Below are 288358 nucleotides of genomic sequence, written 5' to 3' on the forward strand. Positions count from 1 at the left end.
ACGAAAGCAACAATTTGTTCAGGTTGAACTTAAATGCCTCCCTTTGTGATAGTGCTTAATTTTGACTACATAAATTGCATTCAGGATACATGAGCTCCTTTATCTAATCATAGGCTGCCAAGAATCTGTTTAGACATTCACCTGGGTTAATATGCATATTATTGTTCCTTAGTTTAGAAAATGAAGTTTCAGACAGAATCCATTATCTCTGTGTGCTGGTTTGCCTGAGCAATTGTTTCCCAAATGTATATTAATTGTATTTTTGTTATTTTTAGCTCTAATCTCCCTAGGTCCTTGTGCCCTGAGCCCTTGGCTAAAGACAGCTAATAAGTTATGGGAAGTTGAGAGATGGATTCCAAGAGGAAGTGGGTAACTCTCGGAGACCTGGACCACGCTGGGCTAGCACTCTTCCAGTCAGTGAGGGATACTGGGCAGCAAGCAATGAGGGCTTTCCATGTGTCTCCTCACTATCGGCAGTAAATCCCAACCAACACTAGCCCCCAAATGATGAAAAATTAGTGGTCCAATTTAGCTCTTTAGGAAGTAATTCTTCCTAAAGAGCTGTATACTACAACTCCAATGGAGAGCTAACTTTATTAAAATTAATTTTTATTGCAGTATAGTTGATTTGGGCTTCCCGAGAGGCTCAGTGGTAAAGAATCTGCCAGCAAAGCAGGAGACATGGGTTCAAACACTGGGTCAGGAAGATCTCCTGGAGGAGGGAGTGGCAACCCAATCCCGTATTCTTGCCTGGAGGATCCCACAGACAGAGGAGCCTGGTGGACTACAGTCCTTAAGGTCTCAAACAGTTGGACACGGCTGAAGCAACTGAACAGGAGCACAGAGTTGACTTCCAAGGTTGTTTTAGTTTCGGGTGTAGAGCAACATGGATCAGTTTTACGTATACACACATCCACTCTTTTTTAAATTCTTTTGCCATATAGAAAAGAAAACTGTGTAGGTCCTATACAGTAGGTTCTTATTTGTTATCTACATTGTATACAGTAGTGTGTATATGGCAATCACAGTCTCCCAATTTAGCAGTCCCCCCCAAACTTATTGGTAACCATAAATTTGTTTTCTATCTCTGTGACTCTATCTCTGTTTTGTAAATAGGTTCACCTTTCGTATTATGGGTCATAGTAAGGCTCTGAGAAGGCATGAAAAGGTCTAACTTTGTTTAAACCAGTTTCCCCCATTATGTTTAGGTATATTTTTTTTTGAGTCATGATTAACATAAAATATTATATTAGCTTCAGGTGTACAATACAGTGACTTGATATTTTTATACATTGTGAAATGACCACTACAGAAAGTCTAGTTACCACCAGTCACAGTATAGAGCTGTTAAGAGTGTTGCTAACTGTATTCCCTAAGTGTGTGTTCCATCCCTGACTCATTTATTTTATATATAGAAGTTGATACTTCATAATCCCTTTCACCTATTTCCTCTTTCTCCACCCCCATTCCACCCCATGTGGTGACACATCTAAGAGTCTGTTTCGGTTTTGTTTGCTCCTTTGTTCTGTTTGGTTTCCACATACAAGTGAAATCATATGGTATTCATTTTTCTCTATCTGACTTATTTCACTTAGCAAAATACTCACCAGGTTCATCCATGCTATGGTAAACGGCAAAATTCCATTCTTCTTTATGGCTGAGTAATATTCCATTGTGTGTGTGTGTGTGAGAGAGAGAGAGATTTGTATAGGTTCCTTCCATAACTTGGTTCTAGTAAATAGTGCTGCAATGAACATAAGGGTACATAGAGCTTATCAAATTAGTGTTTTCATCTTTTTCTTTGATAAATACCTTAAAGTTGAATTGCTAGATCACACAGCTTTGTTTTTAGTTTTTTGAGGAAACTCCATACTGCTTTCCAAATTTATTTGAGCATGAAATATTTTAAACAAAACAGCCATAAAGACTTTTCTTATTTTAATTTTATCTGTTTTCTGAGTTTTCTGCAATGAGAAACTGTTAGTAGAAAAGAAAACAACAAATGTGTAGAAAGTGAAATAATTAAAGTTGCCACGCTGGTGGTGTAGAATGCCTGTGAGCAGTCGCTGAGATCCTGACTTTCCTCACCACATTTTTTCCACTTTGAAGCACAACCACAATCACATTCTCTGACTCACGTTATTGTTTAAAGTGGCACTTCTCAAAGCATGTTCTATACACCATTAGTTTCCAGATACGTGAATGAATGCTCCACAAAAAAAAAAAAAGCTTTAGGGTCAAAAAACTTAGGCTCTATAAAGTTGTGATTGAACTTCTCAGAACCTTTAATATTCTAACACACATTGTACATTCCCAAAAGAGATGCTGCTGCTGCTGCTGCTAAGTCGCTTCAGTTGTGTCTGACTCTGTGCAACCCCATAGACGGCAGCCCACCAGGCTCCACCGCCCCTGGGATTCTCCAGGCAAGAACAATGGAGTGGGTTGCCATTTCCTTCTCCAAGGCATGAAAGTGAAAAGTGAAAGTGAAGGCCCTCAGTCATGTCTGACTGTTAGCGGCCCCATGGACTGCAGCCTACCAGGCTCCTCCGTCCATGGGATTTTCCAGGCAAGAGTACTGGAGTGGGTTGCCATTGCCTTCTCTGCAAAAGAGATGAATTTGCTGTGTTTCACCAAATTTGTTTGACCATTTTTTATTAGAAATATCTTAGGGGCATTTTTATACCAAATACACTTTGGAGAACACTGGTTTAAATTTTTAGCTTAGAAAGTGTTTGACAACACAAAGAGGGTGGTGATTAAAATGGTTTTAGAGTCGACCTAAGACCCTGACTGAGTCAGGGACAATTTGGAAATCAAAAAGTGAAAGTGAAAGTCACTCAGCCGTGTCCGACTCTTTGCAACCCCATGCATTATACAGTCCATGGAATTCTCCAGGCCAGAATACCAAAGTGGGTAGCCTTTCCCTTCTCCAGGGGATCTTCCCAACCCAGGGATCGAATCCAGGTCTCCCATGTTGCAGGCAGATTCTTTACCAGCTAAGCCACCAGGGAAGGCCAAGAATATTGGAGTGGGTAACCTTCTTCAGCAGATCTTCCCAACCCAGGAATTGAGCCAGGGTCTCCTGCATTGCAGGCAGATCAAAAGACTTTGTTTTTATATGTCTGGGAAAGATAGATATATTTTTATAATGATGATAATGAATTTTACATACATAACCAAAATATATTTCACTACCTGTATGAAAAAATGTGTGTATGTGTGTGTGTATTCCTTTCAATTGATCAACCATTTCTATGCCAATTCTATTCCCAAAACAGCAGTAACACTAAACATACAAAAACACTTAGGTTAGTCCATGACCTCTGAGGGTTTGTAGTCTTTGGTGTGGCAGCCAGGCAAATAAGCCCAATATGATGATAACAAGGGAAGAGTCTGTCTAGATAGCCATGGGAGCAGAGATAAGGGATGCAGAAGTTTGAAGATATTTGCTCCATGAAAGACTTTCTAGAAGAGTAGATTACTGAATTGAGACCCACTTCCAACTACTGCCTTTGTTTGAAGATCTTATAAAGCATGGAATTGCATTCTACAAATTTATCTCTTTCTATGTACCTCTGACAGCAATGGCAATTTCTACAAAATTTGAATTGAAAGCTCTGTTTACCCTGCGATAATAAAATAGTGTCATTAAGATAATAAATGCAACCTCCTAGGCTTTATATAGAACAAGAAATTATCACTAATGAAGACAGAAAAATAGTATTGGCTCCAAGAATGAGGTGGGCCTATCATTCAGATCATCCACGTTGAAGAAATACTGAAAATCTTCTCTTTTTGCTGACTGCAATCTGCTGTTGAATTGAACCTTTGAACCATCGAATCATTAATTTTAAAAAATCGCATTTTGCCAGCCAATTACTCAGCATTCCGTGACATGATCAATGATGTTAAAGGTTTTCAGCTCATTGTATTAATCAATTAAGCACAGAATATAAACAAAAAACAACTGTCAGCTGATATGGGTCTGTTGCTGATGAACTGCTGTTTAAAACAATTAATAATGAAGTAATGCTGGAAAACTAAGGGCAAAGGCCTAATTGATTTTTCAAAAGTAAGAACACTCTAAATGCTCAATTAGTTAATAATTTGCCTACTAATTGATTTCTTCAAGGTGTCTGACTAGCAAAATTGAGAAAGGTTCTATAATCACTATCTTTCTACAAAAAGCTTGTTCCTAGACATCTAGAAAGGTTAGAAGATCAATTTAGATTCCCATTAATAGTGTAGAAACTTTCTCCAAGGATGAAAAAACAACTATCAAAAACAAAGAAATCATCAACTAATAAAACTCTAAGGAGACTTCTATGAAATGAACCAGTTTTGTGAAGAACATTAATAAATTAAAAAGGGAAAAAATAATGAAATAATACAAATATCTATTAGAAATAACAGACATTTACCAAATGCAAAAGGACAAGCTTGAAACTGAGAGACTTGTGATTAAATTGCTGTTAATTGCAAGTAATGAGCTAAATAATGAGAAATTAACATATGGGCATACCAAGAATTCTTCAAATTATTTTCTATTCTCTAATTGTATCTTTTCACTGCACAGGGAAGGTTGCAAGATTTTCTGGTAATGGAACCTTATGAATATTGTGTTGATGATGTAATAGAGATTATAGGTGTTAAAAATAATCCAAAAACATCCTGGGGGGTAGATTACAATGCTAATAGTATGAATAGTAGTAGCTCACATTTACTAAATATTTACTACAGGTCAGCCATTGTCTAAGTATTTTACATAGACTGGCTAATTTAATCATTGTAAATTCTTACAAGAAGTTGTCTTTCCAGAGGATAAGTAGTGTTTCCAGAACTTGAATATGAACAATCTAGTCACAGGATCCATACTCTTCATGTCCTGTTCTTTATGAAAACATTTACTATTTAAGCAATTGATGTAGATTTTCTTATTTACACTCCCAGCAACTCTATGTGTTAGGTACTATTTTATCTATGTTTTACCAGCTAAGAAATTCTGATTAAGCAATTAGCTCAAGGACCACTGGGCCAGTATATAGTATTTTAGGAACTCACAGGACTACTGTGAGAACACATGGTCTTTGGGCACAAATGTGGACAGACAGACCAAGCATCTACCACTCAGTAGCTGGACCTTAGATTTTTAACTGAGAGGTTTGATTCAAACTCATTATTGTTCTTCCTCCTCTCATCCTCTCACAATTTTAATACAACGATCTGACTTGAATTCTTTTTCCAAGGTAGTTTGAAAATATTTTTAACAAATACCAGTCTGTGTAAAAATTATTAAGTAGAAAGATAATTACACTAGTAAGAATTTATAGACTTATGTGTATAACTATTCTATTTCATTACTGTGAATTATAGATAGCTAAATAATAATGTTAGTTTAAAATATCAAGCATACGTTAGTTACTGAACTAATTGTCAGAAAATAATTTCATCCCTAAAACCATTTATCAAGGCAGGGATACAGAGAACCAAGAAGTTGGAAGAAGGAGGCAGATGGGAGTCCACCCTGACTATAGGAGCAGGAACTGGGACCCAGAGTACAGGTTTTGGTCTCTAGCTCCATAGAAACCTGTGTTGGGCAGCAGCATCATGAGGTAAAACCAGGTGATCACCAGTTAGCCCAAAGAAAGGTTGCAAGTCTTTTCCTTCAGCCCTCCCTGTCTCTTGGTTTATCCTCTGAATAAATAGAGATATAAATATAAGGAAGCCATAAACACATTTTAAAGAATCAGTAATATCCATCCTTCTTCTTTATTTATTTTATTCCTGAACAACCCTGTGTTGGAACTGTCTTCTGTGAATAAAAAACAGGAATTCTTTTCTTCTTTTATCTTTATTTTTTAAATTTTTTATTGAAATATAGTTGATTTGCAGTGTTATGTTAGTTTCAGGTGTACGGCAAAGTAATTCACTTATACATGTAAATATATATATTCATTTTTATATTCTTTTCCATTATGTTGTTATATCAAATATAGTTTCCTGTGCTATACAGTAGGTCCAAGTCCATCCATGTTGCTGCAAATGGCATTGTTTCATTTTTTATGACTGAGTAGTATTCCATAGTATATATGTACCACATCTTCTTTAACCATTCGTTTGTCAATGGATACTTAAGCTGCTTCAAAGTAAGAATCCTTAATTAGGGTTTTAAGATTCTAACTCAAAATCCTTTTATTCCCCTTATTTGAAATCAGACATCAGCTTTCATACTGCTTTGTGTAGTTATGAGGATTAATCAGCTCATTTATCCAGTGTGCATGGACATAGACTCACATGACTATCAGTCAGCCTCCTTCCCCCTCCACACACACATTCATCAGCTCCCCTTCCCACTTCCTTCCTCACCGCGCTGAAGAGACAAGTGCTGCATCCAAGTGCTGCGTTAGTCAGCCTTCCCCGACCTCCAGTCCCAGTCACCCAGCTCAAATTCCCAGCTGCGCAATTTCTCATCGTCTCTGCCCTTCCCCTTCTGTAGCTACCTATAGGTCTTTCTGCTCTGAGTGAAAACCTTGGGTCCATTTTTCTTTTTCCCTTTGACCTTGCCCCTATGCAGTCAACCATATGCATTGTCTGAGGGGGAGGATTACAAGAATACAGAGAACAAAAAACTATCCTGGTTTTGGAATTTCAGAATTTGCTCCTGAACCTCATAGTTTAAATAATACACTTGAAATTATATTCTTTTAATTTATGAGTCCCAGGATTTTTTTCTTCTCTCTCTTCAAAAAAACCCCACAGAAATTTGATTTTATGTATAGAAAGTCACACTTCATAAAGATTGAGTCACAGATTATATGTCTAGCACTAGATTGAAAGACAGGTATTGGAAGAACCAGAATCCAATCTGGATAAGCAGGTGGGGTGTCCTTCTGAGAGAAGAAAATACTCTCAACTGTTGGTATATGTCTGTTAGAAATTGGGGCAGACAAGGGGCTTCCCTGAGAGTTCAATTGGTAAAGAATCTGCCTGTGATGCAGGAGACCTGGGTTCAATCCCTGAGTTGGGAAGATCCCCTGGAGAAGGCAAAGGCTACCCACGCCAGTATTCTGGCCTGGAGAATTCCATGGACTGTATAGTCCATGGGGTCATAAAGAGTCGGACACGACTGAGTGACTTTCACTTTCACGGCTGGGAAAGTAGAAAGGAGGCATGACAGAAATCACGGGTGGGTTTAGTGAGAACCACGGGGAATGGCTACCTACTCCAGTATTCTTACCTGGAGAATCCCATGGAGAGAGGAACCTGGCAGGCTACAGTCCATGAGGTCACAAAGAGTGGGACCTGACTGAATAACTGACCCCTTCACTTTTCACGAGGGTAAGAGGACCTCAGCCAGTGCAGCACACTTTGGCGATGATACTTATAAAGATGTCACCTCCACACCCAGGGGCAGCACCTGTGTGGTAAAGCAGCATCCGAGAAGGTGGCAGGCTATTTCTTGGCAGAGAAAACCTAAGTCAGCCCACAGAGATTTCTTCAGCTCTGGGGAGCATGTGAAAGCTTCCAGAAGTGTTTCTTGATCTTGAGAGATAAGAGAAGCACGTGGGAAGGAACAGCAAACCCAAAGAGACCGTCCGTCAGGGCACAGCAGATCTTGAGTGAGCACCTTGAGCTGTTACTGGCAACAACAGTGAGGAACTACAGGAAGTTTTCTTCATCGAGTGTGACCCATTCAGGATAGCATTTACACATAGTTATTTCTTCATTTAAAAGTATATTTTTTATGTGTGGGAGTTTGTGCTCTATAAATTATAATGACCCCTCCTCGGGGGAATGAGTTCATTTCAAGAGATATCTAAGCCTCTCTCAGTTCAGTCAGTTCAGTCACTCAGTCGTGTCTGACTCTTGCAATCCCAGGGCTGCAGCACGCCAGGCCTCCCTGTCCATCACCAACTCCCAGAATTTACTCAAACTCACGTCCATTGAGTTGGTGATGCCATCCAACCATCTCATCCTCTGCCGTCCCCTTCTCCTCCCGCCTTCAACCTTTCACCTACCAACCTGGGGAGTTCATCTTTCAGTGTCCTATCTTTGTGCCTTTTCATACTGTTCATGAGGTTCTCAAGGCAAGAATACTGAAGTGGTTTTGCCATTCCCTTCTCCAGTGGACCACATTTTGTCAGAACTCTCCACCATGACCCGTCTGTCTTGGGTGGCCCTACATGGCATGGCTCATAGTTTCAATGAGTTAGATAAGGCTGTGGTCCATGTGATTAGATTGGTTAGTTTTCTGTGACTATGGTTTTCTGTCTGTAAGCCTCTCTAGATTTGCTAAAATGAATTGGAAGTTTCATCACAAATGAATTGTAAAATGGGTATATTAACTTAAGAATAACATCAGTTTGAATACTCTTAATATGTCACAAATAAAAATATTTAGTATTCTCAATAGCCGAAAGATGGAAACAACCCAAGTGTCCACAAATGGATAAACAAAATATGGTAAATATACACGATAGACTATTATTCAGCCTTAAAAAGAAGGAATTTTTGACACAAGCCACATGGAGGAACCTTGAGGACATTACGCTAAAAGAAATAAACCAGTCACAAAAGGACAAATACTGTATGATTCCATCTATATGAAAAGTCAGATTTATAGAGATAAAAAGCAAACTGGCAGTTGCTAGGACCTATGAGAACAGGAAAGGGGAATTCTTGTTTAATGGGTACAGAATTCCAGTTTTGCTAGTTGACAAGAGTTCTATGGTTGGATCATGGCGATGGTAGCCCAACAAAGTACTTAATATCACTGAACAGTGCACTTAAAAGTAGTTAAGATGATACTTTTTTAATCATGTTTATTTTACCACAATTTAAAAAATTTAAGAATAAAACTAAAACAAAACACATCTTATAGAAAGACAAGGAACTTCTGTTTGTCTCTGTGCACACAACTCCTTCGCAGAAATCTTTAAAATACTTGCTTCTTTAATTTATGTGACTACCAGGGCTTTATAACTTCCAACTTCACATCAGAGTCTCTTGAATTCAAATCCAATATTCTATCCATTAACTCTGATAAGTGTACACTTGAGAATATGTAAAGGAAATAAAATATACACAGTCATAGAAATACTAGTATGGTGTGTGTGGTTTTTATTAGGGGACAAAGCAGTAAATGCGTTTTGCTGAGCATTTTAGCATTACCTTGGGTTTGTGAATTTTAAACCAGTTTATTTTAAACAAAAAATATTTTCAGAATGTCTTTGATGACCAATCATTTCAAGTGTACTTATAGACTTTGTTCTTTGAAATGGTAAATCAGATTTGCTAAGTATTTAAATACTAAATGGTTCATTTCATTGTCTCTAAACTAAGAAAAATTTATCCTTGCCTCCTCTGTTAAAAGTGTGTCTGAATTTCATGTGCTACCCACTTTTATTGAAGTCCAATAAAAAATCTACTTATTGTATATATTTGAAACAGGAAATAACTGTCATTAAAATTGAAAGTTATTTTTATATTTATATGATATTTAGACATCATTAAAAAGGACATAATTTCTAACAAACTAAAAGCTTACATTGCAAATGGTAGAAAGAACAAATGTATACTTGTGATTGTATGTTTAAGAGCTTATTTTATTACATTTTGTATTTATCTCATTTTACTTTGTTGTTGATTTAAAAACAACAAAGTAGAACTCTTTGTTTCTCACCATTATACTTAGAAAAGAAGCAGCATTTTATGATAAAGAGCATTGGTATGGGACTTGGACATCCAAGCTTTTCTGCTGTGCCATCTCGAAGAGGATTATCTCCTTTGAGCTCGTTTTTGCCCACAATGAAGTAAAGAGAGAGTAGTTGAACTGAATCTTTCCATCTTTTATATTCCAAGACCTCATGCTTCTGAGGGGCTTCCCAGGTGGCTCAGTGGTAAAGAATTCACCTGCAATGCAGGAGACACGGGTTCAATTCCCAGGTTAGGAAGATCCCCTGGAGAAGGAAATGGCAACCCACTCCAGTATTCTTGCCTGGAGAATCCCACGGACAGAGGAGTTTGGGAGGCTATAGTCCATGGGATCACAAAGAGTCAACTCCACTAAGCAACTAGACAACAACAACATGCTTCTGAGACTCTGATGGGCACATCAACAGCCTGGGCTGCATCCAGCACTCATCATACGGTAAGCTTGTGCTCTCTCCTTTGACCAAGTTGGACTAAATCAGTTCAACTCAATTTATAATTATTGATGTCCTTCATTAATGAAGACGATTGTAACGACAGGTATGATTTATTCAGCACTCACTATGTGCCAGGCTCTGACTGTTATAGATTGTTCCCCCAGACAGCCCCAGTTTCTCTACCCCACCCCATATCCACGCTCTTTGTGATGTGACGTTGGAGCTCCTTGGAGCTCTGGTCACAGGTGATGTCTATCTCCTCCCCCTCGGAATCTGGGTTTGCTGTGAGACATTCTTTACCCCACAGACTGCAAGGGGCGTAGTGACCTGCCAGCTCTGAGCCTCGACTTCTGTGCTTACCCTTGGATCTCCACTGCCACCAGGAGAACAAGCCCAGGTTACCGGCCAGAAGATGAATGAACACATGAAGCAGAGAGCTGTCCTAGTCAAGGTTCAAAATGTGAGATAGGCCAGCTGATATTAGCAGCATTTCCTAACTCACCCATGAATCACCACAGATGCAGGAGTGAGCCCTGAGGAGTCTGGCTCTCCACAACCACTACGCTGAAATAATAATAGGTTATTCCTTTAGGCCACCAATTTTTTGTGTGGTCTGTCTTACAGCATCATTGTGACAATAGACAATTTACTCTGCTGTAAACACTTCATCTGATTTTCTCATTTACTCTTCACAACAGCCTTATATGAGAGAGAGAAGGAAACTTAGGCACAGATGGTTTAATTTGGCCAAGATCATGAAACAACTAAACATATCATAAGACATCACCAATTGCAAGAGGCACCATTATTTCATATTCCACTGAGAAACGTGGAGTACAATTTAAAATAAGACACATTCTAGTTTCCAAGATGTCAAAACATGTAAAAAGTTTTCATGGTTTCATGTTTTGGTGGTTTCTAAGAAGAATGAGCAGATAAAATACAGAGGAGTTGAGGGCACTGAAGCTGCTCTAGAAAATGTACGACACCAAGAATAAACACTAATGTAGATTATGGTATTCAGGTGATTATCATGTGACAATGTAGGCTTATCACTTATAGGGGGAGAGGGCATATGGGAACCTCCTGTACCTCAATTTTTCTGTGACCCTAAAATTGCTCTCAAAATTAGTCTATTTAAAAAAAAAAAAAAAAAAAACCATGATAAAGAAGGAATGCATCTTAGAACTGATAAAATAAGGAAGTGGTGGGGCCAGGTCTTGGGGCTGGCCATTTTACTTGTTTGAAATAATTTAAGGCACTTGAGTAATTCAACCGGTAATTTGCACAAGGTAGCCACCTTTTGTAGCTCTCTGGAATGGCAGATGTTGTGTAAGGAGGCTGATCCTCTGAAAATCCTTTATTAGTGCTGTGGGATTTAAATCTTTTCTCTGCCAGTTCTGTGAACTGTCTTGTGATCCTTTTGCTCCAACCAGGACTTCTATTCTTTGCTGTATACTTCATTGCTTGCATTATTTCATTAACATTTCTTCCTTCTAAAGCCCTCTCTGGTTGGTCTTCTAAAAATTTCTCCAATTTATCTATGTCTCTTAAAAGAAATTAGATGCTCACTTACTAAATATAGTATTAACGAGACCTAATCACTAGTGCTGAATTAGATTAATTACCTTGCTTGTTTGGAATGTGACATTCATCAATCAATTAATATTCCACATATGTGTCATTGCCCCGCTGTATTCCCTAAAATAGATTAGCCTGACCATGGTTTTTAGAGATAGAGAGACCCAGATCAGATATTGTTTCTTTCTGCCACTCACTATTTATATAACCTTGAACAAGATACTTAACATCTTAAGATCAGTGTCTTCATATAAAAATGTATACAAACACATTGCAGCCTGTATCATTCAGGTTTTGTTCAAAGAAGCAGAATTACCAGAGGGAGACAAAGATAGAGATGCAGATATAGATATACAGATAGATGATTTATTCCAGAGATTTGATCTTATACAGTTGTGGGAGCTGATTAGACTATCCAAGTGGGTCTGTTGCTTTTGTGCCTGCTGCTGTAGCCTAAAGTCTGCAAGGTCAGCAGTTTAGAAGAGGAGATAAGTGTGAAATTGGGAAATAAGGACAGATAGGAACCATTGAGGCTGAGGGAAATCCCCAAGACCTTCTGGAACCAACATTGGTCTTTCACTGTCTCCAAGCCTCCAGCACCAGTGATAGGAATATCCTGCTGGATAAACCACCTCCTTTATCACTTTTTAAAATGTTGCTTTGATATTCCACTGACTATATATGATACATGTTCTTTCTCCATTCACCCATTAATGGATACATATGTCAGAGACTGTCCTTCCATGCAGAGTTAAGCTGTTGCTAGCACTGCCTCCTCGCTGGGGGGCAGCGGGGGCTTCCCAGATGGCTCAGTGGTAAAGAACTTACCTGCCAATGCCGGAGACGGGGGGCTTGATCCCTGGGTGGGAAAGATCCCCTGGAGAAGGAAATGGCAACCCACTCCAGTATCCTTGCCTAGGTAATCCCATGGACGCAGGAGCCTGGTGGGCTACAGTCCATGGGATCTAAAAAGAGTCTAACATGACTTAGAGACTGAACAATAACAAACAACAAGCTCCCACTGCCAAACCAATGAAAGAATGACCACCAAAATACTCTGATTTCCCACCATTCTGACTCATACAAAGTAGAGATAAGACAGTGTAGGATTGGAGGTTACACTGTCATATGAGTATGTGGTATTACAACTGCCCCTGAAGAATGTGAGGGTATTTAAACTGCTCTCTGCCCAAAAAACTTGATATCTTACACCTCGTATATGAAAGAACTTATAGAGTTTCTCCCAAATATGTCATATTAGCCATACCCACAAGCTGAGAAGCTGAAAGACATTTTCAACACGTGAGCTAAGTACACACTTATCAGCAAAACTGAAGGAAGTGATATGGCAGTTGTTAGAGGTTCTGCAAATTTGACCTATTCCCACACCAAGAAACAAACCCACGTAACCTCAGCAGTGTGCATGACCCACACAGTACTGGGTGCCCTGAATTTAGTGTTGCCAGATTTAGTAAGTAAAATACACAGAGTGCCCAGCTGAATTTGAGTTCAGATAAATAGCAAATAATAGCAAATTTTTTAGGTATAAATATGTGGCAAATATTACATACAAATCCCTTTTTAATATAAATATGTTCCATGCAGCAAGGGGACATATTTACACTAAAAATTATTTCTGTTTATCTGAAATTCATTTGGCATCCTATATTTTACTGGTAACTCTACCTGTGCTGGCTGCCAGAGTATAAAAATACTATGGCTGCTACTATACTTTTACCTTCCAAATTACACACAAAAATTCTCTTTTGGCAAATCAAAACCAAAATAAGCACATCACCCCAAACCAATTAGGATGGCCACCATCAAGAGGACAGAAAACAACAAATATTGGTAATGATAAAGAGAAATTGGAATCCTCAAACTCTGCTAGGAACGTAGAATGGTACAAACTACTACAGAAGCAGTACAGAGATTCCTCAGAAAAATTAAAAACAGAACTACCATATCATCTAGCAATCCTACTTTTGGATATATAACAAAAAAAATCAAAAGCACGTTCTCAAAGAAATGTCTGCACATTTGTGTTCGTTGCAGTGCTACTCACAAGAGCCAAGAGGTAGACAAGCAACTCAAGTGTCCTTTGATATATGAGTGGATAACGTGTCTTATATACACACAATGGAACATTATGCAGCCTTAAAAAGGAGATTCTATCACATACTACAACATGGATGAACCTTGAGGACATTAAGCTACATGATACACTCTGGTCACAGAAGAACAAATACTGTTTGAGTCCACTCATATAAGATGTCTAAAGTAGTCAAAGTCATATACATAAAAAGTAGAAAAGTAATTGCCAAGGACTGGGGGAGGAGAGGAGGGTTAGTGTTTAAAAGGAATGGAATTTCAGTTTCACAAGATGAGGAAGTTCTAGAGAGCTGTTGTACAACAAGATGAATGTACAGACGTTCCCCAACTTAATGATGGTTTGACTTACGATTTCTCAACTTTACGATGGTGCCAAAGTGATATGCATCCAACAGAAACCATATTCCAAATTTGGACTTTGATCTTTCCGCTGGACTGGCAATATGCACTACATTCCTATCTCACAATGCCCCGCAGCAGCAACCACTGGATCATGAGAATAAACAACAGATACACTTACAACCATACTGTATCCATACGATCATTGTTTTCCACTTTCAGTACAATAACAGTTTCAATAAAGTACATGAGATATTCAACACATTATTATTATAAAATAGGCTTTGTGTTAGATGATTTTGTCCAACTATAGTCTAAGATAAGTGTCTGAGCACTTTTAAAGCAGACTAGGCTAAGCTAATAATAGAATGTTCATTAGGTTAGGTGTATTAAATGCATTTTCAACTTACAATAGGGTTTATGGGGATGTTAAACCCACCATAAGTGGGGGAAGATCTGTACTTAGCATTGCTGAACTGTACACTTTAAAAAGTTTAAGATGGGCAGTGCACTCGGAGGTCTGTCTCTTGCTTCATATCTTGCTTCAACAGTGCTTGGTCAGAACAGACTCAGGGATGCCCCCTTCTCCAGCCTCCCACCACCCTCCAACTTTTTTCTAGCCTCAACCTTTGGAATCATCCACTCAGCTGTCCAAGATCACTGGGACCAGACAACACCATTTTTTGAACCTAATTCCTTATTACTGATCAACCATGAGCTCCCAAATTCGTCAGGATTATTCCACGAGGTGAGGCAGTTGTCAACATTCATTTGAGGGCCTTCTATACCTACCTCTCTCTGGGCTTCTATTTCGACAATGACGATGTGACTCTGGAGGGTGTGGACCACTTTTTTGCGCAAATTGGCCAAGGAGAAGTTCAAGGGCATGAAGCTTCTCTTGAAAATGCAAGACCAGCGCAGCAACTGTGCCCTCTTTCTGGACATGCAAAAGCTATCTCAAGAGAAGTGGGGTAAGAACCCAGGACACTATGGAAGCCATCCTTCTCACAGAGAAGACCCCGAACCAGGCCTTTTGAATCTGCATGGCCCATGTTCTGCCTGCACAGACCCCTACCTCTGTGACTTTCTGGAGAGCCACTTCCTAGACGAGGAGGTGAAACTGATGAGCAACCACCTGGCCAACCTCCACAGGCTGGCTGCTCCCCAGGCGGGACTGGGTGAACATCTCTTTGCAAGCACCCTCAAGCACAACCAGGAGCCCCTGGGGCCCAGTGGCCTTTGAGGAGCCCCCCTAACATCAGAGCTTGTGCCTGAACCCCTCTCTGAAGACACTGGGCAGCTTTTTAACACACTGGAAACCTCTCTCAAGCCTTGGAGCAAATGGAAACAATAAAGCTTTTTGCAGTAAAAAAAAAAAAAAAAAAAGTTTAAGATGGTTAATTTAATGTTATGTGTTTATACTCACAATTAAAGATAAGATAAAATTAAAATGTAAATCTATTGTGACCCATACAGGGCCACATACAAGGATGGAAATTCTGGAAACGTAGCTCCAACTTAGCCAATTTAACACAAAACAAATTCTCCACACAATACACTCTTACATTTGGAAAATTGAATTAGATAATGCATTTGAAACCACTTTGTAGGTATACATTAGTACCTAATCTTTATTGTAGAGTTTGTACATTTTCTTATACAGCAATTTTCTGGCCTCATATTGTTGCTATGTCACATATTATTCTCACTTGAAAACCCCTCATCTGTTCTTTCCAATAGCACAATTTTAAGCTCACCTTCCCCTTCTAGGACAGAGTGCTGTCCACCACCAAACTTAGTAAAAAGACATGACTGAGCAAAACTATGTGTTCTGGAACAAATTGTTCTGTGACTCAGAATTAAAGTCACCATGAGACTCCACAGATGGAATGGGAAGCCCTGTCCTTTGAGAATAGGAAAAGGAATTTTCCATTGTATGTCACTTCCGAAGAGCACTAAATGTCAAAGGGTCCCAGATACCAAGAAACAAAAAGGCCTATACCAGACATAGAACGTGAGAGACTATCAGAGAAGTCAACAGCCCCTTCACAACGCATCTGCAGTGCAAGCCATGAGTGGAAATTATGAGGCCAAGAGACAGGAAAGGGGCTGATACAGAAGAACCATGGCGTGGGGACGAGAGTGTTACGGTCAGGCATGTACAGCTCCGGAGACTCTATTCATTGCTATGTGGTGACCTAAATGGGAAGAAAATGCAAGAAAGAGAGGCTATATGTGTTAATATATGTACAGCTGATCCACTTTGCTGTATAATGGAAACTAACACAGTGTTGTACAGCAACTAAATTTCAATAAAAATTAATTTAAAAATAAAATTACCTTTCTCTATGAAATAATGGCACTAGCCATGACCTTTTAAAACATCTTCCCCATGTAGCCTTTCAATTGAAAAATAATAATAGCACTTGCCAGGAAAACACACACACACACACACACCTTGAAAACATTACGGAAAAATTATACACCAAATGGTTAAAATGATTGCGTGAAGATACTGGAGATATTCAGTCTCAACTTTTATATATTTCTGTATTGTTTGAAGTTCTTATAACAATTATGTATTGCTATTGTAGTTGGAAAAATAAAGATTTATAAAATCTTTTTGTAAAAGAAGACACAGCTACCTTACAAAATTGGCAAGCACACCATCACAGTGAATGATTTTAAAATATCTCTTTCAATGATTGATTGTAAAGAGAATCAGGATTTGTCACCTCAAAATATGACACTTTGACATAAGAATTATTTTGTTCTGAAGGCTTTTGAGTTTCTTCAATCGCTTGTATGTCTAAAAGCAGAGCTTCCCAAAAGAGCTCAAGTGTCATAAACACCCTTCCTAGAGTAACTCTTAGTCATCTCTCCTTAGAGAGAGAAAGTGACAACCACACCCAGACAGACATGTTACAAACTATCATATTTCTATTCATTTTCCAGGGCCCATTTATCCTGCCAAAAAATCATTTGCCTCTCCATAAGTGCCCTTTCTCCCTCTTTCTTTTCCCCTACTAAGTTATGTACATAGACCCCAAATTTTATTCACCCTTTGAAGCTATTCATCTCTGAAGCGAAGTTGTTCAGTTGTGTCTGACTCTTTGTGACCCCATGGACTGTAGCCCAACAGGCTCCTCCGTCCATGGGATTTTCCAGGCAAGAGTACTGGAGTGGGTTGCCATTTCCTTCTCCAGAGGATCTTCCCAACCCAGGGATTGAACCCAGTCTCCTGCATTGTAGGCAGACGCTTTATCGTCTGAGCCACAGGGAAGTCCCTATTCATCTCTGAAAGCTCCCAAATATGTGTAATGTAGTGGTACAAGCTCAGTCATGCCCAACTCTTTTTGACCCAAGGATGATAGCCCACCAGACTTCTCTGTCCATGGAATTCTCTAGGCAAAAATACTAGAATGGGTTGCTATTTCCTCCTCCAGAGGATTCTCCCAAACCAAGGATCAACTGTCATCTCTTGTGTCTTCTGCATTGACAGGCGGATTATTTACCACTGAGCTATCAGAGAACATGTATAATGTACATGTTAATTAATTTCTTTTTCTCTTGTTAATCTGTGTTTTTTGTTAGTCTAATTTACAGAGCCTCAGCCAATGAACCAAGATGGGTAGAAGGAAAAGACTATGTCCTCCCCCACAATACCTGAAGTAGGCAAAACAAAACAGAACAAAATGAAAAATTGCGTGAGTAGAGCACATTTAAGCAACACAATTAGCAAGCTTGATCTAATGGACACATGTAAAACTTTGTACTTAACAATTGGAGAAGACATGAAATGCTTATACAAATTCTGAGGTACCAAATCATAAAGCAAATATAAAATATTTTTTAATGAATAGCACCATACAAGATACATTAGTTGACAAGAATGTAATTAAGATCAAACCCACAATAACAAAATGAAATAAAAATGGAAATGAATAAACATTTAAACATACTGCTTCCAATGATTAAAAGTTGAAGTATATAGCAAAAGTGGTTTTTAGAGGGAATTTATAGCCCAACTGCAAGTCTAGTAGAAAAACGAAGAACTTGAAAAGTAGGTTTTAAGCGTCTAAAATAAGAAAAGAAAGACAGAACTATAATAAACCCAAAAGGATTTTTAAAAAAAGAAAATATGCTGTACACCTAAAACTAACACAATGTTTTAAATCAACTATATGCCAATTAAAAAAAAAAAGTTAAAAAGAAAAGAAAATATCAAAGATAGCAGAAGGAATTAGTAAAACAGAAAAATATGTAATAGTGGCACTCAACTCAGCCAAAAGTAAGCTACATGAAAAAATTAACTAAAAGGATAAACCACTGGAAAGATTGTCCAGGAAAAAGAGAAAGGATAAATAATTCTAGAAATTTAAAAGGGTACACAACCACAGATGCATTATGAATGAAAACACCACAAGGTTTTAAAAACTCTTGACCAAGAAATTTTAAGACTTAAGTGAGAAGATAAATTTTAGAAAATATTGAATTATCAGACAGAGCTGACTGAAAAAGAAATAGAAGATCTAAATGATCCTAAATCCAATAAATAAAATCACTCATTTAAAACCTTTTCACAAAGAAGTACTATGTCAGTTTTATAGTTATCATCTATCAAATTTTTACTTCAATCTTACACAAAATCTGTGAAAGAATGAAAGAAGTGGGAGCAATTTCCAAATCATTTTGTGAGGCTAAATGACTGACACAAATTCTAGGCATGGACAATTCAAGAAACGTAAATTATAGCCAAATCTCACATATGAACACATATGCAAAAATCCCAAACAAAATGACGGCAAATCAAATATAGCAATGAATTGAAAAAAAAAAAAAAAAGACATCATGACCAAGGTGGGTTTCTTTTGGACAAGAGTTTGGTTGAATTTCAGAAAATCTTGTCAGGAATTGTTTCTGATGAGATGGCGGGCTGGGCAGGTAGGCAGGTAATAAGGGTCACCAACTGAGGCTTCCTCTGAAACCAACTGAAAATTCAAGATAACAGATTTTAAAAATCATCTTCCAAGCATCAAAGGACTAGATGGAAACTAACACTCTGACCAGAAACTAAGAGAAGGTGGACACCCACAGAGCAATGGAACTTGAGCTAGCCTTACATCTGAGAGCATTCCCTTAATCCTAGAAAATGAATCCTTGATTTATCACAGCCTTGCAAGTGTAGGAAACAAGGCCCAAGGGCCATCCAAAGTAAGAATGGTAAGAAATACTCTCTCCTAAAGCTGGAAGCCCAAAAGGCCTCATCTTGAAGGATAAGCTAGAAATAAAACTTTCATTCCATATCCTTAGGGATCTATAAGAAAAACTGCCTGTCTGAAGTGTACCTCTAAAGGGGGAATACACTCCTGACAGGTTTAACTATAACCAGTTCTTACATTGGTCTGCATCCCAAGGTGTTTATAAATGGGCAGTCCAAAAATCCTCAAGCCGAGTATTTTGCTTGTTTATTTTACTTACTTATTATTTTAAGATTTTTTTTGAAGTGCACCATTTCAAATGTCTTTACTCAATTTGTTACAAAATCGCTTCTGTTGTTTATGTTCAGCTTTTTTGGCCACAAGGCATGTGGGATCTTAGCACCCCACCCACATTGGAAGGCAAAGTCTCAATCTCTGGACCACCAGGGAAGTCCCAAGAGTTTTGTTTAAAATCTACCTGGAAAAGGAGAGAAGGGGGCTGACATGGTGTTAGAGGGAAAGGATTTCATGGTGATTTCCATAACCAAAGGCTAGAAAGGAAATCTGGAAGGAGAAGAAAAAATTTACATGAGCCAGAGATAAAAGAAGAGTCCAAAAGGGAGAATTGGAAAGGTGAAATCTACAAGTGTCTGAGACGGAAGTGTGATAGCAATAGATGGGAGTTGGAAAAGGGGGATTATTAACTATTGTTGGAGACAAGTGCTATAGAAAAGAAAATCACAGACTAAGAATTTTAATACAAGATGCAACTACACTCAAGAATTATATTACTAGAAGGACGAAGAGGTCTCATCACTCTATGACTAGAAACTACCACATGCCTATGGCTCAACATGTAGAAAAAGGTTTTCATTTACATCTGAAAACCCCTTCCAACATTGCCCTGGGGTCAGCAGGGAGGGGAAGAGCCTCTTGCTGGTCAGACACAGCAGATGAGACACTTTGATGTCCAGCAAGGGAGATAAAGATGGACTTTGAAAGGTCTTTATCTGCTAAAGTATTTATCTGGTAAAATACTTAGGCTTCCTAAGGAAAAACCCCGTGAACAGAGAAGCCTGGCGGGTTACAGTCCCTGGGGTCACAAAGAGTCGGACATAGCTGAGCATCAAGCGTTCACAGTGCTTGTGCAGAGGTGTATAAAATCAAGGATTTTTTTGATACCTGAGATTTTGCTTTTAACTGTTAGAGCATGTGGCAAGAATTCCTGTTGACTGTGGAGGGGGTAAATTCCACATCACACACCCTCTCGGGATAAACAAACCCGCCAGTTTTTACTTGGATGTTTATCGGGCTATAAATCTGCCTTTCCAAAGCTTGTAATTACTCATTATCTCTAAATGTCCCTTGAGGGTGGTGAACACAGTACAGCCAAGAAAGGAAGACCTTCCTCCTGGAGGCTGCAGAATAACCAAATGGATTTCTAATTTGCAGCAGTAATCCTGAGGTTATTTGCCCATCATCTCCTGAATCTTTGAGACTATGTTGTGGCCTCCCCTCAGTCAGAGGCAAAGGCTGCAAGATGCTCACCTTTTCCCATTTTAAATCCAAGGCCAGCACCAAGTGTTTAAAAATTCAGAGTCCTTTTCTGGACTTTCCAAATCTTAAGTGCTATCTGTAATATAAAGAGATTCACCTCTTTTTTGTGGTCATTTTGACATAGTAAAGACTTCGAGTTCACAGGTCTCTGGGTCATAGTGTTTGAGAGATTTATGAGATATATGGATACACAGTCCATCCAGGTGCAAAGCACTTTTAGTCCAGAATTCCATAACACAGATCCAGTCTCCAACTGAAAAGACTCTATTGCTGTGGAACACATGATTGACTTGAGAGCACACATCCATGCAGAAAGGATCACACTCAGAACAAGGCTTTGTAAATGACTCTTCCATGGTCTCCCCCTTGGTGAGAAACAGTCAGAATATGAGGTGGAAACTTATGTATCATTCAGGATGATTTCAGCAAGCTGAGTACCCCAGAAGGCAGAATTACAGCTCACACATCCATCCTGATCAGGGCAAATTTGCAGGCCACTTCCATCTATATTCACTGAGAAATCACTTGGTCTTTCTCAGTTTCCTTTCTCTACTTTGTCAGAGTGCTGTGGGTAGGGAAAAAATTAGCTTGATATTTTATATATTTAGGATTTCCGATACATACAGAAACCATATCCTATGAGAACCTTGAACGAAGTTTACAATCCCCAGGGATGAACCTACTTCTAGAGCAAGTTATATTTTTTCATTTTTATTGCTATATAGTTGACTTGTTAATACAACATCATATTAGATTCACGTGTACAGTAAAGTGAATCACTTATACATTCTTCTTTTTAAGAAACCACTAAAAACCACTCTTTTTTAGATTTTTTTCCCATATAGGTCAACACAGAGCATTGAGAAGAATTCCCTATGCTATATAGTAGGTTTTTACTAGTTACTTACTTTACACACAGTAGGGTATGTACGTCAATTCCAGTCTCCCAATTTATCCCTCCCTCTCTCCCCTCTGGTAACCATAAATTTGTTTTCTGCATCTGTGACTCTATTTCTCTTTTATCAGTTCAGTTCAGTTCAGTCACTCAGTCGTGTCCGACTCTTTGCGACCCCATGGACTGCAGAAGGCCAGGTCTCCCTGTCGATCACCAACTCCCGGAACTTGCTCAAACTCATGTCCATCAAGTTGGTGATGCCATCCAACCATCTCATCCTCTGTCATCCCCTTGTCCTCCTGTCTTCAATCTTTCCCAGCATCACGTTCTTTTTAAATGAGTCAGTTCTTCTCATCAGGTGGCCAAAGTATTCGAGTTTCAGCATCAGCATCAGTCCTTCCAGTGAATATTCAGGACTGATTTCCTTTAGGATGGACTGGTTGGATCTCCTTGCTGTCCAAAGGATTCTCAAGAGACTTCTCAACACCACAGTTCAAAAGCATCAATTCTTGGGTGCTCAGCTTTCTTTATAGTCCAACTCTCACATCCATACATGACTACTGGAAAAAACATAGCTTTGACCTTTGTCAGCAAAGTAATGTCTCTGCTTTTGAATATGGTGTCTAGGTTGGTCATAGCTTTTCTTCCAAGGAGCAAGTGTCTTTTAATTTCATGGCTGTAGTCATCATCTGTGTGATTTTGGAGTCCAAGAAAATAAAGTCTCTCACTATTTCCACTGTTTCCCCATCTATTTGCCATGAAGTGATGGGACCAGATGCCATGATCTTAGTTTTCTGAATTTTGAGCTTTAAACCAACTTTTTCACTCTCCTCTTTCACTTTCATCAAGAGGCTCTTTAGTTCTTCACTTTCTGCCAAAAGTGTGGTGTCATCTGCATTTATGAGCTTATTGATATTTCTCCTGCAATCTTGATTCCAGTTTGTGCTTCATCCAGCCCAGCATTTTTCATGATGTACTCTACATATAAGTTAAATAAGCAGGGTGACAATATATAGCCTTGACGTACTCCTTCCCTGATATGGAACCAGTCTGGTTCTAACTGCTGCTTTTTGACCTGCATACAGATTTCTCAGGAGTCAGGTCAGGTGGCCTGGTATTCCCATCTCTTTCAGAATTTTCCACAGTTTGTTGTGATTCACACAGTCAAAGGCTTTGGCGTAGTCAATAAAGCAGAAGTAGATGTTTTTCTGGAACTCTCTCACGTTTTTGATGATCCAATGGATGTTGGCAGTTTGATCTTTGGTTCCTCTGCCTTTTCTAAATCCAGCTTGAACTCTGGAAGTTCACGGTTCATGTACTGTTGAAGCCTGGCTTGGAGAATTTTGAGAATTACTTTCCTAGTGTGTGAGATGAGTGCAATTGTGTGGTAGTTTGAGCATTCTTTGGGATTGGAATGAAAACTGACCTTTTCCAGTCCTGTGGCCACTGCTGAGTTTTCCAAATTTGCTGACATGTTGAGTGTAGCACCTTCATAGCATCATCTTTTAGGATTTGAAACAGCTCAACTGGAATTCTATCACCTCCACTAGCTTCGTTTGTAATGATACTTCCTAAGGCCCACTTGATTTCTACTTCTGGCTCTAGGTGAGTGATCACACCATCATGATGATCTGGGTCATGAAGATCTTTTTTGTACAGTTCTTCTGTGTATTCTTGCCACTTCTTAATATCTTCTGCTTCTGTTAGGTCCATACCATTTCTGTCCTTTATTGAGCCCATCTTTGCATGAAATGTTCCCTTGGTGCCCCTAATTTTCTTGAAGAGATCTCTAGTCTTTCCCATTCTACTGTTCTCCTCTATTTCTTTGCACTCATCACTGAGGAAGGCTTTCTTATCTCTCCTTGCTATTCTTGGGAACTCTGCGTTCAAATGGGTATATCTTTCCTTTTCTCCTTTGCCTTTTGAGTCTTTTCTTTTCTCAGCTATTTGTAAGGCCTACTCAGACAACCATTTTGCCTTCCTGCATTTTTTTTTCTTGGGTACGTTCTTGATCACTGTCTCCTGTACAATGTCACGAAACTCCATCCATAGTTCTTCAGGCACTCTATCAGATCTGTTTTATAAATAATTTCATTTGTACCATTCTTTTTAGATTCCTAATCTAAGTGATATCAAGTGATATTTGTCTTTCTTGATCTAACTTACTTCATTCAGTATGACAGTCTCTAGGTAGGTCTATCCCTGTGGTAGAGCAAGTTATTTTTTATACTAATATCATTTGGAAATTTCTGGCCGATCCACAAAGGAGATATAGAACAAGCAGGACATGAACGTAACCCCTAGGATAGAAAAATCATAGACATTTTCTGAGTAGGGATCTCCCCACCACACCCAATGGGACCCCTTGCTGAACCTGTATTGACTTCCCTGCCTTATCAGTATTTTAAGTGGTAGAAATGGGACAGAGCACACAATAAGGTCATACTTTGGGGAAAATAGAGCAGTCTGTTGTTGTTGTTCTATTATCCCCTAGTGAGTCACTTAGTGGAATAACTGGATGAGGACAAGGAGCAGGGAATGAGACCTTGGGAAGCTTATCTGGGTATAGATAGAGTTTATGAACAGGGAGGACTACATGGCCTGCTGTGTGAACGTAGCCTTTGAAGACTTGGGGCCCCAATTTGTAGATTAGGCATGTAGGTGTCAGAGAACAAGATAAAGGTGATAGTGTAGAAGGATGATTTTCTGGGATGGAAGAATATTTGAGGCTAGCTCTCCTCAAGCTTGTCCCTTTTAAATACTACAGTTGGCTTATTCAAGAAATACAAGCTTCCTGGGTGTTATATAATTCTCATTACTTAAACTTTAATGCTGTGAACCTAATATCTTAGATGAGACATAACTGTACATGATTATTTCTTAAAATCATAAAACTGTAGTATTTAAATAGCCATTTCAAATTAGTTAAAAGATTGTCACTCTACTGGGCCAGACTCTCCCATTTATTATTAGTATATGCAATATCAAATAGGCACAGCTTCCATCTCTACATGAATATACTAATGCTAATCCTAAAAGTCTGATTTTCTTCAACACTTCTGTGCATGCGTGCTAAGTTGCTTCTGTCGTGTCGGACTCTATGCAACCCTATGAACTGTAGCCCACCAGGCTCCTCTGTCCATGGCATTCTCCAGGCAGGAATACTGGACTGAGCTGTCACGTCCTCCTCATCCCAATCCAGGGATTGAACCTGTGTCTGTTAAGTCTCCTGCATTTGCAGGAGAGTTCAAGGGCTTCCCTGGTGGCTCAGACGGTAAAGCGTCTGCCTGCAATGCCGGACACCTGGGTTCAATTCCTGGGTTGGGAAGATCCCCTGGAGAAGGAAATGGCAACCCACTCCAGTACTCTTGCCTGGAAAATTTCATGGACAGAGGAGCCTGGTAGGTAGTCCATGGGATTGTAAAGAGTCAGACACGACTGAGCAACTTCACAGTTCTTTACCACTAGCAGCACCTTGGAACTCTGAATCTTCTCAAGTTGGAAAAACATTATTTCACTACAGAAAACAGTGGTCATACTAAGTAAAACAGTGATCACTGACATCACTAAAAGAGAGTTATGCCACAGGATGTTATTTGTTACTCTGATGGGATTTGCTAAGCACAACTTTTACTTGTTACATCAATGATTTCATAACTCTATGAACAGTTAGCTCACTTTCACAGATTCAAATAATATACATGATCTAATTCTTCAGCCTACCAAAAGTTCCTGTATTTGAATTGGTAGATTTCAAGTTAAGTAAAATGTCTGTCTTCTTCCAACCTTAGAGACTTTGCACTTGATGGGATCCTGAGAAGTCGAACTTTAAATATTTTGGATCTGATGGCGCTTGCATTTTTTCATTCTTAGAACCATAAAATTCTTTGAAGTGTAAATATACATATATTCCCTGGTAGCTCAGCTGGTAAAGAATCCGCCTGCAATGCAGGAGACCCTCGTTCCTGACCTCGTTCGGGGTCAGGAAGATGCCCTGAAAGGCTAGGCTACCCACTCCAGTATTCTTGGGCTTCCCTGGTGGCTCAAGTGGTAAAGATTTTGCCTGCAATGCGGGAGACCTGGATTTGATCCCTGGGTTGGAAAGATCCCCTGGAGAAGGGAAAGGCAACCCACCCCAGTATTCTTGCTTGGAGAATCCCCTTGGACAGAGGAGCCTTGAGGGCTACAGTCCATTTGGGTCACAAAGAGTCAGACACGACTGAGCGACTAAGCATGTTACTTATACATTATATGATTGTATATTATGTATTGCTGATATAAACATATACATACACAATTTAATTTGAGTATTTTATGTCTGCTTTAAGGTCACAACTTTACTCATATTCCCTTTGATTCAGAAAATACATTTATCGGAAGCATTTGCATTTTTTGTAATGTTCTATCCTCTTGAACAGTATAACAAATTAGTCAATAACACCAACATGATTGAATAATAAGACTCAACACTTTAAGTTAAATTTTCTCTTTTGTACAAAATTATATACTAATGGTTTTTCAGATTTAATGGGTGTCAGTTGACCAAAGCCATTATCCTTTTTTTGGTGCTCAAATTGTCTCAAGTACACTTTAAATTGGTTCCTGTGGTCTTTTGACATAACACCATTAATCTTCAAAGGCTTCTAGCTTTCTGGCACAACTAGGTGCGCGAGCTTCTCACAGAACCCTCCAGCACAGACGTGGAATCAACCTTTTATTCCAAAAGGCTCCACGTTCCTTGGCACTAGAGCACATCACAGAATGACCTTGTTTCTGGGCCATGTCAGTGGACAGGGCTCAAAATGACATTTCCCCCACAGAATGGCATGAGTTCTTTTTTCCAGCTTTATAGAGGTGACCTGTTAACAAATTTCCAGCGCACAATGCAGTATTGTTAACTGTATCTAAACTACTCACTATGTCATACATTAGATCTCCAGAATTTATTCATCCTGAGTAACTGAAACTCCATAACCTTTGAACAATAATCTCCCTCTTTTCCCTTTCACCTCACCCCTGGCCACCATCACTCTACTCTCTGCTTCCATGAAACTATTTTGGATGTAACAAGTAAGTCTGATTATGCAAGTATTTGTCTTTCTGTGTTGGACTTATTTCAATTAACATAATGTCCTCCAAGTTCATCGATGTTGATGCAAATGGCAGGATTTTCTCCTTTTTTTAAAGCTGTATAATATTACATTGTACATAGAAAGGTATATAAATATTTGCATTCCCATATTCATTGCCTCAATACATACAATAGCCAAGATATACAAACAAATGTCCACTGATGGATGAATGCATAAATAAAATGAATAGTTTAAATAGGAATTCTATGCCATTAGAAAGATTAATACAAATTCATGCCTTTCACTATGGATGAAAAGGACAGACTTTTGTGGACAGCTAAAAGTCTCTGCCACAGTCCAAGCATCTGAACAATCATGAGTGAAATCATAGCTACTATGTAACTTTTCTTAAATTTAAAATAAATGATTCTTTAAGTGGGGAAATACTATATCCAAATATTGTTATAATAGTATGAAAATAAAGGTAAGTAAATATTTCTGAAATGCTTTAATTTATACTTCTTTTACTAAACCAAAGTCTATTTTTCTGAAATGTTTATTGGAATATCCGTTAGATAATGTTCAAACTCTTTTCAGCTTAGTGGAAATTAAGTATCAACTGCAGAGATCTGTCACAAAATGGATTGCTTTCATACCTATTGAAACCAGCAAAACTAAAAAATATTTTAAAATTTCATATTGACTAAAACAATAATTTTTTTAATTGGCTTTATATGGGTAATATAATGTCAATTATTTAGAAAACTTTTATAGCCTATCATTTCCATGTAAATTGGTGAGCCATTTCACAAACTAAATATATTATACAAGTAAAAGAAGCAACAATGCCAAGATATGACAATGGAAATTGGTGACTGAGTACATCAATTCCCTAGGAGCCTTAAAAATGCCATTTCAATCTAATTCTGTTTCTGCAGCAACAAAAGTAAGTCTAAAAAGAAATAAATCAAGAAAGGCTTAGGAATTTCCCTGGCAATTCTGGTGTTTGGGACTCTGCACTCCCAAAGCAGGGGCCTGGGTTTGATCCCTGATCAGGGAACTAGATCCCATATGCCACAGTTAAGACCTGGGACAGCCAAATAAATAAATATTTTAAAAGAGAAAGAGAGAGAAGGCTTAAAGATTTAATCCAGTAATGTGGTAAACTAAATCAAGGCACTGATTCTTTGATACCCTTCCCATAGATAGTCCAGTCCTGGTGGCTAAAGGCTGTTTGACCAATAAAATATGAGGAAAGTGACAATATGCTGATTTGTAGACCTAGAACTTAGCAGTTTCTACTTCCTGGTCTCTTAGAACTCTCATTTGTATAGCCTTGAGCTACCATGCAAGAAGCCTGATGCCTCTAATGGAAAAATTATGAAGGTAGGCCCTGAGGCTCCATGGACAAAGCAAATCAGCTGAGCGCAGACTTCCAGCTGTCCTTAACAAGGCACCAGGCATGTGAGTAAAACCCACCTTGGACCGTCTTATCCAGACCAGACTAGCCTCCAAGTGAGCCCAGTTGGGACCATACAGAGTAGAATTACTCAGCTGAACCCTGTCCAAACTCCTGACCCACAGATCATGAGCATAATAAACTGATTGTTTTTACAAACCAACAAGTTTGGAATACTTGTTGCACAGAAATAGATGAGGAGGAAAAGTAGATAAAGTCTTAGGTATTTAAAATGGGAAGTCTGCTTGTACTGTGCAAGCTACATATCTTATAAAACCTCTTGTTGCAAGAGGTTTGGCTAAAACTTTTCTAAAAGTATTTTAAATGCATAGCTAAGCTCACAAGAGAATACACATTCATAAGTGAAGGCGTCCACAACGGATCTGGACTAGTAAGTAACACTAAAGTTGGCAACTGCCCAAGGAAAGTGGTTCTAAAAAGCAAGAACCTTGGGTTTTAATGGCTGAGAGAAAGTTTTGGGCCATCACAAAATGGGGAATTAGAGCAGAGAGGCTGATTAAGCCAAGAGTCCAACAGGTTGTGCCTTGAATAAGAGACTGAATAGAAAAATGTCAGTCCTGCAAAGGGATATTATTGGGAAACTATTTTTGGCCTTCAGGGAAGGAAGAAACTAAGAAGATATTTATTCTGAGAATCTGCTAACAAAAGCAGTCCTCAAACGGATTTGGGATTCCAATTCAAAACTACCTGCATGTTCCAAAAGAGCTAAAAAATTAAAATGGTCTGAAATTGGAAACAGTCCTAGGTATCTAATTAAAATACAGGCTAGTCTCCTCTGAAGAATAGATTCCTGACATGATCAAGTTTGAATTTCTATAGATAAGGAAAGTAATGGGCTTGGAGCTGACTTGTGCCAACTCACAAAAGCCAAGTGTGTGCATTACTTCCAAACTCTGCATTCAACAGTACCAGGTTGATAGCCTGAAATTGGCTAGGGGTGTGGGGATTATTCATACCACAGAAATTAGCAAACACCACAAATTGGGGCTTTTTTCTTTTTTTTTTTAAAAAGTGTGCCACTTCATCAGCACAAAACTAGATAAAAGCTCCATAAACATGAGTTATTAGAAATATCACAACAAACCACAAACAGGAATCAGTAGAAAGCGGCACAATTCAGCTCCTGAAAGCTTCATATGATTGAACTGTAAGATAGGAAATACAAAATAAGAGTCTTTTGGATGCTTACAGCAAAGAGATTCACAAACATAGGCAAAAAATGAAAGATTATAAAAAGTGATTAACAGATTTTAAAAAGGTTTCAGGTATCTTTGTGAAGTATATTTATTGTGATTGCCAATCTTTTTTAGTATGATATAAAGATATGACTTTTATAAATTAAACCGTATCTTGAGAATTTGCTGAACTTATTTACTAGCTCTAGAAACTTCTTGATAGATTCCTTTGGACTTTGCACTTTTAAGTTACCACCTACATGATTATGACATGAGATAAATTTCTTTTCTGATTTATATGCCTTTCCTTTTAGACTAATACTTTCAGTACAATGTTGAATCAAAATAGTAAGTAGATATTCTCATCTTATTCCCAGTCTTAAAATGCTACATATGTGTATTTATTCTTTTACTATTAGTGATGTCAAGAGGTTTTGTTGTAGATTGCCTTCTATCGGGGTGAGGACGTTCATTCCAAATTTTCTGAGATAGGTTTAGAATGAAAGGGTACGATTTTCATTAAATTTTTCCCTATACCTAAGGACTTGATTATACAGCTTTTCTCTTTTGCCAATATGATGAATTTAATTGATAGATTTTTTTAGTGTTAAATCAATCATGTACTCTTGCATCATACTATCTTGTACTTTTATATATTGTTAGATTCAATTTGCTAGTGGTTTGTTGAGGATTTTCCTGTCTTTGTACATGATAGGTATGCTTAGTTGCTCAGTTGTGTCTGACTCTTTGCCACCCCCTGGAGTGTAGCCCGCCAGTTTCCTCTGTCCATGGGGATTCTCCAGGCAAGAATACTAAAGTGGGTTGCCATTTCCTCCTCCAGGGGTACATGATAAACACTGGCAAATAATTTCCTTTTTTATAATGACTTTGTGCAGGTTTGACATCATGGTAATGCTGATTTAATAAAATGAGTAAGGAAGGATAAGTGAGCCAATTCAGCATTTAGGAGTTGAATTGTGCTGTTTCCTACTGATTCCTATTGGTGGTTTGTTGTGATATTTCTAATAACTCATGTTTATGGGGACTTTATCTAGCTTTGTGCTGATGAAGTGGCTCACTTATTAAAAAAAAAAAAAAGTTGATGAAGCCCAAGCTGGAATCTTGCCAGGAGAAATATCAATAACCTCAGATACACAGATGACACCACCTTTATGGCAGAAAGTGAAGAACTAAAGAGCCTCTTAATGAAAGTGAAAGAGGAGAGTGAAAAAGTTGGCTTAAAACTCAACATTCAAAAAACTAAGATCATGGCATCCGGTCCCATCACTTCATGGCAGATAGGTAGGGAAAAAGTGGAAGCAATGACATTTTATTTCCTTGGGCTCCAAAATCACTACAGATGGTGACTGCAACCATGAAATTAAAAGACACACGCTCCTTGGAAGAAACGCTCTGACCAACCTAGACAGCATATTCAAAAGCAGAGACATTACTTTGCCAACAAAGGTTCATCTAGTCAAAGCTATGTTTTTTCCAGTGGTCATGTATGGATGTGAGAGTTGGACTATAAAGAAAGCTGAGTGTCAAGACTTTATGCTTTTGAACTGTGGTGTTGGAGAAGACTCTTGAGAGTCCTTTGGACAGGAAGGAGATCCAACCAGCCCATCCTAAAGGAAATCAGTCCTGAATACTCACTGCGGGGACTGATGCTGATGTTGAAGCTCCAATACTTTGGCCACATGGTGCGACAAGCCTACTCATTAAAGACCCTGATGCTGGGAAAGATTGAAGGCAGAAGGAGAAGCAGATGACAGAGGCAGAGATGGTTGGATGGGAACACTGACTCAATAGACATGAGTTTGAGCAAGCTCCGGGAGTCGGTGATGGACAGGGAAGCCTGGTGTGCTGCAGTCCATGGGGTCACAGAGAGTCAGACACGACTGAGCAACTGAACTGACTTAACTGAAGGAAGTACTCCCTCATTTTCTTTACTGAAAGGTTTTTGGTTTTTTTTTTAACTGAAAGGTTTTTTATAAGATTGGATTTATTTCTTAAACACTTGATCACATTTGCCAATGAAGCTGTTTGGAACTGGAACCTGTGGTAATATGGAATTTGTCTATTTTCCCTGGGTTGTTCAGTTTATTGGCAAAAAATTATTCATAATATTCCTTTATTTTTGTTTCAGTGTCTGTATCCTTGTATTGGTATCTTGTTCTTTATCTCTTTTACCCTTGGTTAGTCTAGCTAGAGGTTTATCAATTATATCAGTTTTTTTTTTTTTTTTGAGAACCAACTTTTGGCTTCATTGGGTTTTAACTTTTTAAATTAACTTTTACTCTTATCTTTAGTATTTATTTCCTTCTACTTTGGGTTTAACTTGTTCTTTTTCTTGGTTGCTAAGAGGATGCTTAAAACATTGATTTTAAAACTTTCTATTTTCTTAATAACTATACGTATCACTATGAATACTGTACTGACTACATGTCATCAATTTTGATATGCTTTTTTCTTTTTCATTCCATTCAAAATATTTTCTAATTTCTTTCATGATTTAGTCTTTGATGCATAGGCTGAATTTCCATATATATAGGGTTTTTCTGTATGTTTTTTATTGTTATTTGCCCACGTAAATATCACTTTAATGCTTTTCATTTCCTTGTGTTTTTCAGATTTCTATAAGATACTATTTATCTTCCATCCAAATAATGTCACTTAACATTTTCTATAGTGCAGGTCTGTCTACAATGCATTTTTTTCACATTTTGTTTAACCAAAAATTTCTTATTTAGCCTTCCCTTTGAAGGAGATACTCACTGAATATAAACTTGTGGGTTCAAAATCTGTCAGTGTTTAAAAACGCCCTTGTCTTCTGTTTGGCAAAAGTTTCTGTTAGCTCTTATCTTTGTTCTACTGTACTATCTGGTTCTCTTTTGCTCAGCCTGCTTTTAAAATTTTCTCTTTTTCACAAGTGTTCAGCAATTTGATTTTGACGTACCTTGATATAAGTGAGGTGATAGGTTGTTTTATCTTTCCTTAGGTTCACTGAGCTTTTTTAGCTGTGTGTTAATATGATTCATCCTATTTGGAATTTTCAGCCATCATTTTTTCCAGTGTTTTCTATCACACACACCTCTCTTTAAAGAGTCCAATTAATTAGATGGCTTGGTATTTTTTCACTGGCCACTGAGACATTGTTCATTTCCTTTTTTAGTTTATTTTTTCTCTGTGTGCTTTATTTTTTAGCAATTTTTTTTCCTAATCTTAAATTCACTGATCTTTCTACAGTTTTTTCTGTTAATCTCATCTAATGAGATTCTTAAAAAGATGGGAATAGCAGACCACCTGACCTGCCTGCTGAAAAATCTGTATGCAGGTCAAGAAGAGACAGTTAGAACCAGACATGGAACAATGGACTGGTTCCAATTTCAGAAAGGAGTATGTCAGGGCTGTATATTGTCACCCTGCTTATTTAACTTATATGCAGAGTACATCATGAGAAATGCGTGGCTGGATGAAGCACAAGCTGGAATCAAGATTGCCAGGAGAAATATCAATAATCTCAGATATGCAAATGACACCACCCTATGGCAGAAAATGAAGAGGAGCTAAAGAGCCTCTTGATGAAAGTGAAAGAGGAGAGTGAAAAAGTTGGCTTAAAACTCAATATTCAAAAAACTAAGATCATGGCATCCGGTCCCATCACTTCATGGAAGACAGATGAGGAAACAATGGAAATGGTGACAGATATTATTTTCTTGGGCTCCAAAAACTCAACATTCAAAAAACTAAGATCATGGCATCTGGTCCCATCACTTCATGGAAAACAGATGAGGAAACAATGGAAACGGTGACAGATATTATTTTCTTGGGCTCCAAAATCACTGCATATGGTGACTGCAGCCGTGAAATTAAAAGACGCTTGTTCCTTGGAAGAAAAGCTATGACCAACCTAGACAGCATATTCAAAAGCAGAGACATTACTTTGCCAACGAAGGTTCGTCTAGTCAAAGCTGTTTTTTCCAGTAATCATGTATAGGTGTGGGAGTTGGGCCATAAAGAAAGCTGAGTGCCGAAGAATTGATGCTTTTGAACTGTGGTGTTGGAGAAGACTCTTGAGAGTCCCTTGGACAGCAAGGAGATCCAACCAGTCCATCCTAAAGGAAATCAGTCCTGAATATTTATTGGAAGGACTGATGCTGAGGCTGAAACTCCAATACTTTTGCCACCTGATGTGAAGGGCTGACTCATTGGAAAAGACCCTGTTGCTGGGAAAGATTGAAGGCGGGAGGAGAAGGGGATGACAGAGGATGAGATGGTTGGATGGCATCACCGACTTGATGGACATGAGTTTGAGTAAGCTCCAGGAGCTGCTGATGAACAGGGAAGCCTGGCATGCTGCGGTCCATGGGGTCACAGAGTCGGACACGACTGGGCAACTGAGCTGAACTGGTAAGATCTGTGTTCCTGCAGTAACTCCCACTTTTACTCGAGGTTATTTGTGTACATTTGTGTTCCTTAAAAAATAAAGAAGGAAGGGGAAGAATAAGAGGAAAAGAAAGAGGAGGGAAAGAAAGAGAGATAAAAAAGCTAATACTAGCATGGGCTTACTATGTACCAAGCTCCACTCTAACCTCTTTCTATGTAATAACTTGGACATATCTGTAAACAATGTGACATGAGATAGATATTATCATTTTATTCACCATTCAGGACATGAAGGAGAGCATAGACAGGTTAAGTAATTTGCCTAAGTTCACATAGTAAGAAATGAAGTGGACATTTTAATTCAGGCAATAAATCATCTGTATCTACATTTCTAATCACATTATAGTCACTTTCTGCAAATATCGCTATATTCATCTGCTAACACTGCCATAACAAAACACCACAGACCAGGTGGCTTAAACAACAGAAAGGTATTCCTTACAGTTCTGAAGGAGATAAGATGTCCAAGAACAAAGTGTCAGCAGATTTGGTTTCTTTGGAAACTTCTCCTTGCCTTGCAGAGAGACATCTTCTTACTATGGCTCCATATAGCTTTTATTCTGTGCCCATGTGTACCTGGAGTCTCTTTCCAGGCTCCTCTGTCCATGGATTTCTCCAGGCAAGAAAACTGGAGTGGGTAGCCATCCCCTTCTCCAAGGGATCTTCCCAACCCAGGGATTGAACACGGGTCTCCTGCATTGGAGGCAAATTATTTACCATCTGAGCCACCACAGAAAGCAGTCACATTGAACTAGGGCCCCATTATTTTGACCTTTATTATCTCATTTGACCTTTATTATCTCTTTAAAGGCTCTATCTCCAAAGATAGTCATATTTGGGATTCCAAATTTAGGGACACAGTTCAGTCCATGCGTGTGTGCATGCATGCTAAGTTGTTTCAGTTGTGTACTATTCTGTGACCCTGTGGACTGTAGCCCACCAGGCTCCTCTGTCCATGGGATTCTCCAGGCAAGAATACTGGAGTGGGTTTGCCATGCCCTTCTCCAGGGGATCTTCCTGACCCAGGGATTGAATCAGGTCTCTTACATCTCCTGCATTGGCAAGTGGGTTCTTTACCACTAGCGCCATCAGGGAAGCCCAATTCAGTCTGTAAGAAGAAGAAGAAGTGAAGTCGCTCAGTCGTGTCCGACTCTTTGTGACCCCGTGGACTGTAGCCCACCAGGCTTCTCCATCCATGGGATTCTCCAGGCAAGAATACTGGAATGGGGTGCCATTTCCTTCTCCAGGGAATTCAGTCCATAGCAGTCTTTAAATCTTCAGATGGAAACCAAATCTTGGAAAGCTGGGTTCACGATGCCAGAGTAAATCACTTGGGTAAAACAAATGCACCTGGCTTACCTGTAGACCTGACGGTTTATTGCAACTGAACTACAACTAGTTATGCTAATCATTGTTTTAATTTTCTGTTCGTTTCCAAATTGTTTACGCTTCGTGTTTCCCTGTTGCCCTATAACTTTGTCAGTGTTACTAGCTGTACTACTTATGTCCTGGCTATTTTACAAGAATGTTTGCTCTTATAGTACCCAATGTGTAATCAGACCTCCAAAAGACTGGTGATGGCTAAACATCTTGAGGAAATAGATCACATTTATAATTTTTACAGAATGATTGTAATAATATGGTTCTAGGTATGAGAAGGAGCAAAAAGGGAAAATATCTGCTGGGTCATAATTGACTAATAAGAGAGAGGGTCCAGAGAATCTTTAATTAGCAACAGGGCTTGATCCAGAAGTTGGCACCTGGAGTGGCATATCAAGAATTTTTGCTTGATCTGGGAAGAGACTCTCAGCACCGAGGGACAAAAATTAGTCATGAAATATCTCCCAAACACAGGTCGAATTTTGGACCAAGAAAAGGAACTGAGAAATAATATATTGCCCAGCATATCAGTAAGCAAAGGATGGTACAGTCAGCAATTGCAGCCCTCCAGGGCTCAGCTGGTGAGCCCTGAGGGAACTCTTGAAGGAATCCAAGAAGACCTGCCATTTGGCAGCCGTCAGACTACAACCACTGTCAATAGTGAGTCTTGAGGAAACTCAGGATATGAAGACACAGGATACAGCCCTGTAGAGCTGAGGCACATATCAAAGGAATGATTGGAGTGAGCCCAGACTCGCATCTTCCCACACATAGAAAAGCGCTGAAGTCCTTTAGCTGAGATATTGTTTTCTTTTATTAAAATAATCTTTTGTTCCTACTACCCGCGCTTGATTGCAGAACTCCTGTATATTATAGGTCTCCTCTTGCCTCTTCAAAGCAGTTTTCTTGGGGGTTACTTGAAATGCTGCTTCCTGGGCTTAAAGTCCTCAGTGGTGGTGGTGGTTTACTCACTAATTTGTATCCAACTCTCTGCGACCCCATAGACTGTAGCCCTCCAGGCTTCTCTGTCCATGTGATTTTCCATGTAAGAATACTAGAGTGGGTTGCCATTTCCTTCTACCAAGGATCTTCGAGACCCAGGTATTGAATTCATGTCTCCTGCATCGCAGGCAGTCTCCTGCTTAGTATGTCTGCCAAATAAATCATAAGTCTCAAAAAGAAATGCAGAAACTAATAGAAGACACACACACCCACACACAAATACCCTAATTCAGATGTCAGAGTAGATAATTTTAGTTATATAAAAGGTAAGACAATAAGCATCCACTATGTATGCTCTAATAACTTAAAAGTGGATTGAGGATCTTTCAGAACCTATAACCTAGAAAAGCATCCTTGCTCTATTTACATCAACATATTTTTGTGAAGATGAAGAATAATTAGCTAATGGTGGCTCAGATGGTAAAGAGTCTGCCTGCAATGCAGGAGACTGGGGTTTGATCCCTGGGTTGGGAGGATCCCCTGGAGAAGTGAATGGCTACTCACTCCAGTATTCTTACTTGGAGAATCCTGTGGACAGAGGAGCCTGGCAGGCTACAGTCCACGGAGTCACAGTGTTGGACAGGACTGAACAACTCAGCACACACACACACAAAACACATCTAACATTGTATGTCTTCCTTTATCCCCCATACTCCAGCAAGAAGCACTAATTTGTAACTGGACATTCTTCTATGCCTATAAGAAGGGAGAAAAAAAAGAAAGAAAAATTAATTTCATGGTCTACAAGATTTATTGCACAGAAAATTTGAGTCAAATTGTAAGCTTACAAAATTATAATAAGGTTCATAAAACCCTATTATTATCCTGAGTTATTGCCCTGAGCCTCAAATTTTATTTTTTAAAAATCTGTGAGGTATGAGGAATATTTTTAGGAATAATCTTACTTTGTTTATAATTTTTAAATATGTATACTGTACATATCCTAACTTTACCCATTGATTAGTAAATTAGTCATTTATACATTCCAAAATGTGCTTGCCCTAAGGGCTGACCTTAACACTTTGATCTTGTGAACCTCTGAATGTATCATTTTCAATAGAGATTTTATTTTAAATAAATGCATGATTTTCTATTATGAACAAGTAATGCCAATGTCCAAAAATGACAAGAAGAAAAAAACTCAATGCATCTATTTAAAGCCAAGTCTGAGAATATGTCATTTCAAAGTCATTTCAAGTAGCTAGTAACTACAATTCTAAAATTAAGTAAATTTACATAGTCTAACACATTTTCCCTCTTTAAAAGAGTTATACAAAGAAATTGACTCTTTGGAAAATGTCACGCTTTGAACAATCATTTAAATTAATGTTCCATAAATCACAATCTTATTTAGCATATTAGTTCAGATAATTAGTTTACATACACATGATTGAAACAATAAAATGTTCTGAGTTATATAATTGTTCATAATTAGAATATTAAATTACTGCCCTAGTTTTTAAATTTTCAAACAAATTGTCTCATCATTATTTGGTATTTATTTAGCTTATGTTTTATTGCTAAACTTGAGTTTCTACTTGGCAAGCTCAAATATAATTTGTTTAATGGAGTGAAGAAGATAAAACATTTAGGTAAATGTCAGTATAGCTGAATATGTAAATTTTAGAAATAGATGCAAAAGATTTGACTCCTTTCTGACAGCACCCTAAAATATAAAAAGGAAAATATATATATATACACATATATACATATCATTTTAAAAGGCTTATCCATGCCGAACACAGACTTATTACAGTTTTGTTTGAATCTGACTTTAAAATCTATGGTAATTCTATATCATTTGTCTCTGACAGTCATATCACCAGGGAAGAATTAATCTATCTGAGTTGCTGTCTGTTTCTCTTCTTTCTCTCCTCTATCTGCTGCTATTATTCTTTCTCCTCCTCTCTTACTTTCCACTTTCTTTTTATCCTTTTCTTTCCTAATGCCAAAAAAACGTATTTAATTAAGCCACAGCTACTATGCCTGACCTCCTAGAATTCCATAATTAAAAGCTTTATCGACATAGAAATAATGTGTCTTAGAACACATGGTAGTTCTAATCTAGAATGTTCCTAGCATCCAATAAGAATAATCAAATAACAGAATTGGTCATATTTCAACTTTATTTCATGAATAAGGATTAAATACTGAAAACATGGAGATGTCATTTTTAGGGTCCATTTTAAGGCTCTACATGAAAGCTTTAGAAAACAGTTTGATTCACTTCTCAGAAGATAGCTATTATGGAGTCAGTTGTGTCCTCCCACATTCATATATTGAAGTCCTAACTCACAGTCCCTCAGAATGTGACCTTATCTGAAGATAGGGTCTTTATAGGGGTGCTCAAGTTAAATGACATTAGGATGAGCCCTATTCTAACATAACTGATGAAAAGGGGGAAACTTGGAGACAGACACCACATTCACAGGGAACCCCTATGATATCAACACAGAGATCAGGTGATGCACCTATAAGCTAAAGAACCCTAGAGATTGCCAAGCAAACCACAAGAAACTCGAGGACAGATATGGAACTGATTCGTCCTCAAAACTCCCAGAAGGAAAAACCTTGCCAAAGCCTTGATCTTGAGATTCTGGCCTACAGAACCATGAGACAATAAATGTCTGATATTTAAGCCTCAGTTTGTGGTATTTTGTCATGGTGGCCTTAGAAAACTAACATAGTATCTAACTTTTGTTATTTGCACTTGGTAGCTTTGTGGCTTCTAATTTTGATAATGTTTTCATTTGCGTTGAAGACTCATTGATACCAGAAAAGAAAAAAATCAGAATGATAGGAAAAGTGAAAGTGTTAGTCCCTCAGTTGTGTCTGACTCTTTGTGACCCCGTGGACTGTAGCCTGCCAGGCTCCTCTATCCATGGAATTCTCCAGGCAAGAATACTGGAGTGGGTTGCCATGCCCTCCTCTAGGGGACCTTCCTAACCCAGGGGTTGAACCTGGGTTTCCTGCATTGCAGGCAAATTCTTCACCAACAAGTGAATCTCAGTTCACAGTTGGATTATCAAATATATCCTACATTCAGACTGGAAAGGCTCAACAACCCATGAGTATAGAAAAAGTTCTACTACATTATTACAGCAACTAGTATTACTGATGATTCAGCACTGCAGTGACCAAAAAAACACAGGTTCAGAACTTTAAAACAAGACTTACCCCAGGTTGCAAGGTTGATGTAACATCGAAAAATTAGTTAATGTAATAAGCCTATCAATATAATTAAGGACAAAAACCAAGCAGGCATCTCCATAGACATAGAAAAGTCATTTGACGAAAATCAGCAATTTCTCATAAGGACAATCAACAAACTAGGAATAGAGGGTAACTCCCTTAACTAAATAAAGGGTACCTACAATAAAATCACAACTAACATCATACTTAATGATGGTATATCGAATCATCACACTCACAATTCCTAATTTCAAACTTATTATGAAACTACAGTGATCAAGACAATGTGACAATGTGAAAGTAGACATGTACGTTCTTGGAACAGAATAGAACGTCAAAATAAATGAACACCCATATTAGTGGTCAATTGATTTTTAATAAGTGTGCCAAGACAATTCAATGGACAGTGAATTGGATACCCAAATGTAAATGAATGAGGTTGGAACCATTCCTCACACCATATACAAAAATTAACTCAAAATGGATCACAGTCCTAAGTATAAGAGCTAAAACTATAAAAGTACCAAACTATAATGTAAGACCTTGGGTTATGACCTTGGGTTAGGGAGAGCCTTCTTAGATATGACATCAAAATCACAAGCAATGAAAAAAGAGATAAATTAGACTGCATTACTCAGGATTCTCTGGAGAAATATAACTGACAAGATATATACACATATGGAAAGAGATATCTATACATATATAGAAAGAGAAAGAAATGGGCTCATGAAATTATAAAGACTAAGGCATCTCAAGATCTTCAGTCAGCAAACCAGAGAATCTGGAGAATAGATGTGTTAAGTTCCAATAGCTCATACGCTTGAGACCCCAGAACATTGTTGTTTTGGTTTGAGTCCAAAGGCAGAGAAAGATTAATGGACCAGCACAAACAGTTAGGCAAGAGGAGTTCCTTTTACTCAAAGGAGGGTCAGGTTTTTTTGTTCTATTTAGGTCTTCAACTGATTAGATGAGGCCCACTCACAGTAAAGCTTTTCCCTGATAGCTCAGTTGGTAAAGAATCCGACTGCAATGCAGGAGACCCTGGTTTGAATCCTGGGTCAGCAAGATCTGCTGGAGAAGGGATAGGCTACCCACTCCAGTATTCTTGGGCTTCCCTTGTGGCTCAGCTGGTAAAGAATCCGCCTGCAAATGTGAGAGACCTGGGCTTGATCCCTGGGGTGGGAAGATCCCCTGGAGAAGGGAAAACCTACCCACTCCACTATTCTGGCCTGGAGAATTCCATGGACTATCCTTGTGGTCACAAAGAGTCGGATGTGACTGAGTGACTTTCACTTTCACTCACAGTAAAGAGGGTAATCTGCTTTGATCAGTCTCAGAATGTTTGACCAAATATCTGGGCAACCCCTCCACCATGACCTAGTTAAGTTGCTATGGTATTAACCATCACATAGACTTTATTGAAATTTAAAATTTTTGTGCTATAAACATTAAATTAAGGAAGTAAAAGATGAGAGAAATGAAAGAAAATTAGAGAAAATATTTGCAAATCATATCTCTGATAAAGGTCTTTAAATCCATATTAATTAACTCTATTATTACAATAGTAAAAAACAAAATTAAAAATAGGCAAAGTATCTGAACAGATAGTTTACCAAATAAGATATACAAGTGTCCAGTTAGCACATGAAAAGATGATCAATAACATTAGCCATTAGGGAAAATGCAAATCAAAACTACAGTGTGATATTTTATAGCTACTTTTGTTGTTGTTTAGTTGCTAAGTCATGTCCATCACTTTTGTGACCCCATGGCAGGTTCCTCTTTCCATGGGATTCCTCATGCAAGAATACTGGAGTGGGGTGCCATTTCCTTCTCCAAGGTATCTTCCTGACCCAGAAATCAAACCCACATCACCTACATTGGCAAGTGGGTTCTTTACTACTGAACCATTTACACCTGCTAGGATGGTTATAAAAAAGTAAAAGGAAAATAATAACAAGAGTTGGAGAGGATGTGAAGAATTTGGAACTTTCATAAATTGCTATGAAAGAGAAATTTGCTCAGTTGTTTCCAACTCCTTGCGACCCTAAACCATACAGTCCATGGAATTCTCCCAGGTCAGGATACTGGAGAGGGTAGCCTTTCCCTTCTCCAGGGGATCTTCCCAACCCAGGGATGGAACCCAGATCTCCCACATTGCAGGCAGACTCTTTACCAGCTGAGCCACAATGAAAGCCCTCAGGGAGTGCAAAATGATGCAATTTGGCATTCCTTAAAATTTAAATATAGAGTTACACCAGGTGACCCAGAAATTCCATTCCTAAATCCATTCACACAAATGTCTCTGGCAGCATTATTCATAAGAACATTAAATGGAAACAACTCCAATTTACATCAACTGATGAATGGATAAATGAAGTAAATACATCTATATGATAAAAGAGTATTCAGAAATAAAAAGGACCAGAATACTGACACATGCTACAACAGAGGAATCTTGAAAACATATGTTAAGTGAAAAGAATCAGTCTCAGAAGACACTTATTGCGCAATTCCATTTATATGAGATGTTCAGAACAGGCAAATCTATAGACAGAAAGTAGACCAATGATTGCCTAGGGCAGAGGTGGGTTGGAAAGGAATGGGAATTGATTGCTATAGGGAAGGAATTTCTTTCTAGGAAGACAAAAACATTCCAAAATTGATTCCGGGAATGGTTTCCCAACTCTGTGAACATAATAAAAGCGACTTAGTTTTGCACATTAAATGAGTGAATTGTATGATCTGTAAATCATATCTCAATAAAGTTGTTAAAAATTAAAATAAAATTTTAAGACATTTGAGGTTGATTTGTCCATTTCCAAGAATAGTATTGAAGAAGGAAAGTGCTCATCCAGGACCATCTCCTAGTTTTTGAACACACCAAAATTATAAACTTTTTTTTAGTACCTTCGTATGTCCAAGACCCTCTTCAACATCTGTCTTGTAGTCTGCAGGAGAGAGGGTCTCTGAGATACTCTGATGCTTATCAGGGGAAGGGAAAGTTAATCATATCCTCAAGAATTCTCTGATTTCAAAAGGACGATTTTAACATAGATTTGAAAGAAGTCACAGGATTTGTCCAGGGAAGTAAAATTGTTACTCTTTTTGTTATTTGAGATTTTCAAGTATTCTACTTGTAACTTTGTTGTTTATGAGCATTCTGATAACCCTGTCAGTCTCCCCACTGGAAGTGTACAGATACACATATTTTACCATATATTCTTTTTTTCTATATATTCTTTAACTGTAAATATGTCTTTCGAAGCACTGTCGTTTCTCACCATCATTTTAAATGTAGCTTGAGGAAATTGGGCATGGGAAGAGGTGGTAGCGGGGAATGTTTCTGTAGGGAACAGCAAACTACAAATGCAAGCAAGGTAAAGACATGTCATGACATCTCCAGTGATTTTCTGAAGTAGTTGTAGGGGGCTTCTCTGGTGGTGCAGTGGCTAGGAATCCACCTGCCAATGCAGGAGACACATGTTTGATCCCTGATCCAGAAATATCCTTCCGACCGCGGAATAACTAAGCCCTTGCACCCCAACTACTGAACCTGTGGCTCTGGAGTCTGGGAGCCGCAACTTCTGAGCCCATGTGCCGCAGCCACTGAAGCCCGTCTAGAGCCCATGCCCTGCAACAAGGGAAGCCACTGCAATAGGAAGCCTGCACACCACTAGGGAGGAGCCCCTCCTCTCCGCAACTAGACAAAACTTCTTTGCCCGTGAGGCCAAGAAGACTCAGCACAGCCAAACATAGATAAATAAAATAATTTCTTTAACTAAGATTAAAAAAATAAATAAAGTAGTTCTGAGGTTAATTCTGCTTCATCAACAGGTAGGTCTTTGAAAGCTGGGCTAACTACCTGGCAGCCTTTCTTCAAGGCTAGAGCTATGTGCTACACAGAAGTGAAAACGTGGGGATTTCCCTTCCAGCACTGGCCTTAGGCCGGGGCAGTAGGACCCTTGCCCTGTGTTTCATGGTTTAGCAGACGGCTATAAAACACTCCAACCCATGAAAGAATGAGAGAGAACCCGGGCCCTGCCTCACTTAGAACCAGAGTCTTACTACTGCCAGATGCTCAGCAGCCTCTCTTGTGAGTAACGCCGCTCAGGGCCCAGGAAAACACTTTTCTGTACTTCCTCCTTTGTGTTCTTGGTGGTAGGGATAAGGATGAAAATTTGTGATTGTAAAGCTGATCATATTGAAGACAGGCAATGCTTCAGTGTGCAAGAAGGATTTCCTATCAGGGAATCAAATTAATCTGTCAGATTCTTCTTCTCAGTGTGAATGCCATAGATACTCCCATAGCAAAGTACCATTTCCAGTCAGTGTTCCAATATGTGCTTCAGGAAGTACCCAGGAATTAATTAGTGTAGTATTTGCAACATTGCAGAAGGCAGCTGATGGACATTTTATAATAGTAATTAATACTGCTCTCAAAATTGCATTATATAATTTGAGACTCAAATGTGTGAAGCTTGACAACTTTACATTAGAAATTTGGTGGACAGTGAACACAAGGAGTGTGAATAGTTTTATTTTTATAAATGTACTTAACATGATATATTTTCAAAAATTAATACACTTCAACTTTAGTAATTTTGAGTTAAAATATTGATGCTTATTATTATTTGGATTTGTATTTTGGTTTTAAATAATCTAAGCCTAAAGTAACTTTTTGAAAACTTACAAAAATTATTTAAAATATTTGATATTTATTTTTTTATTAATATGAAAATATACTGAAATGTATCCATTTTGGATACAATGAAAGTGAAAGTCGCTCAATCGTGTCTCACTCTTTGTGACCCCATGGACTGTATCCAGGCCAGAATACTGAGTGGGTAGCCTATCCCTTCTCCAGCAGACCTTCCCAACCCAGGAATCAAAGCGGGGTCTCCTACAATGCAGGCGGATTCTTTACCAACTGAACTATCAGGGTACAATAGAATTGCTTAATCTTTTATTTAACTGCTATTAATAGACTATAACTCAAGGGAGAAATAATGATTATAATAACAAATTATTGATATTGCTGAAATGGAGGCAAGAGAAAGAAATTTCATGGAAGAAGTATATAATAATTTATAAGTTTTAATTTATTCAGTCATCCAAAGTCACCATTCAATCAGCATAACACCTAGATGCATACAATTAATAGTTAAATTGAGTTGTCTTCACTCTTTGGCTAAAATCACATAAAAACTATAGTTTTACACATATATTTGCTTCTTATTATAAAAGTGTATTTATCAAGATATGTGACTTAGCAGCAGCAGCAAGATACGCAATTAGAACATGTTTTATATAATAGCTGGTTGGCTTAATTTAGGACTTTTACATCTTTAAACCTATGGTAAGTAGAACTAAAATTGTGCTTCTGGACCAGGGTCCCGAAATGTTAGGGGCAAAACAATTTCCTTCTAAAGTTTGGAGGTCATAAAAGTTACTTTTTATTTGCACATTGTTTTGGTGGTGGTTGTAACATGTGTGTGTGTGTTTAGTCGCTCAGTCATGTCTGACTCTTTGTGACCCTGTGGCCTGTAGCCCACCAGGCTCCTCCGTCCATGGAATTCTTCAGGCAAGAATACTGGAGTGGGTTGCCATGCCCTTCTCCAGGGGATCTTCCCAACCCTGGGACTGAACCCAGGTCTCCAATATTGCAGGTGGATTCTTTACCATCTGAGCCATTAAGGGGAGCCCAGTGGTGGCAACATAATTTGCCTAACTTTCCATGACTTTCTTGCTCATTACACAGAGCAGACTTTTCAATGACATTTATGCATCCACAGGCATGATCAGCTACACTATATAGTTCTGGGAGTTCATAGGGCCCAGCTGACTCAGGGCAAGGCAGGTATCTCTAGAATTTTTATTGACATATACCTTGGCTGCAGACATGTGTCAATTTGGAGTTCAGAGTTGGCCAACCCACTCACATGCTGAAAGTGAACTTGGACTGACAATGCATGTCTGACAGGGGCCACAACCTGCCCGCCAGTTGTTGGGGGGAAATAGTGGGAATACATGCTGAGGCCCCTCTGGTAATGACTTCATATAGTCTGAGGCCCATCGTCCCTTAAATTGCATTTCCCATGTTCACCATGTTAGTTGGAAGTACTTCAAGCCTTTTACAGTCTGGTTTTTGTGGGGTTTTTTTTTTGCAAAGTTACTTTGTTTCCTATGGTTGCTATCATAAATTTGCAAAAAACTGTGTCATACAGCAGAAATTTCTCTCTCATGGCTCTGAAGGCCAGCAGTTGGAAATCAATAGCACTGGACCAAAATCAAAGTGTCTTCAGGGCCCTCTTCCCTCCAGAAGCGAGAGGGGAGAATCTGTTCTTGTCTCTCGGTTTCTGGTACCTGCTAGTACACCTTGTCTTGAACCACATGACCAGCTTTATGGCCAGCATCTTCAATGCCCTCTCTGCTTTGATCACACAGCTTTGTTCTGTGTGTAATAAAATCTCCATCTGCCTCCTTCTTTCAAGGGTATACATGATTGTATTTAGAGTCCACATGGATAATCCAGGATTCTCTCCTCACCTCAAGATTCTTCATATCATCCCATCGGCACGGACTTTGCTATAATAAGTAACATTTATAGGTTTCAGAAATCAAGACCTGATATCTTTGAGGAAAACAATTTTAACCAACAACAAGTACACAGTCCTTTCTTAATATCATTGTTTCTCTATTCTACTTTATCAGAGTTTTTAGGGTAGTATGAGGTTCAGTTCAGTTCAGTCGCTCAGTCGTCTCCGACTCTTTGCGACCCCATGAACCGCAGCACTTCAGGCCTCCCTGTCCATCACCAACTCCCGGAGTCCATCCAAGCCCATGTCCATTGAGTCGGTGATGCCATCCAACCATCTCATCCTATGCCGTCCCCTTCTCCTCCTGCCCTCAATCTTTCCCAGCATCAGGGTCTTTTCAAATGAGTCGGCTCTTCGCATGAGGTGGCCAAAGTATTGGAGTTTCAGCTTCAACATCAGTCCTTCCAATGAACACCCAGGACTGATCTCCTTTAGGATGGACTGGTTGGATCTCCTTGCAGTCCAAGGGACTCTCAAGAGTCTTCTCCAACACCACAGTTCAAAAGCATCAATTCTTTGGCACTCAGCTTTCTTTATAGTCCAACTCTCACATCCATACTTGACCACTGGAAAAACCATAGCCTTGACTAGACAGACCTTTGTTGACAAAGTGATGTCTCTGCTTTTTAATATGCTGTATACGTTGGTCATAACTTTCCTTCCAAAGAGTAAGCGTCTTTTAATTTCATATCTGCAGTCACCATCTGCAGTGATTTTGGAGCCCCAGAAAATAAAGTCTGACACTGCTTCCACTGTTTCCCCATCTATTTGCCATGAAGTGATGGGACCAGATGCCATGATCTTAGTTTTCTGAATGTTGAGCTTTAAGCCAACTTTTTCACTCTCGTTTTTCACTTTCATCAAGAGGCCCTTAAGTTCTTCTTCACTTTCTGCCATGAGGATGGTGTCATCTGCATATCTGAGGTTATTGATATTTCTCCCGGCAATCTTGATTCCAGCTTGTGCTTCTTCCAGCCCAGCGTTTCTCATGATGTACTCTGCATAGAAGTTAAATAAGCAGGGTGACATTATACAGCCTTGACATACTCCTTTTCCTATTTGGAACCAGTCTGTTGTTCCACGTCTGGTTCTGTTGCTTCCTGATCTGCATACAGGTTTCTCAAGAGGCAGTTCAGGTATTCCCATCTCTTTCAGAATTTTCCACAGTTTATTGTGATCCACACAGTCAAAGGCTTTGGCATGGTCAATAAAGCAGAAATAGATGTTTTTCTGGAACTCTCTTGCTTTTTCAATGATCCAGCAGATATTGGCCATTTGAACTCTGCTTCCTCTGCCTTTTCTAAAACCAGCTTGAACATCTGAAAGTTCATGGTTCACATATTGCTGAAGCCTGGCTTGGAGAATTTTGAGCATTACTTTACTAGCATGTGAGATGAGTGCAATTGTGTGATAGTTTGAGCATTCTTTGGCATTGCCTTTCTTTGGGATTGGAATGAAAGCTGACCTTTTCCAGTCCTGTGGCCACTGCTGAGTTTTCCAAATTTGCTGACATATTGAGGGCAGCACTTTCACAGCATCATCTTTCAGGATTTGAAATAGCTCAACTGGAATCACCTCCACTAGCTTTGTTCATAGTGATGCTTCCTAAGGCCCACTTGACTTCACATTCCAGGATATCTGACTGTAGGTGAGTGATCATACCATCGTGATTATCTGGGTCATGAAGATCTTTTTTGTACAGTTCTTCTGTGTATTCTTGCCACCTCTTCTTAATATCTCCTGCTTCTGTTAGGTCCATGCCATTTCTGTCCTTTATTGAACCCATCTTTGCATGAGATGTTCCCTTGGTATCTCTAATTTTCTTGATGAGATCTCTGGTCTTTCCCATTCTGTTGTTTTCCTCTATTTCTTTGCACTGATCACTGAGGAAGGCTTTCTTATCTCTCCTTGCTCTTCTTTCAAACTCTGCATTCAAATGGGTATATCTTTCCTTTTCTCCTTTGCTTTTCACTTCTCTTCTTTTCACAGCTATTTATAAGGCCTCCTCAGACAGCCATTTTGCTTTTTTGCATTTCTTTTTCTTGGGGATGGTCTTGATCATTGTCTCCTGTACAATGTCACGAGCTTCTGTCCATAGTTCATCAGGCACTCTGTCTATCAGATCTAGTCCCTTAAATCTATTTCTCACTTCCACTGTATAGTCATAAGGGATTTGATTTAGGTCATACCTGAATGGTCTAGTGGTTTTCCCTACTTTCTTCAATTTAAGTCTGAATTTGGCAATAAGGAGTTCATGATCTGAGCCACAGTCAGCTCCCGGTCTTGTTTTTGCTGACTGTATAGCACTTCTCCATTTTTTACTGCAAAGAATATAATCAATCTGATTTTGGTGTTGACCATCTGGTGATGTCCATGTGTAGAGTCTTCTCCTGTGCTGTTGAAAGAGGGTGTTTGCTATGACCAGTGCGTTCTCTTGGCAGAACTCTATTCGCCTTTGCCCTGCTTCATTCCGTACTCCAAGGCCAAATTTGCCTGTTACTCCAGGTGTTTCTTTACTTCCTACTTTTGCATTCCAGTCCCCTATAATGAAAAGGACATATTTTTTGGGTGTTTGTTTTAGAAGGTCTTGTAGGTCTTCATAGAACCGTTCAACTTCAGGTTCTTCATTCTTCAGCATTACTAGTTGGGGCATAGACTTGGATTACTGTGATATTGAATGGTTTGCCTTGGAAACGAACAGAGACCATTCTCATAGTTTAAACTTATCTTTTGGGTCTATGTGCATAGTTATGGAAAATTTACCATTAAAATGAGAATCTTGGTCTTGTGCTATGTTACAAGAAACTCTCCAGCATGTATTCTTGGAGTTGTTTTTTTTTTTCCCCTACACTAAGGCATTTGCTTTTTGACAGGAAAATTCTTGTGGCCACTCAGAGAACAGGTACATGATAACTAGGACATGGGAGTATCCAACCTACTAGGGAATATTAGTTAAGTTAATCTGTAGGTGGACAAGGAATCCTACCTACCTTTCCAATGGTTTCTGCATAAGCTTTGGTCTGATCTCTCTGAGTTACACGCAGCAAAGTAAGGTAGCATGCACACATATCGGAAGAGCCAGGCCTGGATCCATCATCTTCTTCTTCTTCTATTGTCTTATCTCTGCCTATGGGTGCCACTAGCTTGAATGCCTGGGTGAGGACAGGAATGAAGGTCTGGGAAGTCATGGAAAGACCACGTGGGAATAGCCAGACATCCGAAAGGTAGACAAAACTGGCCTCAGACATCCAGGCAGCATTTATAAATCAGTGTCCATTTCATTCAATTATTCAGTGTTGGTTTGTTTGGGCTGATAAAACTCATTCTGTAGTAACTGTACTTACCACTATAGCACCAATAAATTTCCCAGTATTTTAGGTCAGATTTTGAAATATTAATATAAAACATATTTTTCCAAGTATCCAAAGTTGAAGTACTAGTTGTAGAAAATAAAAGAGATTCAAAAATGAGTCATTTAACCAAAAAGAAAGTTGGTTTGATTCAACACTCCCCTTTCCCTACCTTTTATTCTAAAATCTGAACTTCTTGCTATTAGGTAAGATGGTTTTCTCTTTTTTTTCATTTTTTCTTGTGGTAAAACACACATAACATAAAATTTACCATCTCAATCTAGACAAGATTTTAAAGCGTCATTTTTTCATTCCTTGTGTGACCCTGACTTTCAGTCAAACCTTTTATCCATTAGTTACTGTATGGTTTATTTTTAGCTGCCAAAAGTTAAATTTGTCATGTTTGAGTTTAAAATTCTGTGAGAAAAATAGAATACTGTTTTAAAAACAGTTTATTTCCTATTGATTTAGTGTCAGAGAAACAGCATCTTACCATGTGTGTACCTCAATTCACATCCCAGTTTAACACTTCAAAGCTAAATTATTTTTGTTTGTTTAGTTTTGGGGATTTTTCTAATACCCAGTGTATTCAAGAAGTCCCACTCCCTTTTATATCTGCCTTGTAATCAGCAGAGGAGGAGACCTCATGACCCTCAGAAAGTTGAGATTTTGTGGCATTCAGCAAGGGATGGGGAAAGAACTTATTGTCATGAGCACTTTTAAACTTCAAAAGACCATTTGAAAGGAGTGTTGGCATATATTTGGAAAACTGTATAATACTTATTAAGTAAAACAGGATCTGTAAAGGGATTATAGTATTTGTACACTGAAATAAAATATTGAAGATTTAAGAGTTGCATGACTGTCCAGGGAGCAAATAATTAGGGATCTTTATTCTTTGAGTTTTTTAAATTTTAGAATATGTGACACCAAGTTTTTTGATTATAGAGTGGCTGATTTTCTCTTGAGTGTTGTCTGTTGAGTTTCACTTCTGCCATGCTGATTGTAACCTACTTAAAAGTCTTTGAACCCAAAGGCTTCCAACATGGACTATTAAAACCAACAAATGCAGGAGTATTCAAACAATGTATAACTTAAGTCTGATTCATGTGATATATTAGGTACTCAAATACTACATTAAATAGCGTCCATGAAAATACTTAGGGTCTTAGAATAAAAAACAATCTGGCTTCCCCTGTTGAGGAGTCCAACTCCTGGTTAAAAATCAGTGTGTGATTTTTCAGTTCTGATCACAGCCTATTATAAGGGTCCTACCTGGCAGGTCTCATGGGGGAGCGCTGCCTGCCCCATTCCAGACTAGGTGCACTGCCATCTTTCAAAGGAGATACAGTCAAAAACTCAGGCACCCTCTGGTTGGTCACGCTTTTATGTTTGTCTACATTCTTAGACCAGGCTCCTATATTCCTAGGCTTCTTTGTTTGAAGCCTTGGGCTGAGGTCCTTTTAGGGTGCCTCTTCCAAGGTCTTCTTATGAAGCGAAAAAACAAGCCTTGAAGACATTTTATTTTATTTATTTATTTTTTGACATTTTATTTACTCTTAGTATTCAGTAATTTCCCCACTGAGGTCTATAAAAATGATAGAGCCTTTTTGTTCAGGGCTTCCTTAACAGTCTTCCGTTCCACTCGGCTCTGGACCATTGCACCAATTCATAGGGAAAATGGGACAGGAGAAGTTGGCAGTTTCTCTGAGTTTAGCCTCTTTGCTTACATTATCTCAGAAACTGGTTAAAGACTTAACTCTTTTATCTTTCCTTGCTGCCTTAAATTGGCTACTCTGATACCTACGAGCTCAGTTCTCTTTTACCCAGCTCAGCTGAGCTTCTGATGTCCCTCTGGGGCATTCAGATTATTATATAACATAAGCAACATTATTAAATCAACTTGAACATCCTTTACTTGAGTTTGTCAAGGGTGATTCTTCCTAATAAAGAAACCAGAATGGACACTGAGCAAGAGCTTATGATGAGCAAACCTGGCCACATAGTCTATGGAGTTGATTTCCTAGTGTGGCTTTATTACTTATCTTGCAATACTATGGATCAGACACATTTGTATTCAAACATAAATACCAAGACATATTTCTTGTAGTCACAGAATCTTACCTTCTCTGCCACACATTAATATGAATAAGTCAGAATGGTTTTGGTCTCAAGTAAAAGAAAACACAGGGATTTCCCTAACTGTCCAGTGGTTAAGAATCTATGTTCCATTGCAGGGGGTGCCAGTTCAATCCACATGCTGCACACAACACACACACACAAAGTGACCAAAGGACATTTTTTGACTGCTCTAAATGACAGACCATCAGATTTGCAGCCTGGAATATACAAGCCTGGACTAAAAATTCAGACAAACTAAGAATAAAAGCATGACTGAGTTCTTGACTGCAACTCCTTTCACAGAGTGCAATGGCCATGCACCAAGTCTGGTGCGTGGAGGGCAGCTCTCTCCCTGTGAGACCCGCTAAGTAGGACCTTTGTAATTGGCTATGGTCAGGCATGAAAAATCACACACTGATTTTTAACCAGGAGCTGGGCTTCTGCTCTGTCATTTAGAGTAGTTATGGTTTGCTTAAAATGTTATCAGTCTATATCTCAGTCTTACTGTGATTCCTTTACCCTTTCTTTCTCTGTATATCCCTCTTTACTTCAGATCAGCGTAGAATCTTTACTAAGGAAACAATACGGCTTCCAGAGTTCTAGACTTTGTATTTGTGGGTCATTCCACCCAAAGGAAAAGAAAGTCTTAGTTTTCCCAGCATTCTCTCTCTTTAATTATACTAGCTTTGATCATATGCCAACTCCTGAGCCAATCTTGGTGGCAAGGGGAGTGCATTATTCCAACTGTCTTGGTCAAGGTGATGTGCTCTATTCTTAAAGCTGATGGATGGAGTTATCATCTTTCCTAAAACTGCATGGAATCCCAAACAGAAATCAGGAGTTACTGAGAAGAGGTGAATGGGTACTGGAGAGGCAGCTGCAACTATCAAATAAATTGGGTAATAAAGAATTGACTGCACTTTTTAATTTGATCCAGAAATTAGCATAATAATCACAAATTCTCTTACTACTTCTAGCTTGCTTAATTAGTACATTGCATTTTGCACAACCACTATTTCAGAACCATATTTAAAGTAATGTACATCAAAACTCTTTTTAAGGAAAATGCCTTTGCCATCAACAAATTACAAAGCACATCATCATTGTAATTACTTTCTGGGGGGGAAAAATCTTTAAATTGTTAAAGTGTTATTGGATAAATTAATGTAAATAGGATTATAGCAACTTCAAAAGTATCTCAGTTGCTTCCATTGCTAAAAATAAGTTGGTGATGAGAGATGACTTGAAATACTCAATAGATGACAGTGTCAATTGTATGTGGATTAATCTATGTACAGATTTGAACAAAAATAAGTAGCATATGATATGTTTGCAGTATGTAAGGCAAGAAAAATTAAAGGAACAGCCTCAAGACCTCCATAACGCTTTATAAGCTTGCCCTAAACACGGAGTACTTGCATTTCCCGCATTGGCAGGGAGTTCTTTACCTCTAGCGCCACCTGGGAAGCCCCATATGTAGATCTAGTTTCCAATAAAGGATATTACCAGCTACTTCTTCCAGTTAATGCTGATGGCATGACATTTAACCAATTTTAAGTTGTCTTCGGTATAAAATATATAACCAAATTATTATTCTTATTCAATCTATCTAATTCAAGGATTTTCACCTCACAAAAAGCTTCAAAATATACCTAACATGTCAATAAACAAGGACAAGTAATGCCATCCCTAACGAAATTGAAAAAATGTTGTCAACAGGTAGCCCCCTTTCATATAGCAATGGTTCACCTGTATATATATATTTTTAATCTGAATCAGCTATGTGAATGATTTTATCATTTGTAAAAGCAGATATTTATAAAATATCTCAATGCAGTAACACTGGGAATACAAAGATAAACAAGGCAGTTTCTGAGTTTAAAATTCTTATAATCTACTTTTAGAAGCAGAGATGTGAGTAGAAATTGGTCCCAAGAGCCCAGGAGATGAAGATACTAGTTTTACCTAAATTTATAAAAGCCACACAGAGGAGGTAACACTTGAACTAGGTCTTAAAGTATGGGTAAGACTTTTACAGTAAGAAGGGAGAAGGAAGGCAGGGCATTCTAAGAAGAACGATAAATGTAGGCAAAGAAAAGGGAAAGTCTGGAATTTCTGCAGCAAAGGATCCTTGGAGATTTCTGAACACTGAATTATGTTGGAGTCTGAAAAAGACAGGTCAGTTCAGTCTCTCAGTCGTGTCCAACTCTTTGCGACCCCATGGACTGCAGCACACCAGGCTTTCCTGTTCATCACCAACTCCCGGAGCTTACTCAAACTCAGGTCCATCGAGTCGGTGATGCCATCCAACTGTCTCATCCTCTGTCATCCCCTTCTTCTGCCTTCAATCTTTCCCAGCATCAGGGTCTTTTCCAGTGTCAGTTTGCATCAGGTGGTCAAAGAATTGGAGTTTCAGCTTCAGCATCAGTCCTTCCTATGAAAATTCAGGACTGATTTCCTTTAGGATGGACTGGTTTGATCTCCTTGCAGTCCAAGGGATTCTCAAGAGTCTTCTCCAATACCACAGTTCAAAATCATCAATTCTTTGGCGCTCAGCTTTCTCAAAGTAATGTCTCTGCATTTGAATATGCTGTCTAGGTTGGTCATAGCTTCTCTTCCAAGGAGCAAGCGTCTTTTAATTTCATGGCTGCAATCACCATCTGCAGTGATTTTGGAGCCTAAAAAAATAAAGTCAGCCACTGTTTCCACTGTTTCCCCACCTATTTCCCATGAAGGGATGGGACCAGATGCCATGATCTTAGTTTTCTGAATGTTGAGCTTTAAGCCAGCTTTACTCTCCTCTTTCACTTTCATCAAGAGGCTCTTTAGTTCTTCTTCGCTTTCTGCCAAAAGGGTGATGTTATCTGCATATCTGAGGTTATTGATATTTCTCCCAGCAATCTTGATTCCAGTTTGTGCTTCCTCCAGCCCAGCATTTCGCATGACGTACTCTGCATAGAAGTTAAATAAGCAGGGTGACAATATACAGCCTTGACATACTCCTTTTCCTATTTGGAACCAGTCTGTTGTTCCATATCCAGTTCTAACTGTTGCTTCCTGACTTGCATACAGATTTCTCAGGAGGCAGGTCAGGTGATCTGGTATGCCCATCTCTTTAAGAATTTTCCAGAGTTTGTTGTGATCCACACAGTGAATGGCTTTAAAGCAGTAGATATTTTTCTGGAACTCTCTTGTTTTTTTCAATGATCCAATGGATGTTGGCAATTTGATCTCTGGTTCCTCTGCCTTTTCTCAATCCAGCTTGAACATCTGGAAGTTCACATTTCAGGTACTGTTGAAGCCTGACTTGGAGAATTTTGAACATTACTTTGCTAGAGTATGAGATGAGTGCAACTGTGTGGTAGTTTAAACATTCTTTTGCATTACCTTTCTTTGGGATTGGAATGAAAACTGACCTTTTCCAGTTGTGGCCACTGCTGAGTTTTCCAAATTTGCTGGCATATTGAGCACAGCACTTTCCAGCATCATCTTTTAGGATTTGAAATAACTCAACTGGAATTCCATCACCTCCACTAGCTTTGTTCATAGTGATGCTTCCTAAGGCCCACTTGACTTCACATTCCAGGATGTCTGGCTCTAGGTGAGTGATCATACTATTGTGATTATCTGGGTCATGAAGATCTTTTTTGTACAAGAAAAAAAAAGACATCGAGTGTCAAAACATTAAGGCTTGAGACTTGATTTTATATGCAGTGAGGGTCAATAAAGTATTTAAGAAGGAAATGGTACAATTGGTTTTGCTTTTAAGGATGACCTCAGTAGAGTGTGACTGTCAACTGTAGTAAGAATGGAGACTAGCCAGAGCCAAGTTTTAAAATTTAGGTGAGAGATCAGCCAGTTCTGCATTAAGTCCATGGCAAAATTCAGCAAAGGGAGATTAGAATGCAGAGATACTTCTGAATTTACAGCTAATAATACTTGGTGAATGAATGAAGAAGGAACATTGAGTAGAAAAAAAGAACACTTGATTTGCAGCCTAGAAGACCTGGGTTGACTTCAGGTTCTGCCATTAATTTGTTTTTTGACCTCATATATTATTTTACCCTTATTACTTATAAGATAGATATAACCATACCTCTCAATGGCTTATTGTGATGATTAGATACAATATTTATAAATCTCCTTCATATCATTAGTTTTGTTATGATTATTAATCATAGTATGAGAGGGAAAGAAATTCTGGGATGCCTTCTAGGTTTTTGACAGAAGAATGAATGATAAGGTCGGGAATTTAAAAAGTGATAGAACAAGTTCTTGAAAATAAGACGGAATTATTTCCATTCTCTGTAGGACTCCAGGTTGAGGTGCCCAGGCATAGTTATTAACATGGGCCATAAAGTTGGGAAAGAAAGCGTGAGATTTAAAATACTGTTTCTAAAATTTATCAGTGTGTATATAATGTTTGAAGTGAAGTAGTGGATGAAGCTGGTCAAAGAAAGAAGAAATAGCTATAAAGAAGAACTTTGTGAACTAAGATTATGTTATATGACCTTGAGTCCCACCCCCTCCAAAAATTATCTGTGAAGTTCATAAGAAAGGTCTGTCACTTCAAAACTTCATTTTATATTAGCATAGGCTTGCTTTTGCCTTTAGGGAATCCAGACTCTCAGTTTGGGTAACTACTAGCTAGAAAAAATGCAAAAGTGGAGCCAAAGCCCTGTTCTGGTAGTTCAGGCCCTTGAGAAGCCAGACTGAACTGCACAATGTAAAATGTTGTCCTAGTTGGGTGCAAAGAGATGACTGCAGAGATAAATAGAGTGCCACATGGTCTTTTTCTTCAGAGGAAACTCTGGTGGAGGTCTGTAGTGGTCCTAAGTTGCAAATAGGTCATCTGACCTGGATATATTGGCAAAAGACTAATCAAAGCATCTAGTAGCTGGTTCCCCCTGAAGTCTCCCTCAGGATAGCTGGTGCTCTCGCAAGAACCATGCAGTTTTATCTGATTAAGCGAATGATTAGAGGTCTTGGGCTCCAAGCAATCTCAACCAATTCTCCAACTTTAAATGGGTAAGAAGCCTGGCTCACTGGTGTGGAGTTGGGCATGGAATGCAAGTGCCTAGTGGGCCACTTTTGGTCTTGGAGGACTCTTCTCATCAACTGAATCCTCTTGATATTCAAAGAGCCTGATATGCCACTGAACTGAAGAAGAGTCTCTCTTTGCCTAGCAAGTCTTATCTCTGGATGTAGGTGATGTGGCCGATGAAGTCTTGTTTCACAGTGACATGTCTAAGTGCTTTACAATCTTTCGGATAGTTTGGAAACACTACCTCCCCACCCCAAGTCGAATGAAAGGTGGGAAGACTTGTTGACTTAGAACGCACTTTGAGATAAGATACAGAGAGTCCCCGAAATAGCTCAAGTGAAACTGAGCCTCACAGGAAAGGGATTGAAGCTAGTATCAGGGGGATGTCCTAACTGACCTTCATGCCAAGGCAGCAACAACAGCTTCTTGAAAGATGATTACTGGGGGAAGGGTGCGCGCGTGCATCAAGTCTGTTCTGTCCATTCAACATTCAACAAATGGTCGGGGCTATGGGAGGTTCGATATGGTTGCTGGGCCAGCCACTCAGGTGGTCTCCATTTTTCTCAGCCAAACTCACCGCGCCCAGCCACCCACTCCTCCCTGCCTTCCTTCACCTTCACCAGACATGGTGCCTTTAAGGTGACTCTTATTGTAAATAGACGTTGCCAGGAAGATTTCTTCAGTCTGACCTGCCATTCCTATAACCCTGGGGTGGGGAGGGGATTATTTTTGTCCCCAAAGGCCTCAGACCTCCTCTTTCTCTGGACCCTCTGAATCCTGGCCACTGGACTTCATTCAACCGCCATTTAGTAAGGGGGTCATTCAAACATTCTTGGTATGGTAGGTATGCTTTCTGGGTGGGATGAAGCCTTCCTGCCTTCATTGCAAGCTTTAAAAACCAGATAAACAGACAACAACAACAACAACTAAAGGCAACAGTTTTGCCACTTGGGGTATACCTTCCGCAGTCTCCAGTGATCAAGACACCCGCTTCACTGAGCAAATCCTAGGAGCCCTCACAAAAGCTCTTGCAAAATTCTTTGGAACCATCACTCTGCCAATCACCCTCAGTCATTAGATGATATGTACAGAACCGATGGAAAAATTGGACTCCAAGGAGAACAAGGATGACTTCCATGGGGATGGATGAACTGATAAGTAGGATGATAAAATGTATGGCTTTTTGTCTAAAATAGGGTTGAGTGTGAAAGCAGGGGCAGGGCGGCTAATTTAAGAGGTTGGGATGAACATATACACATAACGATACATGAAATAGATAATCAACAAGCACCTACTATAAAGCACAGGAAGTATACTTAATACTTTGTATTAACCTATAAGGGAAAAGAATCTGAAAACCTGAAACTAACATGATTCTGTAAATCAACTCTACTTCATTTTTTTTAAATCCCCTAACCTGAGTGAAAAGCGAGAGAGGGACAGACAGACAGACAGAAGAAAAAGAAAGAGGTTGGGATGAACATATACACATAACGATACATGAAATAGATAATCAACAAGCACCTACTATAAAGCACGGGAAAGTATACTGAATACTTTGGATAGGATCTACTGTTAAATCTTTTGCTTTCCAGATACAAGGAAAAACAAATGACCAAAAGAATACAACTTTTAAATTTTTAATTTTGAAAGATGGGCATCCATTTGGTCACTTAATACCCCTGGCAGCAGAATGGAATCATTCATCTTTTTCTCCTTACCTGGTCCTTCCAGACTTCAGAAACTCTCAGTGCAGATTCTTATCTCCTTGGCAATAGTTATTTTTATACGTTCCTTAGGGGCCCAAATGATGTTTCCATGAAACGGGGATACACACTTCTGAATAGGAGATTCTGGTGCTATTTGCTTTCCTTTGTGTGCTGTTCTTAACCTGAAAGCACGAATGTATCTTAAAGTTTTCCAAGTTCCCTCCAATATCTGGATACAATCTTCTCCATGCACATTTGCCATTTTCTCTTACCCTTCTGATTTGGTATCACAGAGAACTCAAAAGGCCCGGTATCTAAAGTCCTGCGAGTAGAAGCTAGAGGACCTGGTGAAATTTTCTGAGAGAGCTTCCCTGGTGGCTTACACAGTGAAGAGTCTGACTGCAATGCAGGAGACCCAGGTTCAATCCCTGGGTTGGGAAGATCTCCTGGAGAAGAAATGGCAATTCACTCCAGCATTCTTGCCTGGAGAATCCTATGGACAGAAGAGCGTGGCGAGTCCCAGTCCATGGGGTCATGAGGAGTCGGACATGACTGAGCGACTCACACTTCACTTTTGGTCTTTTTCATCTGTGAATTTATCATAGAAATGTTTTTCCCTAGGTTAGCACAGTCTATAGAACTTCGGGCACACACTCTGACTTAGTGATCACACCTAGTGTCATGGCTTTGAATACAATGTAAACAGTGATGACTTTCAAATTTTTATTTACAGTCCTACTTCTACATAAGCTCCAGACTCCTGTATCCCACTGCCAAATCAACACCTCACATGGATGTCAAAGAGGCATCTCAGAGTCAACATATCCAAAATCTGAGTCCTCAGATTCTATCTCTTGAGTCCTTTCTCCTTCAAACTCTTCTCCTTGCAGAGTCTTTTCCATTAATAATTCAGAAAATGATAAGTCCATCTTCACAGCGGCTCATACTAAAACAGCCATCCTTAAAAAAAAAAAAAAAAAAAGCCATCCTTGATTTGTCTTTCTCTCACAATCCATAGCCAATGCCTCAGTAAATATTATTAGCTTGAATTTCAAAATAAATTCAAATCTGCATGAGAAGCAGAGCTTTGGGAACTATTTAGCACCCCACACCATAAACTGCAGAAATATCAATAGCCATTAACAATGCAGCAGTAGCATCCTAACTGAACTCCTTGTGTCTGTCTCTCCTATGACAGCAGCTGCTGGTATGGCTCCAAATTATCCCACTTCCTGATAGCCATGCCCACATGTAACCCCCTTCCCTTGATTGTGAACTGGACCTACCGGCGTGCCCCAACCACAATAGATAAGCAATGGGATGGATTGCTCCTTCTGTGATTAGGTTACAAAGACTCTGACTTCCATCTTGCTGAGATTTCTGTCTCTGGCCCTTCGTGCTTGCTTGCTCTGATGGAGAGGACTCCCTGGCAAGGAAATGAGGATGGCCTCTGGCCATCAGTCAGTAAGTAACCCAGGCACTCATTCCAACAGCCCATAAGATACTGAACTCTCCTCACAGCCACTGAATGAGTTTGGAAGTATATCCTGACCCAGTTGACCTTGAGATTACTGAAACCCTGGCAACACCTCGACGACAAGCATGGGAGACCCTAAAGCAGAGGCCCCAGCTAAGCTGTGTCTAAATTTTTGACCCCTAGAATCTATGTGATAACAAATGTGTGTTGTTTTAAGTTGCTAAATTTTGAGACAATTTGTTACACAGCTAACAAATCTCAATGAAGTCAATTCTGAAATAGCAGCCAAACTGACTATTGTGAAAATCATGTCAACGCACTCCTCCCCTTAAAATCATTCAATGGCCAGAGATGGATCCACACACCTACGGACACCTTATCTTTGACCAAGGAGGAAAAAATATACACTGGAAAAAAGACAATCTCTTTAACAAGTGGTGCTGGCTGTTTACAATAGCCAGGACATGGAAGCAACCTAGATGTCCATCGGCAGATTAATGGATAAGAAAGCTGTGGTACATATACATAATGGAATATTACTCAGCTATTAAAAAGAATGCATTTGAATCAGTTCTAATGAGGTGGATAAAACTGGAGCCTATTATACAGAGCAAAGTAAGTCAGAAAGAAAAACACCAACACAGTATATTAATGCATATATATGGAATTTAGAAAGATGGTAATGATGATCCTATATGTGAGACATTAATAGAGACACAGATGTGAAGAACAGACTTTTGGACTCTGTGGGAGAAGCCAGGATGGGATGATTTGAGAGAATAGCATTGAAACATGTATATTACCATATGTGAAATAGATCACCAGTCCAAATACAATGCATGAAACAAGGCACTCAAAGCCGGTGCACTGGGACAACCCAGAGGGATGGGTTGGGGAGGGAGGTGCAAGGGGGCTTTGGGAAGGGGGGATACATGCACACCTGTGGCTGATTCATGTCCATGTATGGCAAAACCCACAATATTGTAATTAGCCTCCATGAAAAACTAAATCATTCAATGGCTTCCAATCTCACTTGGCATAAAAGCCGACATCCTGCAATAGCCAGTATGATCCTACCCGATTAGGCCTGATCCTACCAGACCCTCCTTCCTTAGCAGCCTTTGTTCTCTGACTGTCTGTGACTAAATCTCCTATGAGTCTTTCTCCCTCTTGTCTCTGCTTCACACTGACCTCCTGGCTATTTTTGAACATGCAAGCATCCACATTTATTCAGAGTATTTGCATTTGTAGTTTTATCTGCTTGGAAGGCTTTTCAAATATCCACATCCTTCTTTCCTTCAGTCTTTTCAGTCTCTTATTCAAAGGTCTCCTTACCAATAAAGGCTTCCCTGATGACCCGACAAAGTGTCAACACTGATTACCCTCCCCTGGCATGATCTACCTTTTTTCCATACTTAAAAAAATATATTATTATTGTGCTAAGGTCACATAATATAGAACATAGTATTTTAACCATATTTAACTATACACTTCAGTGGTACTAAGTACATTCACATTGTTGTACAATTCTCACCACCATCCATCTCCTGAATTTTTCACCTTCCTAAACTGAAACTCTGTCCTCATTAAACACCAAGTCCCCATTCCCCTTAACAACCCCTCACCCCTATACTGTTTGTCTACCTATTTATAACATGTAACCTATATCTTTTGGGAAGATCCCCTGGAGAAGGAAATGGCAAGCCACTCCAGTATTCTTGCCTGAGAAATCCCATGGACAGAGGAGCCTGGCAAGCTACAGTCCGTGGGGTTGCAAAGAGTTGGAGATACCTTAGCAACTAAACAACTGCCTACACCTTTACTTGTATATATCATCTGTCTCCCCTTAGTAAAATAAAAGCTCCAGGAATAAAAGAACTGATTTATTCACTGCCATATCCCCAGCACTAGAACTAGGCTTAATGCATAGTTAGCATTCGGTTTGTCAAAAAAGCTTCTGGTCCTTTTGCAGTAGAATTGGTACATTTGAAGGTTGTAAATGTTTAATGGGAGAAACACGAGGATGGCTCAGGGCTCTACTCAGGAAATGCCTAGCAAAAAATACATAAATAGCCATAGGAACACGAATTGCTATGAACAACATATCACTCATTAGGATACAAAAAGAAAGAAAGTGTTAGTCGCTTAGTTGTGTCTGACTCTTTGCGATCCCATGGACTATAGCCCACCAGGCTCCTCTGTCCCTGGGATTTCCCAGACAAGAACACTGGAGTGGGTTGCCATTCCCTTTTCCAGGGGAATTCCCAACTCAGGGATCGAACCTGTGTCTCCTGCCTTGCAGGCAGATTCTTTACCTCTGAGCCACTATAGGCATTAATTTAATGCTATTACAAGCTAGTAATTTTTCACAAAAAGAAAAAAAAATTGGTTCCACAATCACAGACTGTACCCCTAACCTTGGCTAATCATCTTGCAAATGCCTGCGATTAGTCACATTAGGTAATGTGAAGGGGAGTGCCTGAGGTTCAGGCAGCACCATCCATCACCAACACAGGGGACATAACTCACATTTCGTGTCCTATTAATGGCAGGTCCGTTAGCATCAATTTTGTACCTGAAGGGCAATTCAAACCAAATTCCTTAAATGCACCAAAATTTTGATAAGTATTCTCTGCTAATACTAACATTATCTAGCAAAACTTTAACCTGGGAAGAATTTGTAGCTGTTGGGAAAGCAACCAAATTAAAAGTGTAAAAAAACAAATCACGCAAGGCAATCTTGCTAGTTGTTTTGATGGAACATCAAAATGTAATGGCTATTTAAGGGAACAGCATTTTATCAAAATGTCAGAAAATCTTACTCATTTTTTTTAATGGATACTAACAATTTGATTCAAATTGCCCTTCAATACAAATACCATATATCGAAAATGGGTCAAAAGGTATGATATATAGCCCTGTGTAGAATTACCATTGCATCTACTTTAGGGTGTAACATTTTAAGGCTGGTGGGTGAATATAAAAGAGTAAGAAGAACCTCTAAGAATACTCAGCAAGGTAAAAAACGAAGTGAATCAGGGTATCTACAGACATTAAAAATGACAGAAAGGAAGTTTTCAATTGTCGAGAGCAAGAAAAAATGATGGGATGGTCTACTATTTAAAGAATGTAATGCTAACAGGTGATAGAACACTAAAATATTTCTATTCAGTTTCCTTCAACGTGGAAAGGTCCAATTTAAAGAAAGAAATTATAGCTCAAGATAGTTGAAAAGATAGTAAAAAGGGCATATAGGCACTTAAAGTGAATTTAAGTTTCTAAGACCAAGCAAATTACATTCTCAGAAGCTGAAGGAATTTGTAGATGAAATCTCAGGACCACTCTTTGACATGAAGAAAGGGGTAGAAGCCAGACAGTTGAAGGCAGCTCTATGTTGCTCTGTTTTCTGAAAAATGAGAAATACACACATATGTGTATAGACATATATTTTTTAAGTGGTAGACAGAGACACAGAATGTGGGCAAAATCCAAGAGTGGATTTATTAAGTACAGCCATTTTAAACCTTTGGAACATAATGCAGTGATAGATGTGCTGTAGCCAGAGTTTATAAACCCATGATCCAAATTGAAGTGATTTGAATTATTGTTTTGCTTTTTTTTTTTTTTTTTCTTTTCAGAGGTTTCAGGTTTGCTAGAAAGAGTTTTGGAGGCAGAGAGCTGATCGTGGATATAAATGCTGGTTCTACCACTGTCTTCCTGGCATCTCTTGGGGAATTCTCTTCACTCTCTCTGAGTCTTGTTTACTTATAATACTGCCTCAAAGAGCTATTATGAAGATCTTCAGGCTATCTATTGCACCTTGCATAGAGGACTTAGTGTTATGTGTTAGTGCAAACCCTCCATTTCTGTGCTTCTCTATTTCCCTGGAGAGAGACCAGCTATAGCAACTTTCCTTGCCTCTCATCCTGTCCTTATTCCCCTTATTTGCATACATGGGAGAAGGAAGTGGGCCTGTCCAGTTCAGACACTTCTTTTTTCTCTTTTGGAATCAGAATATTGAAGGACACATGCATTCTGGTCGCCTTTTCTGCCAAGAAGAAAGCTTATTCAGGCAGGTTTGGTTTGTACAAAGGGGAGGCAGGTGATTATCCAACAATGCCTGTGACTAGGTGGGTACCATGACCTATTGTAGAGATTAGAAGACCTGGTGGCCGCAGATTAAAACACACTCTTTGGTTCAGTTTTTCCAACAATCAACTTGATATTCTGATCTCCATCTAAGTCTGATTCTTGTATCTCTGTCATTGGGGGAAATTTTTAAGGTTGGAGATGAAGAAAAAAGTGTTAGTTATCATCCCACTAGAACCTCAACAAGATGATGACAACAATGGTGAGAAAACAAGTCAATCGGGACACTAACTCTTAGGGGTTTTATACTTGGATCCCTATTCCTTAAATGACAAAATCACCTGCTGCATTTTGATGAAGAAAATTGTTAAATGTCTGTTAACTAGGTAAGTAATAATTCTACCATACCAAGAGGATTGATTAAAAATAAAGAATAGTTCCTTAGCACTTAAGGAACCCTAGGGACTAAGTTCTTCACATGTACCATCTAACTCCTCTCTGCAGTCACATGAAGCAAATATTATACCTCATTTTATAGGTGAAGAAAGGAGAGTTCAATGGTTAAATGATTTGTCTAAGGTCATGCAGTTAACAAGTAGAAAAATAAGGATACAAACTCAGATCTAATTCCCGAGTTCAAATACTGATCCAGGGCTTGGCAAAACCCTATACCCTGCAGGCCCAATTCAGCCAAGACCACTTGTTACAGATTGATTATGACTATTTTTGCACTATGATGACAGAGTTGAGCAGTTGTGACAAAAAGCATATGGCCTGTAAAGCAGAAAATATTTACTATCTGCACCTTAGTAGAAAAAGTTTGGCACTTCTGCTCTAGTATAAAACGTTGTGCAACATTCTTTCAATTTAAAATCTTGAGGGTTCCCATCTCATGCCAAAAACATGAAGTGAATGGTCCTTCACTTAACAATGGGAGACAAGGTTAAAGTTGAGACTCTCTGAGGTATACTTTTCTATCCAGAAATTTTAATTTAACAAAGAAATGCAATGGTCCTATAATGTTTTAACTTTTTCTCCCTAGAGCCTCAGCATTGTTCTTAAATCCCAATAAATCTCTTAGCAATATCTCTTGATTATACCAGATTTGACCTTTTCAACAAACGAAGATGATTCCTAAACAGTACAGCTGTTAGGAACAGCTTTCAAGTAGCAGGTAGAGTTTTATCTACTTTATATTAAAAAAATTTTTCACCTATATACAAAAGTAGAGAGAACAATACATTAACATTCCTTGTATCTATCACCCAGCTTCAAATTACCATCTTCAAGGCTAATTTTATTTCACCTATAAATCCTTCCTTCTCCCTAACTCCCACCAGACCATTTGAAACAAATTGCAGACATCATTATCATTTCAGCCACAAATGCTAAAAATGGTTTTCAACACAGAGGCAGGGAAAGTATGCTAATAGGATACCAGCACATAGAACCATATAATCCTTATATGGTTATATATGTAATTATAATTCTGCTCAAGTTCAGAGTTTAAACTAATTCTTTGCTTATAGGCACGATGTTTACTACATTTTTTTTGGTCAAAACAAGATAACATGCTATTCAAACTCCATTAAGGAAAAGAGTTCAGGAACCATGATAGCAGTTTATGTCATATGGCCTCAGCTAATCGCAGTCATTCACCCAGCAGTGAATATTCAGAGGGTCATCAATAAGACAGAGTCCATGTAATAAATGAACATCAGGGCAAGAAAGAGGTCAACCCTGGTCATGGTATGCCAACAAAAATAATAAATATACTGCCTGCCATATATTCTTGAAAGATCCTCTACCAAGGTTACTGAAACCATTCATTATATATTTTCAAGATTACAATAATGCAACTGTTGCTGTTGGAAGCTTGCTTTTAAGTGTGTAGGGAGAAGCTATACTCTGTTGTTTAAAGAGGTTAGCACAAGTCAGTCATTTACAAATGTTCTTGAAAGCTACAGGTGTGATCTTACTCTATGCAAAACAACAGAAAAGAACTTGGTCAATGCTGATTCCTCCAGTGTCCCCAAATACAATTTGTGAGTAGGAAAAGCTGAGTATTTTGTTTACCATATTAATAGAGAACAGGCCTCCATGAAGTTTTGGTAATGTCTCAGTAGGCAAACAAAGTCAGAATTAATCAAGAATTGAGAACTGGAAGTTTAGTTCTTAAGTTTAGGTTTTTCAGTGCAAGAGGATTTGGCAAGAACTGTGTAAGAAGTAAGATGTAACAGTCCAGTATTGTTGAAACCAGGAAGGCAAGGATTTTTAAGGTATGACATTGAGAACATCTTAGAGTACAAACGGTCTGTTGATAATTTCTATTGTAGAATGGATGAGTCTTTTGAAGGTCGTGCTGATGAAGGCAACAGAATAGTAAGGCCATTTTAAAGTAAACAGCTGTGGGGAGTGTATAGAGTAAGCATTTTAATTCCTCAACATCAAACTGTGGGTAAGAGTTGGTAGTTCCAGTTCTCAACTTTCATCTCCAAATTAGAAGTGTGCATGCGTGCACACTCAGTCATGTCCCACTCTGTGGCCCCATGGACTGTAGCCGACCAGGCTCCTCTGTGAATGGAATTTTCCAGGCAAGAGTACTGGAGCAGGTTGCCATTTCCTTCTCCAGGGGATCTTCCCAACCCAGGGATCGAGCCCATGTCTCTTGTGTCTCCTGCATTGGCAGGCAGATTCTTTGCCAGCTGAGCCACAGGAGATATAGATAGTAGATAAGCTATGTAATGAGAGATACATCAAGAATCTTTATATATACATATTTGTTTTAATATAATGAAGTCCATATAGTGTTCTGTCTACCATCTGTTTAAAATGCCAGTAAAGAGACTTTGAATATGATTCATTAGGCATCTTTCTTCTTTATTTTGGAGTTCTGCCAATCATTTTTTGTCTGTGTGTCTCCAAGGGTGTAGCCATTAATATCCTTCATCAGAGGCTTCTTGCCAATTGGGAAGAACATCCAGTATTGACAGAAAACTTTCAAGTCTCTGCATCTGTACTTGCTCAAAGTTCAGATGTTAATGGAGATGCATCATCAACTGTAACAAAAGCTTGGATCTTTAATTTAATTCTTTCCTTCTAAAGTTTGCTCCTAGCACTGAGAACCCAGAAGTATATTTTTATTCCTTTGTGTTACACAGAATTTCTGAGATGTCATGGATATTAACACTATCAAACATTGTGCACAAACACAGCAGTTTAAGGCTTAGACCTCGGTACTTCTATTTAATATTAAGCCCATATTTCTACACTGAATTTCCGGTATTAACAGATGACAAATTACAGACACATTTGAGAGACCCTAAATCATTTTGGCATATCAGTTATGAATGGGAAAATTAAAAAAAAATTTCCAGGGTCATTTCTTTTAGTTAATGTTCACCCTTATTCAAGATTCATTCAATGTATATTCCACCTACCTTGAAATGAGAAAATTCCAAACTTTCCTTAAGTTGTTAGCATTTTGGTTTCAAGTCCAATTCATTGGCTTCAAGTCCAATTCAGCTGGAGGATTCAGTCTCTTCAATCATGAGAGAACTAACTCCTGAAGTGGGACTTTTACTGATTTCTGAACTAACTCACTCTACAGCCTCCAGTAAAGGAAGGTACTGCTTACTGCGAATGCCTCCCACAGCAGCCCCTTTCAATTGCCTTACCTGACTAACCCAGCTTCTAGCTTGATAATCTTACCCCCATTAATAGATCATACTTTCACAGTTATCGTGTTCTGTATTTATCCTGTACAACCTCTCAGTGTCCCTAATACTCAGAGCATGCTTCCAAATCAGTGACTTTTCCTTACCGATTGAATGGTTGGTCTTGACTTTCCTTAAAAGGAAAAAAAAAAAAACAATTCTCCATGTAAGGAGACACCAACTCTATTCTTTTCTTGTGTAAGGAAACCATTTTTATTTGTAATAAAATCCAAATTCAGCTCACCTCAAACTGTTGATTTGGGAATAATATCTGATGGGGCGAGACAGTCATATCTCAGAGACTTGGGTCTTGTTCTTGGAGGTTTCTCATTAATTCCTCCTGCCACTTAATGAGAATGCTGCTCCCTCTTTGACATTTTCTTTCAGGATGGAATACAAGACTCATCCCTTAATTCTCCATAGCACAGCAAGAACCATGTTGAAAGATTAAAAATAATTTACTAAGTACTAAACAGGTACAGAAATACCAAAATTAACTTGGTACAAAATAATCAATATTCCACTATATAATCTATTTTCTACTGGGGCTTTCTTGTAGAAATTAGTCCTTTATTCATTCCTAGTCCCTGTCTAGCCCCAGATTTGCATCAAGGGAACAAAAGTAATTTTCTCCTTGTTTGTCTTGTTAAGTCACTAAGTTGTATCAGACTCTTTTGCCACCCCATGGACTGTAGCCCGCCAGGCTCCTCTGTCCATGGGATTTCCCAGGTAAGAATACTGGAGTATTCTTGCCATTTCCTTCTCCTTGAGATCTTCCTGACCCAGGGATCGAACCAGTGTCTCCTGCATTGGCAAGGAGGTTCTTGACTACTGAGCTACAAGGGAAGCCAAATTTTCTTCTTACTGCCTGGACAGATAATTCTAATGCATGACTATATTCTTTGGAGACCAAAGCCAAAGAAAGGTGAAATGCTCCTTCACACCTGTCTAAGACCCATCAAAGACAAAAACTGGACAAGCAGGGAGATTGATTTTATTCATACTATTGCAACAGGGAGAACAACCAGATCTGAAGATCAGAGCTTCTCATCAGGAGTAGTAATCAAGTATCAGAAGGTCATTTACAGTTGAACTTGTTTTATGGTCAAGGAAAGTCAATCAGGTGAACAGGGAAATGTTTCTTGTCTAGTTAGTTTCAGAGGATATACATATTTTTTTAATTGTCAATTTTTTTTAGAATATGTTTTAAAATGTGTTTACTTGACTGTGCCGGGTCTCAAATGCAGCACAAAGCATCTTTGACCTCCACTGCAGCACGCAGGATATTTAGTGGCAACATGTGGGATCTAGGTCCCCTAACCAAGGATTGAACCCAGGCCCCCTGCATTAGAAATGCAGAATCTTATCCCTTGGACCACCAAGGAAGCAGAGGATACATAGTTTTAACCTTGGCTAATCACTCCTAAGAAAAAGAATGGGAAGTTAGCAAAGAGGGCAAGGTCTGTGTCTGGCCTTGTTAGCAAGTTCAGACAACAGGGGAAAGTTGTGTTTGGCCTTGCCACACTTCTTTCCCCTCTTGTTGAAGACAGCCATAGATTGTCCTTAAATAGTTAGATCTGGAAACAAGGAGATAAGGAATGTCCAGCTCTATACCATTGTCAGTCCAGTTTCCATCCTGATGTATAAAAACTTCTCAGCTTCTGCATGAGAAGTCAGTAGGAAGTGGAGTTGTTTTTAACTCTGATAGATCATAATACACTGCTGAATTTTGTTTCAAGATGATGGCTGCGCGATAGTATTAGGACTTAGAACTCTGAACAAGATTCATCACCCAACTGCAAGGCATAAGAGTACAATCAAAAGGACTGATAATCTTTGCAACATACCTCAAAGCCAAGATCCTGCTTTCCATTTCCTGTCCAGGAGAACATGTTCTATTGGGCATTTGACTCAACCTTAGAGAGCTGAGTAGCCTTGTCATTCAGTCTAGTAATGGATGTCTCTACTTGGTCTGTGACGCTAATCCAAGTGCATCAGGAGGTGTTGGCCATGAAGCAGGCGCCTCACAAACTAGAAGGGAGAAAGTCAAATGCTACGTGATTGTCTATAACACCGGCCAATGAGTTTAGACTTATCTACAGTGCTTCTACCTGTGGTCCTATCTGGGTTAAGGAGAGAGTTCTTTTCAAATTGTGTAATTTTGTACACAATTTTGTGTACAAATTGTGTAATTTTGTGTAAAATTGTACACCTTTTCAAATTGTGTAATTCCCAGAAAGGGCACAATGACCCTCACAGCACACATAAAGAGAGAATGGATGACGTTTCCTAGGAGTTTTCCTGAATACCCTGTAGTTTCCTCATCTGGAAATAATCATTTAAATCTCCAGAGGGACACATGGTCAACAGGTGGGCTGGTGATTTTGAATAAGTGCAAGTCCTATAAAAGAGTTCCCATATAAGGTAATGACACAGGAAAAACTGGTATATGTGGGAAAGGCAGGGATAGTCTTGCTGACAAACAGTAATATCTGGGGAGGAGGTGTCCATAGACAGTTTGGGGGAGTATAGAAATTATTAATAATACCTGGGGTTAACCATGGGGTATATCCCTCAGGAAGGCAGAGTCTTGCTTAGAATTAAGCAAAATTTGTAAGCCTGGCTGAAAAGTGGTGGAGGAAAAACTGGTTATTAGGGATAAAAAAAGTGTGTTTTTTCCTACATCCTGAGGAATTAAAGCTGTGAAGCTTGGAGACTTCAAGAGAAGCATTAATTACACTGGGAATTAAGTTTCAGTTAGTATCTACTGAGAGGTTGAGGTTGGTGATATGGGGGTAGTTGAAATGCCAATATGATCATTAAGGGGGAAGTCTCCCTGAGATGTGTTGAAGGGAATGACAACTGGGTGTTCATCCTGGTGTCAGGTGGGGGGATGAATGGAGAATGTAGAGATAGTTTGAAAGAACTGAGCCGACTTAACAAAGGAGTTTGCTGTTCCTGTGATGAGGATGCAAAGGAGGGAAAGGACAGAGCAAAGAATAGCAAAGTCATTGGTTTGTATATTTTTTAAATTATGAAATATGAACCCAAGATTATACTTCTTGTAGTTTTGTAGCAATATCGGTAATTTGGAGAACAAAGGTGAGTCCCTTCCGCCTGGATTCAGACTCAATCTTTCAGGGCTATCTTTTCTGGAAGACTAGGTCTCCAACCTGAAAGTCATGTAAGAGCTGTGGTGGGATGTCCAGGAGAAAGACAGAACTGACCTGAATGTATTGAATAAATATGAATATATGTAATAAGACCTTGGCAGTGTTGAAGTACAGTGGACCCTTGAACCATATGGGGGTTAGGGGTGCCAAACTTTCGTGTACTCAAAATTTCCTCATATAACTTCACATTTGGCCCTCCGTATCCCCAGTTCACGCATATGGATTCAACCAATCTTGGACTATGTAGTACTGGACTAGGTGTTTATTGAAAAATTCAGATTTCCCTGGTGGTTCCAGAAGTTAAGAATCCACCTGCCAATGCAGGGGACACAGGTTCAATCCCTGGTCTGGGAAGACCCCACATGTCATGGGGCAACTAAGCCCTTGGGCTACAACCTGCTGAACCCGTGTGCCAGAACTAGAGAAGCCACCGAGAGTTGCCCCTGTTCGCTGCAACAAGAGCCAGCCTGCACACCATGTGGAAGACCCAGCACAGCCAAATAAATAAATAACTGAGAAAAATCCATTCCGTGCATAAGTGGACCCTCAGAATTCAAACCTGTGTTGTTCAAGTGTCAACTGTACCCTAGAGTCTCCCGAGGTGCAGGGTGGGAAAGGGATCTTCCTTGACCTGTTGTAATTACTTCACAAGGGCCCGAGCAGGAAAAGCAAATGATTATCAGGGCTAATGGCAACACTTTGAGCCAGGCAATTTGAGTTCCTCAGGGAATCTGAGGAACCATTGAGAACTGAAAACAATCCATTTACCAACAGAGACTTGCCAGAGGGAGCTGGCTCCCATCCTTGTTTCTCCTTTACATGTTTACCACGATTGTGTTTCTGGTGGATGACGCAAATTGAGATTACCTGCCAATATGAGAGCTGACGCAATCTCATTATGATTTCTGCAGGAGACCTTTAAGATTTCCTTTGCTATACACGGTAATCTTACAGGGGTTTCCCAGGTGGCTCCAATGGTAAAGAATCTACCTGCCAATGCAGGACACACAAGAGACGTGGGTTCGATCCCTGAGTCAGGTAGATCCCCTGGAGGAGGAAATGGCAACCCACTCCAATATTCTCGACTGGAAAATCCCACGGACAGAGGAGCTTGGCAGGGTGTAGCCCATGGGGTCACAAAGAGTCGGACATGACTGAGCAACTTAGTAAACATGTAGTCTTACAGAGTTGTTGGTGTTCAGTCACTAAGCTGTGTCTGACTCTTTGCTAGCCCTTGGCCTGCAGCACACCAGTCTTCCCTATCCTTCACTGTCTCCTGGAATTTGCTCAAACTCATGTCCATTGAGTCAGTGATGCCATCCTACCATCTCGTCGTCTGTCGCCCCCTTCTACTCCTGCCCTTAATCTTTCCCAACATCAGGGTCTTTTCTAATGAGTCAGCTCTTTAGATGAGGTGGCCAAAGTATTGGAACTTCAGCTTCAGCATCAGTCCTTCCAATGAATACAAAGGGTTGATTTCCTTTCGGATTGACTGGTTTGATCTCCTTGCTGTCCAAGGGACTCCCAAGAGTCTTCTCCAGCAGCACAATTTGAAAGCACTCAGTCTTACAGAGGCTATGGGCTAGAGTTCAGCTGAGAGACATAAAGAGACCAAGCTGGTGTCTCCAAAGATCACTGACTGGATAAAAATCCATCCTGTTTGCAGGTAGCCTTTCCAGCTTCAGGTACTGACAGTTGTTATGCCTTAAATTCCCTAAGGAATTTAAGGAGTTTCTGTGATCAAAGGAGGTTGAACAAGGCGAATTATGTTGAGGAAGCGTTTTCTTGGAAGCAGTTCCTTAGCATATAGTCAGTCAAGGAGTTTTCCTTAGCTTCAGGAGCCTGGCTACTAGTCTGAGGTTCAATTTTATAAATTTTTCTTAGAAATTCTGGAAATTACAGATTTTTATTGTGCCCTTGTCTTCAGAGTCTGAGGACCTCTTAATGTTTTTGTCTTTTGACTGATCCTACTACAGAATTACTTTTGTAGAAGACCCCATTTTGGTCTATATCTCAAATTAGGTAAGGACTGGGAATAAGAAATAAAGACTTGATCCCAACTCATAAGTTATTTTTACATAAAGGATAAATTTTATGGAGAAATAATGTTGATTTTCTAAATGAGGATCATCAGATCACCTTTGGAGTAAATGTTCAAAGGAAATTTGAATGGTCTCATTGCTTGAATTTATGTCAGGTAGCCTGGAACAAGCACAGATCATAAAAAGACTGTAAAAAGAGATGAATCACATTCTATCCTACTTGACATTATATTGGCCTGAGGTCCCTTCAGGTTGAGGGCTCCGGAAGCATTTAAAATGCATTTCAGAGATCCATGTTGATTTTTCAGGCTGATACCAAAAGAACTTTCTGGGTTAGACTTCCTTCCAAAACGGCTCTAAGTGCTTATAATTACATTTCAAACATCTGCTGCAGCAATCAGCTAGTTTTTGCAACACATGGATTGACAGACAATTGTTCTGATTCAACCTCAGTTTGAGTGGTGAGAACTTGTAGTTAGAAGACCTATCTGAGCTGTCACCATTATGTCTTATCAACTCCAAGCAGATGACCATCCCTGGATGTTACAGACCACTAAAACTGTCTTAAATAAAAATGTTGGAAGAATTGTTTCCAACATTTGCCAGATTTATTTTTTTTGTCCCCTGGGTTTAACATTTCCATTTTCAACAACTGGAATTGAATTTTCTATATTAATTATTGTGGAGAGGGAGGGAGGTGGTGACAACTCAAGTTAAGACTTGCTGTGATGGTCCTCGTCTAAAGCAGAGGTCACCGCATCATCCAAATTTATGGTGCCCACAAGCTAAGGTAGTTTTTGCATTTTTTAATGGATGGGGAAAAAAGGATAACATTTCACAACACATGAAAATTATATGAAATTCCAACTTCAGTGCCCATAAATAGTTTAACTGAAACATGGTGCTCTTTAATTTATGTTATTTATCACTTTTTTTTTTCACCACAGTAATTGTAACAGAGACTATAGAGCAGACCCAGGCTGAGATATTTACCATCTGGCCCTTACAGAAAATGTTTGCAGACTTTTGCTCTAGTGTTAAGTCGCTCAGTTGTGTCTGACTCTTTGTGATTCCATGGACTGTAGCCCACCAGGCTCCTCTGTCCATGGAATTCTCCAGGCAAGAATACTGGAGTGGCTAGCCATTCCCTTCTCCAGGGGATCTTCCCGTCCCAGGGATCAAACCCATGTCTCCCACATTGCAGGCAGATTCTTTACCATCTGAACCACCAGGGAAGCCCTTTGTTCTATATTGCTGAAGAAAAAGACTCCTTCTGGAAATCAGCTCTAATATTGTTACCTACTTTTGTCCATAGGGAAAAATTTTGCGGGAGACTTGTAAAGGACTAGACTAGATATTCATCTTTAAAAGACATCAGTGGGCAAAAGATGGCCCTGATTGAATGATTGATTAAGTATTTTTCCACTATGGCTTGATGACAACAGAATCCTTAGAGCACCATCTGGCATGGAATTTTTAGCTCTGTCTCCAAAAAACGGAGTTGAGACACAAAGAATAGAAAATAATAATTCTTTTGATTCCTGCAACAGCTGAAGAGAAGCCAGCTGGAATTTCCATACTTGCTAGGAAAACTCAGAGCGATCTCAAAAAGTTGTACCACCAACAGTAAAGAATTATGTAGCACAGTGGTGGGGCTGGGGTGGAGGATAGCGTGCTGCTGGGTTTGGCAGATAGAACAGCTGATTTTCTGCTTTTAGTGTTGTTTTTTTTCTTTGGTATTTAATTTTGTGTTCTGGAAGGCAGTTTAAGAAGAGTTAAATTAAAATAGTAGATCTTGCTCCTGATAAAATTTTCTTCAAATCTTATCTGTCACTAAGTGATCACTTAGTAGAACAATAATTAAATGACCTTCGGATTTATCACCAATCACTTATGACACCATCAGTTTTGAAACGCCCACCACTTCAGTAAACAAAGGATATTCCAGCCACTAAGCCTTCAGCCACAGCTCCCCCTCCATGGTGTACCTCCAGGGGAATTCAGGATGTGGAAACACAGGATACTGGCCCTAGATGGTTAAGATACACATCAAAGGAACAATTTCAATGAGCCCAGACTCTTGCATCTTCCAATACTTAGAAAAGCTCTAAAGTCATTAACTTGAGGTGTCTGTTTTCTGATTACCAGTAATCTTTTGACATTTGACGACATATTTGTTTTCCCAGCAAAAACTCTCCTGTATCCTGGTTTCTCTCTTACCTTTTTGGAACAGTTCATCAGAGTTGAGAGGCCACCTTCCTGGGCTATGTGTTTGTTAGTTGCTCAGTCATGTCCAACTCTTTGCAACCCCATGAACGGTAACCCACCAGGCTTCTCCATCCATGGGATCTTCCAGGCAAGAATACTGAAGTGGGTTGCCATTTCCTTTTCCAGGGGATCTTCCCAACCCAGGGATTGAACCTGGGTCTCCCACATTGCAGGCAGACTACCGTGTGAACTACCAGGGAAGCTCTTCCTGGGCTATAGTTCTCAGTACAATCCCAAATGAAACATGAAAGTGAAAGTTGCTCAGCCTTGTTCAACTCTTTGCGACCCCATGTATTATACAGTCCGTGGAATTCTCCAGGCCAGAATACTGGAGTGGGTAGTAAGTAGCCTTTCCTTTCTCCAGGGGATCTTCCTCAAACCCAGGACTCCCTCATTGCAGGTGGATTCTTTACCAGCTGAGTCACAAGGGAAGTCCAAATGAAATATAATTCTCAACTTTTAGATTTTGCATTTTTTTTTTTTTTCAGTACAAGTGACTTTCTCTAGTTACTCTGGTGCCAGCTTTTCTTATTCCTTATCTGCTGCTGCCTCCCCCTCTCCCAATATTTAAAAGCAGACTTTCTTTAGGACAGATGCCTGATAATCCCTATTCTTTTCTCTCTCTGACTTTTCTATTTAGGAAATCTCATCCTCACCTATGCCTCTAATAAAATTTATAGGCTTTGAGTTATGGACTTCCTTGGTGGCTCCAATGGTAAAGAATCTGCCTGCAATGCAGGGGTCCTGGGTTCCATCCCTGGGTCAGGAAGATCCCTGGAGAAGGGCATGATTATCTATTCAATATTCTTGCCCAGAGAATTCCATGGACGGGGAGCCTGGCGAGCTACAGTCCATGTTGTCACAAATAATCAGACATGACTTGGCATTCACACACATTCTTGCCTGGAGAATTCCATGGATAGAGGTGTCTTGAGGGCTACAGTCCATGAGGCTGCAAAAGGTCAGACACCACTGAGTGACTTACACTTTCACTTTCCCTTATGTTAAAAAAAAAAAAAAATCAGTGGGAATGACCTGGCAGTCCAATGGTTAGGACTCTATGCTTTAGTTACTAATGGTAAGGGTTCAATCCATTGTCAGGGAGCTAAGATTCCCACAAGCCATTTCCTGTGGCATATATATATATATATATATAATTGGTCTCTCCAGCCCTTGCTGAAAACTCCAGGTGCACATTCAAAGCACCACCTGAATGATTAAAACAAACCTCAGTCTCAACATGTCCCAACAGCACTCGGGATCCTCCCAGGCAAACTGCTCTGCCTCCAGGCTTTCTTGTCTTGGTGAATGGCATCATCACACACTCAGGTAAACCAAAACCTGGAAGGCATCTTTGACATCACCCCTGTCCCTCATATCCTGAACCAAACAACCACAGAAGTGAGTCCTGTGGTTTCTTAATTACAGTGTCATTCATATGTATCCTCTTTTCATCTCCATTCCCAACATCGTGGCTTAAGCTACCAGAATAATCTCTCACCTCTGGCTAAATCACCTAATTATTTCCCAGAATCTAGTCTTCTGCAGTCCCCCATTCTCCAAGGTGTAGGAGCCAAAGGAAGTACATAAAACTGCAAATTTTATGGTGTCTTCCCTCTGCATTAAACCCTTCAATGGCTTCCAAATGTTACTAAGGTGAAAAACAACATTCTCTCAATGAACAAAGCCTCAGTCCCTGCCAGATCTTACCTTTTCTTACCTCACCAGTATCATTGGCTGGCTCTCTTCCTTCCATTTGAGGCCCTGCTAGATTTGCCTTTTAAATTTTTCCAAATGTTCCATTTTCTTTCCAGCTGCAGGCGCTTTCCACAGGCAGGTCTCTGCCCTCTTAGTTCAGTTCAGTCACTCAGTCGTGTCCGACTCTTTGCGACTCCACGGACCACAGCACGCCAGGCCTCCCTGTCCATCACCAACTCATGTCCATTGAGTCGGTGATGCCATCCAACCATGTTATCCTCTGTTGTCCCCTTCTCCTCCCGCCTTCAATCTTTCCCAGCATCAGGGTCTTTTCAAATGAGTCAGTTCTTCGCATCAGGTGGCCAAAGTATTGGAGCTTTAGCTTCAACATCAGCCCTTCCAATGAATATTCAGGACTGATTTCCTTTAGGATGGACTGGTTGGATCTCCTTGCAGTCCAAGGGATTCTCAAGAGTCTTCTCCACCACCACAGTTCAAAAGCATCAATTCTTTGGCGCTCAGCTTTCTTTATAGTCCAACTCTTACATCCAGACAGGACTGTTGCAGGAAGGGGGACCCCTTCCAGGGCCCGAAACTGGGCTCTTGTCTAACACTCGGAAATGAATTGTCCGAGGAGGCACATGCTGACAAAGCAAGAGATTTTATTGGGAAAGGGCACCCGGGTGGAGAGCAGTAGGTAAGGGAACCCAGGAGAACTGCTCTGCCGTGTGGCTCTCAGTCTTGGGTTTTATGGTGATGGGATTCGTTTCCGGGTAGTCTTTGGCCAATCATTCTAATTCAGAGTCTTTCCTGGTGGCGCACGCATCGCTCAGCCAAGATGGATGCTAGCAAGAGGGATTCTGGGAAGTGGATGGACACGCGGTGTTTCCTTCTGACCTTTCCCGAACTCTTCCTGTTGGTGGTGGCTTATTAGTTCCGTATTCCTTATCAGGATCTCCTGTCATAAAACAACTCATGCAAATGGTTACTATGGTGCCTGGCCAGGGTGGGCGGTTTCAATCAGTGTGCTTCCCCTAACAGGACTACTGGGAAAACCATAACCTTGACTAGACAGACCTTTGTTGGCAAGTAATGTCTCTGCTTTTTAATGTGCTGTCTAGGTTGATCATAACTTTCCTTAGAAGGAAAAGCATCTTTTAATTTCACGACTGCAGTCACCATCTACAGTGATTTTGGAGCCCCCCAAAAAAGTCTGTCACTGTTTCCACTGTTTCCCCATCTATTTGCCATGAAGTGATGAAATGCCACGATCTTAGTTTTCTGAATGTTGAGTTTTAAGCCACCTTTTTCACTCTCCTCTTTCACTTTCATGAAGAGTCTCTTTAGTTCTTCTTTGCTTTCTGCCATAAGGGTGACACATCTACATATATATGAGGTTATCTCTGCCTGTCTCTGTCCTCTGAGTTGCACTAAATACTACTTAAATGCCTGAAAAGTACCAAAGTCCTTTAGAGACTGAAAGCCTTTGAGCCTTGGAGAGGGGCTTCCCTGGTGGCTCAGATGGTAAAGAATCTGCCTGCAATGCAAGAGACCTGGGTTTGATCCCAGGGTCTGGAAGATACCCTGGAGAGAAGGGAATGGCCACCCACTTCGGTATTCTTGCCTGGGGAATTCCATGGACAGAGAAGCGTGGCGGGCTACAGGCCATGGGGTTGCAAAGAGTTGGAAGGGACGGAGCGACTAACATTTTCACACACTGAGCCTCAGAAAGGTGCTGGTCTTAAGAGCCTGCATCCCTAGGTGTCCAGGAATCTTCTTTGTTCCTATGCAGATTTACTCACCCTTCCCCGGTGACCTGATCTACATTTGAAGGGATATTTAAAACAGACCTTTTGGTCATAAGAAAAAGGCCTCCCTTAGGGCAATGGGTACCTGCTTGCTTTATAGTGTTTACACTTACATAATCATACTTTTTACATTTACAAAATTAAGAGGATTTCTTCAAGAAATTTTTACTGGAAAAAATAGGACATACTTTGATAATTTGCAGTCTACTAATATCAAAAAAACTGAATGAAAAGTATATTTACAATTTTTGCTCTCAATCTTTAAAAGCATCTTGCCTTTTAATTAAAGAGTAAACGGGTGGCAAAGTGGTAAAGAATCCTCCTGCCACTGTAGGAAATGCAAGAGACGTGAACTTGATCCTTGAGTTGGGAAGATTCTCTGGAGTAGGAAACAGCAACTCACTCCAGTATTGTTGCCTGGACAATCCCATGGACAGAGCAGCCTGGTGGACTACAGTCCATGGGGTCGCAAACAGTGGGACATGACTGAGTGTGCAAACGCGTGCACGCGCACACACACACACGCACACGCACACACACACGCACACACACACAGGTAGAGATTTTTAAAAAATCAAATAATAAAAAAAGTATAATGAAATGTAAGTCTCCTCACCAACAGTCCCTTTCTGAGGTATTCCATGTACTCATAGTGCAAATAGACACACATACACACATTATTTCTAGAAATGAGGATCAATAGCTTCTTTCACAGATCAACACACAGAGATCTTAGTCTCTTTCCTCAGGTCTTCACTTAAGGTGACATGCCCCCCATTTGTAATTTGTTATAATTTATTGAACCCATTTTTCCATTCAACTTATTAATAGACATATTATTTCCAATTTGCCATTACAAAAAATGCACCAAGTTGTATCACTAATTTAGAGCATAATGATTATAGCTAATAATAATGTATCATAGATTATACAGCCAAGAGACTAAATCTTTAGCATTCTCGCTACAAAAAAAAAAAAGGTAACTATGTGATGACAAAGACAGAGGTAGTAGCTAATATTTAGTAATAATCATTTTGCAATTTATAAATGTATCAAATCAACATGTTGACACAAATGTACACAATGTTATGTGTCAATTATATCTCAATAAGTTGGCAGAAAACAAACAAACAAAAAAAATTGTATCAATTTGTATTGCCTCCAACCATGTAGGGAATTGTTCCCTTCTCCACACAAGGAAGTCATGATAAGTTATTTTATTTATTTCAAGAAATGCTATTTAATTTTTTCCAATTTGATGGGTAAAAATTAGTATTTAGATTTTTGTTGGTGGGTTGGTTTGCTTGCATTTCTTTTTTGGGAGGCTGAACATCCTTCCATATTACACCTTTTATTTTTCCCTCTCTGAGCTAGCTCTTCTCTATTTTTCTTAAGTAATTGAAGGTTTTCTTACTTATTTGTAAGCTTTGTAAATATAATAAAGAAATTATTCCTCTACCATATACGTTGCAAACCTTTTTAGCAGCTTGACTTTTGAATTTTTTTAATAGTATTTGTTCAGGCAGTATTTGTAACCTTATGAGATAAAACTTACCAATTCAAGCTTTGTGTCTTGTGTCTTGCACACACACATATACATCTATATGATCATATATGTGCATATAAATACAATGTTTTAAACACTTTGTGATTATATTTTTATATATTTAAACCTTTGATCTTTGTTGCAGAAGAGAGGAATTTGGTGATAAGCAGTGAGTAATAATAGCTGGTGAGTTTTAAATAGTAATTATCCTTTGCTGAAGGAATTTAAGGACCTTTACAATAGTAATTAAAGGATTATATATTTGTCCTCCCCATCTGACAACAAATGCCTTGAAGGTTTTACCAAAGGCTTTTTTGCACAATGCAGCAAGCCAGACACTGAGAAGCCAAGATTTGCCTCAAAGCGAGGATTTATTCAGGAGGCAATCAATGGAGGAGAAAGAATGCATCTCAAATCTGTCTCCTCAAAGGCAAGGGTCTTGGGGTATTCCTGGGATAAAGCTGAGGTGTGGGGAGAGGGGAAAGGTGATTAGAGTTAAGTAAAGGCTGAGCCAAACATTCTGTACAGGCGCAGCTAAGCTACCTGCTTCTCCATGGGTTTTTTCTACCTTTAATAACATATTTGGAGAGAATTCCCTGGCGATCCAGTGCTTAGGACTCCAAGTTTCCACTGTTGGCGGTCTGGGTTCTATTCCTGGTTGCAGAACTAAGACTCCACAAGCCTCAGGACACAGCCAAAAGAAAAAAGAATGTATTTGGAGAATTCAGCTGATTCTATACCTGTTTCCGAGGTATGTTTTCAATTCAGACCAGGCAGTCAGAGGACTTCATTGTCCCCACCCCTTCTTCAGGGATGCGTGGCACAGACAGGCCAGTTATATCCCCCACTGGGAGCCCTGTGTGTGGAGGGGGGGGTTGCTGTTTTTGTTTTGTTGTTATTTTTATCTTTTTGCTAGGATTTTACAATGTGAGGATGATGTATAGGGGAAGCTGCCTGTGACTCTCCAATTATGAGTAATTCTTGCCAGAGAACGAAGCCAATAAAGTGCTAAGAAATGAAGAGAGAAAACTGGGGACATCATTTCAGCTCCTTGATCCAGCTATGCCTGAAGCAACATTCTAGCTACATGAACCAATATATTTCTTTTTGTGTATAAACTATTTGGAATGGTGTTTCTGTCACTTTCACCTGAAATGGTTTTGACTAACGTAAGACTCGTTTTGATAGCATTTCATGGTGCTTTGGCAAAGGATCTATGAATGCCTGACTCTTGACTCCCTCCTTTCAGAGTTCAAGTGCAAGAAGGAAAGGAGGGGAATGAATATGCATAGAAAATGAAATAAAAGCAGGAAATATTCTTAGCCAACTGAGTAATGAGTAACCCTGCAAGGCTCAAGTGGGGTGAGATACAGTGTGGAACAAAATCACTCTCTCCCCTTAAGACTCTTTGTGTCTTGCATTATTTTCCAGATAAGCTGTTTTATTACATATGCCCATCAGAAGGGGCTGAGTTTTATATAATGAAGATTAGAGAAGCTAATTAAGTGAATTTAGAATTTATATACAAAGTTTTCACAGCCATATAGGCTTCATATAGATGAGTAAGTTTCCTGATGGTGAAAGACTGGAGTCAGACTGTGGGTTTTTTTTTTTTTTTTTTGGCTGCGCTGGGTCTTGGTGGCTGCGCATGGCCTTTTTCTCTAGTTGCGGCAAGTGGGGGCTACTCTCTAGTTGTGGTACTCGGGTTTTTCATCGAGGGGGCTTCTCTTGTCACGGAGCACAGCTGCTAGGGCGCGGGCTCAGCAGCTGTGGTGAGTGGTCTTAGTTGCCCCATGGCATGTGGGACCTAAGTTCCCAGACCAGGGATTGAACCTGTGTCCTCTGCATTGGCAGGCGGATTCTTAACCACTGGACCACCAGGCAAGTCCCTGTGGGGGTTTTTAACATTTATAATCTATATCATCAAACATTCACTTAAGGAGTAAGTGCAAGTATGAGAAATTTCAATGCAGCCAATTGAGCCGAGAGATGAGTTCATAAACATAAGTTTTGCTTGACTTACCATATAGCAAATAAGTTATGGTTATTTGGCGGTCATGAAAAGACAAATTAATGAGTGGAAAAATATTATCTCTTCTTTTGTTCATTCATTCATTATTCATTCAACAAATATTTATGGAGTGCCTATTGCATGTGCGGCACTGTTCAAGGTGCTAGGATATAGTAATAAACAAGGCAAAAGCTTTCCCTTCATGGCAAGTACCTAAAGAAGCATCTTGATTATACTGAACTGAACTTAGAATATATATACACTAATCTGTATGTGTGTGTGCTCAGTTGCCCAGTCATGTCCAATTTGTTGTGACCCTGTGGCCTGTAGACCTACAGGCTCCTCTGTCCATGGAATTTTTTTAGGCAAGAACACTGGAGTGGGCTGCCCTTTCCTCCTCCAGGGGATTGAACCCAGTCTCTCAAGTCTCCTGCATCGCAGGCCGACTCCCCTGAGCCATCAGGGAAGTCCATCAATCTGTACAGTGACAGTTATTCACTTGCAGAGGGATGGGGATGATTGAGGTAATTACTGGACAAATAGAACTGTAAAAGTCGGGTAGGATGAAGAAAGTCGGCTGGCTTCCTCCTGAATTTTCTGTATGATTACCTCGATTCTCCATTTTGTCTTCCTAGTAGAAGCATTGTCTGAGTGTTCATAGCGTTTATTTTGGAGGAATTTAGAGCTCCAGAGATGAAAGGAATTGATACATATATAATTGTAGTGTTATTAAAGATGAAATGCTTTTGTAGCTTCTGTTTATAACGATATGCTATAATTACATAGAACGTTTTTCCCAGCGATTTCCTTCACACATCACACATCACTTCTTTACATTTCCAATAATACTGGAATGTGTGTGTGTGTGGAGGGGCAATTATTAGTTTCTCAGTTTTGCAGGTAGGGAAACAGATATTTAGCAAGTGATGTTTAAATCATAACTCATGACCAGGTTTATAAGAAAGCTTGGTTACATGTTTACAAAGGAAACCAACTACACCTGCAAAGTCTTCCCAGCTCGCTGGTTTAGGCTTTCATGTGAACAAAGGGTTTGACCTTAGATTCATTTAATCTGCCTAGATTTCAGCTTCATCTGGAGTATGAGGCAATGGGCTAGATTCAGGATCAGCTAACCTTCAACAAATACTTACTATGTGCAAGTCGTGTGTTAGGAACTTTCAATGTAATCATAATAATTCATATTAAATTTTAAATTAAATCCTATAACAGGTGAAGAAATCTAGGCCCCAAGAAATTAAGCAGTTTGCTTAAGTCAAAGAATTAATTTGTATCAATAATGATTAATTTAAATCAAAACAATGTAAACTAATTTATTTAAGTATAAACTAAAATACATTAATTAAACTAATTAAAATTTATTAATTTGGATTAATAAAAATCCACTTGGATTAATATATTAATCCTATCTCCTGACTTAAAAAAATTAATGCTTTTCCCTCTATACTTTCACACTTTCCTCTGTATTTTAGCATTATATACAGTTATGGAGAAATGTATATGAGCTTTGATTTATTGATATATAAACTAAAATATTCCTATTACCCAAAATACACACAAGTAAAATAATTAATATATCTAAATTGAAATTTTAAAGTTTGACTGAATTTATATAATCAAATTGCTTGACTTACTAGTGTTTGAGGTTTCTGAGTGACATGAGAATGTGTTTTAAAACATATTACAGAAATCCAAACAGCAAGATACTCCATGTGTTATCAACATACAGATTCAGAGATTGAGTCAAAGTAGTGAATTCTTGATTGAGAAATGCATAATTTCAAATATACATTCTCATTCTGTTCAACTCAATGAGTGGATTTTAATATGTTAACTGACCCTAAGAAGGAAGAAGACTACTATTTTTTAAAAAAAATTTTAGATGGAAATTTCATGATTGGTATATCTGCTATTGTGTCTGTCATTAATAATTACTAGTTGGTTGATAGATTTTAATCATTATATTGGCACATAGGAATACAATTTATAATAGCACAGCTGATATAACAAGACATACATCACATTTGGGAGATAAATATTCAGGAAATACTGCTATTTGGGAAAGCAATATACATCTCTGGTGTGGACTCTTATTTCTAAATTTCCCCAAAGTCTGCTGTTTCCTCTATTATGTACTGTGTTTTATGTTGTGCACTATGTTTTAAATATTTTAAAACATATAATTCTGCTATAAAAATAATAGGCAAAAAGGAAGGAGAATTGATGACACTAAGTAGAGAAGCAAAGACCGTGTCAGACATGGCACATACAGAAAAAGAAAGTAGAGTACATGTGTGATGAGCAGATAAAAATGATGGGACAAAAGAGAAAACCAGTTATCTAGAAAGGATGAAAGGATAAATTTTTATGATTCACTAAATATGTATATGGCATATGAGACAATATTTATCAGATTGAAAAACAGCTGCTCATTTGTGACATCAGATTTGACCCCCTGTTCCCTCTCTCCAGGAAGCACAAATAAAGTTCATAGCTGCTTATTGGGCAAGTTATAATCGTGGCCAGGTATAACTGCCCCTGCATCTCTAACAAAGCAGTGAGATGTTGGTCCTAGACATCTTAAATCTGTTTGGTCACCTTGCTTAGACTTCAGCTCTGGTCCTTGGAACTACACCAGCAGTGGGGAAAGTTGATGTGTCTGAGTTGGAAGAAAGGTAGACAGATGGACTAATTCAGTTCAGATGTGCATTGTAAATGTTGAGGTGATAGGTCTTTCATCTGTTTGCATCCTAATCCTTGTGGGTTAACCTAACTCAACTCTTTGCCGGCTTCTCACTGGTCCATATATTTTAAATGGATACAATAAACTGTGTGATTTGAGCATCTTAATTTGCACTGTGAGTCTTCCTGTTCCACCACCTCTGTGCTAACCTGCCTGGTCATGTACTTGGAGACTCCTATTACATCAAGGTAATTCCCCACATGGCACTGCTGGCCAATTTTTGCCTCATATTTCTTCTTTATATTTACAACTGATGGTAATTACACTGCAGTGGGTAGAGAATATACCATTTCAGAAAGATATTTGGTCATCTAAAAAGAGCATTTAACTGTCACAGTGATACATTTCAATAATGGTCTGGCTGCAGCAGACAAACAATAGAAGAATTCATGGTTTAGCAGGATAAAATCAGAGCACTTTAAAGCTGGTTCCAGTTCAAATTCTCATTTCAGAAAGACGAGATTTAGTGGCTTGCTGAAGGTCACTATTTCTAGTAACTAGTAAGCCAAGAACAGGAGCCAATGCTGTCTAAAGAGGCTATGGGGTTATTTGAGCTCCTGGTGTTTCTAGCTGGGTTCTGGGTAATAACCAAGCATGCATTCCAGTACATGCCATGTAATGACTAAAAATATAAACTACAGCTGTCACAACTAATAGATTAACATTAAATGATGCAAAAATAAACAGAGAATGTCTGTTTATTAACAGGGTTTATAGAGGTGTCACTGAGATATTTCAAGTGCTAAAAATTGCTGTTCTTTCCATGTCAGTTTAATCATGACATTACACATTTCCCTTTGATTCTGGAAGACAGGACATTAGTCAATCTTCTCAACACTCACTAGCTAATATATATGAAGAACTGTGTTAGATGTTTGCCACATAAAAATGAGTAAGGTATAAACTATGAGAATCAACACTTTAGACTCCCTTCCATGTGTCAGGCACTGTTGTAGGCACTAGAAAACCAAAACAACAATGGCTTAAACCAGAGAACATTCATAATAAAAATAAGTCCAGAGGTTTGAGAGGCAGCTCAACCATGACCTCGGGGATCCAAGTGTTTTCACTGTCTTTCCATTTCCTCTTATTATTTGGGAATTTTCCTTTGTTCCTTTTGCCTTGTGGTTTCAAAAGACCTTGCTTCAGCTCCATGCCTCATGTCCTCACCATACCATTTCCAAAGCAAGAAGGATGAGGGTGGTGAGACAGATCTTCTCTTGTAAGTCCCTATTTATCAAAATTTATCAAAATTTCTCTCCTGAAGTTTCTCGGCAGACTCCCCTCAGATTGGTGTTGAAGAGTAGAACTTTCTGTGAGTTGAAACTCTTCCATAATTTGTGCTGCCCAAAATGGTATCCACCAGCCACGTATAGGTAGTGAGCACTTGAATTATGACTAGTGTGACTAAGGAATAGAATTTTTAGTTTTATTTAGTTTTAATTAATTTGAGTTTAAATTTAAATACATGTGTCTAATATCCACCATATTGGACAACACTGCCTTTGACTCTTTTTGGGTAGATCTACAATATGGCCACCAGTAGTTTCCATATTGTGTAGCTTTTTCAGCCTTCAAAGGAGAAAAAGTTGGGGAATGGCTCTTTGGCAACAACTAACAGAAGAAAGTGAAACTGTTAGTCACTCAGTTGTGTCCAACTCTTTCCCTCCAAGGGAAAATGACTGCGTAGCTTTTTCAGCCTCCAAGGGAGAAAAAGTTGAGGAAAGGCTCTTTGGTAGTAACTAACAGAAGAAAGTGAGTGTTAGTCACTGAATTGTGTCCGACTCTTTGCGACCCCATAGACTGTAGCCCACCAGGCTCTTCTGTCCATGGAATTCCCCAGGCAAGACTATTGGAGTGGGTTGCCATTCCCTTCTCCCTGGGATCTTCTGGACCCAGGGATCAAACCCAGGTCTACTGAAGTGCAGCCAGATTCTTTACCATCTGAGCCCCCAGAGGAGCCCAGAAACTAACAGAGTCTGCCTTACAAAGCAAATAAGACAAAGTGTCATAGAGCTGGTATTGTAATGGGGGAGGCTAACATCATAAACCTATAAACACACTTTTAAAGGTAGCCATCTTCAGGTTGGAACAAGCCATGTTATCTAGATTCAGTCTAGATGACTGGTCTAGATTTTAGAGTGATGTAATAGGGAGTAATTGAAGGTGGGAGGGAGTAATTTAAGAAGGGGTGGGAAAAATCTCAAGAAGCTCATCGTCTGGTAGAAAAGGAAGACGACGGCCATATAAAATTAAATTGTTAATAAATAGGGCGGTATATATATATATAAATCCATGTATTTATTGCATAATAAATATATATGCATATGTATTTACTCATGTACATAGCTAATACAGAGTCTATACCAGGAGGATAAACAAAGCATCTTTGAATGTTTCCGTGGTATCTCCTACAAGCTTTACATAACATAGCAAGACAGGATTCGCAGCATAGAAGCCTTGGAATGTGGTCCATCTACCATCCTTAAAGCAACAGTTGACACAACACAACTTTACGGGACTATGTGTACAGGAATAAGGTTAATGAGTGATTTCTCAAACAGTTCCTATAGGATGTTCTAAAGTGGGATAATTAACAACACAGTGAGGACTTTGAAAGGACCTATTAAGTCCTGTGACTTCAAAAGGTATAATGTTCTTGATGCCTGAGGCGGGAATCAGCAGCAGGTAGACCTGTCTGACAAGACAGTGTCTGGGCTGGGGTAGCTTAATTAAAGTGAAGACTGTGGTGTGACTGAGGGTAAATGATGGTAAATTTCAGACAGTGTCATCCTCAGAGATCTTCATAACTGGGGAAAGGACCATTTACCAAGTCCTTGTGCACCCACGCTGGTACAGAATGGTAACTCAGGGTTGTGTGCTTTCCAAGGACTACAGGGTTGAAAGAGACTTTCTAAAGCCTTTTCCAGTTTTAACAAACTGTATTATTATTTTGTGATTTGTAGTGATTTATTTCAAAGACAGAGTTAGTGATTTCTGTGCCAGAATGGTTTTATTACATCATCCATGTATTAAAACCTGTCCTCCATATTTTTCCTTGGACTCAGGATATCACTTGAGATATCTCTTTGATAATTCTGTGCTTTCTACAGCTTTCTCAACTACAGTGAGGTAAAAAAGAGGATATGTATCAAACTGGTGTTAATACGGTAAACAAATTTCAAAACAGACATGGAAATTTATTTCAACCCTAGGCTGAAGTAGAGTGTGTGAAGATACTCACCGATTCCGAGTTCCCATGACAATTGTAGCTCTGACAACAGTAATATGGCTAATAAACTTCCATTTTGCTAAGAAGTTTTCATCTTTGTAGAGAAAACAGATGACAGTGATGATGATTGTGTTAGGGAATAAGAATTCTTTAAATAAATTCAAGAGAATTTATTTAATTTCACCACTTAAGCTTATTTATAGGTTTAAAGCTACTTAATGGTGATGATGATATCCCACTTTTTCTATCCATCAGTGTCAAGAACTGCACAGTTCAACAAGGTAGTCACTAAGCACCTTGGACTTGAAATCTGAATTAAATTAAACTGAAAAATTCTCTTCTGACCTCACACTAGCTACATTTCAAGTGTTAAATAGCCACCATACTGGACAGTGCAGATCTAGAATATTTTATTTCAGAATGCACTCTTAGCAATAGACACCTTCGGGTTCACGTCGTTGGTTTTCAAAAAACGTTGATCAAATGAAGCGCTATTCAATTTAACACAACAGTGTCTGTTAAATAGACATCATTTATTTACTATTGAGAAAGTTCTAGTCATATAGAGATTCCTAGGAACTGGTGCCTAAGATAGATTCTGTAAGGGCCTTAGTCAGTAATGACCTGAGACTTGGGGAAGAAAAACCCCTTTCTGGCTCTGCATGTTATTTTATTTTTGGCTTTATTTTTATTTTTTGGCTGTACCTGGCAGCATAGGCGATCTTACTTCCCCAACCAGGGACTGAACCTGTGCCTCCTGCAATGGAAGCCAGGAGTCTCAACTGCTGGACCACTAGGGAAGTACCTGGGTCTGCGTTTTAGAGGGCACCAACCAAGCTCTCCTCCCCAAAGGGTGAAAAATCTCCAGGGCCAAGGGACTTGTTCCCTAAGAGCCCGTGTCTCCTTTCTGTCACTAGACCTTGTCCAAGGAGCCCAGGCCCCTGGAATTCAGTGACTGAAAATTCCCAATGCTACTTCCAGGGCCTGTGTGCCAAATCGCTTCAGTCTAGTCCAACTCTTTGCGACCCTATGGACTATAGCCCGTCGTGCTCCTCTGTCCAAACCATCCTCCAGGCAAGAATACTGGGTTGGGTTGCCATGTCCTCCTACAGGGGAACTTCTCCACCTAGGGATCGAACCCGCCTCTCACGCAGTCTCCTGCATTGTTGGCAGATTCTTAGCCGCTGCTGCCACCTGGGAAGCTCTATCAGGGCTTGAGTAGGCCTCTTTCCAGAATTTTCCTCTTAAGGGAGGGCCAAACTACTGGTATTTGCACTCCTAGGCCTGAAGGGCTGCCAATACCACTTGAGGGTGCGCACGCGCTGCTTGAGGGTGTGCATGGAGCTTTGTTGAGGCTGCGGTGTCCACAAGCGTGCAGAAAGCTCCTCTTGTTCATGAATGGAGCGGAGACAGGAAGTTAAAGTCACGTTAAGTGTTAGACCAAGTGCTGGGGTGTACTTCCTTCTTCTCTACCACTTATGAGGTGTAACTCCAAGGTATCTGCGAGCTTGGGACACACACCTGGCTTTCCAGGTTGTTATTGAGGAGTATTTCTCAAGATGGGCGCACAGAATATATATTTTTTGAAGGTTTGACATACTCCTTGTAAATATTTAAATATAGGGTAGGTGAGCCCCGGTGTTGCAAATATTAGCGCGGGGTTGGCAGCACTGCCTAGAAGAAAAATAGATTCCGCTTGAGTTTCTTGGCTAGTTCGCTCGCAGTTGATCTAACCGGTTATATCTGAGGTATCTTTGGATACCAGAGGGAAATTTCCTTTTCCAAAGGCTGCCGGTCCATCGAGGCCCCAATGCATCCTTTGCAGAGGTTGTAAGTGGAATTGCTGAAGGCCAGAAACGGCTTTGGAGGGTCCTTTTTCTGGGACAGGACCCTGTTCCCAGCTCGGCTGTATCTGGGACAAATGAGACTACGCAGTACCTAGAGGAGGTTAGAGATCTCTGCAGAGAGGAGGGAAGGCGATTCCTTTGAAGACTGTTGGTTTGGGGCACTCTTTCTTGGGTTCTCCAAAGAAACTGAGCCCTGCTCTCCTCCCCCTCCCCAAGCCCAGGACTGGGGCTCGCCGGGAGGAACGCGCGGGCCCCAGGGACACACGGGGCGCCTTTGTCTGGAGGCGGCGGAGAGAATTGCGAGAGTGACCACCGTGGCTGGAGTTTGGACTAGAACTTTCTTCCGCCCTCCCCACGAGTTACGGCACTCCCGCTGCCCCACAACTCCGGCCCGGAAGCCGGGAGCGCCTAGGTACCGGGGGTCCGGCCCCGCGGCGGGCGGCGCGGGTCCCGGAGCACGCCCCTCCTTCCTGGAGCCGCGGGCGGCGAGGGGAGCGGAGACGGCGAGGTAGTGGAGGAGGAGGAGGAGAAGGAGGCGGCGAGGGGAAGGGGCGGGGGCGGCGGGCGGGGAGGAGCCGCCGCGGGCAGTGGCCGGGGGAGGCGGCGGCGACTGAGGAGGCGGTGGAGGAAGCGGCGGCGCTCCCGCCCGGCCGTAGAGCGGCGCTGGGACCCACGCGGCCGTGACCCCGCGGCTCCCCGGAGGCCGAGCGCGGCAGCTGCGGACAAAGGAGCATGTCGGCGCCGAGGAGGGCGCGTCCTCCGGCCACCACGAGACTCCGGGCGCCGCCGGGCCCGCGCTACGCTCCCGTCCTCCGGGCCACCGGGGCGGCCCGCTAGGCCAGCGCTGCGTCGCTCGGCCCGCAGGCCCCGGCCGGCCGCCCGGCCCGCAGCATGGAACGGCCCCGGCGCCCGCGGGGCCCCCCGCCGCCGCCCCTTCTGCTGCTGCCGCTGGCGCTGCTCGCGCTGCTGGGCGGCGAGGCCGTGGCTCTGCCCCCGGGCTGCAAGCACGACGGGCGGCCCCGAGGGGCCGGGAGGGCGGCGGGCGCCGCCGAGGGCAAGGTGGTGTGCAGCAGCTTGGAGCTCGCGCAGGTCCTGCCCCCGGACACGCTGCCGAACCGCACGGTCACCCTGTGAGTAGCCCGCGGGGCGCCCCTCTGTCCTGGCGCCGGGTCTCCTCCGTCCCAGCCGCTTTCCGTCGCGCCGCTTCTCCCTTCTCGCGACTTGGAAGAGGGTCCCGCCGCCACCCCCGCGCCTTTCTGTGCGTGCAGTCGCCGGCGGGGGTGATGCTGGGGAAGCCCCGGGGGGGCTCTGCCTGGAGGCGTTTCTGTGGCTGGCGAGCGGGTGTGTGCCCGCGTCGCTCCGCTAGTTTGCAAAGTAAAAGTTTTAGGGTTCCCCCGCGCGGTCCCGGCGCAGTGCTTGTGAGCTGCGCGGTGCCACGTGAGGATGCAAGTAAACACGCAGGCGGCGGAGTTAAAGCTCATTCATCCTGTGCTTGGGCGGCAGGAAAACAGAGCTGGGCTAGAAGGGCCAGCCCTTCAGCTCCTTGCACAAGTTATTTGGACGCTAGTTTGCAGGATACTAAAGCCACACAGGGACTTTGAACGCCACTGTGTGTGATCTCCAAACTTCCAGACTGTTGGCTTTGCTTTTGCTAGCTGAGTTTTATTACATTAAAGAGCACCTTGGAAAATAAGAGTTATTTTTAAGGGCTCAGAAATATATTTGAGATGAAATCGTGCACCTTCGACCCCCGGGTTCTTGGGTATGAGAGCTTATCTTTACAGCCGAGAACTTCAGATTTGCAAACTGGGTTTGTTGAGTCTTCCAACTCAAGGGATTTGATTTTCGGATTGAGTTTCCACCTGGAAAGAAAAATTTTTGGTCTCCTAACTCTGTGCTACGATTCACTGTCCAGTTTTGCAAGCGTGGTTCTGCCAATTCTGGATGAACTCTTGGCCCCGGTGACTCTTGATTTTATTTTCTGAACGATGAATTGGTTTGGGACAGTTTAAAAGTGTTTCTGATGGGTACTTTGTGGAACTGAAATATGAGTCCCTCGGCGCCTTGTGTTGTTTTGGTTGGTTTCCTAAAAAAGAATCAAGGCTGCCACTATAAAAACATGAAGGCAAGAGGAACAGCGTGACCTGTGAAAGAACTTAAAATATGGTTTTTAATTTAGCCCAGAAATATGGTTTTTAATTTAACCCAAATTAACCCTAGCAGGATTTATGGGTAAGTACAGATTTCATTACTAACACCTTTGTTCTTTCCATTTGTTTGAATTAGGAAAGGTTTAACACAGGGAAACTGGTGTGTTTCTGTTTATGGAGGCCTGAAAATGGTAAAAGAGTTTTTGTTTTGTTTTGATTCCTTTACCGACACTTGACCACTTGGTAGTGGCAGCAGCTGTATTTATTTCTTAGCCAGATTCTTTGAAGTGGAAATCTTGAGTATGGGCCCATAATTACAGCCTGGAGTCTAGTGGAGGAAACCTTTGTTTTGGAGATATCCCTTGTTACTCTGAAGAAATTAGTCATATATTTGGCTTCTGAATCAGTGACACTTAAGCTGATTCAAGTTTAGGTCGATTTTTCCTCAATTGTCAACAGTCCCAGCAGAATTAAAGCAGCTACTTGTAAATTGTTGATTTCGCAGGGGAAAAAAAGTTGATATTGTAGAAAATAACTTTTCAGCATATGATCAAACTATTTCATTGAATTTTAACGAACTGATTAAAATATGTGCCTTTGAAATGTCATTTTAATCCTTTTTTTTTTTTGCACCTGAAAGCCCTTTAAAATAATTTAGTGAATGGGAAGAATTATAATTAAGGATCAGATCAAGTTGATCTGGATGAAGTTGGTTTCAGAATGGTGGGGGAGTGTTCTGGGCCAGTTTCCTCATTTTCCTAGAGAATAAATTAGAGGGTCATAGTAGATAAGTGACTTGCTCAAGTTCCAGTGATAAACTTATAGCGAGGGGGTCCATGCCCTGGATTCTTGCCCTGCAGTTCGCATGCTTTTTCATCTTCACTCCCTGTCTTCCTTAGTTCAACGCAGTTTTTTTTTTAAATTAAATCATTTCTAGATCATTGGCAGTATGTTGAGGTTTGGACTAGGTGTTATTTTCCTAGGACTGTGGTAGATTAATCACTACTTTGATGGCTTAAGACAGCAAATTTCTTCTCTCACCATTCTGGAAGCCAGAAGTCCAAAAGCAAGGGTTTTAGCAGGGCCATGTTCCTGCCAAGGCCCTGGAGAATCCTTGCCTCTTTTCCGCTTCTGACTTTCCTTGGCTTGTGGCAGCTCAATTCCAATCTGTTTCTGTCTTCCAGTGGTCTTCCCTGTGGTGTCTTTCAAGTACTCTCCTTTCTCTTATGAGACACCAGTCTTTGAATTTAGGGGTCCACTGGAAGTCCAGGATGCTCTTTTCTCAAGATTCATGACTTAGTTCCATCTGCAGAAAACCCCACAAAAACCAATCCTATTTCCCAGCAGGGTTCTTTTCAGAGGTACTAGGGGTGAGAACTTGGGCCTTTGGTTTTGGGGCACACTCACTTTTCAGTTCATACAGAATATAGACAAAAACATCATCTTTCTTCTCCAGGAACTCACAGAGATTTGAGGAGAAAGTTTCATGAAGTCTCAGGACAGTATGGTAAACACTCTAATATCAGGGAGCACAATTAGCAAAAGGAACCCGTAAGAGGGCAACCGGGGTTCCTCTGGGGCATAGTGGGTGGGGTCGAGGATCTGAGAACCCATACCCAGTTTGAGAAGTATGAGAAAGATACTGTGGAGGAAATGAGGGGGTGAGAGGTGGGAGGCCCCGGCAGGCCCAGGGTAGTGGAGATGCTTGAGGAGTTGTGCATTTGAAGTTGCTGGAGTGTCAAGGACACATGTCTAGTGCTTGGAATGGTGGTGATGGTGGTAGGGGTTTGGGGCGCTGTGGGGACAAGTCAAGGACAGGTGGGCTCTCTAATTCCTTCGTTGTGGCCAAGCGTTTTCAGCTGAGTTGTGATGTGGCTGCCGAATGGAAAGTTGGGGGTTGAAAGGATGGCAAGAATTGACGTTTTCTTTTTCTTTAATAGTGAAAAATAAGGTTATTTCTTCTTAGTGGATGAACTGGACTTCAATGTAGCATAAAAAACTGCTTCTGCTGCTGCTAAGTCGCTTCAGTTGTGTCTGACTCTGCGACCCCATAGAGGGCAGCCCACCAGGCTGCTCCGTCCCTGGGATTCTCCAGGCAAGAACACTGGAGTGGGTTGACATTTCTTTCTCCAATGCATGCTAAGTTGATTCAGTTGTGTCTGACTCTGTGAGACCCCATGGACAGCAGCCCACCAGGCTCCTCTGTCCTTGGGATTCTCTAACCAAGAATACTGAAGTGGGTTGCCATTTCCTTCTCCGTTAGATCCTTCTACTATCTTAGTGAACAGCGCTTATTTTCATAGCCGTGTTTCTAGAGAGGTTTGGCAGAAATCCTCAGCTTGACCACTTTTGTTCCTTGTATCTTATGTAGCCTTTCGCATTAAAGGATTACCTTCTATTTATTATTTTTACGCACAAAGTGAATACAAATTTTGTTGGGAATCTGTTTATTCCTGTTTCATGTGAAATTCTCAATGTTAAGTTTTAAAAAAATCTGAAGATGTCAGTGGTAGAAGGTTTCACAGATTTAGTCCTGGTATTCCATAGTTAGTGTTTTCCTGGTGATGCTACATGGTGATTCTAGATAAAAGGTTTCTTTTTAAAAAAATTTATGATTTATTAAGTAACTTTGGGACAAAATCCAGATTTTTTTCAGACTGTTTAACAGACTAAAATAATGCTCGGGTTTGGTTTTTACTTTTATAAAATGTTACGTTCTTTTGCTGTCAGAGGACTGATAATTGGACATCACCGGTATATGCAGCTCAGTGCCAGGTACACAAAAAGAAGTGCTGGTGTTGTTTGGAAACTTCAGTCTGGTTGGAGAGGGAAGATTTGCACCAAAGCAAAGCAGACATCTAGGGAACAATCTCAGAATGTCTGTAATTAAGTAATAAATTCTGTACTGCTGATTGCTTAAATGCTTTAGGAAGCCTGTTAAGAGGAGAGAGCTGTGGGGCCGTGGAGGCCTGGGAAGGTATTAAAATTTTCCTGGAGGAGTTAAGACTTGAGCACGGCCTGAGGGAAGGGAAAGGTTTGGGTTTTGAGCCAGGGGAGAGAGGGCGCTCTGCCGTGGTGATGGACTGGCCCCGCTGAAAAGCAGAGAGGGCCATTTTCAGAACCATTGGTCTGTCTGTGGTGTTTCAAGCACCAGTCTGGTCGAGGTCAGTTAGGGGAGTGTGTCCGGATGGGAAGGAGGAGGGGCCCAGGCTGAAGTCCCCTGGAGCGGTGGAGGGGCCTGAGAAGGAAGGAGCAGCTGGTGAGGTTGGGGGGCAGCGGCTGGGGAGTATTTGGTCATAGAAGCCACGGGGAGTTCAGGTTTGAAGACAGGAATGGGGGCGCCCCAGTGAAAAGATGCTGCGAGGTCGGGAACAGTAAGAACAAGCTAGACTTGACAGCTTTGGTGCCCTCGGCGGGCCAGAGGCTGCAGGAGGCAGGTTGGGGTGGATTAAAGGGGGAACTGTGTGAGGATGGTGGTGCTGGTACCTTGATGAGGAAGAAGTTTGGTGTGAGGAAAGAGAATCTTTGCATCTTGCTGAGTATGGTTGGGAATAGTTGGGGAGAAATGGGTGATGGAAAGTGAGATATGATGGGAGCTGGAGCCCAGGTGGGGTGTTAGGCTTTTAGATGGAGGGGGCTTGTCCCATTCCCAAGTGGTGACAGGAGGGAGCTCGGGCAAAATGGTGGGTGGGAGACCCCCGAGGAGGGCATGTGGGATGAAGAGGGCTTTCCTGACCCCTGGCATGCATTTTCTCAAAGACCTAGAGGCAGGGTGAGGGAAGAGGGTGAGGAGATGGTGTGAAGAGGAAGTGAAGGAAGAGTGAAGTGGCCCTTTTGGAAAGGACCTGGGGATTGTAGAAATGTCACCCAGGTGGAGTGGTGTCCGTTTTTGCCTTGTGATCCAATTCAGAGGGAGATGGTCAGCATGGTTTTTTTTTTTTTTCCTTCCTCTCCAGTTGCTTTCAGCTTAGAGATGAGAACAGTGGATATTAGCCAGGCTGCTTCACCAGGTGAGGACAACAGAGGACAAGAAGGAGCAGGGAGATTTTAATGAACATCACGGACAGCTGCTGTGGTCTGAATTCATGTGGATCAAGGTTTTTATCTTTGAATGAAAGGTCGTCTCTGTAGCCATATTTCCCCATTCTCAGCACAGCCTTTTTTCCCCATGCACATCTATTGAGACACTATTAATATTGTACGCACAACTCTGAGTGCCAGGGATGGCTCTGAGCGCTAGGGATGGCTAGAATAAGCCATAATTCTTTCACCCGAGGATCAATAATATACTCAGATTCCCTGCTTCACCACAGCATACGTCTCATTGTCCCCTGAGCAGGTTTTTATGTATTTTGCTTCCTGTATGCCTCGGCTAAGTTTGCCACTCTTGCCTGATGCCCCCTTCCTGGTAAAAATCTGGGTCCTCATTAATCCAGCCCAATTGCTGTGGACTCTTTGGTGCCTCTTCCAATGCTCTGATCCTTCTTTTCTCTAAACTTGGAAAGTGCTTCTTATCTGTGCTCTTGTGTCACTTTATGGGATACTTGATGCCTTCCTAAAGCATGTCCTGTCCCCGAAGGAAGGGCTCTGAGACCTCAGTGGGTGGGGACGTAATCACTCTTTATTGATAAAAGTAATGCCAGCAACGATAGGACTGTGTGGTGGGAGGTCAGGACAAGCAGAGGGATGTGAATTCAAAATTTTACCCTTTTATGGCCAGTGAGAACATTTCTTTAGCTTAGGTCAGCATTTCATAGCTGTTGGGTCCCTGATTCAAGAACAGATATAAATATGGGCAGTTACATTTGACCTACATGATCTTATGTGTGTGGTAAGCACACATTGCCAACATCCATTGGATCATAGAAAAAGCAAGAGAGTTCCAGAAAAGCATCTGCTTCTGCTTTATTGACTACACCAAAGCCTTTGACTGTGGATCACAACAAAGTGTGGAAAATTCTTAAAAGAGATGTGAATACCAGACCACCTTACCTGCCTCCTGAGAAATCTGTATGCAGGTCTAAAAGCAACAGAACCGGACATGGAACAATGAACTGGTTCCAAATTGGAAAAGGAGTACGTCAAGGATGTATATTGTCACCCTGCTTATTTAACTTCTATACAGAGTACATCATGCAAAATGCCGGACTGGATGAAGCACAAGCTGGAATCAAGATTGCTGGAGAGATATCAATAATCTCAGATATGCAGAAAGTGAAGAAGAGCTAAAGATCTTCTTGATAAAAGTGAAAGAGAAGAATGAAAAAGCTGGCTTAAAACTCAATATTCAGGAAATGAAGATCATGGCATTCAGTCCCATCACTTCATGGCAAATAGATGGGGAAACAGTGGAAACAGTGACAGACTTTAATTTCTTGGGCTCCAAAATCACTGGAGATGGTGACTGCAGCCATGAAATTAAAAGACGTTTTCTCCTTGGAAGAAAACCTATGACCAACCTAGACAGCATATTCAAAAGCAAAGAAATTACTTGGCAGACAAAGGTCCATATAGTCAAAGCCATGTTTTTTCCAGTTATGTATGGATGTGAAAGTTGGACTGGAAAGAAAGCTGAGCACCAAAGAATGGATGCTTTTGAACTATGGTGTTGGAGAAGACTCTTGAGAGTCCCTTGGACTGCAAGGAGATTAAATCATTCAGTCCTAAAGGAAATCAGTCCTGAATATATTCATTGGAAGGACTGATGCTAAAGCTCCAATACTTTGGCCACCTGATGTGAAGAACTGACTCATTTGAAACACCCCGGTGCTGGGAAAGATTGAAGAAGGAGGAGAAGACAACAGAAGATGAGGTGGTTGGATGGCATCACCACCTCGATGGACGTGAGTTTGAGTCAGTGGACATGAATTTGAGCAAGCTCTGGGAGTTGTTGATGGACAGGGAAGCCTGGTGTGCTGCTGTCCATGGGGTTGCAAAGAGTCAGACACTGACTGCGTGACTGAACTGAACAGAAGCACATATGTAAAACCGTGTTTTCGCAGGTTGATCAGAAATACTGAAGAATTTTGGACAGACTTAGGCATTTGGTCTATGAATGCAAGTCTTGGTGGTGGTGGTTTAGTCGCTGAGTTGTGTCCGACTCTTGCGACTCCATGGACAGTAGCCTGCCAGGCTCCTCTGTCCCTGGGGTTCTCCAGGCAAGAATACTGGAGTGGATTGCCATTTCCTTCTCCAGGGGATCTTCCCAACTAGGAATCAAACCCTGGTCTCCTGCATTGCAGGCAGATTCTTTTCCAACTGAGCTATAAGGGAAGCATTTTTCCAATCTGGTGAGGTTTTGCATGACCCAGCCACTGAGTCCTGTGGCTTCTTATCTGCTTTGGAGTCCTCCATCGGGGGTATTTGATGAGAAGATGGTGGGTTTGGCAGTAAATCAGAAATAAAATACTAGAAAGAGACATAGGAACCTTCCAAGCCTATAAAGGTGTTTTTTTAAAATAGGTAAAAATAAAGGAAGTAAAAACTCCTGAAAGTAATCAGAAAATAACACAGGGTGAAGTTTCTTTGAGTAGTATTTAGGACTTTTTTTTCCTTCCTATTTAGTTGCTTCTCTGAAAATAGTTGTTTTCTGTATTGGCTGTCCTCCTATGGAGGAATTTTTTTTTTTTTTTAATTATAGCAGCTCTATTTAGCTTTGTTAAGTCTTAATTGTGGCACACAGAATCTTCACTGCATAAGGCAGATCTTCTGTTACAGACCACTGGCTTCAGTAGTTAGGGACTCATTTGCTCTGCTGCCTGAGGGATCTTGTTTCCCCTGCCAGGGATCAAATCTAAGTCCCCTGCATCGCAGGGAGGATTCTTAACCACTGGGCCACCACGGAAGTACCTCGCATGGAGAAATCTTAAGTCCAGAGAACGTATCTAGTTCATCGTTGTCAACATTTTTCTCAAAAACAGACAAAAAATAGGATACAGGATTCTTAAAATTTTAGTAACTTATTAAGTCAGTTTTTCTTTTGCAAAAATTAGGAAGCTGTAGATGCAGACTTGCTCAATGAGTTTTTAATTGTTGCCTAACTAAATTTATTTTAATACAATTTTTAATGGTTTATGCATGGTTTAGCTTGTTTTTATGTTCACGCGCAGACAGTTTTAGTCTGAAGAGGGAGTTTTAAATTAAGCAATCTCTCCCAAGCTTTTTTTTTTTTAATTTTGCATGTGTGGTGAGGGAAACTCCTGCATGTTGGATGGGACAGAACAGAGCTGTAGTTGTCACCCCACAGAAGGGACATGTCTGTCCTGGCCACTTTTAGTGCCATTGCACCTTGCAAATACTGGGCTTTTCACTCAGGTAACCTTTTCTTGTCCTCAGAGCCTGAAGGGAATAAACGGAAGGGATTGGTATGAGAATCATCTAGGACTTCCCCCACTCCCCTGTGCCCACTCAGCTTCCCCTCAGCACCCTTTGTCTGCAGGCTGCAAGCCCAGGTGTAAACCTGCTTTCCCACACACAGCAGGGGCCTTCCGAAGACCAGACTTTTGGTAATCCCTCTTCTCTAGTGGCTGTCTTCATAATTCCTATCCTAGTTTTCAAAACTGCTTGCTTTTGTGTTCGCTCAGCAAATAGTCATTCACTGCCTGCTCTGCCTGTTATGGACGTAATTTAGGTGGGCTTGTGTGACTGTTTTTGGCCATTAGACCAGTTTTATCCTAGTCTCGTGTGCTTGTATTCCTTTCTGGAACTCCACCTCTTGCCTTCCAGAAACACAATATCTCCCTGGCCTGCCTCTTTGTGACCCAGTTTAACCGGCATCCTCTTCCTTTGCCACACTTTGCAGTGAGAATTGGAGATAACAGGTTTGGGGGGGAGGGACTGGTGGACTTTCAAAAATTATTGTAGTCGTTGAGGTTTCTAAAGATATATTTGCAAGACTGGTTTAGGAACAGCGTAGCCAACGGGACTGATAGACCATGGTGGGCAGTGACCACCTTTGCTTTCCCCTCACATCTGCCTGCTGGGCACAGAATCTTTCCTTCACCTCATCTGTCTCTGATTTCCTGTAGCACGTAATCACCTCCAGTACTCAGAGCAGTTCTTTCTGAGGAGTTTCATGTTGTCTCTCACACACACACACACACACACACACACACACAGTGGTAAGGTTTGTGTACACACACACACACACACACACACACACGCAGTGGTAAGGTTTGTGTACACACACACACAGTTTCATGTTGTCACACACACACACACACACACAGTGGTAAGGTTTGTGTGGAGGGTGCGGCAGGCGGGAGCCCCACTGAGCCACACCCTGCATCCCAGCCCAGCTTGGGGAGGGTTTGGGGGAGCAGTTATTTCCACTTTCCTGTAAGCTGGCTGCTGAGTTTGCTGTTGAGGCTTTTCACCTTGATTTGAATCACCTGGGAGGATTAAAAGCTCAGGTGCCGGGTCTCAGGATCTGACTTGACTGCTCCAGGATGGGGCCTGGAGGTTGGTATTTTTCACAGCTCTGCAGGTGATGCTCTTGTCACCTGGGCTAAGAACCTGTTTTCTGGGTGTTTTCTTCACCACGTGTCATCTGATACAACAAAAGAAGGTCTAAGAGCAGTGGGGCAGGTTGAGGATAACTGCCCCAAGGGGAAGGGGGCTGTTCCAAGTGGAGCAAGGATGGACGGAAATCAGGAGATGTTTTTAGGACTGAGAACTGAGAGCTTTAGGTTGGGGCCTTATTCATAAGAGAGGAGAAAAATGACTGTATGTAAAGTGGGGAATGATATGCTGAACTAGGATTTAATATCAACTCATGGGGTTAATGGCTTCCCAGATGGTTCAGCGGTAAAGAATCCGCCTGCAATGCAGAAGATGCAGCTTTGATCCCTGGATTGGGATGATCCTCTGGAGAAGGAAATGGCAACCCACTCCAGTATTCTTGCCTGGAACATCCCATGGACAGAGGAGTCTGACGGGTGACAGTCCGTGGGGTTGCTACGAGTTGGACACGACTGAGCACGTAAACAGCAGCAGCAACAGCGTGGGGCTAAGGGCTGTACGGTTGTGGAGACGCGTTGTGGCACTGGAAGGACGAACTGAGGGAGTCTAAGGGCAGCAAACCAGTAGTTGAGGGCCTGATGCTCAGGTGGAGCAGACAACAAAACGTAATAGCCCCTGCCTTGGTCTGCCTTTAATCCTTTCTGTACATTAAATTTAAAATAGATTTATTTCTGATAATAATCCATTATTAATTTAAATACTAACAAAAGTATAGAGAATCCATGAAAGGCCCAATTCCCCAAGTATCTACCTGCTGAGAATTTTTTGTTTGGTCTTTACTTGTCTGAGTTATTTAAAAGAGCTTATTTTAATTTACATCCTCATTATAAGTCAAGTTTCATATATTTTGACACATCTGCAGAAGGGTCATTTGTATTTGGCCGCCTTCTCTGTACATTTTTAGTTTCCAGTAGTTGTTTTCACCACCAGTTGACACTTAGATTTTTTGAGTGACCACTCATCATCTGAAAATGTAGTACTTTCCTTTTTTTCTTGCTGCTTTGGCTGGGACTGAGGAGACAGGATTGTGGGTGTCTTTGTCATGTTCTTGACTTGATAATGGACAGACGTGTTGGGCAGATGAGGACAAGAGATATTTCCTGGCAGGACACTTGATTTTGTTGAGAGGCTAAATCCACTCATATAGCAGGCATTTGCTAGTTGCTTTTAGCTCTTTATCAATTCACATGACTGACATTCTTGGTTCTTAGGTAAATAAAAGATATCTTTTGCCCTTCTTTTCCTTCCCATATTTTGCCTTGTTATGTTAAATTATGTAATGGTTGAATTGTACATATTTGAAATCTCTTCTTCCTGAATAATCAGTATTGGGGGGGGAGGGCACGCCTGTGAAATGCAGTCTTAACACAAAGAAGGCTCAATTGTCAGTCATCCTCACTCTCTACCTCTTAGGCTATTTTTATTAAATTCTTTTGGATGACAGTGGCATGAGCATGAAGAAAATCTTTTGGCAGGATTGCTAGCTCTAAAAGCAAAAGCAGTGCTTCCACTTAGTAGTCAAGAATTGTACAGTAATCCTCCTTTATACTCAGTTTCAGTTACTCGTGGTGAACCGTGGGCCACAAATATTAAATGGAAAATTCCAGAAATAAACAATTCATAAGTTTTAAATTGTGCGCTGTTCTGAGTTGCATGGTGAAATCTCGCTCTCTCCTGCCTGGGATGGGAATCATCCTCTTGTCCAGAGTATCCTCCTGTTCGTCACGTAGTGGCCACCTGGGTTATATAAGGCATCAGATCGACTGTCCTGGAAGCTCAGTGGCTTCTGTTCAAGCCACCCTTATTTTACTTCATAACGACCCCTCAAGTGTAGGAGTATTGATGCTGGCGATTCAAAGGTGCCAAAGAGAAATCTGTAAAATGCTTTCTTTAAGTGGAAAGGTGAAAGTTCTAGATTTAACACGGAAAGAAAAATAATCATATATACTGAGGTTGCTAAGATCTACAGTAAGAACAAATCCTTTAGCCGTGAAATAGTGAAGAAAAAAGAATTCGTGCTCATTTTGCCGTTGCCCCGCAGACTGCAAAAATTATTGCCACAGTGTGTGATCAGTGCTTAGTTAGATGCAGATGCAAAAGACCTTTTTGATATGTGCAGTGAGATACTTTGAGAGGGAAACCATCTGCATGGAACTTTGATTACAATGTGTAGTCGTAATTGTATTAGTTTATTACTGATAATCTCTTACTGTGCCTTCTTTATAAACTAAACTTTATCAGAGAATGTATATATTGGAAAAAAAATAGTAAATAAAGGATACTGAAGTTGGAGGCCTCCCCTGGGGGCCTTGAAGGTATCCCCTGTGGATAGGAGGCTCTCCTGTACTTGCAGGCCAAGATGTTTCCCCAGAATAGAAACAAGCATGTCCGCCACCCAGGCTGGAGTGGGTGGGTAATCTAAGCTCCCCAAGCTGCACCCCCACCCCGCTTCCCTGCATCCTCCCAGTATGGGACATAATATACAGTAGGTGATTGTGAGTTAAATTCACTCCCTATATGAAGACATTTCTGAATTAGAATACATAGTTCCATCTATGTGATCTTGCCTCCCCTAGATAATGGAGCTTGGAGACTTTTTTGTCCTCTCCTGCCACTCTCGCACCTAGAAGAGTGGTAGGCTTTTCATTGGCATTTCTGTGATCGCCTCCTATTGTGAGCTGGATAGAAAGCAGGTTATAAATTGTGTTGGGGATGACACTTCAGTCTAAACCCTCCTGAGATTTAATTGAAGAAAACTTAAAGCGGGCTTTGGAGATGCAGCTGTAACACAGATTCTATAATGCAGTTGTTAAACTTCTCTTTCTTCAAGACTGCTTGAATCTAAGTCTAATTAAATTGATTCATTTCCCATCAAGATAAGACTTAAAAGCATTCTTTGTTTTATTGTGCAATTCTTCCCAACTCTTTTCTCTTGAAAAGGCAAAGAGAAATTGACTAGGGGTGTATTCATCTCTAGTACCATGTTTAAGGCAGATGGGCTTTCTATTAGATTAAAATTTTTTTTTAACCTTCCTTTTGTTTGTTTGAAACAAGCCCAAGTGTAAACTCTCCCTTGCTGGTGAAGATTTGATTAGATTTCTAAAGTCTTTCCAATACCATGGTACTTGCAGTCCACCTTGGTAATCAGTAGTAGGCCGGCTTCTCCATTCCTTGTACCCACATCCTGCCTCACCTTTGCATGCATTACTGCAGCTGTCATACTCTTTGGAATTATTTATTTACAATCCTTGCTGTCTTACCAGATTGTGAACTTTTTTTTATTTTTTATTTTATTTTTTTGTGAACTTTTTTTTAAATTGATGTATGTATAGTTGGTTTAGTTTCAAAATGTCCAGCATAGTGGTTCAGTATTTTTGTAACTTTAAATGGAGTATGCCTGTGTATACTAAGCACTTCAGTCATGTCTAACTCTTTGCGAACTTATGGACTGTAGCCCGCCAATTTCCTCTGTCTATGGGTTTCTCCAGGCAAGAATACTGGAGTGAATAGCCACGCCCTCCTCCATGGGATCGTCCCAACCCAGGGATCGGACTCATATCTCTCACATCTCCTGCATGGGTTCTTTACCACTAGCATCACCTGAGAAGCCCTTAAATGAAGTGTAATTTATAACAAAATAATGGCCGTATTTTTCTGTGCTGTACAATATATATATCCTTGTGGCATATTTACTTTATACATAGTGGGTTGTATCTCTTAATTTCCTACCCCTATTGTGCCCCTCTGCCCATTTCTTCTCCCCATTGGTGATCACTAGTTTGTTCTCTGTATCTGAAAGTCTGTTTTTGTTTTGTTACATCTATCCCTTTGGAGATCAAACCAGTCAATCCTAACGGAAATCAACCCTGACTATCCATTGGAAGGACTCATGCTGAAGTTCCTATACTTTGGGCACCTGATGCGAAGAGCTGACTCACTGGAAAAGACCCTGATGCTTGGAAAGATTGAAAGCAGGAGGAGAAGGGGACAACAGAGGAAGAGATGGTTGGATGGCAGCACCGACCCAATGGACATGAGTTTGAGCAAACTCCCGGAGATGGTGAAGCACAGGGAAGCCTGGCGTGCTGCAGTCCATGGGGTCTCATAGAGTGGGACTCGACTTAGTGACTGAGCAACAATGAGTGATAGCATGGAGTGTTTGTCTTTCTGTGTCTGACTTATTTGTCTTAGCATGATATTCCCTAAGTCCATCAACTTTGTTGAGTTTCCTTCTATTTTGTGGCCTAGTAATGTTCTTGTATATATGTACCACATCTTCATCTATTCAACTGTTGTTGAACACTTAGGTTGCCTCTCTATCTTGGCAATTATAAATAATGCCACTACAAACGTTGGGTGCATGTATTTTTTTAAATTAACGTCTTTGTTTTCTTCAGGTGTAAACCCAGCTGTGAAATTTTTGGGTCATGTGGTTCTGTTTTTTATTTTTGAGGAACCTCCATAGTGTGTTCATAGTGGCTGCACCAGATTGTAAACTCTTGATGGTGATATTTACCTCTGTATCCTCGGTGTCTATCACATAAACACTTAGTAAGTCTTTGTATAAATAAGGCCCATGTTCCCCGCTGTTTTTCTTTTCTTCCTCAAGTAGAACTAGAAGAAGAATCTTGCATTATTTTTAACACAGGATGATGAATCTATCACTGATAAGCTTCAGAGTCTTCAAAGCGGAGTACCCAAGCTACAAGGTCAAGGCTTAAACTCCCACTCTGTATTTGATAGTGAAAAGCCTTTCTCTCTTACACATATTACTTTGTTGTTTTCTCTCCTTTTCTTGATCCACTTCCCTTCTTCTTTTGGAGAGACTGTCACTTACCTTTTCTGTGTTTTACGCTTCTCCCCTCCTTTGTGATGTTTCTCCTTGGCACAAATAGCCTCTGTTCAAACAGACAGACAACAACAATCTCGCCTCCCTCACACCACCCTTGCCGCAGCACCGTGTAGTTACTCTTCTTCTTATTTCACAAATAAACTTAAAAAGGAACATGAGTTCAGCCTGGCTTTTTCTTACCTTATTTCAGTTTCAGTCCATTGTCTAGTTTCTATACTGCGCTTTGCCTGAAATCAGCCTAAACTCAAAGATCTTTCATTCCTCCATTGCATGTGTCGTCTTCTCCTGGTCACCGCCTCTGTTACCATGTTCACTTAATTATTAAATTTCATCAGTTTGACGTGGTTTGGGCTCAGCAGCTCCTATGAGGAAGTGGCTAGCTTGGCTGCCTGTTTTCCTGCCAAGATGACCACAGAGAGCAATACCTCCTTAGGGGATGGTGTTTTTTGAAGGCAAAGCCCTACGGAATGCATATCGTCCACCCTGAACCACCATAAACAGAGATTGTCTACTTGAGATTATTGCCTACTTAGAGAAACCTAGTTAACTGTCTGCCATGGCTTGATTTTTTTTCAGGGATCCTTACTAGGGGCGGGAGGGGAACTGTCTTTGAGTTCTTCCCCCAGGGATAAAGTTGAAAAACTTGTCCATCAGCTTAACTAGAACAGTTTAGCAACCACAGACTGGGGCCATGATGTAAGGACTTTGTCAGACTTTCCGTTTTTAAGCTTTGTTAGTGTTTCCATTATTTTTCCTTTTAGTGTTTCATAGAACTTTAAAAATTGCAGATGTTTTCTTGTCACCACATGGAGCAGAGATGAGGGGGGATTTTGGAGGCTTCCTGTACTAAGTCTTACTTACACTAAGTCTTACCCCATCTTAGAGTAGATGGTGACAGCTTATAAATGGAAAGAAACTATTTTTCTGTTGGGAGGTTGATAGTAAAGCCAATGTGAAGAACCTTCTTGTTTCAGGAGAAATAGGATTTCAGAAAACTCCTTAGCTTAGCTCTGTTGAGATTAATTTGGTAAACCTGTTGTTTCTACTTCTGTTGTAGCTGTAAAGAATCCATGATTGAGTAGCTAATGTAGGTGGTTAAAAACTTTTAATGCTTGTTCAACTTTCTCCCAAAACCAGCTCGATAATTGCCTTAAACTACTGTGAATAGCACAAACTAAGGTGTAGAACTCTGTAGAACTCCTTGGCCTCCAGAACTTTATATAGTTGACCCTTGAACAACAAAAATTTGAACTTTGTGGTTACACTTACGAGTGGAAGTTTTTCAGTAAGTACCATAGTACAATGTAGCACTCAACGTTCAGAAAACTAAGATCATGCCATCTGGTCTCATCACTTCTTGGCAGATAGATGGGAAAAAAGTGGAAGCAGTGACATTTTATTTTTTTGGGCTCCAAACCCACTGTGGACAGTGACTGCAGCCATGAAATTAAAAGACTCTTGCTCCTTGGGAGGAAAGCTATGACAAACCTAGACAGCGTATTAGAAAACAGAGACATCACTTTGCCAGTGAAGCTTCATCTAGTCAAAGGTATGGTTTTTCCAGTAGTCATGTATGGATGTGAGAGTTGGACCATAAAGAAGGCTGAACTCCAAAGAATTGATGCTTTCGAATTGTAGTGCTGGAGAAGACTCTTGGGGGTCCCTTGGACGGGAAGGAAATTGAACCGATCTACCCTAAAGGAAATCAACCCTGAATATTCACTGGAAGGACTGATGCTGGAGCTCTAATACTGTGGCCACCTGATGCGAAGAGCCAACTCATTGGAAAAGACCCTGATGCTTGGAAAGATTGAGGGCAGGAGGAGAAGAGGGTGACAGAGGATGAGATGGTTGGATGGCATCACTGACCCAATGGACCTGAGTTTTAGCAAACTCTGGGAGATACTGAAGAACAGGGAAGCCTGATGTGCTGTGGTCCATGGGTTGCAAAGAGTTGGATACATCTGACTGACTGAACAACAACAGTAGAACTACATGATCTGAGGTGGGTTGAATTCATAGATGTGGAGGAACCACGTATAGTGAGAGCTGACTATAAGTTGGATTTTCCACTGAGTGGAGGGTTGGTGCCCTAACCGCCATGTTTTTCAAGGCTCAATTGGGTATCAGTGCCCTTAACTGATGTCGGTTCAATTCAGTTGCTCAGTCGTGTCGTGTCCAACTCTTTGCGACCCCATGGACTGCAGCACTCCGTGATTTCTCTAGAGCTGGCTGACTCATGGAGAAATAGAATAACTGAGACTTCTCTTTAAGTACTTACTGTGTCCTAGTAACTCAAGTTCTAATGGCGATACTTATCATGTGCCGGGTACAGTGCCAAATGCTCCACATACACATCTTAGTTGTTAAGATAACTTCATAAGCTTGGCATTCTCCCCATTTTTCAGGTGTGCCATCTGAGCGTGGACAGGTAAATTGATCCTCTCAGGTTACATGCTGTGTAGGCTCTGGCCCAGGAATGTGGCCTTTAAGCTTGTAATTCTCACTCTTGTTCTGTTCATAAAAGTCACTGACTACCTAAATGCTCATAATGGCAGCAGGGGTTGAGGGGAAGCCTTTGCAGAACAAAAGAGATGGGGAACTTCTTTACTTTGAACCATTTCTTTAGAGTTGGCTGACATGGGAAAATGGAATAACTGAGACTTCTCCTTCAGTACTTATTGTGTCCTAGTAACTCAAGGACAAATGTAGTGTCTCGTTTTGCTATCAGCAAGTGGTTATGGGAATGATCAGAGCGTCATACTTAGGACTACATTGTAGTATTATTGATTATTAAATAGTCCTCTTGCCTGTGTTCCTGAGATCAAAAATTTTATCCTAGAGTGATATCTTCGAGTAATAAATGACCAACCTCAGGCGTTGCTGCCCTGTTAGGGTGAAAGGAATAATAACCTCATAGGGGGTAGCTGCATTTTTGACGGGTCTCCGTGGGACGTGAATCCGTCACACACACCTCTCAGGGAGCACTCACATCTACCTGTCAGCGTTATGCCTGAGTAAGCAGGGAGCTGGTGTGCCTATTCCATGTTTGACAAAAATGCCCAGAAAGCAGGAAACAGAGGAATTAACATCAAGACTCAAAGTGTTCAGGGGCTCTATTAGCTTTGCTACTGAGTAGAATGTGACCTTTTACACATCATAATTTTTCTGGGTATCACTTTCCTGAAGAGTAAAATAAGATTTTGAACTAGGTTATCTTTAAGTATCTTTAACTGCTGAAATTCAAGATTATTGAGATATATTTTAAAACCCTCAGAGTTCATATGTACATTTGATGAAGCTCAAATTGTGTATTAGAAGGGGCTTGTTGCATTATAATAGTAACTAAGCGCAGGGCTGTTTTCTTGGCGGATGTTGGGTCTGTGCAGTCCTTAGTATTTGGCCGCATGCCTTTTCTCACCACTCTTAGGCTGACTGCCCCTCAGTTGCGGGCTGAGACCTGCCCTCGTTCCCTAGGGCTAAACCACCATGGAACTTTGTGCTTTCATCCTGTTAGTCGATTTTTTTTTTTTTTGTCTCTGAGTTAGATCTGAATCCTTGAGCTCTAGCACTGAACTCTGGCTATCTCTCAGTAGATCCTCATTCTTTTCCTCCTTTAAAGAAATATAGATTATTAAGTCCCAGCCCAGTTAGTCTACCAGCCTGCTTATCAGAGTTTCTGAGTATCACAGGAATGTACAAGGTGTCCATAAAGTTCAGAAGCATACTTTTTTTTAAAGCAACGTGAAAATGCTTTTTTTGACTTCATACATACACAGACACATGGATATTTTCCCCTTTATTTCCAGACTGTATGGATATGCTGCAGATTTTGTATCACGTGATGATTTTTCTTGCCTGCATGCTCCCCCCACGCCCTTACTGCTTTGCCCAGTCGCCACGTATTTGTTTTGCATCCTCTGATGCCACTGTTCTGACCGATTCTGCTTCACAGCACTTCCCTGTCGGCTCTGTACACAGTTCACCTTCAGTGGGCAGGTCAGTTCCTGGTCACGATGCCTCCACCAGTTATAAAACATACGTTGAGGTCGTAATTGCTGTGATAGAGTTTCTGTTGTAGAACCAGTGCGGTAAATAGATGCCTTGAATGACAACATGTGTGAATTGGGAGCAGCCGTCAGGAGTGTTGCCTGAGCTCATCAGGAAAGAGCCAGTTCAGATGCCTGCTCTGGCACAGGATGGGGAGGTGGTGGCACACATGCCCTTTTTTGCCAATGGCCCCGGAACCCCAAAACTCGGTTAATGACTGGATTGTTTGGTTTTATAATCTTGGGGTCACATGGCTTTTTGTATATACCCAGGTTGTTTCCTGTTTGATACAGTTTCAACAGCTACATGGAAAGAGTGTCTCTGAATTTTACAAGAGTCTTAGGAGATTTCTTTTCTTTTTTTGAGGCATGTGGGATCTTTGTTCCCCAAAGTATGAAAGTCTTAGTTGCTTGGTAGTGTCTATCTCCTTGCGACACCATGGACGGTAGCCTGCCAGGCTCCTCTGTCCATGGGGATTCTCCAGGTAAGAATACTGGAGTGGGTAGATACTCCCTTCTCCCGGGATCTTCCGACCAAGGGATTGAACCCAGGTCTCCTGCATTGCTGGTGTATTCTTTACCATCTGAGCCACAAGGGACACCCCCTGCCCCAGGGATCAAACCCATGCCCCCTGTAGTGAAAATGCAGATTCTTAACCATTGAACCTCCAGGGAGGTCTTTCTTACCAAAAGAATTAGACAATTCTTTGCTTAGCAGCAAGCACTGTGCTTGTCAGAAATAATGATTTCACTCCTTGTAATAGTTTCCGAACTCTAAGTCTCTTCTAACAGAGACTGGCACCCAGCATTTGGGCCAGCTGCCTAAGAATTTTTGGAAGATCATATTGGAAATTGCTGGTTCCCATGTATTAAGAACCTCCTCCAAATTAGAAGAGACAGATAATCCATTCGAAATGTGGGCCAGTAATAATCGGTAATGTTTGTTGAGTGTGCCAGATCCTGTCTAAGTGTTTTTAAGGGTTGTGTTGTATTAGTTGATTCTCATACTTCGCTCATGAGGTAATTATTATTATGATCTCGCTTCTGTGCCTGAGCAGGGGAGGCATAGAAGCTCGTTAATTTTCCTGAGGTCACCCGGGCAGTAAGAGGTGGAACCAGGCTGTGAGCTGAGGCAGTCTGACTTGAGAGTTCACACTTAACAACCAGTGTGTTATAGTGGTCAAAGGACATTTGCACACATTCACAGGAAGGGAACACAGATTCACAATGGGAAGTGGAAATTACAAGGTACCACTTTTTTTTATACTCAGATTGAAGCATGACTCTGGCAAGAATATTTCACGGGTGATGTGTGCACTCATTTCCCTCCTTCCCTCCACCCCATTCATTAACTTAGGGGCATCCCCTCTATAGGTACCCAGGTTCTCTGCAGCCAGCTCCCACCCTGAGCAGAAGACCCACACGCTCTGAGCCTGAGCTTCTGACCTGCAGAGCTGTGTGCTAAGTAATAGGTGTTGATTTAAAGCACTAAGTTTGTGGTAATTTGTTATGCAGCAAAAGAAAATATTACAGAGAGGTTATCTCTGTTTAAAAGGATTTTCCCCTTCCTGTCTGCACTTTGAATTCCTCCTCATTTAACAACAAAGTTCAGAAGTGTTTCCCTTATTCATTTGCGTTTCTGCAACATTTAAACTCTGTATTTTCTTTGAATCATACAGTCCTCTTGTAGCACTTTATACCAAGATTAATGTGTTGTATTAGTCCTTGAGACCTATTATTGTGTCCTTTAATGTAACTCCCAGCACACAATAGATGCGCAAATACACTTGATTAATGCATAGTAGGTTCATCGTGAATTTCAACTTAAAAATCAGACTCAAAATCCTAGAAGAAACTCATTCTGGTCCCAGGAGAAAGCTCTCTATTTGATTAAAATGCCAAATAAGCATGCTTTTATTGTATTCATAAATATTAAGTGTCCAGTGTTCTTTATGATGTTAAAGACACCTTGAAAAATAGGCTTCGTTTTCTCATTGAGCTAATGTGTTCCTAAGGTAAAATGAAGTATTATTTAATAAGCAGTTTTTCATTTTAGGCATTTTGGAAACAATCAGTTCAGTTCAGTTGCTCAGTCGTGTCTGACTCTTTGCGACCCCATGAACTGCAGCACGCCAGGCCTCCCTGTCCTGCACCAACTCCCGGAGTTCACCCAAACTCATGTTCATTGAGTGGGTGATGCCATCCAACCATCTCATCCCCTGTCTTTCCCTTCTCTCACCTTCTATCTTTACCAGCATCAGGGTCTTTTCAAATGAGTCAGTTTTTCACATCAGGTGGCCAAAGTATTGGAGTTTCAGCTTCAACATCAGTCCTTCCAATGAACACCCAGGACTGATTTCCTTTAGGATGGACTGGTTGGATCTCCTTGCCGTCCAAGGGACTCTCAAGAGTCTTCTCCAACACCACAGTTCAAAAGCATCAGTTCTTTGGTGCTCAGCTTTCTTTATAGTCCAACTCTCACATCCGTACATGACTACTGGAAAAACCTTAGCCTTGACTCGACCGACCTTTGTTGGCAAAGTAATGTCTCTGCTTTTTAATATGCTCTATAGGTTGGTCATAAACTTTTCTTCCAAGGAGTAAGTGTCTTTTAATTTCATGGCTGAAGTCACCATCTGCAGTGATTTTGGAGCCCCCCCAAATAAAAAGTCTCTCACTCTTTCCACTGTTTCCTGATCTATTTGCCATGAAGTGATGGGACTAGATGCCATGATCTTAGTTTTCTGAATATTGAGCTTCAAGCCAACTTTTTCACTCTCCTCTTTCACTTTTATCAAGAGGCTCTTTAGTTCTTTGCTTTCTGCCATAAGAGTCGTGTCATCTGCATATCTGAGGTTATTGATATTTTTCCTGGCAATCTTGATTCCAGCTTGTGCTTCCTCCAGCTCAGCGTTTCCCATGATGTACTCTGCATAGAATTTAAATGAGCAGGGTGACCAAATACATCCTTAACATACTCCTTTCCCTATTTGGAGCCAATCTGTTGTTCCATGTCTAGTTCTAACTGTTGCTTCCTGACCTGCATACAGATTTCTCAAGAGGCAGGTCAGGTGGTCTGGTATTCCCATCTCTTTAAGAATTTCCCACAATTTGTGGTGATCTGCACAGTCAAAGGCTTTGGCATAGTCAATAAAGCAGAAATAGATGTTTTTCTGGAACTCTCTTGCTTTCTTGATGATCCAGCAGATGTTGGCAATTTGATCTCTGGTTCCTCTGACTTTTCTAAAACCAACTTGAACATCTGGAGGTTCATGGTTCACATATTGTTGAAGCCTGGCTTGGAGAATTTTGAGCGCGTGAGATGAGTGCAATTGTCCAGTAGTTTGAGCATTCTTTGTTCTTGCCTTTCTTTGGCATTGGAATGAAAGCTGACCTTTTCCAGTCTTGTGGCCATTGCAGAGTTTTCCAAATTTGCTGGCATATTGAGTGCAGCACTTTCACAGCATCATCTTTCAGGATTTGAAATAGCTCAACTGGAATTCCATCACCTCCACTAGCTTTGTTCATAGTGATGCTTCCTAAGGCGCACTTGATTTCACATTCCAGGATGTCTGGCTCTAGGTGAGTGATCACACCATCGTGATTATCTGGGTCGTGAAGATCTTTTTTGTACAGTTTTTCTGTGTATTCTTGCCACTTCTTAATATCTTCTGCTTCTGTTAGGTCCATACCATTTCTGTCCTTTACTGAGCCCATCTTTGCATGAAATGTTCCCTTGGTATCTCTGATTTTCTTGAAGAGTTCTCTAGTCTTTCCCATTCTGTTGTTTTCCTCTATTTCTTTGCTCTGGTCACTGAGGAAGGCTTTCTTATCTCTTCTTGCTATTCTTTGGAACTCTGCATTCAGATGGGCATATCTTTCCTTTTCTCCTTTGCTTTTCACTTCCCTTCTTTTCACAACTATTTGTAAGGCCTCCTCAGACAGCCGCTTTGCTTTTTTGCATTTCTTTTTCTTGGGGATGGTCTTCATCCCTGTCTCCTGTACAATGTCACGAACCTCCGTCCATAGCTCATCAGTAGTTTGGCATTAAAAAAACCCTTTAGTTTTTCTTAATTAACCAAATGCTATTTGATAACATGCGAACTTACTGCTTAATGCAAAAACAGAAAAATAGATTTCCTTCCTGCTTATAAAACTACTGAATTAAGTGGAAGAAAGGGGAAGTGTTAATTTGCTCAGTCTGCTCTTGGCAGCCCCACAGATTGTAACCCACTAGCCTCCTCCGTCCATGGAATTCTCCAGGCAAAAATACTGAAGTGGATAGAATTCCCTTCTCTAGGGGATCTTGCTGACCCAGTGGTCAAACTCAGGTCTCCTGTTTTGCAGGCAGATTCTTTACCATCTGAACCACCAGATCACCCTTTTATTTATAAAAGTACTGAATAAAAATTGTGAAATAATTATAAGAAAAAGCAGGCCTTAAAATGTCAGATCTTTGATAGAAATGCCTGGAAACGTGAAAGGTTATTTAATGAACCATTTGAGTATTAAGGATGACCATGTGCCCGGGTTAACACCTGTTGTCTTGCTGTAATTATTAATGTGAATGTAAGCATCAAGTGTCTGGTGATAAATTATATTGTGACCCTATAATAATATGTTAGCTGGTGATATCTTTGACTTGCTGTTTAATTTTTAAAAATTATTCAGGGACTTCCCTGCCAGTCCAGTGGTTAAGAATTCGTGCTTTCATTGCAGGGGGCGCAAGTTTGATCCCTGTTCAGGGTATCAGATCTCGGTCTCCTGCACTGCAGGGGCTTGCCTGGTAGCTCAACTGGGAAAGAATCTACCTGCAATGCAGGAGGCCCTGGTTTGATTCCTGGGTCGGGAAGGTCCCTTGGAAGAGCGCATGGCAACCCACTCCAGTATTTTTGTCTGGAGAATCCCCATGGACGGAGAAGACTGGCGGGCTACAGTCCCTGGGGTCACACAGAGGTTTATAGGACTGAGTGACTAAGCACAGCACCTCACTGCAAGCAGATTCTTTACCGTCTGAGCCACCAGGGAAGCCCAAATAAAGCCAGCGAGAGCTTTTAAAGTTGTTCAGTTGAGCTTTTTGTCTTTTACTAGTGGCCAGGTCAGGGAACAGAATTGCAGCTTCCCTCTGGCACCCCCTGCCCCCCACATGACTCCCCACCCTTGCTCAGCCTTTGGCGGTTGGATGCTGAACCAGATGGCTGTAGCGCTCACGGATGGGTTTCCTCAGCGACATCTGCCTGTTTACAGGGCACCTGGAGCTTTACCTTTGGTGGACGCATGAGGCATTGTTTTAAGCAGGTACCCTTGTGATTAAACGTCATCGTTCTGCTAAGTGAAAGGTGGTTGAGATTTTTCTATGGGTTTTGGCGACATAAAGGGAAAGGCTAGCCTCCCTGTGTGCGGGGCCGGGATGGGCCAGACAGGAAGCCTGACCCCAGTCATGTAGCGTCTAGAGAGGATGCAGGAGAGGAAGGGAGCCCTCCCCTCTTAGGAAATGACTCTTTTACAACCCCCTCAGTGGATATCCATTGAACCACACTTGTTTACTTTTTCTCCTTTCCTTCCAAAATTCTGTTGGAAACGACAGAAGAAACATGAAAATATGAGCAGGCCCATAACTAATGGGGCTGAAAACTGAGAAAGGTGCTGCAGTGCTCCGGGCGCACTGAGGATGCAGTGGAATAAATAAAACAGATGGGATCAGATTGATGGTGAAACTACACGGCGTGGGAACTTATAACCCAACAGAGACAGAAGAGGGAGTAACTACGCAAATGAATTTTTCTTCACAGGATCCTGGACGATTCCCAAGAATTGACACTCCAGGGAGTGGCAGCAGAAGTGAGGAGGAGAGTGGTGGCCAGGAATGAATAGCCCTGAACCAGCTCTCGCTGAGTTTGACTCAGCGGGCTTGGTGGTAGGGTTCGCCTCTGCAGCAGAGTCCTTTAGTGGAGTTCTCAATAAGCTGGGAGATTTGTCCAGGCAGAATACCAGCAGGTGACTGTAGCCAGAAGTTGATGTTTTTGTCATTGAGGACCCCAGGTTTGTGTCCCTACCTTCCAAGGATTATTAGACTTTGTGCCTTGAGATGAACGCTTTTTGCTCAGCTCCCTTTCCTGCTCATTCCCCATTATTTTCACATGTGCCCAAGAAACCGTCTGCAGCGGGGAATCTGCATTGGTCCAGACCCCCATTTGTAAAGATGAGCAAGCAACCATGGGTCGTCAGGCATGCGAGAGGAAATCAGCAGGATGATCAAGGAGAAGTTAATACAGGAAATGTCTAATTCCTAGTCTCAGATCCAAGAGAAGGACAAGTCTGGAAAGCAGCAGCTGTTGAGGGAAAGGAGTTGTTGAGAAAAGGAGGCAATTGGAGACGTTAACCCTGGGGTTGTAATGTTAGACTGTGGCGGCTGGGGGTGGCACATGGGCTCGAGATTAAAATAGGAACCACATCAGACAGAAAATTAGTGGTCAGGAAAACTGAACCGAGGATTTCTTCTAAAATTCAAAGCAGAAGGTTTAAGAATTATAAAGAAGAATTGAGAGATGTGAAGGATGGGTCTACAAGAGCCTGTATCCAACCAACTTGAGGAACAGATGGAGAAGAAAAAGCAGCCAATATTTGCTGCTAAGATGCCATCAACAGTCAGATGCCTGTTTCCAAACAGCCTTTTTCTAAGGGAGCTAATTTCTCAAAAATGTCAGCGTTTTTTCCCCACAGCATGAAATACCACTTCTTCAGTACTGAAGTGGACACCCAGCCATCTCATTTAGAGATCTTCTGAATCACTTGACCATTCTTGTCATGCATAGTATCATTTTAATACAAAACTTTTTATACTGTTCTTTGAAAATAATTTCAAACATGAAAGTTGAAAGAGTAAGAATAATGGGCAGAACCCTCATATTTTATACACAGATTTGCCAGTTTTGACTATTAATAACATTTTACCCCTATATCAGTCCCCTTTTCTTTTCTGTGTATAAATGATAAATGTACTTTAAGATATTGGACAGCATGGTGCATGTATTGTAAACTACTGAGCTTTTTATAAAAGTGATCTTGACTTTTTCTTTTGCATCTTTAGACTTGGCAGTATGATTTGGCTGTTTGTTAAGAATATTAGGGTTTTATTTGCACTTTTTATTTGGTTAATTTAACCAACTTCCTCCACCTCCATTGAATCATGTTTCATTGAAGTTTAACTGCTTCCCTTATAAATTAGCTGGCAGCTTATGAGAGATGTGAGCTGCTTGAGTGATCATTCTCCATGACACATGAATGAATCCCACCAGCCTCTCCTAAATGTTAAATTCTGGGAGATTTAACATTTCTGTTGCCTTTAATTATGCTGACTGTCATATAATATGCAGTCTCCCATTATATGACTTTTTATTTCAGTGCTGTATCGTAGTGAAACCTTAATGTATCAACATTAAGCCATCATTAAGGATTCAGACTTCACATTCAGCCACAGTTTGTGTATTTGCCAGTAGGGACAGCAACTGATAACTTATTCCTTTTTCTAGCAGCTGGACATTTCTTTTGATTTCCATTTTAAGATGGTCCTAATTTTAGAAGGGTTAAAATGTGGGAAAAAGTATATTAAGACAACTTTTACTGCAATATTAAAAGAGGAAGGGGCTTCCCAGGTGGCTCAGTGGTGAAGAATCCTCCTGACACGCAGGAGATGTGGTTTCAATCCCTGTGTTGGCAAGTTCCCTTGGAGGGGGAACATGGTAACCCACTCCAGTACTCTTGCCTGGGAAATCCCATGAGCAGAGGAGTCTGCAATGGGTTGCAAAGAGTCAGACACAACTGAATACACATGCACACAAAAGAAGAAATCTAGGCATATTCTGGTAGATTTTTTTTTTTTTTTATTCCTGGCCCCGCCACCTCCAGAGTTTTTTCAATAGGTCTTGGAGAAGAAGGAATGAGCATGGGACTGAAATTTGTGTCTCATCTGTTTGACTAGGTGCTTGGATATTGTAGATGCTGTATCATTAATTCCTTATAGAGGGGTCTTTGAACACAGAACGTTAAAACCAGCCGTAATTTTATTTCCCTCATTTACCGAACAGATATTGTGGGTGTCTTGTCAGTTGGGTCCTCTGGGAAGCACATGCCGGAGTGGGGTTAGAAGAATAACTCCGGGAACTAACTCGGGAGGTCGGGGAAGAAGGAGATGAAGCAGAAGTTATGGAAAGCCTCTGGATTGGGATGCAAGTCTAGAACCTGTGAAAAGAGAGGGAAGAAAGGATGATTGGGTGGTGCAGACTCCCTGCAGCCATGGGAAAGTTTTGGCCGGCCCGGCCGGAAGCTCTGGTGCAGAGCAGAACCGCTGGGGACTCTGTACTGACCAGGGGTGGAGAACCTGCTTATCACTGCGGAGCTCAGTCCTGGACTGGCATTGCCTCAAGGTGGGTGGCCTCTGCTCGGAACTGAGGCGGATCTTCTGGACAGTCGCAGCCGGAAGTGGTCAATTGCCTGCTCTTCTGCACAGGTCTGTCGGGAAGGGAGATCTTAGTACTGTACCCCCCTTAGCCCCATCAGTCTCTAATGTATCAGGCACTGTTTGCCTCTTCAGTCTGCTACTTGGTCTGAATGTGAATCTGCGCAAGTTGCCCAGCTTGCAAATTTTCTGTTGTTACTGTCTTTGAAAAAACAATAGTGCCTGTTTCATAGTGTTCTTGTGAGGAATGAATGAGTGTGTATCTACATAGAAAAGAATGGCTGCAAGACAGACTCTCTCCAGTTGTTCACCATTATGATCTTTTTTGTGGGTATGTGGTGACAGTCAAGTTGAAAAAGATCCCCTGTGCTTTATGGATTTTACCTTGTCATGGGAGACATATAAATAGACCAATATCTGAGCAGAGTAATTTCAGATAATGAGAAGTGCTGTTAAAACAGGATAATGTGACAGACTGAGGACAAAACATTTTTTGACCACCCAGAATTTTTTCTGCAGGAATGAATGAATGCATCCAGTTAACAAAAGGATGCATTGATGAACAGACTGATAACATGCGGGGCAAAATGTGTGTAATTGCTGATGCCTTGCAGAATTAAATGTGATTTAAAAATAAAGATTATTCAGATTGATGGAGAGTTTTGAAATCCAGTAGATACTCTTATTCTTACTTGGTAGGAAGAATTCATTTAGAAATTAGCATTTCATTTGCCTGAAAACAGAGAATAAGCTGAGATAGGAGCTGGCAAACTTTTTCTGTAACAGGCCAGACAGTAAATATTTTAGACTTTTCCTGGCCAGCCTCCTTCAGCACTGCTCAAATCTGCTGTCATAGCATCAAAGCTGCCATAGACAATATGTGAACAAACGGGCATGGTCGTGTTGCAGTAAAACTTTAAGAACACTGAAATTTGGATTTCATAGATTTTTTTCATGTATCATAAAGTATTATTCTTTTGGTTTTCTTTCAGCCATTAAAAAACATAAAAAACCATTCCTAGAGCCCATGGGTTGTCAAGAAAACAGGTGGTGGGTTGTATTTGGCTGCCCCCAAGAGAACATGGGAAATAACCAGTTTTCATTAATGGGATAAATGAAGCAAAGTACTAAACATTCACTTTTGAGGAGTTAACATTTCTGATTTTAGCTTATCACAGGTGGCCCTAAAGGTTTAGGCAGTGTGCCCGTTGTGTAAGTTAGTGACTCAGAAGCGTAACCTAGCCATATTGTCTATTTTTCTTGGACTTGATAAAGATGTAGCAATAACAGGTGCTCTTCTACATGATAAATCTAGTAGAAAATCAATTTGTAGTATTATTTTAGCAAAGCAAAAATGTCAAGGGATGGAACCGTTTAATATGTAAATATATGCCCTCAGTCTTCAGTATGTCTGATCTGTGTGAATCGCTAAAAGCTTCCTTGCCACCACCTCCATGCCCCCACACCCCCATTCTGCATGGTATCCATTTAATGGATGACTTAAACCAATCCCATATTCCTGGGACCAACTTAAATATTCAGTAATTAGCTTTTATAAACAATAGAGCAATGAATAATTTTGTTATCTAAATATATAATTATATAATATTTAACGTGTACTATATTTTATACATTTGCAGCTTTGTCTTTTGGAGAAGGAAATGGCAATCCACTCTAGTATTCTTGCTTGGGAAATCCCATGGACAGAGGTGCCTGGTGGGTGGGCTACAGTCTCAAAAGTGTCAGTCATGACTTACTGACTAAACAACAGCAACAAAGAATGTCTTTTGGGTAAATTTCCAGAAGGGGAATTAATGGATCACATATTATATATGCATTTGTACTTTTGCCCTCCATAGTGCTTGTACTAATTTATAGCTAAATAAGTGGCTGTTCCCCTCTGAGTCCAAATGTGTTACCACATTTTCCCCCGTTCTGATAAGTGATTATGGCGTCCTGTTTTAGTAAGCTGCATTTCTTTTGTAATTGTAATTCATGTGGTTATGATCCACCAGTGTCTACTTTCATGAACTATCTGTTGGCCTTTGCTAGATTTTCTATTGGGGATTTTTTTTTAAAGAGCTCTTTAAGTATTTGGGAAATTAGTCCTTTGTCTTTGATAGTGATTGTAAATATGTATCTTTTAACATTGCTGTGGATTTTAAAAAGTAAAAAAATAAGCTTTAAAAATACACTACATTTAAGAAAATAGTTTTCTTTGCACTTTTCCTTAGATCTGGAAAATCTTTGGTTATTATGCCTGTATATTAGGTATATCTGCCTACCTTCCATTTTCTCTTTTTCCTCTTTCTGAGGCTGCCCTTGTTTTCACATGCCCCTCTGAGTCCTCTTTTCTTTCTCTTCTGGGACACTTGTTACTCTGTTTAGAGCCCAGTCTAATCCAGGACTGTCTTATCTTGAAACCTTAACTTCATTGCAGATACCTTTATTCTAATTAAGGTAGCATTCACAAGTTCTTGGTATACCGTTTGGAGTCTTCCCTGGAGGCTCAGTATGTAAAGAGTCTGCCTGCAATGCAGGAGACCGGGATTTGATCCCTGGGTTGGGAAGATCTCCTGGAGAAGGGAATGGGCAACCCACTCCAGTATTCTTGCCTCCAGAATTCTGTGGACAGAGGAGCCTGGTGGGCTACAGACCATGGAGTGACAAAGAGACAGATGCGACTGAATGACTCACACTTTCACTTTCATACATTTTTGAGGAACACCGTTTAACCCACTCTATTGACTCTATTTATCTTTTTTTTTCTTATTTATCTTTTTTGACTATCTTGTTTTTTTCAGGAAATTATGTTGATTTTAAGAGTTATATTCCTAACGTTTGCTCTGAATATTTAATGCTCTTGAAATATATTTTCAGTTCCTCTCAAAAGGAAAATGATTCTGTTGTCTTCTGCCATACAGAATGGGAGTTGAAATGGCATGCAGCTGAGAAATTGTAAGGCTGAATTTTTATTTCTTGCTGCTCCGTAACCTTTTGATTAAAAAAAAAAAGTCTACATTTTGTCTTATTCCTTTTTTCATGTTTCAGGCATAAATTACACACCAAACTAACTTGTTTCTGGGTTAGATGGTACCAGTGGACATCAAACTCTCTTTGTGTTTGAATTCCAGAGGCATGAACCCATAAAAGCATTCCTGAGTGTTGTCTGTAGATCATGTGGTGGTAACATCATTAGTATAGAACAGAAATGAGTATATATAAGCTTTATAACTCTGGTCAAGTTTTACATTTTTCATTTAGTTACCTCCTAGAAAGTTTGAAATTTCAAAGGTGTCAGCAAAAATATTGATTATGAATAGGTTTTAGGTTTATAATGATACATGATATTATGCACTTGCTAGTTCCACAGTCCCTTTGTCTCAAAATTGAATATAAAAACTGTCTGCAGAGTAGATTTATTCATACTGATCCTGTTTTCTTGCAAAAATCCTTAAACACATCAAATAATATGTAGACTGAATATATTAACATGAGGTTGTAAACTATATTTTTAAGGTTACAGTTATAACTTTTTAAGTGTGATAAAATATCTTCCCTTTTACTCTAGTCAGTAAAGTCTGTCATTTATCGTACTAAAGCCTTTATGACTGAGCAAGTGACAGGCCTTTTGCTGAAGCAATACCAGATCTCACTGAGAGTAATTCAGTCCCCATCCTGGCAGTTTTTCCCAAGCTACTTCAGTGTGTAGGTTTCATTCTCCATTCAGAAACAGCATAGTGGTGGCACTGAGCTTGGTAGCTTTGTGTAGTTTTCCTTTATTTCCTTACTTTTGGTTCATTGCTTGTAAATTCTCAGTTACCATCAATTTCTTCAGCTTTGCTTGTTACAACATAAATAATTATAAAAAATTAAAAGAAGTTAGAAGGTGCTTGGGGATCATTCTTGCCTAATCTTTTCTGTCTTAAAAATGATGAAACTACGTAGAAAACTGAAGTCTACATAGAAGAGTGAAGTCTACGTAGAAAAGTGAAGTGACTTGTCAGAGACTGAGTCATTTATTACTGGTGAGGTCTCAAAAGCTTGAGATAGCAACCACGTTGTTCTTTGCACTGCTTTTACTGCCTTTTAAGTTGCAGTCACTACATAAACCTTTTTTGAATGTAATGTGAGCTTTTAATCTCAGCAGAAATAAAGTATTCCTTACTTCAATGTTTATTTCTAAGATATACTCAAAATTAGCTCAGTTTCAAGCTATACTTGGTAATTAAGATTCTTAGGTTTATCATCAAAGTCTGTTTCAAAGAGAAGTCATTCTAGCTATTTCAAAATACTGCAAGAATATAAAGACTGAGAGAGAAGTAGGAGCCTCATCATCAAGATAGTAATCATTGTGATATATTTCTTCCAAGTCTTTTTTGTCTCTACATTATATTCATTCCAGTCAATAGTGTCAGTTTTGTTCTTTGCTTTTTAACTGATTATAAGCATTTTCCTTTTTATCAAGTTTCCTTTAAAAGGATCATTTTTTTAACGGATGTGCACAATTTTGTTGTTTGGTATACCATCATTTGTTTACCTCCCCCTCTTACAAAAGCTGAACTCTTTGGTATAAATCATGCTTAAATTAGATCATTGAATATATTTCTTGTTAGATTTGGTGACTTGTTAGCCCAGGACCCCTGCCTGTTTAGGAAGGCAAGGTTGGTAGCTCTTGGGTGTGGCTGCCGGAGAAATGCTGTTACAGTGACCTTTGTGGCCCAAGTCCAAGTCCATGTTTGCTTTTGCACATGCCTACTACTTTGCTTAAAGTCCTTTTGCAGCTTTAATTAGAGAAAATGATGTTTTAATTGGCATGTTCTTGATCACCATGTTTTTCTTGGTTCCAGTAGTTCAGGCCTTATCCTTGCTTTAGGAACAGGTTGGAGGAGAGGGGAAGTACTACCTAGTGATATGCTTTGATTGCCAGATACATTTTGACTTCAGAAACATTAAAATGAGGGAAGATGTGTGTCTTAGAACCAAGGAAATAGAATCTGAAACATTATACTCATTGAGTGTGTTAGGTGTTTTCTGCTTTCTTTCTAGAATTATATGAGGTATCAATAGATACTATTCTTCCCATTTATAAATGAGGAATTGTATTACAGAGAAATGGAGTGACTTGCTCATGACCAGTGTAATTGAACATGGTAGAGCTGGACTTCAAGCACACATAGCTTGACTTTATCACAAAAATGCCGTGAAATGTTAATCTACATTAGCTTTTTTTTGTTTTTAACTTCAAGCTAAAGAAAATCAGTCAGATGGCTGTTTCTTTTTGCTTGCTTTCATACACCTAATGGACTCTTGTTTTAAAGAATGATGAGAGTAAACAAAATGAAAATGAGTGCCTGAAACCTTTTGACCCAGGGTTGTTCTGTTAACATTTGTATGTACCGTGTTGCCCGTTCTGGATGGGGGCAGCCCTCAGCCTGTACCCAGTGTGAAGGGTCTGCCCCTGAAGTTGTACAACACCTTGTGGAATGGAGAGTTTTCTGCCTGAAATGCCAGTAAGGGTGTCTCTTGACCTGCACTGGTGGTGTATATTGAAGAACAGGGGGTTTGGAGTGAAGTGTACCAGGGTTCCTGTTCCAGCTCTGCCATTTCCTAGTATGGTCTTGAGCCATTAATTTAACTCTTCTAAGGCTGGTTTTTTCATTTACTTTATCTCATTGTTTCCGCTCCTCCAAGTAAGGTAGCTTTAACATTTTCCCCTTCTATGTGGAAATTCCTTATTGGCATTCTAGATGCAAAAGGAGCATAGTTACAAAGAAAGACCATGTGCACATTGTCTGCTCTTAGGCAAGTTGTGCCATGGTGGTGGCTCGACCAGGACTTCTTTTAAATCATTTTTTTCTTTCCAGTTTTTTAAAGAACATCATCGTAATCCATGAGTTGTAGTATTGCAGCACAGCTGCCTGTGTCTGTGAATGTGTGCAAAAAGTGTAATATTTTCACACATACAGATATGTACATAGTTAAGTTGCCAATAATATTCAGTATTATTGAAACGGCATCTAGAAGATGTTGTATTTCTCTTTCTAAAATGGTTTTTATTTACTTACTGTTATTGGCTGTGCCGGGTCTTTCTGTGCAGGCTCTTCTGTAGTTGCAGTGAGCAGGGGCTACTCCGGATGCGGTGTGTGGGCTTCTCATCGCGGCTGCTCTTGTGCGGCACGGGCTCTCGGGCACGTGGAGGCTCAGGGGTCGTGGCTCATGGGCTGAGCTGCTCCACGGCATCTGAGCTTTTCCTCCATTAGGGAACAAGCCAGTGAGTGTCCCCTGCTTTGGCAGACCGATTCTTTACCAGTGAGCGACCAGGGAAGCCCTGTATTTCTTTTCAAGTCAGTACTTGGTAGAGCTCTTTTTGTATTAAGTTTCCAGTTTTTAAGTAGGTATTCAGTTTATATAAATTAATTTTGTAAATGTATATGACATTCTTTATTCTTACGCTGGACTTAGAGCTATTTTATGTTGACTTTTTATTTCAAATGTCTTGATTTAGGGTGACGAGAACAATTTAAGATGTGACAAGATGTGCAAATTAGTTATTTTGGGTTGTTTCTCAAAGAGAAGGAAGCTTCCATTTTTTCAGGCATCTCAAAAATTCTTTGGGTAATAAGTGACTTCTTAGACTACCTATAGTAAAACGTAACAAGCTAAGTTACTTTGATATTGATGATGTACATATATTAGGCAACTTAACTTTTTTTTTTTTTTGTCATTTTTAGGATTCTGAGTAACAATAAAATATCCGAGCTGAAGAATGGCTCATTTTCTGGGTTAAGTCTCCTTGAAAGATTGTGAGTATTCTTTTATTATCATCTCTTATTGGTATTTTGTTTACTACATTTCCAATGTAAGTCTGTTACTAAGCTATCAACTTTTCAAAATAAAATTGTTTTCCCAATCATGAAACATCTCAGAATTTTTTTTTTTTCCAGAATTGAATTTTAAAAAGCAATACATTAAAGCAGAGGAGGGCAAGCTTTTGGTAAGGGCCAGATATTAAATAATTTAGGCTTTGTGGGCCGTACGGTCTCTGTCACTGTGACCCAGTTATGCCACTGTCTGGAGAAAGCAGCCGTGGACAGTGCATACATAAATCCGTGTGGATGTAACTTTGCTTACAAAGATGGACTCTGCAGCATAGTTTGATGACCTGTGGCTTTTATTTCATTTTTTTAATTAATTAATTAATTAATTTATTTTTGACCTGTGGCTTTTAAAGCCTCAGTGCTGTTTTGAAATTCTGTCATGAAATGTGTGTACCTTTTAAGTTAGTTCAGTAGAATTAAAAAAAAACCTCATCCAAGGGGAAGTACTTTTGTATAAACTTACTATTTTATTCAGCCATCTTTGAATATGATCCTTTTGTTTTGCCTAACAGTTAGGTCTAGTTTTGCTTCTGACCCAGATGTGTGACAGGTATCACTTATTTTTTGCCTTGGTGATTTTGCACAGTGGATCTTGAATTTGCTTGTGTGCTGAATGCTACTCTAGGATCATGTTTCCAGTTCCCATATTACTCATACCCTTCAGATAACGTTTCAGATACAGCAGGGAACTGGTCACACAGTGAGCATCTCTGTTTCTGTTGGATAACAGACTTTCCTCATTTTCTTAGTTCTCATTTCTTCCCTTTCTCTATTTCCGTGTGGCCTTTCCTTGACCATTTCACTTGGTGTCTTCTCCCACAACTGATTCCCACAGGACTTTATTGCTTTCATCTCAAATGTGTTATTTAAGCACATAGCATCTAAAATTCTTTGTCTTTTTGGATATGTCTCTATTCCTTTCATTGAGATCAAATGTCTTTAAATTAGGTTATATTAGGGCCTTCCAGCTCCCCTCTACTCATTTACATATGCATATATAGCAATGTGTTTACATTAACCTAACAGTGCATTCATGTGTGCATATAATTGTGTATATACACACATATGTGTACACATACACACCTATGAAATGATCTTTACACAGTAGTGCTTAATTCTCAGATTTTTTTTTTTTTCCTGTTTTCATTTGAGGCTTCCTGTCTTGTTCCACATTGTCCATTTGCTTCCAAGGATGCTAGCCGCACCTCGTGTCCAGGCCTTTCCTTGAGAGAACCATCCACACACATTTCATGGTCACTGGTCCAGGAATGGGTATCTGACCCAGTTGAATCCAGTTGAGTTTTGCTTGGGGCTTTGGGGAGAGGCATTTCCTCCCCGTCCTCAGAAGGATGGTTGTACTTCTGGTACAGAAGCCGCCATGCTGCGGGCTTGGGCCAGAGCTGATGCACAGAGAGTGGGGTCTGCCCGTTGGGTGAGCGGAGGGGAGCTGGCACGACCTCCCTAAAGCGGGACTCCCTCTGGACTGTTAAGAGTCGTAAGAGGCGGCGTGATCCTGTTTAGTTTTCTGTTACTTGTAAGAAAAGTCATCGTGCCTGACGGATACCCTGTCTCCCACGGCACAGTGTCAGGCCCTGTGTATGGGTGCTCAGTGAGGCGGGGTCTGCGAGGTTTGCCCTTTCCAAGGGAAGGGCGATGGGCACTCCAGGGTGCTGTGGTGGGCCTGTGTTCAGAAGCACGAGTTACTTGTGGCCCCAGGATCGCTGTGGTGGTTCATGCACATCAGAAGTGTGGACAGCATTGTGGTACCGGGGGGTTTGACCTCAACATAGCAAATCCGGGGGTACACAATTCAGCCTGTGACAGTGATGTAGTGTTTTAGATTAACCCATGTATATTTTCCTTCCTTGTTTCCTAATTGCTCTGCCTCAGGAGAATGGATAACAGAACAGAAAAAAGGACTGTTCTGACCAGTGAGTTCCTGAAGTCCTGGTCCAAGTGTAGAAAAGAAGTTTCAAAAGATGTGAAAAATTATTCCTTACCTTGATGCATACTCTGTGGGCTAACTGGAGAGTTAGAGGGAGTGTAGGCAGAGCTTACATGTTGGTGGGTCCCCAGGAAAGGGCTCTGTCTTTGCCTTCCTCCCTGTTCCTACCTGGGATGAGGGGGAGACAGGGAAAAAGATCATGTGAAGTCAATATAAGGTTCTGGATCCAAAGGGTCATCTGAGGCCTCTTTCCTGGGGAAGCAAAATCCCAGATTTTCCAGGATCCAGCATGATGTGGAGCAGGAGAGCTGGTCGTGTAGCCACTGAAGTGTGTGGGCTAGGACCATCTTTCTAAGGGTTTATCGAAGGGTTTCCCCAGGGAGCGGCAGGATAGGTTTGGGGTTTGTCAGCAGAGAGAGGGCGCTGTCTCTGCAGAATCCTGCTGGTTGCCAGGAGGTACTTTATTTTATTTTATTTTTTGCCAGGAGGTACTTTAGAGGTGTCCTGGGCTGCTTCTGGGAACCCAACTTAAGACCGAGCTAGCTGGATAAATGACTTCTTGTTTGTATAAATGACATCATTTTCAAATCTTTCAAAAATTACCTGAAAACACTGTAGCAGACTTCTTCCTTTAACACTTCCCAGAATGGGATGTGGTGTAAAAAGCAAGTGGTAGGTCAAGGAATTATTCAGACTAGGGCCAAAACTGTAAAAGTCTGGCTTAAAATTCCTGTAGCCAGGCCATGCAGAATAAGAGATGGGCTTAGTAGCGCTGGGTAGGGTGCATGGGGTAGAATAGTAGGGGCTGGCTGGGTTGAACTAGCTAGCATGTGTGCCCCAGAGATGGAGTAAAACCTGCAAGGCAAGCCGTCTTGGCAGTTCTTTTGGGTTGAAGAGTGGATTTCTTTAAGAGGATTAGTTTTCTCTTTTTTTTTCCCACAAAGTAAAACTGGTGTGGGTGGACACACCCCTTCCTACAAACTCCATCTAGAATGGAACCTTTTTCTTTAGGCTTACCAGATTGTTCTTCCAAATGCTTGGTTTCCGTTTGGGAGCTTTCTTGTTTTCCATCATTTGTATTTGCTTTTGTCCCTCATAAGAAAGTAGCAGAGTGTGTGGTGTGTGTGCTTTTCTTTAAAAATTTTTATTTGAATATAGTTGATTTTCACTGTGTTAGTTTAAGGTGTACAGCAAAGTGAATCAGTTATACATATACATACTCTTTTTTTTTTTTTTAGATTCTTTGGAGTTTTTCTTTAGGGCTTGGGGTTTTTATTTTTAGGACATAATACCTCTTTATGACATCTTGGAAACTAGTTTCCTAGTTATGATCTACTTTTTTAAAAGATTAATTTGCATTCTTTTAAAAGTGTGTGCCATGGATAACTGATGTAGATTGATTGTATCATGTTAATTAAAATCATTAAAAAGGTAAATGGTCTGATATCAAGGCTTGGTACAAGTATTGTCTCAATCATTATTCTTTCCTGAGTAGCTAATCTAAATTTGTTCAGCAGATATTTATTAATTGCCCACACTGTCTTAGGATTGGGATTGTTGTCAAAGGTCCTGTCTTTAAAGAGTTTTTGTTGTGATGGGGAGAAATAGAATAAACATAGCAAGCAAATTAATAGCATAAGTATAGGTCCCCCTGCTCCAGGTTCCATCCTGCATGGTATGGAGGACTGACTCTACTATACCATTTTACATGAAGGACTTGAATGTCTGGATATTGGTGTTTGTGGGGGTCTTGGAACTAAAGGAATGACTGTACTATGGGTAAACAAACATACAACAGGGAGTGGCATTTGCACACCTATGCACTATGTATGTGAGTTTTGTATGGTGATAGTGTGAAGGCCTAGAGCAAGTGATTGAACCTTGAGGAAAGAATATTATAGGCAGCCGGACTTTTAGGTGCAAAAGCTGTGCTGTGAAACGTGTTGCTTGTGTTTGAGGGGCAGCAAGGAGACCAAAGTGAGGCCAAAGACGTATTGGTGTGACAGATTCTAGAGGGTTATTGTAAGGACCTTGGCTTTTACTATGAGCTACTGTGAGCAGTAGTCATGTATGGATGTGAGAGTTGGACTGTAAAGAAAGCTGAGCGCCGAAGAATTGATGCTTTTGAACTGTGGTGTTGGAGAACACTCTTGAGAGTCCCTTGGACAGCAAGAAGATCCAACCAGTCCATCCTAAAGGAAATCAGTACTGAATATTTATTGGAAGGACTGATGCTGAAGCTAAAGCTCCAATACTTTGGCCACCTGATGGGAAGAACTGACTCACTGGGAAAGACCCTGATGCTGGGAGGGATTGGAAGCAGGAGGAGAAGGGGACTGCAGAGGATGAGATGGTTGGATGGCATCACCGACTCGATGGACATGAGTTTGAGTAAGCTCCGAGGGTTGGTGATGGACAGGGAGGCGTGGCGTGCTGCAGTCCATGGGATCGCAAAGAGTCAGACACGACTGAGCGACTGACTGTCTTCCCAGCCCCAGAGGGGCTTCCCAGGTGGCGCTGGTGGTAAACAACCCGTTTGCCCGTGCGGGAGACAAAAGAGATGCAGATTTGATTCCTGGGTCCGGATAGTCCCTTGGAGAAGGGTATGGCAACCCACTGCAGCATTCTTGCCTGGAGAATCCCTTGGATGGAGGTGCCTGGCAGGCTTTGATTCATTGGGTCTCAAAGAGTCAGACACGGCTGAAGTAACTTAACGCGCACACACTGTACGCAGAGGATGCTCTGGCTGCTGGAATGAGGGGTTGGGATAAGGGGGAAGTAGGGAAGTGAATGAAAGTCACTCAGTTGTGTCCGACTTTTCGTGACTGTATGGACTATACAGTCCATGGAATTCTACAGGCCAGAATACTGGAGTGGGTAACCTTTCTCTTCTCCAGTGTATCTTCCCAACCCAGAGATCAAAGCCAGGTCTCCTGCATTGCAGGTAGATTCTTCACCAGCTGAACCACAAGGGAAGCTCAAGAATACTGGGGTGGGTAGCCTATCCCTTCTCCAGCAGATCTTCCCAACCAAGAAATCGAAACAGAGTCTCCTGCGTTGCAGGCAGATTCATTACCAACTGATATATCAGTTCAGTTCAGTTCAGTCACTGTCCAACTCTTTGCAACCCCATGAATCACAGCATGCCAGGCCTCCCTGTCCATCACCAAGTCCCGAAGTTTATTCAAACCCATGTCCATTGAGTTGGTGATGCCATCCAACCATCTCATCCTCTGTTGTCCCCTTCTCCTCCTGCCCTCAATCTTTCCCAGCATCAGGCTCTTTTCAAATGAGTCAGCTCTTCGCATCAGGTGACCAGAGTATTGGAGTTTCAGCTTCAGCATCAGTCAATGAACACCCAGGACTGATCTCCTTTAGGATGGACTGGTTGGATCTCCTTGCCGTCCAAGGGACTCTCAAGAGTCTTCTCCAACACCACAGTTCAAAAGCATCAATTCTTCGGCGCTCTCACATCCGTACATGACTACTGGGAAAACCATAGCCCTGAGTAGACAGACCTTTTTGTTCTTGAGCTATCGGGGAAGTGTTAAATCTAAGGTAATTTAAAGCCCATAATCTCTGTTTAGAGACTAGTGCCCTCACTTGGACTGGTGGTTGTCCAACTTTGTGTGCAGTAGAATCACTTGGGAGGACTTGATAAAGCACAAACTAGAGCTCCTGATGCTGTGTTGGTTTTTGAGGTGGCTGTGAGATGTCCAGGTATAGGTGTTGAGTCAGACTGCTGTGTATGCAATAGGGAACTCAAGGGAATGGTGAGCTTGGGCTGCAGATACAGTTGTGAGCAGAGAGAGGGGTGGTGATGATTGCCTCAGAGAAAGTAGTTGTGGCACCCAGGCTTTAGTTGCCCACGGGGTATGGTATCTTCCCAACCCAGGGATCGAACCTGCGTCCCCTGCATTGGCATGCAGATTCTTATCCACTCTCCCACCAGGGAAGAAAGACTTAGCTCTTTTAACAACCATTAAGATAGTCCTTTAATTTTGTTTATGCAATTCTTGTGTGCCTTTTCATTTATATTTCAATGAAGCGACAGTCAGATTTAGCTGTATATCCCCAACTTAAACTCATGTTCACTAGGGAAGTTGTGGGTTGGTAAAGGCAGGGAGGAGGAGGGCAGTATTAAAGAATTTGACTATAAATATCTTTTGGCAATGCCTGATTAATATGGCTATTATTAAATATTATATAATATGTCAAGGATTTTTTATTATTGAAGAAAAAGTGCATCTTTAAATCATATTATAGTCCTTGGTTATTCATGAGAGGTATTTTGTAGAAACACATGCAGTACATCATTGACCATAAATTTATGTACTGCTTTAGCTAAATCACTTCCTGTTGTAGATACTCTTTAAAATCTGATAAACGAAACATATGTTTTAAAAAAATAGAACTGACATCGTATATTTCTTTTTGCAGAACTTTTTTGCTTATATAGGTCAAAAACATTGATTCAGTTTTTTCCTAAAATCATATTTTTGCAATAAAGAATTGGGGTCAGTTGTGGCGGGGGGCTGGGGCAGGGAGATGAGAACTAATAAATTGAGCCTGAGGACTAGTTGTAATTCATGGGACTAAAAATAGTGGGAACAAAATTTGTTTTAAAAATTTCAACATACAGAAAATTGAAAGAATGATGTAGTAATCTCCCACATTACCAATTTACCTACTCAGTCATTAATAACAACATGCCATTATTGTTTTCCTTTATATTGGAGTGCGCCTACATATACATGTTTGCTGAATTATTTGAAAGTCAATTGCAGACATCATGACCTTCTACTTTTATTGAGAAATATTAGTGCTTATGCTGTGAATATCCTAATGATTTTGTGGCTAGCTCTAATTGACTGAAACGGCTCTATGGTGAAGGTCAGGTAGTGTAATCCTGTCTCTCAGCCATGGTTGACTTTTCCATCCATTTATCATCTGTCTCAGCCCGTTCTGGCCGCTGTAACGAGATGTCATGAGCTGGGTGGCTCATGAACAGCATCTCTCAGTTCTGGAGGCTGGAGTCCAGGATCGAGGCTCTGGTAGGTTTGGTGTCCGGTGAGGGCCCACTTCGTACTTGGCCGTCTTTTTGCTGCAGTCTCTCTCATGTTGTGGGAGGGGAAGCGGGAGCTGTTTGAGTCTCTTTTTTACAAAGGCATTAACCTCACTCATGAAGTCTCTGCTCTTATGACCTATCCACCTCCCAAAGACCCCATCTTTGTGGAACATAAAATCTGAGTTCTGATTAATGAAATACTTATTAAGTAATGGTAACCAGAATTGACCCTATACTATGTTTAAAGAATGTTTCCTATCTTTATAGAATTGCAAGGTACTTGGGGGTTCAGTTTTATTTAGAAGAACCTGGCTCTGATTTGTAGGGTGGGTGGAGTGGGATTGCAATTTTGCTGCTAGCTTGCAGAAGAATATTTAATGCATAAGGTTGGGAGTGAGACATGGAGAAGGCAGAACAGGGTTTGTCGGCGGATGTTTATGTGCCCAGGATTCACTGGTTGTGCCTCCAGAGAAGCGTTCTTGAGAATTTCTGGTCAACCTCCGTCGCCTGGTATGAAACAGAATGGAGAGCGCAGGAAGCCAGTGTGGATGGCACCTGGGGAGCGCTGGGTTTGTAGCAGGGGCTGACCAGTGCTGTGAGGGGCAGAGGGCCGCTTTCATCAGGCTGTTTTGTGAAATTGCCAGGAAACATGCCTACGAACCAGTCCTAGTGGTGCAGCTTTGTCTATATTGATAGTTAGAATGAGCCATTAAGGAAGAAGAGCATGTTATGAAGTAGGCCATACAACGGTGAGTTTTCATCAGCCTATGTCAGTAAAATTGAATGTGCCTCCCTCACTGGATGACAGGAAGCACATGGATCTGAGTCCACTGCAGTAAGACTTCCTCGGTGTCCTTTTCTTCAGCACCAGGAGACCAAGCAGGTCAGATGCTTGAGGAAGTGAACTGAATATTTTTCTGTTAAGTAGTTTAGGCTGCTTCTCACAGGCTAGACTGCCCATGATAGGGCAGGAGTGACAAATGATCCCAGAGACATGTCACCTCAGTGTTGTGATAACAGGCGGCACCAGTGGTCCAGGATCTGCTTTCAGGAAAACTTTATTTCTCAAATAAGTAAGGTACTAAAGGACCCGGGAGGTACACAGTACCCTGGGTTTGTATTGCCCTTTGCTCTGCATTTCTGCATTGTTTCACCAACTGCGTGTGTGCGTGTGTGTGTGTGTGGGGGGTGCTGTGGGTGGGTGTAAGTCACTTTAGTCTTGTCCAACTCTTTGCGACCCTATGGACTGTAGCCCATCAGGTTCCTGTGTCCATGGGATTCTCCAGGCAAGAATACTAGGGTGGATTGCTATGCCTTCCTCCAGGGATCTTCCTGACCCAGGGATCAATCCTGTATCTCTTATGTCTGCTGCATTGGCACGCGGGTTCTTTCCCACCAGCGCTCCCTCGGAAGTCCAATTATGAGAATAATGATGGATATTTAGGAGGGTTGATGTCAGAAGCTCACACATACATGGAAGGGGGAATGTTGCCTTTGTTTGGGAAAGACTCCCAGGTGAAGAGAAGTTGGGAGGGTTTCTGTTCACAGTCTGACCTGAGGTGCTCTGAGAGATGACCTGAGGCCACACAGGCCTCCCGTGGACAAGGTTATGAGTGAGTCCTGATGAATGGGCCCACTTTGGGTGTCTAGTAGAGTTGAACTGCGGGCCAGCCATTGGCTGGCCTGTGGGAAGTAGGCCACGAGGATTGCTCTCTACAGATGTTAGCTGGACGCTAGTGTGGGGTGACTGGAGAGTTTCAGCTGAGCCCAAGCAGAACCTTTGAAAGTGAAAGTCGCTCAGGTTTGTCCAACTCTTTGTGACCCCATGGATTATACAGTCTGTGGAATTCTCCAAGCCAGAATACTGGAGTGGGTATCCTTTCCCTTCTCCAGATCTTCCCAACACAGGAATTAAACCCAGGTTTCCTGCATTGCAGGTGGATTCTTCACCTGCTGAGCCACAAGGGAAGCCCAAGCAGAACCTTCAGTGATAGGCCAAATCTGCCCTAGAGGAAGGCTCTGGCTGTGAAGCTCACTGCTGCCCCTAGTGGTCGTGTGCTGGCATGGAAGGGCCAAGCATCAGGGGAGAATGGGGATACAGCAGCCCCCGCCCCATCCGAGGTTTCGGTTTCCACAGTTTTATTTACTCATGGTCAACTACAGGTGGAAAATATTAAATGGAAACTTACAGAAATAAACAATCCGTGAGTTTTAAATTACACACCGTTCTGAATAGTGTGATGAAATCTCACACCATCCCACCCAGGGCGTGAATTAACCCTTTGTCCTGCATATCCTGCTCCTCAGTCCCTTAGTAGCCATTCCGGTTATCAGATCCACTGTCAGGATATCACAGTTTGTGTTCAGGTCACCCTCATTTTACTCAGTAACAGCCCCAAAGCATGAGAGTACTGATGTTGACCGTTTGGATGTGCTGAAGAGAAGACCTGACACTTGATTTAAGTTAAATGGTGAAAGTTCTTGACGTAATAAGGAGAGAAAAAATCTGGATGCTGAGGTTGCTAAGATCCGTGGTAGGAATGAATCTTCTCTCTGAAATTGTGACCAAAAAAAATTGTACTAGTTTTGCTGTTATATCTCACACTGCAGAAGTTACGGCCACAGTGTGTGGTAAGTGCTGAGGGAAAAGGCATTGCGTGCATGTTAAGTCACTTGGTCGTGTCCGACTCTGTACAAACCTATGGACTGTAGCCTGCCAGGTTCCTCTGTCCGTGGGATTTCCCAGGCAGGAATACTGGAGTGGGTTGCCATGCTCTCCTCCTGGGGATCTTCCTCACCCAGGGATCAAACCCTTGTCTCTTATATCTCTGATATTGGCAGGTGGGTTCGGTACCACTGGGAAAATGGAAAAGGCATTGCATTTGTACAGTAAGATATTTTGAAAGAGAAAGACTGATTTTATGAACTTTTATCCTATGGTTATATTTGTTCTATTTAATTATTGTTGATCTCTTACTGTGCCTAATTTATAAATTTTGTCATAGATATGTAAGTATAGAAAAAAAACATAGTATATAAAGGATTTGGCACTATTTTCAGTTTCAGGCATCCAGTGGGGGTCTTGGAATGTATTCCACATGGATAAAATGGGGACTCCTGTCAGTTGTGATTGCTCTCAGATGCCATTGCATAGAGGACTGGTGGATGGATCTTGGTTTTGAGCTATATACCGTGAAATAACACACTGTTTTATAGAAAGCCTAGCCGTAGAAGTCTTGGGAGGATAAAATATTAACAGTGAAATGACATGAATTTTAGAGTGTATAGTGTTGAAAACGATTTGAAAGTTTTTAATTTAATTATGCTTGTCACAAATACAGTCTGATTTATTTTGATAGCTAAAGTGTAACATACTAAGGAAGAGACTATAAAAATAATGTATGAGATTGTCATTTAGTCATAACTTTGAGTTGGAGTAATATTAGGATGCACATCTTTTTGACATATACCTTTATTCTATATTGCCCAACACAAATGGCTGCAGAACCAGATTTCTTGATTTCGAATTCTTGCTTTGCCACTTACTACTGGGCTGATTTTAGTTAGTCTGTTTGGCTTCAGTTTCCTTTCATTCCTTTTACTGTCGTTGCTGTTTTCTGTATAGCAGGTAAGTGCAATATGCCTCAACAGTGTTGAGATGTAAGTAACTTTTATTTTGTCTTTAACAGGGACCTCCGAAACAATCTTATTAGTAGTATAGACCCAGGTGCCTTTTGGGGACTGTCATCGCTAAAAAGATTGTAAGTGTTTGAATTGCTGGCTTATGAATTTGAACCATTCCTTTTTAAGTAACTGTTAACCTACTTCAAACTTTAACATGATAAAAAAGTGGCTTTTTAATAATTTTTAGAAATTCATCTAAGATAGAAAAGCAGACTATTTAATGTAAGTAGCTCAGAAGGCAGTTTATTTATACAGCAGTTTGATTTGTTGGTGGTAGATGGTTACATCCCTCTTATGGTAATAAAATCATTATGGTTGGCTTTGCCAGCGGGCATAATCTGTAGATGACTTTCAACTTACGAATGCATTTAAACAATCTATTGTAAATGCCCTAAAAATTGAGACCTCTTTGTATTTTTTTTTTTCATTTATTTTTATTAGTTGGAGGCTAATTACTTTACAGTATTGTAGTGGGTTTTGTCATACATTGACATGAATCAGCCATGGATTTACATGTATTCCCCATCCTGATCCCCCCTCCCACCTCCCTCTCTACCCAATCCCTCTGAGTCTTCCCAGTGCACCAGGCCCGAGCACTTGTCTCGTGCATCCAACCTGGGCTGGTGATCTGTTTCACTATAGATAATATACATGTTTCGATGCTGTTCTCTCGAAACATCCCACCCTCGCCTTCTCCCACAGAGTCCAAAAGTCTGTACATCTGTGTCTCTTTTTCTGTTTTGCATATAGGGTTATCATTACCATCTTTCTAAATTCCATATATATGTGTTAGTATGCTGTAGTGTTCTTTATCTTTCTGGCTTACTTCACTCTGTATAATAGGCTCCAGCTTCATCCATCTCATTAGGACTGGTTCAAATGAATTCTTTTTAATGGCTGAGTAATATTCCATGGTGTATATGTACCACAGCTTCCTTATCCATTCATCTGCTGATGGGCATCTAGGTTGCTTCCATGTCCTGGCTATTATAAACAGTGCTGCGATGAACATTGGGGTGCATGTGTCTCTTTCAGATCTGGTTTCCTCAGTGTGTATGCCCAGAAGTGAGGCCTCATATTTCTATTAATGATTTAAAAATCTTGCCAATTTCCTATATATTTTCTCTATATGTTATTTCAAAACCTGAAGACCAGTTTTTATTACTTCCGAGACGAAGCACTCTTGCTTTCCTTATCGTGTTCTGGTCACAACTGCTTTGTGAGAGTGCTCATATTTTAGAGGTCACCCGGTGCTTCAGCCATGTGGACTGCCCCACTACCCTTGATTCCTTCTGAATGCATTTATTGAGTGCTGACTGCTTACTATGCTTGGACTTCCCCGGAAAAACTCACAGACTCTTAGGGGCAAATAGATAGTGAAAATGCATCCTAAATAATAATAATAATAATAATATTACTGCCAGGGAAAGGAGGACCACCTGAGATAGGAATGACCTGCCATGAGAGCAGCCAGCCTTTTGACTTGAGCTTGCTCCTGAGGGGTGAACATGTATTGAAGAATAACAGAAAGAGCTCTGTAAACAGAGTGGACACAGGTGTGAAAGAACAAATGCTTTGACCAAAGCATTAAGTAGAAAGGGGAAAAGAACATTGGAATGTAAGGTCAGTCAGGAAGAGACCAGGCTTTTGATGACCTCCTGCCATGTTGAAGAATTTCAAATCTTTTAGACAGTGGGGGACTGGCAAAACTTTTTTTGTTGACGTGATCAGATTAGTGACATCAGAGCTGCAGTGGATCAAGCTAGGTTTAGACTTCAGTGAAAGTATTATCAACGTATAGAGATGTCACTGAAGTGGAAAGACAGATCAGCATCAATTCAGTTAAACAAACATTTATCAAGTCCATCCTCTGGGCCCAGGAGTGAGCCGGCCTCCAGAGATACAAAGGGAACTAACTCAGGAGCCCCTTGGAAGGTTTGCAGTCTAGTGGAATCATGTATACCAACCAAGATCTTGGATATGGGTTTGGAATATACTCCCAGAGAGATAGGGCAATCGCTGGTGTTCAGCTGTTATGGGTCTTTGAAGCAGTGGGGACTTGCCAGGAGTGTGGAGCGTGGACCAGGGCCATCAGCAGGCTACATGCATCTCCAGACACAGTCCTTAGGGAGTGGAGGGCAGCAGCTCGCTGAGCTTGATTTGTAACAGTGAGTCATTTTCTCTGTGCTTCTTACTAGGACAAACTGATACCTTGTTTGGATGGAATGTGAGTCCTCACATAGGGAGAAGGAGTAGGAGTGTAGCTGCTAGAGCTGCCCTATCAAACTCTGGGGCTGAGGCCAAAGCATTTTTGTTTCAACTGTCCCTCCTGGTGATTCTGATGCTAAAGCTGGAGAATTACTAGAACTAGTTTTTGCAAGAGGAGGGAGGAGTGTGGTATCATGGCCAGACAAGTCCACTTATTCTCTCCTTCTGTGATCCACGTGACCGTCCATGTTCTGTTTTCTGGTAATAGGGAGCTTAATATGATAATATCTGCACATTGAGGTAGGGATTGAAGGAAATTTGACTCTTAATAAAAAGCAGCTTCATCAGGATCTTTCAAGGATACTGCAAAATATCCTACGTTCTCCATCAGTTCTTTATCCTTCAGTAAATAATTTTTCACATATTGCTATCCAAAATAAAATTAAAATTTTCTTGTTCAGTAGCACTTAATTTAATTACCATGATTGTCCCAGATGTTGCCTTGGCATTTTTTCATTGCATTACACATTAAGTAGTCTTTGGTGTTCATGCCTAGGAAGGTAATTGTCATTTATAATCTTCCCACTAGAAAATTCGTTCTTAATTCCAAACAGCTAAGTTGGCATACAGCTTGCACGCTGAGACAGTTCTATATGAAAACTCAATGAGATAGAAAGGTATTCTGCTAGTCACTTCTTAACTACAGGCGCTTTTTCCTATGAGGCCTTAAATCATTCAGTTGTGCATCTCACTCAGCAACCACATATAAAGTGTTTTTGTAAGTGTCCCGTGCCTTTGCCTTTATTTTATAGATAATTTGGATCAGGAAGATTAAGTCAGTGGCTTTCTGAAGAATAAACTACCAGAAGTAGGTAAAATCTAGACCCATTCAGTTTTTCTTTTGCTTTATCAACAAAATTCAAGCTGATTCTCAATTCAAATGAAAACTCATTATCAGTACCTAAATTCCATTTTAAATAGGTATAACTATAATAAAATTGTTTCCCAAAGAATCAATGGTAATTACACAATTTAAAGCTCAGAACTGAGACAAGATAATGAATAGAGCTCAGAAATGCTTGTTTAAGCAACACTTCGCAAGATGATGCCTCATTTTCTTAAAATAGTAAAGCCCAGAAATAGAAGGAAAATCAGCCAGAATAAAGAAAAGTCCCACACAATTAAATACTTAGTTTTAATATTCTGAGGAGCTAGAGCATAATGAATGTAGTTAAAAACTTGTATTGCTTAAGATTTTTTTTAAATCAAAAGTTGCCCTAAGAAAGGGGAAACAGGGCTATGAAATTTTTGAATTCCAGGGGTTACCTAAATTAGCTTTCAAAATACCTAAAGGAAAAAATTAATGAGTCGGTACTGAATTCAAATATGAAGTCTTTGTAATTTCTATCAGACTAATACCCCACCCCCCATTACCAAGTGTATAATTTAGAATCTGACAGTTTTAGTTTAGAAACGGTTGGTATAAGTCTCTAAAGAGTAACTCAGTGAATATGTCCTGGTCTATTACAGAGAATAATATGGACAGTGAAGAAAATATGATAAAAATATTTTTTAAAGTTTGGCTTAGAAAGCTTGTTTTACTTCTTCTATTGAAATTAAAAATGACCAATAATCCCAAATCTTAACAACTGATAAAAACAAAGGTTCATTGTTTGAGGGCTTCCATACTAAATCCACTGATGGGAAATGATGAAAGCTATGCTCTCTTATTTGAAGAAATAGTCAATTATCTCCTAATTAAAATAAATCTAATTGAAGTGTAAAAGTGTGTTCACTGTGCTTAGTGTGAAGAAGTATAGTGTAGAAGAACAAAATACTAAAATTATTACAGAGAAAAGGAAAAAAGTTACATACGTTGAGGAGGAGAAAAAAAATGATTTCAAAGTAGCATTTGATAGGAACTATAAGAAGTTTAGGAGTGACTGAAAAAAAATGGGCCATTACCTAGATATTGTTATAAAGTAATTTGGCTTGGAGCCTAAATGACAGATTTGTAAAGTAAAAGCTAACTCAGTTGTTTTTTCATTACAGTCAAAACTTCTGAGTATTTAAGGAATGTAACAAGTTAGCATTAAGTTTCACTTGTTCTTGAGGAAATAAAAGTTTTGGCATTGTGATAATGTACCCTTTTACCCATTGTCTCTTGGATGTTGCCTTATATCAGCCCTATTCCCTAACTTACCCAGAGTGATTAGCTGTGTATATCATCACAGGCAGTAAGATAGATTGAGTCTCATTTTTACTACTTTGGTTTTATCTTGAGTCATTTTACAGGAGTAAATGCTTTAAATATCGAGGGCACTGTAATTAAACAGCGTTTAGTTTGTATGTGCCAGAAGTAAGTGAAAGCAAGGATTATTTCTTCTCTCAGCGCTGCACTTGAGATAAGTGAATATTTTAGAGATGCTTAAAAGAAAAGTCTTGCATGATACTTGGGTGCCATTCTTGAATATCAAATGTATGAAACCTTCATTAACCAAGAGAACTAATTGAAGATACTTTTCCCCTTTCTTCTTAGGGATCTGACAAACAACCGAATAGGGTGTCTGAATGCAGATATATTCCGAGGACTCACCAATCTGGTTAGGCTGTAAGTACCTCTGTCTTTTGTATTATAATACAAGGAAGCATTTGAACCAGTACCCAGATTTTTATGACCACTTATATGTTTAAAATAGCAACTGTAGAGGTTATAGAACTGGTAGGGGGATAGTTCAGTTCAGTTGCTCAGTCATGTCCTCTCTTTGCGACCCCATGGACTGCAGCATGCCAGCCTTCCCTGTCCATTACCAGTTCCCGAAGCTTGCTCAAACTCATGTCCATCGAGTTGGTGATGCCATCCAACCATCTCATCTCTTATCATCCTGTTCTCCTCCTGCCTTCAACCTTTCCCTGGGAAAGATTGAAGGTAGGGGATAAGGAGCTGGAAATTTAATCATGGAGATATAATGTCATCAGAATATAATAATGCATTACATCCACTGCTCCACACGTACATGCACACACGCAATGTAGAGAATAGGTCCATATTGAGACACATGATCAAAAGCTTTGATGGTTTGGGAAAATTTCTTTGAAGAGGTGAATCTTGAGCTAATGGTCCAGATCTTTAGAAAGGAAAAGAAGTCAAGCAAATGATACAGGGAGGTAGGAATCAGAGCGAGGCCAGTTTGTCAAGGTGAAGGCAGATAGTCTTATGCGTAGATTGACTGTTTAAGTCACTCCTCTGACCTTGTGGTTATAGGTGACCTGTTGAGCTTTTCTGTTTTTCACTTATACAGTAGGATTAATAGTACCTCAAAGTTACTATAAGGATTAATTAGCATTTGAATTATCTATAACTTTGTTATAATTTGTATCTAACATAAATGGAGAACTTTGTGTATACCGTCAAATATGTTTTAGTGTTATGTTAAGAATCTGAGAGTAACTAGAAATAAGGACAGTTACCTGTAATAGAGCTTTATACAAGAGTGTATGAAAGGCAGACTGAAGCTTAGAACTGATTCAGTCCTAGGAGGCCGCTGGAAGACGTTGATGTGGGGAAATGGCATAAATCATGCTTTAGAGAAGAGCAATCTGGAAATAGGGTATAGCATGGAAGGCAGGATTTTGAGGTAGAAGTTCTAGTTCTGAGATGGCCTATGCTTGGCTCTTTCTCTCTGTAGCTTTTTATGGTGTTTCATCTGTTTTGTTCAAGTTAACTTTGAAGAAGCCATGTGGGCTTAAGTACTGAGATTATCTCATCTCTGCAGTAAGTGAGGGGTCTCACTTGTCAGAACAGAGCTAAGTACTCCTGCTTCTCAGCCAGCAAATTGTATTTCTCAGTGTGCCCTTTAGCTCTGGGGGAAAGATAGATGGCCCAAGTTTATGTTTTTAAATAAAAGATTGATTTGGTGTACAGCTTTACTCATTGCTAGAAATCAGTTAAATCTATTACGGTTTTCTTTTTTTGTAACTGGATTATAAACAGTTTTGTTTCAGTGCTTTTATTATCTCGAGATTTTTTTATTTTTGGTTTTGAGGAATATGTAAAAATTGGCAACCTGAGTCATTTATGGAGAAAAATTTGTTATGTTTTTGAGTAGTGATGAATCAAATAGTGAAAGAGGGAATCTGAAGTTTACCCTTTTCTCGGCTTTAGTTCCAGATGGATTTAGAGCTTTGGTCTAGGGATTTTTGACCCAACAACAAAAGTTCTTTAGGCAAAAGTGTTGTTCTGGACATTATATTAAACAAGGTTACTATACACTTATTTTTGGTTTTTGCCTCCTGCCTTAAAATCTAATGTTTTTGCAAATTTTAAAGCCTGGATTGTCTCTTACATTTTTACCAATTCTCTGATACCTGTTGTGAGAATTTACAGGACGTAGAAGATAATGGACATATATCCAGGTGAATCATTAAAGCATAGAAATAATACTACCAAGTTTCCTACTTTGTGGTTGATTGAGATAATTTTGTAGTCCATGTAGTAGTAGATGATAGCCCTCTTAAATGCAACAGTATGGCACATATAGAACCATACCTGACATATCCTTTAAATACTGTTCTAAGAAAAATTAAGGCTTCCCACGTGGTTCATTGGGTAAAGAATCTGCCTGCAATTCAGGAGACCCAGGAGACATGGGTTCAATCCCTGAGTCGGGAAGATCCCCTGAAGAAGAAAAAGGCAACCCACTCCGGTATCCTTGCCTGGAAATGTCCATGGACAGAGGAGCCCGGTGGGCTACAGTCCATGGGTCGCAGAGTCGGACATGACTGAGCGACTGAACTGAACTGAAGAAAAATTACCAGTACTAAACATAAACACATAAGAAAAATTAGCAGTTGTGGTAGCTTCTTAACTTTCAGGAGTGCACTGCAGTGGAGTTGCCCGTGATCATCTGGGGGGACATAGTTCTCGAGCATTGGATCAGGAGCCTTTGGATGGGTGTTCTGTGTGGGCCACACAGCTTTCTGGGCTCTCTCAGCCAGGTTGTATGTTGCTTGTAAAGGCTGATAGCATTTGGTATTTCACATATGGAGAATAGCATCTTCATTCTAGCAAGTGGAAAAGAGAGTCTGATTAGTTAAGGGACAGGTAGTACATTTTTAGGTTAAGAGTCAGAGAAGCTCTGTGTTACTATTTCCCACCCTATAGAGTAAACGTGTCCGTCTAGAGTAGATTACTGTTCTAGCTCTTTCCTCTGCTACCTCTTCCGCTCAACTCTGTGGGTTACCCTGGAACTTTGGACCCTCAGACTGACTTGGCCTCTTAGCCAGGGAGTCTGGAGACCTTGGCAGAAGGCCTGTGGTGTTCCCACCCAGACCTCTCATTGTGCTGAAACAAGTCTGGGCTTTGGTGATTTAGTGTAAAAATTGAAAAATGACTTTGTAAAAATACGTCAGAGTGTTCAGTGGACTTGGGTGTGGTAGGTAAATTGATTGAATCTGTGTATTGATCTCTGCCTTTATTGATGGAGAACTTCTGGGAAGTGAAGCCATCCTCCCAGAGGTTCCCACTCTAACCCTGGGAATAACTGGCAGAAAAAAGATGGAACTAATAATGGACTTTGGTGAAGTCTGTATCCTTCACTTAGGAAGTTAGCTTGCAGAGTAGTTGTTAGGAGATCAAAAAAAAAAAATCAAAACTTTCCTTATGAATTTTGATCAATTTAAAACCTGTGTTTTCCCCCTAAGAATTATACCTTTAATATTTTTCTGTCAGTTGAGTGATATTTATAAGAACTTCCTTTCTATAATTTAAAAATTATTGATGTTGTTAAGTAATAAAACCATATAGAAAGGTATGCAGGAAAAGTTAAATTTCCCCTTCATCTTTTCAAACACACCCCTCTGAGATAGCATATACTGTCCAGTGTATATATTCTGATTTTTCTATTGCCACTGCAAATGTATAGGCATCCACACAGGGCTTTAAAAATGTGCTCTACTCTGGACTTCCCTGGTGACCCAGTGGTTAAGACTTCACCTTCCAGTTCAGGGGGAATGGGTTCGATCCCTGGTTGGGAAGCTAAGATCCTACATGCCTTGTGACCAAAACCCAAAGCATAAAATAGAAGCAGTATTGTAACAAATTCTGTAAAGACTTTAAAAATGATCTACATCAAAGAAAATCTTTAAAAAGTGTGTTCTCCTTGACAATTTACTTTAAAAAAATTTACCAAGGTACCATTATCTTTTTAGGAGAATATTTTTTTAGTAGAATACCATTATCTTTTCCGGAGAATGTTTTTGTTCATGCTTCTGACTGGCTAACAGAGTACTCCACAAGTATAGAGCAGTGTGCTGTGCTTAGACGCTCAGTCGTGCCCGGCTCTTTGCGACCCCATGGACTGTAGCCCTCCAGGCTCCTCTGTCTATGGGGATTCTCTAAGGCAAGAATGCTGGAGTGGGTTGCCACGCCCTCCTCTGGGGGATCTTCCCAACTCAGATTGAACCCAGGTCTCCCACACTACGGGCGGATTCTTTACTGTCTGAGCCATGAGGTGAAGAACAGTATGATTTAGTCAATTACTCCTGGGTGAAAGGAGGTACCGTTTGATTCATTACCTCCTCCTTTAACAAGTCTGCCCTGGTAAACACGCCTGTATATACACAGATGCTGCATCATATCCATTTAACTCACAGGAATGCAAATATCTATTTAACAAAAAGTAAATGAAAATTAAGTGAGAGAGTAAGAAACAACATGAGTGGGAGTGGGTGGGTAACTCACCTCTCACTCCATCGAGTGAGCTGTATTAGGACATGAGAGAGTGACTTTGCTGTGAACATTGTCATTCTCAATTCCATGATGCTTTTTTTGGTATAAGTATCTCAGAGTTGGAATGTGATTTTAATGTTTAAAAGTATGTGTGAATTTTTATGGTCATCAGCCAATTACTTCACTTGGTGTCTAGCCAAACAGTAGTTTGTTCCAACACCGGAGGAAAAATTGGTTTGTGTTGGGATTTACTGGGCGGATGGCATGTCTTTCTCCAATGTGATTCCTTCCTCAGTGATTTCCAAGGAAAAACAAATTAATATACCTAATAATTACCATAAAGTTACCTAGCAATTAGAATCTAATGGTTCCTGTAAGATACAGTCGTTTTATTTATACTTAAATCCTATACTTGTAGTATATATTTTTATTTCCAATTACTACAGACTCTTTCAGACATCTAAAAAAAAATTACAGATAATTGTACAAGGAATCTCCCTGTACCCATCAGTCAGTTTCAGCACTTAGCAACTCATAGCCTATCTTATTTTAGTTCCACATCACATCTATCTTCCCACCTATATTATTTACAGTAAACCCCAGTAATCTTATAATTGCACATAGGGTACCTTGATAAAAGTACAGTTGTTCATTTTAATTACATCCAGGTTACTTTCTTAAAATGTTACGATTTGTACTCCGTCAGCCATAATACCCTTTTCATAACCATATTCAGTATTCACTCTGATAGGCCAAAAAAGAAAAAGGCATTGCTTTCATGATTCTTTTAATGTGCAAGTATTCTTTTTATTTTTTAAGTTCCTTGGCAATTCTTTTATGAAGGTCAAAATTATTTTACCCAGCCTCTTTTCTATTAAAAAAAAAAAATCCTAAGATATATGTAAAATGAATTCAGTAGTGTTTTTACTGAAGTCCATTATATACTACTTTTGAGGGACTGGTGTTTGTGCAGTGTTTAGTCTTCCCATCCAGAAATATGTCGTTGCAGGTGTCATGGAAACAGCTGACCTCTTCCCCCTTCAAGTTTCTTCCCTCTCCCCACTGGGGAATCCTTCCACCCAGTTGTCACTTTCTTCCACACTTAAAGGATTTAACTCAGCCTCTGGAGGAGAGGCAGGCCTCCTTGCGGGTCTCAGGACTTCTTCCTTGAGAATTCTAGGTCCAAACTATAACATTCTTGATACTATAGCAGGCACTGAACAGATCTTGTGGTGGTTGGGTCATGCTGCCATTTTCCTGGAGCCCTTGGTAGCACCTCCTAAAGCTAGGGTCCATATTCTGAACAGCCAGCCACTGCAATTGAGCACTTACTGTATACCCTGGCTTGCTACCGGCTACCAGAGGTACCCAAGTAAGTAAGACACACAAGTCATTTCTGTCCTGGAGCTTATGAAAGTCGAGCATGGAAGAAATCACAAAAAATGATTTGTTCGAACTACTCATATAGTAGCATAAGGTGTTCTACAATTTATAGCAAACTCTGCAAGCGTTTATGTACTTATTAAAGCCACGATACATGGGGAAACCAGAGAGGTTAAGTAATCTGCTCAAGGGCAACACTGAGTTCTATCCCAAGTCTTTGATTAAACCCTGGCCCCATTTCACTCTTCCAGTATATTTTAGTGGGTGACTGTCAGCTGCTGCTGGTTGTTCGTACCATCCTTTTCTTCGTTTTTTAATTTTTGTTTCCTTAAATGAAACTGAGTGAACTCCTGAAGAACAGTTCTAGTTGCAATGAGAGCATGATTAAAAATCAGGTTCAGGAAGGTAACTTGGAGGTTCTACGTGTTATTTAACAGAAAAATCCTTATCCAGCAGTAGTTTTAAGTAATGTCATGTATTGCTTTATATAAGGTTAATTTTCTTCTTCAACTTTGGAGAAAATATTTATTAGATATTTCTTTCTATGAGGTTTAAAGCAACTTTCATAACTTCTTAATAACAGTATTTAATGATAGGATGTTTTAGGAATTGTAATATAAAATGATATATAATTGTTCGCCTTTCTTACAGTGAAGTTATTTCCTTTTTTCCAGAAACCTTTCAGGGAACTTGTTTTCTTCATTATCTCAAGGAACTTTTGATTATCTTGGCTCATTACGATCTTTGTAAGTAAGAATTTTTTCTTCCTGTTTTTGTAAATGTATCTTAGTGTCTGAAAATTAAAAACAGTTATTATACGGCTTAAGAGACTTCATGGGAAAATCTTGTGATTTTGCAGTAATTAGAATCTCACTTGAGAGTTGGCATTCACATTGAAAAACATACCATAAACCTTTATAATGTGTGTCAGGAAAAAAAAATAATAATGTGTGTCAGGCTAGAGCAACCATTTTCTTCTTAGAATACTCTTATCTCTCTAATTTATATTTAAATAGGTTGGTAATTTTTTTCTTTGTGTTTCCAAATTAGAGAATATTTTGTTTACGTAATTAAATCCCCAAAGTATAAAATAAGCCAACCTTCTTATGAAGAGTTTATAGTTAAGACTTATGTTGTGCTTTGAGAGCTTTCCTGGTGGCTTACGCGGTAAAGAGTCTGCCTGCAATGCAGGCGACCTGGGTTCCATCCCTGGGTCGGGAAGATCTCCTGGAGAAGGAAATGGCAACCTGCCTCCAGTATTCTTGCCTGGAGAATCCCATGGACAGAAGAGCCTGGAGAGTCTCAGTCCATGGGGTCACAAGGAGTCAGGCACTACTGAGCAACTAACACTTCATGTTATGCTTTAGAGATTAATTCTATCCTGTGACTCCATCCCCAAACTGAATTCACAACTTATTACTGATATTTTTGGTCATGCTTACATAGAATGCTTGCTTTATGAAGTCAGTGTATGGTCATATTTACACAATTCTCTGTGGCTTTAAAATTGGCTGAGTTTTTTTTTTTACACCCAAAACCAGTTTTGTTAAGTGAGAGATTAGATTGTCTAGGAGTTACTTTTGAAGCTTACTGTATTTTCAGATAGACCTTAATATGTCTCAAAGCATAACTTTTACTGATTCCTATTGGAATTACAGTTAAATACAATGGTTTTTCAAATTTTTATTGCATGTGACATACAGACTTGAGTCTCTTTTTCCAGTGAAAGATGTCTTCTCTGCCAGATGCCTGTTTGATGTATGCTCACTTCTTATCTTTCCTCCCTTCCCCGCCCCTTTCTTTTTCCTTTCCCTGCCTTCCTCTTCATCTTTAGTTTTGTAAATTTATCATTTCAGTCTCATTTACCATCTTTCATTGGAATAAAGCCAATAGGTTAGGTGCTCAAGGGGCTTCTCACCATCATGGCAGACATATGTATGTACTTCTAGAATCCCTGCGTCAAACTTTTTTTTTCTTTTTTTAAATTTAAATTTAATTTTATTTTTAATACCTAAAGTATTTTTTTTTTATTGAGGTATACCTGATTAACAGTGTTGTGATAGCCTCAGGTGAACAGTGAAGGGACTCAGCCATACGTATACACGCGTCCATTCTCCCCAAACTCCCCTCCCATCCAGGCTGGCACATAACGTTGAGCAGACTTCCATATGCTTTACAATAGGTCTTTGTTGGTTATCCATTTAAAATATAGCAGTATGTACATAACTTTCCCAAAGTCCTTAACTATTCCTTCCTCCCAGCAACCGTGAGTTCTGTTTTCTAAGTCTATAAGTCTCTTTGTGTTTTGAAAGTAAGTTCATTTGTATCATTTCTTTTTAGATTTCACAGTAAGGGATGTCATGCGATATTTCTCTTTCTCTGAGATAGATAATATATTTTTTTGACAGATAATATTTTCACATGCTTAAAAACTTGCAGTCATTTTTCAGATCAAAGTAAAAGCCACTAACTTGGCACAGTGAACAAGGCTTTGGATCATCTCGTTCCCTGATCTCAAGTCCAGTCAAGTCCCCCTCTTCCATAGTAATCCTCCAAGATGCCAGGCAGACATGCTTCTTCTGCCTCAGGGCCTTTGCAGTTATGGGGCCCTTGGCCTGGAAAACTCTTCCACCAAGTATCACCTATGGTTCTGGGACTTCCCTGGTGGTCCAGTGGCTAAGAGTCTGTGTTCCCATTGCATGGGGCCTGGTTTCAATCCCTAGTCAGAGAATTAGATCCCACATGCCACAACTAAGAGTTGTGGCTCCTGCACCCTGCATCAAACTCTTACCTGGTCTTTTTGGTATTAACGTTCTTACCCAGAAAACTGCTTTTTAGTGAAAACATCTCCTTTTAGTGGGCTTATGTCAGCCATTTCTGTGAAGTTTAGGAGATAAAGACTGCAAAAATGGTCTGACTTTTGAAACTCTAGATAGCAGGAATGTAGGAAGTATTTTCATGCAAAAGTTGAGCAAAATTGTCAGTGTTTATAAAAGATAAACTCACCAGAAGGTTGTTCTTAGGAATTAGAAGTTAGTCATCGTAGTCAGACAAACAGAAGGTGACCATGCGAAGCAGTCATATGTTGCTGTATGCTGTCAGAATTAGCAGAGTTTGCAGACATTTAAGCCAAGAACATGGCGGTGATGCTGGAAGAAAGGGGGAAAGCTTCAGTTTCCAGTAATAGCGCCATAGACTTGATGACAAATCCATAGAAGTTTGATAGACAAAAGGAACGTGGATGTGATATTCCAGTACCCTGGGCTTCAGAAATGTGTTTCATAGACGAAGAATCGATTTTGTTCACATACCATCTTTGATTGAAAGCAGAGTCAGTCCAGGATCAGGTGGGAAGGGATCTTGGGGTCAGACATTCGACATCCTCTCACTGGGAAGGAAACCACAGCCAGTTGATGGTACTGTATGTGCTCTAGGAGAGATTGAGCAGCTGTGTGCTTCCACACAAAGGCTGAGCCAACGTGAAGCAAAAGTGCAGTTTAATTCACTTGCCATCCTGTCTAAATTGCATTTTGTGTGCCGCAGAGAATTTCAGACTGAATATCTGCTGTGTGATTGTAACATACTGTGGATGCACCGCTGGGTAAAGGAGAGAAACATCACGGTGCGGGACACACGGTGTGTTTATCCCAAGTCTCTTCAGGCCCAGCCGGTCACAGGTGTGAAGCAGGAGTTGTTGACATGTGGTAAGGAAGAAAAACTGAGAAAGGGTCAGCTGTGTTTTACTTGCTGCCATGTGCTTCCTGACAAACTTCAGAATTCTTTTTATACATTGGAACTGATTGTAGCCATCAGTCTTCATGAATTTGATAATATTTAGTTTTTGTCAACAGTTAAGTCGGTTGGATGAAAAAATGTTTTTTTCAATTGGTATTTAAAGTTCTTAGGTTCTGAACAGCTTTCTTAATGAAATTCAATTTCAGTAAATAGTATAGATCTTCATACTTTCTAATAGCAAATCAGTGATTTGTTGATAGTACTAAAATCTCAGGATGCAATCATGCATTTTATTGATAGGGTATGAATTGATACAGCCTTTTTGAAGGGTGGCTTGGCAGTATATATCACTATTCTTAAGGAATTGATATAACTTGATAAAGCTAATTCTGCATGTAGGGCTTAATTCTTCAGAAATCATCAGCTTGTATGTAAATCTTCAGATTTTATATATGAACATATCTTAAATTCTGAAAAATAGGGCATTGGCTTACTTATGGCAGTCCATTCAATGAAATAGCGTAAAGCTGTTAAATCATGATTTTTCAAGAATATCTAAAGACTTGAGGGAAATAATACATTTACCATGTGTTTAATGAAAAACAAAACCCAGAAAAAACAAGAAACAGTCCTTAAAATGATAGAGGGAGCTTCTAGTTTTGTCTCTGTGCTTGGAAATAAACAACCCTATCAGTTTTTTCCTTTTATTGTCATCATTATTATTGTTTCACATGTGAAGTGTGCTCATGGAATTAAAGTTTTATGAAAAGAAATAATGTGTACACATATGAAATCACCTTGGTGTATACTTTAAATATCTTATAATTTTGTCAATTATACCTCCATAAAGCTGGGGGGAAAAAATGAAAAAACTAAAAGAAAAAAAACAACATACTTACATTCTTATCACTCATAGGTAGCAAAGATACCTTGGTGTACATAACAGTTTTCTACCTTTTTATTATGTTTTATCCAAAATACCATACTCTGTTATTTTGTATTGTTTTTAAACTTGAAATAATGTAAACTTATTTTCTCATCATATTGATATGAAAGATGTATACCAATTCATTTATATATATATATATATGTAGCCATAACTTTTATTTTTTCATTATAGGGATATAGCCACAATAATTTCCTTATTACTGCATATATAGGTTGTTAATTTCTCACTCCATAAACATGAACAAGATGAATTTCCTTACGTACATCTTTACGTATTAGCTATTTAGGATAGCTTGCTACTAAAAGTAGAATTATTGTGTTAGAGACTGAATATTTTAAAGGCTTTTAGTGAGCCATGATATTTGTGTACGTTTTTGCATATGTAGTTTAAGATTTCCCTTTTATTTTTCTTATTGGAAAGAAATATATCAGCTTTGTAAAAGTGACATGAAATGGTTTAATTTTAATTTTAGTTAATGGTGTTTCCATCTTGGATCCTCTTAATTCAGCAACATCTTTGTTGATGGTAAAACTAGAATGCTGGTTATTGAGGAATATGTTTTTCCATTTTTAAGATTTCAATTAGAACTTCTATAATTTTAAGTTCTGTAGTGTGAATATAGGATTTGTTTACTGAGTCTTTATTCCACTGTCTCCAGATCCTCCCCTTGAATTACCATCTTTCTACATGACTCCGTCTCATCGTCAAGTTGTATTTGAAGGAGACAGCCTTCCTTTCCAGTGCATGGCGTCATATATCGATCAAGACATGCAAGTGTTATGGTATCAGGATGGGCGGATAGTCGAAACTGATGAATCGCAAGGTATCTTTGTTGAAAAGAACATGATTCACAACTGCTCATTGATTGCAAGGTAAACTTTTTTAGATGAGGAATTGTCTCTGTAGATTTTATTTATCATCTCAGGAATTGTAATGTTTAGTTGGAATTTAATATTTTACCTTTTTGCATTTAAAAGGCAAATGTCTGACATTTCTTTTTCTGATTGTTATTTATTTTCAAAAGTTAAATAGGCATCTTTTCCATCTAGTTTTGGAGGGGAAAAAAGCATAAGGTAGAAGGGAAACACTTTATAAGTTGGAGACATTTTGTTTAAAGTTTTAAGAGGAAAAAATGTAAACTTTTTTTTTTAACCAAACTTAATTTCCAATAATTTCCTGCTGCTTTTAATAAGCTCGGAATTTCACTTTTAGGAATCAGCTAATTTTTACTGTCTTATGATTGATGTTGCATTTTAAGATACTGCCTTTTTTCATCCTGTTAGTATAAAACAGTATACCACCTGTTAACCTCATGTTTGGTGCAAGTGCCACAATAGTTAGTTCGAAGAAGTTAAAGTACAAAAAACAGGATAAAAATAAATATGTTATCACTCATTGTATTTTATTTTGGTGATATGTTAATCTGCAGGCATTGAATTTTCTTTTTCCTTCTTTCTGCCTCTGTCTCTGATTATCTCTCCAAGCCTTTTCTGTGTTTCTTTCTTTCCTTTTTATCAATTTGATGAAGTTAGACCTCAACTTGAATATTTAAGGATAGAGCTATGATTTCTCAACTTTCTACTGAGGCACTTTGTGTAGTATTACCAAAGTACCATGAAAAAACAACCAAAAAACTAATAGTTCTCTGAGTTCAGACTCAGGTCTGGGAATTTTGAGGTTTGAATATTGTATTTCATAATTTCTCTTTCTCTTCTGAGATTTTCTTAGAAGCATATTTTGATTTATGCTTTGAACTTTTATAGTAGAAACCCTTAAATCCTTGCCTCTTATTTTAGTATCTGGGTCACATGGGGGTCATCACCCTGCTTATTTTTTATGAATATGGTTTATATTTTCTACTTTAAAAAGTATTATTTATATGTCTGGTAATGTGGGATTGTATCCTACATATTGTGAATGATTTGCTGTGGAGAAGCTGACAAAGTACACCTTATGGGACAAATCTAGCCTGTGAATTTTTTTTTATAGTTTTAAATAGTTACCTTTCAAATGGTTACACAGATACCTTCAGTATTACTTCTTGGTCAGCAAAACCTGAAGTATTTACTTTGTGGCCTTCAAAGAAAACGTTTGCTGAACCCTGACTCTGAATTCTTTTGTATTCTTCTCAAAGACCGCTGATTTTGTTTCATTGAGCAATTAACTTTCGGTTAAGCTCAAACTCCTAGATCTGGCTTTTGTATGGTAGGCAGCCACTGAAATCTGGGTGGTGTTTGCCCTGTCTGCATGTAGGTCAGGGATCAGTTAAAAACTGGGTAAATTGTATATGCACAAGTTTGGGCTTTTAGCCAGGCTCCTTTTACCTCTGTCCTTTGATTTTTCAACCACTCAGATTTTGAGTTTCTATTTGAATAATGCCTGCCCTTGGGCAAAAGTCATTAAAAAAAATTTCCTGGTTACTCCCCAGTGCCAGTCTCTTCTTCCTAAAGTCAGTTTCTTTTTGGCTTCTGCTGGCTTTGGATCACTCGCCTGTGTTCACATGGTTGCCGTACTGTAGTTTGTCTCCAGCTTATAGCTGTTAATTGTAGGGAGTGTGGTTTGATAGGAACCAAGAAAGGAATGGCAGTCCACGCCAGTATTGTTGCCTGGAGAATTCCGGGACAGAGGAGCCTGGAAGGCTGCAGTCCATGGGGTCGCAAAGAGTCAGACATGACTGAGCGACTTCGTTTTCACTTTCACAACAGTAAAGCTTTAAAAATGTCTGAATAAAAGCTTTAATTTATTTTTTAAAATTTTACTGTAGTTAATTTATAGTGCTGTGTTAATTTCTGCTATAGAGCAAAGTGCCTCAGTTATATATATATATGAATATACTTTTTCAGATGCTTTTCCATTATGGTTCATCACAGGATATTGAATATAATTCCAAGAGCTTCAATCTAGGCTTCTTAAATTTTGTAACAAGTAACAAGATTTACTTTATAAATTCATTTCTGTAAGTCATGTTTAACTTAATCTAAATTCCTTTAGCATTAAAAAAGAATTAATTCAAAGGATAGTAACTTCGCATAACATTTTTTTGTTGGTAGTAATACTTACCAAAGTGAAAGTCTTTCATATGAAGACTGGAAAGTCCTTTACCCGGAGTTAGCTCCAGAATAATAGAAAGTAGTGGGAGAAGGAAATATGTGGTTATTGGATTGGTTAACTTTATAGACCTCTCGATTCTTCATTGGTCTTTGCGTGTCGTTGGGCCTTCATTAGTGAGAACTGGAGTTTGTATTTTTACTGCTCACTGAAACTGAAGCTACCCCTTGTCCTTAAATCTCCTAACGTGTTGTGTTGAGGATTCTTGAAAAGTTTATTCTGCTAATTGGTTTTAGACATTGAAGGTATTGCTGAAAGTTATCTTTAAATAATGTTAGGACCATTTTCCCCAGAGGGTGTGCTGACATGCTCTGGGATACTGCGGTGAGCGTACAGAGGTGCTGTGGGGTATTTTGAGTGTTTGAGCATAGTGATAACTGGACATTTGGGGACATCTCACAGCTACCAGCTCCAGGCAGTTAGGGTGTTGACATTACATCATGCTGCATCCCTTTGGTTTGTGTCATCTTAGATACTGGTATTTTGACAATTACTGTGGTGCAAAACAAGTACTGTATGAAAATCATTTTGGAACAAGAAATAGAGATATCATTGTCTGATCTGTATCTGATTAATTTTGGAGTGCTCAGTAAGCATGCACAACCCATTAGGAAGCAGTTGTGATTATGTAAGAATGAAATATTTATTTTAAATTGATTTTTTTTTAATGGCTACTAAGGTATTAGGACGTATATACACAGTTTTAGGACGTATAGTCATTGCAGTCACCGTAGGTGTTTCTTTTAGGCTAGAGGCACTGTGAAAGTTATTCTAGTTATGAAGGTACCATGAACTGAGAAAATATGGGGACTTCTGGTTTAGAGAATGCTTTTTATTGCCCAGAATTTTTATATACTTTTTCTTGGTTCAGTAGAGTCATATAAAGTAGAATTCCAGTTGACAGAGTTTTGGTTATTTAAATTTAATGTCAAACTCTGCCGTGTCATTTTACCTTGAATATATTTATTTCAATGTGTTAATTTGTTTAACTTAGTAAAGATGATAAACATTTTATTTGGTTCAGAATCACAGTCCCTCAAAGTCTTTATTAGAGCATTTATTGTTGTGTAAGCCATTAATGATTTAAGAAGCTACAAAAATGTGTATTAACTTCAAGGCATTCTTTAGTGAGTTAATTAAAATGATACATGCTTTATGTGTAATGATTTATCTGTATCTACATAAAAGCAAAGTATCGTAGATCATGTTGGGTGGAATAAAGGTTAATTGAAGATTCTGCCATTTGCTCTTTAATTAATAAGTTTTATATTAGAGAATTATGATGTCATCTTGAAAGTTGAATTTTCTGACAGCTGTTCAGAAATATAGCTGTTATTATAAGTTGAAGTATACTTTTAAATGAAAAGATACTTTTTTAAAAGCCTTAATTGGTAATTTATTAAATCTTTTTAGAGACTTGATAGCTTTTCACCCCTTTTCCATATTTCATTTTAAATATTAATTACACATTTTATATTATTCTACTTCATGCTTGAATATTTTCCTTAGAATCTGAAAAGGTAGATGTAACTTGGAAACTTCTCCATTAGTTTTTTTAATTGTTTTATCTTTTTTCTTCTTTTTTTTATTGCAGTGTAGTTGATTTACAATGTTGTGTTAGTTTCAGGTGTACAACAAGGTGATTCACTTATACCTCTGTGTATATATATATTTTCCAGATTCTTTTCCCTTATAGGTTGTTACAAACTATTGAGTAAACTATTGCTATACACTAGGTCCTTGTTGGTTACCTGTTTCATGTATAGTAGTAGGTATATGTTAATCCCAAACTCAATTTATCCCTCTTCCCTCCTTTCCCTTTGAGAACCAAAAGTTTGTTTTCTATGTCTGTGGGTCTGTTTCCGTTTTTATCCCTCATATGTGAGATCTAAAGGAAAAGATAGGAACGAACTTGGACGCAAAGCGGAAAGCACACGGCCTCTCCGTTAGTCTTGCTGAAGGCAGTGCCGTGATGCTTCTGTCTGGCTCTCGGTTTCCCTCCGTGGCGTGGCCCGCTCTGCCTTTTCTTGGAGTCTCGGTGCCACTGCCCTCCATTCATTCTTACGTTACAGCTCTTGACTTGGCTGAAGCACTTAAACGGAGGGATCATTTTTTTAATTCATTTTTATCTAGGAAGCGCTTAGCCTCCAGTGCACATTCATGTTTGCTAAATGCATGATCGAAGAGCACGTTGTCTCCCTTCTTGCCTAACCATATTTTCTCTCTTTAAACTCTTTCTTCATGCAGTGCCCTAACCATTTCTAATATTCAGGCTGGATCGACTGGAAATTGGGGCTGCCACGTCCAGACCAAACGTGGGAACAATACAAGAACCGTGGATATTGTGGTCTTAGAGAGCTCTGCGCAGTACTGTCCTCCTGAGAGGGTGGTGAACAATAAAGGGGATTTCAGGTCAGTGACTTGGAGAGTGCTGAAAGGGGCTGATTTGCCCCAATTCTTTTTATTCTCAAAGGCATAGATGTATGTAATTGGTCTCCTGTCGTCAGTAAGGATTTGAGAAATGTATTCACATGTATATCCTTATATATCTAAGGACTACTCTTTAAAATGGTGATTTCAGAATCATTTATGGAGACTAAAAGTAAGAACAGGTGCCTGAACTTTATCTCAGATCTACTGATTGATGAGTCTCTGAAGGTTGAGCCAGAAGTGTTTATTTTTATTTTGTACTTTTGTTGTAGTAGTTAAGAACCACGATTTTAGGAAACATTTTGGAAATTCCACTCAAATAGTGTGAAATTCAGACAGATTAACAGCATTTCCTGTTTCTAAGGGGATTTTTTTTGGATGGCCTTTGGAAGGTTTTGTTGTGTTAATTCAGTTTTAACTGCAGACAGTTGGTAGACATTGTACTTAGCAGAAACACACACCCAATTTCCCTCCCCTGTTTGGTTCTTCTGGCAATTAAACAAGGGGACTTTGAGAAATGAAAGCTGTTGGGTGGCCTGAAAGCTGGGAAGCCACTGGTGCTGGACTATGTTAGGATAAGCAGACTGAGTTAAATGCTGTGTTTTTGTTTTTGTTTTTGTAGTAGAAAGTTTAGAATTTGTAAGCGATAACAACTTTTACTTTAGACTCCCCTTACTTTCAAAGTTGCTTTAAAACATTATGTTTAAACTTATTTATCTAAAATGCTTTATGTTCAGAATTTTAATAATCAGTTTATAGTTAATATAAATGAAGAGAAATATGTAGCTCTTTAAAGCAGCATAGAGATTTTTGAATACACAGTTTACACTGTCTGTGATTGGTATCACTGCTGCCTTGTGGCTGTAAGTCTGATTTTTAAGGATAAGAAAAAAACTCTTTGTTGTTATTCTTTCAAGTCCAAGGTGAAGAAACAATAACAACTTTAGCTCAGCTAGTTCTTCATTGATTTTTTTTTTTAAATTGCCTTTTGACATTCCTTTCTCCTCCCCCATTTAAAATTTTTCTGGATATGAGTGTGTGGAAATCATAATTTATTGTTGCCAACAGGTAAGTCTTTTATGTGGATTAACTGTTAACTTGTAATACTTTTGCAGTATACTTTGAAGTGAAATAGATACCATTTGTTAATTTTGTTACATTCAATGCCTTTATTAAATAATCATAGTATATTTTCTATTTATGCTGTATTGTCTGTCTTTACTCGTAGTTTTGGAGTGTTTTCATTTTTAAAAATAGAAGAAGGATTTGTTTAACTGATTAATGAACTATTTATTTTTTGACACTCCTTAAGATATAATACAGTTAGAACTTCCACTGCATTAATAAGATTTAGTTTAGCATTGCTTAATCTATTTATAAAGTTTTTGATAATGCATTCCATTTTGGTGTGGCTGATATTATAATTTAGAAGTTCATATGTTGTAAGTCATCTGTAGCTTTTATTAAATACATTATTTTTCTTCCCAGTTTTGGAGAAATAGAGCTCAAATAGCAAAGATTTCTCCCAGTCCAGTTAGTGCTGATTTCACGCCAGCAGGTTGGTGTAGTCACTTGCCCAGTACCTATGCAATTTATCTGGGCTTCAGTCAGATAAATTCGGTTGTATATGTTATTGGAAGTTTTTAAGACCACCCCCAAGTGCAAAAGTTTGTTGAAAGGACTCACAGGACTCAGCATGCAGCTGTGGTCACAGCTCAGATGTAATGATGTAGTAATATACCTAGCCGGATAATAAGGGAAAAGACACAGATGGATTCTGGGGCGATCAGTGTGGAAGTTCTTGATTATCTCTGCCTCCCAGGAGGCTCATGCAGAGCTTACTCCTCCTCCAGCCTTGAAAAGGCAGCAGCCTCTGTATAGTGTTTCTGCCCAGGGAAGCCCATTCGAGTCTCAGCATCCAAAACTCCTGTTGGGAAATGTTCGTAAAGGCAACCTCTGTCTATCTCATTCCAAAATTTCAGACCCCCAGGATGAAAGCAGGTGCTCAGCGCACACCATATGGCTTCCCCAGACTGTCTAGGTAAAGTGAATCACTCTTACCAGTTAACTGTGAACACAAAAAGCCCCAAATTCCTGGGTGCCAACGAAGGGCCAGCATTGCCGGCCGGCCTCTTTAAGGATGTCAGTCCTTTCTGCAAGTATACTAACTCTCTGTGAAAGGCCAAATTCTATTCATATTGGAAAAGATTCTGACCTTATATACCTAATGGTTATATAAGCCAATGATAAGTAACAGTAAGTAAAGAAACAAGACCATTTGGTGCACCATTTTTCTTTTCTGCTTGATAAGGTACAATTTCCGTGTTTATATTTGGAATATTTTAGGAAAATATTCTGTTATGGCATTAAAAAATTTATTCAGCGGATAGCTTACAATGGTTTTAGTTCATTTTAACTTTTTTTGTTTTTGTCTTTTTTATTAGAGGAGTATTGTTTCTCCTTGATTTTCCTCTGAGTCTGCGTGACGTGTCCTGATCCTTGATTTCCCCCGCTGTTACTTGTCTCAGTGTAGGTTCTCTTGTGTCTTCGTCTCCCTAGGTGGCCCAGAACGCTGGCGGGCATCACCGCGTACCTGCAGTGTACTCGGAACGCCCACGGCAGTGGGATCTACCCTGGGAACGCCCAGGACGAGAGAAAGGCCTGGCGCAGATGTGATCGAGGGGGCTTTTGGGCGGATGATGATTACTCCCGCTGCCAGTATGCGAACGATGTCACTAGAGTTCTCTATATGTTTAATCAGGTAACTGGAAAGTCTTCAGGTCTGCTGAGGTTGCTAATAAGACGTGGTGCTCACACCAAATACATACTTTTTTTTTTTTTTACTACTAGTGTAGCGTAAGGATTTGGTGTCTGTGCTTTCCTGGACTGTGCCTTGGGGATCAGACCTGTTCTTCTCAACCAGTATCCAGGGCCCTCTCCGGCATTACTCTTCCTTTCCAGGCATGGCCTGGCTTTATGCCTTTACTTGAATGCCTTGTCATCTGTATCCCCAAACAGAATCCCAACCATTCTTCAAGAGCACCCGGGAGGCCCCCTCTTCAGTTCCTTTTACAATCTCTTTGTCACAAGAGATCCCTGTTATGCTGTCCGTTTAGCACGCCTTGTCTCATCTCTGCTTCTCTGTCTTTTTTTAAACCTTAGCCGAATATAAGCACCTGGCAGGTGGTTTCTTTTACACATTTTCTGACGCCTCTTTGCACCTGATCTACACTTTTTGTAATGATTGGTGCTGGGTTGTGTTTAAGTCAATAATAAACAAATGTAAAACATCACAGGCCATGCATGGCAGTACAGATAAGTACTAAGTAAGTGGTTCGTACTCCCAAGTGGCAGGAGTTCCAGGGGAAATACTGATCCCTCCTGGCTGGAATACTTGGGAAAGGTGTTACTAGGCAATTGGAATTGAATATATATAGGATTTAGATAGATAGAGATGAAGAGATGGTGCAGGCTGTGTCCCTGATTTTTCTTTTTCTTTTTAAACGTTTAACTTTGTTTATTTTTATCTTTTGGCTGTGCTGTAGCATGTGAGATCTTAGTTCCCTGACCAGGGATCAAACCCACATCCCCTGCACTAGAAGCACAGCCTTAATCACTGGACCACCAGGGAGGTCCCTCCCTGATGTGTTTCTATGTATTGTTTTATTTCATTCTAAGTTAAAAAATGAAAATTCCTTCAGTTAGTTTCCAATAAAATTTGTCTTCTCAGTTTTGGAAAAAGCATTTTAGAAAGGTCATAGTGAATCGGTGATAAAGAGTTTTGAAATTGCCATGTTTTGAAATGCAAAGGTAAAATGCAATGTGGGAGACCTGGGTTCGATCCCTGGGTTGGGAAGATCCCCTGGAGAAGGGAAAGGCTACCCACTCCAGTATTCTGGCCTGGAGAATTCCATGGACTATACAGTCCATGGTGTCCCAAAGAGTCGGACACGACTGAGCGACTTTCACTTCACTTGCTAAGTACTTCTTTTTGCCTTTTTAATACAGATGCCCCTCAATCTTACCAACGCTGTGGCTACAGCCCGACAATTATTAGCTTACACTGTGGAAGCAGCCAACTTCTCGGACAAGATGGATGTTATATTTGTGGCTGAAATGATAGAGAAATTTGGAAGATTTACCAAAGAGGAAAAATCAAAAGAGGTATTTTCTGGTTCAGATTTGTAGCAGATAGTATGTCAGCAAATGGTTGTGTGATAGAGCTGACTCTATTTTTAAAGCTTATTTATGTTTCCTGTATTTGAACTAAATATACCTTTTAATTTCCAAAATTGTCATTGAGAAACCTATGCTCCCATCTGTCATGTGGACTTGTTGGGAGAAATAGAGGTGGATTGTTATTTCTTGGAAATAAGGTACCAGGGTAGGGCAGAACCAGCCCATGAGAAGGCAGCTTTTTCTGCATCCATGGTATGTGTGAGTCAGGCTGCATCTCTCAGGCTGCCTGGGATTTCCCTTCTCCCCACTGGTGTGTTTTCATCCTTCTTTGTTTTTTTTTAAATCACCACTTAAATTTATTGGTTGAAGAAATCTTTGTATGCTTAACAATTTACAATAAGTAGAATCTTTTTTGTTCTTTTATTTATTTTTTAAATTTAATTTTAAATTAGAGAAAATGTAAGACTATTTTAGCACTTTTAAAACAAAATTCCAAATGATTAAGATACACGAGGCATGAAAATTTATAGTGACTTTAAAAACGGGCCATGTTAAAGCTATGAATTCCTGTCCACATGATACCCTTTAGGCGAAGACATTGACAACTACTGTTTTCAGAATGAGTGAGCAGCAAATAATGTTTTGAATAAGTTTTTAGCTGCAGATTAACATATTCTTAAACTTTATTTCCAGCCAGGTGAGAGCTTTATATAAACTGTTTCTCTTGTGATGGAATCACATAAAAATGAATTTTAGAGCTAGAATAAACCTAGATTAGGTCATACACTGAAGCCTAAAGAAAATTAAATAATTTACCTAAGGTTTTAGAGCTAAATTGTGCAGGGCTGAAAACAACCCAAGAACTTTGGCTGTCTAATCCAGCAGTTTTCAACTGTATTACATTTACTTTCTAGAAGAGCTTTGCTCTGTCATGGTATTCCAAAAGTACTGTGGGGAAAACACTTGACTAAACAAAGTCTTAATATATTTCTTTATGTGGGGCATCTCAGATTCATCAATGTGCTAAAAGATGATATTGGTTTGGCCAAGAAGTTCATTCAGCTTTTTACGCACAGTGGTATGGAAAAACCCAAACAAACTTTTTGGCCAACCCAATAATATCCCTTGTTTCTCTACATAATTAAACCAAGGGAATTTTTCGCATGTGGTATCTATTAATACCTTGCATTTTGGTGATAAGTTTTGAAATTGCGGCTCTAATACATTAGGCACTTTATTTGATGTAGTGTAGCTGATAAAGAAAATAGTGACATGTTTATAAATGGCATTCAGGACACCAGACCACTTAATGATGACATGGCATTTCACAGCTGTTATCTGAACTTTGGACCTTAATTTCCTAATGAATTGTTCCCTTGCTTGATTGTGTCCTTGGGCCATAGCCCGCTTCCCATGATGAATTTTTCTGGTGCTGGGAGGAGCCGTGTGAATCCTGGCCCTGTGGTAATCCTGCTTTCCCTTGTTGAGTATAATCACATGTTGCCACCCACTTGATTAGAAGTCATTCATGGAGGCGGATGTTTCAGGTCACTAGAGTAATTGGAATGGCATTTGGAATTTGGACATAGGGAAAGGTCCTATCATCCTGTGATAGACTGAAGTTTATCCCCTTGCCGCCCTGTTCTGCTGTGAAGGACTTCTGTACACCTCCCAGCTCGGGAGCAGCAGTGTGATGCCCTGAGGTGTACATTTCATTGTGTTGCTGCTGTGAGGGAAGAATGGTCTGGATCTTTGTTGCTTTGTCATATTCTTAGGGGGAAGCATCTTGTTGAGGATTGGAAGTGGACCTGGTTTGTGAGTTACTAATCATGGACCCTTTATTTTTAAAATGAGACATGATGCTTGCCCTGTTTAACTTGCAGAGTGTACGCAAGTGAGAAAATATAGGTGAAACTATTTTTATCATTGCAAAGCTAGGATATACTTTTTATAGGGTTAGAAAATTAGCATTCTTTTTGTGCGTGTGAGGAATTTTGTGCGTGTGAGTTATTTATTTATTTTAATTGAAGTTGAGTTGATGTGCAATACTGTATGTTACAGATGAACAACATGCAGGTGCAGTTCAGTCACTCAGTCGTGTCTGACTCTTTGCAGCCCCACGGACTGCAGCGCGCCAGGCTTCCCTGTCCATCACCAGCTCCTGGAGCTTGCTGACTCATGTCCATCAAGTCAGTTAGGCCATCCAAACATCTCATTCTCTGTCGTCCCCTTCTCTTGCCTTCAGTCTTTCCCAGCATCAGGGTCTTTTCCAGTGAGTCAGTTCTTCGCATCAGGTGGCCAACATATTAGAGCTTCAACTTCAACATCAATCCTTCCAATGAATATTCAGGACCGATTTCCTTTAGGATTGACTGGTTTGATCTTGTAGTTCAAGGGACTCAAAGTCCTCTCCAACACCACAGTTCAAAAGCATTAATTCTTTGGCACCCAGTTTTCTTTATGGTCCAACTCTCACATCCATACATGACTACTGGAAAAACCATAGCTTTGACTGTACGGACATTTGTTGTATATATACAACACAGCCATTCACAATTTCTTTTTTTTTTTAAAAAAAGACATTTTTATTTATTTGGCTGCATAGAGTTTTAGTTGTGGCATGTGGGATCTAGTTCCCTGACCAGGGATCGAACCCAGCCCCCCTGTATCAGGAACGCAGAGTCTTAGCCACTGGACCACCAGGGAATTCCCACAATTTCTTTTTTTTTAATTTACTTATTTTAATTGGAGGATAATTACTTTACAATATGGTGATGGTTTTTGCCATATATCAACATAAATCGGCCATAGGCTTACATGTGTCCCCTATGAAAAGTAATATTCTTATGGTCTCAGAAGCTGAGAGAGAAGTCCTTTAAAAAAAAATCACCAGACTGCTTTAGTTACTTATCTAAAAACTTAATTTGAAGGAGATTGTTGTCACTGTCACTGGCTGACGTAGAAGGTGGAATTTTAACTATCTTTGGAAACAAATGATGGAAACCTATTAAGTATAAATAGAAAACCAGACAGTTATTCAGGATTGAGCAATCGAGATATAAATGTGCTGCTACCTTTGATGCAGTGACAGACATTTGATTTTTGGGAGCTTAAAATTGCAGGCCAAAGCTTTCCCTGTTTATTGCTATGTTAAGAAGAAATCATAAGGCTTAAGGGCTCCATTTTAAGTTAATTAACACTGCATAAAATTATGCTAAGGTATCTTAAAATGCATATAGCATAATTGGACAATTAAATTGATTTTTTGTATTATATCCAAAAAGTTGTTGTGCTGTGGAGTTTTTCATAAACAACCTGTGATTGAGTCTAGCCAACACCAACACAAGCTGGTACTCTTGTTGTCTTAGCATGGGTGCTGAAAACTATCAAACTGCCAGATCTAAATGAGGTATTTACCGGGTCTTTTAAAAAGAGCTGAAGGTTATCTGTCAGATAGTGTGTGTTCCATATTTACTGTAGTGATTTCTCTTATGAAAACAAACATATATCCGTTTTAAAAGATGAGAACATTTATGAAGATTAGAGTTAGTTATGTGTTATAGTTTGCTTACTGTGCTCCAGTTTTAAATTTGTAAGGCATGCACCTCAGATTTTTATGTACAGAATTTTTAAAATTTAAAGTTCTTTCATTTTTTCATTTTAAGGTATAATCACGTCTGTACTGGTGAGTTTTTTATTTTCAATATTTTTTAATGTTTTTTTCCCTTGATCTTACTTGTTAGACTTCCTGATATTGTTAACATTTTCAAAGACCCAGCCTCTGGCTTTTTGATCCTTCTGAGAACATGGTTTCTCAAACTTGCATGGGGCCCATGAATGGTACCAGGTACCAGATGCGGGAAGCCTGAGGCTTCACATTTCCACTAAATTCCAGGTGATACTGGGCAACGTCTTTGGCACAGGCTTTGAGCACCACTGTGAAGTGAAGTGAAGTGAAAGTTGCTCAGTCGTGGTGTCCAACTCTTTGCAACCCCATGGACTGTAGTCCATGGAATTCTCCAGGCCAGAATACTGGAGTGGGTAGCCTTTCCCTTCTCCAGGAGATCTTCCCAACCCAGGGATCGAACCCAGGTCTCCCACATGGAGGGCCGCTGTAGTATATTTCTTTTCTATCCTTACCTCTTTTTAAAAAAAATGTTCTGTTTGGGTTTAACTTTTTAAGAACTTTTCAGACACTTTTTTTAAATTAGAAAATTCCTAACGTGTAGGAGAAGGAGTATTATTAATAACACTTTCGTTTTACCTTTCATTGAGTTTCAACAGTTCTCAGTATTTACCAGTCTTGCTTCATCTCTCCTGTCCACTCATTTTATGTTTTCTGTCCCTCCTTCCTTCTCTCTTCCCCTCTCCCCGCTTCTCTGTGTGTGTCTCTGTCTTATTCTGTGTTTTTCTGTCTTTCAATGCTGGAACATTTAAGAGCACATTTTAGGTGTCATATTTCATCCATAATTTCTTTTAAAATTGTAAGCAACTTTAAAATAGAACCATGATATGGTTATTATATCACCCAAATGAACTCTTAAGTCCTTAATATTATAAAATATCTAATCCGTGTTCAGTTTCCCTTGATTATTGTTTTAAACGTGGACCTTGTGTCTGGTTTCCTTATGAAATTCATTCATATAATTTTCTAGTTGGTTTTGTGGGATTTTCTAGACAGACGGTTTTGACTGTAGACAGTAGATAACAGTTGGCTTGTCTGTTCCCGTATAAAATACATCCTGTTTTTCTGGTTGTACATCGGTGGGGACCTCCAGAACTCTGCTGATTCGTGTTGGTGACGAGTGGCCTTCATGAGAATGGTATGATGTGTCATTACTAAGTGTGATTCTTATGTGCTTCTGCTAGGTGCTGGGGGTCTATATCAGGCTTAGGGGGAAGTAGTTCTCACATTGGAAGTAGTTCTCAGCTTGAGGTTTCTCAGACTACAGAACTCTGTTCTCAGTCCTGTGTGAAGGTCGACTTGTGTTGACAGATTGACAGGGAAGAGATTTTTTTACCTCCTACCTTGTGCCAAAGTCAAGATGAGCAAGTTTCAAGTTTCCTTGCTGTTCCCTTCCTTCCAGGAGGCTAGTTTAATGCTGGTTGGCCCTGACCCTATTGGTGTCCCCTTTGGCTTATCGGCTTTATGCTGTGGTTTTTTCCTGTTAGCCTGTGTTGGCAGGGACTGGGTCTTGCATGGAAGTCAAAGCATCGTCTGTGGTCAGCTGAGCTCAACCTCAGAGCTCTTCAGATTCCTGTTGTTTTGCTGTTGGTCTCTTGTGGAGCCTTTGTTTTCTGAATGGTCAATGGTGCATTTAAAAGGTAACTTTTTTTTCCTTTACCATTTTTCACTTTTGTCAGGAGAATTGTCCATAGTACTTAGTCCTCCATACTTCCAGAAAGGGAGATGCATGTCCATTTTTGTCTTTGGAAAAAACAAGATCTGCTTCCAGTGGGAGAGTTGGAGGGATCGTAGAAATTAAGCCTTTCCGTTTGTTGTGAAGGTATGGCTGAGGGCGTTGCGCATTTCACTTGGTATCTCTTTAATAGTGTTCTTCACGTGTTCTAAGAATTTTCTTTATGAAAGTGTCTATTTGGAAGAAATATTCTCCTTTTCGTTAGTAATTGAACAGTTGTCTTCACTGCCTTGACTAGAAACATGTCAAGAATCAGTTTTTCCCCAGTCCCATTAACTCTGCCATTGATGTGTATTTTAACTCATTTGAGACTTTTATTAAGCCTGTATTTCCCAGCAGGACTTCCCTGGTGGCTCAGACAGTCAAGAATCTGCCTATAGTGTAGGAGACTGTGATTCTATCCCTGGGTCACGAAGATCCCCTAGAGGAAGGAAATGGCAACCCACTCCAGTATTCTTGCCTAGAGAATTCCGTGGACAGAGGAGCCTGGCAGGCTGACATGACTGAGTGACTAACACACTTTCTCACTCTCTGTGTATGTTTTAATTTAAAAAGAATTATCTTTTAAACTTTGCTAGGCTACTTCAGATACTTTCTGTAAGGCAATAGAGAATAAATGCAACTTTTATTCCCTGTGACATTATTTTCAATCCTTTCCGCTTCCCACTTGTTTTCCCATTGTCATCCTCTTTATTTTTGCACCAGAGTGACATCAGAGCTTTCATCTTTACCATAGTCCTGATGACCATCACGTTTGGACCTTTTGAACACTGACTGCTTATCAAGTTGAGCAGGGTTCAGCCTGGGGTCCCCAGGCCCTCAGGATGCTGAAGCTGGTTACTAATGCCATAAACACAGTCTTAAAAGTTGACTTTCACAACAGAGCATTTCCTTCGTTAACGTAATCAGGGCAATATAGCATACTTTGAGATGGGAATGATATCAATACGGTTATTCATAATTAGGAAAAAAACATGAAGTTTCCTTGAACTAAAATTATGACATCAGCTGAGTTATTATTTAGTCAAGTTTGAACTGTGTGTCAGTTCTGTACTTTCCCTCTCCATCTCGGCTGTCCCCAGACAACTTCCCAGCTTACCGCCCTGTGGTATATGTGTCTCTAATTCTTGCTTCTCTGGTTATTAGAATTGCCGAGGTACCCCCTGCTGACTTTGTGCTTGAGACAAGAATGTGGGAAGGGGACTAGATTTCTTGGCTTTTCTCAAAAACTGTATGTATTGCTTAATGAAGATATTTGCCTTCTGTTCTTTCTCCTCTCTCTCTCTTTCTTTAAGTTTATTCTGAAATGAGACATTCCATGCAGTTTTCTTGGTCTCATTTTGCAAATGGGCAAACAGAGACTTGGAGAGGATAAATAATTTGCTATGGACATTTAACTTGTAAGGGATGGTTGAACTGTTAACCCAGGAGAACTTAACTTCAAGGCACATAAGCATTCCCGCTGCAGTGTTATTTTATACTCCTGTTACATTAAAATCAAATACCATCAAGTTGAGTTTATGTATTGTGTGTTTCGTGAACCAACATCAGACATTCATGAAATTTACAGGTGATTTTAATCTAATTTTGCCTGGGATTGCAAACATAAATATTGAAAAGAGCATGAAATATTTCTGCCTCTTACCACAGATGACATTTAATAGTTTCATTGTTATCAATGTGGTGTTTTCATTTCGTTTCCCTTTTATCCTGGATGAAGTGCGTTCACAGTGTTTTCATTTGATCCTCACCCTTTGGTGTGACAGATGGCAGAGCAGGTGCCTGACTCCTCCGACCCTTCCGTGGCAGGCATGGCCTTCAGGGAATGTGGTCGAAGAGAAATACAGTGCTTCCCAGCACACTGGTTGCAGTTATTAAACTGTACCTGCGTGTCACATTTCAGGGGTGCTTTTTTAATCCAGTGTGATTTTTCATGCACTGTTATCCTTTTTGTGTCCTTTTTTGCCGCTGTGAAGGGTTCAGAACTACTTCCATAACCAAGCTCCAGAAGCATGTGTTGTTTCATGATTGCTTGCTATAGGGTATATTTTGGCTACAAAACCGTTTCTTTAATTCATAGCCATTTATAATGAAATAATGGGGAACAAAAAAAAAGCTTATCTGCAACTAGGGCAACCACTTATATTAGCTCTATACCTTCTTAGAGATACTTCCTTTTTTTCTTTTTTTAACAGTTATTGACACATGTCAGATTCCTTGGCTGGCATTAGCTAGTGACCCATAGCTGTAGTTCCTTGATTAAAAAATAAACAGCTTTTCAAAAGAGATGATGTATCAGTTAGGTCTCATGCTGGATTTTCATAAAGCCCATACATGTAGAACTTGTAAAGAAATTTCCAAACTAGTTGTAAAATTGCTGATTCTTTTGAATAACTTTGTAAATATTTGAGGAGTGCCTTGGAGAAGAATTGGTATTTTCTTGTATTTTATCTTTTAAATTTTTGCAGGCAATGGCCATTTCTTTTCTGATAGCTATAGAACATACCGTACAGTGTCATCCCTTATTTATTTTGTATACAGTTTTGAAAATACAGATTTGAAAAGTAAGAATAAGAGGTAAAAATGTAACCAAATTCTCTAGCTTCTCCTGAATTCCCATTAAGAGGTGGTAGTTATTGTTCCAGTTGCTGTGTAAGTGGCTGATTCACACATGCAGGGGTCACCACCCATCTTCATGACTCCAGAAATAAGCATTTCTGTTAAAGTGAAATTTACCCCCATACCTATTATTTTTAGGAATATATTCTGAAGTGCTGGTGTTTTCATGAAAGTGAAAAGAAAGTGAAGTTGCTCAGTCGTGTCTGACTCTTTGTGACCCCATGGACTGTAGCCTACCAGGCTCCTCCGTTCATGGGATTTTCCAGGCAAGAATACTGGAGTGGGTTGCCATTTCCTTCCCCAGGAGATCTTCCTGACCCAAGGATTGAAACCGGTTCTCCTGCATTGTAGGCAGACGCTTTACCATCTAAGCCACCAGGAAAGTCCGGTGTTTTCATAAATTGTATCAAATGAACAGACTCAGGATTCTACATAGTTTGATTATAGGTTCTTCTTAATTCTTTGGCAGCTGATCTTGTTCATGTCTCGGGTTTGAATGAGTTGCCTCTTGAGAGAATATGTGAGTCCATTAAAATTGGGTTTTGCAGTTAAATTCTATCTGTCATTTATTACTCTGTTTATTTCATCTCTTGCAGGTATCACAACCTAGTCACTTAAAAAAAAATGTATTTACTTGCTTGTTATATATTTTCCTGATAGATATAGACTCCAAAATAGACCTTTTATGTTTCTCTCACTACTGTATCTCCATTGCTTGGGATAGTGTCTGGCTCACCTTGGTCCTCAATAAATATTTAGTCAGGGAGTGAATGGGTATTATATAGCTATTGGCTTTTATACGAGGAGTTACACTAATGAATGAGTATGAATATAAGTAGGACATTGTGTTGTCCCTGCCCCAACATGTTTATATTGGAATTAAAATAAGGACAGAATTGTGACACATGATGGTAACGGCAGTATGAAGTCAATTAACTGTATTTGAATTGGATGAGGTGATGGGGCTTTACAGAGGAGCAAGAGGCAGTTTTGCCAGGTACATTGTTCCTCTTTATACATGAACATATAGACTTTAAAAATGTACCCCTCTTAACAGTTCTTCTAGAGCCTGTCATTCTCAAAGAGACTTATTTTGGGATGGAAATAAAAAAAAAAGAAAAAGAGCAGTAAAATTAGAGCTGTGTTTCGAATGCCTGCCATGTGCAAGGCATAGTTTGAGGAGCCTTATAGTTATTAGTGGAGCTTAATCTTCACAACATTCAGAAAAGACAGGATGGTTATTATCCTTGTTTCACAAATAAAGCAAGAAGGTATGGGAGGTGCCAGCCCTGCTCCACGGCTCGGGGGTGGAATCCGGTAGATTTCCGCAGGCTTGTCTCCTTCCTGAAGTGAAGCATGGGTGGGAAGGACTGATCTTTTTCCAGACCCACCTGAGCCCTCATAATTACACACCCCGGGAAGAGTATTGGAGGCAGAACAGGGTTGAAAAGCTCGGCTGGGCTCTTCTGGGGTGATGAAAAGACATCTGCTGAAATGGCCTTGGCAGTCTGGCTTGGCTTTGGGGCTTTTGAGGCTTTTTTCTTGGTTAGAGGACCTGCCAGCTTGTCAGTCCTCCAGCGCTGCCTCCAGAACGCTGGTGTGCTCTGGCTCTCGTGAACATTTTGCTCAATAGGAGACCCTCCCGGCAACGGGCTGCCTCCTTATCCTGGACTGTTCAGTGCACTTCTCTGATACGAGACGGACAAGTCACCAGCAACGGCAGCCCATCGATAGTTCACTGGTGTTGCCTGACAGATGTTTACATCTGTAAGTTACGAACTGAGCTAATGAAAAGAATTCAGGAAATGAAACAAGCAAGCAGTGGGAAAGTGGACACTTTTGGGGATTCATTTCTTTTTGTGACCATCTGAATCTAAAAGCATCCCTTGAGTTGGGAGACAGGGAAGAAGTGGCTCATTCAAGATAAAGAGAAGGGGAATCACGTGTGCACAGACTCATGTGATGGCCCAGCGCATACAGAGAACTCACAGTAGTTGGACAGACCTAGAGTTTTAAACATGACAGGATGCTAAAGAGGTCGCCAGTATATTCTTTTATTTTTAATTAAATTTAATTGAAGTATAGTTGATTTAATGTTGCGCCAGATACTTCTTGATCGTATTAAGTAACACTTATGCAAAAAGAAGGTAAGTGTTTTTCCAGACAGAGTTGAGATCTGTTTATTCTGAGAATCATGTGATTTTCTTCCCCTTGATTAGTATAAATGCCTTCCGCCCCCCGCCCCCCCGACTGCACCCTCCACCCTCAACCTGTCAATTTGAGTACTACATGTCGCTCTTTTCACTGATGATTTGGTGGTTACGTGAGTACACTGTTTTGAGCTAAATATTACCAAATGGTTATAATGACTGTGCTCTTCCTGTCTGAAGATGCCTTAATGAGAAATGAGTGAAGTGCCTGGTGGGTTTTCCTGTGAAAATTTAGACTGAATGCCCATCTTGGTGTCTCATTAAGATTTTGATGATGTAAAGCCTCCTGTGTGGGCATTAAAGATCTTCCTTTTCTTTCCTGCACGCCTGCTAGCTCGGCGATGTGATGGTTGACATTGCAAGTAACATCATGTTGGCTGATGAACGTGTCCTGGGGCTGGCGCAGAGGGAGGCCAAAGCCTGCAGTAGAATTGTTCAGTGTCTGCAGCGCATTGCCACATACCGACTGGCAAACGGAGCTCATGTTTATTCAACAGTAAGTGTCACGTTATCCTTGGTTTCTAAGGAAAAGGTTCATTGAAATCAGCTCTAACCTCAAAATAGATAGGTCTCATCCCCATTATGGGGTGGGGATTTTGTTACTGCTGATTATTACAAAATTTCCTGTTCTCAGACATTTAAAAAGACAGTCTTGCTTCTGAATAGTCTGTTTTCTTGGGCTTAATTTGTAATTTGAACAGTTACCACCATCTCATCCTCTGACACTTTCCGCAACACAAATAAGAACTCCATAGCCTTGCCCTCCTATCCTAGCTGATACTGACTTCAGGGCCCTGAAGGATGTTTTGAGACAGTGCTTGATTCCTTGCCCAGGTTTCAGTTTCAAAGGGAACTAGGATTCCCCCCAACTCTTGTGAACCTATTGACATTTTTCAGTCAATTCCGCTTTGGGGGAAGTGAGTTTTTTATATGTAATAACCACTCTTGGGCTTTCCTGGTGGCTCAGTGGTAAGGAATCCATCTGCCAATGCAGGAGATGTGGGTTTGATCCCTGAGCTGGGAAGATTCCCCTGGAGAAGGAAGTGGCAATCCACTCTAGTATTTTTGCCTGGGAAATCCCATGGACAGAGGAGCCTGGCAGGCTACGGTCCAGGGGGGTTATAAAAGACTTGGACACGATTTAGTTGACTAACCAACAGCAATGATCACTCTGTTAAATAATCTTAAATTTTGTTTGTGTGGAATTTCTTGGTGTACTGCTTACTTTTTTTGTTCTAAAATGTAGATATGATAAATGTGGGAACTATGATAAATAATGCTTTATTTTATTCTTTTAGCAGTCATACTCTGCTCTGGCCCATGCTTTTCATTTTCTAACTATTTTAGTGGGTTCGTTGAATGTTTTCTACCTCCTCCTATGATTTTATACAATTCAAAATTACTGTCTTTCCATTAATTGATGGAACCTTTTTGATGAGGCTGTGTTTTATTGATCCTTTTGTTCAGTTAAGTTTAGTATTACTTTCTTGAATAATAAACAGGATGGAGGCCTAGACTGGCTCCTGTGAGGACAACATAGTATAGGGTAGGTGCTCTCTGTGACCTTACTTGAAATGAGCTTGCCAGTTTGAGGGCCGCACTTGGTCCTCCCAGATCATTTAAACCCATTTTCCATCCTGTGCTTCAGCCTTGCTTATTACTCAGCACAAAGAGTTTCCTTCATTCTCCTGAGAACCCACAGGTATAATAGAGGTCATAGTGGGTATTTGCACACCATTTCAAAGTATAAAAAAGTTCCTGAGAAACAATATATCTGCTGATGACATGGCTTTAAGGGCACTTCAAAATGGCAGTTTTCTTTCAACTGAGGTTTCACATATTTATCATAATTATAATGTGTCTTTGAGTAATAAAAAATTTCAAATACAATTTTCAGGTAAGTATGATTGAGTTTAGTAAGATTTTTCACACTGTGTCATCTGTGGGGCAAAACTAAATGCAAAGATTTCTTAATCTTAAAAATTTGGGGAACCGCCAGATATTCTCTACTATATATATGGTACTTGAAAACATTCTACCTTCTTATATTTAAAAATTTTAATCTTCCTGATAGATTTTGGACACCTTACATGAAAGTCCTATGTTTAAAAAAAAAAAAATGTTTAAAGGAGAACTTTGTCCACATATGGCACTTAGATTGGTGCCCTGCCTCCATAGTAAACATAGAATTCACCATCCTTAAAGGAAGGAGATGCCATTTTGTCTGGAATTTACAGCACATCCTGTCATCTTGCTGGATGTAAGAGAAACCGGTCAGCCTGTCACTTCTCATGTTGGCTGGTCGTGGTTCTGATGGGTGGGAGCGGTGCCGGAAGCTCCTGGACATGGGCTGGATGGTCGGTTGTATCGGCAGACCACTGAACTGTCAAGTTCAGTCGCACTCTTGCATTGCTTAAAATTGTCAGGACAGGTGCCATCTTTTTCAGGTGACTTTTCTGGCCTAATTCGCCCTTCAAAATCTGTTGATTCATTTCTATTTGGACTAGCACCTCCCTTCCTCTTCTGAAGAAAACTTTGCCATGAGTCTGTATAAAGATTTTATTGGTGAAACTTAATGCCAAGTGTTGATGTTCCTGTGAAAGGAAGAAGTGTAAAGATGTTATGAAGCGTTGAGTAAGGCAGCTTTTAAGTGTACTAAGATCATTAAGGGGGTCCACTGATTTCTCTAGCTGTTTTTTTTTTTTTTAATCAGGATACTTACATTTTCAGCTTATAGATTCCTGCAACTCCTTTTCAAATTATTAATCGACTTCTCATTTATATCTGGCCTTCCATACTTCGTGAGTTACTCTTTTCCTCTTCGTGGGTATCTTGTTATTTTAGGACATCCTTCTGTAGCTGGCATCTTTTTTGATTCTGCCAGTTACCTGCACAGTGTCTTTGTTTAGTAAGAGCTCAAGCTTTGTCTTCTAGTTTATGTAGTATTTTGTGTTTAAAAGTCTTTGAAAGTGCTTTTTCCCCCCATGTTATAAATCTTTTGTAACTCCTGTTTGATTGACTTTTGAAGTATTCACCCAATATTGCTCTGGAAGCTTATGTCATCAAGGCTACTGGCTTCACTGGGATGACATGTACCGTGTTCCAGAAAGTGGCCGCCACTGACCGGACAGGCCTGTCCGACTATGGGAGGCGAGACCCCGATGGGAACCTGGATAAGCAGCTGAGCTTTAAGTGCAACGTTTCCAACACGTTTTCAAGTCTGGCTCTGAAGGTATGTTATATTCTGTGGTCATTTAAGACTTTGTAGTTAGATTAGAATACAATACCTCCATATAACCCAACTGCAGATTGAAAATATCCAATTTAAAAAAATATCCTGAGAAGTTCCAAAAAGCAAAACTTAAATTGCTACATGCTGGCAACTATTTGCATAGGATTTACAGTATATTTACAGTTGTTTGTATAACACCTGCAGTAGGTGTTATAAGTAATCCACACATCATTTAAAGTAAGTATACCAGAGGGTGTGCCTAGGTTATATACAGATATTATGCCATGTTAATTAAGAGACTTGAGCATCCACAGATTTTGGTATCCGAGAGGATCCTGGAATCAGTCCTTTGAGGATATGGAGGGTGACTGCACTTAAATAAATGCTCTGCTTTGCAAAAATAATTTTATTAAAGTTTGTTCGGAGGGAGAAGTGTATTAGAATTGGCCTTTGTTCTTGTTTTGAAAGAAATTCAGACCAAGAAGGAACACATCATGGCCTTCATGGACCTAGGCGTTTTTGCCCTCTGGACCCGTTTCTGCATATGAATGTATCAAAATTTAATTTTATGACTGGAGTCTTAAAAGCATGAATATATTAGTTACATATTAAGACATTTTCTTTGACTTTAAAGTTCATTTTTATGCTGCTGATTTTAAAGACATGAAGACATTTTTGTAGACTTCCTAAAAGTATTCGGTGCCCGTGGCTCTGTGCTCCTGGGCCTAATGGGAAAGTCCAGGCATTTAATCAAGCCAGCTGTATATCAAAATTTTTTGCACAGAAGTGCACACACATGTGTGTTTATAAATTGGGCCTCCCCTGGTGGCTCAGAGGGTAAAGCGTCTGCCTGCAATGTGGGAGACCCAGGTTCAATCCCTGGGTTGGGAAGATCCCCTGGAGAAGGAAATGGCAACCCACTCCAGTACTCTTGCCTAGAAAATTCCATGGATGGAGGAGCCTGGTAGGCTACAGTCCATGGGGCTGCAGAGTCAGACACGACTGAGCGACTTCACTGCAGCAAGCAAAATTAAAAGCATGTTTATTGGTTTTTACAATTGGGGGTTTAGGCGTGTTTTATTAAACTACATTGAAGCAAATGGTGGAAGTACAGTTTTGACACCCTAATGGAACTATATTTTTTCATTGAGTTTTTTGTGGCTATGTGTAATTGTGTTCTTGGTGGTTTTTAATTACACAGTACTTTCTTTTTTTATAGTTCGTTTCTTAATTATATTGCAAACGATATTCTAGGCATTCCAGTCTTGATGCCTGCATAGTAATCAAATAGGTCTTAGGTGTCCTGGAACACAGGAAGCACAATAAATACTGAATGGATGAGTGAATGGATAAATGAAGAATTAGTATATTTTATCATACTTTAGTGGTTTAGTATGGTGGTGGTTTAGTTGCTAAATCGTGTCCGACTCTTGCGACCCCGTGGATTGGGAATCTACCAAGCTCCTCTGTCCATGGGATTCTCCAGACAAGAATATTGGAGTGGGTTTGGAGTCATGCTTTACACTTGTGACCTCCATAAGGAGAGCCAGTTTGCCTAATTTAGAAATAATCTTAACTTCTCCCACTGCCCAAGACAGCTATCTCAACTGTATCAGGATGTCTAATGATAATGTATTTACTTGATGCCGTATATTCAGAGGAAAATTAGCAAGATATATTTATCACTCTTGGCTCTTGGATAGTGTCTGCACCTAGCCGTGCAACTCCTTAGTGTCTCCTCCTTTGTTCAGAGTGTAGTATTGGCAAAAACATAGTGCAGAAGGCGCCCACAAGAGAGGGGTGTGTGTCTTTGAGGAACACTTAAAATTGATGAACCCTTCTATCTTAGATGATCACAGTTGGTAGGAAGGGATTAAAAATGATGAAACTCAACATTTCATCAATTTCACAACCTACCCCTCTGGGTAAGGAGAGTTTCTACCTGCTGAAGTAGAAAGCTTTAAATGAACACTCTTAAATTTGTCAATTTCATACTGTTCCATCATTTTAAGATCATCTTGTGGCCACAAACCAAGGATGCATCACACTATTATTCATGCTTCATAGATGGACATGCTTACACCGAGTGAATAAGGAACATATTCTTCATGACGCAAAAGTCAGTTAAAAAATTTTGCATTGACAATGCAAAATGCCTTAGCATTTTAATGGAAAACTTTCACATTTTAGACTTTATATGATGGCAGTTTTTACTCTTCTTTGCTTGTGCTTTTTTTTTTTTTAATGCCATCAATGGACTAACTAGACATCTTGAACATGTCATAATTGATTGTATTGCCCTTGGATGGAAGAACATGCTAGCATATAAAGTTAAACCCATAAAAAGGCAGTCCTTAGCTGTAGGAGCCTGACTGGAGTTGTTTTCTGCATATTTTTTGAATCCCTATTGTCCTGTCTTTACTTTCTTTATTACCATCACAGCCCAGTTTGGGCTTTCATCCTGTATTGCCTATACCATCGAGAGCTTCTGTTTAGTCTCTGTGTCTCCAGGTTCTTCTTAAAAATCTATGCTTTCCTGAAGCAGGGCACCCAAAACTGGTGCTCTGTGACAACCTGGAAGGATTGGGTGGGGATGGAGGTGGGAGGGGGTTTCAGAAAAAGGTGGGTAGGCATGTATGCTACTGCTAAGTCACTTCAGTCGTGTCTGACTCTGTGCAACCCCATCCCTGGGATTCTCCAGGCAAGAACACTGGAGTGGGTTGCCATTTCCTTCTCCAATGCATAAAAGTGAAAAGTGAAGCCGCTCAGTCGTGTCTGACTCTTCATATATGACAGAATCCATCAAAATATTATAAAGTAATTATCTTCCAATTAAATTGATTAAAAAAATATCCATGCTTTTCTTACAGGTTGGTCTGCCTAGGGCAGTATTCAGCCGACGCACACCAGTCCAACCATGGCAGTTAGTGAAATGTTGACGTGCTTCCTTACCCTTCAGCGAATAGCTGTGCCACCCCCCACCCCCCATCCCCCTGAGTGCCTCCACAGCTGACATTCTGGTCCTTTTTCTGGGAACACTCTCCAGTCTGTCCACCCTTTAGCAACTGAAGGCCTGCAGAACCAAGGACCTTTAGGACCTTCCCCTCTGTTCACACTGTTTGATTGTGAACGTTATCCCTGGATCTGTCCAACATGGAGGTGACCTTGTAGATCCCACGATAAATTCTTCATGTCGTTTAGGAGGCTGGCTGTCAGTTAACTTAATAATTTGGCATTTATCTGCTCTTGTCTATAAAAGAAAGCTTCCTTTATTGTCTCTTCCAACCACTCATGCTAGGCTCATGCTAATTCTTCTACTAGAATCCCTGCTCCTCTATGCCCCTCCCTTCCCCAGCTGCTTGGTTCTGTGATAACACCCAGCAGAAAGATGTAACCTTCGAGAATCCTAACTAAGTCCATCTGGTCAGTCCTTGCCTCTCCCATTCTCATCTCCATTTCTCTTCCTCGCTTTGCACATAGCACTCTGCTCATCTCTCTGCCATCGCATGTTACACACAGGGGCCCAGTGGGCTTCTTATTCCTGCCCTGGATTGAGGGTTGCTTGAGGTCAGAGCTGCTCTTTATGTCACTGATGACCTCCAGTGCTGGCCCACAGCCATTCAACCATTTGGAGATTGAATTAACCTGTGGTATGACTCTCAGCACCCGATCTAAATTTTTTCTTTATCAGATGCTTCCTTCCACTGTTGGTACCATAAGTCAGATTCGTTAGCATCACAAAATATTGCCTTTTTTTTTTTTTATTAAATATTAAGAGCTTTTAGTAACTGTTGGTGTTTTGAATTCAGTAATGTAGCCAGAAGGAATTTGTTTTTCAAAATTTTCTTGGCAGGAATTTGGAAATCAGGTTTTCTTTATGCATCCCACGTTTCTGTCATCCCATCAGGGGCTTTAGCCCAAATGAAGTCCTTTTCATTTCCAAGCCAGTCATGTACATTCTCACACTTCCTTCCTTCATATGTGCCCCTTTTCATGCCCTTAGTCATCACCCTGCTCAGGGAAGTACCTGTTACTCTCTTCTAAGAACCAGTTCAGATGGCAGCTTCCTTTTCCTCAGACAGAATTCATTGTAGCCGTTAGTTCCATAGTGCTTTGTTCATTGTCCAGAATAAATAGAAGCTGATATGCTGGTGAGTTGAGTTATAGTGAGAAGCTAGAGGATATGGCTACTAAAATGTGTTCATGTTCTGCTCCCCCACTTAAAAACTGTGCAAACTTGGGCAAGTACCTTAACCTCTTTGAGTGTCAGTTCCTTTCTCTTACATAGGGATCATGAAATGGTGTTAAACTCAAAGGGTTATTGAGAGGGTTTAATGAGGCAAATATGTAGACATACACAACAGTGCCTGGTACAGGCAAGCACTTAATACGTGTTAAGCTTGTATTGTTATATCATTGTTGCTGTCTCTTCCTTGCTAAATTTTGAATATTTGAGGTCAGGGACCATAGCTTATTTCATTATCTCCAGATTTTGCACAGTGCCATGAGTAGAGGAATGAAACATCCAATAAACATCATTGAATAAAAATTAACAGCCAAACTTAATTAGTAAAGTCAGTTAAAAAAAATTCTAAAAGCAAGCATAATCCTTGTTAATCTTCAGCAGTGAGACAATCAAAAGGTAGAATGCAGTTAATAACTAATTATACATAAGAAAATAATTAGGATGTATCTGAACATCTATCTACTTAAAATCCGGTGAGTAGATAGTCAAGAAAACATGAACAAATTGCCGTTTCAGTCAGCTAACTCTTTGACCCATTCTAATTTTATTGCTAAAATTCTAGAAATTTAAACAAAATTAGGATTTCAGAAAATTTTAAATTATCAATTCTGTAGTTTTCGGAGTCCAGATTATTTCACAAGGAATGATAAAATCTAGTGGAAATATTTGAGTTAACACCCCTTAGGATACTTACCATGTTATTCTTAGTGTCATTCTAAATAAGCAGAAATGCATGCAAATAAATTCATGATAAGAGCTCAGTGATGACATTAATTTCATGTGTGTTTATAGTTTGTCAGTTTTGATTATTTAAGTTAAAACTAATTCTGAACTGTGGAAGTCAGAATGTGAAGTAGATGGTAGATGGTAATTCAGTTACTTTAAGGCATTTTCTCTCCCCAGGCTTCAGATAACACCTGCCACCCTACAACAGTATAGGCAGATCTCTGAAATATTGTGGGTTCGATTTCAGATAATTGCAGTAAAACAGATATTGTAATGAAGCAAGTTATATGAGTTTGTGGTTTCCCAGTACATATAAAAGTTACATTTACACTATACTTGGTCTATTAAATGTGTGATTGATTATGCCTAAAAAATAGTGTTGTTCTTCAGTTGCTCAGTCCTGTCCATCTCTTTGCAACACCACGGACTATAGCATGTCAGAGTCCTCCCCTATCTCCTGGAGTTTGCTCATATTCTTGTTCCTTAAGTCAGTGATGCTATCTAACCATCTCATCTTCTGTCGTCCCCTTCTTTTGTTTTCAGTCTTTCCTAGCATCAGGGACTTTTACAGTGAGTTGGCTCTTTGCATCAGGTGGCCAAAGTATTGGAGCTTCAGCATCAGCCCTTCCAATGAAAATTCACGGTTGATTTTATTTAGGATTGTCTGGTTTGAGCTCCTTGCAGTGCAAGGGACTCTCAGGAGTCTCATCCAAAACCACAGTTCAAAAGCATCAAGTCTTTGGCGCCCAGCCTTCTCTATGGTCCAGCTGTTACATCCATACATGATTGTTGGAAAAACTATAGCTTTGACTATACAGACCTGTCTTAGTAAAGTGATGTCTCTGCTTTTTTTTAAATATGCTATCTAGGTTTGTCATAGCTTGACTTCCAAGGAGCAAGCGTCTTTTAATTTCATGGCTGCAGTCACCATCCACAGTGAATTGGGAGCCAAAGAAAATAAAATCGGTCACTGCTTCCACTTTTTCCTCTTCTGTTTGCTATGAAGTGATGAGACCAGAAGCCAGGTTCTTAGTTTTTTGAACATTGAGTTTTAAGCCAGCTTTTTCACTCTCCTCTTTACCTCTCATTAAGAAACTCTTTAGTTCCTCTTCATTTTCTGCCATTAGAGTGGTATCATCTGCATATCTGAGATTGTTGATATTTCTCCCAACAATCTTGATTCCAGCTTGTGATTCATCCAGCTTGGCAATTTTGCATGATGTACTCTGCAGAGACGTTAAATAAGCAGGGTGACAGTATATAGCTTTGACATTCTCCTTTCCAAAGTTTGAGCCAGTTCATTGTTCCATGTAAGGTTCTCACTGTTGCTTCTTGACCTGCATACAGGTTTCTCAGGAGACAGTTAAGGTGGTTTGATATTCCAGTCACATTAAGAATTTTCCATAATTTGTTGTGATTCACATAATCAAGGCTTTCATGTGTTCAGTGAAGCAGAAGTAGATGTTTCTTTGGAATTCCTTTGATTTTTCTATGATCCAGCAGATGCTGGCAATTTGATCTCTGGTTCCTTTGCCTTTTCTAAATCCAGCTTGTACATCTGAAAGTTCTCAGTTCACATACTCCTGAAACCTAGCTTGAAGGATTTTGAGCACCATCTTACTAGCATGTGAAATGAGCGCAATTGTATGGCAGTTTGAAGAGTCTTTGGCATTGTCCTTCTTTGGGATTGAAGAAGTTTTCAAACTGACCTTTTCCAGTCCTGAGGCCACTGCTGAGTTTTCCAAATTTGCTGGCATATTGAGTGCAGCACTTTCACAGCATCATCTTTTAGGATTTGAAATAGCTCAGCTGGAATTCCATCACCTCCACTAGCTTTATTTATAGTAATGCTTCCTAAGGCCCACTTGACTTCACACGCTAGGATGTCTGCCTGCAGGTGAGTAATGACGCCATCATGGCTATCCAGGTCATTAAGACCTTTTTTGAACAGTACTTCTGTGTATTCTTGCCACCTTTTCTTAATCTCTTCTACTTTTTTTAAGTCCTTATTATTTCCTTCGTGTATTGTGCCCATCCTTGCATGAAATGTTCCCTTGATATCTCCAGTGTTTTTGAAGAGACCTCTAGTCTTTCCCATTCTGTTGTTTTCCTCTGTTTACTTGCATTGTTCATTTAAGAAGGCCTTCTTATCTCTCCCTGCTCTTCTCTGGAAATCTGCATTCAGTTAGATATATCTTTCCCTTGCCTCTCTCTTCTCTCCTTTCCTCAGCTATTTGTGAATCCTCCTCCTGACCACTTTTGCATTCTTGAATTTCTTTTCTTTTGGGGTGGCTATGTTCTCTGCTATGGCTATACTCCTGTACAACGTTAGGAACCTCTGTCCACAGCTCTTCAGGCACTCTGTCTCCCAGATCTAACCCCTGGATCTATTCATCACCTCCACTGCATAATCACAAAGTATTTGATTTAGGTCATACCTGGAAGGCCTAGTGGTTTTTCCCACTTTCTTCATTTTAAGCCTCAATTGTGTAATAAGGAGCTGATGATCTGAGCCACGGTCAGTTTCAGGTTTTGTTTTTGCTGACTTTATAGAGCTTTTCCATTTTCGGCTGCAAAGAATACAATCAATCTGTTTTTGGTATTGACCATTTGGTGATGTCCATGTATGAAGTCGTCTGTTGTGTTGTTGGAAGAGGATGTTTGCTATGACCAGTGTTTTCTCTTGACAAAACTCTGTTAGCCTTTGCCCTGCTTCATTTTGTACTCCAAGGTCAAACTTCCCTGTTACTTCAGGTGTCTCTTGACTTCTGCTTTTGCATTCCAATCCCCTGTGGTGAAAAGGACATCTTTTTTTTTTTTTTTTTTTAAATGTTAGTTGTAGGTTTTGTAGGTTTTCATGGAACTGGTCAACTTTAGCTTCTTCGGCCTTAGTGGTTGGGGCGTAGACTTGGATTACTGTGATGTTGAATGGTTTGCCTTGGAAACAAATGAAGATCATTTTGTTGTTTTGAGATTGCTACTGCATTTCAGGCTCTTGTAGACTATGGTGGCTGCTGCATTTCTTCTAAGAGATTCTTGCCCACAGTGGTAGGTAGGTCATCTGAATTAAGATTCACCCATTCTCGTCCTTTTGGTTGACTGATTCCTAAGATGTTGTTATTCACTCTTTCCATCTCCTGCTTGACCATGTCCAGTTAACTTGGGCAGCCTGGCATGGTACAGTTCATGGGGTCTCAAGAGTTGGACACAACATAGTGACTGAACAACAACAATGAACATAACATTCCAAGTTCCTATGCAATATTATTCTTGATGACATTGGACTTTACTTTCACCACCAGATGCATCCACAGCTGAGCGTTGTTTCTGCTTTGGCCCAGCCTCTTCATTCTTTCTGGAGCTATTAGTAATTGCCCACCAGTCTTGCCCAGTAACATGTTGGACACTTTCTGACCTTGGGGGTTCATCTTCTGATGTCATCTTTTTGCCTTTTCATACCATTCATGGGGTTCTTGTGGCAAGAATATTGGAATGGTTTTCCATTTCCTCCTCCTGTGGACCACATTTTGTCAGAACTACTCACTATGACTCGTCCATCTTGGGTGACCCTGCACGACATGGCTCTAGGCTTCATTGAGGAATGCAAGCTCCTTTGCCTTGACAAGGTCATGATCCACGAAGGGGAAAAAACAATGTACATGTTTTAAATAAAAAATACTTTTTTTTGCTAAAAAATGATAATCATCTGACAATGTAGGATTGCCACAAACATTCCATTTGTTAAAATCAAAGCAAACAACTCCTCCCACCCCCAAAATGCAGTGTCTGTGAAGTGCAATATAACAAGCTATGCCTGAAATGATGATAAAAACACCACCTTTCCTTGCCTTTCATGCTTGTCATGGTTGTGATCCCACTTGGTCCTCACAACTATTGGTTAGGAAGGTCATTAGGTATATGTAACAAATGCAACTCAGAGGGTAGACAAAATCTTGCAGTGTCTAGCCACTACTTCCTGGTGACGCTGCGACCCAAATTCTGGTTTCTTGTTTCAGATCCCGTGTTCCCCCCCAACCCCCCAGGGGTGGCATATAGTCTTCAATAGATATTGTAATAGACACCAAAAACTTGTCTTTCTGAAAGAGTTTTTTTTTTTTAATTGAAGGATAGTTGATTTATAATTTGTGGTAATTTCTGCTGTTCAGCAGTCATTCAGTGATATAAATATATATATTTATATTCATTTTCATATTCTTTTCCATTATGATTATCACAGGATGTTAAATGTAATTCCTTGTGCTATACGTAAGACCTTGTTTACCTAGTCTGTATATAAGGTTTGCATCTGCCAACACGGAAATCCCAGTCCATCCTTCCCCTAGTCCCTTTGGCAGCCTTAAGTCAGTTCTCTTTGTGTGTGTGTCTGTTGCTGTTTCGTAGGTAAGTTCATTTGTGTCCTATTTTAGATTTCATATGTAAGTGATATCTATGATATTTGTCTTTCTGACTGACTTCTCTTAGTGTCGTAATCTCTAGTTCCATCCTTGTTGCCACAAATAGCATTATTTTATTTTGTTATGACTGAGTACTATCTCCTTTGTGTGTATATACCACATCTTCTTTATTTATTCATCTCAGTGGACATTTAGGTTGTTTGCATATCTTGACTATTGTGAATAGTGTGCTATAAACATAGGAATGCAGGTATCTTTTTGAATTTTGTTTCGTTGGATATATGCCCAGGAGTAGGATTGCTGGATCATATGGCAACTCTATTTTTTAATTCTTTAAGGAACCTCCATACTGTTTTCCATAGTGACTTCATCAATTTATATTCCCACCAACAGTGTAAGAGGGCTTCCCAAGCCTTTTGAAAAGAAACTTTTCTAATTTAGTAGCTATAATTTATATGTTTTGTATCAATTTCCATTTCTGTAATCCATACATTTTATTTTATTTTATTTTTTTTAAAGTCACTCTTTTTTATTTTAATCCTTTTATATTGTATTAGGTATATATACATTAGGTATATATTATATATACATTTTATATATTATATATACATTATATATATAATATTATATGTATATATACTATATACATTATATATGTAATATATTGTGTGTGTATATATATATATACACACACTCTACATACATTAGGTATATATACATTTTAAAATGAATATATGGTTAAATGAAAATATTACCTTTGTGTTTTTGTTTTCAGGCTAAGTGGCAAATGTATAGTCACAATAAATGTATCAAATATGTCCCTTAGTTTTGGATATGCCACATAGCGTGTGGAATCATAGTTCCTCACCCAGGGATCAAACCCTCACCCCCTGCATTGGAAGCACAGAATTTTAACCACTGGACTGCCAGGGATGTCCTCCTTGGTGAATTTTTTCATTAGATTTACAACCTTTCTATAATAAATGATCAGTACTTCTTTTAGAGAGATTAAATATGCAAGTGTTACATATCTACTATAAAAATATTGTTGATACAGATGAAGTTTGCTTTTCCATCTCCCCTAGGCTACCCCAAGGGACCTATAATTATTATTTGGCAATACTCTTTACTGGACTTTGAAGGTTATCTTATAAATTATAAACATGTAACAGCCTTGAATTTGTAGCTCTCATCTCTCAGGGATTTTTCCTTACTCCAGAGTTTTTTAGATTTTGTTGTTGGGTTGGTTTTGCCGGTTTAAATTTGTATAGAAAAAAAATTGGACTTGTAGAAACTGTAATTGTCATTTCCTTTTTCAGCTCTCTTTTAGAAAGTAAAGTATGACTTTCTTTATTAAATTAATTTGATTTATCATAAGGAATACTTTCCCAGAGAACTGTGCTTTGTTTTCAAGTTATTTTGTGTTCATAATAGAATTATTTTATGGACTTTTAAATACTTAAGTTTTGATAAATGTCCAGCATGTAACATTTCATCAGGATTTTGACCTTCTAATTAAATCGATCTGTTTATGTTTTTCTTTGGCATGTATCTTCATATACTTAGGATAAATTTATATACTTAATAGAAATTTACTCTGTTAGTGAATGAATTGGTAATATCTTTGTTTTCCTATCAAGCTGTATTTGTGAGAATAGTAGAAACCTTATTATATGTTTTCTTAGATGTAATATTTCTACTAAATGTTTTCTTGTCATCTGCAATTTAAAAGTAATGTTCACCTATCAATATTCAAACTTCAAAAATGCTTTCAGCAGATATTTATGGTTATCTGCTGTGTTACAACACTGTTTTAAGCACAGTAGTTAAGAACTAATTCCTAAGTCAATCATTTGCTTCAGTAGAACCTTAAAAATGCCACACAGACTTTCATTAATTTCATAAACAATGGGCTACTTTTATTAATGCTAGTGCCAGGAACTATTATTAACATAGGCAGTCCCAAAATAAATGAGATTATCTACATTCGAAAGTTCTCTCACCCTGGTTAAGAGGAGTAGACAGTCAGTTAGACTGCAATACTTTAGGGCTTTAGTTATGCTATGCTGTGTGCAGACTGCTGCCCGAGTCCAGAATAGGGAGCAGTACCTGGAGTAGTGATGTAATTAATCACCCCCAAAAGCCCTATTAATAAAACCTTGCAAAGACCTTCTCTTCTTGGCTGCCAGCCTTTCTCATCCTGATCCATCCTTTGCAGGAGCAGCAGAACTAACTTACTAAAAATCAGAATCTGAGCAGTTTGAGCTTACCAGATAAGAGAATCATGGGGCATTTCAGCCAGAGATAACTGGCACGTGCACGGTGGCATTTAGGAATCAGGGGATGGGGCTTCCCTTGTGGCTCAGTGGTAAAGAATCCGCCTGCCAATGCTGAAGACACGGGTTGGATCCCTGATCCAGGCAGATGTCACATGCCATGGAGCAGCTAAGCTGTGTGCCGCAAGTATTGAGCCTGTGCTCTGGGGCCCGGGAGCTGCCAGTGATGAGCCCGTGGGCGCCAGTTACTGAATCCTGAACCTATAGAGCCTGTGCCCGGAACGAAGGGAAGCTACTGCAGTGAGAAGCCTAGGCACTGCAACTGAAGAGGAGCCCCCGCTTGCCACAATGGAGAAAAGCCTGTGTATCAGTGAAGAGCCAGCACAGCCAAAAATAAATAAGTAAAATAGAAAAGGAAAAAAAGCGGGGATGTCAAAAAGTGATAAACTCGAATCATGTGTATTATCATATATGAAACAGATCGCCAGTTCAGGTTCTATGCATGAGGCAGGTGCTCAGGGCTGGTGCACTGGGATGACCCTGAGGGATGGGATGGGGAGGGAGGTGGGAGGGAGGGTCAGGATGGGGAACACATGTACATCCATGGCTGATTCATGTGAGTGTATGGCAAAAACCACCACAACATTGTAAAGTAATTAGCCTGCAATTAAAATAAATAAATTAAAAAGTATATATATTTTTCTGTCAATGTGACCCCCACCCTCCCCCAAAAAAGTGATAAACTCACTGTGGCCCAGTCATAGGTTATGGTGTAGGGAGTGTTAGGAGATGAATTTGAGGCAAGGATTTTAGCCAAATTCTATGGCATTCTTGAGAATTTTTGGCTGTATTTTCTAAACATTTGGGAGCCAAGGTGTTACTTGAACTGAAATAAAAACAGATTTGTTGAAGAGGAAATTCTGTTGGCATCATGAACATTGGGTTGGAGAGAGAGGTTGATGCCAAGAGAAAGGCTCTGTGATGAGTCCTTAAAATAGGGAAGTTTTTAGATTATTATTTGCCTCCTTGGGGTACAGATTTATTTTTCATTAAATGCTGAATAATTTATAACTTAAAAATCCCTAATAAATCTGAAGAACATTCAATGCCCAGCCAGCATTTTCACTTGTTCCTCTTTGTGACTGTTTTTGTAAACCTAATGTGTTTCTGAGTCTAAAGTTCTGTTATGTTTTTGTGTAATTTCTTCTGTTCTTTGACAGTCGGAATCTATCATAAATCACCTTAAAGTTTTCATAAGCCCAAATTAATTATACTCACATTTGTGATATGCTCCCTTTGTGCTCATTCACCATGTTTTGTCATTGTAAAATTCATAGGCAGAGTGATCGCTGAGATCTTTTTCTGTTTAATGCTGTTTACTTCAGCAGTATACAGTATCAGGGGAAAATTCACTTTGAAATAATCCCTTGCTTACTACTTTAATGCTTTGAAATAGAGTTTGCATTTCTCTTGATTTTCTACTTCTTTTGTTCTGCGCTGTTAAATGATCTTTACGCATTTCACTTAATGAATAAATTGTTTTAACTACTAAATCTCACTCATATATTTAAGACCTGTATTCAGCATATAACTAGACAGTATTCATAGCTGTCTAAAATGTTTCTGGTTTTAACCTACTAAGATAGCAACTTTTCTGTTTTTTTTTTTTTTTTAATATATTTTCAGAACACTATTGTGGAGGCTTCTATTCAGCTTCCTCCTTCCCTTTTCTCACCAAAGCAAAAAAGAGAAGTCAGACCAAGTGATGACTCTCTCTATAAGCTGCAGCTCATCGCATTCCGCAATGGAAAGCTTTTTCCGGCCACCGGGAATTCAACAAATTTGGCCGATGATGGAAAACGGCGTACAGTGGTTACCCCCGTGATTCTCACCAAAATAGGTTTGTCTGTGGCATATGTCTTCCTGTAGTCACTGGACAGCACGACTCGATCATTCCCTGCTCCTAAAGATGCTTATTTTTGTTCCTTCTCTTTTTAATGAGTCACTAGAGGAAAAAAGATATTTGCAGAATGCCCATTCGTGTATGTTGACATTTAATTGTTCATGAAATTTGTTTCAGAAATATTTTTATTTCCCATTTCCTCCAGATGGTGTGAACGTTGATACCCACCACATCCCCGTTAATGTGACGCTGCGTCGAATTGCGCATGGAGCAGATGCTGTGGCTGCCCAGTGGGATTTCGATCTGCTGAATGGACAAGGAGGCTGGAAGTCAGATGGGTGCCATATACTCTATTCGGATGAAAATATCACCAGCATTCAGTGCTACTCCCTTAGTAACTATGCAGTTTTAATGGTACGGCAGTTGTTAATGTTAATGCATAAACACTAAGCGTTCGAATTTCTTCCCTATGCACAGTTAAGCTCAAATGATTTTTTTTTTAACTTTTAACGTAAATTGCTGCCTTTAATTAAGGAAGAGGTGACATTTGGTATCATTCTGATTTTAAAGGGAAATTGAGTTACTACTAAGTGAAATATATGGGATTGAATTGGGTATGGGAATTTTCAGTAAACTTTAAGCCAGTCAATTCAACTAGACCTTGACCTTAAAATTGGGAGACATGCTGTCCAACTCTTAATCAAGAGTGATTCATTTGCCCAAAGATACACAGTAAACGGGGCTTCCCTGATGGTTCAGCTGGTAAAGAATCCGCCTGCAATGCCTGAGACCTGGGTTCGATCCCTGGGTTGGGAAGGTCCCTTGGAGAAGGGAAAGGCTACCCACTCCAGTATTCTGGTCTGGAGAATTCCGTGGACTGTATAGTCCATGGGGTCATGAAGAGTCGGACACTGAGCAACTTTCACTTTCACTTTCTTCACACAATGATGGGGCTTCCCTGGTGACTCAGACGGTAAACAATCTGCGTGCAATACAGGTGACATCGGTTTGATCCCTGGGTCAAGAAGATCCCATGGAGAAAGGAGTGGATACCCATTCCAGTGTTCCTGCTTGGAGAATTCCGTGGACAGAGGAGCCTGGAGGGCTACAGTCCATGGGGTAGCAAAATCAGGCACAACTGAACAGCTAACACTTTGCTTTCACACAATGAATAGTGAGAGATTTTCCTACTTTGCTATTTAGTGCCTCATCCCACTACACATCATAATTTTTTAGATTCCTTTTTTGTATTTAGAGTAATGGTTATAATTTCAGTTTAGTTGCTGCAAGCAGCAGCACTAACACAAATGTCTTCAACTTTAATGCTAATCAAGTTAATGTTTTCTGTTATTTACTATTTTTGTGTTTATTAATCTTTTGTGAAATAGCTACTTATTAACATATCTTTTTATTAATGGATCATTTATGTGAATCTGATCTCTTGAGTTGATAATTATGAAATTAGCTGTGCTAGTTTTTATTGCATATTGTAGTTATTCTAAGATACTAACATCCTGAAGCATGTATGCATGCATTTAGAGCAGAGTGGAAGAAATTACTGATGAACATGAAGGACATTTTTTAGCAATGGCTTGAGGCTAGCCTGGGAGTAAGGACGCTTCCATTTTGATTTCTGCCACCAGCTCTGAATCTGTTATCTAGACAACATTTTATCAAAGCACCAAATAATCTTGAAACATGATATTTACTCTAAGTGAATTTTCTTTTCTTAAAACTACAAAAGAGCATTTTCACTGGAAATGGTCTTGAAGCATGCTTTAATTGGAGTAGATTTTCTTCAGCTTTATATTTTGGTTTTCTCTTTGCTCCTCAAATTAGGCTACCTACCTAGTGTCCCGAACAGGCAGAGGAGTAAGTAGATTATCAAGCAGGGCAGAAAGATTAATGTGTGTGTTATTTAGCCCAGCAGACAGTGGGTGGGGTCTACACTAGGAAAGGACTCAGCTGTGTTGATGTAAGTCATCTCTCCTTTTGGGTTTAGTGTTAATAGTATAGGATTCTCTTCACAAATAGATGTTTGAGTTCTTTAAGTCTAAGTCTGGTTTCTGTAAGTTTACATTTTATTGTTTTATAGTCAGCTTTCAAAGAATGCTTGAAGCAGTAATTAAAATATGAAGCATTTACTCTTTCAGTTTGAAAGTATTTTCTCATTCAGGTTTTGATTATAAAATAACGTGGAACCGAGAAGTACTGAAGGAGAAATAAGAGAGATGTAGCATCATTTGCCTGGAGAATCCCAGGGACGGAGGAGCCTGGGGTTGCACAGAGTCAGACACGACTGAAGCGACTTAGCAGCAGCAGCAGCAGCATTTGAAATTTTTTTAGTAGTTAACTAGAAAAAGTTGGGCAAGAGAAATGAAATGCAGACACACAACAAAAGGCATTTTATAAACTTCAGTGTTTAAGACATGATAATGTACCATGTGAAACTTTTATTTTTATTTAATACCAGTTAAAACATCTATTTTTGAACTTCCTAGCTGTTCTTCTCCACAGTTTAAATTAGTATAATCCTTTTCTTGAAGGAATAAGCTATTCTTTTATCTTTCATACTTTTAATCTTTTAAAAAATGTAATACACAATTCTTAAAGCTAAAATACAGCACTAGGTTTTTTTTTCTATTTTCAAAGAATATCCTTTCTCTTTTCTTAAATATAACTGTGCCACCTAGAGGTAGCAAGGTGAAAAGGATTTGAAATTGTTGACAAAATTGTCAAAGTTAGTATACGGCATTTTTAGAGTTGCTGATGAAACATGAAGGCAAAGTTAATGAAATCATACCTACTCTTAAATAAAGTCATGTCTGAGTTAGAAAACATAGCTTTAAAAATTGGAAGTCAACATCTTTTTTTCTTTGCCTGACACCGTTTTGAATAATAGATAAAATCCTATTTTTTTTTGAGAACTGCTTTAATGTAGGATTTTATTTAGCAAGTCTAAATTCCTTTATTGGCAGCTAGCTCATAAAGCTTTTCCTGCTGTGGTTTTTTTCAAAAAATGTGTATTTAGGAAATGAAATGAAAAGAATATATTTGTTTGAAAATCTCAAATAGATATTCATAGTTCTAGACAGATAACATAGGTCAGTAGGCATCCTGCAATAACCATGTATATTCCAAGTTCTCAGAGGAAAAAGTTAGGTAGAAATTGAGTTTGTTTGAATTACGTGATCAGAAGTAACCAGTTGACCAGAGGTCAGTAGGGAACAAAAAAACTTAATGAGGAGGGCCAAATTATTCTTGGTAGTACTTACTATTTAATTGATATTAATAGTGAAGATAAAATAACCACTGTATCTTGATTCTCCTTTGTTATTATATTCACCTAGAAACACATGAAACCAGAGAGCACTCATTTGTTTTTACATCTCTAGTTTTTTTTCAAGGCAAACTGTGGTTTCATTTACTCTATAATTGAACATGAATGTTAGCATTGTTTATATAATTCTTAAGTAGGTATTATACTCACATGGATCAAATGTTTGAATTATTTCTAACTAATATACAGTGAGAAATTAAACTGACACTCTCGTCTCTTCTCCACAGAATAGATAATTGTTTTTTTTACACATTATTGAAGGACTTTCACATATATTACAACAAAATGAATACATGATCCTGTTTTCTTGCATTTTTATATGAAGGTAGCATGCTACAAACATTCTAAACCATGCCTGTGTCCATGAAGCAGTATATCTTACGTCAAGGATGATGATAACCATGGAACAATATATCTTAACACTGATGACGCTGCCTTCTGTTGGTGATATTCTTAGGATGATATGAGGGTAGTGATGGCAGTGGTTAGTTTTTATTAAGTACTTAATGCACTGGGTTCTCTTAAATCTTCACCTACATTAACCTATTTGGTCATCATAACCACATCATGAAATGTGGCGCTACTATTATTACCCCCCAGTTTACAGATGGAGAAACCAAGGAAGTGAAGGGCCATGACCAGGTTGACAAAGGTAGTTAGTGTGGAGTTGGAGTTCAGACTCCACAAATGTCTTCTTAATCCCACTACTGGATTTCCTTTCTGAAAACTTCAGTGTTAGAGAGCTTTCTCATTCTTTTTTGTCTCTGAATATTACTTTATGACCTCACCATCATTTATTTGGGCATTTCTCTATATTGTTTGTTTCTAATAATGTCTGTGTATAGAATGGTTTTACACATTAGAAAATCTGTATCATAAATTATCTGAAGTAGAATTAATAAAGGGAAACCAAAACTTTTCCTTTTTTCATTAAATTGAGCTATTGATTGATGTTCACAGATCTTAACTATATAGCTTAGTGGTATTTTTACCTGTGAACCTACATGTTTAGCTGCCATCAAGATAAAGACTTTTATTTGAGCATTCGGAAGCTCTGGTATGTTTCTTTCTAGTAAATTTTCACTGTCATTTCAAGAAATAGCCTTCTGATGTGTATCACTAGGTAAGTTTCATCTGCTCCTTAATTCCATATAATTGGAATTGTATAGCATGCACTCTTTGTATCTGGTTTCTTTCCCATCATTATGTCTGTGATAGTCATCTTTGTTTTCACATGTGGTAGCAGGTTATTGTTTTTTCTTTTTCCTTCATCATAGCCCATTTTGTGGGCTTCCCAGGTGGTGCTAGTGGTAAAAGGACCTGACTGCCAATGCAGGAGATGTAAGAGACATGGGTTCAATCCTTGGGTCAGGAAGATCTCCTGGAGGAAGGCATAGCAACCCACTCCAGTATTATTGCCTGGAGAATCCCATGGACAAAGGAGCCTGGTGGGCTATAGTCCATGGAATCATAAAGAGTTGGACACGACTGAAGCGACTTAGCATACACACAGGCCATAGTAGGAAGATATCAGAATTTGTGCATTGATGGATTTTTGAGTTGTTGCGAGGTTCTGGATATCAGGAAAAAACTGCTGTAAATATTTGTGGACGGTGACTGCAGCCATGAAATTAAAAGATGCTTGCTTTTTGGAAGTAAAGCCACGACAAGCCTAGACAGTGAGTTAAAAAGCAGAGACATCTCTTTGCTGACAAACGTCTGTCTAGTCAAAGCTATGGTTTTTCCAGTAGTCAGGTATGGATGTGAGAGTTGGACCATAAAGAAATCTCAGTCCTGAAAAATTGATAATACTTTTTTTTTTTTTTTGATAATACTTTTGAACTGTGGTGCTGGAGAGGTCTCTTGAGAGTCCCTTGGATAACAAGAAGATCAAACCAGTGAATCCTAAAGGAAATCAACATTGAATATTCATTGGAAGGACTGAAGCTGAAGCTCTAATACTTTGGCCACCTGATGTGAAGAGCCAACTCATTGGAAGAGAGCCTGATGCTGGGAAAGATTGAGGGCAGGAGGAGAAGGAGATGACAGAGGATGAGATGGTTGGATGGCATCATTGACTCAATGGACATGAGTTTGAGCAAACTGTGGGAGATAGTGAAGGACAGGAAAGCTTGGCATGCTACAGTCCATGCGGTTGCAAAGAATCAGACACGACTGAGTAACTGAACAACAACAACATATTTATGAACATGTTTTTTGATGGACATGTGCATACAGGAGTGGAATTGCTAAGTTGTAGGCATCTGTATGCTGTGAAGTAATGCCATGCAAATGATCAAACTGGTTTTATTGGGTTACAGTCTCACCAGTAATGAGTGTTAATTGCTCTATATCCTTGCCAGTGCTTGGTATTCTCAATCTTTAGTTTTGGTCTTCTCGTGGCTGTGCTGTGATAGATCATTGTGGTTTTAATTTTTTAAGTTTTTTCAGTTTTTAAATTTTTAAAAAATTTAAGATAATTAAAAAAATTTTTTTGTTTTTCTTTGGTAACTGGTAATATTGAGTACCTCTTCATTTTCATATTATGGCTTGGGTAGCCCTTTTGTGAAGTTATTGCTCAAATCTTACATACTTTTAATTTGATTGTCTGTTGCTTTCTTACTGGCTCATAGGAATTCTTCAGGAACTCTGAATAGGAGCTCTTTGTTAGATGTATGTGTTGCAAAAATCTTCTCCCAGTCCATGACTTGTTTTAATCAATTCAGGCTGCTACAACAGAGTATCACAGTCTAGGTCATTTACAAACAGAAGAAATTTTTTTTTTTTCTCATAGTTTTGGAGGCTTAAGTCCATGATCAAGAAGCCAGCAGATTCTTTGTCTAGTGAAGGCCTGCTTCCTGCTTCATCAATGCTGACCTTTCTCTGTATCCTCTTGTGGTGGAGGGGGCAGGGGAACTCTCAGGTGTCTCTTTTATAGAAGGAAAAAGGACACGAATTCTGTTTATAAGGGCTCCACTCTCATGACCTAATCACCTCTCAGAGGCACCACCTCAAGATAATATCACATTGGAGGTTAGGTTTCAACATGTGAATTTTACCTGGGGGACACAAACATTTAGTCTATGGGCATGCCTTTTTCCTTTTTTTCTTAATGTTGTCTTTTTATAAGCAGAGTTTCTAATTTTTCTAACATTTTTTAGTAGTTAATGGTTTTTTGCGTCCTAATATTTAAGAAGTCTTTGCTTACCCCCAAATTATGAATTTATTTTCCTTTATTTGCGTTAAGAAGCTTTAAATGTGTTTTATCTTTCACATTTAGGTCTGTGATTCAGCTGGAACTGACTTTTGTGTATTGTGTGTGTTTTAAGGATTAAAATCTTGAAATTATTCCTTGTTTCTTAGGGGAAAAATTAAAAGAAACAGAGACATGGTCTCAATTTTTTTAAAGACACTTTTTATTTTAAATCTATTCTAAAATTTTATTTTATTGTCAAACTCTTTTTAAAATACTTATACTCTGACAGACAGAGGGAAACTGAGATGTTTTTCTTTGTCTTCCTTCCATTGTTCAGATCCTGATGAGTTTAAATCATAATTAATTTATAATTATTATTGATATGATGCCAGTGAATTATTTAAAACTGCTAGTGATTTTATATTTAGTAATTCTCAGGCTAATCTATTGTAAATGTATGAATCTTTATCAGGTAAATAAAAATTTCAAAAGCTCTTCTTCCATTTGTTTGGTTCCTTAATAATAAGTACTTCTGCAGTTTTTAACACACTTTTACATGTTTTAATATTCTCTGAATTGGTGCAGTTTATTTTGGTGACCCTTACTTTCCACTTCCTGGCCTGTTTTCTTAAACTTAGTAGTAGTAGTAATAATACTTCATTTGTGTCCGACTCTGCAACCCCATGCACTATAGCCGACCAGGTTCCTCTGTCCATGGGAGTCTCCAGGCAAGAATACTGGAGTGGGTTGCCATGCCCTCCTCCAGGGGATCTTCCTGACCAGGGATTGAACACTTGTCTCCGCTTTGCCCACTAGCGCCACCTGGGAAGCCCTTTCTTAAACTTTGCACCATGTATAAGAGTGACTAAGATCACCATTTAGTGATGGACTGTGGTTTAATAAGCACCAGAGGCAGACTTTTCCTCTGTTATGTATCACTATATTGCAAATGTGAATGCCACTTTTTACTTTTCTTCCATGGGTGTCTCCTAGTGGCCACTGATGGACAATGTGTTTGGTAATTTTTTTGTGATGGAAATGATTTGATTTATAAAAAGAGAATAAAAGCAAGAATCATGGGTTTCTGTGAAATTAAAGAGCTTGAAGTCTTTTGATATGTGTCTCCCTGAACAGGTAGATATTTTTTCAGTAGAGGTATGATTGGCATACAACATTTTATTAGTTTCAGGTATACAATGTAATGATTCAGTATTTGTGTATGTTACAAAATGATCACCACAATAAGTCTAGGTAACATCCATCAGTATACAGTTACAAGTTTTTTCTCTTATGGCAAAAACTAGCTTTACTCTTTGAGCAGCTTTCAAACTTGTATATTATTAGTAACTGTAGTCCCTTGCTGCATCTCCAAGGCTTCATTTATTCTATATCTGGAAATCTGTACTTGTGGACTCCTTTCATCTATGTTTTTGTTACAGTATCACAAAGCCTCTATTTGTTGATGGATATAATTGAAAATAATTTTGACTTAAGATTTCTACTTTACCTCTTTTGTTGTAGTCTTTAACTTCTCTTAACTTCTTTCCTATCCTGATCTTCTCAGTTGTCTTATACGGCCTTAAATTCTCTTATATTTTGTCGTCAAGATACAAGATCAAGTTTTTATTAACTTGATTTGTCTCCTTTACACCGGGCAGGGAGTCTGCAAACCCTGGCAAATATTTGATCCACAGGCCTGTTCCAGTCAGCTCTCTTTTGTTTGTTTGATACTCTAAATGCTGGAAAGCTAGAAGTGGTTTCCAAATTTTAATGGTTATATTTTAAGTGGTTAATAAGTACCTGCATAATAGCCTCAATTTTGCTTTTGGCCTGCAAAGCCTGAGGTCTTTACTCTCTGGCTCTTCACACCTTGCCAGGGGTTCCCTTTCATTTGGAAAGGTCTGTTTGTTGTGACAACAAAAATGCCCCCACGCAACAGTCAGTAGTACTTGCTCCTTCCTCCAGGACTACTTTGGAGTTTTAACAGTCTGGGTACTCTGTGTCAACATCCAGCTTCCTGCTCGTGCTATGTCATATTCATTGCCTTTTGAAAAAACTGAATTCTTTTAACCATGCGGCTGCTGCTGCTGCTGAGTCACTTCAGTCGTGTCCGACTCTGTGTGACCCCATAGACGGCAGCCCACCAGGCTCCCCTATCCCTGGGATTCTACAGGCAAGAACACTGGAGTGGGTTGCCATTTCCTTCTCCAGTGCATGAAAATGAAAAGTGAAAGCGAAGCCACTCAGTCGTGTCCGACTCACAGCGACTCCATGGACTGCAGCCTACCAGGCTCCTCCGTCCATGGGATTTTCCAGGCAAGAGTACCAGAGTGGGTTGCCATTGCCTTCTCCGTTTTTAACCATAAATATTGTATAAGATGTAAGAACTGAACTGGCACTTTGTCTGATGTTTTGCTGGATAATATCCAGCTACCTGTGTTTTGCTATTCTCTACAAAGGCCTGTGGAAGGCAGGCATACACAAGTTCTGCCCCTTCCCCAGACCCTGCCGGATGGGATGACTATGATGTCTCCATTTTACTGTGGGGTAACTGCCCCAGATCATATAGCTAGTGGTGGCAGAGTATTCTTGAACATTTCCTGAAGGACTGGAAAACAGGCAGTGCATAGAAGGAGTGAAGAGACCACATCCTAGGCACTGAAAGTTTGTCCTCAATTATTTGGTCTCCATGGGAGTAGAAGCTTTTCATAGAAACGAGGGAGAATCTGTCTACTCCAGCTAGTGTCTAACTGGCTCTCATTGCCCCAGTCTTCTTTGAATATCTCTTCTAACATTCTGGATTTTTAGCAGAATGCAAGTATTGATGCGTTGAAACTGTGTTCTATAGACTAGTCCCATGGGCATCTTACAAGGACAGGTTGTTGAGAATGGTGGCTGTAGGTTTCTGTCTTGCATTTTCCCTTTCAGGTCTTAGTTTATAGACCGTCAGCCCCCAAGGGATCCTGTGTTTCCCTGAATACCCGGTACTTGGCATAGTGCCTGGCCATGGTGGTCACCCAGTTGGCATTTAACAAATACGTAGATGAAGTGCAGGCTTGTGACTCCTCTGACTGTGGGCTGGGGTGGAATTTCCCCTGTTGTACCTCCAGTTTCTCATTAACTCTGACTTTTGTCAGGCTTTGTGGCCTGTGTTAGTCATTTGTTAATGGTGAGGGACTTGTGAAGGTGTTCTGATAGATCTTTCTGGGTGTGTAATTATGCCCTGTTGACCACTGATTCTTCCCAGGAAAAGGTGCTGCTTCCTTCCCTGCTTCTTCCGTGTTGAGCCATCCTCAGTGTCCTCTTGTGTCTGTCACCCATTCCTTCCTGTCTTCATCATCTTGGTGTTTTTAGTTTCAGGAATTATCTTAATAACTTCATGACTAGACGTGCATCCCACTGTGAACTGCTTCCCACGTCCAGCTGTGATTTTGTAGCTTTCAGAATCAGTTTAGAAGGAGAATTTGGTGACAGGGCCTGGTGAACCTGCAGCCCTGGTTGTCTGGCGTGGTGTCCGGGGCCCAGGGAGAGACATCTTCCAAGCCTGCCCCAGGCCTTTGTCAGGAAGGAAGCCTTCAGGTGAATGATGTTTTCATTTTAGGAAGTCACTGTCTGGTTTGTTTTAGGAAGCAGAGCCTTGGCAGCCACGAACTCTTTCAGATCTGATCTTCCCAGCCCTTAACCTCTTTGTGCCTCAGTTTTTCAAGCTATAAAATGGGACTAACAATATACCTAGTTTATAGGGTTATTCTGTGTAGGGTGCTGGCATGGTGCCTTGTTTATGATAAATGCTCTGTGAGTGATCTGCTGTTATTATTATTTATTATTACTGATATTTGATCTCTTAAGTTCTCAGTCACAGGCCTGCCCTTATGTTGATCAAACAATTGTTGTGATCTCATTGCGTGTCTGAGGACTCTTTGACTTCTCAGCTCTTCTAGAGCGTAAATCATGGGTTAGTGGGTTAGCGTCACATCCCTGTCCTTTCCACAGTGTCTGGCCCATTCATATTTGTTGAACTTGACTGCGGGAGGTTAGGCTTTATTGACTTGGAGATACTGCTGCTGTCTTGTACCTTATTAGCTGGTGAATGTGCGGAGTGATACGTTGGGTGAGAATGAAGTGTTAGTCACTCAGTCACTTCTGACTCTTTGCAACCCCATGGACTGTAGCCCACCAGCCTTCTCTGTCCATGGGATTCTCCAGGCAAGAATACTGGAGTGGGTTGCCATTCCCTTCTCTAGGGGATCTTCCTGACCGAGGAATCAAACCTGGGTCTCCTGCATTCTTTACCGTCTGAACCACCAGGGAAGCTGAGGGCATTAAAAAGACTGTAGTCTCTGGTTGACCTTCTAAATCCCTGCTTTCCCTCTCCACTACCCTCAAAGGAGAGTCAGTGTTCACATGTATAAAGCAGATGGCCCATGGTAAGAAGAGTGGGTGTGTATGTGTGCATGTATGTGTATATACATACTACATGAGTAGTGACACAGTGCAAGTTAGGAGGGCATAGTAATGTGTGAGGAAAATAGCGTGAAACATAGCCCTTGGATACAATGAAGAGATCCAAGGGCCAGAGTTCTCTTTATCGGTATATTTTAGTCCCTGAGGAAATCCCAACATCTCTGTCCAGAGAAGCACTCCTAGAATAATGCTTTCGTTCTTCCCTTCAGGATCTGACGGGGTCCGAGCTCTACACCCAGGCGGCCCATCTCCTGCACCCCGTGGTCTACACTACGGCTGTTATTCTTCTCTTGTGCCTCTTAGCGGTCATCGTCAGTTACATATACCATCACAGGTAAGAACGAAAACTGACTGCAGAGGCCTGTGGACATCATTTCACATGTAATTAGGATAAAATTTTATTCTAATTTAATACCATGCTGTCCTTCCAAAGTAAGGGCAGTTACTTCAGAATACCCCCAGGCCTTCTTCATGCAAGTCAAGACATAATAAGTGCATGTGGTAATAAACTCATCTTCTGCAGCATTCAGTCATCCTGCTGGGTTTGTACCTGGCAAAGAACGTGGGAAGTATGTGTTGGGGAGTGGGGCATGGGGGTGAGGTAAAGTGGAGCCTGGTTACCTGCAGAGGTGTCTTCCAGAACCAGACTGTGGTATTATTTCTATTTCATAAGTTTTTGCCTGTTGTGATAGTCTCTTTTACAGATGGCATTTAAGAAAGCTTGTGGCATTTAAGTGTGGGATATGGTTTTTGTTAATTAGAGGCAAAGGTACAGAAATTTTTATTTTATGGTGAGATATAATGAACTGAAAGGATTTGCTAAGCAGAAATACACTTTCAAGAGGTTTTGCTAGAATGTATTTTCCTCTTTAAGCTGGACATATATGACATTTCTTGACATTTAGTTAGGAAACAAGGAGATTTTGATATAAAAAAGAAAGACTTGAGCATTTCATTATGAAAGGCCACGAGGAAATGCATTGGTTGTTTAGACCGTGTTATCCTAGTAGGTCAGGAAAAATAGAGATTGGCATCTTGCAGAAATTTCTGGGAAGCAAAACAAGTAATCCATCTGTCATAAGACATCATAACTAACAAAAGTGGACATATTTCTTATTATGGAGAATTTGTGTAGCCTTTAGTGGATGTAGTAGTTCCATTTAACTTGTCTTTTTTAGTGTATAAAGTTAAATGTTAAGAAACTGTATTGTGTTGAGGGATTTCTCAAAACCCGTGTGTGTGTGTGTGTGATAGTATGTTTTAATAAAATGTTTACACATTTACATTTGGCTTTGTATGAATTAGGTATGTTAACTTGGAGATGTCCAGCTTCAAGTATGTTAACCTGAGTGTTAATTTTTTCCCTTTTCTTTTAACAGTTTGATTAGAATCAGTCTCAAAGGCTGGCACATGCTTGTGAATTTGTGCTTTCATATTTTTCTGACCTGTGTGGTCTTTGTGGGAGGAATAAGTCAAACTAGAAATGCCAGCGTCTGCCAAGCAGTAAGTGAAAAACTAAAATAAAAAAATATAAACTGGTATTAAAAAGTAATTTCATATGTTTCATTAACTGTAAAGGGAAATTGTTTCTTTAAAGCTTTTTTTCTTTAGCTAATTAAAGTTAACCTGAATGTTACTTAAATAATTCAGCAGTATACTTCAGGTTCTGAATTATCATTTCACAACTGCATATATGACTTATGGAGCTTGTCTTTTTATCTTTGGGAATTTTGTGCTACTTGTTATATCTGTTATAATGACAAACATTGAATTTTAAAAATTTGTAAAATTCTGATATAGCTGAAAGAAGTAACATTTTCTGACAGGATTTTAAAAATTATTCTATCTATTTATGGAAATAGGAATTATAAAAATTTTAACTGTAAGATATAAAAACAAGAAACTTCCTAGGTGTGGTAAATATGAAGAATTTAAAAATCTTCAACTCTTATTTTCAAGTAAATGATTACATATGTAGCATTAATAAACAGTATTCTTATAGTTTAAGTATAAAAAGCAAAACTTCTTAATATATGAGTAGGAAATACATAAAATTATATTTATTTGCATCTTATTTTCTATATGTATCATAGCAAACAGTCTCACATAGAAATTCAGAGTGCAGACTACCTGGATTTGGATGTCAATTCTGCTTTTTCCAGTGTTTTTATGGGCAGTTTGTTTAACTTTTTTTAATCGCAGATAATGAGATCTACCCTCTTAACCAGTTTCTAAGTGTGTTGTATGATGATTAACTCTAAGGACGTACAGATCTTTCGAACTTACACATCTTATGTGGCTGAAACTAGACCCACGAAACGGCTACCTCCTGTATCCCTTCCCCTCACCTCCTGGCCCCACCATCTACTTTCTGTCTTTGTGAGCTTGACTTCATAAATACCTTATATAAGTGAAATCATGCAGTACTTTTCCTTCCATGATTAACTTATTTCATTTAACATAATATCCTCAAGGTTCATTCATGGTGTGGGATGTGACAGGATTTCTTGCTTTTTAAGACTGAATACATATGTAATTGTATATATACACCACATTTTTTTTATCCATTCATCTATCAGTAGACATTTAGATTGTTTCCAGCTCTTGAATGTTGTAATACTGCCGTGAACATAGGACTGCAATTTGATCCTGATATCAATATTTAATATTTCAGTGTCTCAATTTTCTCACCTGTAAGTTGGGAATAATAATTGAGTTGTTGTCAAATGATGTGACTATTTACATTAGAAAAGCTAAAGTAATTTACAGATAAATTATTAGAAAAATAGGAAAACTTAGTTTCCAATGTATGTATTTTTTTTTAATGTAGTTTAATATACAGAAATGTGCTTCTAGTATGCAGAAATGTAACCAAGAGAAAACGTAATTAATGAGAAGGTAACATTTATGTAATATCAAAAAATATCAAGTACTTAGAAATGATAAAAGATATTTAAGATTTGCAGGTAAAATTTCAATGCACATTAAAGAACACCTAAATAAATGGAAAAATACTCTAGGCCCAAGGATAGGAAAAGTTAAAGTCAGAGAGGTAGCAGTTCCTCCTAAATTAATCTGTAGATAAGAGAATTTTTCATGAAACTCAATAAAATGGTCTTTAAATTTATATGAAAGTAAAGAAGGACCAATGATAGTTAGGACACTTCTGAAAAATAGTAGATTAGGAAGTCTTCTTATCACCAAACTGTTGAGTCTGTTGGAATTAAAACTGTGGAGTAGAGTAGGGATAGATAAATTGACCAACACAGTGGAGTAGCAGCCTTGGAAGCAGACGCATGCAGAGCTTTGGTTTGAGACAGATGTTACGTGTCTCATGGCTAGGTAAAGACAGACCACTGTCCAGTTAAGGGAGCTGGGGAAAATCCATGTGGAAGAAAGATTAAAGTGGATCTGTACTTCATACCACGTTAAAAAAGTCAGCTTTGGGTAGATTAAATATTACAAGTCCAAACGAAAGTGTTAAAATTTATATTAGAAAATATCATAATCCTTGGGATAAGGAGGGATTTCTTAAATATGACTAGAAAAGAAAGGATGTACTCTTGACTAAATTAAAAATAATATCTTTTTCTTAAAAAAATGAAGATTCCTAAGGAAAAGGAAAAGACAAGTTCCACATCAGAAGACACTAGTCTCAGTACATATGGGCTTTCCTGGTGGCTCAGATGGTGAAGACTCTGCCTGCAGTGCCGGAGACCTGGGTTCAATCCCCGGGTTGGGAAGATCCCCTGGAGAAGGGAAAGGCTACCCACTCCAGTATTCTGGCCTGGAGAATTCCATGGACTGTGTGGTTCATGGGGTCACAAAGAGTCAGACACGGCTGAGCGACTAAGCACGTCACAGCACAAATTCTCAATACATAACCACTGACGGAGCATTAGAATTTAAAAAAATACATAAATATATTAAAAACTAATCAGTGAGACTGCCACAAACAGCCCAGGTAGAGAAGTCGTGAGAGTGACAGGCATTTCATAACAGAGTAGACGGAGGGCCAGGGTACATGGCATTGGTGGTCACGGAGATGCAAGTTCAGATCGCTATCATATTATGCCTTTTCTGCCAGCAAAAATTAAGCCCAGCAGGGCCACGTATGGAAGAACATGTGGATCCACATATTTTATACATACTGGGTAGGAATATAAGCGGATGACTCTGGGAGGCTTTACCTTCTACAGGTAAACATTCACACAGTCCCACTCCAGGGCTTAGGGTGAGTGCCTGTGAATATTCATAGCAGCACTCTACACGGTAGCAGAAACCTGGAAGCCACCCAAGTGCCCATCACCGAGAGAGTGAATGAATAAATGGTGATATTATGCAAGAGTCAAAATTAATGAATTACAACAAGGCATAGCAGTGCGAGTCAGTCTCAGGAATATAAGTGAAAAAAATTAAGGCCCATAAATTACATTCACCCTGATATCTTTCTTTATAAAGTTAAACATAACTAAAATGAAACAGCATACTTTTAATGAAAATATGTGGGTGCGGTAAAACTGTATAAGAAAGCAGGCAAAGGGATGATAAACATAGGATAGATGGTGATGATTACCTTGGGTGAAGGGCTTCTTACGTGCTGATAGAGGCTTTTGTCAAGATCTTACCTTTTGTCTTATTGATAGATTCGTAGCCACTAATTATTAATAACAACTATTTAAGTAACTAAATAAAGGCAGGCCACGCTTGCGTGCTTGGCTCAGTCATTAGAATGTGTCATTAACCTACGGCTGTTGATGAATCCAATATTTTCTTCATGTAAAGCAGTTTCAAATATGTACGTGTATATATAAGAATTGTTGAGAGAATTAAATGACTCCAGAGTAGCAGGTATACAGTAAGTGCTCAGTAAATGTAAGCTATAACTACGACTGTTATTGGTATAATTATCTCTTAGCTGTGCAGAATATTCCCCTGTATTAGGGCCATTACGATACATCTGTAATCAAATTTGTTTGAAGCCTACGAGAAGTTAGGTAATGGATCCCAAATCAACTTAATACGTGTACAAAAGATAGTGCTTCTCTTAGTATTTTCTGCCTTCTTCACCTGGGTGACTGCCAGTTTCTTTGTAGGTCTCAGTTTACTGTTTTAGAGGTGCAGTCGCTCCACCTCTTCCCCTCATTATCCTCTGCTGCTGATTAACATTCCATAGTGCCTGCAAAACTTTGTAATTGACTGGCATTTACCTATTTGTTGTCCCTGGACTCGGAGCTCTACAGGGACGGGGATTATACCAATTCAATTCACCACTGTTCATCCAAGAATCAGTATAAGACCTGACGAGTAGTAGGTGCTCAGCAGATACTGACTGGGTAGATGAACAAAAAAGGCCTCTGTTTGCAAATAGTAGAACTCATTCAACCCTGGAGTTGTTTTGAACATAGACTATTAGTGTACTCAACACACAATGGTGGTAATAGTCTCAATTCTGTCTAAAAATACTCATTGATTTCTGGAAGTAGACACATAAATTTATTTCACTAAGGAAATGAACAGAAAGAGGCCATGGTAGAAATGACTGCCTTTCATCATCCTGAATGGTATTTTATACCTTTTCTAGAATGAAAAGGATAGGAAAGTACACTGAGTTTTCAGGGCCTCAAGAATGAATGTCTATTAGGTAAAGAATTACCTGAAAAATGTGGGGTGGGCAGACTTCTAGATGTTTTCATATGTTGTTTTCTTCTGTTTTTTTTTTTTACAGTGTTCTTCCTCTGTGAAAGACATAGCATCATTCTTATTATTTCTGACTCGGAGATGGCTTGCTTCACTTTATTTTTCTAATCCTTATTCAGTTAGTAGCCAGCTGTGTCTGCCAGAATGGCCTGTGTGACTCGTCTCTTAACCTCGGTTCAGTTCAGTTGCTCAGTCCTGTCCGACTCTTTGCGACCCATGGACTGCAGCGTGCCAGGCTTCCCTGTCCATCACCAACTCCCAGAACTTGCTCAAACTCATGTTCGTCATGAGCAAACCTAGAGGTGGTGGCTTGTTCATTCAGTTGTGTCTGGGTGTTTGTGATGCCAGTCTCCTCTGTCCACAGGATTTCCCAGGCAAAAATGCTGGAATGGGTTACCATTTCCTTCTCCAGGGGGTCTTCCCAACCCAGAGATCAAACCTGGGTCTCCTGCATTTCAGGCAGATTCTTTACCTACTTAGACACCTGGGAAGCCTCTTAACCTAGTAGGGGCTTCATGTTTCTTCTGCAAAATAATGGGGTGGGCTCATCTTCCATCTCTGAAACTGAACCCTGAAGCGTACATCTTCTACATGCATTTCATATGTGCACATGATCAGTGTCATCTTTGGCATATCTCCCTTTTAGAGCTCATGTATTTTATGAGTGGTGTCTATAGGTTCTAAATGCAGTTTCTTCCCTGAAGTAATTGGCTGAGGTTATTAATGGCCCCACCAGCCAGGCACTTCCCACTCTGGTTCTTATGTCATCCTTTCTGGGTGGTGCCAGGGGTGCATGCTGTAGCCTTGAACTTTCTTTTGCAAAAGGAGCCAAAGGGGACCTAAGAAGTTGAGTGATAGCGTAGAAGAGGCTGTTGACTCAACAGGGTTTGGAAGAGATCCGGGTTCTGGGTCAGGATGTACTGCCAGATTAACTGTGTGATCGTTAGTTTTCTGGTCCTTGGTTTCCTAGCTAAGCAGTGAAAGGATTTGGCTGCAAATATTTAGGATACTGTGTTGCTCTACCACTCCATGATTTCATCTGTTAACTATCGTGCCAGCTGACCTTCTCAGGTGTCTTCTGCTCTCTGTTGTCCAGAGGACTGCTGCAGGGGCACATAGGATACACAGGGAAAGATTCAATCCGTGGATGTTAAGAGCTTTCTACTTGCCAGCTACTGCAAGTGTGTTATCCTAACTTTCCCATTAACCCTAGGAGGTAGTTCTTACTCATATTTTATTAGTACAGAAATTGAGTCTTAGAGAATTGAAATAACTTGCCCCAAGTCTAGGGCCTTTGGGTGGCAGAGCCCTGATTCAAATGACAGTCTCTCTGAGTATTCCTTGCCAATCCCCACCCTTAACACTGCCTTCTTGTTATTGAGGACCAGGATGATGTAATAGAAGAGTCGCAGGCTTTGGGTTTGAGTTGCTGCCCCACCACTGACCATGTGACCTTTGGAGGATGATTTAACTTCTTTTAGCCTCCATCTCCTTGTCTGTAGCACTAAGCAGATGGTGACCCTAAGAGGATAAAATTGGAGCACATACAAAATTGTCCAATACATTTTGGCGTACATTTCAGGCATTCAGTAGTGGATGCTCTTAATTTTTATATATATTCATATCAGACTGTGAGTATTAAAGATGACTTTTTTGCACACTTGCTGTGTATGCTGCACTGTTGTAGGTTTTGTTGGTGGTTAAAAACCCATCTGTTAAAATGTCTGGTCTCTGATATGTGAATGTTTATGGTTAGGTAACATATAAAGTCCAACTCTTCAAGATAATTTTTTGTATCCATTTTGCAGCTTTGAAAATTGATGTCTTGAGGTAAGGTGACTTTCTTAAGTTCTCATCTGTTGCATTTAATGAATCGTTTATATGCCCTATAAATTAGATTACTTCCAAACTATTTACAAATTTTCCACATGTATCTGATTTATGTGGCAGAAATTGTGACAGTGAGGTTGTATTTCAAGTATAGCCCAAGTGTCTGATGGAGAATAAAATAGGAAGCATGTATGTGTGCTCAGTTGCATCCAACTCTTTGTGACCCCATGGACTGTAGCCTACCAGGCTCCTCTGTCCATGGGATTGTTCAGCCAAGAATGCTGGAGTGGGTTGCCATTCCCTTCTCCAGGAGATCTTCCCAACCTAGGGATCAAACTTGCATCTCCTGCATTGGCAGGTGAATTCTTTACTGCTGAGCCACCTGGGAATCCCAAAATAGGAAGGAACTCCTTCCAAAAGATAGGAACATCATTGCTGCTAGACTAGATCTCAGTGCCTCCTTTATTCCGTCTTATGGAACATTTGGTGATTTGCTTATGTGACTACTACCAGGTGCTGTCAGACCCCTAAAATTTCACTATTGGTAATAATTGTTTAACTGGAAGGCTTTAGTATTTTTAAAGTATGAACACTTCTCTGCAAATTTTGAAATGCCATAGGAAACACTTCAAAATCTAAAGGTTGAGTTTCACCTCTTAGATCTAAAATAAGAAAATTCTCCATCTTGCACCTCCTTTGTTGAAAATATTTTTAACTTCTGTTTTGAAGCTTATTTACAACCTTGTCTCATTCTTTTGACCTCTACATCAGAGAAAACTGTAGAAACAGTAGAGGATACCATTTTGAATCAATATCATTGATTGGTTTTGAATGTTTTGGTTTTTATGCACCAAATCCAATTATACTATTTTTATTTACAACATTTGATGTGACTCCAGATAGCTCAGAGAGTTATTTCATGCTTTTTGTTCCACTTACATCTGTAAGCTTTGCTTTTATAGTGCAGTGAATAAAACTAATAGGAACCACGGAGCAAGTTTTCTGCTTAAGAAGAAGATACTGTGGGGACCTGCCCGGTGATCCAGTGGTTAAGAATCCATGTTTCCATTGCAGGGACGTAGGTTCGGTCACTGACTGGGAAACTAAGATCCCCTGTGTTGCACAGCACTACCAAAATATAAATAAATAAAAATTAAATTAAAAAAAAATGTTTAAAGATGAAGATACTTTGACCCTCTGGTTCGGCCAGGCTGGATCACCCTCTAACCCTTTCAGTCATTGAGAGGACAGTGACTTCCCTGGACAAGTGACCACCCTAGTTTTTGCCCTGCAAAATAATCTGTGTACTTCCATGTCCCCAAGTTTGAGGTTCATGTCTTATTAACATGAACCTTAGACAGCAGTCTAGATGCTTCTGTTACTTACCTAGGATTGATGATGTCGATCAATTTGATTTTCTTGAGATTGGAGAGTTATCCTTTTTGAATTAAAGTTTTTTTTTTTTTCCTTGAAAATTTTCGTTAATAGAATTTTACCTGTAATCATTGTGTAAGAAGAAAGGATCAAAAGATAGAATTAGATAAGAAAATTGAATTATGTCCTTGCTGCTCCAATGACCCATGCATTTATTTTTCTTAAAGTAGATTTTAAACCCCTCTTACCCCATATTTATCTTTATGTAGAATTTTATCTTTAACTGCTGTTGCTTCAGACACAGTTCACAAGGTAAACATGCCCCCCGTCATCCCCCTGGGAGGGAACTCAGTGTCATCATTTACCTGTATTGCAGTTCTCCATCGTCTTTCCAGTACTTATTATGTCCCAGATATTGTGCCCTTTCAGTCCCTACAAAAACCCCTAGGGATGCTTATGGATAGTCTTTCTACTATTCAAATGAGGAACATTCATTTCAAGAATGTTGACGTTATTTTCTTAAAACCATAATCCTAATAATAATAAAAATATTGCTGTATTTTTAATCACATATTATGTACCAGATTAAGTGCTAAATGCTTCATATAGGGTGTCCTATTTAAAGCCTAATGGTACTATAGTATTATCCTCAGTTTACAAATGAGAACAGTGCTTGAGATGTTCTGCGAGTTAGCTAAGGTGTCACAAGGGGTAGATTCTGGTTTTAAAACCAGGCAAAATTGTTAACTCCAGAGCTCACTCATTTCAAATAATCACCAATCTGTTACACTGCTCACTTGCCATCCAGTTTGGTACATAAAAGCTCTGAATTAGAACTATTCAGGTCTGTGACTCCAGAGTTTATTCTCTGTGTGCTGTGACTTTTGCCCTCCGGTTATCCTTGATGTCCGCCTGATAGCTCAGTTGGTAAAGAATCCGCCTGCAATGCAGGAGACCCCGATTTGATTCCTGGGTCGGAAAGACCTGCTGGAGAAGGGATAGGCTACCCACTCCAGTATTCTTGGGCTTCCCTTGTGGCTCAGCTGGTAAAGAATCCACCTGCAGTGCGGGAGACCTGGGTTCAATCCCTGGGTTGGGAAGATCCCCTGGAGAAGGGAAAGGCTACCCACTCCAGTATTCTGGCCTAGAGAATTCCGTGGACTGTATAGTCCATGGGTCGCAAAGAGTCGGACACGACTGAGCAACTTTCACTTTCACTCTCACTTACCCTTGACGTCTTCATTCCTCCTTAAAACAGACTTTAGGAACTCACCTCTAATTTATAACATAGCATCTATGGGAAACATGGCTTTGGTTTACTGTTGTCCAGGAATGAATTCTATGGCATGTTTAGTATCATCTTAGCTATAAGTTGTAGTCCATGGGCCTCCTATATTCAACTATAGATTCAGTCCTCTATTATACGTCTCTCAGAGTGCTTTTTTTGTTCATTAGCAGGCAAAGGAATGGATCCTTAGAATATACCTTCATACAGTTTTCAAGCCATATTTCAAAGTAACTTACCAGTCTTTTTGAGGAAGCTTACTGGCAATTATTGTATTTTGATTGTTAAGGGGAATTTTTTTTTTTTTTTTTAATTTTAGTTCATGTATTCTTCAATCTTCTCTCTAGGTTGGAATAATTCTTCATTATTCCACTCTTGCTACAGTACTATGGGTGGGAGTGACAGCTCGGAACATCTACAAACAAGTCACTAAAAAAGCTAAAAGATGCCAGGACCCTGATGAGCTGCCACCTCCACCAAGGCCAATGCTCAGGTATCTAATATCTTCGTGTACTATCTTCTGTTAAATGTCCACACATATTAAATTAAATGAAGTATGGTCATAACAAAAAATTGCTGAGTGAGCTTTGGAACGAGAAAGAGTAGACTTGTAAGCAGCCTTGCAGCTGGGAGTTCTTTGTGAAGGTCTGTGTCCTCTCTTGTCTTTCTGTCTCATCTAGAAAGCGACAGTGATTCTCTTTAGAGTTGTTGTGGGGCATAAGTGACTTAACGTGTAAAGCACTTCAGATGGATGGCACTGGCCGTGGAATAGACTCTGAAAATATTCGTTGTTTTTATTTCCTTGAGGTCATGTAGTAGATTTCAATCTTCTCAAGTACGTGTCAGTGTTGTTATTCTCCATGAAAGAAAAAGCAGTTTTGGTGTCGTGCCGTTCCTAATATCATAATTTAAATCAGTTGTCAATGAGTTATTATTCTGGATGAGTAGAAGTCAATGGGTAGAAGACCTGTCCTTGAGATCTTTACAGTTTGCGAGGAGACAGGTGTGAGAAGAACTGCTGCAACTGTGTAAGAGCTGGAGTGGAAGTACATTCTCTGAAAGCGCCAAAAAAGAACTGGAATTCTGAGGGGTCAGGGAGAGTGGGGGGCTATTAAGAATTGCCTGACTACCACATAAAGGGCAGAGGTGGCACTTTAGATTCAGGATCATATGGCAAGCTGAACAGATCTGAGAAGTGTGGTTTGACTGTGGCTGGAGCCTAGGCTTTATGGTGTAGAGTAGCATGATTCAGAGGGAAAGCTGAGTGTCCGGCTTTAGAGGGCCAGGTTAAACTGTGGGCTATGCATTAGAATGCCCGAAGGCAGGAGGCATCTACAGATAACTCCTCTGAGGTCATTAGGAGAGCCCCATGAGTACTGCTTAGGGTCTTCTACTCATTTCAAAATTGGGAAAGAAGTACTTCAAGGCTGTGTATTGTCACCCTGCTTATTTAACTTATATGCAGAGTACATCATGTGAAATGCCAGGCTGGATGAAGCACAATCTTGATTGCCAGGAGAAATATCAATAACCTCAGGTATACAGATGACACCACCTTTATGGCAGGAAATGAAGAACTAAAGAGCCTCTTGATGAAGGTGAAAAAGGAGAGTGAAAAAGCTGGCTTAAAACTCAACATTCAGAAAACTAAGATCGTGGCATCTAGTCCCATCACTTCATGGCAAATAGATGGGGAAACAGTGGAAACAGTGGCAGACTTTATCTTCTTGGGCTCCAAAATCACTGCAGCTGGTGACTGCAGACATGAAATTAAAGATGCTTGCTCCTTGGATGAAAAGCTATGACAAACCTAGATGGCATATTAAAAAGCAGAGGTTTTGCCAACAAAGGTCTGTGTAGTCAAAGCTATGTGTTTTCCAGTAGTCATGTACACATGTGAGAGTTAGACCATAAAGAAGGCTGAGTGAGAAAGAATTGATGCTTTTGAACTGTGGTGTTGGAGAAGACTTTTGAGAATCCCTTTGACTGCAAGAAGATCCAGTCCATCCTAAAGGAAATCAGTTGTGAACATTCATTGGAAGGACTGATGCTGAAGCTGAAGCTCCCAATACTTTGGCCACCTGATGTGAAGAACGGACTCATTAGAAAGACCCTGATGCTCGGAAAGATTGAAGGCAAGTGGAGAAGGGGATGACAGAGGACGAGATGGTTGGATGGCATCACCGACTGGGTGGACATGATTTTGAGCAAGCTCTGGGAAATGGTGAAGGACAGGGAAGCCTGGCGTGCTGCAGTCCATGGGGTCCCCAAGAGTCGGACACGACTGAGTGACTGAACAACCAGCACAGTGTCGTGGACGTTAGAGAGGACATGTGTTCGGAAACTTGGGGCAGTTTCTCTAGGAGTGTTGACTAGCTGCATCTGGGAACTCTGTACGGGAACTTGAAGGTGGCTTGCAGGTTGTATGCTCCAGTTCGCTAGGGTCCTTCTGCAGATGGTGCATCCGTCAACTGAGAAAGTCACAGAGGAAAAGTGGGTGGGGGGACCCAGGGAGGGTACGCACAGGGGAAGTGGGCTCACCCATACTTTCTCAAGGAAAGTTTACATTTTGGGAGTCTGGTGCTCAGCAGAGAGGACACAGCATGTGCCCTTTGGACAGGACAGGAGATGTGTTCACATGTGTTCACTGAAGCAGTGATAAGGAATGAGCTCTTCCAGGGAGAAGTCAGTTAAGAATGATCCCTGGGCATATCAATGTTGAGTAGATAGGCCATAGCAGATAAAGGGAAGAACCAAAGAGAACAGTGAAGATTGAGGGGAGAGTGGTTCAGTGAGCAGCAGGGGACAGCAGGAGTGCTCGGCCACAGCCAGAGTCTTGGATGCGATTTGATACCCCTGTCCGTGGTGTTAAAGGGCCTGAGGGGGATAGTGTTTGGCTAAGAGACAGGAAGAACCCCGTCCTCATGCAGCTGTTCGTTTCTGTTGGGTTTCCTTTCTGTTAGGTGATTAAAAGCACAAAGGCTTTAGTAAAAGGCAGCCTGAGCTCCAAAGCCTGTGCAGTCCCCCGTGGCCGGCAGGTACGCCCTTTGCTTTAGACGGTCAGGTTTACCGTGTAGGCCGCCCTCCTTCCCCAGGCTCTGAAACTTAAGGAAACTCAGCATCCGGGCTGCGTGGAGGATGGGCAGGGACTTGTCTTGAGCCTGCTGGCCCCAGAGAGGGCAGTTTCAGTAGCACGGTAGGTTGGATGCAGCGTCATCTCACAATAAAGGGGAGGCACATACATGTTGGTGCTATTGTTTCCAGGTGTTTGTCACCAAAGGGAGCAAGAAAGAAGTTGGTAGTTGAAGGAAAGTTTTAGAAGATGGAGAAAACGTGAACATACATACAGGCTGGAAGGAAGAAGCAGTGGGGAAGTAGATTTAAAGCTTTAAAATAAGGATGAGTTGGTAGCAGGCAGTCCTGGAATGGAGGTGGGAAAGGAGTGGCAGAGAGTACTGTGGAACGCGAGACAAATGTGGGTGAACTGATGCTTCTTCGTCAGGTCAGAAGCAGCTATGAATTAGTTCAACAGGAAGAACGGCAGGGTCACAAATGTTGGCCTTCCTCTAATCTGGAATAAAAGACATGACTATCATTTTATGGGAATAATTAGCTGTCTTTTTCAGCAGTAATATCATATTGAAGATTTTTAGTACCCGTAAGCATGACTAAGAAAAAAAATATGGAAAAATACGTTGTGGGCATTGCCTTTATCCAGCCAATTCAGCATGTGGACTGTGTCTCTGAATCTGGCAAATGCAGAGTTAAGACTGGCTGTACCCAGGGGCAGCTCGCCAGGCCAGGAAGTTCCCTAGGATCTTTTCAGAGAACTCAGGGAAGCTGCTCCCCTCTGCCCCAACAGTTGTTCTTCAGAGGACCAGCCAGCACTCTGTCTCTCTCAGCTCCTCCCAGCTGGTCTGTGGGCAGCTGGTGAGGAAGGGCCCAAGCGCTGTGGGCAGCTGGGATCCAGGTACCTTCCTTACCCCCATTTCAGCTGACTGAGGATAAGCATACACAGCAGCAGGACATTAGATCTAGCAGGTCCTGCTAAGCATTATGCAGGTCTAGCCGGGCACTAATGAATAAACGACATTGTTACATTTTTAGTGTGAACAGTGGCACAATGGGATCTTCAAGTCCATTTTGCAGTGGACAAACTTTCTGCTCCACTGGCTGAATCTAAAAGAAACAAGTATAAATTAAAGCCCTACCTGCAGGAACTGGGTGTTGCGTCGCCTGCCCACAGGGTGGCAGAAGCTGATCAGCTTTGCTTCGACTCAAACTTGGTAGATCTCCCGCTTTTTTAAACTAAAGAAATCAAGAATAAATACAAACTTAAAAAAAAAAAAGTTACTGTTAACAAAGGAGCCTGCAAATGTTAACCTCTCCTGAATTATTGAAGTAGTGATTAATCTTTAAGGAACAACTTCTGCAGAAATGAGATCCTACAGTGTGTATACCTAAACAAATTAGATTGACAAGCTGTTGTTTCCATCGTTGCCCCTACTAGGTTCTACCTGATCGGCGGTGGTATACCCATCATAGTTTGTGGCATCACTGCAGCAGCAAACATCAAGAATTATGGCAGTCGGCCAAACGCGCCCTAGTGAGTATTCAGTGTTCTCTTTGTACCTGAGTTGGTTGCTTCCCCTTGAACTGTTTCCCAGGCACTAACGCTTACTGCAACTTAAACAGTTTCTTGACACATGGAGCATCTGAGCTGGTTCTCCGTTTTCTTTCCTAGTTGCTGGATGGCGTGGGAACCCTCCTTGGGAGCCTTCTATGGGCCCGCCAGCTTCATCACTTTCGTAAACTGTATGTACTTTCTCAGCATATTTATTCAGTTGAAAAGACACCCTGAGCGCAAATACGAGCTGAAGGAGCCTGCCGAGGAGCAGCAGCGGCTGGCAGCCAATGAGAACGGCGAAGTCAATCATCAGGACTCCATGTCTCTGTCCCTGATTTCCACATCAGCCCTGGAGAATGAACACACTTTCCACGCCCAGCTTCTGGGGGCCAGCCTCACCTTGCTCTTGTATGTCGCCCTGTGGATGTCTGGGGCCTTGGCTGTTTCTTTGTATTACCCTTTGGACTTGGTTTTTAGCTTCTTTTTTGGAGCCACGTGTTTGAGCCTCAGCGCGTTCATCGTGGTTCACCACTGTGTCAACAGGGAGGACGTCCGGCTGGCGTGGATCATGACGTGCTGCCCGGGACGGAGCGCCTATTCAGTCCAGGTCAACGTGCAGCCCCCCAGCTCCAGTGGGCCGAGCGGGGAGGCGCCCAAGTGCACCAACAGCAGCGCAGAGTCTTCATGCACAAACAAGAGCGCTTCGAGCTTCAAAAACTCCTCCCAGGGCTGCAAATTAACCAACTTACAGGCTGCCGCGGCCCAGTGCCACACCAATTCCCTACCTTTGAATGCCACGCCTCAGCTCGACAATAGTCTGACAGAACATTCAATGGACAATGACATTAAAATGCACGTGGCGCCTTTAGAAGTTCCATTTCGAACAAATGTGCACCCGAGCCGCCATCATAAAAACAGAAGTAAAGGGCACCGGGCCAGCAGACTCACGGTCCTCAGAGAGTATGCCTACGACGTCCCCACGAGCGTGGAAGGCAGTGTGCAGAACGGCCTGCCGAAAAGTCGGCTGGGCAGTAATGAAGGACACTCTCGGAGTCGGAGGGCGTACTTAGCCTACAGAGAGAGACAGTACAACCCCCCCCAGCAAGATAGCAGTGATGCCTGTAGCACGCTTCCCAAAAGCAGCAGGAATTTTGAAAAGCCTATTTCAACTAGTAGTAAAAAAGATGCGATAAGGAAGCCCACTGTAGTTGAACTTGAAAGTCAGCAGAAGTCTTATGGCCTGAACTTGGCTATTCAGAACGGACCAATCAAAAGCAGTGGGCAGGAGGGCCCCTTGCTGGGTACGGATAGCACTGGCAATGTGAGGACTGGGTTGTGGAAACACGAAACTACTGTGTAGACTTGGTGGGCTTCCTGGGTAAGAAATCCATATAAACTGTGATAGTCACATTCCTTTAAGCTATGAACGTGTAAAAGCAGACTGTTTACAGCCACCTTAGGGATTCAAAAGAATTTTGAATAAACTTTTAAGTTTTGGATTTTGTGTATTTTATATCCCCCAAGTGTTGCTTTTTTATGAATTTTGGAAAAAGCCTCTAAAACAATGTTTCAGTTGTCAAAGCACCAGCAAGACATTTTGGGAATCTGAAGTGTAATTTTCTTGAAATCTGTAATATCTACTTAATGTTTCAGGCTTGTATTTAATATAATAAATAGGTGTTTGTCATTGTGTCAGTCTTAAATTTTTACATTTTACAGTCCCAGAAGCATTTAGTTCTAATTTAATGAAGTTTGTGCATTGGGATGGTTTAGCCAGAATTATACATAAATCAGTTATCAGATTTTTTACATGATTAGCTTCACTGATGATGGCATGTGAATCAAACGGTTTCTGGAGTGATGTATTTTGTAAACACTGTTTTGAGTACTGTAAGTTTTTTTTTTTAATCAATTTTTTTTGAAATTGCAAATGCCTAAAAACTTTTCCTAAATTACATTATTTTCACCCTATCACTTTGGTCTTATTAATACTTTTTTTTAAATATTTTTGTGGCTTTTCAGTGGTTTATATATTGGTTTACTTATTCTGTTTTTTCAAATACAAGTTATTTTTTTTCTTTTTTTAAAAATATTTATTTGGCTGTGCTGGGTCTCAGCTGTGGCACGTGGGGTCTTTGGTTGCTCTTTGGCTTCGCTGGGTCTCAGTTCCAGCATGCAAGATCTTCAGTTGTGGCATACAGACTCTTTAATTGCGGCATATGGGGGTCTACTTCCTTGACCAAGGATCAAACCCAAGCCCACTGCACTAGGAGCAAAAAGTCTTAGCCACTGGACCACCAATGAGATCTCTGTTATTTCTTGTTAATTGAAGTATAATTTGACTTACAATATTGATTAGTTTCAGGTATACCACATAGGGATTTTATATTTTTATACATTGCAAAGACAATGATCACCACAGTAAGTCTAGCTACCATTTGTCATTATAAAAGCACTTAAAATGTTATTGATTTTATTCCCTATACTGTACATTGCACCCCCACGACTTACTTGTTTTTTAACTGGAAGTTTGTGCCTCTTAATCCCCTTCCCATTTATGAAACTCAATGAAGAAGAGTTATCATATAAGGTTCACATTCATTTATTTTGGATTCTTCAGTGTTGGCTCTTTTGTGTTGGCAGTTACTTTGTCCTTAAACAGGTAAAGTTCCTCAGGTTCATGCTAAAGTGCTAATTTCTAAATTCCATCCCAAGGGCAAAAACAGGTCTGATGCAGAAGTTATCATTGGTTGTTGATGCACCCCGGTCCTTAATTGTCTCTTGTCTCAAGTCTCACTGCAGTCCTTCTTGCAAAAGTTAGAGGGTCTTCTCTGACTCCTTTGTACATGGGCTTCCCCCGATACGCAAGACATGCCTAAAAAGATTGGCATAACTTAGATCTGTTTTTGGCAGCAGTCTCAAGGTTTGAACCAGATTAGATTAAAAAGTATTGGGTGAGCCAAGAAGTTCCTTTGGTTTTCAAATAAAAATATAAGACATTTTAAATTTTCATCAAGAACTTTATTAAACAACATATTCACTGTTTTGTTCTACCACCTTCTGCCATTTTTCTGGCAACTTCACAGTTCTATCTTCTTTAGAAAGATTTTTTATCTTCTTGAGCAAAGAACTGTTGCAGGTGCCTTTTGCAGTCTTCCAGGGAATGGAAATTGGGATCCCACTCCTGGGCATACACACTGAGGAAACTAGATCTGAAAGAGACATGTGCACCCCAATGTTCATCGCAGCACTGTTTATAATAGCCAGGACATGAAAGCAACCTAGATGCCCGTCAGCAGACGAATGGATAAGGAAGCTATGGTACATATACATTATGGAATATTACTCAGCCATTAAAAATTCATTTGAATCAGTTCTAATGAGATGGATGAAACTGGAGTCCATTATACAGAGTGAAGTAAGCCAGAAAGATAAAGACCAATACAGTATACTAATGCATATATATGCAATTTAAAAAGATGGTAATGATAACCCAATATGCAAAACAGAAAAAGAGACACAGATGTACAGAACAGACTTTGGGACTGTGGGAGAAGGCAAGGGTAGGATGTTCAGAGAGAACAGCATTGAAACAAGTATACTATCAAGGGTGAAACAGATCACCAGCCCAGGTTGGATGCATGAGACAAGTGCTCGGGGCTGGTGCACTGGGAAGACCCAGAGGGATGGGATGGGGAGGGAGGTGGGAGAGGGGATCGGGATGGGGAACACATGTAAATCCATGGCTGATTCATGTCAATGTATGGCAAAAATCACTACAATATTGTAAAGTAATTAGCCTCCAACTAATAAATGAAAAATAAAATAATGAAAAAAAAAGTTTTGTAAAGACCAAAATAAATTGACATTTGAAGGCACAATGTCTGGTGAATATGGTGGATGAATCAGAACTGTAGCAGTTTTTGCCTGATTATCAGTGCTTGATTTGGATATTTTGAGTGTGTTGGTTATCTCTCGCATGGTATAACATTGATTATTTTCTATTGATGTCTCGATTGCTATCAATTTCAACTGGTCTACCCGACCGTGGGGCATCATCTTATCAGGAAATCTCCAGCGTGAAACTTCACTAACCACTTTTGACACAGTCAGTCACAGCGCCTTCTCCATACACTACACAAATCTTGTTTTGCATTTTAATTGCGTTTTTACTGTTCTTGAAATAATAAAGCATAATATGCAGAAAATGTTGCTTGTTTTCTTCCATCTTTGATATTAAAATGGCTACACAAAAATCCACAAATTTTGATAGGTTTTTGTAAAATGCATGCTGATAAGACGGCTGTCACAATACAACCTACAAAATTGTTTCGAATGAGGTTAAAGACAAGCACTACTGGAGCCATCCTAGGAAAAAACTGAACCAACCTTTTGTCCAACACAGTATATATTCAAGAAATGCTAAAATCAAGCTTGATAAACCTCAAAACCTAAGAGACTTAATATTTTCACGCATCAAGTAATTCTCAGAGGGGACGACAGGCGATCACTCATTATGGTGAAATGTTCACTTTTCATTGAGCTACTACTACATTAGAAATAAATTATTTTGTCTTAAAATAACAAAACTGGTAGTTCTAAATAGGCCTTTTGCTAGCTGTTGGTTTTAAAAGCGTTCGTTTTGGTGGGGAAAACAAGGCAATTGAGTGGATAAAGTTGGCACCTGCTCATTTAACTACTTCCTGGCCCAGGGTCTCCAGGTAAGTTGATAAATTTGTGCAGGATGATGTTTAGAAATGACCAAGACAAACTAATAAGAAATGGAATAAATCTTATTTATTTGAATTGTTATTTAAATTTTGCTCTGTTATTTTGCAATATGTCATTCCAATGTTTAATCTGTTTCTTTGACCCATAGATCAAATAGAAAAACAAACTTTTTTCTGCTTTTTCCTTCCTCCACAGGAAGTGAGGAGTTGCCCTACCTGCAAGTGTTCACTATTCAGTAAGCATGTTTTAATTTAAACATAGCTTTTTGTAGGTAACAGAAGAAAGAGAAGCCTGGAACTTGGAGAGTTGGAGACTGGAGAGAATATTTAGAATGAAATGAGGATTCCACTAAAAATATTCAGTGTTCTGATGCACAAAGCATAGGTGATGAGCAATGACTTACTGCCTTATATTCTTAGTATTTGAATTGAAATTTGATGTTTACAAATAGGAAGCAAATAAAACATTGCATCCTCCACGTATTTGTCTTATAAAAGACAAATCTTTGACTTCTTGCTAGTTGAGATTTCTCTATTTTTCATAGAGTCATAAACTCATAATGTTTCAGTTTTCTTAAGAGATCAGGTCATTCATTTTCCTCATTTAAAATTTTTAGCAACTGAGGCTGTAAGGGTTTGTGACCTGCTGAACATGCCAGTAGGTTATGCCACATCCAGGACCAGGTCTATGTTCCCTGATGCCGTGGCCACTGTTTCTGCGCGTTGACTGCTTCTGTGAAGGCAAATACTCTTGCTCTTCACAGTGTCTATTAGCTATAATTTTACTAGACTTCTTTCTCATCCCGATTATTTTGAGTTAATTTCATATTGTGAAAGTGAAAGTTGCTTACTGGTGTCTGACTCTTTGCCACCCCATGGATTATACACTCTGTGGAATTCTCCAGGCCAGAATACTGGAGTGGATAGCCTTTCCCTTCTCCAGGGGATCTTCCCAACCCAGGGATCAAATCCAGCTCTCCCGCTTCGCAGGCAGATTACCAGCTGAGCCACAAGGAAAGCCCCATAATAAGGTTTAATTGGTTATATTCAATTTAAGGAAACATGATATATTTCATAAAAGTTTTTTCTAAAAATCTGTTATGTAAGGTGTATAATAGGCACATTATATATATATATATATATATATATATATAAAATGATGTTTTATGCTAGTATGTGCTAATCTATTTTTAGGCAACAGATTTGTGTGTGAGTGTTTTTGTGATTTATGTACATGTGTAAATGATAACATTTCAGGTTGGTATTATGTGGCAACTAATTTCTAAATCTCAGGCTATTTTGTACATGTGTCTTAATGTAACTACATCTATGTTTAATCTACTTATATAAATAGGTATAATCTTATAAAGAAGGCAATTTATGTGTAGATGCTAAGGTTTAGGTTGTATTCTTTATTGAGAAATAATAATGTTAAGACATTTAGACTATGTGTTTCAGGCATTTAATTCAAATTCCCAAACTGAAGTTGGTTGAGACCATAAAATTGAGGAATTAAAAAAATTAACTGAATGTATTTGATTCAGGAATTAAGCTAAATCATCAAGGAAAGTGATGCATACACAGCAATCAGAAGTTTAAAACAAATGTTAATTCTGTTTTTCCTTTCATATTCCCAGAATAATTTAATTTAATATTCAACTCAAAGCTCTTAGCTAAGAAATGAATTTATTATTTATAACTACTTATGATATTTTCCAGACTTAAGTCATTCTATCAGTTTTGCCAATTTTGACATATTTTCCCTAAGTTTACATTAATACCATCATCTGGGTCAACTCACATTTTCCCACTGAAATAAAAAAATAAACCAAAAGATTTATTTGTATAAATAAAGCACTCCTGAAAGAAATGTGTAACTTTATAAGTTTGTTGGTAATAAGAAATCTCTGACTGTTGCTTGATTTTAGACAAAGATGAGATTGCAATAAGATTTTCTTTTATAAGTTTATATTAATTGAATCTTCTTCCCAACCTACCTGCAGGTTTCCAGTCTAGAACTATCCATTAGAGGCTTCAAGCCAGTGGTAATTTTGAAATTCTGGAGGCATCAATTGAGAAACACAAGTGGTGTATTAACTTAATCATTGTTGGTTAATGGGTCCTGTCTTTCTAGCTTCTCTGGTATACTCTTCTCTGTGTGTGATGAAGTCTCAGGCAGCCTGTGGTTATAGATTTCTTCCAGCCTCTTCACTGGGGACGTCAGTGCCTCAAAGGTGGATACTGAATGTGAACTTACAGAACCATATTATTAAGAAACCCCCATTTATATGGTCAGCGATGGACCCCCACCTTTGTTTATAGAGTTAGATGCTTAGAATTAATTCCTGGCCAAACCCTTGTTAAACTTTTGTTTGAAACCCATACTGTCCTTCTGTGTCCTGTATAAAACAGTTTTCAATAGAAGGAAACAGTTCAACCTGTTACTACCATTTAGTTTGAGCAGATACTGATGAAGACTTTGATCAGAGTATTCCAAGTATATTCAAAAAGTTCAAAATCTTTTCAGAGGGCTCTTCATATTCATTTCCAAAGAGGTTGTTTAAACAAGGTAAAGAATTTTTCAGTTTTGCAATCATTGTGTTCATTCTGTCTTGGCATATACTATTGATGAAATTTTGTGTGTGCAGATAAATTGAATGTTCTATGTGCAGATATATGCAAGTTATGATTGCTTCCAAAGCCAGGTATACTCACATGTACCAATTCAGGCTGAAGACTGTGGCCAGGAAGATACTTCACGTGAAAGCAGTGAACTTGAGTTCTAAGCAGGTATTTTGTTAGCAGTGTTATGAAACTGAGTAAAAATGTTAATTTAGTGGTTGGCTATGATTAACAATTTTTTACTGGTTAGTTTTTTTAAATTTTCATGTTGAATCTGGGTAAACTTTTTAAAAAAATCAACATTTTAGAGGCTTAATGCAATAAAGATTTCTTGCTTAGTAGTCTGGCATGTATGTTCCTAGTATGGCAGCTCTCCCGGGAGTTCTCACCCAGATTTCTGCCCTTCTCTCAGGTAATTTCTCAGAAGATGGAGGATAGCACATGGGAGGATTTTAAAGATCAGGCCTGGAAATGGGATATATTCTTTCAATCCACAAGTCATTCACCAGAACACAGTGTGGCCATACTTGACTGCAAGGAATCCAGAACATGTAGTCGAGGTATGTGTCCAGGAAGGAAAGATAGATGGTTTGGTGAATGATTAATCAAATTGCCACAGGGATAAATTCCTGGTATGCATAACAGTGAGGTTTATTCCCACCTAGTCTTCATGCTTTTGTTGTTGAGTTGCTAAGTCATATTTGACTCTGCAACCCCATGAACACCAGGTTTCCCTGTCCTTCACCATCTCTGAGTTTTCTCAAACTCATGTCCATTGAGTCAGTGATGCCATCCAACCATCTCATCTTTAGTCACCCCTTTCTCCTCCTGCCTTCAATCTTTCCCAGCATCAGGGTCTTTTCCAGTGAGTCAGTTCTTTGCATGAGGTGGCCAAAGTATTGGAGCTTCAGCTTCAGCACCAGTCCTTCCAAAGAATGTTCAGAGTTGATTGCCTTTAGGATTGACTGGTTGGATCTCCTTGCAGTCCAAGGGACTCTCGAGTCTTCTCCAGCACTACAGTCCAAAGTATTAATTCTTCAGTGCTCAGCCTTCTGTATGTCCAACTCTCACATCCTTACATGACTACTGGAAAAACCACAGCTTTGACTATATAGACCTTTGTTGATAAAGTAATATCTCTGCTTTTTAATATACTGTCTAGATTTGCCATAACTTTACTTCCAAGGAGCAAGCATCTTTTTATTTTGTGGCTACAGTCACCGTCCACAGTGATTTAGGATCCCAAGAAAATGAGATCCTCTGACAGTTTCTGCTTTTTCCCCTTTTGCCATGAAGTGATGGGACCAGATGCCATGACCTTAGTTTTTTGAATGTTCGGTTTTAAGCCAGCTTTTTCACTCTCCTGTAGTTTCACCTGTAGTTCCTCTTCGCTTTCTGTCATAAGGGTGGTGTCATCTGCATATCTGAGGTTATTGATATGTCTCCTGGCAGTCTTGAGTCCAGCTTGTGCTTCCTCCAGCCCAGCGTTTCTCATGATGTACTCTGCATATAAGTTAAGTAAGCACGGTGACAATATACAGCCTTGATGTACTCCTTTCCCAATGTGGAGCCAGTCCATTGTTCCATGTCCAGTTCTAACTTGCTTCTTGACCTGCCTACAGATTTCTCAGGAGTCAGATAAGGTGGTCTGTTGTTCCCATCTCTCAGTATTCACACAAAGGCTTTAGCATAGTCAATGAAGCAGAAGTTAATGTTTTTTCCGAATTCCCTTGCTTTTGCTATGATCCATTGGATACTGCAATTTGATCTCTTTATGAGTACCAAACAAAAAAGCTAGGTTTCATATGTCAGTTTGCAAATTATATTTCCTCATGAGTCCTCTCATTTTTAGATGGCCACCTTGTTACTGTGTTCTCACATTGTCTTTCTTTCTGCACATCCCTGGAGTCTCTCATGTATCCAGATTTCCTCTTTTAAGGACACCAGTCAGATTGGACTAGGGCCCATTCTGTTCATCTCTTTAAAGGTCCTGTTACCAAATGCAGTCACAATCTGAGCTACTGAGGGGTCAGAGCTTCAACATAATGAATTCTGGGGAACATAATAAAGTACATAATAATTATTTTGGTTACTTGGGATTACTTGAGATTCCATATGACTTTTAGGATGGATTTTTCAATTTCTGAAAAAATATGTTTAGATTTTGATAAGGGATTGCACTAAATCTGTAGGTCACTTTGGGTGGTGTTGACATTATAATAGTACTGATTTACTAATTTTTCACTAAACATAATAGAATGGGAAAGACTAGAGATCTCTTCAAGAAAATTAGAGACACCAAGGGAACATTCCATGCAAAGATGGGCACAATAAAGGACAGAAATGGTATGGACCTAACAAAAGCAGGAGATATTAAGAAGAGGTGGCAGTACATAGAAGAACTACCAAAAAGATCTTTATGACCCAGATAGCCATGATAGTGTGATCGATCACTCACCAAGAGCCAGACATCCTGGAATGTAAAGTCAAATGGGCTTTAGGAAGCATCACTATGAACAAAGCTAGTGGAGGTGATGGAATTCCAGTTGAACTATTTCAAATCCTAAAAGATGATGCTGTGAAAGTGCTGCACTCAATATGCCAGCAAATTTGGAAAACTCGGCAGTGGCCACATGACTGGAAAAGGTCAGTTTTCATTCCAATCCCAAAGAAAGGCAATGGCAAAGAATGTTCAAACTACCGCACAATTGTACTCATCTTAAATGCTAGCAAAGTAATGCTCAAAATTCTCCAAGCCAGGCTTCAACAGTACGTGAATTGTGAACTTGCAGATGTTCAAGCTGAATTAAGAAAAGGCAGAGGGACCAGACATCAAATTGTCAACATCTGTTGGATCATAGAAAAAGCAAGAGAGTTCCAGAAAAACATCTGCTTCTGCTTTATTGACTACGCCAAAACCTTTGACTGTGGATCACAACAAACTGTGGAAAATTCTTCAAGAGATTGGGATATTAGACCACCTGACCTGCCTCCTGAGAAATCTGTATGCAGGTCAAGAAGCAACAGTTAGAACTGGACATGGAGCAACAGACCGGTTCCAAATTGGGAAAGGAGTATGTCAAGGCTGTATATTGTCACCCTGCTTATTTAACTTATATGCAGAGTACATTCTGAAAATGCCAGGCTGGATGAAGCACAAGCTCGATCAAGATTGCCGAGAGAAATATCAATAACCTCAGATACTCAGATGATACCACCCTTATGGAAGAAAGTGAAGAGATCAAAGTTTCTCTGATCATGGAGAAACTTTCAGTTTTTCACAATCAAGCACGATGCTATCTGTGGGCTTTACATATATGGCTTTTGTTATGTTGAAACAGTTTTCTTTTATTCCTAGTCTGTTGATGGTTTTTTATGAACAGGTACTGAATTTTATCAAGTGCTTTTCCTCCATCAGTTGAGGTGATCCTGTTTTGTTCCTCTTTATTTTATAAATGTGGTATATTACATTGATATTCATGTATTGAATCCTCCTTGCATTTCAGGAATAAATTGTACTTAATCAATGGTGTATGTTGATTTTTATGTGCTAGTTTTTTTGTTGTTGTTAGTATTTTTTTGCAGATTTTTACACTGATAGACCTCTAATACTTCATCTTTGGATATGCCATTGGATTTAGGTATTTTGTAAATAGCTTTTATGATATTAAAATTTTTTTCTTACCCCTCATTAGCCGAGTTTTAACATGAATGAGATTTGGATTTTCTTAAGTGTTGAAATATTTAAATTATTTTCTCTTTATTCTGTTACTGTAGTCAAAGACCTTGACTGAATTTTGAATGCATTTCTGGAATAAATACTATTTGATCATAAAATATTATCTTTCCAATATATCACTGGGTTTTATTACCATATGTATTTTTTTATTTTTTGCATCTGTGTTTACTAGAGAAATTGGTCTCTAATTTTCTTTTAATAATCGTTGTTGGGTTTTGGATGAGTATTACGCGGTCCTCTTAAGATGAGTTGTGCTACTTTAGTTATCTCTATTCTCTGAATGAGTTTTTATAAGATTGGTATTAGTTACAGGTCTTTTTTTTTTTTTAATTTAGTTACATGTCTTAATTTGGCAGAATTTTCAAGTGAAGTTATCTGGGCCTCAATTTTTCTTTCAAGGGTAGTTTTTTTATTATAGATTACATTTTCTGAAAGATACTGAGTTATTAAAGATTTTCTATGTCTTCTCATTCAGTTGTAGTGAGCTGTATAATTTTCTTTGGAAAATGGAATGGAATCTGTCCATTTCACCTGAGTTGATACACTACTTACCATGAAGTCCTTCCTAATATCCACTCATCCCTTAAGGTGTGTGCTAATTTCATCTTTCACTTCTGATAAAGCTATTTTGTGTTTGCTCCGTTAAAAAAATTTTGCCACTTGTGTTAACTTTCTCACGAAATCAACTCTGGTATTGTCCATTTTCTCTGCTGTGTGCTTGCTTTCTACTGTCATTGTCTTTTATTTATTATTTCGTGTTTTGTGGGGCTTACAGTGCTGTTCTCTCTCTAGCTTTTTTAAATGGGGTTAATTCTGTAATGTACACTTAGAACTATATGTTTCCCCATGAAAGTTGTTTGAAAACTGTGAAGACCAAAAGATTATCCATCTAAACCTTGTAAACTGTACATAAAAGCCTTCATGTCATTTTCTATTTTGTTTGTTTATTTTGAGGAAAATATTTCTCTTTCTATTTACCCTACTTAGAGTGAGAAATTATTATTTAAAGTTTAATTCTTTATTTCTATTTTTAACCCTCCTGCCTAGGATCCTCTTATCTGCTTAAATTTCATAACTCCTTATTTTGGTAGTTTTTCTTCCAAGCTGTTAGAAATTACTGGGGTGGGGGGGCTGGATATTCCATGGGTTAAAGATGCCTGAATGTGTTCCTATTTGAAGATACATTGCATGGGTGTCTCCTCAGTTAGGCAGGACGCTAAGAGACTATCTTGCTGTAGACCAATTCTAACTGGGTTTCTGGAGACATTTAGATCATCTTGATATAGAATATTACCTGAAATAGCAGCTTTATGAGAAGCTAAAGAAAACCCTGTAACTTTATAAATTATAATCAACAACAAAAGGAAACCTTAAAAGACTGATTAGAGTCAAGTATATAGATTTTATATTACAACTTAAGTGTTCCTAACATTGAATGCAAATTGTGTTTGAAGTGGTTTTTACATGAGATTTCCATACATTTTACTGCTTTCAGGGTTAAATTGGCAACCTGATACCATGACAGGCCTGGAAGATTTGGCTGGTTGTGTTGACTGAAGGACTTGGCATTCATATAGAGATAGGACAGAAGGCCTGGTGCTTAGAGAGATAGGGATTTGCAGCCAAGATGACTACATGAAGCTGAACCCTTCAATGTGCTACATCCACAGGAAGAAATCCCACCCACATTTAGAGACACAGGGTAGGGGAGTTTATCAGCTGTGACCTGGGCTGTGGTTTGTTGCCTCTGAAAGTTGATAGCCACATAGCTTTAGTGTTTACATTTTTATTTCTTGCATTCTTCTATGCTTCTCCCCAACAAGAGATGGTAGTATAAAAGCATGGCCTTGCTGGATGCCACTTCAGCAGATGGAAGAACACGCATCCAATGACCTATAGGTTTTATGTGCACAGGTGTAAACTGTCTCTTACTTAGGTACTCAGCATCATTCTATCTGAACACTTTTGGAATGACCTGCTATTGTTGTCTTTATTGCACCCCTCCATTTCATAGATACCATCTTAATGCCGTGGGACCTGCCTGTAGTTAATTATTCCAGAAATGGATACATGGCCCCAGCCAGGGCAGGCAGTCTCTTCCCTGGGAATTGAAATGAATACGTTCCTCCCTTGATAATTTGAAGACTCAGGATCCTTTGGCTGTTGTATATTCTGCTGTGTAGCCCTTTTGCCAGAGAAAACGATGCAGAAAACCAGAGGGAATGAAGACAAAAAAAAAAAAAAAACGTTTCAAAGGCTTTGGAGTGCTTGGGTTTAGAAATATCTTGAAATCTAGTTGCATTCCCTACTTCCCAGGTGGCGCTAGTGGTAAAGAATTCTGCCAATGCAGGAGATGCAAGAGGCAGTAATTTTGATTCCTGGGTGGGGAAGATCCCCTGGAGTAGGAAACAGCAACCCGCTCTAGTATTCTTGCCTAGAAAATTCCATGGACAGAGGAGCCTAGCAGGTTACAGTCCATGGGGCCGTAGAGAGTCAGACACACACCCGTGATTTCCATGACATCCATCCTATCACCCAGTTCTTCTACCACTAGGTCCCTCCCACTGCCTTTTTTGTTTGTTTGTTTGTTTGTTTTTGTCATTTTTCAGTCGCTAAACCATATCCGACTCTAAATGAAGCTATAGTTGATTTCTGTTACTTACATTTCAGAGGAGTTTAAGCTAATATATCAGTAGAGCCTCCATCTCATTTTTTGGTGTACTCTCAAAGATTAGACATCTGTTTTTGATGGAATGTTTGGAAGAAATACTGCAGATCTGACAAGCAAAGGCTGAAGCTGCAATTCCATTTTTGGATAAACACTAATTCATTTTCATCATTTGAGTAAAAATGCCTAAAAATAATGTGAATGTATTTTTTGGCACCATTATTTTGTGGATTTTATAAGTGAGTTTAGCCATTATACTAATAGAAGTTTAAGAATGAAAAAATACATTTCTTTGGGCAAAATAGTGTGCCAACATCACGTTGCACATTTAATATTTTGCAGGTGAGATTTGCTCTCCAGCTAAAATTATTCTTTTTCATATGAACAGAAGATTGGTTGAGTGATAGTTCTTAATTCAAGAAGGAACATCATAACTGAAAAGCTATTCAGAAGCAAAAATACTCTCCTAAAAATATTTTTGCATTCTATTAAATGTTGTTCATTTAATATTCACCTTTGAATATTGAAGCTCCTTTTGACTCATCAAATATATTTATTCTGCCACAAAATAAGACATGCTTTAAGAATTTAACAATTCTTGAAGGTCTGGTTATAATTTAATGTTTCTACTTGAGGGAAATAGGATATTAGAATGGAACTCTCCCTGCCTCAGTTTCAACTAAGGTGCCAGTTTGATAAATTAGGATACTAAATGGAGTGAAAGCATCACATGTAAGTTTTATTAAAGAACTGTAAAGAAATGTGTTCCACAACTCTATATCCATTTGACAGACTTAAGGATCAAAGAAAAGGTCAGATAGGCATTTGCGAAGAGACTGGAGAAGAGATCTTTGGGGACTTGTTGCCATCCTTGGACAGGGAGTGGAGTGTGCTACCATCCATACCTGGAGCCTAGTGGGAGTGATTTCCATGAGGAAACCTAGAAAGGCTACGTTAGGATCCAACTCACCCTTGCCCCTCAGAAACATAGTAGACAGAATGCATCAACAAAGTAGTGGTCCTCCTAAAGATGTCTACATGCTAATCCCTGGACCCAGTGAACATGTTACTATACATGGCAAACAGAACTTTGCAAGTGTGATTGAGGATCTTGAGATGGGGAAGTTATTCTGGATAATTTGTGTGAGCCAGTGTAATTAAAAGGATCCTTTGGAAAGGGAGGCAGGAGGATCAAAGGAGGTGTGATGATAGAAGTAGTGTGACATGAGCCAAGGAAGGCAGGTAACCTTCAGAAGCTGGAAAAGGCAAGAAACTGGTGGTCTGTTTCCTCAGCAACTTCAGAAGTATCACAGCCCTGCCAGCACCTTGAGGTTAGTCCTGTGAAACTGATTTTGGACACCTGACCTCCAGAAGTGTAAAATCACAAATCTGTGGTAATAGGAAACTAATGCCCAGAGCGATGCTTTGGTGACCGAGTTCAGAGAGTTCTGCTGCTGTGAGGTGGGTCAGCAGGCTCAGAAACCGGGGGGCGGGGGAGGGGTGGCTGAGTATTTCCCGTGGACCAGATGTGGGCTTCATGGGAGGGAGACCTGGGTGAGTATTTCCCATGGACCAGATGTGGGCCTCACAGGAGAGAGACCTAGGTGAGTATTTCCCGTGGACCTCACAGGAGAGAGAGCTGGGTGAGTATTTCCCGTGAACCAGATGTGGACCTCACAGGGGAGAGACCTGGCTGAGTATTTCCCGTGGACCAGATGTGGACCTCACAGGAGAGAGACCTGGGTGAGTATTTCCCGTGGACCAGATGTGGACCTCACAGGGGAGAGACCTGGCTGAGTATTTCCCGTGGACCAGATGTGGACCTCACAGGAGAGAGACCTGGGTGAGTATTTCCTGTGGACCAGATGTGGACCTCACAGGGGAGAGACCTGGGTGAGTATTTCCCGTGGACCGGATGTGGACCTCACGGGAGAGAGACCTGGCTGAGTATTTCCCGTGGACCAGGTGTGGGCCTCACAGGAGAGAGACCTGGGTGAGTATTTCCCGTGGACCAGGTGTGGGCCTCACAGGAGAGAGACCTGGGTGAGTATTTCCCGTGGACCGGATGTGGACCTCACAGGAGAGAGACCTGGGTGAGTATTTCCCATGGACCAGATGTGGGCCTCACAGGAGAGACCTGGCAAGGGGTTTTCATTAGACTTATCCAATAGTGCCCTCTGTAGGAGCAAGGCAGTCTCAGCAGGCAGAGTCTGGAGTATACCATTGACTTCCTGTTATTAAGGAAGGAATTCCAGATGACCATGTGCATCTATATATCAACAAAACTGTAACAGAGTAGGGCCCAGACAACTCAAGGCCAACATATGACAGTTCCAATTAAAATTTTTCTTGTCCCTTTCCCCGATGTGTCATTTCTGATAAAAGCTAAAACAACCTTCAGGTAGATGGGGAAGATAAGGTGCAGAAATAGAGAAACTGGTCTTCAGTCCTTTCCTATTGCTGGCTTGGAACTATTGTAGTTACAGTCAACCTGGAAGAGAGTAGCGGAGAAGGCAATGGCACCCCACTCCAGTACTCTTGCCTGGAAAATCCCATGGATGGAGGAGCCTGGTAGGCTGCAGTCCATGGGGTCGCTAGGAGTCGGACATGACTGAGCGACTTCACTTTCGCTTTTCACTTTCCTGCATTGGAGAAGGAAATGGCAACCCACTCCAGTGTTCTTGTCTGGAGAATCCCAGGGACGGGGGAGCCTGGTGGGCTGCCGTCTATGGGGTCACACAGAGTTGGACACAACTGAAGTGACTTAGCAGCAGCAGCAGCAGAGAGTAGAAGATTAGACACTAAAGCAAATTCACAGCTTTACTATCTTGAACTGGACTTTCTGGCTACTTAATGAAGAGTTGTTAATGGTATAAAGGGACTGTAGAACCTTCTAGAGTTTTCTTTCAGGGAGTAGTTTTGTTTCTCACCAAATAAAGTGTAAACAAACAATAGGGAACAAAATACAGTTACATCTTTTAAATTTTATGAAAGCTTCCAAACATGTAAAAAATTAGAAATAATAGCATGAATTCCCTCTATGATGGACTGAATTGTGTCTGCTCTTCCCCTGCCCTGCAAAATTCATATGTTGAAGACTAACTCCAATGTGACTGTATAGGATAATAGGATTTTTAAGAGGTAATTAAGGTTAAATGAGGTCATAAGACTAATATCTTAGGACATTAGATGAAGAGAAAGAGCAATCCCTTCCCTGCCTTACTCTCTCACTCCCTTCCCCTCTCTCTCTCAAAATCCTCTTTCTCTTTCCCCGACCCCCTGCACACACTTGGAGGAAATTCCTGTGAGGGCACAGTGAGAAGCTGGCCGCTTCCAAACCAGGAAGAGCTCTCTCCAGAGAGCAACCATGCTTCATCCTGATCTCAGATTTCAGCCTCCAGAATTGTAAGAAGACATCTGTTTGCTAAGTCTCCCGATCTGTAGTGTTCTGTTATTGCAGCCCAAGCAGATGAGTCCACTCTTTAATCATCCCTCAAAATCAGTTATCATTAAATGTCATGATTCCTTCATTGACTTTTCTCCATTTTGTACCCCCTCATCCCTACTGCCCATTTTATGAAGACTATTTTTGTATCAAACTTAGACATTATTGGGCTTCTCTGGTGGCTCAAGGGAAGCCACCTGCCTGCAATGAGGGAGACCTGGGTTCGATCCCTGGGTGGGGAAGATCCCCTGGAGAAGGAAATGGCAACCCACTCCAGTATTCTTGCCTGGAAAACCCCATGGACGCAGAAACCTGGTGGGCTACAGTCCATGTTGTCACAGAGTTGGACATGACTTCACTTTCACTTTCTTTTAGCCATCATGTGATATTTGCTTCTAACATATGCATCTCTAAAGAATAAAAGTGACTTACCATCCAACCCTTGAGGCATCATCCTTGCTATCCGTTAGGATCTGGCTTCCCAAACATGCTGGATATGCTGGTAATAGAAGTCAGTGGTGGGCATGCAATTTGTTTTTACTTCTGAAATGAAAACACAAGTAACATGTATCAGGTAGCTATTACTGTGTCATAAACCACGCCAGAATGTAGTGGCTTAATAGGCATTAATTTTTTTCACAGTTCTGTGGGTTGGGTGGGCATTTCTTTTGTTTTGAGATAGTTTGGCCTATCTCTGTGGTCAGCCGGCAGCACTGTGTGTGGCTGGATGGTGCAGGAAGTCCCCAGCTGGCGTGATCTGTTTGACCATATGTTCTTTCCTATTAGTAGACTAACTTCAGATTCTTCATAGTGTGGTTCAAAGAGCATTAAGAGAAAGTAACCTCCAATGCAGACGTGGTTTTGACTCCTTTTGATCAATTTACTAATGTCCCATCCACCAAAGTAAGTCATATGGCTGAGCCCAAATTTAAGGGGACAAAAATAGACTCCTTCTCCTGTTGCAAAGAGCTACCGCGTCGTCATATTTCATAGGAGTGTGCATACAAGATGAGAAGAGTTAATATTGTAAAGCAATTATCCTTCCATTAAAAATAACTAAAAAGATGGGAAGAATTTGTGTCCATGTTTGTAACCTACTACAGTAGTGTGAGACTCTTCCTGAGTGATAATTAACTGAGGGTTTTGTTCTGCATACAGTACGTGTGAAGTCTGGATAACAAATTAACATTTGTGAATTGGTAGTGGAACAAAGCAGAACAGTGTTAAGAGGAAAGAAAGAAAGCTTTCTGACTATTCATTGATAGTATATAGAAAAATTGTATGGATGTAGTTATATGTATATTCCTGAAAACTTGCTAAATTTACTTAAAAATGTTAGTAACTTCCTTGCGATTCCTTAAGATGTTCTATATACCTGATCATGTGGCCTACAAATACAGTTTTAACTCTAATGTGTATGTGTTTACTTTCTCTTGCCTCATTTCTAGTATAAAGGAAAAGCATTTAGTCTTTCAACATTAACCATGTTAGGTACACAGTTTTAATAGTGCCCTTTATCAAGTTGAGACTGTTTCTGTCTGTTCTTAAGGTGGAAATTTTGTTCATTGATATTATTTTTTCTTTTTTCCTAAGCGTTTAGAGCTACAGTTTCTTCTACATTCTATTTTAGCTTGTTCCTCACAATTTTTATGTTTTCTTTCATTTTTAGTTGTTTAAAAATACTTTAAAAAATTTTTCTCATCATTTCTTTTTTGACCATGTGTTCCAGAGAAGTGTGTTGGGAGATTTTCCAGGTATCTTTACTGTATTCCTAATCTAATTCCTTTGTCATCAGGAAACACACTTTGTATGTCTTCAGTTCAGTTCAGTTCAGTTGCTCAGTCGTGTCCGACTCTTTGCGACCCCATGAATTGCAGCACACCAGGCCTCCCTGTCCATCACCAACTCCCGGAGTTTACTCAAACTCATGTCCATCGAGTCAGTGATGCCATCCAGTCATCTCATCCTCTGTCGTCCCTTTCTCCTCCTGCCCCCAATCCCTCCCAGCATCAGGGTCTTTTCCAATGAGTCAACTCTTTGCATGAGGTGGCCAAAGTACTGGAGTTTCAGCTTCAGCATCAGTCCTTCCAATGAACACCCAGGACTGACCTCCTTTAGGATGGACTGTTTGGATCTCCTTGCAGTCCAAGGGACTCTCAAGAGTCTTCTCCAACATCACAGTATGTCAAATTTGACTTATTTTATACTCAGCATATGATATGTCTTGTTGAATATTTAATGAACATGTGTAAAGAATGTACATTCTACTGCTGTTGGATAAAGTAGTCTATAAATGTAAATTAGGTTAGTTAGATTGGTGGTATTTGAGATGTCTATATTCCTGATTTCTGTCTTATTGTTCTATCACTTGCTGAGAGAGGGGTATTGAAATTTTAACCGTGATTTTGGATTTGTCTAATTTTTTCCTTTCTGTCATTTTGTTGTTCATGTATTTGAAACTTTGTAATTAGGTGCATACACACTTAAAGACTGGTATTTTCTTTGAATTAATTTGTTATAAAATATTTGTGTTTTTATTTCTGATTACTTTTATGATTTTCTTCTGTCATTGGTTTTCAGAAATTTTATTGTATGTTTGGTGTGGTTTTTGTTGTGTATATATTTGTTGGATTTGTGCACTTATTGTGTTCATAAAATGAATAAAATCTGTAGCCTTATTCCTTTGAATATTTTTGTTTGTCCTACGTATAAGCTAGCCCACAACTGCCCCCAAATTCTCAGAGTTCTGTTTTGTTTTGTTTATTTTTCTCTCTCTTCTTCAGTTTGGATATTTTCTATTGCTTTATCTACAAGTTCACTGATTTTTTTCTTCTAGAGATTCTAATCTCTCTTAAACACATCCAGTGGATTATTTATTTTAGATACTGTATATTTATCTCCAGAATTTAATTTGATCCTTCTTTGTATTTTTTCATTGTGTGTATGTTTTTCTTTAAAATATTAATTATAATAACTCTTTTAAGTCTCTGTAATTCCATCCTGTGAGTCATCTCCAGTGATTTTTTTTTCTATTGACTGACTGTTTTCCCAGTTTTTGAAGTACATTTTTCAGCTTCTCGGTTTATAAATTTTAACTGAAGGTTGTGCATTGTGATTCTTTGCTGTCGAGTGTTTGATTCTTTTGTCTTTAGGAGCATTCTTTTTTCTGGAAGACAGCTACATTGCTTGTAGGTTTGTTCAGTTCTTTAGATGGTGGTTTGTAAGGGCTTGCCTAGTGTGCTCCTCACTGTAAGGCCTCTGCCCCTCAGCAGTGGCCCCTCTCAGGTCTCCACTCTCAGCGGGCAGAGCTCTCGGTGGACAAAGTGGCCTGTCTACACTGGCAGGTTACACTCACACATCTCTCAGTCCTACACAAGATGTGATCATTCCTCAGTTCTTTCCTGATTTGGTGAAATTTCAGCCTAGGTGCCTTGGGGTCTGGAGAAGATTCCTATGCAGATTCCTGAAGCTCTTTCTTTGTGTGACACCCTCCCCTCTGGTTCTTCCCAGAGAAGGAACCGTATGAGCTTCTCTGAATCCCCATCTTCCTTTCATGAACCCAGTGACACTCCTGAGCTCTACTTGGGGTCTCTCTTGCCACGTGGTCTGTAAATGCCTCCAGACAGAAAGCTGGGGTGACTATATTGCTCACTTTGTTTTTTCTCTTTTGGGGAAGTCATAGTTTTATGCTTTATGTTCTCTAACATCCAGAAACAGTTGTTTCACATATTTTATCCCCTTTTCTAGTTCTTTATTATGGTAGACGAGTCTGATCCTAGTTATTCTAGTGTAGGTAGAAGGGAAGACCTCATTCTATTAGACTTTAAGAGAACTTATTAAGTGTCTTTAAATTTTTCTCCAAGGTGTATCAAACTGCTCAAAATACATTTACTATTCATAAGTAAAAATTTTGTCAAGTCTTTTAAAAATCAGAGGAGCTATTTATGATAAAGTTACAAATCTTACAGTAGAAATGGAAGTCTCAGTAATTATCAAAAATGTTTTTATTAATGAGACAAAAGCATATAATGAAGTACCATTAGACTGGTCATAGAAGCATAACTGTTGAGGATCTGTGTAATTTTGCTATTCTCATCTGAATTTATCAAAACATTTTTTTTTCTATTGTCCATGGGGATTATAATAATGTCATTGATTTTCATATTTTTTTAAAGGCTGAACTTGGTTATATTTGGGGGACTCATTAATTCTTGGTTTACATGGCTTTTAGAAACATACTTTTCTGGATAAATTTGACTAATTTGAATTGATATAAATTTCTTTTCTCTTCTTTCTTTAGTTTTATTTAAAGACCCTAAGGGGACATATTTGGAATTATTCATTCATTTAGAGGAATCAAAGAAAGTCTATGAGAGATTTGGTTTCTTTTCATCTTTAGTTTTAGAAATTGCATTTTCACAGATTTTGATGATATTGGACTCTTAGTAAGTGAAAATATACAAGACTAGAATTTTTGTATGAATTTTAAAGCAAGTAGAATCTTTAAAGGATGTTACTAAAGATATAAAAAAAAAACATAAACATTAAGAATGCTAATAAGCATACCAGATTCTGCATTTCTTATCATACTTATCCCTGGCATCTCATACCCAATAGAAATCCCTTAATGAACTGACTGTAATATTAAAAACCCACCTTCTACACTGCTGCAACTAGTAGGGACACAATCACCCAAGAACAATTGAAGCCAGAATCAGGACCAAACTCAGCCAAGAATCGGATTTTGCACTCTCCAATTGCCCAATTATTTAACCTGTGGCTCAGTACAAGGAAGCGTGTGTGGAAAAATCATGTATGTGACTTTCAGGGTGCAGAGTGAACCCAGATAATGTTTAAAGGGCATGCACATGCAGTAAATATCTTCAGATTTGGGGACTTCTCATCTTCCACAACCACATGTACCAATTCTTTATAATAAATTTCTCTCTCTCTCCCTTAGAGAGATACAGAGACATAGTGATGGATATATATCTATATATCTATATCATATTGGTTCTGTTTCCCTGGAAAACCAAGGGTAATGATAGCTTACAGTGAACGACGGATTTGTAATCTCCGCAGAAGATTTAGGTTCGGGACCAGGGACCAGTTTGATGACTCAAGAGCTTTTGTGTAGCAGAGTTTTATTAAAGTGAAAAAGGGACAGAGAAAGTTTCTGACATAGACATCAGAAGGGGGATGGAGAGTGCCCCCCTCACTAGTCTTATCAAGGCCTTATATGCTTTTACCAGACCCACTCCCACAACATACATCTTAAATTAACAAGATTAGAACTGACAATAGAAAGGTCTTACCAGACCCATTCCCACAGTATAACAAGTTTTAAGATAACAAGATTAGTCAGAAGGTTCTTGTTAAGGAGAAATATATCCTCGAGCAAGATACATTGTTATATTGACTAAGACCAAGCAATGTAGGAAAAAAATGTTTGTCTTTTTCTCCTTCTTGAGAGCCTTGTACCCCTTTCTCCTTCTCCAGGGCCCTGGACCCCTTTCTTCTCCTCAGGGACCAAGGACTTCTTATCAACCTGCCTAGGAATTGACTCTCTCAGGAATGCAAGTGCCAAGCCACTTCTGAGTATTAAGATTAGGGCCATCCTAGGAATGGCAACGGAGAAGGCGATGGCACCCCACTCCCGTACTCTCGCCTAGAAAATCCCAGGGACGGGGGAGCCTGGTGGGCTGCAGTCCATGGGGTCACTGAGAGTCAGACACGACTGACCGACTTCATTTTCCCTTTCATGCATTGGAGAAGGAAATGGCAGCCCACTCCAGTGTTCTTGCCTGGAGAATCTCAGGGACGGGGGAGCCTGGTGGGCTGCCGTCTATGGCGTCACACAGAGTTGGATACGACTGAAGTGACTTAGCAGCAGTAGCAGCAGGAATGGCAAAACACCAAGACAAAAGGACCTGGAATCACCATATTACCTTGTGAATCTGAGATTCCTACCTACCCTGGATCACTTGCCACCTGAACTGCTATATGACAGAGCTGGAATCTTCTGTTTTGTTGAAACCATTGTTTTTGCTTCTCTGTTAGAGTTGCTTAGCTTATGCTCCAACATGGTGCTAACAGTCAACCTGGGTACATTTGTTTTTCTTCAGGTTAGTATTTTTCTTCCCTTAAGTTTGCATCTTTGACTACAAAAATTGGGAAATTAGACTAGCTATGTGTCCATGGCCACTTTGCACAACTCCGGTACCCATTTGGATAGCTATAGTAAATTTGTAAAGAAATTCATGATGTGTTCACACAGTTTGTAATTGTAATTCATGTACTTATTAATTCACACTTCCAGTGTATAATCATAAGGGATTTGATTTAGGACATACCTGGAAGGCCTAGTGGTTTTCCCTGCTTTCTTCAATTTAAGCCTGAATTTTGCAATACAGAATATATGATCTGAGTCACAGTTGGCTCCCAGTCTTGTTTTTGCTGACTGTATAGAGCTTGTCCATCTTTGGCTGTAGAGAATACAATCAATCTGATTTAGTCCTGACCATCTGTTGATGTCCATGTGTAGAGTCTTCTCTTGTGTTGTTGGAAGAGGGTGTTTGCTATGACCAGTGCATTCTCTTGGCAAAATTGTGTTAAACTTTGCCCTGCTTCATTTTGTACTCCAAGGCCAAATTTGCCTGTTATTCCGGTATCTCTTCACTTCCTACTTTTGCATTCCAGTCCCCTATAATGAAAAGGACATCTTTTTTGGGTGTTATTTCTAGAAGGTCTTGTAGGTCTTCCTATAGTGGATTATACAGTGGACATGACAAATAAATTCAAGGGATTAGATCTGATAGAGTGACTGAAGAACTATGGACGGAAGTTCGTAGCATTGTACAGGAGACAGTGATCGAGACCATCCCCAAGAAAAAGAAATGCAAAAAGGCAAAATGGTTGTCTGAGGAGGATTTACAGATAGCTGTGAAAAGAAGAGAAGTGAAAGGCAGAGGAGAAAAGGAAAGATATACTTATTTGAATGCAGATTTCCAAAGAAGAGCAAGGAGAGATAAGAAAGACTTCCTCAGTGATCAATGCAAAGAAATAGAAGAAAATGGTAGAATGGGAAAGACTAGAGATCTCTTCAAGAAAATTAGAGATACCAAGGGAACATTCCATGCAAAGATGGGAACAATAAAGGACAGAAATGATATGGACCTAACAGAAGCAGAAGATACTAAGAAGAGCTGGCAAGAATACACGGAAGAACTGTACAAAATAGATCCTCATAACCCAGATAACCACAATGGTGTGGTCACTCATCTAGAGCCAGACATCCTGGAATGTGAAGTCAAGTGGGTCTCAGGAAGCATCACTACGAACAAAGCTAGTGGAGGTGATGGAATTCCAGTTGAGCTATTTCAAATCCTAAAAGATGATGCTGTGAAAATGCTGCACTCAATATGCCAGCAAATTTGGAAAACTTGGCCATGGCCACAGGACTGGCAAAGGTCAGCTTTCATTTCAGTCCCAAAAATGGCAATGCTAAAGAATCTTCAAACTACCACACAGTTGCACTCATCTCACACTAGAAAAGTAATGCTCAAAATTCCCCAAGGCAGACTTCAAGTATGTGAACCATGAACTTCCAGATGTTCAAGCTGGATTTAGAAAAGGCAGAGGAACCAGAGATAAAATTGCCAACATCTGTTGGATCATTGAAAAAGCAAGATAATTCCAGAAAAACATCTACTGCTTTATTGACTATGCCAAACCCTTTGTGTAGATCACAACAAACTGTGGAAAATTCTTGAAGAGATGGGAATACCAGACCACCTGACCTGCCTCCTGAGAAATCTGTGTGCAGGTAAGAAGCAACAGAACCAGATGTGGAACAAGAGACTGGTTCCAAATCGGGAAAGGAATATGTCAAGGTTGTATATTGTCACCTTGCTTATTTAACTTATATGCAGTGTATATCATGTGAAATGCCAGGCTGGATGAAGCACAAACTGAAATCAAGATTGCCAGGAGAAATATCAATAACCTCAGATATTCAGATGACAGCACACTTATGGCAGAAAGTGAAGAAGAACTAAAGAGACTCTTGATGAAAGGGAAAGAGGAGAGTGAAAAAGTTGGCTTAAAACTCAACATTCAGAAAACTAAGATCATGGCATCTGGTCCTGTCACTTCATGGCAAATAGATGGGGAAACAATGGAAACAGTGAGAGTTTTGTTTTTTGGGCTCCAAAATCACTGCAGATGGCGACTGCAGCCATGAAATTAAAAGACGCTTACTCCTTGGAAGGAAAGTTATGAGCAACCTAGACAGCATATTAAAAAGCAGAGACATTACTTTGTCAACAAGGGTCCATCTAGTCAAAGCTATGTTTTTTTCCAGTAGTCATGTATGGATATGAGTGTTAGACTATAAAGAAAGCTGAGCACTGAAGAATTGATGCTTTTGAACTGTGGTGTTGGAGAAGACTCTTGATGTCCTTTGGACTGCAAGGAGATCAAACCAGTCCATCCTAAAGGAAATCAGTTCTGAACATTCTTTGGAAGAACTGATGCTGAAGCTGAAACTCCAATACTTTGGCTACCTGATGCGAAGAACTGACCTATTTGAAAAGACCCTGCTGCTGGGAAAGATTGAGGGCAGGAGGAGAGCGAACAACAGATGATGAGATGGTTGGATGATGTCACTGACTCAATGGACATGAGTTTGAGCAAGCTCCGCGAGTTAATGGATAGGGGAGCCTGGCTTGCTGCAGTCCATGGGGTTGCAGTTTCTTTTCATTTGAAATATATTACAAACTTCCAATTTATATGCATTCATGGAATAGGGCCACAGTGTAAGTATCCTAAATTCAATTCAACTGGTGTTAATTGGGTAAGTAAAATATGCAGACATCCAGTTGGTCCTGTTGGGGACACAAAGTATTATAAATCTCTCATAGGGAGTTAATATTTTAATGAGGGAGAAAGGATATTCATAATTTTACTATAATTATCCCAAATGGATATTTAAATTAAAATAATAATAATATTCAGTTTTAGAGGGAAATGGACAATGATAATACATTATCAGAAAATGATGCAAATGTTATTTCTATACAGTTTTTGGAATGCATGAAATTTTCATGAAATCACATGGAAATTTTTAAACCTGGGTGCATTCAGATGACACAGAGAGGGAGATAGAGAGTTGCTCTATGAAGTGTGAAAAATTGCTATTAGGGGCTGTAGTTGTTAACTGAGAGTTAACTTATTTACCTCCATTATAGCTTTCTTTCTTTCATTCTTTTTTTAGACATCTGTATCATCATACCTTTCTTTAGTAAAGTTTTGCTATTCAAGTACTATGAGTAAGCCTTACTCAGCCAGAAATGATATACAGAATAATTAGCTTAGAGTTAGAATATTTTCTTTCTGATTTCATGAGAAAGAGAAAAATAATTCTTATTAGAATCACATCTGGATCGGTAGAATCCTCACAATGCCTCAAATATAAGAAACGTTTGTGGTAACACATTATTTTGAATGCAGTTTTTAACCTATAAATTTTCCTTTCTTCCTTTTGTCTGGTGGTATAATGGTGAGTGAAGTTTGCATATGCAACAAAGTCTATATGGTATGAAATTAAGTTCAAAAGGATGAAAAGAAGGCAAGTAGCAACAATCAGCTGCTATCAATTATAACTTCCTGGCCACAGTGACTTGCAATGCAGGCAACTAAAATAAATTGTGAGTGAACCCATCAAACTGATGTTTGAGGAATTCTGAGGAATAGAAAATTCAGGAAGAATCAGAGTTGGGTGAGTTTATTTCTGATTTTTTTTTTTAAAATGAGATCCACACACTGTCAAGCTTACCCACACTCAGAAGCCAAGGAAAAGCCAAGACCTGACTGATCAACCAGTCCAGATACAATGAGGCACTTTTAGGATTAGACCATCTATTACTTACAGACAGTAGGGAGCTGAATAAGCCAAGGGGCTGGCTCCAAAGTCTTTGGCCCTGCACCAAAACAGGAAGGGGCAATGAGTCCATCTCTGGGGTACTCCAGTGCTAAGTTGCCTGTGCTTCATGAGAACCCAGGAGATGATGAAAATCTGTCTCATAGTATCCTTTCAGGGAGGTAGGGAGGTAAGTGTGAGATGGCTTCATAACAGCTCATTAGAGGCATCCCAAATTTTCTCCATTCCAGGACGGCATTCAGCCAGGACTCAGGTTAGCTATAGTTCAGGCTTTGTTTATACCAGTTCTTGCAAGGTTGCCAGGGCAAAGCTGTTCTCTGCACAGATCAATACACTTGGATGGGTCTAGAGTAAAATCTTAAACGTATTATTTGTAAGTGAGATGACTTGTAAACACAAAGATAATGATGAGATGATGATGAAGATGCTGACAAGGTAAAATTTAATATAAGTAAGTATGTAATTGTGGTTTTGTTTCAGGGGACTGACCTTCCAAACAGAATGAGAATGGGTTTAGCAGAAATCCTCGGAGAAAAAGACTTACAGATGTACTGTACTCAAGGGTTTTACTGGATAACTTAATAAGAACATATTGTGATCTGAGTGCCAAGAGGGCAAATGGGCTCTTAGGTCCTAGTATTAGGATATTGTTTTCAGCCCCTAGTATTGTTTGCAGCCCCATGGGAGTGATACACTTTGTCTAACTCATGTACAGGAAGATGACTAGGGGATCACTTGAAGAACACACAATTCAGGTTAAGCGGGCTGAAACCACATTAGATAGGAAGTAAGGATTTTGTAGTTCAGAGGAGAATCAGGAGGAGTTATTATCGTTGTTGTTAATTAGATTCCTAGAATGAAAGCCTCACAGTACCAACAATGATCATTATTATCCTCATTTTCCACGTGAGACAGTGAAGACTCCATGAGGTTAAATGGCTGCCCAAGGTTACCACGATGTTAACTAGTGCCTTAGCTGGGATTTGAACTCTGGTGGACTACCCCAGGTTCACACTGTTATGCAGTATACTGTGATATCTCACCGACACTTTCCAGTATTTGAAGGACTTTAGTATTTAAATGGAGTATTAAGGACTGAATGGTGTTCCCCCCAAATTTTTATGGTAAACCTCTAACCCCCAATGTGATTGTGTTTGGAAATAGATCTTTAAAGAGCTAGTGAATGTGGAGTTCCTAAGCCAATAGGACTGATGCCCTTTTAAGAAGAGGAGATTCCAGGGGTCAGCACACAGAGAAGAAGCCATGTGAGGGCACAGCGAGAAGGTGGGCTCAGCAAGCCAAGGCCTCAAGAGACACCAAACCTACCAACACCTTGATCCTGAACCTCACCCTCCAGAGCTATGAGAAAATACATGACTACCGTTCCAGCTACTGAGCCTGTGGTGTTTTGTTATGGTAGGTAGAGAACTAGCATGAGGGGTTAGATGAGTTTCATAGTTGACAAGCAGTGAGCTGAGAGTATGAGATAGTATGATATAGGGGAGCCTGGCCCTTGATCTAGTGGCCTACGAGGACCCCAAGGAAAATGCCAAAGTGGAAGCTGTAGAGAGACAACTTTAGACTCTATAAAGGGAAGAACCTTCTCTAAAGGGGCTCCAAAAATATCCTTATTAAGTTGCCTTGGCTTTGAGGTATTTCTGACTAAAATGCAAATCAATTGTATTTAGCCTGAATGAACTTTTATAGGTGATGTTGATGAAAAGATTTCAATGTTCAGCAGTTGGTTGGACTAGATAATCAGGGCTTCCCTGGTGGCTTAGTCAGTAAAGAATCCACCTGCAATCCAGGAGAATTCAGGCTTTCCCTGGGTTGGGACGATCCCCCAGAGAAGGAAAGGGCTGCCCACTCCAGTATTCTTGCAGAATCCCATGGACAGAGGAGCCTGGTGGGCTACAGTCCACGGGGTTTCAAGAGAAAGACACAACGACTCTACCACCACCAGATAATCTCTAAAATCTCACAATTCATGCCTCTCTTATCTTTGCACTTTGTACCCACTGAGATTTTTTTAGAAAGATATGTTTTGTTAAAATACTTTTAGATTTAAGAAAAATTGCAAGCACAGTACAGAGTCCCTTCATATCCACACCCGGTTTTCCCTTGTGTTACTATCTTACATCACTATGGTATTTGTCACAATGAATGAACCAATATCCCACCGAACTTCCAAAGTTCTTTTTTTTGGAAAAAATTTCAACTTTGACTTTAGTTTAATCAAATGGAATCTTTTCTTTGTATTGAAAATAACTATTGAAAATACAGAAATACCGGTTGCTTCTGAGAGTTCTATCTGGGCAAAGAAAATTTGAGGAAAAAAGCAAAAACTCACTCCCCAAATTTTAGCCAAGTGGGCAGGACAAAAGCTTTAGAATCTTGAGAATTATTAGATACCTCAAAAATGGAGACTGGGTAGAACTTGAGAAATATATACATTGGAGGGGAAAAAGCAACAAAATGCTGAGAGTTGCTCCTCTTCTTTTTTTTTTGGTCATTTGTTAAAAAACTTAACCTTCATGGGAAAGCCAGGTTTTATTTTGCTTTCTTTGTGCTTAGGATAGCAGTTGTCTCCCCCTAAGGAGAGGGGGAGAAATCTGGAAATTCTTCCTGATTGGCAGCAGCCGCTTCTCAGGTTTTGGGGGAGGATTTCTGACTCCGGGCCCTGTCACACACACTGCAGTTCCTGTCATGCAGGTTCTGTAAGTCCTTCTCTGGACACCAGTTACCTGACACGCCTTGACACATGAGGTGCCTATTGCAGAGGCAGGAGCGTAACTGTCTGACTCTTCCTTTTAGCACCATTTCTGTAGTAAGGATTTTTAGAATTAAAAACTATACAAGGAAGGATATAAAGATTTCACCCTGTGATTCACTTATTTTCCTAGATGATTAAATTATCTCTGAAAAAAGTGTTTGAAAAATTATCACTGTCTCTCTACAGGTATTGGCATGTTGAAAACGTAGCCTAAAATATGGTATACCCCCACCTAAAAAATCTAATCTATAAAATCCCAAAATGTTCCACAATACTAAAAACATATTTTTCATCACAAACTGCATCCCCAAGAAGCAGATCTTAATGCAATTCTGTGTCATAAAAGAAGCAACATGGTAACATTAACTCAGCTCATGAAACCCCTAGGAGGAGGCTACAGTATGTTTAAATGGCAGCATCCAGTTGGGCAAGGAATTATGCGACACGTCTTAAAGTAAAAGCTTTCTGCCCACTGATGGAAACTCAGACATCACTCCATTTAGCAGCCTTTCTTTTCCTCTAAGGTGGCAACGCTATCTCTTTTTCATTTTGCCATAACAAAGATGATACCTGTTCCCAGGCGGTCACACTGGAGATGGCTAACCTGTTCACCAAGTTGGAAAACAGACACATTTTCATTCTACACAGACCTGTGCAGTAGCTAAGAAAAATATGAATAACCAGAATTACAGATCCATAGTGGTGGAAAACCTTAATGATTGATTAAGATAGTCTAAAAGTATTTTTACATTAGCAATCAGCAGAATCAGCATTCCCACCTATGAGACAAGATGGGAATTAGCAGATTCCATGAAACTAAGACAAAGAAAGGGGAAGATTTATGCATAACAAGGCAAAATCATGCCCCCAAACTCACCTGGATACAATTTTCATTAATCCTTGAATGAGGAGGGATTAGATATTAAACTTAGCTCCTAAACATCTACTGTAAACATATGTTCTTACATTCACTATTGAATAAAAGGCAAGTAGTGAGTTCATTCCATATTTCAGATTCAGTCCTTCTTAACTAATCCTTGTACTGGTTTCCAAAATCCCTTCATTGAATCCCTCAGCAACGGTTGAGAGAGGTCCCTCCACTGGGTGCTCACAAACTTACCCATCAGTCAATGGCTGGTCCGCAGAGTAGGCAGAACCAGGTACCTGGCCATCTGCCTAGGTGCTCCCTGCGCAAAGCATCCATGTCAGGACACCGCCATACGCCGCTCTGACATCTTTGATCTGCGTTTCCCAGATTGTGGTGGGCAGATCATGTGCATCAGAACTCCCAGAGGGGCTTATTTAACATACAGACTCTAAGTCCCCCTTCCTGCATCCAGAGTAATGAATCAAAATCTCTGGGAATGTCATTGTAAAGACAGTTAACTGCTTTGAATGAGCAAGCGAGATTGAGACCTACTGTTTCAGATTCTGCTAACATTAAAGGGAATGAATTCTATATAGAAATTCTTTGGGAAACCAAGAGATAATTGCCAGTTTTTAATATTTCCCTGGGAACTCTTCTATTTGTATCCATAAATGATTTTCTCAGGAAGGCTTCACTTGAATGTTGAAAATATTTATAGTATGTGTAGGGAGGTTAACTATAATTACTTACCTGAGAACCCATATGACAAAACCACGCTGTATATCTACAGAAAAATTTTCTAATTGCTCAAGCAATGTGGAAAGCACTTACTTAAAAACTAAATTGAAGTCATACAACTGAGACAAATCTATTTTGTTGGTTCCCACATTTCTCCATATATCTAAACCCAGTACACATTTCCACAGCAAGTTACATGTGGTTTTATAAATCATTAATGTAAATCAGATGTACTAATGTTGTTCCACTCAGAATCTTACAGAAAATATTCTCTATGATTATGTTCACTTGATTATGTTCACTTGACATCAACAATTATACTGTGTACTTTTGTATCTGGACCAATATATAAACCAAAAATCTTGATTTTTAATTCACTGACTTGTATGAAATAATCTTTCTCTACAAGGTCATAATATAAAATTATATATGTATTTTGAAATATAATCCAAAAGTATTGTGTTAGAAGAAACAGTATTTCAGCAAAACTAAAAATATATTACTGAAGTATGGTGTGATGATTAAGAGTATAGACTGTGGAACTAGAATTTCTAGACTCAAAATTCCAGTCCTCACACTTCTTAGCTGAATACCCTTGGGCAAAATAACTTCTCTATGCCTCAGTTTTCTTATCTTTAAAATAGCAAAAATAATTGCACTTCTCTTATTGGTTTGCTGTGATGGTTACTTGAGTTTTATATATAAGACCAATAGGGCTCAAAGTTAGTGTATTATTATTATTATTAATCTATTTGATGACCTGCCAAAATTATGCTTCAAGTCATTAATCCGTTTTCAGGATATTTTCCTACCCCATTTTGCTCTTGAGGGTTCTTTTCAAAATTTTTGAAATTAACAACATAACATTGATTTCAGATGTATAATGTTATGATATGATATTGTATATATTGCAAAGTGATCACTGTAAATTCAGTTTGCATCTGTCACCATACATAGTCAACAACATTTTCCCTTGTGATGAGAACTTTCAAGAGCCATTCTCCTAGCTACTTTCAGCTACTCAAATAGTGAAAGTGAAAGAAAGTGAAAATCGCTCAGCATGTCCAACTCTTTGCAACCCCATGGACTATACAGTCCATGGAATTCTCCAGGCCAGAATACTGGAGTGGGTAGCCTTTCCCTTCTCCAGGGGATCTTCCCAACCCAGGGATCGAACCCAGATCTCCCACATTTCAGGCAGATTCTTTACCAAATGAGCCACAAGGGAAGCCCAGGCAAGCAGTAATATTATTAACTATAGTCACAATGTTGTACTTTTCATCCCCCTGACTTATTCATGCTGTAACTGCACATGTGTACTTTTTGACCCCCTTCACCCGTTTCACTCACCCTACCCCCACCTCTGGCAACCAGCAATCTGTTCTCTGTGTCTTATGAGGGTTCTCCCCCCACCCCTTCAGCCCATATCAATGCTGAAAAAAAGATTAAAAGTTACCACTGCCTTGAATGCTAGAGAAGGATTCTTGGGTCAGTTTTTATATTCACTGAGAAGCTTGGGGCTGGGGAAAGGCCATAATGGTGACTAGAGGGAAAGAATTGGAGGAAGAGATTGGGAGTCCGCAGAGTCGGAGGGAAAGAAAAGGCCCTTCATCTGGAGATGACTCCCAGTGAGCACACCATCCATTGTGGACACCTGCCCACTCGCATCCCACAGGCAGACAAACTGCTCCCCAGAGTCCCTGACACATAGAAGCTTCTGCTAACAGGCTGGGGAACCTGGCCACTTGCATGGGTTTAGGCGTTTGAAGGGAGAACTTCAACCTTGCAGACTCAGTTGTGTATTGAGCCAGTGGGGATGTCCCTAAGAATGGAGCAGTGAACAGACAATTGCTGTTACAATTCAGATACATGCATCTACCTACGCACTGGGAAAATGCTACATTGCAAAAAGGTCAAGCTGGAGTTTGGGTGTTTTTAATTTCCATATTCTAGAATTATGAGAATTAGACGGCTACACTGATTAATTATAGAGTAGTTTTGAGTAGAGTAAAAAAAAAGTTCCTGCTCAAATAGATTCTTCTCTAGAACTTTTAATATTTCCCTCTTAAATGAATCATTTCCCTTTGTCCTTTAACAAAAACAGGCTTTAAAAAAAAATCTCACAAATTTCTTTCTCATGACATAAATCTCAACCTCCCACCACCAGTTACCATGTCTCATAGCTTTTATTTGCACTTGGGATGACTAGTATCACACTGCTAGTTTCATATTTCCACTATTTATTCCCTCGTACGTCTATGCATAGACATAAATGTAGGAGTATATGTATATATTACATAAGTATGATAATGTTTGGAAAATTGCATTTTCCAAATTAATTAAGCCCTTACCTGTTCAAGTCTATTTCATTCATTGCTTTCCTTGACTTTTCAGAAATATCTGGTACCAATTCCCTTGTCTACTTTCTTGAAATTATCTTCCTTTCCAACATAGTAATATGATGATTTTCTTTCTTTCCTTGTAACTCCTTTGTGGAATCTTAGGGGTCATCCTTGACCTCAAGAAACTTATAGTCTAGTGCAAAAACCAACTTCTGGTGGACACTGCTGAGTGGCTGAGCCAGTCTCAGTGCATAAACCTCTTCTCCTCAGCCGTTTTCTTTTATATAATCTACTAGTACACAATTAAGTATGAAATCTGTAAGCAGTAAAACTATCTACCAAAAGAGCAGGGATGGGGAGAAGTCATTTAAATGGCAGAGATGGGGAAGCTTTCTTTAGGAGGTGACACCTGGGATGAACATCTGAAGATGGAGAAATTTCAACAGTAAGAAGTAAAGATATTCCACATGGATGAAACTACTAGAGCAGTGGCGCAGAAATAGAAAAATATTAAAAATTCTTGACAGTTCTAGGATGAAGAATGATCACCAGGATGAAGTGACAGATGTGAACCATGGTAGACTGCGGCGGGGTAGGGGGTGGTGGTGGTGTGGGGAACACGTAGATCATAGATAAATGCTATGGAATCTGGCTGGCTTTATTTAGATAAAAGGGAGTCTTTGACAGTTTAGAGAGAGGAGTATCATGATAGAGCTATGTATTAGAGAGCCTGAGTATCAGTGTGGAGAACACAGTGAAGGATGAGAGTAGAGGTGGGGCATCCTTTTTAAAATATCTTATTTAATATCAGTCATACATCGTTCTCCCTATTTCTATGCTAAATATTTCTATGCTAAATATTTATTCATGCTGTGCCTTCTAGGATCGTAAGCTCTTTAAGGCAGGAGCCTTATCATGTTTTTCTTTCAAGTATACTATCCCAGATATTATCACCCTGCCTTCTATATTATCTTCATAATTTTCATTGTTATATTAAGTAACATTGAGCATTTGCCACATACCAGTTGTTTGTTGTCTAGTCACTAAGTTGTGTCCGACTCTTTTGCTTCCCCAAGGACCATAGTCTACCAGGCTCTTCTGTCTGTAGGAATTCCTAGGCAAGGATACTAGAGTAGGTTGCCATTTCCTTCTCCATATACCAGACACTATGCAAAATCAATTACATGCCTTATCTCACTTAATCTTTAAATACGATTGTCCCCAATTTACACATGTGGAAATAGGGACTTAGAGAACTTAGTTCTTTGCTCCAAAGCATAGAGATGGTAACCAGTAGAGCCAGGATTCAAAACAAGTTCTCTGTGACGTCAAAGTTACTAACAACGATGTTAAATGGACTCCCATGGTGGCCAGTCAATGAATACTTTTAAATGGCTGGGTAAATAAAAATGGTGGATCACAGAATGAAGACATCAGCTCATCATTTGAGTTGATCTATGTAGGCAATTAAACATATCTATTCATATAGGGAATATAGCATTTGAATTGTGCAAAGTATCTCTCTCCTGTATTTTTAAAATAATAAGGTGAATAAACAATGGTATAAAATATTACTTATGTAAATGAACATCATTAAGGAACCAAGTAGTAAATAATGTCAGAACTGTATCCATATTCCCTAACGTCTCTTTTCCTGTTCCTGTGTATCCCCAGACTTTAATATGCTTTTATTCCCATCATTCCATAAACTATAGCAATTTGGGATGGGACTTTTCTTCAATCTACTGGTGGTTTCTTTGACTAAACACATGGGAATTTATGTCCTCCAGGGTTGAACATTTGCTGATGACTCTGCCAATGAATTTGAAAGTCAAGCACACTTGACTCAGATAACTCTAAAGAATAACTTCCTTTCTAAATAGCACTGAAATGTGTATATTACCATATGTAAAATAGATGACCAGTGTGAGTTCGATGCATGAAGCAGGGCATTCAAAGCTGGTGCTCTGGGACAACCTAGAGGGATGGAGTGGGAAGGGAGGTGGGAGGGGGGCTCAGGATGGGCAGGACACATGTATACCTGTGGCCAATTTATGTTGGTGTATGGCAAAAACTGTCACAGTATTGTAATTATCCTCCAATTAAAATAAATTAATTTAAAAAAAACTTCCTCTCTAGAATTTACCATAGGATCAAACTGAAGCTACCCTGTGCAGGACTTTGAGATCACACCTTTATTTGACTTCATTCCCTTCACTTCCTTGCTTTCTTCAGCCTTTTATTGGTTTTGCTAATGAGATTTCCTTGATAAATCACTTGCATGTGAACCTTCATCTCAGGATCTGCTTCTGGGGATATTGACATAGGAAAAGTGATACATTAAAATCTACTGAATATATTAATGTTTCCCTTTAAAATAAATAATGGTTTCTTTTCAATACTTAACATGGTGCCTTCTTCATTTTAGGTGGGAAAAAATCAACAGTATCATGTTAGGATGCCTTCTGTTATCATTTAACTTTTCATGAGATTTGATTTTACGTATGATAATTTTTGTAGCAAACTACGTGGAAGAAAAGTTTTCTGCTGTGTTCCTGTATAAAAGTGCAATTTGTAGACATTTTGTTGTATGAAAACTAGAAATTGCCTTAAAATTTTCACTATTGAATTTCTAGGAGTTTTAAATTCTAAGTTCTTAAATTATATTCCAAATATAGCAAATGTGCTTTAAGTAGGTACGTTTTGAATTCACATGGTTCATATCATTCCATTTCTTTCTGCCTTATGAGCAAAACATTAATATGTTTCTTTTCTTCATTTTCCAAGCTGAACATTTTATTTCCTCCAGCAGGATCACAGATAAGCACATCATTCCAAATTTAGTACACTGGAAACTTCTCATGTTTAAATCATAGATGGTTTTCATGGGCTTTGTACCTTTTGCTAATTTATACCACATTTTGCTTCAGGTAACATTCTGAATGATAGCAGTTTCTTCTGCATCCAGACTGGTGATGGTGTTGAAATCTCCAAATGGTCAGGTCATAAATATGTCTTGTATTCTTTAAATAGACTCAATAGTCCTCATGATTCGCACACTCACTGGCCCCTCTTCCCTCCAGTTACCTTCCTTAAGTTTTGACTCATGTGACCCCATCTTCATCTAATCCTACTTATTTGACTGACTACTGCTGACATGGAATAAAGCTACCTAACCTAGAAATTCTCTTCGAACTTGTAATGAAAATAGACATGGGAATTTTTAGCTGAAGATATATTTTTATATTTAAGCCCTTTGAAATACATCATGTTAGCTAATTCCTGTGTCTTGGAGATTATATATTGAATCCAGATTAGAGTCTACTGTAAAGCCTTTAAGTGGAGTAAATTTTCTTCTCTTAAGTGTTAGCTGACCCCCCAGATAGAAGGCCAGGGTGTGGGAATGCAGAGAAGCTACTGTAAGATGGAGAAGCAGATGGAAGACAGAAGATTGATATGCAAAAATGACCAAGGAGAAATCTGTCTCCAAGTTCCAGGGCCTATTGCATGCTGGGCAAGAAAGATGAAGCTAAAAGGGCAGAAACTGAGGAAAAGGTGAAGGAAGTAGCAGGAATGAGGAAGGGTTGGACTTCTCCAGTGTTCTAAGCTGAGATGACTGCCTTCTGATGCCTTGGTGGTTTGATCCATGTTAAAACTGCGGGATCAGGCAAACAAGTACTTTATTAAAATCCTCTTATACAACAATTAAGAATGATTCACTCTTTATAATTGAAGGGCACTGCAGTAGGCAACGGGGTTGCAAATAATAATAATGATCATCATCATCATTGTGATAATAGTAACAAAAATAGCTCGCACTCCCATAGAGCTTACTTGTATGGTGTATATTATGTGCCAGATTCTTCCCTAAGGGCTTCACATATATTAATTCCTTGCAACAACTCTATGGGGGTGCTTCCATTCTCTTATTTATTTACTTTTTTGTTTTTCAGGTGCTACTGTTCTAATTACCATCTTATGAATGATGAATCAGAAATACAAAGAGGTGAAGCACTTTGCTCAGCGTCACTCAGCAGGTAAGAAGCAGAGCCACAGTTTAAATCCCAGGAAGTATGGATTCAGGATCTGCAATAAACTGCCTTCAAATAAGGTGCTGTTAGATGGAGAGGCAGGAAATGTCCATAACCATATAAATGACCATAAAACCCATTTTGTCCTAAATATTAAATTAATGCTACACACAGTGGATGCCTCAGAGGTCTGGAGCTGGGAGCCTGTGTTGTGGGTGGCTACTTGTATAAGTTATAGAACATCCAGGAGTCAAATACCAAACCCAGCCTTTCAGAAACAAAGGGGGTTCACTTGTGACATAACTTAAAAACCTCAAGAGTTTTGGCACGACTGTCATAGAATGCAAATGATGTTATCAAAATATTCTCTCCCTTATTTTGGATTTTTTTTCTTCTGTCAGCTTAATCTCAGCAAAGTCCTCTTCATGTGGGCCAGATTACTCCTAGCAACTTCAGAATTACATTCTGCCTGTTTACCAGTAAGGAGGTTGTCCTCTTCTGTGTTTCTAGAAACATTTCCAGGATTGATACTCACAGATTCTAATTTCCATGGCTTTAGTGATGTATCTGCTTCCTGAACCAATTACTGTGTATGTCTGGGTTATTTATTCATTCCTCATACCAGAAGTGTGCTCCTCTGAAACTGTATGGATTAATAGCCTAGGAGAGGTGGTTTCCCAAAGGCAAATCTAAGTGCAGTTGCTGAAGGAAAGGGAAATGATGAACTTTGGAAGAAAATAAAGCAAAACAACAGATCCATTGTCCCGCAAAGAGTTGGACATGACTGAGTGACTGAACTGAACTGTCCCTATATTACCATAGGGTGTTTTGACTAACCAGGTTAAGTACACAGATAACTATAGAGAAAGTAAAGCTGAAATTTTTTATTTTGACCAGATTATGGAGAGACTAAGATATATGTAGATTTTATTTTGTAGGCAATGGATAGATAACCATTGCACGTATTTCTGCAGAGATGTAAGTAAATCCAATACTAATGTAAGAGAATTAATCTAGAAGAGATGGCTAGGCAATCATGGGTTCCCAGATCATTTACTAATTTCATGAGATTTTTAGAGGAAATCACACAATATATCAGATTGGTATATTGATAAATTCATGTTCATCAAACTCAAGTGGATACACAACACTGCTCGGAAAATCTAATTTCACTGTCTTGAGCAACGGTCACTTTCTGAGATGGGTATTTCATACCGTTCCCTCCATCGTCTAAGCTCTAATCCTTTCCCTTGCCCTCAGGCCTTTCTGAAGGCCTCCATCCTCACTGCCACCACATTAGTTCAAACTCCCTTTCACTTCACTTGAACTGTTGCAGTATCTCATTAGAGGTTGATGCCACCCTTGTTTCGTTTTTGCCCCATTCCATGGCTCTAGCCCATGGTGATGGGTACCAGGTCCTAGGGGTGATGTGGTGGAGTCGGTCATTAAAAAATCATTTAATGAAGTCCCACAGTAGAGGAAAGGAAAGGAACAAAAAGGTGAATGAGGGAATATTGAGCTTGTTTTTTGACTGAAGAGAGGAAACCAGTAGAGAGAATTATGATGCAAAGAAAAAGAAGGGGAATAAGTAATGGACCAAGGCCCCAGAGTGTAGAAATGTATTTCGATAAAGATATCTTCTTACTCTGAAACAGGTGAGAAGTAACAACAACTTGTTGAGTGTTGTATTGACAAATGAATGCACTTACCTGTTCTGCTGGCTTCCTACCCTGAACTCAAATCTGAAGATGCTATGGGGGTGAGTAGGTACTAGACAAATTTATTCAATACTTTCTTTAATCACTTCTAGGCCTTTCTATGCCTATTGGAATTTGTGGCCCACTGAATGTGAATTATTGTAGAGTGTACATTGTATTAGAAACTGAAAAACTAAAGGAAATTTAAGTCAAAACCACAGTGAGTTATTACATCTGTCAGAATGGCTGTCATCAGAAAGAACACATAACAAATATTAGGGAGGATGGAGAGGAAAGGGAACCCTCCCTCACTGTTGGTAGGGATGGGAATTGGTGTAGTCACTGTGTAAAACAGTAGAGAGATTTCTCAAAAAACTAAAAATAGAACTACCATATGATCCAGCAACTCCACTCCTGGGTATATATCTGAAAAATGCAAAAATAATAATTAAAAAGGATACATATACCCAAATGTTCATAGCACTATTGTTTACAATTGCAATGAATTGGAAGCAAACTAAGTGTGTATCAACAGATGAGTAGATAAAGAAGATGTATTATGACAATGGAATACTACTCAGTCATACAAAGGAATGAAATCTTGCCATTTGCATCAACATGGATGGACTTAGAGTTCATTATGCTAAATGAAATGTCAGAGAAGAACAAATACTGTATGATATTGCTTATATATGGAATCTAAAAAATACAACAGACTACCCTTATTAACTTGATGGCTTATTGTTTATGCCTGAACCATTGCAAAGCTCCAAGCCCACAGATTCAGTTCATCTTTGGGCAGGGTTCTTGGTATACTGTTTTTTGTAAACAACATGCATGAACCTTTAGTTTTGGAGTAAAAGTTGTAATGTTTAAATGGTGCTGAATTTCAGCTTAGTTTGGGAGCATTGAACATCAGAAGCAGGCAAAGAGATTGGGATCAACAGCAACATTGAATATAAAAGGACAATAGAATTGTAAATCCACTCTACTTCAGTTTCAAAAATGCCAGAGGTAGTATATTAGTACATGTTTCTTAGAAACTTATTGATCAAACAGACATTAGCAAGCTAGAATGTTTGAATAACATAGTTAATATATCTAGGATAATATATTTATACAGAAATAGAAATGTAGAATATGCATAGAAAATTTTTAGCATTGTTAAATCATCATAAAACATTAATAAAACTGTATAAATATTATGTGACAAAGAAATTTCAATAAATTAAAGAATACCACACAAAATAATTCAATCAGAAATCAATAGCAAACAGAAAAATAGAAAATTGGCACATGTTTGGAAAGTAAAATCATACCATTCAATATCCTTGTGTAGATATTTCATAATTAGAATAATTATGAAGTATCACTCATAAATTATTAGTATTAATAATTTCATAATCAGAAAGAATATATGAAATTGTTACATGATAAAATTTATGGTATATAGTTAGAGGTAGTATTCAGTAGAAAATTTAGAGCTTTAAAACATTTGCTACAGTAAAAACAAAAGTCAAATGCACTGATTGGTTTTCTATAGAAAGAATTAACAATGTATGAAAGAGTTAAGCCTGAGTAAGAAGTAAACAAGAAAATTAAAATTATGACAATAATTTTTATATGTAGCATTTACTGACCCATTTTAATGTTTTACTCACTTGAGTCACAATAATAAAGACAAATGCAGAAATTAATGAAATTGAGTAGAAATGGTAGAGAACATTAATCAAACCAAGTTTAGCCATTTAAAAATATAAATTAATTTAAATTGAATAAAATCATTTTTATGTTGAGCTTTATCAAGTTATCAAGGAAAAGATAATTCCTACCCTACTAATTTTTTTTTTTAGAAAGCAGATATATGCCCAATTAATAGTATAACTGGCTAGAAAAACCATGCTTCCAAACATGAAGATGATATGAAAAAGAAAATTTTAGGCCCCTTGCAGTTAGAAATGTAATGGCTAAAATGTAATAAGATACTAATTAAATCTAACAATGTAACGTATCATGATTAAGTAGAATTTATTCTAGGAATTCAAATGTGATTCAATAACAGAGTTTCTATGCTAATGGATTAAAGAAAAAAATCACATTAATTGAAATAAAAGTGTTATAGGAAATGTATTTGATAGCATCCAATTACTGTTTGTGATTTAAAAGGTCTGGACAACTAGATATAAATGGAAAATTATATAACTCAATAAAAATCAATAAACATTACTTACGAAATTCCCCACTTTCATCATTACTCTTCGTCACTGTATTGGAAGTGCTGACCAATGCCCTAGATAAGAAAAATAAGAGACATGTCAATCAGGATAGGTTAGATTATGCTGCAAGTCATAATAACTAAACATTTTAGTTACTTAAAAGCCACAAGAGTTTATTTCTTGCTCATGCTAAATGTTCTTTATGGGTTGGCAGAAAGCCTGGACTCATTGACAGTCAAAGAGGCAGGTGGTAGGATAGCTACCATCTTAAACATTGCTGGTCATTGCATCTGAGGGAACAGGGCAACCTGGGAGAGTCTGGTGAAAGTGTTAGTCACTCAGTGGTGTCCCACTGTTTGCAGTCCCATGGACTTTGGCCCACCAGGCTCCACTGTCCATGAAGAGGTCTGGTATCCACAGATAAATGTTCTGATTACAAAGTGATAATGTGTCACCTGTCTCAGAGCTCAGTTGGCCAGAGATAATCATATGGTTCCACTCAAGAAGGTTCAGAGAGGTAAGATATGGAAATACTGGTGGATATTACTAATAACTGCCACAGAAGGATATTAATTGAAAAAGAAGACAAAAACTGTCTTTTTGGTAGATTTAAGAGTGTTTACATAAACTGACAAGAAATATAAAAAAATTGACAGTCCAATTATCATAACTAATAAGATCTTGTAGCAATGTTGCTGAAAATACATGATCAATTTACAAAAGCAAATAGTAGTGCTAAACATCACCTGTGCATATGTCCATTGCCTTTTCTCCGCTAACTGTGGATGAATATTTATGTTTCATGGCCACTTTAGAGCCATATTCTAATTTCTCTCACTTATTCAAACAGATTACAACTCTCTATTTTTATTCATTCTGGACTATTTCCAGAACTCAAGCATTCTACAAGTTCTTGCAAATCTTAAAATAATCAGCAAAGTTCTCAAACATTCTACAAATGCTCACATCTTAAGAGTAATCCTCTGTTTGTTGATTGCACATCCACCTCTAACTCCTGTCCCATTTTATTGTTACAGTTAAGAGTAAAACTTGAAAGAGCTGTCTGTTCTTCCTATCTCCAATTACTCTTCTTTCTTTTTATCCTGAATCCATAATCTTTTACCATTCTTTCCATGATGGTTAATGGCTTCTATGTGGCTAATCCAGTAGTTACTTCTCAGGTCTTTACTAATTTGACCTATCATTGGTATTTGATAAAATGAATTACTTCCTCCTCTAAACCTCTGTTCACTTGGCTTCTACAAAATAGTAACCTTCTAAGTTTACTCCACCCTCACTTGTCATCTTCTTAATCTTTGTTCATTTTCTCTGCATCTCTGGAGATACAGATGTGGGAGTATGCCAGGATCAGACCTTGGACTTCTGTTTTCCCCTTTTCTCTGTTCCTTGGTGATTTACTATAGTCTTTTAAGTTATATGGTAATGTTACTCAAATTTATATCTTAGAGACAGATCTTGCCTCTGAACTCCAGACTCACATATACAACTGTCTATTCCAGTCTCACTTGAGTGTTTAATGACATCTAAAATGACTTTTTAGATCCCTTTTTAAAAAGACATCTAAAAGATGAAGGGAATTTTTCTGCCTTAATTTGTTCTTTAAGTAGTCTTTCATTCAGTAAATGGAAACTTGATCCTGTAAGTCATTCAGGATAAAAACTTTGAGGTCATCAATGATCCTTCTTTCTCTCCCATATTCCAGCTGATGAGTTGTCAATGAATCCAGAATCTGACCCCTTCTTTCCTCTTCCATCGCTACTAAATCATCCAGATCACCATCATCTCTTATTTACCCTGTTGAAATTGTCTCTAACTGGTCTCTTTTTTCCTACTCTTGCCCCACTTACAGCTTAATTTCAACACAGTGTCCAAAGTAAATCTGTCATGTGAATCAGTCATGGTGCTCCTCCTATGTCCCAGCCCATTCAAAGGGAGTGCAGGGCAGTGTATAACAGCGGAGGCTCTAGAATTAGACTGTTGGGTTGGACTCGCAGTTCTGTCACTCACCTGCTGCATGACCTCAGGCAGGTTCCTTAAGCTATGAATGTATGTGCGTGGTTCCTTCACCTGTAAAGTAAGGAATGATAGTAGTAACTATCTCACAGTGTTGTTGAGGGGATTCAGTTCAGTTCAGTCGCTCAGTTGTGTCTGACTCTTTGCGGCCCCATGGACTGCAGCATGCCAGGCTTCCCTGTCCATCACCAACTCCCAGAGCCTACTCAGACTCATGTCCATCATGTTGGTGATGCCATCCAACCACCTCATCTTCTGTCGTCCCCTCCTCCTCCCACCTTCAATCTTTCCCAGCATCAGGGTCTTTTCAAATGAATCAGTTCTCCACATCAGGTGGCCAAAGTACTGGATTTTCAGCAGCAGTCCTTCCAATGAATATTCATTTATTTCACTGATTTCCTTTAGGATGGACTGGTTGGATCTCTATGCAGTCCAAGGGACTCTCAAGGGTCTTCTCCAACACCACAGTTCAAAAGCATCAATTCTTCGGCTCTCAGCTTTCTTTATAGTCCAACTCTCACATCTGTACATGACTGGAAAAACCATAGCTCTGACTAGATGGACCTTTTTTGGTAAAGTAATGTCTCTGCTTTTTAGTATGTTGAGGGGATTAGATAAATTAAAATGTTTAAAAACCTTAGAATAATGCCTGGTAAATAATACAGGATATGTATTAGCTGTTACTGCTATTTTAATAAATGCTTATATTGACTTTTAAGACTTTATACCATCTACCAATACTAAGACAAGCTCTGTGGTAGTCAGAAACTTTTGTCTGTTTCTCCAGTACACAAAATAATGTCTGTTTAATAAAAGGTGCTCAATAAATATTTGCTAAGTGAATTAATGGATAATAGAAGAAATGAACTCAAAAGGGCCAGTTCAATATAATGGAGATCCCAGAGTCTAGTCCTTATTAAATACTATAAATTGCACCATGAATCACAGGAAACAGAAGGACTTTTTAATTAATATTGTTGAAGGCATTGGCTTTTTATGTAGAAAAAATGAACATTGGTATTTTTAAAACCTACACCAAGTAGAAACCTAATTTTAAAAACCGTGATTTTTTTAGATAAACCCCTAAATCACAAACCCTAACAATCGAAAGTGGGTTGGGCAAAACTAGCAAAAGTAAGAAAATAATGATTAAAGCATAGGTAAATAGAGAATAGAAAATGGTCGGAAAAAATAGCAGTGAAACCAAGAGCTGGTTCTGTGAAAAGATCAGCAAAACTAACATTGAGTAAAGTCACTGAGGAATCTTGGGACAGGAGACCTAAGAAGGAAAATTGTATGTTCTGTTGGTGTTAGTTGCTCAGATGTGTCCGACTCTTTATGACCCCGATCTGTAGCCCACCAGACTCCTCTATTCATGGAATTCTCCAGGCAAGAATATTAGAGTAGGTAGCCATTCCCTTCTCCAGGGGATCTTACTGACCCAGGGATTGAACCTGGGTCTCCTGCATTGCAGCAGATTTTTGTCTGAGCTACTGAATAGGATTGGTGTTATTATAATTTGAACAATAAAAGAAAACTGATTTTTTTATACCCAAACTGATGAGGGAATACTTGTTACTGATCTTGTGAGTCATTTTATATAAATAGGATCATAATATGCATACTGTTTTATAACTTACTTTTTTCCTTTAACAATATGTTGTGAACATATTTCCATGAAGTAAATATATAAATGTGAAAAAATTAAGGCGCTCAGAAAAAAAGTAGGTTGGATTGACTACATTTAAATTTAAGAGTTTTGTTTGTCAGTGAAGGACATTGAAGGTAGCAGACAACGGACAAATTGGGAGCTGAGAACCATAATCAGAACACTGGAAACCAAGGGATTATTATCTAGAACATAATAGAAATATCTGAGTATCTTTGGATCTGCAGTTAAAATAAAATAGAAAATAATTCACAAACAAAGAAATCTGAATGTTTTATAAGAGATTCTTACCCTCATTAATAATCAGAAATACAAGTTAAAAATGATATAATCCTTTATACTTTTCAGATTGGTGATATAATACTGATACCATCATTAAAACTCCTCAGATTGGTAATTAGACATTAGGGTACTAGCAAACACTGGTGGTGGTAATGAAATGGGAACCCTCATATTCTGCTGGAGAAAGTATTCAGTTCAGTTCAGTTGCTCAGTCGCGTCTGACTCTCTGCGATCCCATGGACTGCAGCATGGGGTCCATGGGGAAGGTATAAATTGGTAGAAACCTTGAGGGGCAAGAAATCTGACAATAGCTCATGAAATAACACATGTGTATCCTCTAAAACTCCTACAACCCTGTTCTTGGTTACAGACTCCTCTTCAGCATGTCTAAGGATGTTGCCTGCGTCAGTCACTATTTGTAGTGGTGGAAACAGGAGGAAACTGTCACTGCGGAAATAATAGGTAAAATGTGGCTGATGCACAAAAGGATCTGTTGTGTAGCATTTAGGAGCAATAATTGAGTAGCTATCAATCGATCTATCTATATATACACATATATATTATATATTTACCTATATGTTATAGTTATTTTATGTATCTATGTATTTTGAAAGCATATTATTGAGTGGAAAATAATAGAACCAGAATCAATGCAATTTATCTAAAGTAAAACCATATATTCACATGAAGTAATCCCCATTATCATATAAAAATATATATGTATCCAAGGTAACATGTTAGAGATGCAGAGGCCAGAGAAAGGAAAAGGAATGTGGTGAAGGGGAAATTCCTAAGTTGAGAAAGCCCTTTGGAAATCTATGGTAATGGCAAGGTGTATACATCTACTGTGGAGGAATGAAGGGAAAAAATGAAGATCATCTCATGGCATTAATTCTCCTGATGCTTCTTCAGTGATTTTGCACCTGACTACTTCCCACTGTATGTGTGTGTGTGTGTGTGTGTGTGTGTGTGTGTGTAAGAGAGAGAGAGAGAGAGAGAGAGAGAGAGAGGAGTGGTGCCTCCAACACTGGACCAGGCTGCAAGGCCAGTGCTGTATCTGATGTGTTTATTATGGCTGGAGACATGAAGACCATTGAGAAGACCTCTGCCCATCAGTGCAAATAACACACCTGGATCCTCCAAATGCCTTAGTCTGGAATTCCTTCAGAAATGAGGATAAGAAGTACAGATTCACAAGAAATCACATTCCGGGCCAGAAAAGAAATTGAAAGCATAAGGAAAAAAGACCTCTACCTTTTCATGTAAGTAATTTAAAAGGGCAACAATTTCAAATCTTTACAAAGTTCAGTATCTAAAAACACCACCACCATGTCTTAGATTTTTCACATCAGACATTAACCACAGTTTTGGACTTTATCATTCTTAAGATACAGCCACTATTGCTTAAATTCTTACTGTGCTCTGGGATACACAAGCTAAAAACCATCCCTTCTGCCCATATTTCATTAAAATCAATGTAAACAGTTCATAAATTGCCTAGAATACCTGTCAGAACACGTCTCTGCCAGTTTGACCTATGATTGGGCCTGTGTTTAAAAATTTAAGTCCCTAGTATTATAGGCAACTCTCAAATTAAATTGATTTTATTTCAAAATTTATTTCATGACCTTATTGTTTTGAAATGAGATTGTCTTATCAGAGAAAAGGATTGTTATAAGTGGTGTAACCCACTTTCCTGGGCACCGGGCCCACTCTGAGCAGAATTCTGAAAGTATGAATCTTGCAGTGCCCCTGCAATAGTCAGAGGTGATGCTTCACGTGCCTGGCACACCCATCCATGCACACACCTACCCAAGGGGAAATCACACCGATGCTTCAGCTAAGGAGCTGTTCTGGAGGAATCGCAGGTGAAGAAATGGGATGTCCTGTTTTTCTAAATCCCTGGATCTCAATCCTGCCTTTCAAAAGAGGAGATCAGAATCCTGGCAGGTGGGTGTTAGTTGCAGAAGCTGCCCAGGTGATTCTGGGTCTCACCGTGTTGCTGGTCCCACCAGCACCAGTCATCCCGACACTGTTCTCTTTCCTCCACGCCTCTGGTGTCCACCAGGGCTGCAGGAGCAGCAGGCAGCTCCGGGGGCCTCTGGCCTGAAAGCCGATGTGCAGGGGAATTTAGGACCTCACCCTTACTGGCTGTGGAATCTGTTATGGGTCCAGAATGACAAACTCTTATCCACAACTTTACCATCACTTTATTGTCTAGTATAACACTGAGGTTCTCAGAACACAACACCTTCTCTGGTTTCAAAATAGGTGATCAAGATGTGACTTTTGTTTCTTTTTTCTTACCTTTTTATTGGAATATAATTGTTTTACAATGTTGTAAAACATATATATCCCCTCCCTCTTAAACTACCTCCCTCCCACTCCACTCTCCCAGCCTTCTAGGTTATCACTGCAGGTTCCCACTAGAAATCTAGTTTATGCATGGTATTGTATTTATGCCAATCCTAACCTCCCAATTCATCCCATACTCCCCATCCCCTTGCCCCCATGTTCACAAGTCTATTCTCTACATCTTCTCTATTCCTACCCTGCAAGTAGGTTCATCTGTACCATTTCTCTAGATCCCACATATATGTGTCAATATACCATATTTGTTTTTCTCTCTCCGACTTACTTCACTATGTATGACAGACTCTAGGTCCATCATTAGAGTCTGACCTTTGATTCTGATGAGCAGAAAAAAGAAAAGTCAGACCACATTGTCCGAAATGAGAGGGAAGGGGTCAAATTCTGATACGGGCTCCCAGTGGACAGCCAGGTCACCATCTGTATGTTCATTCATGCAGTCTGTCAACAAGCAGTGAGATAAACAAAAAGTGCTCTGGCCAAACACTTCTCTAGGTTCTGGCAATATGGAGGGGAGCAAAGCAGATGCAAGTCTGCTTGTAAGTAGGTAAAATAGGTAAAATATACATCAGGCAGCACTAAGTGATAAACAGAAAAATAAGAAAGGGCCTCAGGAATTTCCCATGTGGGTGGGGGGAGTGATAAAGAAGGCCTTGCAAGAGGGTAACATTTGTGTAAAGACTTAAAAGGGTGAAAGTGAGCCATGTTGCAAAGGCAGGCGGCATGTCTGGTATAGGGGAGGGCCGTCAAGGAACCTGGAGTGGCCTGAGTGGGAGTGAGTGAGGAAGAATCTGAATAGAAATAATGAGAAAGGAGGTTTATTTGATTCTGAAAAAAAAAAAAACAAAAAACAAAACCCTGCCGTGACAGCGAAAGGACACAATTCCCTTTCTCTTGCCACTATCTTGAGTTCTGGAACTTTTGCAGCAAGACTGAGATGGTCTGCATCCCTATTTCCCCATCCCCTGAAAAGGCACTGTATTAGTTTTTACCAGGATTTAAACTTTCTTCCTCTAATACCCCCATATCCCCAAATGTTTTCTTCTCTTCACATTAAACAATGTTCCTTGCTTCCATGAAGATGAAAACAGCTACATGTTAGAAGAAACCAGTAAGATAGAGTTCTCACTTATGAGCTTGTCAGTAAGAATAAATCTCTAATTGATGTACCATCCAGCACCAGGAGGAACAGAGTCCCTGACCCATTGCCTTCACCCGTGAGTTGTTTCTGAATCAGGGGCTGTAGTTGGTAGTTCAGTGTATTTTCCTGTTGTTTACTCTGGAACCCCCAGGCTCATCAGGAACCTTGCTTGATGTCTTTTGGAAGTGATGGCATGCATTTTGTGGTGGGACGGGACAAAGATGACAGGCCTTGGACAAAAAAGGAAGTTCAGCTGTCAGTTGGCATTTGCCGTTTGTTGTCTCCTGTACTTGCCAGGCTAAAGCCAGGGCCTAGGGGAATTCAGGGGCCCATGCACCTTCTGAGAGCAGGCTTTCCAGAAGAAATGTCCTGGACCTTTAATGTTACGGTGGTGAGTCACGGAGCAGGAGGTAGGGGCCACAGCTGGGGTGAAAGCAGAGAGGATAAATTAATCTGGGAAACAGCAGGCCAAGGTTTCCAGAGGAGCTGCTACTGCTGCCCGCTGCTTTGAAGTGAAAGAAGGCTGACCAGAGTCAGATGGCTCAAAGGGACCCAGAAGTGAGAGAAGAAACATTCTCAGGAGCCTCAGCACCAAAATAGTTGCATTCAGGATGACCCAACCCAGATTTAGAGTCAGCCAAGTCACACCTATCCCTGCCACACACACACACACACCTCGCTCTCTTCCTCTCTTCTATTATCTATCAGTTGTCTGTCTGTCTGTCTATCTACCTACCGACCTACCTACCTATCTATCAAGCTATGAAAAGACATAGTCAAACCTACATTGTCAAACCTAGAATGAGAAATAGGTCAAATCCTGAAATCTGTTCCTTTGGCGTCTAGACTGGAATTAAGAGATTCATTTTCACGTCAACTAATATTTATTAAGTGACTAATGCATGTCAGTAAACACACACACAAAGATACATCACTTGTCAGTATGATATCAGTGGAACACACACACATTTATAAAGACTCAAGGTCAAGAATCCGCCTGCAGTGCAGGAGACCTGGGTTTGATCCCTGAGTTGGGAAGATCCCCTGGAGAAGGGAAAGGCTACCCACTCCAGTATTCTGGTCTGGAGAATTCCACGGACTGTATAGTCCATGGGGTTGCAAAGAGTCGGACACGACTGAGCGACTTTCACTCACTCAAGGTCACTTCTGAGTCTCAAGTGAAGAGCCATTTTCCTAAATTGGATTTTAAACTCAAGGCTTTAGCCAGGTTAATCAGAGGGCTGGAGGGACACTGCACACAGAAATGAAGACATTTCAGAGCCTTATCTTCTGGGGGTGTTGTGAATTATTAGCAGGAAACACACTTGGGGTTTGTGATCTAATCTAATAATTTGGGGAAAATATATGAAATGTATGGAAGGACTTTTGATAATGAGAGAAAAAAATATGTTGGAAGATCGTAAGTAAACATACTGAACAGTTGTTTTTCATTATAGTAGAGGACTGTTATGCATTAAAAACTTTAGATTATTCACAATACCTAATAACAGATTTGAGGTAAGAAACTTGGTTTAATTGATTTCCTTAATATTCCCCCCTCCAACAAACTTCTTATCCAGAATTCCATACTTTGAATAGAATCTCTGAACTTAATCTAAAAATGCAGCCTCACCTCAGCAGTCAGGCGGTGAACGTGAAGGAGGGGACAGGGGCACAGGCTGGAAAGCTGGGGGCCCTCATGTGCTGTGGCAAGGAGTGGGCATGACTTCCCTGTGATACCTCGGAAAACGGACCACATCTGCCTAAGCCTGCAGCTTTAGGGAAAAGGAAAACGTTCAGAATTCTGGTGTGTGTTCCTGTTGGTCATTTCAGCGAAGACCTGCCAGCGCAATGCACCGAGGCCAGAGCATAGCGCGGGGAAAACGCAGCTCGGGGAGGGGAGAGGTGCTCTTCCCGCAGATTAAATCCTCGGTGAGAGAGCTAACTCATGTGAGGTGCAGCAGAGTGCCACACCTCAAAGGAAACAGTTAACAGGTGGCTCTGAAGAGTTTACTGAGCCGCGCTGGGGTCCCTAACCTTCTCCCCAGACCTCTTGTTAAAATCTCTGGAAGGCCAGATGAGACAAGCTTGCAGCAAACATCAGCTTTAGGAAGCTTTCTTTTCTATCAAGCCTAATTTTTCACGTAGCCTTTGGGTGCTTAGTCGTTATGGGCTTTGGGTACCCACATGAAAAGCCAAAGGGCCAGAGAACAGCCAGATCTTAGAGTCTAGCAAATCAAAGGGCAGTGCTATCTCTGGTGGCTCAGAGGGTAAAAGCGTCTGCCTACAGTGTGGGAGACCTAGGTTCGATCCCTGGGTCGGGAAGATCCCCTGGAGAAGGAAATGGCAACCCACTCCAGTACTCTTGCCTGGAAAATCCCATGGATGGAGGAGACTGGTAGGCTACAGTCCATGGGGTCACAAAGAATTGGACACAACTGAGTGACTTCACTTTCACTTTCAATCCTGATACCTTGTGAAGATACAGGTGGCTGTGAGAGGGGTGTTTAATCGACTTTGAAATTCAGGAATGTTCTGATACTCCGTCCTTTTTCCACGTCTAACTTCTTGATGAATCAGTGCTTGAGCTGAAACCTGAAAGACAAGTTATTAATAGAAATTAGCCAAGGAAAAAGTAGGAAGAAGGCTTTCCTGGCGAAGGACATACTGTAAAGAGGGGCACACCTAAGACCCGAGACCTCCAGCGTGTTGGATTTTATTGTTGGTTCTGGTTCTAAGGCTGGATGTGGTCTAGTGCATCACCGTGTCTTTGAGAGTGCTCCCCGTCCTGGAAGACTGGGAATGGCACAAGGATTTCAGATAACTATGACCGTTGGCCAAGGTCATAATTTTCACCACTTCAATATCATCATCTGTCAAATGGTATAGTAATAACTATCTTGTGAGTTTTAAAGGAAATTACATGAAGGGTGCAGAAAGGTGGAAGGTTCATAGCAGCTGCTCAGTAAGTGTTGGCATCTTTTTTTTTTTTTTGCTTGGTTGTTGCGAGAGCTTTCTTTAGTTGCAGCGAGCGGGGGCTACTCTCTAGTTGCGATGTGCGGGCTTCTCATTACGGAGGCTTCTCTTGTTGCAGAGGACAGGTTATAGCACACAGGCTTCAGTAGTTTCGCCACATGGGCCCAGTTGCCCCGCGCCATGTGGGATCTTCCCAGACCAAGGATCGAACCAATGTCCCCTGATACCTTTATAATATCACCCATCCCTACCCATTTTTCACAGCCAAGGTGAATCTTACTGCTTTCATAAATCCTTCCTTCTCTGATAATTCCAGCTCCTTTAAACTCCTCTTTAAACTCCAGCTCCTTTACCCCCTCTTTAAACTCCTGTATTCCCTTATCTTATTGTCAACAAATTTCATTTTTCTTCATACTTCTTTTTCATTAAAAAAGCTGATGGAAGTCTGAAATGTGCAACATAGTGATTCGGTGTTCTTATACTCCATTTAAAGTTATTGTAAAGTAATGGCTTTATTCCCTGTGCTGTAGAGCTTCTTAACATTAGCCTTTATTCACCAATATGATTGTAACCCTCTAAGAAAAACTTGTCATAAACTCCAGGGCACCTAGAAAGTTAATGAGCACAGAGTGGGTGATTTATAAATTTTCAGGGCTAGAAAGACCCATAACAGTCTGGTTGTTGAATTACCATAAATGCTGAACTTCATGGTTCTCATATAGCTCTCAACCAGAGTTCCTGAAAAATGGACCAGAAACACACTCAGAGAATGCATTCCCACAGAAAATATTTTGGTGTGAACATGTATGCATGCCTGCTCAGTCGCTAAGTTGCATCTGACTCTTTGTGACCTCATGGACTGTAGCTTGCCAGGACCCTCTGTCCCTGGGATTTTCCAGGCAAAAAATATTGGAGTGGTTGGCTATTTCCTCCTCCAGGGCATCTTCCCAACCCACGGGTCGAACCTGCATCTCCTGCATTGCCAGGCAGATTCTTTACCACTGAGCCACCTGGGAAGCCCCGTGAACTTCTATGTGCACGTGTTTGTGCTTAGTCACTTCGGTTGTGTACGACCCTTTGGAACCCTATGGACTGTAGCCCTCCAGGCTCCTCTGTCCATGGGATTCTCCAGGCAAGAATGCTGGAGTGGGTTGCCATTTCCTCCTCCAGGGCATCTTCCCGACCCTGGGATCGAACCCGCACCTTTTTTGTCTCTTGCGTTGTCAGGCAGGTTCTTTACCACTAGCGCCACCTGGGAAGTCCTGTGAACATGTATACATAGATGTTAAATGCTACAGACATTTAATAAATTTGGGTGGAGAGGAAGAATAATGTTATCCATTCAAACATATGGCACACAGGTAACAGTGGACTCCGTTACACTGAGGGGGTCTGCTTACCTAATCTGCCCCTCTGGGAATGAGAACCTAGCTGCCATGATCAGGTGGGTTAGCTCATTTCAGGTGCACATGTCAATAACACCCCAAATGGAAGTTTACTTGATACCTTATAAAGACAGCAAGGATTAGTTGAGAAGAACTGAAACTAAACTTAGAAAGAAACTGTATTTACTGAATAAATAAATGAATCACAGCAAGTACTCTAGCACATGCCTGTTCTCAGGATGGTTTACTTCTCGGAACTGGTAAAACCCTTAATATCTGTGGCTAAGGGTGGTGTTTCTATTCTGATTGTTGCTTGGGCCCTCAGACACAATTTGTTTGTGCATCATTCACTACTTCAGGGTATTGTATTTGGATCCAGGTGTATTTGTGTTTGGATTCTGGCCTGCCTTTTACTAGAAATTTAGTTTTGAGCAAGTATATCCACCATTTTTGAATTGCTGCTTCTTCAGTCATAAGTGGGAGAAATAAATTTACGTTATGGGATGATTGTGGGGACAGCTTACAGTGATGTGTATGATACAAAGATCATGTTTATACAAAGATCTGATGAATGATGCTGTTGTTTATTATCATTGTGGTTGTTCCTTTCCTCTTCATCCTTTTCTGTGGCCCACCTACTCCCTGGTAGACCAGTCAGATCCTGATAGACAGGAAAGTAGCCTGTCTAAAGGTAAATCACAGCCTGATTTACTCATGTTTCCACCTCTTAACCACAGAGTCATCATCAGCCCTATTTCCCCATCTTGGCTCTTGTATTTCTTGTCCCTTAACTACAGTGATGTTGACACTAGAAGAAGACCAATATTTTTTTAAATGTATTCCCTACTGCAATCAGGTAATTATTTCTCTCTGTGCTTTCTGGTAGTAGTTGTGTGAGAGGAAATTTTATAGAACACTGTAGGACAGGGAAGGGAAAAAAATCAAGCTTGCGTGCTACTTCAAAATTTCTCCCATTAATCAAAAACTGACTTATTATTTATTTCAGTATCACACTGCCTTTTATACCTGTCAGCTGAACCTCCTGGGATTTTGTGGTTTAAACATTTCATTTTCTTATAAGTCAGAGGTACAGTGAAGTATAACAACAACAAAACCAGTAAGTTACACAGATGAACACCATGCTGAAATAGCAAAGGCAGTATGGTTCCAGAAAGTACAATCTCCAGTGGTCAATTCACATGAAAAGCGATTGTTTGACTTGAGGACACAGTGGGGGAAGGAAAGGGTGGGACGAATCGAGAGAGTAGCATTGGAACATATACATTATATTACCGTATGTAAAATAGACAGCCAGTGGGAATTTGCTCTAAGACTCAGGGACCTCAAACCAGGGCTCCATGACAACCTAGAGGGGTGGGATAGGGAGGGAGGGAGGTTCAAGAGGGAGGGAACAAAACTCTGTCCATGGCTGATTCATGTTGGTGTATGGCAGAAACCAATGCAACATTGTAAATCTATTATCCGCCAATTAAAAATAAATTTATAAAAAGTGTTTCCTTATAAGGACCTTTCAATATAAATGGCTCTCTCTCCCAATATATTAAATTCCTGATATTTTAATAGTTTATTCCAAAGGATTCTGTTCATATATAATTTTTATAGACCAATGGAGACTTTCAGGTAAAATATTCTTTTGTATTCAATCTCATTTAGTGAATAAATATGTATTGAAACCCTACTAAATTCTGAGGGACTAGCCTAAACCCCTATAGGGCTCCAAAGATTTCCTGTTCATAAACAACTTATTTAGTTTCTTCTCTACATGAAATACAGTCTATTTTACATATGAATAGAAGTTTTTTTTAATTATGGCACATCCAATTTGCAATCATAGCTTTTTTAATTTTATATAGCATGTATTTCCCAGGGTGAATAAAATACTTCATAAATCAGAGTAGAAGGATATACTCAATTATGCAAGATGCCACTTTTCCAAAAATGCAAGGAGTTGAATTTTAAATATTTTACTTCAATTTGTACATATATTAAATAAGTATATTTTAGCACCTACTATGTGCCAGACACTGATAGTATCTGGATTATGAATAAAACAAAATCCTTACTCTTTGAGGACTCAAAATCTATTAAACATACAAATTACAGTTGGCTTAGATAGTAAAGAATCTTCCTGTAATTCAGGAGACCTGGATTTGATCCCTGGGTCAGGAAGATCCCCTGGAGAAGGGATTGGCTACCCACTCCAGTATTCTTGCCTTGAGAATTCAATGGACAGAGGAACCTGATGGGCTACAGTCCAGGGGGCCACAAAAGTTGGCCACAGTCTAGTGACTAACACTTTCATACGGTATACACAGTAACAAAGTTGTGTTTAAGGTGTGGAGGAGGCTACTGCTGATATAGAAGAGAGAGTTGGGGAGGATCTCTTCATTTCCTGCTGCATCTTCTCCAAACAACCTAATCCTCTCTGGGTGTTCCCACTTGGTGAAGCCAAAAATCTAGGCATCATCTGTGAATCAGTCCTTTCCTTGATGTCCCACGTTTAGTCCACCAGATGGTCCAACCAAACCTTCCCCTAAGCTGTATTTTAAACCTGCCAAGATTTCTCTCTCCCAACTGTTTTACCCCTCAAATGTAAGCTCCCATCCAGTCTCCTCTGGTTCTCTTCAATAGCCAGTTTCCATGGACTCCCTGCTTCCATTTTTGCCATCTTACAAAGCATTCTTTACACAGCAGTAAACATATAAATCAAGTGATGTCATTCTATTGCCTAAAGTTCTTCAGTGGCTTCCAGTCACACTTGAAATTCAACCCAACATCAGACCTTGGCCTGCAAGACCCAACATGATTTGTCCCAAGCCTTCTTTGTAATAGCTGTGAAAGTTACAATTAGTGCACCATCTTGATTGCTATAAGATATATTAATTATTGTATTATTTTCATATATTAATGTATCTGTGTGCATCAACCTTCTTTCTGTTTTTTTTCATTCATTGAGCTTGCTCTCACTTCCAACATTTTGAATGAAACTCTCTTCACCAAATATGCCCGTGGAGGGATCTTTTTTCTTTTTTTTTTTTTTTGCAGATCTTAGCTCAGAAGTCACATCCTCACTCTCTCTCAACTCATTCTTTTCAATTCTCTGCAACACTATCTTTTATCTGAAAGTATCTTAGTCTATCATTTCTTTATCTTTTCTTCCTAATCCCTCCTTACCCTTACCTTCTACATATACACTCAAATATGATTCACCAGATCAAGGACCTCTATCCACCCAGTGCTTAACATTAGATATTTGTTGAATGAATAAATGAATGATTTCATAGGGAAGATGACATTAGAACTAGGTAAGATTTTGTTACCTAAAGGAACTCAGTCCTGAATGTTCTTTGGAAGAACTGATGTTGAAGCTGAAGCTCCAATACTTTGGCCACCTGATGTGAAGAACTGACTCTTTGGAAAAGACCCTGATGCTGGGAAAGACTGAGGGCAGGAGGAGAGGGGACAAGAGAAGATCAAATGGTTGGATGGCATCACTGACTTGATGGACGTTGAGTCTGAGCAAGCTCCGGGAGTTGGGTGATGGACAGGGAAGAAGCCTGGCATGCTGCAGTCTGTGGGGTAGCAAAGAGTTGGACATGACAGTGACTGAACTGAACTAAAGATTTTGCTAGACCAAGAAAGTGGAGTGATCGAAAACTATGAACTGTTGTTTGTTTCCAAATTGCCTCATGAGAGAGAAATGTAAATGTAAGGAACTGGCAGTACCATGGCTAATATTCCAATTGGGAATAATTTCCTGATCAGTAGGCATAGTATTGATTGAAATATACTTCACTCTTAGCCATACTAAGAGTGCTAACACTTAGAACATTTCCATTTTTTAAAAATTTGGGGTGTTAGAACTGGAGTTTATACTTAGTAGTTATCACATGGTTAATATCTTTCCAATTATACAGTCACTCTCTGGTATTTTTTTAAAGTGAAATTGTAACTTAAATACTTTTGTGGGGGTTGTGTGTGTATGTGTGTTTGTGATTGAGAAAAGGGGTCATGAGCATTCACTGGCAAATCTGGTATCTATGGAACATACTCAATAACAAGATCACAAATTGTTTGCAAGAGTCTTGGAAATAAAATCGCATTTAATTTTCTGTCACTAAAGCTTTTAACCTAGGGAGACTTGAGCTAACAGTGAAAAGAATCTGCAAAAAACACACAAAAAACAAAAAAACACCATTTTATTACATTTTCAGGGGGCCATTCCTGTTCTTAATTGAATCTTTTATTATGATTTATGGGGCTTTTGGAAATAAATCAGTTTCCAACTTCTCATTGTCTTTATAGGGAGTTTACCAGTTTCGTAGGAATTGTGAGAATTTGTCAGGTAATTATGGAATCTGACCTCTTCCAAGTCCAAAGTGTTGAGCTCTCTAGAAATCATAAAATTAGAATGTGGACAACTTAATGAAGATGTTTTTCCCCCCTTTCAAATTAGCATTTACATTTACCCAAGAAATTTATAACCATAATAAGTGTCTGATGTTAATGGATGGCATAGACACTCTTATCATCTGAATTCTAATTATTCTATTTTCTTGTTTCTAGTAGATAATTAGTTATTGCTAGCTTTTAAATGTTTTCTGAGAGTTTGGGTTTGTCTCTGCATCCCCTCATCCATAGAGCTCATCCATTTTCAGAGCTACACACTCACTTCTGTCTCAATGACATTCTCAATTTTCAGGCCAGACTTTTTACCCAAGCACCAGACTTTAAATGACCTGGACGTTTTCATGCAAAAGCTCAACCACTGTGTAAAATTCAACAAACCCAACTTAACCAGAACTCCTCTGCCATTCTCCCGTGTTTATCTTTCACACCTTCATCCCCCACACTCCTCGCCTACATCACCTTCCATCACTCCCTCATCCCTTCTGTTCAGACTGTGGCTCTGTCTTACATAGTAGCTCTTGGATTTGCTTCTTCTCGTCCCATTGGGTACACACGTATACAGACATCATCACACCTAATTCAAGTCATTAATGTCCCCATCTGTCTCCCTGCCTCTTATTCCTTTGCCCTTCAAATCCAGATACATTTTAAAAAATAGCATATGCAGCATAAAAATGATAGAAAAGGATCCAAGAACTCTTTCACTTACCACAAAAAGGAGAACTTTTTGCATTATCTGTGAAAATAATTTTTAACAACTTATCATAGCACGTAAGGCCCTCTTCCCTCATTTTTGGCGAGCTTGCAATCTAGACAATCAGGTCTCTTTGCCGTCCTCTCCCCAACCTTTTCAGGCGATCTTGTGCCATTTTTCACCTTGGATGACCTCTCTCTCCTAATTACTTTTCCAAGTTTGCTTTTCCTTCAGGTCACTTTTCAAACCTCATCTTTTCAAAGAGTCTTCCCTGGACACTCTATCATCTTTTCTTTTTTGACAGTGTATTCTCATGTGTTGTTTTGTATGCCTCGATCTTATCTCCCTCCTAAGAACATGAGTTCTGCAAGGCAGAGATGTTATTTTTTGCAATCTCTGTGTCTTTCACAGTGCTAGGCATTTTGTTAAACCTTAGTAAATACAACAACAAAGAATTAGTCTAGTATGGAAGCTCCATGAGGACTGCGTCATGCCTGCTCTGTTTGCAGATACGTATCCTGTAGATAACATAACACCTGGCCCATAACAGGTGTCCAATATATATTTTTTCAATTGAGAGAATGAATGAATAAGAGCTGAGAGTGAGAATCACAGGTCGCTGTGAAAACCTTCCTATGCCAATTTTTACCCATAAAAATTGTAGAAGTTGTAACCCCCTAAACAAGTAAGGGTAATTAAGGAAAGAACACCGAGGATAGAATCTCAAATTCAAGGCTATGTATCCATGGGTTAAAATAGAAGCCACAGCATACATATGGGTTAAAAAACTACTGTAGTAGGATGACTCATGGCAGTCAGAATCCAGTCACTTCAGCAAGCTCCGAAACCTTGAGATTTCTGTTACCTTTGGTCTGTCATGGAGGACAAAATGTCACAGATCAAGAATGTACAGTTGCTTCAGGCAGTTGGAAACCAAGGGGTAGGGGAACTAGTTCCCACTGTCAGGAAGCAGGCAGGTCTTCCCACAGAGCAATCTCTGCAATATGTTCTTAACAAAGATGCTATCTGAATTTCCTTCTTCTCAGTGTCAGGTCCCCATGTTAGTAGCTGTCATTTCATACTACGTTCTACATTTGTTACAAATATAATAAGATGATTTTGTGTGTGTGTGTGCTGTTTCTTTAATATCTGTTATTCCCGTAAAGTGCAAGCTTCAGGAAGGCTTCTCGTGTCTCACATGCATGGACTAGAGCTCACAGCATAACAGGTGCTCAGTACAGATTTGTTAAATGAATGAGGAACTCTATGTCTGTACTCAAATGAGTGCGCATATGTGTGTATGTACGCTCATGCATGTGAGAAGCATATAGACAGATATTAAGGTGCTGGATAGACTTGAAAACTGTAGGATAGTCTCAGAGAAAAACACTGGAACCCATAAAGGGCATGGAAAAGAGCTGTTAAGAGAAGAAAATGTCACAGTTGACGCTGCAAAATTTAGAGATAAGAATGTAATATTAACATATTTCCAGTGAGGCAGCTCTGTGACATGACACAACTCTTAGCTGTCTTATTTCATTTATATTTATAAAATGGGTGTAATAGCCATTTTTTCTTACATTAAAGTTAATTGGGGTTATGTATGTGAGGCGTTAACCCAGTCCCTGGTTTCTACACAAGAAATTACTCACCCTCTGGACAATTTTTCTTTAAATTGAAGTAGAGTTGATTTACAATATTATGTAAGTCTCAGATATACAGCACAGTGATTCATATATATTCATATATATATACATATATACACACACATATATATTCTTTCAGATTCTTTTCCCTTATCTGTTATTAAATATTGAGTATAGTTCTCTGTTCTACACAGTAGGTACTTGTTTATTATCTATTTATACATATTTGTGTGTATATGTTAATCCCAGCCTCCTAATTGATCCTTTTCCCACCCCCCTTTTCCCTTTGGTAACCATGAATTTGTTTTCTATGTCTGTGAGTCTCTTTTGGATTTGGAAATAAGTTCAGTTTTGTCGTTTTTTGTTTTTGTTTTTTTTCAGATTCCAAATATAAGCAATGTCATATGATATTTTTCTTTGATTTATTTTATTTAGTATGATAATCTCTAGGTCCATTTGTGTTGCTGTAAATGGCATTATTTCATTCTTTTTTTGTGGCTCAGTAATATTCTATGACTCGATGGACATGAGTTTGAGTAAACTCCGGGAGTTGGTGATGGACAGGGAGGCCTGGCGTGCTGCGATTCATGGGGTCGCAAAGAGTCGGACACGACTGAGAGACTGAACTGAACTGAATATTCCATCGTATATATGTACTATATCTTCTTTATCCATTCCTCTTTTGATGGACTTTTAGGTTGCTTCTGTGTCTTGGCTATTGTAAATAGTGTTGCTATGAATATTGGAGTGCATGTATCTTTTCAAATGGTGGTTTTCTCCAGATGTATGCCCAGGAGTGGGATTGCAGGATCTTATGGTAGTTCTATTTTCAGTTTTTTAAAGAACTTATGTACTGTTCTCCATAGTGGCTGCACCAATTTGCATTCCCCAAAACAGTGCAGGAGGGTCCCTTTTTCCTTCACACACTCTCCAGCATTTATTGTTTTCAGTCTTTTTAATGATGGCCAAAACTACCTCATTGTCATTTTGATTTGCATTTCTCTAATAGTTAGCAATGTTGAGTATCTTTTCACGTGCCTTTTGGCTGTCTATAGGTCTTTCTTGGAGAAATGTCTATTTAGGTCTTCTCCCCACTTTTTGACTGGGTTGTTTGTTTGTTTTTTGATATTAAGCTTTATGTGATGTTTGTATATTTTGGGAATTAATCACTTGTCAGTTGCATCATTTTCTTTCATTCTGTAGGCTGTCTTTTCATTTTGTTGATACTTTTCTCTTAATTCATAAACACATAGGCTGTTCTTTTTAAAAAATTATTTATTTACTTAATTTTCATTTTTGTCTGTGCTGGGTCTTCATTGCTATATGGGCTTTTCACTAGTTGTGGTGAGCAGGGACTATTTTCCAGTTGCAGTACCTGGGCTTCTCATTGTGGGGGTTTCTCTTACAATGGAGCACAGGCTCCAGGGTGCCTGGGTTCAGCAGTTGTGAGGTACGGGCCTAGCTGCCTCATAGCATGTGGTATCTTCCTGGACCAGGGATTGAACCAGTATACTCTGCGCTGCAAGACAGACTCCCAACAACTAGATCACCAGGGAAACCCCCATAGGCTATTGTTTAACAGAATATGATGAAACAAACCTGAGAAAAACAAAAAAGCAAGAAATACAAAGCACAGTGTAACTGAATCGATTGTACATATTTAAAACTCATTCAAAGCCTTGCAAAAAGGAACTAGAAAATGTTTCTTCTGATGTCATTGCAGCCTAAATACTATATCTGTGTGTCCTTATGTATCTATTTCTCCATTTATATCTCAGATAGCATGTGCCCATATCGGTTCATGTATTTTAATTAGTGGTAGAATTTTTAGCAACTGACATGGTAAATAAGTAAAAATCAACATTTTGTAAAAAAGTTGAAATCTCTTCCTTTTCTTCCTCCTCATTCATAGTTTTTTTGAAGTGACCAGATATCAAAACAGATTTTTCCTGTAACTTTGGAATATCTTACACTGTTTTGATGAATTTAAAATTTACCTTTAGGTATTAAGGGCCATGATGAAATTTTTAAAGTAAGTGCCAAGGTAACTTCTGCAGACTTTGATATCTGGTAAGTGCTGGGTATTTTCCTTTATTCACCAGCTGGGCAACTTTACTCTTCATAAAGATATTCCTCTATGACCCAAGTGCCCAGAGTGATGGTGTGAAACACCAGGTAACTGTTGACCAGCCACCTTCCAACAGGGAGCAAACCAGAACTTAGGCTGGGATCTTTTCCTGAAGTATATAGGCAGGGACTTGAAATCTCCCTCTTAAAGTTAAAATCATTGAATAAACGTTGGGGTTTATAAAAAGATCTCAGTGGTAAAACTGACTGTATCAATTCAAATCTCCTTTCTACCAAGGTCCCAAATGAAGCTCCATTGTGCTACCAAAACAACAATGTTTAGAGGTCAATCTTAGGAGAGGGTGAAATGTGAGCAAAACTTATAAAATAAGAACATTTCCCTTCTAATAGCTTCTATTAGATTTTGTTATGTAACAATAAGGTAACAATATTTATTGCACATATAACATGAGTTAGGAATTTTGGATATTATTTAACCTTTGCATCAACTGTATGAGGTCTTATCTTTCTTATTGGTCTTTTACAGATGAGTAGGTTAGGGTACTGTGAGGTCAAGAAACAGTCTCATGTAAGGCCAGTAAGTGGCTGAGCCAGGTTTTAAGTCCAGGTAAATGGGTTCCTTAGGCCGTGAGCTATGCAGGGTGCCATTGCTATTTCATCTCGGTAACAAAGTCTCTCCTTAGGACAGGGGTTACCAGTGGACTGATTATACATAAATGGGAGATTAAAATTTTTTTTACATGTATTTTTACTTTTTTTCTTCTAGTCTTATTGAGATATCATTGACATACAGCACTGTACAAGTTTAAGTTGTGCCTATGTCCCTGCCACTCCACTCCTGGATATTTATCTGAAGAAAATGAAAAGACTAATTGTAAAGATATGTGTACCCCTATGTTCTCAGAAGCATTATTTACAATAGCAAAGATATGAAAGCAACCAAAGTGGCCATCAACAGATGAATGGAGAAAGAAGATTCTATTCTAATAGAATCTATTAGAAGGGAAATGTTCTTATTTTACAAGTTTTGCTCACATTTCACCCTCTCCTAAAATGCTGGACTGGATGAAGTCCAAACTGGAATCAAGATTGCCGGAAGAAATATCAGTAACCTCAGATATGCAGATGACACCACCCTTATGGCAGAAGGCAAAGAACTAAAGAGCCTCTTGATGAAAGTGAAAGAGGAGAGTGAAAACGTTGACCTAAAGCTCAACATCCAGAAAACTAAGATCATGGCATCTGGTCCCATCACTTGATTGGCAAATAGATGGGAAAACAATGGAAATAGTGAGAGACTTTAGTTTTTTGGGGCTCTAAAATCACTGCAGATAGTGACTGCAGCCATGAAATTAAAAGACGCTTGCTCCTTGGAAGAAAAGTTATAACCAACCTAGACAGCATATTAAAAAGCAGAGACATTATTTTGCCAACAAAGGTCTGTCTAGTCAAAGCTTTGGTTTTTCCAGTAGTCATTTATGGATGTTAGAGTTGGACTATAAAGAAAGCTGAGCCCCAAAGAATTGATACTTTTGAACTATAGTATTGGAGAAGACTCTTGAGAGTCTCTTGGACAGCAAAGAGATCCAATCAGTCCATCTGAAAGGAAATCCGTCCTGGATAGTCATTGGAATGACTGATGCTGAAGCTGAAACTCCAATACTTTGGCCACCTGATGGGAAGAACTGATTCATTTGAAAAGACTCTGATGCTGGGAATGACTGAAGGTGGGAGGAGAAGGGGATGACAGAGGATGAGATGGTTGGATGGCATCACTGACATCATGGACATGAGTTTGAGTAAGCTCTGGGAGTTGGTGATGGACAGGAAAGCCTGGCATGCTGCAGTCCATGGGGTCACCAAGAGTTGGACCTGACTGAGCGACTGAACAGACGTGAACTGAAAATTGACCTCTAACCATTGGTTTTTTTTTTTTTTTTCCATTTATTTTTATTAGTTGGTGGCTAATTACAATATTGTAGTGGTTTTTGTCATACATTGACATGAATCAGCCATGGATTAACATGTATTCCCCATCCTGATCCCCCCTCCCACCTCCCTCTCCACCCGATTCCTCTGGGTCTTCCCAGTGCACCAGGCCCAAGCACTTGTCTCATGCATCCAGCCTGGGCTGGTGATCCGTTTCACCCTAGATAATATACATGTTTTGATGCTGTCCTCTTGAAACATCCCACCCTAGCCTTCTCCCACAGAGTCCAAAATTCTGTTCTGCACATCTGTGTCTCTTTTTCTGTTTTGCATATAGGGTTATCGTTACCATCTTTCTAAATTCCATATATATGCGTTAGTATACTCCCAATGTTCATCGCAGCACTGTTTATAATAGCCAGGACATGGAAGCAACCTAGATGCCCATCAGCAGATGAATGGATAAGGAAGCTGTGGTACATATACACCATGGAATATTACTCAGCCATTAAAAAGAATTCATTTGAATCAGTTCTAATGAGATGGATGAAACTGGAGCCCATTATACAGAGTGAAATAAGCCAGAAAGATAAAGACCAATATAGTATACCATTGTTGTTTTGATAGTACAGTGGAGCTTTATTTGGGACCTTGGTTGAAAGGAGCTTTGAACTGATCCAGTTAACTTTTCCATTCATTTGCTGATTGCCACATTGGTTGATACACACACACACACACACACACACACATATACACACTAGGATATCACTCAGCCTTAAAAATAGTGTAATCTTTCCATTTGTGACAACATGAATGCACCAAGAGGGTATTAAGCTTAGTGAAATGTCAGGTAGAGAAAGACAAATAATGTATGACTTCACTTATGTGTGGAATCTAAAAAACAAGACAAATGCACAAACAAAAGAAAATTGTAACAGAATTGTAGACACAGAGAACAAACAGGTGGTTGTCAAAGAGAAAGGAGGTATGGGGAGGAGAGAAATAGGTGAGGGAGATTAAGAGGTACAAAATTCCTGTTGCAAAATAAATGAGTCATGGGTATGAAATGTACAGTGTGGGGAATATAATAACAATGTGTGGGGAATATAGTAATGATTACTATGTAATGTCTTTGTATGGTGACAGATGCTGACTAGACTTGTGGTGATGATTGTGAAATGTACAGAAATATTGAATCACTATGTTGTGTAACAGGAACTAACATAGTGTTTTGGGTTGATAGTGTGATTTCTTTTATGATCCAGACAGATGACTGACATGTCTTCATTCACTTTTGATGGAAAACAGGTGTGTTTTCTCCTGAAGAAGGAAGAACCTCAACCTCACCAAAGGCTTTGTTACCTGATGTGGCCTATGTGATAATTTACTTTATTTTCACTTTCCCTGTCACTGACCTACAGTAATAGCACCTGGTTCTGTTCACCAAAAAGCAACAACTCATGATTAACTGCCTTTGACTGTTCTTTTCCCAAAGTTATCTGCGTCTGTGGTGCTTTGTAACTGGAATTTCCAAAAAGCAGCCCCTCTTGACATGGAAATCAAGTTTCATACAAACAGGAGTTCCACCTCCAGAAAGAAAGTGAGTGGAGGGTGAGGGTGTAATAATTTAGTGCTAGATGTTCAAGGAAGTAGTACCCCAAATATCACATAGACTGAATCTGTTTAGGTCACTTACCTAAAACAGTATTTTAACAGATGAAATGACTTTCCTTTTCTGGTTTCCCTGAACATGTGAAGTTACTGACAACCATGTTAGAGTGCATTTGAGAATGTGGTAGTGATCTAATAGAAATCAGCAAGACCTTCCCAGAGGATTTTTGATGGAAGAGAACTTGTCAAGGCTAGAATGTGAGAGGGGTGATATGCTTTTAGGCAGAGGGAAAACAATGATAAAAAAGATAGAGATATGGGAAGAAATAAAGTTTTTGAAGGCTGGAATGCCAACTATGAGAGGTGGAGTAGCTAGCCAGGTAACTCAGAGGCAGCTTAGAAAATCATAGGCACTACACAAAGAAGCCTAACTTCATTCTTTAGGCAAAAGGAAACCATGAAAAATGTTAAGTAGAGTAGTAACATGATTAGTTTCAGATTTTAGAAAGCTCACTGGAATTATGGTGGCCATTGGATTGGAAAGAAGTAAGAATAGAATAAAGGAGGGCTAGTCAAGAGGTTATTGGAATAATCCTTGTAAGAGAGAATGCTGGCTTGAATTGAGACAGTAGCAATGAATTAGACAAAGGGGTGGATATAAGAGGTCTTTGAATCTATAAATAGGATGATTATATGTGGAAGTAGAAAAGCCAGTGATAACTGTCAGGGAATTTTTGACGGGAGGATTCCTACGTGCTGTCTCTCATGAGTCCTTTGTCCCTCTTCAAGCGGAACAGCACGCTGCTCTCAGGGACTGAGGTCATTGTGTGAGGCAAGCATGAGTCTCCTTTAGTAAACATTCTCCTTAGGACAAAACAGCTTAGTCTCCTTCCCCTTTCTTGAGATATGGATTGTCTCCTGACCTTGTGACTAACATTAGCCCTTGTTCCCTTGGTAACGGTTGCTGTACATTTGGTTTTCTGATCTCTATCATTCCCAAAAGAAGTTTCTTGTACTGCAGCCTATATATACTCATAGAAAAATCATTAAAGCACCTTTGCTTCATCAGAGCTTGGGTCCCCGGGTCTTTTTTGTCTCTCTCTCTCCCTTTCTCTCTCTCTTTCTGGCTGACTCTCTGGAGCGTGGAGACCCGTCGTGCTCACTTTTCTGCCCGGGCTTCTAAGACCCCCTCGAGAGGGTGCCTGGTGCCTTCGTGAGCGATGCAAGTCCTGTATCTAGGACTTTATTGGTCCTCTGCATAAACCAAGGGACATCAGCCTCTTTCTCTCTTTCACTTTCTTATCGTCGACTCTGTACCACCAGGTTCCGGTCCATTAAAGGACCCCAACAGATAACTATTAGGTTTCTGACTTGGACACCAGGAGAGAGAGACTTGCATCTGTTTGTCTGCTAATAGAGCAAAGACACAGGGGTGGTGAAAATGTTGGGTAGACAGGATAGATGGAGGCTTATGTCTTGAGGTCCTGGAGAGGCAAGAGGACATGGGATGCCAATAGGAGGAGAAATACCCCTTCCACTGAGGATGGAGAACAGAAGATGAAGAAGAGGATGCAGGTAAGTTTGTGCTGGCTTAGCAGATGGGGTAGCAGTGCCTAAAATGTTGAAAGACTTTTTGAAATCTAAGAGGCAACAGACAAGATTTTTGGACCAACATGTTTGACAAGAGACTTGGAGAGAGTGAAGATTTGAACTGTTGGCACATGAAAGGAATGTTGCCAAGGAAGAGACAGAGAGTGGCTCTGAAAGGGCTAAAGGAAACCATAAACTGGTGGAGGTATCATTCTGCTCAGTCCGTGATGCATAACTTGATCCTACAGTGTGTTATAACTATTATCATTAGGGCTGCAGTGATGGCGGGGACAGTGTTTCATTTAACCTGAAGACTCTCCGGTGTTCAGAAAGGGCATGATCCATATTAAATGCTCAATATACTTTTGTTGACTTGAAATCTGTGGAGCTATGGAGCAGTAGACATGAAATACTATTAGCAAACAGAACTTTTTTTTTCCAAGCGCATTAAATGGCAGTACCTTGGAGAACACTAAAAGCAGAAGAGTCAATATTTTAGGATGGTTCTCCCAGGAGTGATGGTTCTTTGTGTGAACAGGTGTATCTGAAAAGACCAATTTGCTGCCAATAGTCACTCTCCTGCTACAGACTCTGGGTTTAATGATTTAAGGTGAGACAGAACACCTGGCATTATTTACAGCCCTCTTTCTTCACAGTGACAATCTCAAAGGGTCTATAGTGATTTCAGGGAGATAAGTGAAGCGAATTGGAAAAATAGTGATGCAAAGGGATAACGAAGGAGAAGAGTGAGCTGAGGTCAAGTGCCAAGTGGAATGTTGCTGCCTGACACTTAGTATATGCTTTAAGGCAAGAACACACAGCCAGACTTAAAAAAAGGAAAACATCTAGGTTCTAGTTTGAGCTCAACCTCTTAACTAATCATATCACCTATGATCTTTTATCAGTTTTCTGAGACTCAAGGATTTTTGTTATCCAAAGGGAGTCACACTTTTTGGATCAGATGACTCCTTTAATAAATATTTTGTAAACTGCCCAGCATTCTACAAATGTGTACAAGGCTACAGAGGAGAACCTTGATGCAAAGCTGGCTTTTACATTGCATGCGTGGGATCTTTGCCTCATGGCTTTAACTTTGCTTCTGCCCACCTCAGCCTAAGTTGTCTGTTTTTCTTTCTTAAATCTCTTCAGAATTTTATCTCCAGAATATCCTTATGTACAAGGAGGATTTATGTTGCCACTTAAACCTAATACAGTGTTTACTCCCCAAGGTATCCTTGTCAGTATACCCAGTATGATTATCGACACATCATTCTTCCAGTCTCTAAGTATTTGCAAATATGAGCTCTTTTGTCAATGCAATTCAATGAGTGCTTATTGAGTAGCTATTACATGCCAAGCCCTGTATTAGGTTCAGGGAATACAGGGATGAGGTACAATAGAAGAGACGCTTCTACTAATTCTACTCAAATGGATGCTAAATGTTCATATTAATGTAGATTAATAGAGACACAGAAGAGAAATTGACTAATTTTATCTAGGAGGTTTAGAGAAAGCTTTCTAAAAGCTGTGATATTTGACTTTGGCCATGAAGAATGAACATGATCGACACAATTTCACCAGATAGAGAAGGAGGGAAAAGACATTTCAGGTAGAGAAAACAGCCTGATTGAAGCCTAGAGGTGGCAAAGGGTGCTGTGTGTTGGGGGGAATGACAAGTGGCCCAGCCCTGGGCCGCTCATTCTTCAACAGGAAATTCTTTGTTGTTCAGTTGCCCAGTCATGTCCAACTCTTTGCAACCCAACGACTGCAGCATACCAGGCCTCTCTGTCCCTCACCATCTCTTGGAGTTTGCCCAAGTTTATGTCCATTGAAATTCTTACCAGAAGTTAGAAATCAGATATGGACACAGTGGCCTCAAAAAAATGGTTATTCCCATTGCTTTTGGAGAGTTATGGTTGCCAGAGACTTTGAAACTGTGGTACAGAAGTGTAGTGATAATTGCTATTAAACATATAAAAAGAGCTGTCATCTGGGAGAACAGAGATTGTGAAGGGCAGTGTTAATAACTTATGAACATATAACCAGAGCCATCCCACCAGCAGATGTTAACCTGACTCATTGTGGAGACCATTTCTCAGTATGTGCAAATATAGGATCATTATGTTGTACACCTGAAACTAATATAATGTTACATGTCAATTATACCTCAATTTTTTTAAAAAGTAGCATTGCACAAGACCAGTGGACTAATTAGTTCCATGTTTTGTGGAGCAACCAAAGATAGCTGAAGATTTGCCATGATTTAGGAAATGACTAACAAAGGAGAAGAAAGCATACAAGTTGATGTTTTATAGACAGCACAGGCAAATTCCTAATCATTTGAGATGTTCAGATACTGGCAAGGTGCATGAAGCCCTCTTCTTCCACCTAAATCTCATGGCTGTTGATTACCTAGCTATAACGTTTATAAGAGTCAGAGGGAAGCTGGCTTAATCACAGCCTTTGCTACTTGTTCTATGTGGAAACTTGGCCAAAGTATTTGATATCTATAAATACTGTAAATCTCAGTTGGTTCATCTGTTTGAAAAGGTGAGAATAAGAATATTTATTTCACGAGCTGACAGGATTTACAACGATGTACGTAAGGCAACCTGTAGAATGCCTTGAATTTGCAACATGCACACGATGAATGGTCCCCATTATTACTTTTGTCTTAATTCTATTGCCTTTTCTCTATATTTAAGTATTACGATGGTTTAATTTAGCAAATTTCACCACCAGATCTCAAGCTGTATTTTAAATGCTGTTATTCCCACCTAACTGGCCTTGTTGGAGCCAGGGCTCCTGAATAGAAATTGATGTGGGTAATAATTTTCTTGTGAGAAGATAGATGAAGAGTTGTGCTTTACCTATTTTATATGTGCCCACATTGAGGCAGAAACCTTGGATGTGTCGCAAGAAATTCAGACTCTGAACTAAAACTATAATTAAATGCCTTTATCTCCAAGCCTGCAGACTCAGTCATTTGCTTCTGCAGTCTTGTCCATACACCCGTAAGTCATCAGAGTGCCGAAAGGAACAACTCTCATAAAGCTGTCTGGGCACCAGACAGCACTGCCATGGCTAGCATTTCACAAAGATCGAGTCCCTTAGAAAAATCCAATTTGATAGGAGCAAGAGTAATAACAAAACAAGGGATTGTAATTTAATCATATCAAATCAAAGATATATATATATATGCACATATATATGCATGCATTATATGGTAATGGCAAAAGGAAAAAGTAATTCATTTTTGTGGTTCTAAAATTGGATTTTTCCCAAAGATCAGAATAGAGCTCAATTTTTTGGACTTGGGTTAACGATACTGTCGCTAACAGAGAATGCTGGGAGCAAAAGCTGAAACCATTGCATGTTGAATAGCTTCCCTAAAATTGATTGTCCCATTTATGCATTTGAAAATCTGAATTGTAAAAGAAATGATATATGTCTCAGTTAGGTATGGCCTTATATAAGATTTATTTTAGAAATTTATTAATATTCCTTAGGCAATTCTTCCTTTATGAGAAAGGCAGCTGTGGCATGGCATTTAATAAGTTTGCAGCAACATTAAGCTCTATTGATCTGAATTAGTATATCTGCCTTTTGCTTTGATAGTTTATTACTGTGACTCACAGGTAGAGAGATGTACCGTCACCCAGTTTCTATGGACTATGCTAGGAAATGTATTGCATGCCACTGACTATATTGCAAGTCTTTGGGATGATTTACAGGTGTATTTTGTTTTCGTATATTAAATTTTTTGTCCTGGCATTAATATCAGTACATAGACATGTAAAACAATGCTGTGAACATTCTGTGAGTGAATGATTGAGTTAATAGCTTGTATAACATCAAAGAAAGTAAGTGGTGGATTCAACCTTCAAGTTTTAAGCTTGAGAACATTCAAGTCTGGCCAAGGAGAATGAGGTGGATTGGTTAGGCCAGAATTAAGCCCAGCAGCTCACAACTCAGATCTTGATGTACTCATTTTGGCTGTATCTCTTAATTAGTTGTTCTAAGTTGGGAGGCTGATGGAGTGTATTTGAATCAGATTCTCTGAGGCAGAATTAAAAGCTAGAGAGCAAAGTGATGGAACGTGATCCTCAATAAGAAACTGGACTTATGAACTGGGACCATGGTGCAACAGATTCAGAATTGCTTCATCTAGGAGGGTTCCAGGAAATTGCTGTTTGCAGAGGTGTGTGTTATAGTTTTTACTTCTTAATATATGTACATGGGTGGCAGAGGATGAGATGGTTGGATGGTATGAACTTGAGCAAACTCTGGGAAATAGTGGACAGGGAAGCTTGGCATGTTGCAGTCCATGGGGTCACAAAGAATCAGACACAACTTGGTGACTGAACAACAACATATGTACATGGTTATGTTCTATTGGCTGAAAGTTTATCAGTTTGCAATGGACTGAAAATGTTTAATTTAGGTTAAACAAATGATAATAATGGTGATTTCTATCTACCAGGAAGAGTTCTAAGCTTTTACATAGATTATCTTACTTAAATCTGGTATTGTTACCCTCATTTTTATAAATGGAGCATTGAGGCCTAGAGATTTTAGGTATCATGCACAAAGTAAGGAAAGTTATAGACTCAGGACTTGTATCTTTGGAACCTGATGCTAAAGTCTGGGTTCTAAACAAGCAGTCTACAAAAGTAGGGTGTACCATGGCCTCCTTATTGCAAAATTCAGACTTAAAGAAAATAGGAAAACCACCAGGCCATTCAGGTATGACCTAAATCAAATCCTTTATGATTATGCAGTGGAAGTGACAAATAGATTCAGGGGATTAGATCTGATAGAGTGCCTGAAGAACTATGGATGGAGGTTCATGATATTGTACAGGAGGCAGTGAGCAAGACCATCCCCAGGAAAAAGAAATGCAAAAAGGCAAAATGATTGTCTGAGGAGGCCTTACAAATAGCTGAGAAAAGAAGAGAATCAAAAGGCAAGAGAGAAAAGGAAGATACACCCATCAGAATGCAGAGTTCCAAAGAATAGTAAGGAGAGATAAGAAAGCCTTCCTAAGTGAACAGTGCAAAGAAACAGAGGATAACAATGGAATGGGAAAGACTAGCAATCTCTTCAAGAAAATTCGAGTTACCAAGAGAACATTTCATGTAAAGATGGGCACAATAAAGGACAGAAATGGTATGGGCCTAATAGAAGCAGAAGATATTTAGAAGAGGTGGCAAGAATACACAGAAGAGCTATACAAAAAGATCTTCATGACCCAGATAACCATGATGGTGTGATCACTCACCTAGAGCTAGACATCCTGGAATGTGAAGTTAAATGGGCCTTAGGAAGCATCACTACAAACAAAGCTAGTGTAGGTGATGGAATTCCAGTTGAGCTATCTCAAATCCTGAAAGATGATACTGTGAAAGTGCTGCAGTCAACATGCCAGCAAATTTGGAAAACTCAGCAGTGGCCACAGGACTGGAAAAGGTCAGTTTTCATTCCAATCCCAAAGAAAGGCAATGCCAAAGAATGTTCAAACTACCTCACAATTGCACTCATTTCACATGCTAGCAAGATCATGCCCCAAATTCTCCAAGCTAGGCTTGAACATACATAAACTGAGAACTTCCAGATGTACAAGCTGGATTTAGAAAAGGCAGAGGAACCAGAAATCAAATGCCAACATCCATTGGAACATAGAAAAAGCAAGGGAATTTCAGAAAAACATGTTTCATTGACTACGCCAAAGCCTTGACTGTGTAGATCACAGCAAACTGTGGAAAATTCTTCAAGAGATGGGAATACCAGACCACCTGACCTGCCTTCTGAGAAACCTGTATTCAGGTCAAGAAGCAACAGTTAGAACCCAACATGGAACAACAGACTGGCTCAAAATTGGGAAAGGAGTATGTCACGGTTGTATATTGTCACCCTATTTATTTAATTTATATGTAGAATATGTCATGCAAAAAGCCAGGTTGGATGAAGCACAAGCTGGAATCAAGATTCCCAGGAGAAATATGCAAATTACATAATGTGCAGAAATTGTCAGATGTGCAGATGTTCAGAAATATGTCAGATATGCAGATGACACCACCCTTATGGCAGAAAACCAATAGGAACTAAGAATCGCTTCATGAAGGTGAAAGAGGGGAGTGAATAGCTGGCTTAAAACTCAGTGTTCAAAAAACTAAGATCATGGTATCTGGTCCCATCATTTCATGGCATATAGATGGGGAAACAATGGAAACAAGAGTCAGACTATTTTCTTGGGCTCCAAAATCATTGTGGACAGTGACTGCAGCCATGAAATTAAAAGATGCTTGCTCCTTGGAAGAAAAGCTATGACAAAGCTAGACGGTGTACTAAAAAGCAGAGCCATTACTTTTCTGACAACGGTCCATATAGTCAAAGCTATGTTTTTTCCAGTAGCCATGTATGGATATGAGAGTTGGACCATAAAGAAAGCTGAGCACTGAAGAACTGATGCTTTTGAACTGATGCTGGAGAAGACTCCTGAGAGTCCCTTAGACTGAAAGGAGATCAAATTAGTCAATCTTAAGGGATATCAACCCTGAATATTCATTGGAAGGACTGATGCTGAAGCTCTAATAATTTGGCTACTTGAAGCTAAGAGCTGACTCATTGGGAAAGACTCTGACGCTAGGAAAGGCAGAAGACAGGAGGAGAAGGGGACGGCAAAGAATGAGATGGTTGGATGGTGTCACCGACTCAATGGATGCCAGCTTGAGCAAGGTCTGGGAGATAGTGAAGGACAGGGAAGCCTGGCATGCTGCAGTTCATGGGGTCGCAAAGAGTTAGACACAGCTGAGTGACTTTTACTTTTACTTTTCCTTCTCTCACCAACACTGTCCCACCCCCTAAATATTCTGACTTTCTCTTCCTCTGAGATGTTGAAGCCTAGGACTATCTTAGACCTTGGAGCTACAGGTTAGAGGTTTTTGGTAAAAGGTACATTAACTTAGAATGAAAATACTGATGGCCTGTTGCTAAATGCAATCTCTGATGGGTATTTATTTGGCTCTGCAATTAGTACAAATAATGAATGATTACTTTGCAAATATAATATAGAGGACTAAATATTTCAAAACCTATCTTCTTTGGAGGGAATACCCATCAATCAGATGAGGGCAGCTTCCATTTCAGTTTACAAGTTTTATTACTGCTCTCTTTCTTCAATCACTGCAGCTTTTGGCTTCAATTGGCGCTGGTTATTTGTCTGCCAAGCCGTGGAATCATAATAAAAGCTAGCACTGACAAGAAGATAGTCATAACAGGGTCATTTCTTTGTTGAGTTTGGGTTGACAACCCAGGAGAAGAGATTTTTCCTTTGCAGAAACTTTTATTCCAAACCCAGCCTTCCTGACATGGGTTTGTTTAGCTGCAGGCAGTTGTCAAGTACCAGCAAAGCCTCTGAAGAATGCTGACATGGAC

At 39.7% G+C, this 288358-nt stretch overlaps 1 protein-coding gene and 1 pseudogene across 3 annotated transcripts; both read left to right on the forward strand.

The window, feature by feature from the left end:
• The first annotated feature begins 14893 nt into the window (after nucleotides 1-14893).
• On the forward strand, nucleotides 14894-15423 carry LOC122422025 (annotated as a pseudogene).
• A 75231-nt stretch (nucleotides 15424-90654) lies between these two features.
• On the forward strand, nucleotides 90655-214956 carry ADGRA3 (adhesion G protein-coupled receptor A3). Of its 3 annotated transcripts, none has more exons than XM_043438198.1 (19): nucleotides 90655-91204; nucleotides 124838-124909; nucleotides 135687-135758; nucleotides 140429-140500; nucleotides 146677-146748; nucleotides 149546-149706; nucleotides 151345-151558; nucleotides 156042-156206; nucleotides 158784-158985; nucleotides 160233-160388; nucleotides 170987-171148; nucleotides 173681-173884; nucleotides 187234-187447; nucleotides 187656-187864; nucleotides 198660-198784; nucleotides 199830-199953; nucleotides 208987-209132; nucleotides 213150-213245; nucleotides 213384-214956. In XM_043438198.1, the coding sequence occupies exons 1-19, from the start codon at nucleotides 90966-90968 to the stop codon at nucleotides 214624-214626; spliced, it is 3948 nt and encodes a 1315-aa protein (XP_043294133.1). In that variant the 5' UTR covers nucleotides 90655-90965; the 3' UTR covers nucleotides 214627-214956. The 3 variants fall into 3 exon arrangements, with proteins under 3 accessions (XP_043294133.1, XP_043294134.1, XP_043294135.1); XM_043438199.1 differs by having other exon boundaries at nucleotides 173759-173884; XM_043438200.1 differs by lacking the exon at nucleotides 90655-91204 and adding an exon at nucleotides 92248-92306.
• The last annotated feature ends 73402 nt before the right edge of the window (nucleotides 214957-288358 follow it).

This window comes from Cervus canadensis, chromosome 19 (genome assembly GCF_019320065.1).
Source record: "Cervus canadensis isolate Bull #8, Minnesota chromosome 19, ASM1932006v1, whole genome shotgun sequence".
NCBI classification, from domain to species: Eukaryota; Metazoa; Chordata; class Mammalia; order Artiodactyla; family Cervidae; genus Cervus; species Cervus canadensis.

Bases quoted from the DNA above. Each gene is read 5' to 3' on its own strand.
- ADGRA3 (XM_043438198.1), top strand. From the start codon at position 90,966: ATGGAACGGCCCCGGCGCCCGCGGGGCCCCCCGCCGCCGCCCCTTCTG. The intron at 156,207-158,783 runs GTCAGTGACTTG...TCGTCTCCCTAG, and splicing joins AACAATAAAGGGGATTTCAG to GTGGCCCAGAACGCTGGCGG. The intron at 199,954-208,986 runs GTAAGTGAAAAA...TCTTCTCTCTAG, and splicing joins ATGCCAGCGTCTGCCAAGCA to GTTGGAATAATTCTTCATTA.